The 279574-nt window shown below is 40.5% G+C and overlaps 17 protein-coding genes and 1 non-coding gene across 38 annotated transcripts in view; 10 read left to right on the top strand and 8 right to left on the bottom strand.

Annotated features, from left to right (window-relative positions):
• syne1b (spectrin repeat containing, nuclear envelope 1b) overlaps positions 1 to 45796 on the top strand; it is a 76697-nt gene extending 30901 nt beyond the window's left edge. For 6 of the 10 annotated variants that reach the window (XM_035911116.2, XM_006798709.2, XM_035911120.2 and 3 more), the window contains 107 exons: positions 1 to 166; positions 273 to 452; positions 599 to 749; positions 876 to 1034; positions 1295 to 1477; positions 1592 to 1693; positions 1812 to 2015; positions 2146 to 2353; positions 2519 to 2631; positions 3010 to 3215; positions 3298 to 3447; positions 3562 to 3853; positions 3971 to 4143; positions 4227 to 4536; positions 4695 to 4859; positions 5500 to 5856; positions 5939 to 6075; positions 6283 to 6460; positions 6557 to 6739; positions 6853 to 6996; positions 7503 to 7658; positions 7987 to 8151; positions 8249 to 8421; positions 8603 to 8756; positions 8887 to 9030; positions 9236 to 9400; positions 9507 to 9824; positions 10073 to 10228; positions 10407 to 10577; positions 10746 to 11072; positions 11191 to 11343; positions 11558 to 11725; positions 11851 to 12027; positions 12149 to 12295; positions 12375 to 12500; positions 12813 to 12989; positions 13267 to 13532; positions 13769 to 15929; positions 16044 to 16381; positions 16486 to 16630; positions 16716 to 16934; positions 17030 to 17298; positions 17412 to 17577; positions 17775 to 17930; positions 18030 to 18182; positions 18312 to 18494; positions 18591 to 18728; positions 18925 to 19110; positions 19270 to 19392; positions 19513 to 19695; positions 19944 to 20087; positions 20805 to 20993; positions 21227 to 21367; positions 21531 to 21644; positions 21853 to 22014; positions 22223 to 22417; positions 22544 to 22720; positions 23660 to 23851; positions 24071 to 24202; positions 24570 to 24670; positions 24816 to 24969; positions 25060 to 25188; positions 25301 to 25456; positions 25700 to 25909; positions 26123 to 26224; positions 26342 to 26461; positions 26595 to 26795; positions 26913 to 27086; positions 27532 to 27663; positions 27872 to 28068; positions 28167 to 28299; positions 28540 to 28722; positions 28889 to 29038; positions 29336 to 29512; positions 29627 to 29782; positions 29861 to 30016; positions 30107 to 30277; positions 30438 to 30571; positions 30678 to 30882; positions 31093 to 31275; positions 31360 to 31506; positions 31610 to 31764; positions 31974 to 32121; positions 32212 to 32306; positions 32401 to 32635; positions 32856 to 33050; positions 33276 to 33401; positions 33556 to 33711; positions 34357 to 34515; positions 34652 to 34818; positions 34907 to 35069; positions 35422 to 35609; positions 35709 to 35859; positions 36028 to 36210; positions 36421 to 36558; positions 36778 to 36969; positions 37057 to 37384; positions 37732 to 37800; positions 38486 to 38613; positions 38885 to 39011; positions 39158 to 39369; positions 39560 to 39760; positions 39876 to 40004; positions 40116 to 40328; positions 41007 to 41099; positions 41985 to 42043; positions 44688 to 45796. The exon at positions 1 to 166 is cut by the window's left edge and continues 460 nt beyond it. In XM_035911116.2, the coding sequence (XP_035767009.2) occupies positions 1 to 166; positions 273 to 452; positions 599 to 749; positions 876 to 1034; positions 1295 to 1477; positions 1592 to 1693; positions 1812 to 2015; positions 2146 to 2353; positions 2519 to 2631; positions 3010 to 3215; positions 3298 to 3447; positions 3562 to 3853; positions 3971 to 4143; positions 4227 to 4536; positions 4695 to 4859; positions 5500 to 5856; positions 5939 to 6075; positions 6283 to 6460; positions 6557 to 6739; positions 6853 to 6996; positions 7503 to 7658; positions 7987 to 8151; positions 8249 to 8421; positions 8603 to 8756; positions 8887 to 9030; positions 9236 to 9400; positions 9507 to 9824; positions 10073 to 10228; positions 10407 to 10577; positions 10746 to 11072; positions 11191 to 11343; positions 11558 to 11725; positions 11851 to 12027; positions 12149 to 12295; positions 12375 to 12500; positions 12813 to 12989; positions 13267 to 13532; positions 13769 to 15929; positions 16044 to 16381; positions 16486 to 16630; positions 16716 to 16934; positions 17030 to 17298; positions 17412 to 17577; positions 17775 to 17930; positions 18030 to 18182; positions 18312 to 18494; positions 18591 to 18728; positions 18925 to 19110; positions 19270 to 19392; positions 19513 to 19695; positions 19944 to 20087; positions 20805 to 20993; positions 21227 to 21367; positions 21531 to 21644; positions 21853 to 22014; positions 22223 to 22417; positions 22544 to 22720; positions 23660 to 23851; positions 24071 to 24202; positions 24570 to 24670; positions 24816 to 24969; positions 25060 to 25188; positions 25301 to 25456; positions 25700 to 25909; positions 26123 to 26224; positions 26342 to 26461; positions 26595 to 26795; positions 26913 to 27086; positions 27532 to 27663; positions 27872 to 28068; positions 28167 to 28299; positions 28540 to 28722; positions 28889 to 29038; positions 29336 to 29512; positions 29627 to 29782; positions 29861 to 30016; positions 30107 to 30277; positions 30438 to 30571; positions 30678 to 30882; positions 31093 to 31275; positions 31360 to 31506; positions 31610 to 31764; positions 31974 to 32121; positions 32212 to 32306; positions 32401 to 32635; positions 32856 to 33050; positions 33276 to 33401; positions 33556 to 33711; positions 34357 to 34515; positions 34652 to 34818; positions 34907 to 35069; positions 35422 to 35609; positions 35709 to 35859; positions 36028 to 36210; positions 36421 to 36558; positions 36778 to 36969; positions 37057 to 37384; positions 37732 to 37800; positions 38486 to 38613; positions 38885 to 39011; positions 39158 to 39369; positions 39560 to 39760; positions 39876 to 40004; positions 40116 to 40328; positions 41007 to 41099; positions 41985 to 42043; positions 44688 to 44931 (20495 nt within the window). In that variant the 3' untranslated portion in view covers positions 44932 to 45796. The remainder of the gene's footprint in view (positions 167 to 272; positions 453 to 598; positions 750 to 875; positions 1035 to 1294; positions 1478 to 1591; positions 1694 to 1811; positions 2016 to 2145; positions 2354 to 2518; positions 2632 to 3009; positions 3216 to 3297; positions 3448 to 3561; positions 3854 to 3970; positions 4144 to 4226; positions 4537 to 4694; positions 4860 to 5499; positions 5857 to 5938; positions 6076 to 6282; positions 6461 to 6556; positions 6740 to 6852; positions 6997 to 7502; positions 7659 to 7986; positions 8152 to 8248; positions 8422 to 8602; positions 8757 to 8886; positions 9031 to 9235; positions 9401 to 9506; positions 9825 to 10072; positions 10229 to 10406; positions 10578 to 10745; positions 11073 to 11190; positions 11344 to 11557; positions 11726 to 11850; positions 12028 to 12148; positions 12296 to 12374; positions 12501 to 12812; positions 12990 to 13266; positions 13533 to 13768; positions 15930 to 16043; positions 16382 to 16485; positions 16631 to 16715; positions 16935 to 17029; positions 17299 to 17411; positions 17578 to 17774; positions 17931 to 18029; positions 18183 to 18311; positions 18495 to 18590; positions 18729 to 18924; positions 19111 to 19269; positions 19393 to 19512; positions 19696 to 19943; positions 20088 to 20804; positions 20994 to 21226; positions 21368 to 21530; positions 21645 to 21852; positions 22015 to 22222; positions 22418 to 22543; positions 22721 to 23659; positions 23852 to 24070; positions 24203 to 24569; positions 24671 to 24815; positions 24970 to 25059; positions 25189 to 25300; positions 25457 to 25699; positions 25910 to 26122; positions 26225 to 26341; positions 26462 to 26594; positions 26796 to 26912; positions 27087 to 27531; positions 27664 to 27871; positions 28069 to 28166; positions 28300 to 28539; positions 28723 to 28888; positions 29039 to 29335; positions 29513 to 29626; positions 29783 to 29860; positions 30017 to 30106; positions 30278 to 30437; positions 30572 to 30677; positions 30883 to 31092; positions 31276 to 31359; positions 31507 to 31609; positions 31765 to 31973; positions 32122 to 32211; positions 32307 to 32400; positions 32636 to 32855; positions 33051 to 33275; positions 33402 to 33555; positions 33712 to 34356; positions 34516 to 34651; positions 34819 to 34906; positions 35070 to 35421; positions 35610 to 35708; positions 35860 to 36027; positions 36211 to 36420; positions 36559 to 36777; positions 36970 to 37056; positions 37385 to 37731; positions 37801 to 38485; positions 38614 to 38884; positions 39012 to 39157; positions 39370 to 39559; positions 39761 to 39875; positions 40005 to 40115; positions 40329 to 41006; positions 41100 to 41984; positions 42044 to 44687) is intronic. The other 4 variants (XM_035911122.2, XM_035911121.2, XM_035911123.2 and 1 more) reach the window with 4 other exon arrangements.
• A 194-nt stretch (positions 45797 to 45990) lies between these two features.
• Positions 45991 to 49068, bottom strand: ccdc170 (coiled-coil domain containing 170). The gene is made up of 8 exons (XM_087833107.1): positions 49051 to 49068; positions 48724 to 48897; positions 48240 to 48521; positions 47531 to 47731; positions 47264 to 47437; positions 46878 to 47120; positions 46425 to 46628; positions 45991 to 46242 (listed from the first exon to the last, which is right to left on the bottom strand). The coding sequence occupies exons 1-8, from the start codon at positions 49066 to 49068 to the stop codon at positions 45991 to 45993; spliced, it is 1548 nt and encodes a 515-aa protein (XP_087689233.1).
• A 559-nt stretch (positions 49069 to 49627) lies between these two features.
• On the top strand, positions 49628 to 54234 carry rmnd1 (required for meiotic nuclear division 1 homolog). 3 transcript variants are annotated; one of them, XM_006798704.3, is made up of 12 exons: positions 49628 to 49697; positions 50131 to 50554; positions 50642 to 50747; positions 50825 to 50900; positions 52226 to 52265; positions 52364 to 52464; positions 52546 to 52652; positions 52744 to 52808; positions 52946 to 53022; positions 53197 to 53317; positions 53406 to 53522; positions 53646 to 54234. In XM_006798704.3, exons 2-12 carry the CDS (start codon positions 50159 to 50161, stop codon positions 53676 to 53678), a joined length of 1239 nt encoding a protein of 412 aa, XP_006798767.2. In that variant the 5' UTR covers positions 49628 to 49697; positions 50131 to 50158; the 3' UTR covers positions 53679 to 54234. The 3 variants fall into 3 exon arrangements, with proteins under 3 accessions (XP_006798767.2, XP_006798768.2, XP_035767025.2); XM_006798705.3 differs by having other exon boundaries at positions 49649 to 49750; XM_035911132.2 differs by lacking the exon at positions 49628 to 49697 and adding an exon at positions 49752 to 49773.
• Positions 54235 to 56657: 2423 nt separating this feature from the next.
• akap12a (A-kinase anchoring protein 12a) lies at positions 56658 to 66471 on the bottom strand. The gene is made up of 4 exons (XM_087833098.1): positions 66270 to 66471; positions 64391 to 64490; positions 57338 to 64216; positions 56658 to 57258 (listed from the first exon to the last, which is right to left on the bottom strand). The coding sequence occupies exons 1-3, from the start codon at positions 66372 to 66374 to the stop codon at positions 57366 to 57368; spliced, it is 7056 nt and encodes a 2351-aa protein (XP_087689224.1). The 5' UTR covers positions 66375 to 66471; the 3' UTR covers positions 56658 to 57258; positions 57338 to 57365.
• A 9642-nt stretch (positions 66472 to 76113) lies between these two features.
• LOC102789235 (syntaxin-11-like) lies at positions 76114 to 78757 on the top strand. The gene is made up of 2 exons (XM_006798702.3): positions 76114 to 76238; positions 77789 to 78757. The coding sequence occupies exon 2, from the start codon at positions 77791 to 77793 to the stop codon at positions 78640 to 78642; it is 852 nt and encodes a 283-aa protein (XP_006798765.1). The 5' UTR covers positions 76114 to 76238; positions 77789 to 77790; the 3' UTR covers positions 78643 to 78757.
• A 1404-nt stretch (positions 78758 to 80161) lies between these two features.
• stx11a (syntaxin 11a) lies at positions 80162 to 84775 on the top strand. Its single transcript, XM_035911115.2, has 2 exons — positions 80162 to 80287; positions 81455 to 84775. The coding sequence occupies exon 2, from the start codon at positions 81460 to 81462 to the stop codon at positions 82339 to 82341; it is 882 nt and encodes a 293-aa protein (XP_035767008.1). The 5' UTR covers positions 80162 to 80287; positions 81455 to 81459; the 3' UTR covers positions 82342 to 84775.
• trnal-uaa (transfer RNA leucine (anticodon UAA)) lies at positions 83558 to 83640 on the top strand. The gene has a single exon. It is a non-coding gene; the product is annotated as a tRNA-Leu (tRNA).
• Positions 84686 to 90321, bottom strand: fbxo30a (F-box protein 30a). Its single transcript, XM_006798700.3, has 3 exons — positions 90153 to 90321; positions 87223 to 89272; positions 84686 to 87118 (listed from the first exon to the last, which is right to left on the bottom strand). Exons 2-3 carry the CDS (start codon positions 89233 to 89235, stop codon positions 86915 to 86917), a joined length of 2217 nt encoding a protein of 738 aa, XP_006798763.2. The 5' UTR covers positions 89236 to 89272; positions 90153 to 90321; the 3' UTR covers positions 84686 to 86914.
• Positions 90322 to 92043: 1722 nt separating this feature from the next.
• LOC102788456 (pancreatic secretory granule membrane major glycoprotein GP2) lies at positions 92044 to 97487 on the bottom strand. The gene is made up of 9 exons (XM_035911083.2): positions 97176 to 97487; positions 96563 to 96651; positions 96355 to 96459; positions 94315 to 94475; positions 94086 to 94221; positions 93501 to 93595; positions 92812 to 92980; positions 92480 to 92594; positions 92044 to 92371 (listed from the first exon to the last, which is right to left on the bottom strand). The coding sequence occupies exons 1-9, from the start codon at positions 97483 to 97485 to the stop codon at positions 92196 to 92198; spliced, it is 1356 nt and encodes a 451-aa protein (XP_035766976.2). The 5' UTR covers positions 97486 to 97487; the 3' UTR covers positions 92044 to 92195.
• A 313-nt stretch (positions 97488 to 97800) lies between these two features.
• shprh (SNF2 histone linker PHD RING helicase) lies at positions 97801 to 112636 on the bottom strand. Its single transcript, XM_087833297.1, has 30 exons — positions 112506 to 112636; positions 109528 to 110118; positions 109178 to 109307; positions 108867 to 109085; positions 108650 to 108728; positions 108076 to 108226; positions 107849 to 107951; positions 107506 to 107765; positions 106759 to 107412; positions 106038 to 106289; positions 105873 to 105951; positions 105424 to 105587; positions 105002 to 105258; positions 104663 to 104784; positions 104310 to 104398; positions 104074 to 104166; positions 103851 to 103958; positions 103308 to 103450; positions 103037 to 103210; positions 102806 to 102868; positions 102498 to 102723; positions 102173 to 102310; positions 101778 to 101879; positions 101607 to 101678; positions 101062 to 101250; positions 100855 to 100947; positions 100676 to 100762; positions 99953 to 100131; positions 98844 to 98924; positions 97801 to 98737 (listed from the first exon to the last, which is right to left on the bottom strand). Exons 2-30 carry the CDS (start codon positions 110107 to 110109, stop codon positions 98641 to 98643), a joined length of 4986 nt encoding a protein of 1661 aa, XP_087689423.1. The 5' UTR covers positions 110110 to 110118; positions 112506 to 112636; the 3' UTR covers positions 97801 to 98640.
• Positions 112637 to 114789: 2153 nt separating this feature from the next.
• Positions 114790 to 138850, top strand: grm1b (glutamate receptor, metabotropic 1b). The gene is made up of 9 exons (XM_006798697.3): positions 114790 to 114984; positions 116936 to 117759; positions 119800 to 120049; positions 126755 to 126990; positions 131651 to 131897; positions 132912 to 133080; positions 133687 to 133813; positions 135321 to 136248; positions 136719 to 138850. The coding sequence occupies exons 2-9, from the start codon at positions 117045 to 117047 to the stop codon at positions 137575 to 137577; spliced, it is 3531 nt and encodes a 1176-aa protein (XP_006798760.2). The 5' UTR covers positions 114790 to 114984; positions 116936 to 117044; the 3' UTR covers positions 137578 to 138850.
• A 140-nt stretch (positions 138851 to 138990) lies between these two features.
• On the top strand, positions 138991 to 141676 carry rab32b (RAB32b, member RAS oncogene family). The gene is made up of 3 exons (XM_035911050.2): positions 138991 to 139231; positions 140871 to 141148; positions 141512 to 141676. The coding sequence occupies exons 1-3, from the start codon at positions 139018 to 139020 to the stop codon at positions 141674 to 141676; spliced, it is 657 nt and encodes a 218-aa protein (XP_035766943.2). The 5' UTR covers positions 138991 to 139017.
• Positions 141677 to 146662: 4986 nt separating this feature from the next.
• Positions 146663 to 176963, top strand: stxbp5b (syntaxin binding protein 5b (tomosyn)). 5 transcript variants are annotated; one of them, XM_087833219.1, is made up of 30 exons: positions 146663 to 147157; positions 148463 to 148560; positions 153231 to 153312; positions 153683 to 153783; positions 155753 to 155887; positions 158647 to 158710; positions 159915 to 159998; positions 160402 to 160525; positions 160776 to 160854; positions 161394 to 161548; positions 161641 to 161713; positions 162018 to 162165; positions 162262 to 162329; positions 162465 to 162505; positions 163172 to 163392; positions 163534 to 163718; positions 163950 to 164075; positions 164323 to 164471; positions 165246 to 165329; positions 167369 to 167431; positions 167512 to 167568; positions 167661 to 167708; positions 169617 to 169667; positions 169926 to 170054; positions 170878 to 171117; positions 171600 to 171957; positions 172081 to 172246; positions 172820 to 172931; positions 173306 to 173526; positions 173631 to 176963. In XM_087833219.1, exons 1-30 carry the CDS (start codon positions 147014 to 147016, stop codon positions 173670 to 173672), a joined length of 3648 nt encoding a protein of 1215 aa, XP_087689345.1. In that variant the 5' UTR covers positions 146663 to 147013; the 3' UTR covers positions 173673 to 176963. The 5 variants fall into 5 exon arrangements, with proteins under 5 accessions (XP_087689345.1, XP_035766970.1, XP_087689344.1 ...); XM_035911077.2 differs by lacking the exon at positions 165246 to 165329; XM_087833218.1 differs by lacking the exons at positions 165246 to 165329; positions 169926 to 170054.
• A 1184-nt stretch (positions 176964 to 178147) lies between these two features.
• Positions 178148 to 238095, top strand: sash1b (SAM and SH3 domain containing 1b). Of its 4 annotated transcripts, XM_087832797.1 has the most exons (20): positions 178148 to 178220; positions 178945 to 179434; positions 221172 to 221300; positions 221798 to 221848; positions 222189 to 222238; positions 224461 to 224501; positions 224767 to 224853; positions 224974 to 225086; positions 225450 to 225548; positions 226563 to 226695; positions 227056 to 227447; positions 228040 to 228114; positions 228433 to 228576; positions 228678 to 228810; positions 229041 to 229210; positions 229298 to 229504; positions 230098 to 230248; positions 230724 to 230855; positions 232072 to 232764; positions 238031 to 238095. In XM_087832797.1, exons 2-19 carry the CDS (start codon positions 178952 to 178954, stop codon positions 232758 to 232760), a joined length of 3279 nt encoding a protein of 1092 aa, XP_087688923.1. In that variant the 5' UTR covers positions 178148 to 178220; positions 178945 to 178951; the 3' UTR covers positions 232761 to 232764; positions 238031 to 238095. The 4 variants fall into 4 exon arrangements, with proteins under 4 accessions (XP_087688923.1, XP_006798752.2, XP_006798751.2 ...); XM_006798689.3 differs by lacking the exon at positions 238031 to 238095 and having other exon boundaries at positions 232072 to 234387; XM_006798688.3 differs by lacking the exon at positions 238031 to 238095 and having other exon boundaries at positions 178150 to 178202; positions 232072 to 234387.
• ddo (D-aspartate oxidase) lies at positions 233270 to 237016 on the bottom strand. Of its 2 annotated transcripts, none has more exons than XM_035911098.2 (5): positions 236780 to 237016; positions 234959 to 235146; positions 234734 to 234842; positions 234464 to 234640; positions 233270 to 234339 (listed from the first exon to the last, which is right to left on the bottom strand). In XM_035911098.2, exons 2-5 carry the CDS (start codon positions 235131 to 235133, stop codon positions 233781 to 233783), a joined length of 1020 nt encoding a protein of 339 aa, XP_035766991.2. In that variant the 5' UTR covers positions 235134 to 235146; positions 236780 to 237016; the 3' UTR covers positions 233270 to 233780. The 2 variants fall into 2 exon arrangements, with proteins under 2 accessions (XP_035766991.2, XP_006798755.2); XM_006798692.3 differs by having other exon boundaries at positions 234959 to 235140.
• On the top strand, positions 238060 to 242556 carry zbtb24 (zinc finger and BTB domain containing 24). The gene is made up of 6 exons (XM_035911097.2): positions 238060 to 238873; positions 239150 to 239317; positions 240487 to 240570; positions 240659 to 240742; positions 240842 to 240923; positions 241040 to 242556. Exons 1-6 carry the CDS (start codon positions 238060 to 238062, stop codon positions 241929 to 241931), a joined length of 2124 nt encoding a protein of 707 aa, XP_035766990.2. The 3' UTR covers positions 241932 to 242556.
• Positions 242557 to 243339: 783 nt separating this feature from the next.
• On the bottom strand, positions 243340 to 267619 carry ccdc162 (coiled-coil domain containing 162). Its single transcript, XM_087832889.1, has 46 exons — positions 267411 to 267619; positions 266860 to 266944; positions 266607 to 266717; positions 266371 to 266484; positions 265173 to 265367; positions 264996 to 265086; positions 264785 to 264915; positions 264550 to 264702; positions 264246 to 264347; positions 263543 to 263701; positions 263373 to 263464; positions 263101 to 263236; positions 260266 to 260469; positions 259848 to 260180; positions 259492 to 259692; positions 259254 to 259375; positions 258913 to 259141; positions 258623 to 258825; positions 257498 to 257650; positions 257160 to 257253; positions 256946 to 257080; positions 256251 to 256366; positions 256044 to 256155; positions 255911 to 255960; positions 255659 to 255808; positions 255377 to 255482; positions 255000 to 255177; positions 254365 to 254503; positions 253747 to 253900; positions 253522 to 253617; positions 252766 to 252951; positions 252444 to 252658; positions 252124 to 252262; positions 251918 to 252038; positions 251706 to 251815; positions 249347 to 249496; positions 249199 to 249246; positions 248885 to 249052; positions 248151 to 248303; positions 247923 to 248057; positions 247481 to 247633; positions 246824 to 247033; positions 244867 to 244987; positions 244667 to 244729; positions 244321 to 244469; positions 243340 to 243865 (listed from the first exon to the last, which is right to left on the bottom strand). The coding sequence occupies exons 1-46, from the start codon at positions 267548 to 267550 to the stop codon at positions 243812 to 243814; spliced, it is 6459 nt and encodes a 2152-aa protein (XP_087689015.1). The 5' UTR covers positions 267551 to 267619; the 3' UTR covers positions 243340 to 243811.
• Positions 267620 to 268285: 666 nt separating this feature from the next.
• On the bottom strand, positions 268286 to 276988 carry foxo3a (forkhead box O3A). 2 transcript variants are annotated; one of them, XM_035911064.2, is made up of 3 exons: positions 276802 to 276988; positions 275663 to 276591; positions 268286 to 271217 (listed from the first exon to the last, which is right to left on the bottom strand). In XM_035911064.2, the coding sequence occupies exons 2-3, from the start codon at positions 276215 to 276217 to the stop codon at positions 269913 to 269915; spliced, it is 1860 nt and encodes a 619-aa protein (XP_035766957.1). In that variant the 5' UTR covers positions 276218 to 276591; positions 276802 to 276988; the 3' UTR covers positions 268286 to 269912. The 2 variants fall into 2 exon arrangements, with proteins under 2 accessions (XP_035766957.1, XP_006798749.1); XM_006798686.2 differs by having other exon boundaries at positions 275663 to 276988.
• Positions 276989 to 279574: the final 2586 nt, after the last annotated feature.

The following is a 279574-nucleotide window of genomic DNA, read 5'->3' as shown; positions in this document are numbered from 1 at the left end:
TGAGGAACTTGCTTGGTACTAAGCAGAGTGAAGCAGAAGCCCTGGGGGCTCTGTGGACTTCATTTAGACAGCGCAAAGAGCAGCTTCTGAAAGCCGTGGAAGATATTGAAGAAAAAGCAGACCGCCAGAGCCTTAAAGAGCCCAGCCTGCATGGCTTACAGCAACGGTAAAGTATTACAGCAATATCTGATGTAATTCAAATGTGAAGTTAGTGGTGAAATTGACAACTGAACATAGTCAATAACTATACATATTATCCCCCTGTGTGTCAGACTTCGGTTCTTTAATCAGCTAGAGGATGAGCTTCAGTCACACCAGCATGAGGAGCAGTGGCTGAGGGACAAAGGCAACCAGCTGGCTCAGAGGGATGCAGAGTTGGCTGGAGAGGTACTGAGGGAAATCAGCTTGCTAGAGACTACATGGGAAGACACCAAGAGGCTCATTGTAGAGAGGTACAGAAGTAAAAGCAATGGGGATTCCTTCATTCTAACATGTTTTTAAGTGTGTTTGAGTGTCTTTAAACACATTTTTCTTCAATTTACTGTATTTTCCAGTTAATTTACAGTTAAAATGAAACGAACTCATTTCCGTTTGACAGACAGGAGCAGTGCAGTGTCCTTACTGAGCTTATGAGAGAATACCAAATCCTGAAAGCCTCCCTCAGCAGCACTATTGAGAGTGCTGAACCTTTGCTTGAGATAAGCTCTGTTCTGAAGGACCATGAGGAAACTAGGAGGTCACTAACCAAGGTTGGAACAAAATATATATATATATAAATCGCTTTTAGGAATTATGCCTCTATTCTTTTTCTTATATTGAGGTTCGAGACTACATTGTGTTACTTAAGTACTTTGCTGTCTTTACTTCATTTGTAGCATGAAGCAGTGAAGGTGGATCTGGCTGCCAAGCAGCATGAACTAGATCAGTTTTCCAGCAAAGGAAAACAGCTGGTGACTGAACTAAAGAAGGTGCCCGAGTGTGACTCTCAAATGATGAAAAAGGATATGGAGACACTTGTTGACCAGTGGTTGGATGTAAGCCTGACTTTAAGAGTTCATTTCTGAAGCATCAATGTTATGCCTTGTTGTTAACAATAAAGTTCTCTGCTTGTTTTTTTTAAATCGGAGAAAAAGACTGGACTTCTATCTGTGTTGTGTCTATGTGTTAACAGAGAGCTTTGCAAGCTATACTCTGTGTAAGATGTACAACAGAGCATAAATTTAATCTACTGTGGATTAAGGTTTACTGTCCACCCAGTTTAATCAACAATGGTAAAGTGTATTCCATTTCCCAGGTGTCTGAGAGGGTAGATGACAACATTGATCGACTAAACCAGTGTTTGGGGCTGTGGGATGATGTGCGTAAAATCAATGATGATATTGAGAGCTGGACTGGCACAAGTGTGATTGAGCTAAATGAAAGCCTGAACAACCTAAACAACAGCCAGAAGATATCAGCAAGGCTTACAGAGTTGAAGGTACAGTAAGATATATGATGTCTTGGAAAACTGGCAAGGATTTGTTTTACCTGGGTTTGGTTGTTGTAGGTGAGCTTGTGCGTGACATGCTTTTCTGATTCGACAACGCCACAGGTGGAACATGGCGAGAAGGAGAAGAGACTTGAAGCCCTGCAAAGTAAAGTGGCAGAGTTGAAGAAGTGCAGTCAAAACCAAGAGACTCCAGCTAAACTACAGGTACTAAATACAACTCTGGTTTATGGTGGGACTGAACAATCAAATATTAGCTCAAGCGCTGCCGATGAACTGGTCTTTCTTCAGTAAATACCACAGGCCCTTACTGTGATTGTATTAGGTGTTGGAGAATGACCTGCGCAAAAAGATCTGCACTGTCCAGAAGCTACATGAGCAGGCTATGGGAAATTTAATGGACTTCAGTTCCCAACGGAAACAGCTTGAAGACTACATCTCACAGATGTCTGCATGGCTAAAAAGTATGGAAGATTCTCTAGTTTCTTCTCCAACTGGATCAGATCCTGAGGACATATGCAGAGTGAAGGTACGGTCTAAATAATAAGCAATTTAAAATGATAGCCCTTACAAAAAAATTGATGGTGAATGCAATGTGTTTCTATAAATTTGAGAAGTTACAGTGATAATCAAAACTACATTTTTAACATGTTTTTTAGGATCTCCAGAAGGAGCTGCAAAATCAGCAAGGGAGTATTGACTCCACCAGAGAAAGCCTCAACACATTGTGCAGAAAATATCCATCTGAGGAGCTGGCTGGTCTGGGTTCAGCTCTCACTGATCTTATCAAGACTTATGAGTCTGCAAACCAGCTTTCTGCAAGGACACTTGCCTCACTGCAGAACGGTCTTCAGCAGCAGTTCAATGGTAAGAAGGCTGGCTGGATAAAAATGTACAGCTATACTGCGTTTTAATGGGAATCCATGCTCGGTGTAAACTTTAATCCTGAGGAAGAAAATTATTAATTGTTTAGATTTGATTCTGTCTAAGTCTACACCTGATGTTAATTCTCTTTACCCCCCAATTCCTCAGACCTAGTTCAGGAGTTTCATCGCTGGCTTTCAGAGCAGAGGGAGATAGTGAAAGAATGCTCTGACCGATCAGGAGACACTCAAATTGTGGAACGCAAACTGCAGAAACTGAAGGTACAGTGACTACTACCACTACAGTAAATAATCTTTAATCTTTGAATATAAAGTAATAGTGAAGACTTTAAAGGTTTTGAATAGGTAAAAATCATAAGTAGGTGTCACTGATTCAAGATGTGATCAAATACAAAATTGCCACTTGTATTCATAAGTTTTGGCATTGACTAACAGCCAAAGAAGTGTTTTTAGAGGATGGTACAATGATGTTTTACTTGATCATTTAAATGATGTAGCATCCACAGGAAGGGGTTGTATGTGCAGTATCTGTGGTTAAAAGCATAATGTCTTTCCTCTGGCTCTGGATGCTGCTTGTGTGATGGTATGATTCACATGTGAAGGAGTTCGAAACTAAAAGTGATGTGGATTATCTATCAGGGCGCCATGGATCGTGTGGAGGAGGGTGAGGTACGTCTGACTCAGGTCTGTGAGGAAGGAGAGAAGCTCCTACTTCATCTTCCCAAAGCCAGCGCTGGGCAGGTCCAGCAGCATCTTTCATCCATCCAGCAGGACTGGGACAGCTTTGTGGAGCAGTGCAGACAGAACCAACAGATCCTGGAAGACAGTGCATCTCTTATGAAAGGGTGAGCGCCTCTGCTGAACTGCATCTGTAAAGCCCTTTGTAAGCCCACCATTTATAAGCGAGGCATTTTGATTCCCTTGTAGATTTGAGGGTCGCCTTAAGAAGCTCAGATGGTGGTTGGAACACATGGAAAAGAAAATGACCACCGATCTGCTTGAAGCCCAGCAACGTGGTCCTGAAAAGGCTGTCCTTGAACAAGTGGAGGAATACCAGCAGGAAGTGCTCAAAGAAAGGTGCCAACTATACACGTTTATTTGCCAAGGAAAGACTGCTTAGTGCATTATCATTGTTTCTGAATGTGCCCAAAAGATTCAAAGCAATTAAACATCCTACCTTTCTACATGCAGGGATTCATTTGAGCGTCTCTGTCAAGAGGGGCAGGCACTTAATGAAGGTGGGCGAGGTGATGGAAGTGAGACGAGAGTTTCTGCTCAGCTTCAATCACAACACCAGGCCTTGCTGAGGCGTGTGAGAGAGAGGCTGCGCAGTTGCCAGCTCACTTTGCAAGAGCAACAGGCCTTTGAAGAGACACTACAGGCTACCTGGACCTGGCTCAATGGTGTCCAGGAGCGCCTGGCTTCACTCAACAGCACAGTTGGCAATAAAGAGACTCTGGAAAAAAGACTAGGCCTTGTACAGGTCAGTAAATAATGTGTACCAGAAATGCAGTTATTTGGTTCACAGTGTTGTCTGGACACATTTTGAAGTGCATAAGCGATCTCATAGATCTTCCTTACTGTTTTCTCATATGTTCAGGATATCCTGCTAATGAAGGGTGAAGGTGAGGTGAAGCTCAACATGACAGTAGGAAAAGGTGAACAGGTTCTAAAGCACAACAGAATGGAAGGGCAAGAAACTATTTGTCTGCAGCTCCAGAGCCTGAAGGATGCCTGGGCTAATATGTTAATGACATCTATGAGTTGTCACAGGTAGGAAACATGTCCTCTACACGGCATCTGATAAAAGTTACATTATCTACATTACGTGATGAAATTTTGTCATTTTTCTATAGTCGTCTGGAGTGGACAGTGGCTCAGTGGACCAGCTATCAGGAAAATAAAAGCCAGCTGCAGCAGTGGATGGAGTCAGTGGAGCAAGAGGTGGGGATGACTCTGCCTCAGCAGCCAGGCCTCAAAGAGAAGTCGGCTTTACTTGAGCGCCTCAGAGCCATCCAGGCTGACGTGGACACTCATGCAGCAGTCCTGTCACGCCTAACAGACAAAGCGGTGGAGTTGCATGAAAAAACTGGTGATCAGATTTTTGGACCAGAGTCAAGGGCAGAGCTCAATGCACACTTTGCTGATATCTCGGCTGTTGTCAAGGTGATTTAACTTCAGGCATAGGCTAAATGGTGCTCACAAATAATTACTGAATTATTGCTCATCAATACAGGAAAAGAGGACAGCTAAACAGAGGCTGGATCCAGGAAGCTGACTCATTCATAACTGACAGTGTTTTCATTGTCTTTTTTCCCCCAAAGGGTAAAGTACAGTCCATGCAAAACATCGTGTCTGAGCATGAGCAATATCTTGATGCTGTGAGAGACTTCAACGACTGGCTAATTTCAGCAAAAGAGGAACTCCAGCGCTGGTGTGACCTGTCAGGAGACTCAGTTTGCATTAAAAGAAAGCTCTCCAAAGTGCAGGTGAGGAAGCTTAATAATCATAATTGCTTATATTTAAGGCAAAAAGTATTTGAGGTTATTTAGTTTTTCCACTGTGATGCACGTCTCATATTCCAGCCTGAAAACTTCCCCAAGTAAGCACTAGGGAGACAACCATAAGGAATCAAGATGTTCTTCCTCCATGCTTCTTAGCGTCAAATAAGGGCTGGACATGAATCCCAGTTTTTTGTGCCAGAGGTAGCAATAATTTTATGATTTTGGCCACAGTCAAGAGCTCAGTATAATTAAGTTACCCAGTCAGCTGTACCATTTAAAACCTAAGAAATTGTTATTTTATATTTATTTATAAAAGCCTTTAAAATATGGAGTGGGATTTTCAAACTGATAAAAAGGTCCTACAGGCAGAAAAAATATTTAAAATTAGAATCACATGGAAGGAATTAATACACTGTTTACTTTGTCAGACCATGAGTGTGACTGAGCAAACAACTGGTTCACTGAGCGCATGGATTTATCCTGAAAACAAATATTAAAAGCGGGCTACATTAACTACTGAGTTTACAGGATTCTCAGTTGACAGATATCTTCTTGCTATATCCAGCGGGGGCACAGTTTGCTGGCATTGCATTTAATTCTTTGCCATTCCTTTGGATCTTTCCAGGAGTTGCTTGACTCTAAGCAGCGAGGCAGAGAGAGGCTGAACCGGGTTCAAAGATGTGGCGCAGTGGCAAGAGACTACACTGGATCGGGGGGATATGAGACTATAGAGCGAGAGGAAGCAGCCCTGTTGTCATCATGGGAACAGTGGGAGCGGGCAGCACTACAGACACGCGCAAGTCTAGAGACCACACTCTCACAGATAGCAAGCTCTGACCAAGAGTTCAACAGCCTGTCAGCACAGCTGGAGCAGGACCTGCAGGACTTCAACCGACAGCTGCAGGACTGGCGACTAAGGCTGACCCAAGCAGAGAGAAAAAATGACGGAGAGGAAGCTGTTAAGGGCTGGCAGATAGCAAAGGCAAGTCTTGGCTTTAGTTTGGTTCCAGTGATAAGTTAATATTAATTGACGGTCCATAACTTCATATTTGTTTTCCATTTAGGACACTTTGGAGGAACTTGTCAAAGCTGAGCCCATGTCTGATAGTCTGAAGACTAAACTAAACGATCTGTGCCGATTCTCCAGAGAAATGGGAACACAGTCGGAGAGAGTGTCTGCTCTCATCAAGGAATACAATAGGTAAGTAAAAGTAATGATGTTTTTTTCCAATGTAGACCATTATTTTATACACTATACTGTGTGATACATTTTTCCATGTATTTAAAAATGATTGATCAAGAAAGTTATAACAGAAAATAAGAAAATACAATCAACAATTTCAGATTTGACTGGAAATAATGACATTAACAGAAAGAAATTCTTAAATTTGTCATGATTTGTTTCTAGTCTGAGTCTCCAAGCCTCCAGGGAGTGCCAGGGCAAGGAGAAGCTGCTGGAACAAGGTTTCCGCTCTGCTTTCAGAGAGTTCCAACAGTGGTTGGTTAATGCTAAGATCAACACGGCGAAGTGCTTTGATGCACCTCAAAATCTCAGTGAGGCCTCGTCTAGTTTGCAGAAAATTCAGGTATAGGACTTTAATGAAACTAACTAAAGACCTAGCATCTTTATCAAATATTTCAGCCTAATAATTGATCTTCTCATCTCCTTTTTTCCTTAACAGGAGTTTCTAAGTGATAGGGAGCAAGGTCAGTCAAAGCTGAATGCTGTGGTTGTGAACGGTGAACTTGTCTCTAGTGTCACAGCTAAAGATAAAGTTGATGCAGTTCGGGCTAAAATGAACACTGCCAGAGAGGACTGGAAGAACATGATGTCCAGTCTGCACAACAGAGAGACATGTCTGCAAGTGAGCATTCAAACACCCCTTGTCATTAACTGGGGGCATCTTATTCCCTAAAACCATCAGTGTAGAAATCAGATTTATGCCAAGTGATGCATTAGTCTACCTGTGTGTTTCAGAATCTTGTGTCACAGATGAAGGACTTTGAGGCAAGTGCAGAACCTGTTCAGGACTTCTTAAACGCCACAGAGCTGGCTGTACAGGAGAGCAGCACAAGACTTCATGATCTCACAGCCAAGAAGTTGGAGCTTCACAAGCTACAGGTACTAATGTTCAAAATCAACCAGACTTGGAACACCCATAAAGGCCAATTATGCCACTCAGTTTAAGTCTGAACCTAACTTCCATTGACAGAAGCTCTCCATTCCAGCTAAGTTACAGAGTTAAAGCATTGCTGCTCTTCACTTTAGATGCACTGCCAAGAGCTAACTTATGCTTAGCTTATGCTAACTGCAAATACTTTCTGCTCCTTTGCTACTCATGTCTTTTTAACAGTGTCCTTAATATGAGTTAATATATTTAACCTATGAAAAGACCTTTTATAATATTTTTCATTATTTAAACTTGTCCACTGACTATTTTCTGAGGGCTCGACTGCATGTCATGACCAAGAGCTTTACAGAGACTAGCGCTGGCACGATATCTCTTTCGCTTTCCTTTTTGTCATGTTCCCATCTCTAACTCCTTGTTGTTTGTCTGAATTTAACTGTCTTATATATCTATGCGCCAGCTTGCATGTGTCTTTGATAACCTGCTTGTGCTTTTCCAGTCTGTGCTTGAGGAGTTAGCCTCTCAAGAGGTTCAGCTGAGCAGGCTGAAAGAGAAGGCCAAGCTGTTGTGGGACGAACATGCTGCCGGCAAGGGTTTTGTGCACCGTGTGTCACAGCTCTCTGCTCAGTACCTAGCTTTAACCAACCTGACAAAGGTAAAGTAATGCTTACCAAACTGCTTGTGCACTGGGGCATTTCTGGGGTAGGCGTGGAGAGAAGACAGAGGAACTAGACTGGACAGAGCTCTGACTTAATAATGTTTTACAGATGATAACTGTGATGGTACTAACTTACCTAACTAAACACTGATTCCTTTGTTTTATTATTGCAGCTCTTTTAAATGAGGTTATACAAACTAATTTAAATGTATCTTTGCAAGATATCTAAATCTGCATGTGCACTTTGAAGTTTGAAAGTGTGAAGGGGCTGTGGATTCCATCTGTCTGGTAACTTGCTGGTTGTGTCTGCCTTATGGTTCTGCAGGAGAAGGCATCACGAATTGATCGGATAGTCACCGAGCACCAGCTTTTCTCCCAAGGTTTAAAAGAGCTGCAGAACTGGGTGGTTGACACCAGCCATATGTTGCAGACTTACTGTGCTCCCACAGCTGACAAAAATGTTCTTGACAGCAGGATGATCAAGCTGGAGGTATACCAAGTCACTATTGTTTTTCAAAAGTAAAACATACCATGTTTAATACCAGCATAGGATTTTAATAAATGCACATGGGTGGATTTTGCACCAGGCTTTGCTAACTGCACGTCAGGAGAAGGAAATTCAGCTGAAGATGCTGATCACAAGAGGAGAATCAGTTCAGAGGAACACCTCAGCTGAGGGAGTGCCTGCAGTTCAAAAACAAATACAGGAGCTAAAAGATTCTTGGGATGCTCTGCTCTCTGCTTCTATTCAATGCAAAAGGTTTGTGCATTACCAAAAGTAACAGCAAGTACTGTTTGGTTGCTTTATAGCAAATGTATTTCCATGGAGAGTGTAAATGATTTACTTTGAGGCTGCATCTGTATTTTCAGTTTTTTCATGTCGTATTACCGCTGTTGCATCAAACACTGTCTCACGGTATATTAATCTTTAAAACTGATAGTCAATTGGAAGGCTCCCTGTCTCAGTGGACCAGTTACCAGGAAGATGTACGCCAGTTTGTTGCTTGGATTGAGCGTGTTGAGGAGAGTCTCGATCCTGCTGATAAACAGTGCCCAGAGATGAGAGATAAAACTGCAAATCTGAGCAAAGCTAAGGCACTGAAATCTTCTACTATTACAACTACTACATACTGTGTGCTAAATATACAATTTATTGTGTTAACCTTATGCTCTAATAGTCTTACAAGCATATTTTTTCAGTGGATTGTTAATTTTGGGGTTTCAGTTACTGTATGAGGAAGTGCTCACCCATAACACCCTACTGGACACCATAACAGCAAAGAGTGCCAGCATCACTGAGAACTATGTCGCTCAGCTGGAACTCCAAGATCTGCAGGAGCGCTATAACACTGTCAAAGACAATGCAATGGTAATAACTCAACACATTTGACCAGTGCTAGAATCGTATGCAGAATTTCAGTTTCAGTGTTACAGCTTGATACAAAAAATTTACCTAAAGATGTAGGCAAAATAATGCTTTTTTAATAAAAAAACTACAAGTGAGACTCATCTGTGGGTTAATTTAAGAAAAATAATAGCTCACACTGAATTTTTATCGCTCTCCACTTCTTCAGAGGGCTGTTGGCAAAGCAGAGGAGCTGGTGAAAGCCCACCAAGAGTATCAACGGGGACTTCATGCATTTGAAGAGTGGCTAGAACAGGAACAAGAGAAGCTTGGCTGCTACACCCAGCTGGAGGGTGATGTTGATATGCTGGAAGAGACTCTCCAAAAGCTACAGGTCCAGCAATCATTACTGTGGAAATTATCACTCAATAAGGATTAAACGGTTAGAAAACACTAGCATGGAGTATATTATGTGAAAGCAAGCGTTTATATAATTACAGGAACTACAGCTTTACTGCACAGAGGGCCAGGCTTTACTAAACACTCTACTGGTGAGTCGAGAGCTGGTCATTCCCTGGGGCTTGCCTCAGCTAGAAGACAGAGCTCTAGAGACGCTTCAGCAGGAGTGGCGGCTTTACCAGGCCCGGCTATCAGACACCCGAGCCCAGCTCAACAGTGCTCTAGCCAAACTTCGGCAGATGGAGCAGAAGTTCCAGCGCCTTGACAGCTGGCTAAAGGGCATGGAGACCAAAGCACAACTGCGTAGTCATCGGCGATCTGACCGTGCCACTAAAGATGCTCAGCTTCAGCTCATAAAGGTTAGTGTAGTATACACAAAAGGTACACTTGTGACAATCTTTTCTGAGTCGTACAGATCTGCAGTGTTATTTGTAAATAATTAGTTGCTCATATTATTGTGTCACTCATTGTCTCCTCTATCAGGTCATTTAGGTTTTCATGGCTGAATGTTGAAGAAATTAATTTGCTCTGCAGTCAAGTAATGAATATAATACAATCGAATTATCCAAGTCTGGTCCTGACATTAATAGCATGCTTCTTTAATTAGAGCTGGCAGGAGGAAGTGCTGGTTTATCAAGAAGAAATGGAGGGCCTGAGTCTTTTGGCTCAGCAGGTTCTTGATGAGACACATATTAGCAGCAGGATCAGTACCAGAGCCACCCAGATCACAGCCCGCTACCACGCCCTGCTTCTGCATTTACTGGTAACGTGATTTTATACACAACGTCACTGGAACTGCAAATATTACTATGCCTTTATTGACATTGTGAATTTATATTTAGACTGATAATCATAAGATTTGATTAGTTTAAGTTACCCTAAGCTTTTGCCTCCTCTTTAACTTTTTCTTTGTTGTGTTTACTTCTTTTTTTACTTTGCAGGAGACTATCAAACAGCTCCAGGAAGAGGTGTCTTGCATCGAAGAGGCACAGTGTGTTTTCACGACCTTCTCAGACTGGCTCAGCACAGCTCAGAATAACTTCAGCACTGTGGCTATAAGTGTTGATATAGTGGACCGCTTTGCCATGGAGAGAAAGATGAAGAAACTAGAGGTATAGTTTATTAAATAGCATCTCTTCTGCTTATACTATCTATAAAGACGTTCACAGGATTAGACCTAATACAGAAATGAATTTGTTTTTTTCTAAAGCCTGTTTGGGCTGGAAGTATTATGTCACAATAGAGACATCGATCACTCATGCTAGCCCATGTCATTTCAGGCTCTTCAGGCTGACATGGAGCAGGGTCACATTTACTTAAAGGCAATGAGGGAGAAGACAGAGCGAGCAATGGCATTCTTGGAAGAGCCTGAAGCTGAGCAGCTCAAAGAGGAGGTGGGCACACGACTCTTCCAGCTTGAGGAACTTATGGCAGCTCTGCGCACAGAGCATAGCTCCCTTGAGAAGTGCATCTCCCTCTCCAAAGACTTTATGGATAAGTACAAGGCCCAGGCCCAGTGGGTGATGGAGACCAAGAACCTTTTAGCATCAAATGTAGAGCCTAAAGCTGAACTTTACCAGAAGAAGGCTCAGCTGGCAAAGTACAAGGTAACTTCATACCGCTAAATCCTTTTTAGCTTCGCACCAGTGAGAGAATGAACTTGAAAGAGAAAGAGACAACTGCTTGATTTACATGCAATATGTTTCCTCCTTGTTATGCACGCAGACCATCCAGCAGACAGTCCAGTCTCATGAGTCAGCAGTGAAATCTGTCACTGAGAAAGGAGAGGCACTGCTTGATACAGTAAACGATCCAACTATCAGCGAAAACATGAAAAGGTTGCAGGCTGATTATCAGGATCTGTGCTTAGCTGCTAAGGTATTTTTAACTGTTTCCTACTTAGATATAACTAATATAACTTGGAATGAAGGGTGTGAAATAGGTCCAATATCCTATATTTTAATCATTGATTGTGCTGTTTTTATTATAATATATGAGCAAACATTAAAAAAGTCAAACTTTGGTCCAAAGCCTATACTTTTTCAGGCGTAATTTAAAAAAATACACAGAAATGCTTTTTGTTGTGTTTCAGGCACAGGTCCAGAACCTTGTGGAGTGGGTGAAAGAACATGAGGCTTACAACAGTGAGCTGCAGGAAGCTGAGAAGTGGCTTCTGCAGATGTCCAGTAGGCTGGTGACCTCAGACTCCATGCAGACCAGCAGTATGGAGATGGCCACTCAACAGCTTGCCAGACACAAAGTAATCGACTTCATATTTCTTGTTCAAAGTTTCAAAGCATTAATGTTACAGTTTAAAGCAGTAGTCCAAAGTTAGCTCTGCTTTTCCTTAATTCAACAGCTTTGCTCTTGTGTCATCATTTTTAGGCTATAATGGAGGAAATAGCCAGTTTTGAGGAGCGTCTTGCCAGCTTGAAGCAGAAGGGAGAAGGTCTTGTTGCCAGTTGTACAGACCAAGTTCAAACCAAGATCAGTCAGCAGGTCCAGGCTCACATACAGGGAACCAGTGATAGCTACTCTGCAATCTGCAGTACTGCCCAACGTGTGAGTAATTGAAGATGAAGACAATACTCTTTTGTTTCTCGAGTGTTTTGTTTAAAAAAAAAAAAAGGAAAGCAAATCAAAACTGAAGGATAAAGTATGTAATCCAAAACATATTCCACAGGTCTACCAGAGTCTGGATCGGGAACTGCAGAAACATGTTAATCACCAGGACACATTGCAGCAGTGTCAAACGTGGCTCTCTACTGTACAAGAGGAGCTTCAGCTCAATGATCAGGGACCATCTGGTCTGCAGGAAGCACTGAAGCAGGTATTTAGCACTGCACAGTTTTTCAGTCTTTCAGTTATTTTTCTATAACTTATTTTGATTATTACTTTTGCAAACACAGGTGAAGCACTACAGAGCACTTCAGGAGCAGGCCAGCACTTACCTAGACCTGGTTTGCTCTGTGTGTGACCTGTCTGATGACGCCGTAAGAGTGACAGCTGCGGAGGTCCAGCAAGTCAAACTCACGGTCGGTATCTTTTTTTACTTCCTGTTGCAACATAAAAGTGGATATAAAGTGTGGATATATAATCATAATATAGGTAATAGTCACTCTATTTTGCAATAAGCTCGACCAATTTTTTTGGTATGTTGACAGAACTTCAGACCAAGTGCAAAATATTGTAGCATACTAAAGCAAGTTGGCTGTTAATTAAGCAATTACTCAGTATATGCTTTAATAGGCATGCAGTGTGCTAGTGCAGACAGATATACACTTTAAAATGAATCATCTTGCAAGTATTGTACTGACCATAGAAAGATTTACCATGTGTTTGTACAGATAGAGGAACGGATGTCCAGTGCTCAAGAGCTTTCAGAGGGCTGGAGAGAGATCAAGGAACAGAAGCAAGACCTAACCAGCCTGTTCCAGGACATGGAGCAGCAGCTTCTCAGCCTCTCCAGAAGGCCAGCAGAGCTGGAGACCAAGATAGCACAAAACATGCTGTCACAAGCCAAGGTAGGATACACTATCATAATCATCAGTCCTTCATTAATGCACAGATAGGTTTACTCTTTTTCAATAATAACTATCAAGTATCCCTTGCTTCTGTACTTATATTTCTAAATTAGGTTTTACTGTATGTTTTCACTTGCTTTTTAACCATACAGCACAGTGAATCTTGATCTGTTCCCTTGTGATTGCAACATTTTTGGCCTGGGTTTTGATGGGATTAAAGTGAGATCTGCTTGGTATTTGGAAGTATTTCCGGTGACCATCCCCTATACTCACTCAGGAATGCAGCCAGCAACTTCAGTCCAAACAGAGTATCCTGACCAAGATGACTGAGACCGTGAGCAGATTAACAGGCGCACAAGAGTCTCCAGAGCATGCAGAGCTTGACCGTCTGAGCCATTCCTGGCTCGAGCTCTGTCACCAGGCCAACAAGCTCCAGAGCCAGAGAGAGGAAGATCTGCAGAGGTCTAAAGAATACCATGAGTGTATCGCTGCAGTGGAGGTGCTGTTTGAACAGGTGTCCAAAGAGTGGGACAATTTGGCCAGGTGTGTTTTTATATGAACTATACTTCAATTCAGGAATAACATAGCTTTTGAAAATTAAATTTACATTTAACTTGGGAGGTAAATATTGTCTTCTGGGCAGAAACTGTCAAGAATAATTATTCATCAAAAATAGAGTTTTTTTTCCTAGAGTTGAATTTCAGCTCTGTAATCAAGAAAATGTAATCTTTATGTGTCCACAAATTTAAGGAAATGTTTTTTTGTGTGTGTGTTCACAGAACGGATGCCGAAAGTTCGTCTCAGCATTTGGAGGCCTTGAGGAAGCTTGCAATAACTCTTGAAGAGCAAAAAGGCACTCTTGAGGACCTCAAGGATCAGAAACAGAAAGTCATCCAGCATTTGAACTTGGATGACAAAGAGCTGGTTAAAGAGCAGATCAGCCACTTTGAGCAGCGGTGGTCTCAGATGCAAAACCTAATTGAAAGAAAAATCCAAGACTCAGTCATGACCCTAGAGGATATGCATCAAGTGGAGGCCCGTCTGAAAGAGGCTCGAGATTGGGCTGAAGAGCAGCAGCCTGCCCTGTCTGAGGCCATGAAAATGAGTCCTCCTCCTGAGCTAGCTCAGAGCTTTCTCTTTGATCACCTAAGCATCTGCAGTGAGTTGGAGGCGAAGCAGCTCCTCCTGGCTCAGGCCATGGCCGACGCTGACAGGGTGTTAGCGCGGCTGGGCCTCAGTGAACGACAGCATCTGCAGCAGCTGATTTCCAACACACAATCTGAGGTGGAATCTTTGAGTGTGAAGGTGACGCAGCGCAGAAAACACCTCAGCAAAGCTTTTACTGAGAGGACACATTTCCTGATGGCTGTAAGTCAGTCCATCTCCTGGGTCCAACAGAATGAGAAGAAGGCTCAGGCAGAAGAGTACATTGCTTTGTTACCTGATGACCTAGCCAAGCAGGTCAGAACCTGTCGCAACATCCAGAGCAGTCTGAAGGCCTATCAGAGCGAGCTGACATCCCTCTGGTCTCAGGGGAGAGACCTGATGAGGGATGCGAGTGAGGAAGAAAGGAATGAGATTCTCACAAAGCTGCAGGAGCTGCAAAGTATCTTTGACAAAACCCTTCATAGATGTGGCCAGAAACTTCAAGAACTTGAAAAAGTGCTTATCTCTAGGAAGTATTTCAAGGCTGATTTAGAGAAAATATGCCAGTGGTTGAAGCAAGCTGATATAGTCACCTTTCCTGAAATAAACTTGATGGTTGGAGATGCTGAACTGGAAGCACAGTTGCTGAAGTATCAACAAATAGTTGAGCAGGCAATTGAGTATGAGAACCTCCTCCTAATTGTACAAAGAGCTGGCCAGGAAATATTGCCGACTCTGAATGAAGTTGACCACTGCTATTTAGATGAAAAACTTAACACCCTTCCTCAGCAGTATAACAGCATATTAGCACTAGCCAAAGAGAAACAGGAGAAAATCCAGCAGGCCATTATTACAAGGAACGAGTACAAGTCTTTCATAGATATCACTCAAAAAGCACTGAAAGAACTTGAGGAACAGTATAATAATCTGGGGACTCAGCCGGTAGGCTTGCAAACAGAAGAAGTTGTCAGCCTGCAGAGTGATTACAGAGCAATTCAGAAAGATCTGAGCAACCTGGGTCTCGCAGTGAGTGAACTGAACCAAAAGAAAGAGGGATTTCGTAGCACTGGCCAGCCGTGGCGCCCGGAGGAAATGACCCAGCTCGTGAGCCTGTACAATGGACTGAAGAGGTTGGTGGAACAGAAAGTGGAGCATCTGGACGAAACCTTGGAGTCGTTTGAGGACCACAAGGCGATGGCTATGCAGGTTGACTCTGAGTTAAAGGCCACGAAAGAGCAGCTGGTTAAAGTGAATGCAGAAACGCAGTCTGCTGAGGAGAGGCTAAAGAACTACCATGCTCTGGCAGGGAGTCTCCAGAGCGCCAACTCTCATTTGTCAAGACTCATGGAGCAGATGGACACTCTTGCTCCTCGTGTGGACCAAGCAGCCCATGATGCCTCGAAAGAGCAAGTGGTGCTCTGGCAAGAGGAGCTGCAATCCTTACAATCTGCAGTAGGGGAGCTGATCGAAGAATGTGAGAACAGGTTTATCCAAAGCAAAGACTTTGAGACAGAGATGAAAAGGACCCTGGACTGGCTGCAGCTAGTCAGGGATGATCTTGACTGTGCTGTGATTGTGGATGTCAGGGTGGAGAAGGTCCAGGAGGAGATCAGAAAGCAGCAAATCATGCAAGAAGAAGTGCAGTCCAGGCTGAGAATTGTGGCTGCTCTCAGTAGCAGGGAAAAACAGGAGTTTATCAGTGCCAATGAGCTTGTCCCAGCCCACGTAGATACAAGTCTTGAAGAAATGGCAAAGCTACAGGCAGATGTTCAGAAGGCACTGACTGCCAAACAGGTGGGAACATCTTTAGTAAATGTAAATGTTTCATTTTTGAAGTTGTTAGCTGTTCAGTGAATTAGATCGACGTTTCCTTTTCATATTTTTCTCATTTGATTTTTTTTGATTAAGATTACTCTGGAGGAAGCCTTGGTGTTGTGTCAGAAATACCACTTCAGGATGCAAGCAGCGTGCGAGTGGCTCGAAGATGCCGTATCTTTCCTGCAGCAAGCTAGCTTGGGTGTGGATGTGGAGAACTATGAAGAGTGTCTGAGGCAGCAGGCAGATATCATGGCCACAGAGCAGGAGTTTCTCAGCCACCTAGAGGAACTGCAAACCCTCCTTCCTCAGCTGGAGAAACTGGTCAACCCTACTGCTAAAGAGCAGCTACGGGTGAGTGTGGAGTCGGCAAAGCAGAGAGGCGTGGAGGTTCGAGATCAGCTCCAGTGTCACCAGGAAGTCCTTCACAGGTAATAAGAAAAGAGTCCGATCATGCAATCTGCCCTTTATCTGCAGTTTATTGTTGGTGTTTTATAGTGGTACTTTATACTTGAATATATTCTGTTTTTCTCAGCTGTGTGGCCCAGTGGAAGTCATACCAGGAAGCAAGGCAGACTGTCATTGAGCTTATGAATGAGGCTGAGAAGAAACTGACTGAATTTTCTACTGCAAAGGCAGCCACAAACCAAGAGGCTGAAGACAAGCTAGGCAGTCACAGAGTATGATAGCCTATAATATTATTTTATTCAATGGTGGTGCTTCTGTGAATGCTTCATGCTACTGACATTCTTTCAATTTTTTCAGTCCCTTGTATCTCTGGTGAATGGCTTCCAAGAGAAGCTGAGTGGTTTAGAGGAACAGGCAGCACAGCTGGAGCTGGTGGGGAGTGACGCCAGCAAGGCCACCATCAGTCGCTCCATGACCACTGTGTGGCAGCGGTGGACGCGATTACGCAGTGTAGCACGGGGACAGGAGAGAGTACTTGAGGACACCGCACAGGAATGGAGGACTTTCAGAGAGAAGGTACACTGGACAGTGGGGAGAAATAATATTTTGCTAAGTATGGAAAAATAAAGATTTGCAGTAGAAACCATCTATAAATATGTTTCTTTATATAGATGGTGAAGGTTAAAGCGGTCTGCGATGAGCTCCAAAGTCGTTTCCCTGACAGTGCTGTGGAGAAGGCTTCCAAAGCCACTCTGCAGTCTCTGTTAGACCAGCATGACTTGTTGAGCCAAGACTTGGAGCGGGAACTCTCCTCCCTGATGCTGCTGCGCCAGTACGCACTCAGTCTGCTGCATGATGTGGAAGTGCCTTCACCAACAAATGGACAAGATGAGCTGCCCAGCCTGAAGGAGATCAGAGCTGTACAAGACCGAATGGAAAGGTAGGAGGATGAGAAACTTTAAACAAGTCCATCTGTAGCGATCAGAGATGAAAAAGTGCGATCTATGTTGCTGTTCAGAATATAAGATGAATTCATTATCTATTTGTCTTCAGCCTCTTGACACAGTCCAGGACCAAAAGAGCTCAGGCAGCTCAGGAGCTGAGGGACAGAGAGGAAGTGGAGAAGGAACTTAGTGTTGTAAAAGCCTGGATACAGGAGACCAGGGAACTTCTTCTCAATCCCACTCCAGACATTGATTCTCTGTTGCAGGAGCTTGAGGTATATCTGCCATCTAAAATCTGTCATCTAAACAGAGAAATGTCCAATTTGTGAATTAAATATGTCTGAAAAGAACACTGTTGCTCACACTATACCTCGACTAAGTCTCCAAAATATTCTGTTCTTTAATGGCCAATATCAGTGAAAGTGTTTGATGCCAAAAAAGGCTAAATAGGTCTTCTCTTTATTGCGCATAGGTTGTGCATGGAGATGTGATCACTTATCGTCAGAATGTGGATAAATTAGCAGAGCAACAACAGAGCAAGTACCTGGACCTCTACACTATACTCCCATCAGAAATCTCCATGCAACTAGCAGAGGTCTCACTTGCTCTGGGTGCTATTGAGGATCAGGTACTCTACAACACACACAGCCCTGAATATAAACTAGACATCAATGGGCATCGGTCATATTTGTAGCATTTGTCACTTCTTTTCTCATCTATTTTCCAGGTTCTTTCCAAGGAGAGAGAAAATCAGAAAACCAGAGAAATAAAGGAGGACTTCAGCTCCAGAATCCATGACATGTCAGAGAAACTCAAAGCCATCTCCACTAAATTTAAGGAAAAATCTCCTGATGTTGACCATGCCAAAGAAGAGGTCAAGGTAGAATGCTTACTTTGTGTTTGATCGTATTTTATGTGTTGTTGATAAAGGAAACTCTAAAATTACACTTTTTTTCATTGAGAACAACGATTGATATAAACTTTTATGCACCGATTTTTTTTTTCTCAGACTCTTTTTGAAGACTTGGATACCTGCGGTCGCACTCTTGCAGAGCTCGATGCAGCTGTACAAGAGTTTGGCCGCAGAAACCCCCTGCTGGCCAAACAGCTAAGTGATGCCATCAGCAAGCTGTCAGAAATGCATCATCACACATCAAGACTGGCAGACTGTAGAAACAACTGGCTCAAAAAGGTTTGTTTGTAAACCTTTATATACCAATAAGTTATATAAGTCCAACATAGTAATAAAGGTAAGGAGAGTTTACATTTTCTTATTGTGGCTTTTCAGGCTGTCTGTTATTTAGATGAGTATAATGAGATGCTGGACTTCATTGTGAGGTGGTCAGAAAAAGCCAAAAGCCTGGTGAGGGCAAACATCATCTGGAACTCCTCTGTTCATCTGCAGGAACAGATACGGATGTACCAGGTGAGTTGGCGTATTTTTTAAAGTGTTATTAGTCTCTCTAAAAAAGCAAAATCTAAATGGGTGGACATGGCTTGAGCTGGATTGATGCATATACACGTAAACGTGCTCACATTTAGTCATAAATGGGTTCTGTTTTTTTGTCTATGGCAAAGTTAGCTGTTGGACAGACCACTAACCTTTCTCTTTCTGTACTCAGGCTGTCCTGCGTGAGTCTCGAGAGCTGCACGGAGACCTAGAATCCATGGCAGAGAAAGTAGAGCTTCTATCTGAGGTGCTGCAGGTCGAGTCTATGAGCCAGCAGGTTTGTGAGCTCAGTCGACACACCGAGGAGCTTCAGCAAAGCATCAAGACACGACTGCAGAGTCTGCAGGATGCAGACAAGGTACAGAAAAATAAAAGATTTTGTTTTTGTTTCACTTGTTAAGATTTTTGATAATCTCTATTTTAGTTTAAAATCATGTTTTACTAGTAGAATTTACCCAAAGGAGCATTAATACTCGTAGCACTTTGTGAAAATTATCTTATGGACATCTGTCTTCAGAGTATGGAAGCCCTGGAGTATGAAGTGAAGGCCCTCCATGTTGCTCTGGAGCAGGTCCAAGCTACACTGACTTCACCAGAGTTGGCACGCCAGAGCCTCAAAGAACAGCTGGCTCAGAGACAGGTAACCAAAAAATATCAATGCCTTTTATTTATTTATTGTTAATAAAGAGCCTCAAATGTTCACTTTTCATCTTGTGTATTTTAAACATTTTCATGCGATATTAACTTTACATTTTTACAGCGTCTGCTGGCGGATATGGAGAGCTTCAAGCAGCAGGTTCAGGCCGTGCAGCTGTGTCAGAGTGCACTGCAGGTCCCAGAGGAGGTGATGCCTAACCTTGCTATCTGTCGCACAGCTCTGCGCCTGCAGCAAGAAGCCAGTCACTTGCAGCATGTAGCCATTCAGCAGTGCAACATCTTACAGGTACAGGGGGACACTACCGCTGCAGCACAATAACGTCAACACTGTATTCACAGAAAATATGCAACAATGCTGGGTACTGATAGAAAGTTACTTGACACCTTTAAGGTGTGTTTTGAGTCCTTTCAAAGTTGTAACCAAAGTTTTTTCAGTGTTTAATACGCGCTGGATTTGAAAAGTTTACTTTTTTTACATTCTGAGATTTAACGAATTATGTAATATTAAAACTTATTTCACTTCACTTTTTTCAGGAGGCAGTGGTGCAGTACGAGCAGTATGAACAGGAAGTCAGAGATCTACAGGGGCTGATAGAGGAAGCGCACCGGGTCATTCAGGACAGACCAATCCCCACCAACAACATCCAGGAACTTCAAGCCCAGATCCTACACCATGAAGTACAGTACTTTAGCTCTTTCACTTTGACCATCTTTCTTCTTAAGAAAAACAGGAGCCTGTCACAATCTGAAAGCAGGGACTCAAGCGCAGAACAGGTTGACGTCTCAGAGCACCGTTTATTTACACACCAGTGCGATAATATATACAGTGACGGGGAAAAATCCAGGGTTTAGGGGAAGGTTCTCTCTCTCACGCTCGCTCACGTCCTCACATCCAACTCACACACGTTCGTACAGCTGGGAGGTCACAGGTCCGGGAAGGTAAACTGGAACAAGAAAGGGAAGTGAGTGCACAAGTCACGAAGGTAGAGTGTAAAGGTACAAGACCACGAGAGCTGGGAAGAGAGACTAACGTTAGTAGCACAATCATCCAGCGATGAGAAGATCTGTGGCCCAGCCTCAAATAGTAGTCGGGAAATCAGCTGATTTCCAACAGGTGTGTGAGCCAAGGGCGGGAGCCAGCAGTGAGCTCCGCCCAGGCAGAGAGGTAGGGGAGAGAGAGAGAGAAAGCAAAACACAAGTGTAGCCTTGTGAGGCCGGCTGGGCAGGCACGGGGACCATGACAGAGCCTACTGTGTGAACATGTGCTGTATTCACTGCTGTATTTGTTATTTTGATTTAAAAAAATCCTGATATCTGCTTGTCTTTCATACTGAGCTTTATATGTAACCCATAACTGCTATATAACTGCTGTATGTATTTTGTATTTTTGACTAGGAACTTGCCCAAAAGATCAAAGGTTACCAGGAGCAAATCGCCTCGCTCAACTCAAAATGCAAAATGCTGGCAGTGAAGGCCAAGCACGCCACCATGCTCCTGACAGTGACTGATATAGAGGGTCTGCCTGAGGATCTCCAGGAGATGGATGGGGAGAAATCAAAGAAATCTGCAGCTCAAGCTGTCGTGGTAAGAGAACATCATGCACAACATAATGTGCTGATGGCTATAAAGTTTGTGCTGGATAATAAACAAATATGTTGACCTATTCTACTGTTTAAAGCTTTAGCATGGCCTGGGTATTTTTTTTTCGCTCCAGGTCTATTGTGGAGCTTTTACGTTTATCTACGCCTTGCCTATGCATCATCTTTTCCGATTTACCTTGCATGTCTGCTCTTCTGTTTTCCTGCATGGTGTGCCAGATGACAGCTGGACGCTGTCACACCCTGCTGTCACCTGTAACTGAGGAGTCTGGTGAGGAGGGCACTAACAGCGAGATCTCTTCTCCTCCTGTGTGCCGTTCTCCTTCTCCCATAACTCACACTGAAGCAACTGTAACCAAGGTTTCAGCCTTCTCTCTGCTTTTTGTTCAAAGTTGTTGAGTAAAAAGATTCTCTTGTGTAGTGTAGATGACATTAGATTTGCATCTTCGTGTAAGTATTTCTGTCTGGTTACTATCCATTTAATAACGTAACTTCTGATGACACCCTTTAAATTTCCCTTTAGATGGGACGAGGGACACTCACAAGAGCTCCCATTCAAGAACTGTATGACCCAACCTTTGAGTCTGTGGCCAACTTAGATGACCTGCAGCGCTCCTGGGAGAGTTTAAAGAATGTGGTATGTGAAAGTCTTCATCTTCATGCTTTTTTAATAAAAAATATCGATTACGAGCACGTGGATTTGAACATTTTTTAATAAAACACTGTTTTCAGCAACTAGAAACAATGTTATGAATTTGGTATTTGATTATTCCTTGTTAATGGTTATCATTATTAGTGTATCAATGGTATTTCAGACCTTTTTTATACTCTGTTTTGTCTTACAGATCAGTGAGAAGCAGAGATCTTTGTATGAAGCTCTCGAGAAGCAGCAGCATTACCAGGGTTCACTCCAATCAATCTCTTCTAAGATGGAGGCGTTAGAAGCCAAACTCAGTGAGCCTCTGGAGGGAGATAAAAGTCCGGATAGCCACATAAAGGCACATAAGGTTTGTCACATACAGAAAGGTCTTGCATATTGTGAAGATTAGAGAGCTGAGTTGAGGAAAGTCAGACTTATCGAAGATGTATTTATCACCTTGTTTTGAATCTTTAATATTATTTTTATAGGATTATGGTATTTTGTGTAAACATTACATCACTATCTCAGTTCTTCCTTGTAAACTGAGTAGGCTAACTTTTGGTTGTTTTGTAAAGGGTCTGATAGAAGAGATTCAGAGTGTACAGGAAGAAATAGACCGGCTGCAGACAAGCTTCACGGAAGATTTGGCCACTGATGCTGTGGACTCAGACATGGCTGACCAGCTGGCTATGCAGTCCTCCCTTTCCGTGTTAGCTGAGAGGATGGCCACCATCCACATGAAAGCCTCGGGGAAACAACAATTATTAGAGGTATTTTTTGCAAAAATCCTATCAAATAGTAGAAATAGTTGTTTTATTAATTAATCAAACTTTATTTCTCGAATACCAACTTAGAAAGTTGTTATAATAACTCAAATTGGATGTGGCATCCTTCAGGAGCGTGTCAGTGATCGCCTGGAGGGTCAGCTTCAGGAACAGGCCGTACAGCTCTATCACACCCAGGCAGATGAACTGGACCAGTGGTTGGGCAAAATGCGCAGTGCTGTAATGTCCCTCCTTGAACCTAAACTTGCAGAGGAGACAGATATGGAGAATCAACTGGCTGAATGTCAAGTAAGAGTTCCCCCTGCTGTTCACTCGCAGTAATGCAGCCTCAAACACTGCTGTACTTGAGAATATTAATGGATTTGTGAATATAAATGTGGGGTTAATTAATAATGCATGTCACAGGAAATTTTCAGAAATGACAGGTGGATGTCTGGGATTACTTTTTAGATGCTCAGGGATTTTTTTCTGAGCACACTAGTGCAAATCAGATTTGTCAGTGGATTATTTACCTACGTCTCATCTTTCAGTATTTTGTCCTTATTACACATGGATCATTTCAGGGGGTAAGGGGCCTTTCAGTGAGTAAACAAGCGCATTAGAAGAGTAATAGGGACCTTCACATGGCTGGACCTAAGTGACTGTAGCACTAGTCTTAAGCAGATTATGCAGATCTCTCTGTGTGACAGGGGCATGTTAGAAGCCTAGGGCTGTGTAGTCAGAGCTCGCTACCTGGATTGGTGCTCGGGACAAAGCTGCTAGAATATCCAAGTAGGGGAATCCTAGAGTACAGGGAGTGTAGGGTAGCAGGGTGGGAAGCGATTCTCTGCTGTAGAATAACATGCAAACTCTAACGATTGCAAAGGAATGTCAGTAATATCAAAAAACAAATGTTTCTTTAAACATCTGGACAATCTTTACTGATGGGCACTGACAGCTGGTCTGGAATTAGAATGGTGTTCTACACAGACAAACTGGTTTGTAAGTTGAGGGGGAGCATGTATGCTGAAGAGCACAGAGCCTGAAGGATTAGCGGTAATATGTTGCACAGGAGGCAAGGCCGAAGAGGTGGGCCAAGGATGAGAGCCGTCCCTGTCCTTTGGACAGGGAAAGCTGCTGGTGAAGGGGGTTCATCCATACCTGGAGAGTCTGTCGTGTAGATGGAGGAGCTCCTGTAGGCGGTGAAACACGATGTTTGATCTGGCGTCTCTCCTTCTACTGCTGCAGAACATGCTGCTGGAGATTGAAGAGAAGGTGCTGGCCCTCTCAGAGCTGTCAGTTCACAGTGAGAACTTGCTGCGGGGAGGCCGCGCAGACACTAGAGAGGAAGCTGAACATTTGGCGAGGAAGTTACGCACACTGAAGGGTGGTTTGTTGGAGCTGCAGAGGATGCTACAGGACAAACAGAGTAACATCCAGGTGAGGTTGCTGCATGGGCTAAATGTTGTTATCCGCTGATGTAAATATCTGACTCTGTGTTTGGTCCTCACTGTAACTACCATATTTGCAAAGTTTGCACTGGTGTATTTATCAGCAATGGGTCTACAACAAATGCACATGTAAATTTTGAATTATTGTATTTGATAATACTACTTTTTCTGAAGCATTTGTCTTATATCTAACTTTCTGATCCGACAGGGTTCTCTGCAGGAGCAGGAAGACAGTGAATCAGACTCCAGCCTCTCTCAGAGTCCCAGTGTACAAGATTGGCTGGCCCAGGCCCGAACCACACGAACCCAACAGCACCAAGACAGTCTTCAGAGACAGAAGGTGATTTTCTTTTTTTTAACCTTCATTAAGTTCAGTATAGACTTAAATACACGTTCTTACATAGTTTGTCATTGGATTTCTTTGACTATTACCCAGGAATGCACAATAAAGTTGCACAAAGTATTCTCTTAATGTTGATGACAAACTTTAATTTGTCTTTTGGGTCAGTCCTCATCTGTGAGTTGAATGTAAAAGGAGTGAGTGTGCAATAAATGACATGTCCCCACAGGAGCCAAAAATCTGTGTTTCTCACCAAAACATGTGTATCCCTAAGGGTCTAACAAGCATTTGTATAAATAACTTCATAAATGTTTCTTTGTGATGCCACATACAGTCTAACACTGTTGTTTTGTTGCTTTTTTTGTAGGAACTGGAAGAGCAGCTCGCAGAGCAGAAAAAGCTTCTTCAGTCAGTTGCCAGCAGAGGAGAGGAGATCCTCATCCAGCAGGCTTCACCCAGCAGTGCCAGGTCTCTTAATAACAGTTATATTATACATGAATAATAATTAACTGAATAATAAAATATGAAGTATATGTATGAGGTTCATTCTTATGGCAGAATATAAATGTAAGTAATGTAACAGAGCACTAATTTATTCTCTGTCATCCTGCAGTATGACAGAACCATTTTCACCAGCAGCCTTGGCTGAAAGGGAAACGCAGGCTGGGCGGGAGCAGATGAGGCAGAGATGGGAGAGTCTGAGACTGGAGCTCAAAACTAAACTCCAGCTCCTGCAGAAAACCCTGGAGCAGGACCACAAGCAGCCAGTACATATCCCTGTGTTTTTAATTACTGTTAGCATACACTCAGTAGAAAAAACAAATCAGAGTGTTTAATATGTATTTTTTGTCCTTTAGGTTTTTTCGAGAGCTTCCCGTGTGTCCACATCTGGGCCGGTGTTTAAAGGAGACACCCAGGCTGACAGGTCCTCTCTGAAGACTCTGTACGATAGCTTCAGGCAAACAGTAGAAGACGTCACCCCGCAGGTTTAGCATATCTGTTATTATATTGTAATGCAATGTTGGAAATGCAACTTTTTATTTCAAGCATGTGGTCTCAATGAAAACGTACATTCTTCCCATGTACATGTGTATGTAGCCTGGTGGTGGTGAGACACAGGTGGCGCAGATGGAACAACAGCTCTACACAGCTGTGTCATCCACCTCCTCCTGGCTGGATAATGTGGAGAACAACGTCTTCTCTGGCTCAGTGCTGCTGGCTGAAAATGCAGAGACCCAGCTACAAAAGCAGGAGGTACAATTGGCCTTATTTCTGGAGCTTTAGTAAATATTGCAGGAAATCTCAAATGAATAAATCACATGATCAGAAGGGTCAAATGGTAACGTCTACACCAGCATGGTGCTGGTGCATAAAAATAAAGCTATGTCATTTTAACTGCAGTGTTACACCGTCAATCGAAATGCTTTCCCATATTACAGATTTCACCTTGTAATTATTTAGTATAAATCAAGCTGATGATTCTGACCTCTTCTGCAGACCTTGGAGAACGATGTGAGGCATATGACGGAGGAGGTGAAGCTCAGCCAAACTCTGCTCGCTTCATCTTCAGCGTTAAGGCACGAAGAACGAGTACTTTTGGAAGACAACCTTAACTGCCTCAAAGAGAGATTAGGAGCTCTGGGTTGTGCTCTGGGACAACGCTGTGACCAAATGAGGAGCAGAGCACATGAACTCACATCCTATCAGGTTTGCCTCATATTGTGCTTTATGTTTTTCAAGCCCTTTAATGTTTAGACAGAGACAGCCGCTGGGGAAATGCTTCTTTTTATTAAGTTAAGCCACTGTTGCAGAAGACAAAGACAAGCCTATAGGAAACAACATTTATATCTTTATATTATGAAACCAGACATGCATGCATTTTGTCTTAATTTCCTATAAATGACCTCGTGTCTTACACAGACTGAATTGCAGCTTCTTCAAACTGCTTTAATTGAGACCAAATGCCAGATACTGCAAGCCCTAGCTGGAGCAATGGATAGACCAGCGTCAAAACAACTGGAGGTAATGCAAGAGTTGACTAATATTCCTCCTGAAGCTTTAACCATCTTCCATTAAAGCTTGCAGAAAACAAGAACATTACTGTGAATGTCTTTAATAAGTCTAATCGGTTTCTCTCAGGTCATTGCCAGTGCAGAGGAGAGCCTGAAAGACTTTGAACAAAGAATCACAGAACTTAAAACCAGAGGATCAGCACTGCACGCGGATCAGATCTCAACAAACAAACTGCTCAAACTACAGGTAACATACATGATTGATGGCTCATGGAGAAATCATCAATTTGGTTTTACTTCTGAATGTACAGAAGTAAAAGAAGAAATTCAAACGATTCAAAAGATGCACAACCGGAAACTGATTTTTTGTGTTTTTCCAGGATTCTTATGAGGAGCTGGTGATGACTGTGGGTTCCCGGCGCAGTGGGCTGAACCAGAACATGGCACTGAAGGAGCAGTATGAACGTGCTCTGCAGGACCTGAAAGACCTGGTGGACACAGCTAAAGACAAGATGGCTGCCGATCAGAGAATTATTGCCAGCTCTGTGGAGGAAGTCCAGAATCACCTGGACAAACATAAAGTATAGTCACCTGCTAAATCCTTTAGGCTTAAAGAATCAACAAGGTTACGTGAACCCAATTTGTTGTGATGCAGGAGACAAATAGAGCTGATCGTCTTTGTTTCTGGCCTCTTTTAGGAGTTCTTCCAGGGTCTAGAGTCCCATATGATTCTAACGGAAACATACTTCAGGAAGATCAGTGGCCTGATGCTTCCCAAAGAAAACGAAGCCTTGGAAGAGACACTAGCTGAGGCTCAGAGAGTCCTCAAAGAGGCACACAGTAAAGGAGTTGAACTGGAGTGCATCCTAGAGGTAGGTGAAGGTTAACATAGTCACAAGAATTCTGATAACAGATAATTTTGTGACCAGTTCCAAGTGTGGTTGGTTTAACTGTATCTTATTACATGTAGATATAATAGATGTGACATGTTTAATAAAAGACATTTACTTAGTTTTTAAATGTTATATATTAGAACATCACTAGCTATATAAACACATTTTTAAAAGCCTTTTACCTTGAAAAAAATGACATATTAAAGTTGGTAGCTATGAGATAATGCTGGAGTTTACTGTAGGAGGACCGATGTGTTTGCAAGCATTTAGTACAAAATCTCTCAACAAAAAATCAAATTAATGGTAAAATTAAAAACATATTATTATAGTTACATAGTAACAAGTGTGCTGATTAAAAGAGCAAAGATGTACTTGTCAGACGACTGAATTTTAAATATTTATTTATAATCATGTTTATTTTCAGACTTGGTGCCGTTTGGTGCAGGACTACCAGAGTCTGAACCAACATCTGGAGGCTGTTGAAGAAAGTATTCCTTCTGTTGGTCTGGTTGAAGAAACTGAAGAAAGGCTTATGGACAGAATATCATTATACCAGGTACAATGTCACATGAGCTCAGTTGTAAATTTACTACATCGGGCTAATTGTTTAGCTGTAACAAAGGAACAAGCTGCTTAAATTCTCTTACACGCTGATTAAGCTTTAAAGAAAGGTTCAAGTCAAAATGGGCTTCCTGTGTTTGCTGCAAAGTAGAAAAATATATTTATCTAGCTAGAAACACATTTTCTTCTTCTTCTTTGCAAAGGGTCTGAAGGGGAGACTAGCGGAGCACCAGCACAAGCTCTACCAGGTATTAGATGAAGGTAAACATCTGTTACTGTCAGTGTGCTGCCCCTCACTGGAGAATCAGCTCGCACTCTTGGGGGAACACTGGCTCAACAACACTGCCAAGGTCAACAAGGAGTTACAACGCCTCGAGGCTATTCTGAAACACTGGACCAGGTCAGAAAGACTTTAAAAATAAGGACTGTTTCTTAGGCTTTGGATATAAATATCCGGTAAATGAGTACATGGTCTAATTTCAATTGTTTTTTCTTTAGGTATCAAAGGGAGTGTGGAGAGATGAGCGAATGGCTGCAGTCTGCTCTGGAGCGTCTGGAGTTTTGGAACACGCAGGCGGTGTTAGTGCCACAGGAGCTGGAAACCGTCAGAGATCATCTCTCTGCTTTCCTTGTGAGGCCAAAGACAATCAATTTGGTTGATTGGTTTTGTTTTGTTTTTGCTGGCCAACCAGCTGCCTCACTTAATGGCAGTTGTAGGCATGAACATAACACCTCAGTTCAACTGTAGCATATACTACAAATTTACTTGTATTTGTTTAATATTGTTATTATCTTCTGCAGTAGCACTGTTTTGCTGCAGTGTGGTCCACATAGTTTTGATTGGATGATTTTCCACTTCTCTCTTTTTTAGGAATTTTCAAAAGAAGTTGAGGGAAAGTCTAGCCTTAAGAGCTCAGTGGTTAATGAGGGCAACCAGCTGCTGCGGCTGAAGAAAGTGGACACTGTGATATTGCGCTCTGACCTGGCACGGATTGACACTCAGTGGGCTGAGCTACTCACACGCATCCCAGTGGTCCAGGAGAAGCTGCATCAGGTATCGTCACATGCAGCCAGACTAAAAAGGCTTACCTGCTTCAGGACAAATAGGATTACCTCTTTCTGCTTCTCCAGTTTGCATGCAAAAGTTTTCATTGCAGTTTGTTTTTAAACTACCAACATATCAGTTTCTCTTTTTTTCTCTCTCTTTTTTTTTTTCCTAGATCCAAATGGAAAAACTGGCCTCCCGTCATGCCATTTGTGAGCTGTTTAACTGGATATCGCTGATGGAGAGTGTCATTGACGAGGATGAAGAAAACCTCAAGAGTGCTGTGGGATCAAGTGTGATTCAAGACTATTTGCAAAAATATAAGGTAGTGGAGCATTTTTTATTGATTCATGACAGTTTCTGTTTACATGTATGGTTTGAACTCTTATTAAATCAAAAATATAACTTTTTTTTTAGTGGAATGAATGGTTTTGGGTTTTTTGTGGTTTGCCATTGCAAGTAAGGTTTTTTCTAGATAAAATTCTTCTTCTTCTTGTGTTGAGAGCTAAAATTTGGATTTTTAAACATGGAGTTTTCCTAACCTGATCATAATGGTGATGCAACTACTGGTTCTAACTGTAGATCTTTTATTGTAAAATCTCCTGTTGTTTCCTCACTTTAGGGATTCAGAGTAGATTTAAGCTGTAAGCAGCTGACTGTGGACTTTGTCAACCAGTCAGTGTTGCAGCTCAGTGGTCAGGATGTGGAGAGCAAGCGCAGTGATAAAACAGATTTTGCTGAGCGTCTGGGAGCGATGAACAGGCGCTGGCAGATCCTACAAGGCCGCATCAATGAGAGGGTGAGGACGTAATCATTGATAATGTTACAATAAAACCAACAGCATATTCACCCAATGTCCTTTATCAATGCAACATCCAAAATTAACTTTTTTTTTTGCATGAAATTCTTAAAGATCCAGTTCCTTGAGAGCCTCTTGGAGATGTGGTTAGATTATGAGAGCAGCATTCAGGCCATGAAGTCTTGGATGGCAACTCAAGAAGAAAGGCTGAAGAGGAAACACCGGATAGAGGATCTGACGTCTGTGCAGAATGCTCTAAAAGACTGCCAGGTACTGTAGATCTGATTAAGATATTCTTGCCCTTCATCTTGTCTTTGTATTTGCTAAATGAAAACACATTTTTTAAAGGAAATGGAGGAGCTGGTAAAAGAAAAAGAGAAAGAGCTGGAGCGAGTCGAAGAGCAAGGCTGTGCCCTTGTTCAAAATAAGACTGATGAGGCTTGTGCTATCGTCATGGAGACACTCCAAGGTGTCAATCACACCTGGGCTAACCTGGACCACTTGGTAATCTCCTTGTTCTTTTTTGTTTTGACTTTGGCCTGATTTTGCAATTTACTGGATGTAGATGCATGTTTTTGATTTCACCTTCTACAGATTGGGCAGCTAAAGATCAGCTTGAAGTCAGTGCTGGACCAGTGGACTCTATACAAACACGCTTCAGAGGAGATCAATGGCTACCTGATGGAGGGAAGGTACTCTGTGTCTCGTTTCCGCCTCCTCACAGGCTCACTGGAGGCTGTTCATCTGCAAGTGCAAAGTCTGCAGGTATATTAAGATAAAGGGGCATTCAGTGTATTTTACATGTTTACTGACTAAAGCCTTTAACTGTATTGATATGAGTTTCTGAAATCCTGTGTTTCCCTATGTTTCTTAATGTGATCATTTAACTGCTGGTGAATTAACAACTGTATCTGTCACTGTGAAGGATTTGCAAGGGGAACTGGAAAAACAGGAGAGCAGTCTCAGAAAATTTGGTGCTGTTACCCACCAACTGCTGAGGGAGTGTCACCCTTCAGTGTCAGATTCTCTCAACAATGCCCTGAAAGATGTCAACGCAAGGTGAACCTAATTAGCATGGTGCTATGCTTATTACTATCATTACTACTGGTGTTTCTTTAACAAATTTAAGACATTTATAAGCGTATTACCATGTCATTGCACTTAGATGGACTGGCTTACTGGAGGAGATTGGAGAGCGTCTCAGAAGCAGCAAGGCACTGCTTCAGCTGTGGCAGCGCTACAACGAGCTTTATGAGCAGAGCTGCAACAGCATCCAGCTGCAGGAGGAAAAAGCAGATCAGCTCCTCAAGACCACCTGCAACAAGGACATTGCTGACGATGAGGTGTCTGACTGGATTCAAGAATGCAGCGTGAGTCAAGCCACAGCTTTGCAACTTGCAACAACAGAAAAACTCCTCAGTATTTCACTTCTAAAGCCTCATTGTGAAAGCCACATCGATATGAAGGAAAAGTTTAATGATATTAAGCATTCCCTCACGTGTTTGGTGCAGCTGGATGTTGTGATTTAGTTTTGATAATGAAGACATATTGCCCTGAATGTTATGGGTGTTTTATTTCAGGAGTTGCTCAGGTCCCAAGCTCCGGTCCAGGCCTCACTTCAAGTTCTCCAAGAACTGGGAGAGCAGCTGAAACAGCAGGTGGATACATCAGCAGCGTCTGCTATCCAGTCCGATCACCTTTCTCTCACCCAGCGGCTAGCTGCGGTGGAACAGGCTCTTACTAGACAGCTCACCGCTCTACAGGTAAAAAAAAAGATTTATGAAACATACTTTTTCTGTATAGGCAATCAGTTACCAAGCCAGTATTTTGGCATTCTTCTATACTAGACTGGAGTTCAAGACTATGAAACCTTTAACCATCAACTGGGATCACTGGGGTCCTGGGTAGTTGAAGCTGAAGAGGCTCTGAAGGCACAAGATCCTAATGGCTCTACTGACCTAACGATCATCCAGGACCGCATGGAGGACCTCAAGGTTTGTTTTACTGTTTTCTTTTTTGAGTTTGGTGAACAAAATTACAGAATATCACATACTGGTTGGACAGCTGAAATGTTTCTGTAATTTCTGGGCTTTACAGAGGCTCATGTTGAAATTCAGCAGTATGGCACCTGAGTTAGAGCGTCTTAATGAGCTTGGTTACCGGCTCCCTCTTAACGATTCTGAGATTAAGCGCGTGCAGAACCTCAACAGAAGCTGGTCCACCGCCTCAGCACAGACCACAGAGAGATTCAGGTAAGACAAGAAAATTACAAGCCAGTCTGAAAAGGTTTAAAGCCATCCTAATTCAAGATACTCTGTTAAATAACAAGGTTAGATAAATACAATAATGAATGAATGAAGGACTGGCACAAATACCATAAAAAACAGTACAAATGTTCGGTAAAGGCCACTCTCCCCATGTAGCTGAGATATAAGATCACCTTTTGTTTGTTTCCTTGCAGCAAGCTTCAGTCATGCCTGCTGCAGCAGCAGACCTTCCTTGAAAAGTGTGAAACATGGATGGAGTTCTTGGTCCAAACAGAAGAGAATCTGGCTGTAGAAATTTCAGGGAACTACCAGAGTTTGATGGAACAGCAGAAAGCCCATGAGGTTAGGGCCCATTTGAAGAAAATGATCCTGAAGCAGTATATTTTAATTTTGTTAACACATATAACAAATTTTATATTTTTTATCTTACAGTTATTCCAAGCTGAGATGTTCAGTCGGCAGCAGATCCTCCACTCCATCATCAGTGATGGACAGCGAATGTTAGAGCAGGGTCAGGTAGATGACAGGTAAACCTATTCAGCTACTCTGTAGATCTTTGTTTACCACCATACTCCACTGCAAGCCTTTCTTTGTCTCCTGTCTTTCTGAAATCACCTACAGAGATGAGTTCAATCTGAAGTTGGCTCTGCTGAGTAACCAGTGGCAGGGCGTAGTGCGACGTGCTCAGCAAAGGCGTGGGATCATTGATGGTCTCATCCGCCAGTGGCAGCGGTATAGAGAAATGGTGGACAAGCTGCGCAAATGGCTCTTGGAAGTGTCCCATCGTACAGAGACACTTCAGGCAGGGAATACAGTTCCTCTGCAACAAGCGCGTACTATGCTGGACGCGGTCCAGGTACATAGTGACAAACCTGACTGTAATACACATTAATACAGCAGTGACAGCAAAGGCTAGCTAACATTAAGAAGCTGTTGCAATGTCATGTTCTTCATGTAATAAACCACAAATATATTATCTGATAACCTTAAACATGCAACTGCAGTTGTGGGTTGGGGGTTATCTGTGTAAATTAACAGGCTTGTAGCTTGATAAGAATCCTTTCTTCCTTTTTCAGATGAAGGAAAAGGTGCTGCAGCGTCAGCAGGGCAGCTATATCTTGACGGTGGAGGCTGGCAGGCAATTGCTTTTATCAGCTGATAGCCGAGCAGAGGCGACCCTGCAGGCAGAGCTCACTGATGTCCAGGAGCGATGGAAACAAACCAGCATACGGCTGGAACAACAGAAGAAAGAGCTTTCCACTCTGTTAAAGGTAAAAACGACAATATGCTAGCATGTTCTGAATTCCAGGCCACTTCAGAATACCTTGATGGCTCCTATAATTCTTGCATTTGTATGGACAATCTCCATTGTATGTATAAAGTTTTACATCGATTTCCTTATAATACACCAATCTCTTCTAGTTGTAGTTTCAGTGAGGACAGTTTTTCTAGAGCAACTCGTAATTTTGCCTGCGTTTGTAATCTGTTGAACGCAGGACTGGGAGAGGAGTGAAAAGGGGATTTGTGGATCACTGGAAAAGCTTCGAGCCTTCAAAAAGCAGCTTTCTCAACCTATTCCCGATCACAATGAGGATCTGCAAGCTGAACAGATCCGCTGCAAGGTAGCAACTTGAATATTTTCAAAATTGACTTTTCTTTGTGCATGTAGGTGTAAGACATATATGTAGAGTTATTTAAGTGTATGTTGAGCTGATTTTTTTTACATTGTTCAGGTGCTTGTTTAGTGTTTTTATAGTGGCACTGTTGTTTTTCCAGGATTTGGAAAATACATTTGACGGCTGGACAGGCGATCTGGCCCATCTGACCTTACTGAGAGAGTCACTTTCTTGTTACATCAGTGCTGAGGACCTTTCTGTCCTACAAGAGCGTATTGAGCTGCTGCATAGACAGTGGGATGAAATCTGCCACCAGGTACAACTCTTTTCACAGTACTATTTTGGATTCTCTGAATATACTTTGTACTATAAGTCTGATTCTCAAAAATTAGTTTATAGCTACATTCTGCATATTACACAATATTTACTGTGTAATAGTTACAAGTCCCAGGAGACAGTGTTACTAATGTCAATCTTCACTATACGATACAAAGCATATATTTGTATATGTAGATGTTGCTCAACATCTTATATAAATCTATGTCTATATGCTAGAAAAAAATTGGCATATTATTATTAGCATTTTTTTCAAACGGTTGGAACAGTAGTTCGATTTTGCTGAATGTGCCATTGTGCAACAATTTTGAGAAAGGAATACACTGAGAGGAACAGTTAGCGTGACAAGTTAATGTAATCAGTCAGCCAGTTAAGAAAAGCTGAAACCTCAAGGTGATTTCGTTTTTTCACAGTGGCATCCTGTGTGCAGCGGATAAACTGCACACACAGGAAATACAGCACTCGCTCACTGCGTGATGCAAATGAAAGCGTCTGAGCGGCTTCCTTTAGAGCCTTCTTGATCTTTATTAGCTTTTGTTTTAAATTGCCATGCATTCGTTGGCACTTTTTATGTGCTTTGCACAGAGGTGCAGTTAACTTGTCGTGTATTGCTGTTCTTCCACAGCTGTCACTGCGGAGGCAGCAGGTAAGCGAGAAGCTAAATGAGTGGACTGTCTTCAACGAGAAGTATAAGGAGCTCTGCGAGTGGCTCACTAACATGGAGAGCAAGGTGTCCCAGAATGGAGACGTCAGCATTGAGGAAATGATCGAGAAGCTTCGCAAGGTTTGCGCACACCTCAGATATTTACAAAGTTTGACAGTGTTATTTAATTGTTGTATTTCAGTTACGTTGTGTTTTTCTGCTTCTTTTACAAGTGCAGTTTTTTCAAATTTCCTGTTTGCATTGCGTTGTGTGCCAGGACTACCAGGAGGAGATCACAGTAGCAGAGGAGAACAAGCTACATTTGCACCAGCTGGGAGAGCGCCTGGCCAGGGCCAGTCACCAGAGCAAAGCCACTGAAATTGAACAAAAACTCAACAAAGTCAGTGACCGCTGGCAGCATCTCCTCAATCTCATTGGAGCGCGGTGAGCAGACGTGCAGTCACAGCTGTGCAGCTGTGTTTTTATCCCATGCTGGGTTGTTTGTAACTAATCTGTTAAATTCTTTTAACAGAGTAAAGAAGCTGAGAGAAACTCTAGTGGCTGTGCAGCAGCTAGATAAAAACATGAGCAGCCTGCGCTCTTGGCTCGCCCACATCGAAACAGAGCTGTCCAAACCTATCGCCTATGACTCCTGTGATGCCCAAGAGATTCAGAGGAAGCTCGATCTGCAGCAGGTGACATAATATACTGAACAGGACCTAAAATACATATGTGCAGCTTACCAGGAATCAATCAGTCTGTGTCAAATGCAAGCTCTTTAATAGCAGACAGGCAACAGGGCTTTGTAATCATTTAGCTGAAATTTCTAAAAACTTTCACATTTTTGTAATCATGTAATGAAAATGTAACTATTAGTATCAATTCTATGCAAACAGGTTTTGTGATATAATACACTAGTAAAAGTTATTGTTGTACAGTTTGTAAGCACTTTCAAAAAGCCATTCTCTAACTTTCTATCAAGCTTCTTCCTTCTCCTTCTGTCTATCATCTTATTACTTACTGTGTCACTCTTTTCTTGCCCATTAGGAGCTTCAGCGTGACATAGAGAAGCACAGTACAGGAGTGGCGTCTGTGCTGAATCTATGTGAGGTGCTTCTGCATGACTGTGACGCCTGCGCCACCGATGCAGAGTGCGACTCCATCCAGCAGGCAACGCGGAGCCTTGATCGCCGCTGGAGGAGCATCTGTGCCTTGTCTATGGAGAGGAGATTAAAGTAAGACGTTACACACTAGACGAAAGCATCAAATGCATACGTTATTATGGATAACAGGTAACTGTTATAACTGTTTCCTGAAATTATTCCCTCTGTTAGGATTGAGGAGACATGGCGTTTATGGCAAAAGTTCCTGGACGACTTTGCACGTTTTGAGGAGTGGCTGGCCACTTCAGAAAATACAGCTGCTCTACCCAACTCCTCTGGTGTGCTGTATACTGTAGCCAAGGAGGAGCTAAAGAAATTTGAGGTATTGCAGAATTATTTTGTGTAAACTGCACAAGTGATCAAACTACCTACTGTTTTCACCTAGTAGGACAGCATTAAATAAGAAAATCCTATCTCTCAAATGCAAACATGTAAACTAAACACAAAGCTAAAAGACTTCTTGAGAAAATGTATGAATGTGTTTTTGTAGGCCTTCCAGAGACAGGTTCACGAGAGTCTGACTCAGTTGGAGTTAATCAATAAGCAATACCGCCGCCTGGCCAGAGAAAACCGCACTGACTCTTCCTGCCGGCTGAAAGAGATGGCACATGATGCCAACCAGCGATGGGACAACCTGCAGAAGAGGGTGGCATCCATCCTCCGCAGGCTTAAGGTACAATTGTTCTACTTGTACTTATATATTATTTCCATTTCATTTTTGTACATTTTAATTTAAATTTCTGTCATGCATTTCTGGATTCATTTCTTTTCATCTAACTTTTGTGTGACTGCTTATTATTCACTAATAAAGCCCGAACAATGTTCCATTTGCATGATGTGAAAGCATAGACTCTAACACCAGTGTCCCTCTTTACATGTGCAGCACTTTATTAGTCAGAGAGAGGAGTTTGAGACAGCCAGAGATGGCATTTTGGTTTGGCTGACAGAGATGGACCTTCAGCTGACCAACATCGAGCACTTCTCTGAATGTGACATTCAGGCCAAGATCAAACAACTCAGGGTAAGCCTGTCACGATACTTCAGACCAAGAAAATCCACTGTGCATTTTTCAAACACTGCTTTCTACTGACTCTTACATATGTTCATTTTATCTTAATTTCTAGAGTCAGTTTGCACTTGTGAAGAGCAGCTAAACGGATGTTTCATAATTAATATGAGATACACATCACACACAACTCTGTGTTTAGCTTTAACAGCATGTTTCTCTCCGGCTTCACAGTCATTCCAGCAGGAGATTTCTCTAACAACAGCCAAGATCGAGCACATCTTCCACCAGGGGGAGGCGCTGATAGAGAAGAGTGAGCCTCTGGATGCTGCTGTCATCGAGGAAGAGCTGGAGGAGCTGCAGCGCTACTGTCAAGAGGTGTTTGGTCGAGTGGAGCGCTACTACAAGAAACTCATTCGCCTTCCTGTAAGACCTCAAAATTGAGAGAATCTGACAGATCTGTGGCTTTGGTACAAATGTAATCTTTCCCGTACTAAAGTCCTTTATCTTTAGCTTGCAGATGACGACACTGAAGTGTCATTGTCCGATCGTGAGCTGGAGCTAGATGAGCATTGTGATTTGTCCAGTCTGCCGTGGAGTGAACGTTTGGGGGATGGCTTCCTGTCGCCTCTGCCGTCCTCCGGTCGTTCAGCTTCCTTGGCTGCCCAGCTCCGGACTGAGCGCTCAGGCAGAGACACCCCAGCAAGCGTGGACTCCATTCCCCTGGAATGGGACCACGACTACGACCTGAGCCGTGGCCTTGAGAGTGCAAGCAGGGCACTCAGAGAGCAGCAGAGTGAAGAGGGAGACTTCCTTCAGCGCCCTGCCTCAGGCTTGTCAGGTAGGTTCCCATACCAGTGCAAAACTATGCTTGAAATTTTAGAGATTTTTCAGAATAATAACTTTTCTTTATCACTGTTAGCTGTTAAAAAAAAAGTTAGAATCTTAAACGACTGTGCCTCTGTATCTTTTGAGAAGTCCAAAAAATGACATCAAAAGTTCCCATAGGGGACAGAAAAGGAATAATCACAGAAAAACACATACAAGAAAGTTAGTGAAGGGTTTATCTGTGACTGATTACATTATGGCGAGTATTTTCTTGGTGCCGTTGAATACCAGGATAATCAGTTCACTGAGTCAGTCTGAAGCCCACTGCTAAATGTGTGTACTGTATAATGTTTCTTCCAGATGTAGTGATCCCAGAGAGCCCTGAGGCCTTTGTTAAACTAACAGAACAAACACTGAGGTCTTCCACTGGTAGGCAACAGCAGACCCCAGCATGCCACATGTGTTTGGGGCCAGAAATAACAGACACACTCTGAGTGATGAAACACTAGTAGTCTGTTCACTAGCTTGGAATTTGATTTGTGTTCATTTCTTCTCTTAAACACACTTTGGGCACAAATGGCAACACTTTCTAACCCTGGGGAATAGGGTCAATTCCATTTTTATTCCTTCTATTCACTTGTTCTGCTTTGGGCTCTAATTCAGCAGAACAGAAATGGAATTCAGCCTAACCCTTCTTTCTAACTAGCTTTACTCATTTTTTTTAACTTGACTTGTTCTTTGTAGCTAACCTGTTTGGATTTGTTGATTTGCATGTTTTTTTTTCTTTCTTTGAAAGAAATGTATTGATTCTTATAGAAGGGACTGCAGATTTGTTTAGACGTCTCACGCAAAGGCAAATCACATAAAAAAAACACGGGGTTTAAACATATTATTTCAAATCAGGGATGCAGCTCCCGATGCAAAGGGCCACAAAGGGAGTGCTGTGATTTGTGACAAAAGGCCAGAACAAACAATCTGCATTCCTGTCTACTTCTCATTTTTCGCTCTCCACATTTTATTTTTCTTAAATCAGGGGCCTTACCTTCTTTTCTGATGTTAAACATGTTTCATAAATATATTATGGAAATATAATCAGCTAATATTGTGTTAACAGGGGAGGTTGCTGCTGCAGACTCTCATATTCACCCTCTGGATGTCAGCCGTTTCCACCTGCAACAAACGGACAGCAGCCGCAGCCGCACTTCTGCAAGCACAGAAACGGACTCCTCATACATGGGATATGTATGTTTTACTCATATTACGCTTAGAGCTCAGAACAATCGATTCTTTAAAGCTTTTCTGCTCTGGACTGTACATTTAACTGCAATTAATTCTGCTTTGTCTATTTGAATGCTGCTGCTGTTTATTTTTGCTCATATTTTTTTAATAATCTATTTTCTCCTCGCAGAACTCACTTGGTTCTTCAGTTTAACAATATTTTTTCCAATTTTGAAATAGTCAGTACAATCCTATTACACTGCCTGCAATAACCAGTCTTTTAACTGCTCTGTAGCTGCGACTGATGGGCGAGTGTCGTGGAAGTATTGACACAGTGAGGAGGATGGGCTCTGAGCTGAAGGAGGAAGAGGATGCGGTGTCTGGACTGGCAGATCCCAGCAGCTCAGAGTCCCAGACTTCAGGTAATACCTATAACTATCCCCCATCTTAAATAAGCATTTATGTTAATTTATGCTTGTTAAAGAAAAAAATGTGAATTATCCATTGGGCTACAGTGCTGGTAAATTCAGTTAACATAATCTTTTTGGTCTCACGTCCGTCAATCTAGGAGTGATTGAGCGCTGGGAGCTCCTGCAGGCTCAGGACCTCAGCAAGGAGATGAGAACAAAGCAGAACGAGCAGCAGTGGCAGCAGCTGAACTCTGACCTGAACAAAATCTTGACTTGGCTGGGAGAGACAGAGGAAGAGCTGGAGCAGCAGCGTAGACTGGAGCTCGGCACGGACATCCAGACGATTGAGCTGCGTATCAAAAAGCTCAAGGTACAGTTTTTTTTAGTAGTAAAGTCCCTATTTTTAACTTTTTTATTACTCTGCTTGTTATTTTCTTACTTGAATACTTATAAATATATACCTCACAGTCTTTATTCCTGCTGTTTACTTGTTTTGTCATCAAATTGGGAATTTTTTGCATTACTTGTACATCACCATGGACATGCGTGTTTGTCTACAGGAGCTGCAGAAGGCATATGACAAGCGCAAAGCTATAGTGCTTTCCATCAACTTGTGCAGTGCGGAGTTTCTGCATTCGGAGACAGACGAGTCCCGAGAGCTGCAAGGCAAACTGAAAGACATGAACAACCACTGGGATAAACTCGGCAGCGCGCTGGAGGAATGGAGGTCTTCGTTACAGGAAGCTCTGATGCAGTGTCAAGTGAGTGCTGATCAAGTCGGACTGTTTGAACAGATCGACTTGCTCATGAGTATGAATATCCTTCTATGATATGCTAGTTGGGTCTTCACCTTCCCAAATTTCATCTGATCAATAGGAATTTCATGAGATGAGTCACGGTCTGCTGCTCTGGTTGGAAAACATCGATCGCAGGAGGAATGAGGTGGTTCCCATTGATCCCATCCAGGACAGCGACACTCTCCATGAGCATCACAAAACACTCACGGTACCAAACTGTCACACTCTTAAACTTAAGTGTGTCTTTCTGTGTTACTTCCATAAATCCACTCTGTAAAAGGTTTCTTTTTTGAATGTATGGCTTACATTTTCTCTCCAGCAAATCCGCCAGGAGCTGCTAGACTCACAGCTTAAAGTTGCTTCACTACAAGACATGTCCCTCCAGTTGCTGGTCAACTCGCAGGGCAGTGATTGCTTGGAGGCTAAGGAGAAGGTTCACGTCATAGGAAACCGCCTAAAACTCCTGCTAAAGGAAGTAACCCGAGACCTCAGAGAGCTGGCCAAGATTCTGGACATCACAAGCAGTCAACAGGTAGAGCCTCAGTCACTTGTGTACCTGTCATGTGTTACCTGAACACCTCTTTACTTTTATATTCACCTGCATTTAAAAGGTCAAAAAGCATTTGACAGAAACATTTTCAATTTCTTCCATCATCAGATTTTTTTAAAAACAGAATTTTCAAGTTTAAAGTGGTTTTTGTAAAAATAAAATAAAATAAAATAAATACATTTGGCTATAATCTCAAAAAAAAAGCTCAAAAAAGAAAGAACTGTGAAACGCAGACAGGCTGAAAATTCACAGGTTCATCTCCAGTGATACTTCATTAGTCACAAATGTGTTACTCACACCATTAATGTACATTATAAGCAAAGGTGGAGAGTAAACTTGTGATGGTGCAATTTGCCAGAATCTTGTAAGTGTGTAATCATTTTACATTTTTAGTTATAGCTCTCATGTGGAGCATATTTTTGCACTGAATAAAAAATATCATATTTGCAAATAAACGATTGTTTCAGCACAGGATACACTTAATTTTACTTGAGTGTATTATATTGTTTGGCTGTGTCCTTCAGTTAGATTTTTTAAAGTACTAATCACCTGCCAACCACTCTGTGTAGTCTGTGGCCACATTTAGAAAAGGGGTCACTATTTGCTTAACTCTCACCTGCTTTGTCTCTCTTCTATATCTGTGATTGTTTCCAACATCAGGATCTTTCCTCTTGGTCGTCTGCTGATGAGCTGGACACGTCTGGCTCCCTCAGTCCTGTATCAGGAAGGAGTACTCCCAGTCACAGACGATCGGTAATGTTTATCCCTACCTGTACATGCTGCTATATGAGAACCAGGTGTTTGGAACCCCCTAAGACACATAGAGTAAATGCCCCAAATGCCCCAGTGAAGGCCAGATTCACCCCTGTCATTCCAAGATCTCTCCTCACGCTCTTCAAATCTTTCTCCACCTCCACAACCAGCGTTACGCTCCCTCCCTCTGGATTTTGAACTTTTTCCCAGCCTTTTACTCTTCTTGCATGTTGTCAATCTCCAGACAGTCTGCTGAGATTTCCTCCTTTCTAACTTTTCTACTTCTTCCTTCCTTTTCTTGGCAGGCTTTTTAGCTCTGCCCAGTTTGTTTCTTTTTCTCTTCCAGTATTTCTGAAACCCTTTTCTTTTTCTCAGACTTCCCTTAAATTTCTTCTCACTGTAGATACGTTTCGATCCTCGTTTTATTATAGCTAGGATGACTGGCTATTGTGCAACTGCTTCATTTCAAGTGTAGCATAGAACATGTTGTTGGTTTAATGAGCAAGCATGGCATCAACAACAGCAATGAGAAAGCATTATTTTCTCATTATTCAACTGTACATCAGTCCAAATAAGCATGTCCCTGCTTATACTATGTGTATGTTACTAAATGTCCTTGTTCCAAGATTCATGCATCACATTGCATAATTGTAGCAGTCCCTTTATTGCACTCCCAAGCTGAAGCAATTCAAAGTAGTTGTGCAATGTGAAGAGCCAGATTCCTTATTATAACAGGTTACAAAATCAGTCACTTTCACGTATGATTTTGTTGCTGCTCTTCTTTCATTTTGGGTTTTCTTTTCATCAATAGCTTTGTCTTGATTTGCCTGGACTTAAACATACTTTCTTTCTTTTACCTCCCCCCCCCCTGTTCATTGCAAACAGCAACGGGGCAAATGTAGTCTGTCACAGCCTGGACCCTCTGTGAGCAGTCCACACCACAGGTACCTTTCTGTTGGTTTCTAGCACACCCAGAAGATAATGGAACTCAGCAGCCCATGATGCACTTGGAGATCAGTTGATTTCAGCTTTGAAATGAAACACTTAAGGAACAAATATTCAGAATTTCAGCTTTTAATGCTCGTGCCAGAGTAGCAGCTCATGATAATGAATTCCATCATCTTCTGTAAGTCTAGATGCTCTGTGTAGGCTAGGCGATCAGGTGAGTGGTAGCCCACGCATCCGAGACAGGAGTTTCACAAGGAAAGGTGCAAGGCCTCCTCTCTGCCAATGTCCTTGGCTGCTTAATATTGCTAACCAGAGGGCGTTTCTTATGAATAACACAAATATTTCTCTATATCTAACTTCCTCGCTGATGCTGAGCGCGCACACACACACCCTTTTGCTCTCAAATTGCCGAGCCAGTAAATGTCTGCAATGAACAATGCAAAGGCCGCTCTCTTCCTCTCTTGCGCTGATTCTCTCTCTTGTGTGTTACATTTCTTCTCCCTCTGCTGCTGCTATCTCACTGAGTATCCACCATCTTCCCCCCTCAGTCTGTCATCTGTGAGTCTTGCCTCTCAGGTCTCCATTTGGTAAATGGTAAAGGGGCACTTTCGGTAAAAACACAGGGCAGCTTGAGTCACTTTGTTCATGCATTCTGGGATTGAGGGAAAAATACATTTAGAGAGCAAAGCAGCCTTGATTTTTCTCAATTTAAATACATTCTGAATACTTTATTTTTTACAATACATACATATGTAAACCCCTATATTACTGCTTTCAACTGACCGTGTCTTCTAACTTTTTGAGGCTATAAGAAGACAGTTTTACTGAGGGTGATGGTGACAGAAAAATGACACATTACTATTCATAGTATGACATTTTGTGAATTTGCTTATTTCCTTATGTTTCTTTTTTGGACGTGGAAGCAGTTGGAAACAGCCAGCATGTCTGGCTCTTTCCTCCTCCTCCCAGTGTCCATGCGAAACTAGGCTCTCTCCCAGCTTCATCTTAACATCTTAATTCACAAAGGGATTTCAGTCATCTCATCTAACGCTAAATCTAGAAAGTAAACTGGATTTCCCAAACTGTTGATTTAAGAAAACGCAGCTAACTACCAGGGTCAAAGATGCTGTTTCTAATTGCCGTGCTCTTCCCGCCTCCGTTTGCTTTGCATTTTTTAACAGGACACAAACTTTCAAAGACTCCATCGTTATATATGAATAAAAAGAGTATTCTCAAATTCAGCTGTTACTTGCAGCATGCCGTTTGCCTTTTACTCTAACGCCCTTTGCAAAGAAATGCAAGCTCTCGTATTAAATGTCTTTGTCTGGCACAGGATTGCAGAATGTATGCCGTGAAAACTGTTTTGTGACCGTATTCGTACTTGTGTTTATCCACCCCAGTCTCAGTCAGCATGTAGATCACAATGTTAAACATTGTCTAACATTGCTTTACCCTGTGTTGGCAATGTCTTTCAAACACAGCATGGTGCTTACATCCACTGTCGCTGGACTGAGATCTTATTTGGATTGAAACTATGCAGACAACATTAAAACAGTTAAGAGTGGGGAGAGAAGGATATTAAATTAGGATAATTTTTCAAGGGAAATTTGTTTATTGGATTAGACTAATTTAATTTGTTTGTAATTTTTACTATTTCTGTAGCAAAGAGAAGCAGTTTTGTACGTGTAAGATTGGTTTATTATATTGCTGTGGAAGTACAACCGTGTTTCCAACAAAGACGGGAGTATGTGCAAAATGTAAATAAAATAAAAATGCAATGATCATTTAAACTCAATTATATTTAATATAAAGAAATCAAATGATGAAATGCATGTAATTTGATTCTTAAAATTCGGTTCTATGTTTTTATATATGTTCAGTCAATTTTGAAAGCAGCCTCGTGTTTCAAATTGGTGGTGCAGGGCATGTTTATAATTGTGATCAAGAGTTTAAGTGGGTATCCAAACTCTCTCTACTACAGAGACTGTGGTTTTGCTCAAATAAACCAGGCTGGCTGATATCTAGATGGCAGCATGTGTTGCTTCAAAACCTGTATTTATCTAATTTCATTTATCCTGTATCTTTCTTCACAGATGGTCAAGTTATAAAAGCTACATCTACTGTTATTATCATATAATAGATGTTGGCTCATGTTCTCTTTATGCCAAAGGACCAACTATTCATCATTTCCATGAAGAAATTCAGACTTTGATTGGTTAGACTATAGTATAAGTTACAATTTAAAGAACTCTCTTCCAGCATGTTACATGTTTTGTATGGAAGCTTGTTTCTGTCACTGAAAAAATCCTTTTAAAGTCAAAATTTCGAGTTATTGTCTGAAAATTTCGACTGATTAACTCAAGCTTGAAATTAAGAAAAGTAACTGGAAATTTAGACATAGTTCTGCCAGTTATTTTAATTAATTAAAAAAAACCTTTAATTGATAATTAATTTAGGTTGGGTTTAAATGATTTAAAATCCATTGCATTCTGCTTTTATATACATTCAGGCCACAGTCTTTTTGGAAACACATTTGCAGTAGTGCAGATGAGAAGGAGATTTTAAAAGTCTATAATCCATAGTTGTGTTTGACTAATTCTATTTTTGCTGGGCTGTGAATGCTTGTGTGTGTGTGAGCAGGCCTCACAGCGACGCTGGATCCGCTTCCTTCCCTTCTGACTCGGAGACACGATCATCTCGTAGGTCCTCGTTTCTGTGGCGCGTCTTCTGGGTCGCACTGCCTCTCCAGCTCTTCCTGCTCCTGTTAGTGGTTTTTGCCTTTCTGCTGCCAATGTCTGAGGAGGACTACTGTGCTCAGTCCAACAACTTTGCTCATTCCTTCTACCCGATGCTGAGCTACACCAACGGACCGCCTCCAGTGTAGATGGACGTAAAAACCACTTATGTTTAGTATTCTTGAGCCAGAATGACCTTAGTGGGATTCACGTTGATATCCTTGAAACGGTTAATCACGTTGGGAGTAAAAACAAATCCTGCTCGTCCATTTTTACTGCAGAATAACAGCTGCCATCTACAGTTAATATCTTTGTGTGTAGCACATAGGCTCAAGCATCTCACTATGTTACTCTGTGTAATGCTGTGTCAGTTAATTTGCATTTTTGGTGTAACGGATCTGGAGGTTTCTGCCCACAGTGGACATCTGCTGGATAAACGACGTGTCGACTCAGTGGTGTAAACATGACGTAACTTCTCTCAAGCCGATAGCACCAAAGTTAAACGCTGAAATATAGCCTGTGAATTTGCTTGTAACTAAAAGTTTGTAAACAGCAAAAACATTTAATATATCTTACATTGCAATTATTTTTTTACCTGTATTTTGGCATGCAGTTTTAATCTTTGCTTTTACTTACTTACTTCCATCGTTGTGTCTGTGGTAATCAGTCCATTTTTAACTTAAACCACATGGATTCATGCAAGAGTCATTTAAGCCAAGTCAAGTGAATTTAATATCCAAGTCAGACGCAACGCAGGAGTTTAACCTTAAACAGTCATCCATGGTCTTTATACATTCTGCTGTTTTATTTTTTCAAGATATGAAATATGTCTTTAAGATTGAGAAATATGACCAATAGAATTATTGCATATTTTGTAAGACTGTGAGTTCAGTATCAAATGTATAACAGTCGAGAGTTATTTAACATATGTATATAATGCAAAAAGAAATAATATGAGAAATGTATGTATATGCGACTCTCAAAAACAATGAATGCCAAACCTTCATTCTAAAAGTTGTCATTTTATTTGTGAGTTAGCATTTTTAATATTTCACCCTTTGTGCATCATACTTATATTGATCTTCCCATGAAAACACAAATATAAAAGAAAACTTTTAAATTGTTATTTTGTGTTTCAAAAGTAATTAATATCTCCACTATTTCTCAACATTTCAACTTATTTTTGGTATGAATGGAGTGAATAGATTTTAAGTTTCGTGAGATCTGCAGGTGGTAACATCCAGGTTGGAGCCATCGGATAGTTCTTGGACTTGTTGCAGGTGAGGTCTCTGGTGAGTAGAGCAGTGCCGGGGTATGTTAACATGGTGATGTAGGTGGTGACGGTGACAATGGCCATGAAGAAGGGTTTCAAGTAATTTGATGATTTCATAATTTGGAAGAGCCAACGCTGTGGCATCCAGGCCCAACGTTTGAGAAACCAGCATGCGGAAATCCACCAACTGAAAAAAGAAACTTACCTGGTTCAAAAGTTTTCAGAAATCTTGTGACCTTTCTTTTATTTATATTAACAAACAACATTAAATGAGCTCTATGACCGCTAACAAACATCTGCTGTGCAAAGTCATGAGATGTGGATGAAAGTATGGTAAACAAGTTTTCCTATTTGTCGTTTGTCTCTTACCTCTCTCTGCCTCTCAGACAGCTGAGCCAGGCTCTGTCTGAGGGCGAGGAGTTCCTGTAGGTCGTCTTTTGTCTTCTTCTCTTGGCTTTGCAGGTCTGAGCTAACTGTGCTCAGCTTTTTCTCCACCTTTGCCTTCTCATTCCCCACCAGATCCAGCTTCTTTTTCTGCTCCTGCATGGTCTGAGTCTGTTGCGCGACTTTCAGCTTGGCATTTTAGGCACAGCAGAGACTCGAGTGAGCGTCGGGTTTTAGTAAAACAAGAGTGACTTTATTTAATTATGTCAAATTATTAATCTAAGATACTCTGATACTTTGAAAGCATGCATTGATTGCATATGCATATGATTCAATGACCCACCAACCCATGCCCCAAAATTAACACAAATACACAAAACATTATGAAGTGAAAATCCCTCTGGAGTGAATTTGGGCCCAAACCCGTCTCCCCTCTACCTTGAGCTCGCTGGTATGGGAGAGCTGGGCCTTGAGCTCAGTGTTGGAAAGCTTGGTTGCTTTCAGTTCACTTTGAAGACGCTCCAGTTTTTTCTGCAGCCTCGCAGCCTGTAGTTGGGCATCATTTTGTTCCGCAGCCAATGCTGATCGGGTCCTCTTCTCCTCCTCCAGCTCTGAAACCTTTTTCCTCAGTAGTTGGATGTGGAGTCCTTTGCTCTCTATTTGTTCCTTCTGTGATTTCAACTACAGGGAATGGGAATATTTTAAATCAACTGTATACATTTTTTAAGCTGCATTTGTGCATTTAGAGGTGCTTGTTCAGCACTACTCTCCACTTGTATAAACTTGGGAATAATAAAAACAAAAAACAAACAAAAAAAAACTACCTTCCGTTGTAAGCTGTAAGTCAGACTTTTACTCTCAACTAAAGCAGTTCCCTCTTGTCTAACAAGTTGTTCGGCACGTGACAGAATGAATTTTAGCTTCATTTCGAAGTCAAGATCAATGTCAAAGTCCTCAACCTTCATCGTCTTGGACAGCTGCTCCAAGAATTCCTCATACTGTTAAAAAAAAAAAGAGAGAAATCATAGGAATGTGTCGCTATGCCAACCTGTATCTGTAACTTATATGCTTAGTCACATGACTTTTCTCACATCCTGTTTGCTGTGTTGCGATCGGTCACGATGCATGTCTGCTGTCAGCAGTTCGGCCTCCAGACATTGCAGTCTTCCCCTCAGGTCTTGGACTTGCTGCTCTGCAAGCTGAGCCCTCTGTTGTGCACTGTGATGAAGCTCTGTCTGCTCACTCAGCTTTTCAGAAACACAACGCAGCCTCATTTCCACCTCTGGCAAGCTCTGAAAGACCAGCATAGTGAAAATGTGTGGTAACATAAACTATTGTGTGCATACTCCTTTTTATCTTACAGCTGGACTAAGTCCTTGACAGATGGAACAGGAAGAGTTAACATAAAGATAAGAAGATATAAGAAGTAACTGCATCAATTGCTGTGCTTTGGAACTTATTCTTCTACTTTACAGAGTTATCAAGTTGATGTAGTTATTAGTCTGCAAATTAAAATAAAAAAAAATATTTAGCTGTATTGCAAGTATTGAGATTAGAGTGCTACCTGCATGCTTATTGGTAAAAAAAAATCAAACAGTATGTTTCATTTTACACAAGTAACTGATCATTCATGACATATAGCAATTAAGAAAAAGTAATCCTAATAACTAAAATACAATGTGATTTAAAATTGTCAGCAAATGTGTTGTTTGGCTGGAGCCACATTTGTACCTTGGAGAACAAATTTAGCTTTAAAGCAGCTTTTAAGCATTTTTTGTTGGAAATCCCAACGTTCCTCACCTTATTGCAGAGGTTATCCAGTGTCTGTAGAACATCTCTCTCTGTGGGCAGGATGACGTCCTCACACTTCTTCTCCAGGAGGCCGACCAACTTTTCCAAGAATGCCTGCAGGTTGCCCTCAGCTTCTTGGGTCCTTCTTTCAAGCTCCTCCACCTGGTTCTCCAGACAGCGTGACTCTCGCCTGGCTGCCTCTATCACTCTCTTACTGGCCTCAAGTCTTTCAGTTAGGGTCTGCTTCTCCATCTCGACACTTCTTCTCCCAACAGCCAGACCATCAAGCTCCTAAATGACATACAAACACCACAGCAATAGGGCAATTTTAGCAGTTACTTCTAAAGTAATAAAATCTTTAAATTAACAATTTCATACAGAAATCAGTATTTTTTACGCAACGCTACTAAATCCTTTAGTTCGTGGGTTAAGCCGTCCAGACATCTGAAATCTTGTACTGTAAAGTAACTACTCTTTTAAGTTGTGTATATACCACTTTGAGTGAATCAAGTGCTGCTACACTGCTTGCAGCCTTCCTCTTCTCTTGGTCCAGCTCTGCCACCAGCCTCAGCACCATCTCTCTGCTGGCTTTGCACTCCACCTCACTGGACTTCACACTCTCTTCTAAAACAGCAACCCTCATCTTCAGCCTCTCCTTCTCATTGCACTGTTAATTACAGAGGTTGAAGAAAGGTACTAAATAGTTATTAAATGCTTTTTTTTAAATCCATTTTTAAAAGTTGACAACATAGGAATCAATTTAGTTTTTTCCTCCACTATGACTGAATTCAGTAGACATTTAAAATATTTTAAGGCCTACCTCGTTAGAGTTTTCCATAACTCCAAATAAGAGAGGTGAGAAGTGAACTTTAAGTAGATGTTGCCTCTGTTTTAAGAAGTCTCCTGGCAACAGCAAACACAGGCTCAGTCAGAAGGGGGCGCTGTAGCTGAGCCTGTCAGGCATCATCTCGTTTATCAAGTTGGTGGAATTTTATTTTATTTTATTTTATTTTATTTTAGTTTAGTTTAGTTTAGTTTAGTTTAGTTTAGTTTAGTTTAGTTTAGAAAAATTAATTTCTTAATTAATACAGTAGCGTAAAAAAAATCCAAAGTCACGCTGAATGGGCAACTATGTGAAGGTCATTACATTAGCACCACATGAGCCCTGAGCTTAGACTGTCAGGTAGCCCTTCTGCTCAATCTCAGTATGAGCTTCACTTACCGGACATTTTCCACTCATAAACTGATCGTCTACATATAAACGACTGAGTATTTGTAAGGTACTTTCTGCTGTGTTTCGAAGTTTTAGTAAGTAATACAGTTCAGCTTAAAATGGAAACGCTCTACCTTCAAGTCAGAGCTGAGAGCATAATGTGACTACTTGTATTGCGTCACTTCGAGCAGGAAACAAGCGACGAGGAATAAACACGCCGCCTTTGAATGTATGCAAGACTGTAAACACTGAAGGTAGCTGGAATTTGTGAATTAATTTAACACCGTATTTTGTTTTTTCTAACCTGGTAAGCGAATAAAAAAAAATAAAGTGAGTTGGAGAGCGGGGTGGGGTGGGCTGCTTTTAACCATGTAAAGCACTTTGTGCTACATTTTTTGTATGAAAAGTGCTTTATAAATAAAGATTGATTGATTGAATTGTCTGCGGCTGACATGTAAACAGAAGTTAGCTCCAGGCATGGAGCCGCAGTACTGCTGAATGTATTATCCTAATTAGTTTGTAGGATATACGAGTGTTTTGCTTGCTGATGCACTTTTGATTCCTGTTGTCTATACTTTAGATTTAACGTGTAACAATATAACTATACGTCCATTAGCTAAGTTGAGCTGGTTGATTAACATAGTTCTGTGCTTCCAGTCACCTAAAGGCACTTTCCTTTGGCTGCAGGTTATTTGTAGGTGAGTGTGAATGGAAGATGCTTCTCCGGACGTTGTGGTCCAGACTGGGAGCCCAGCTGCATGCAGGGAGCAGATCAGGCTGCGTTTTAACTTCGGCCAGGACTCACTGTGCTCCGTGGAGCTTTTCCAGGACCTGCCATTTAAACGCTATTAATCAGCAGCACGAGCAGAAAAGACATGTTTCTTTGCCTGCTTTGAGTGGGTGTAAAAGTCTTAGCAGTGGGTTTTTGACTGACCCTGGGAGACTTTCAAACTGTGCAAGAGGACAAAGAAGTTTGTATTCAACCAACCTCGTAAAGTCAGTGTTGAAACCAGGTTTGAAACCAGCCACAGTGCCTGGGAAAAGGGCACCCAAGGGACCACGGACGAAGCAGCCGTCCAGAGCCAACCAGCCTTCCCTCAGTGAAGACAAGGTGATTTACCCTTTAGTGTTGTGAAATGTTTTATTTAGCTGTGCCTGGTATTGTTTTATGTGTTGATTCAATTGTTTGTCTCCATAGGATATGATGCAGTGCATTGCTTTTGCAACAGCAGATCAGTATCATTTGCCAACACTTTCTCACGACTTGATAAACCACGGCTTCCATGAGATAGATTTGCCCAGAGGTATGAGTGAAAAGGTCATACAGCTGTGCATTAGATTATTAGTGATGGCTTTCGTGATCGTCGTGTTTTATTTTCAGATGCCTCGAATGTTCTGGTGATAAGCACAGACATGGCTGCAAAACCAGATGACAATTCACAAATCTTCTTCTTCAGGTAATGCTGATGCGCTTTGGTTTAGACTTTGTCTCCAATGGTATTATTTTGTTGTAGAAAGGTCAGTTCTGTTCAAACATTGTCAAAAATATGGCTTAATTTCAGGATTATTGATATTTGGTTTGGTCAGTACTCGGTGATACAGGCGATGATACCTTGGTTTGCCTGTATGCCTATATCAGTAATCTATTTCTCAGCATCAGATGCACACACAAATCTAAACATGCAATTGCTGAGATTGTCGATTGGATTCGGGTCTGGATTACACAAGGCTAATCAGTGGCGGTGGTGCCTTTTAAAATTGTTGATGCTCTTGCCTGCATTGTGTCTAAGCAGTCAGGGAGGGCTGTGAAGATCTATGTAATCCTCCAAGGATATGCCTCCTCAGACAATCACTGACCTCCTGCTAAACCATTCATGCTGGATGTTGCATGCAGCATAACGTTCACCACAGCATCTCCAGACTCTTACCTGCCACATATGCTCTCATCTGTAAAGAGAATGGAGCACCACTGATGGACCTTTTGGTTTTGTTGATCTCTAGTGAATGCTATTCGATCTGCATGTTGCTGGTATGTGAACACAGGTTCCACTGATGGATGTCAGCCCCTCATGCCGCCCTCATGGAGTCTGTTTCTGACAGTTTGATCTAAAACATGCACGTGAGGTTTTGTAGGCCACCTCCCGTTCTTCCTCTCACAAAGGAGCAGATACTGGTCCTGCTGCTGTGGTATCTCCCTGTGGTATCTCCACCACACTCTTGAGATTGTGCTGAGAGACGCAAACTTTGTTGCCATGGCACGTGTGGATTTGCCATCCTGGGGGAGTTGGACTATTTGTGCAACCTGGCTGAGATGGTGATAGTGTCTCGTGTTACTAGTGGTATCAAGGACAAGGAGATAGCAACGGTCTGTGGCAACCATTCCCTTTTTGGGGGGTTGTCTTGTTGTTGTCTCCCCCTGCACCTGTTGTCCCTTTGATTTGCACCAGAGCAGATGAAACTGAGTCTTAATAGTTTATGCTTTCTAACTTACAGGTTGCTATCCCTGACGTTTAGCTGACTTTTTTTTGTTATACGCTGACAATCAAGCTTTCCTTTAACATTTTTCAGCAGTGTAGTTACTAATACTTCTTTAGTACAGCTGCTTTTTTCTTTGGCCCCAGAATGCCTGATCTCAGTCTAAAGTTTCTAAGTTTAAAAGTTGTTTTGTTCAGCTAGAGTTCTTGTTTAACTGCTTGCCTCATGATTACCTTGAACCGATAGTTTGTTTGTAACATGAGAGGAAGGGCTAAACACTGACTTGTCCCACTTTCAAAATTTTTAGAGAAGGCTCAGTAGTTTTCTGGAATGTCGAGGAGAAAACGGTAAGCAAACATCACCATTAATGCAGTTAATCTAATTTCCAGTTCACTTTTCTACTATACTTTTGTTAAACTCTGTAATTTCCCCTCGCTCTTTACAGATGAAAAACATTTTGAGAATCCTGGAACACCATGAGATCCAGCCTTATGAAGTAGCGTTAGTCCACTGGGAAAATGAGGAGATTAACTACACTGTGGGAGAGTACGATGAGCCTCATGCTTTGTTTTGTTAGTACTTTCAGACTCTGTAACGTTTCTAAACGGACACTTTTTTCCACCTCAGGGGAAATACAAAGCTTGAGCGTGGCAACTTTATTCTGAGTGACGATATGGATCAAGAGGAAGCTGTTTTGGAGAAATTTGCATTTTCAAATGCACTTTGTTTGTCTGGTGAGAAGCTGTATTTTCAGTCTGAATCATAAAAAATGTATTTGTTTCCTGTGAACGCTGCTAACTTTTTCCTCTTTGCTTTCTTTTCCAGTGAAGTTGGCAATATGGGAGGTAGCATTAGACAACTTTGTAGAGTCCATTCAATCAATTCCAGAGGTACAGTGGAAGATTAACAGCAAGAATGAATAATTGATTATTTATAATGGTTGTTTGTGTGTTCGAAGATGCACGTGAGAGGTATTTTTCTAAAATGCTAATGCCAGCATGCTAATTTTTTTTCCTTTCCCACCCAGACACTCAAGTCTGGGAAAAGAGTCAAGTTGTCCTCTGCAGAGGTTATGCAGAAGATAGGAGAGCTTTTCACATTAAGGTAAATTCAGGAAAGTACAGCCTTTCTATTTTTGTATTCACTATTTATGAGCAAGTAATACACCGTGAGTTTGTTGTAATTATACATGTTATTTCTAAATGCATAAACTGCTGTTTGTTTGCTTTTCTAGTATTACCGTACTTTAGTATTTTTATTTACACTCTGCTTTGACAGACACTGTATAAACCTGAGGTCTGACCTCCTCCTCACGCCTGATTTCTACTGGGACAGAGAAAACCTAGAAAAACTCTACGATAAGACGTGCCAGTTCCTCAGCATCAACCGCAGAGTCAATGTAAAGGATAAACCATCACTTCTGGGTCTTTGTGTTAACACTCAATCATTTTTTTGCCCATGTAGCTTCATAATCCATCTCATTTTAGGTTGTGAATGAGAAGCTGGAACATTGCACACAGCTGACAGACTTGATGAGGAGCCACCTGAGTGAGAAGCACAGCTTGAGGTTGGAGTGGATGATAGTCATCCTGATTACGATTGAGGTAAAAGAGGTCAAGCAAGAAGCCTCAAAGAATGCAGCATTTTTAAAACAAACCTTTATTCATGCTTTTAAAAAAACAGGGAGATGTTTAATAATGAGTACATCTCATTTGTTTTTCTTGTAGGTTATGTTTGAACTTGCAAAAATGATCTTCTAAATTGCTGCTCTGAAGCTACAACAACTCTAAAAAGGGCACAAGCAGCTATGAAAGAAGAATGCTGCACTGTGCGAAGGCACTGAGTCGTGAAGGGGACCTAGATCACGCTGAATGTGTTTACTCTTCATGTGTTACATCAGCAACTTTCTGAAAACCATGAATTATTTTTAAATCAAGAATTTCACAAATTGTTACTGACGATCTTGGCTGCGGGCGGGAGCAGTATTTTACACACATTTGTTCTTTATTACTGTGAAAAAAACAAACAAAGAAAAATCAAAGTAGGCAAAAAAAGATTTTTAATCCTTTGTGATGATCTGACCTTTATGTTTTGGGACTTATTTTGTCTTTATGTTCTTAATTTTCTTTTTACGTCATGAGAAAGCATCTATGTTTTCTTGTCAGTGTCAAAGATGCATTTTAAAAAGGTCTTATTTGCATGGGAAGGCAGGGACTCCCACATCTTGACACTGATCTTGCAGCTGATTTAAAAAAGAAAAGGGGGGGGGAAAAGATGTAGAAATGCATCCAGATTTACTGAGTCCCAAACACCAACTGTAACTCTGTTATAAAAGTTGGGAATAAAGTATTTATGTTCAATATTTCCGTGTTTGGATGTTAACCATTATTAACAGATTTCTTTTCTTTTGCAGTAAACAAATAATTACTGAAGTACTTTTAATTTATATGTATTAATTTATTCAAATAAAATATTTTTTATTAATTAAACACTGGTAAATATATCAGAAAACATATAAATACACATAAATCAATATTAGTGACATCAGACAAGCAAGGATTGTCCATACCAGACAGTAATGGCAATGAGATTTCAAAGTAAAAGCATACAGCTAAGATAAATACCTTTTCACAAGCTTATTTCTCTCACTCTGTTGCAGTTTGATTACTGAGCCTCAGGCATCAAGCTTAGTGAGGAGGCTTGTTTCTGGCACTTAGATTTATTTTTTCCTGTCTCTAAGTCTAAATTTAGGGTTAGTATCTCAAATTTTGAGACAATCAAAATTTTCACTTTTTATTTTTTTCAGTGGTAGCAACAGCCTGTTAAAGAACAGGAGAACAGAAAAGTTTGAGTAAACATGGTTGCTTAAGGCACTGCTGATTAAAATTAGATTAACTGCGTATTTGATTAAGTTCAGCTTTAGATTAAACACTGTCACGCCTTGCTTCATGCCATGCTCTCACCATGTTCTAATTTTCGAACTGCTCACAGTAAAAATTCTAATCACTAAAATATTCATTATGTACAAGATCACGTATAATAATAATAATAATATATGTATATATGTATATATATCCTCAGTATGTTCAGGTCTGACTTTTTAAATCATGTGGCAACATGTACAGTGGGGCAAAAAAGTATTTAGTCAGCCACCGATTGTGCAAGTTCCCCCACTTAAAATGATGACAGAGGTCAGTAATTTGCACCAGAGGTACACTTCAACTGTGAGAGACAGAATGTGAAAAAAAAAAAAAAAAAATCCATGAATTCACATGGTAGGATTTGTAAAGAATTTATTCGTAAATCAGGGTGGAAAATAAGTATTTGGTCAATAACAAAAATACAACTCAATACTTTGTAACATAACCTTTGTTGGCAATAACAGAGGTCAAACGTTTACTATAGGTCTTTACCAGGTTTGCACACACAGTAGCTGGTATTTTGGCCCATTCCTCCATGCAGATCTTCTCAAGAGCAGTGATGTTTTGGGGCTGTCGCCGAGCAACACGGACTTTCAACTCCCGCCACAGATTTTCTATGGGGTTGAGGTCTGCAGACTGGCTAGGCCACTCCAGGACTTTCAAATGCTTCTTACGGAGCCACTCCTTTGTTGCCCGGGCGGTGTGTTTTGGATCATTGTCATGTTGGAAGACCCAGCCTCATTTCATCTTCAAAGTTCTCACTGATGGAAGGAGGTTTTGGCTCAAAATCTCACGATACTTGGCCCCATTCATTCTGTCCTTAACACGGATCAGTCGTCCTGTCCCCTTGGCAGAAAAACAGCCCCATAGCATGATGTTTCCACCCCCATGCTTCACAGTAGGTATGGTGTTCTTGGGATGCGACTCAGTATTCTTCTTCCTCCAAACACGACGAGTTGAGTTTATACCAAAAAGTTCTACTTTGGTTTCATCTGACCACATGACATTCTCCCAATCCTCTGCTGTATCATCCATGTGCTCTCTGGCAAACTTCAGACGGGCCTGGACATGCACTGGCTTCAGCAGCGGAACACGTCTGGCACTGCGGGATTTGATTCCCTGCCGTTGTAGTGTGTTACTGATGGTGACCTTTGTTACTTTGGTCCCAGCTCTCTGCAGGTCATTCACCAGGTCCCCCCGTGTGGTTCTGGGATCTTTGCTCACCGTTCTCATGATCATTTTGACCCCACGGGATGAGATCTTGCGTGGAGCCCCAGATCGAGGGAGATTATCAGTGGTCTTGTATGTCTTCCATTTTCTGATGATTGCTCCCACAGTTGATTTTTTCACACCAAGCTACTTGCCTATTGTAGATTCACTCTTCCCAGTCTGGTGCAGGTCTACAATTCTTTTCCTGGTGTCCTTCGAAAGCTCTTTGGTCTTGGCCATGGCGGAGTTTGGAGTCTGACTGGTTGAGGCTGTGGACAGGTGTCTTTTATACAGATGATGAGGTCAAACAGGTGCCATTCATACAGGTAACGAGTGGGGGACAGAAAAGCTTCTTACAGAAGACGTTACAGGTCTGTGAGAGCCAGGGATTTTCCTTGTTTGAGGTGACCAAATACTTATTTTCCACCCTGATTTACGAATAAATTCTTTACAAATCCTACCATGTGAATTCATGGATTTTTTTTTCACATTCTGTCTCTCACAGTTGAAGTGTACCTCTGGTGCAAATTACTGACCTCTGTCATCATTTTAAGTGGGGGAACTTGCACAATCGGTGGCTGACTAAATACTTTTTTGCCCCACTGTATTTAAGTGAAATACTGATTGCAAATAAATGTGTTGTGGAAATATCTACATTTTGCTAATTTTTATAAAAAGGTGTTTCTATGTGCTGTAACTGGTAACATACATCATGATTTAATGTGGTCTGTGAATAACACCTGAACATTTTTTAAGCTTTTTACCATAAAAGGTGAAAAGATTCAACAAATATATTATGATATTCTTATTGACTTACTGACATATACATTCTATTCAAAAACTTAGACATAATAATGTAGGAATTATAAATGGAGAGACCTGATATAATTAGCAATGAAGTTGCATTACATGACAAACAGGTAGTTAAATTTACTGAGGCCCCTGCGTGGTATAAGTAGCTCATTGTCACACTTCTAAAATCATTCAAAAATCACAATTCAAGCCCCCTGAGAAGATTAACCTTTTTTTTTCAATGCACACTTTCCAAAACACTCTCTTAAGTCATATACTGTATAATAATAAGATAATCTTAGCAATTAAGGCTAGTTTCGCTAATAAATATCAGAATATTTTGGTGCAACATAATGTGAAATAAAAGGCTTTGATGGCTTTATGAAGCTTTCTTCCTTTTACTTTTTGATTGTTCCACCTACAAAAAGAAATACAAAAAAGGGCATACGTTTAATTGAAATTGATTGTGAAAATATACAGAATAAGAGGTGGCTTACCACTCAGTAACACTTGAGCTGGGTTAGGTTAATCCCATTCTGCCTGAGTGACACGTGTTGTGATTACTGGGTACTCCAGGGCAACAGCAAAATCTTCACCTTCACTCTCAATTTCACCTATTCCTCCTGTTTTGTGCAATCTCTGATGATATTCCTCATCCTCACTCTTGGTATCAGGTGCCATTTCAAACTCAGATTCAGGATCTTCTTTTCCCTCATGTGCACTTCCCGCTTGAGGCTCCGTGGGTTCTTCCACTTTGATGTGGGATGCCCCCTTTTCCTCTTGGGTGTAAATGTCTTCCTCAGCATCCAGCCACACGTCATCATTTTCCTCCTCTATTTGTTTAATGGGCTCCTCTGCTGTTTTTTCTTTGCTACGAGCCTTGAAGACTGCAGGATGACTGATCAACAAGTCTCGTTTCTCTTTTTGCCTCACAGGTTCTGTCGTTTGTGTGGCCTGAATGTCTGGTATTATCGATTGCTTTGACTGAATTTGTTCCACTGGTTCTACTGTTTCTATTGTCTGGATGCTAACAGCCTGTAGTACTGGCTGTTTTGATATCATGGCTCTTTCAGTTAAATCTAATTTTTCTGCTGGCTCTGTGATTTGCTTCAGCGGTTTGGTGGTTTCTGCTGCCTGGATTTTGGAGATTATTGGTTCCTCTGATTCAGTTTGTTCTGCTGGTTGTGTTGTTTCCATTTCTTGGACAGCAACGTCCTGAAGTTTAGGCTGATGGGAGACCACAGCTTCTGATTCAGTAATTTCTGTTGTCTGAACAGCGACTTCCATTAGCTCCATTTGTTTCTCGCTCTCAGCTCTTTGCATTGCATTTATCAGGTTTGTAGGTTCCACTGCTTCTACTGCCTGAACAGCAACTTCGGACACATTAAGCTGTTTCACAGGTTCTGCAGGAGGAGGTGGGGATGCTGGTGCCTTTAGCTGCCCAAACTGTATGTTAAGTTTGAATTCTAAGGACAGGCTTGAAGGAGACTCTACATTACCTATTGACGAGATCATACCCGTGTTCTGGGGGGCTACTAATAATGTGTTATTTGGTGTAACAATCTGGCTTTGTGTACTTTGTAGGTTTTGTGCTTCTGTGGTGGTATCGCCATCTTTCTTCTTAGCTAATTCTTCAGATGTTGCATCCTCCGCTGTCACACATACCTCTGATTTTTGCAGCTCAGCTTGAGTTTCTTCCAGATCCTCTGTGTGATCATGGGTAGAGATATATAAACCTAAATCAGAAATTCGCAATTGATCCTCAGACTCTTTCTGCTCAGCTGGGATCCCATGTCCTTCATCCTCTTCTTCTATGAGCTCCCCAGAACTGTCCTTCATCATTTTTTCATCCTCTGGTTCACTTGGTGCACTTTGAACTGTCTCGCTAACATCTGGTTGTTTTATAACTTCTTGTTCCAACTTATGTGGCACAGATTCAGGAGTGGGCTCTGGTAAATTCCCCTTTACATATTGAATAACTTCTTGAACAGTTAGATTGTTTTCCTCGTTATTCACTTCCTCTTCGATTGCAGTAGAGGCAGATAGGTTTTCTACTTTTCCAAGAGTTTCATAACAAACATCAATAACTTCTTTGGCTTCTGTAACCCCTACCTCAAGCATTGTGTTGACGATATTCTCTGCTGAATTGATATCAACATCCACCACTTGCACTTGGAATCTGTGATTGTCGTCAAACTCTAGTGATGGAACATGCATCATAACAACCACACTGCCTCCTTCTGCTGTGTTAATGACATTGTTCTTCTCTAATGGTGTTGTGGTCTCAAAAGTGTCCTTTATCTCCATCTCACTTGCTTTTCTTTCTATCAAGTGTTCTCGAATCTCAGTTGTTTCCTCAATTGAAACATCAGGTATTACTGCTGAAACATCTTTTAGATTACATGTTATTACTTGCATCACTACAGCGTGCTCAGTGGCAGCAGTGATTACCTCAGTGCCTTGAAGTTCACCAGCTTTTTCTCCCTCAACACTTACTTGGGCTGTACTAACATCCTCGTCATATTTGGGTTCTTCTGAAGCTTCAGCACTGTCAACACAAGTCTCATAATGGACCTGATCATTACTTACTTGTTCTTCTTCTTGTTCTGCAGAAGGCACATAAGCAGCTGGTAGTGTTTCTTCCAAAGCTTCACCTTTTCTATCTTCGTGTTCAGCTTGATCATTTTGTGGAATGCTTTCGGTTTTCTGATCTTTGTTTATTTCTAAATCCTGGTCTGGTTGTTTTTTCTCAGTTTCATCTGTAATGCTGTCAGTGTCTGGTTTCGGAACATCTTCTAGCAATGCTTCAGTTTCAAGCTCCTGAGTGCTAAACACCTCAACACTTGATGCAATTGCATTTGCAGACTTGGATGCTTCACGGTCAGTTGCAGGAACATTGTCTTCTGCATCAGGCAGTAATGCTTCTGGTTCCATTAGGTCAACTGCTTTCTGCTTGGGTTCACCTGTAACTGTTTCCATTGCCCCCATATCCTTGGATATCACCTCATCTTCAGTTCCTTGAGGTTGACCTTCCTCTGAATCTAATGTGACGGCTTGTACCACTTGTAACACTGCTGGTTCTTGAACATCCTTGGTTATGGAATCATCCACTGCTTCACCTTTATCTTCAGTGATTGGTAACATTTTAGCCTCTTGGGGCTGATCTTTTTCTGCAGGTGGAACATCCTCTGATATTACTTCTTTCTCCCATGACTGACCACTCCCCTCTTCTAAATCTAATGTGGCTGCTTGTACAGCTTCTACTTTTTCTGGAACTTCAGGCTGCGATTCTTTGTTTTGAATCTCATCGGTCACTTCAGTGTGATGTTGTGTTGTCTGTTTGTTTTCATCTGTTACTGGTTGAGAAGACTGATTGTGCTCTGAAGGTTGTATTTCTGTTTGAACACTATCTTCTTTTGAATGCAATGATGTGGCTTGAAGAAGTTTTGGTACCTCTGGAACTTTGGAAACTTCAGGCTGTGGTTCTTTTTTTTTAATCTCATCAGTCACTTCAATGAGATTCTCTGCTAACTCTTTACATTCACCTGTTATTAGTTCAGCAGACTGAATATCCTCTGAAGGTTGTATTTCTGTTCGAACACTGTCCTCTTTTGATTCCAATGTTGTGGCTTGAACACCTTCTGACACCTCTGTAACTTCGGAAACCTCAGGCTGTGGCTCTTTAGTTTCTGGCTCATTAGAAACTTCACCTTCAGTGAGATGCTCTGATGTCTGTTTGGATTCATCTATTACTGGTTCAGCAGCCTGAATGTCCTGCGAGGGTTGTATTTCTTCTTGAATGTTGTCCTCTTTTGATTCTAATGTTATGGCTTCAACATCTTCTGGCACCTCTGTAACTTCAGAAACTTCAGACTGTGACTCTTTAGTTTCTGGCTCATCGTTCACTTCAATGAGATGTTCCCCTGTATGTTTGGATTCATCTGTTACTGGTTCAGCAGACTGAATGTCCTGTGAGCGCTGTATTTCTTCTTGAATACTATCCCCTTCTGATTGTAATGCTGTGGCTTGAATACCTTCTGGCACTTCTGTAACTTCAAAAATTTCAGACTGTGTCTCTTTAGTTTCTGGCTCAATGGAAACTTCATCTTCAGTGAGATGCTCTCCTATCGGTTTGGATTCATCTATACTTTCTGCTGGTGGAACATCTTCTGAGGCCAGTGCTTCTTCTGCAGGTGATTGAACTTTATCCTCTTCTGCAGTTGCTGTGGCTTTTTGCTCAACTTCCACTGCATCTTTCACTTCGTCATCCTCTGTTTTAGGAGCTTCAGCCTGTGTTTGTCTATCTTCTGGCTCAACAGTCACTTCAGCAAGATGCTCTGTCTGCTTGGAATCGTCTGTAACTATTTCTGTTGGTGGTATGTCATCTAAGTGTGGTGCTTCGTCTTCAAGTGACTGAACAGTATCCTCTTCTGAAGCTTTTACATCTTTTTCTACATTTGCCAGTGCTTCCAACTCATCCACCACCACAGAAGGTTCAGCTTCAATTTGACTTTGCTCAGTAATATTTTGATTGATTTGATCCCCCATGGAGCACGAACTTTGGGCTTCCTGCTCGATGCTTCCATCTTTAGTTTCATCAGCCACAAAAAGAGCTGACTCTGCTTCTTGAGTCTCAGTTTTTGAGGTATCTTCTTCTACTTGCTCTGCCACAACTAGAGAACCTTTATCTGGAACAACTTCATCACTTTCAGGTAATGTCTCCTGAGGTAACTCTTCCTTTTCTTCAGAAATGCATTCTGGCACATGTTGGCTGTCATCAGTAACTTCTAATTCTTTAATGCTTTCTTGCACCTGTGTAACACTGACCTCATGAACTTCATCTTCAGTGACTTCTGCATTGTCAATCTCCTCAGATACAATCTCTGTTGAAACAGCTTTGTTAACATCAGGTATGCTCTCTGCTTGGGCTGTTGCCTCAAGTTCATTAATTGCATCAATTGGTTCAGCATTTAGCTCTGCGTTTACCACTGTTTCATCTGATCCTTTGTGTATTTCCAGGATTTCCGGCTGTTCTTTTTCAAATGTTTCAAGTAATTGAGGCGTGACAGAACTAACTATTCTTTCTGAACTTGGCTCCTCTAAAGTCACTGGGACTACATGCGTACTTACAGAGATGGTTTCAGCAACTTGTTCTAGCAACAACTCTGTGTTGTTGACACTGTATTCAGCTGGGACAGGTGTTGCGTTACCAGATGTTTTTGAAGAGTCTGATAACTGGGAAACTGCAGAGATCATCTCAGTTTCATCATCTGTCACAGTAACATCAACAGGCTCTGGAGCTGTTATGGCTTCAGATGTAATCTCTACCAGGTCCTCTGCTATAGTGTCATCTCTTGCTGCTTCCTCAATGCCTGAAGCCGGAGTGGCCATGGTCTCTGTAAGTACTCCCTCCTCTGGAATATCACTGAGTTGTTGGTGTTTACTGATTGATTCTGTAAGGTCATCTGGTTCTTCAACTGGAGCAGGTGTAGCCAGTGTTTTAGGAACCTCATTTTCTAAAGCTTCCTCATTGTCTTGGGACGTTTGTGTTTCGAGTGGAAGACTATCACAAGGTGGAGTGGAGTCCTGCTGGACTTCATTGTCTGTTACTTCTGGTATGTAACTTTCTACATCTGCCTTGATTTCTCCCATTTCATCTGCAAACTCTGACAGTGGAATCACAGCTGGAGTCTCAGAGTCTTCATCACCTGAAGCTTCCTTGTCAGCTTCATCTAAAGATACTTGTTCTAGCGTTTCAGCAGGCTTTCTCTTTTTTCTTCCAGGTAGGAGATTCTTAATAGAAAACGTGGATTCAGCTTGAGTAACTTCATTGTCAGAAGGAATGATATCTTTGCTTTCATCCAGATCCTTGGCTTTTGTTTTGGGGGTGACAAGTTTTTTAAATGATTTCCATGTTGACTCCCCATCACTCTCTGGAGGACTTCCTTCTTTAATTTCTTGGGCCTCATTAGATCTTTCTAGTGGTGATTCTGCACCTTGTTTAAGTCCACTGTCTTGCTTGCTATTTGGGGGTGTTTCTTCTTCTGAGTCTGATGATTTTCGGCTTTTTCTCCTTCCAGATCCACACAAAACAGCTTCCCATGACACAGATGAGTCTTTCCTTTTTTTTCCTTCTTCTGTGCTGTGATCTGATATTTCCCCACCTTCACTTGGTTTAGCCTCATCTACTGAACCTGAGATTTGTGCCTGTTCATTGCTCAATGAAGGCGTCTTGTTACGTTTTTTTGGAGTCAGAAGTTTTTTGAAGGCTACCCATGCACTGTCCTCTTCTTCTGCTGCCGGTGCAGAGGGTTGTGCAGGACTTTCGTCTTTCTGATTTTCAGCTGACTCTGTTGAAGACAGCAGCTGATCAGAGACTTGTTCTTGCGAGTCAGTGATCTTTGTGTCACTTGATTTCTTTGCTTTCTGTTTTTTGGAAAGACTCCTGAAACTAGAGCCTGACATTAGCTTCTTCAGTGGACTCGCCTGAACTTTTTCTTTTTCTTGAGAGTTTAGTATTTCACCCTCACCATCTGATCTCTTCGTGGAAGGTAGTTTAACATCATCCTGAGTGGTTACTGCAGGCACGATCTTAGCTTCTCCAAGTCCTTTCTCAGTTGTAGCTGCCTCAGTATCAAGAGTAATCTCCTCCTTATCCTGCTCTTCCACTGCTTGCTCTGCTATTTCAGCAATCTTGTTTTCACCCATATCCACCAGTTCTTTCTCGGTCACCTCATCTTCTGCAAGTTTCTTTTTCTTCCGTAGACTAGAAAAGATTCCTGTGGTAAAAAACCTTTTTAATGGAGATTCAACCACTTTTTCTTCAGTAATCATTGGTGATGCTGGATGCAGTTCCTGTGTGGTATCCTGGTGTCCATCTTCATTTACAGCAGGTGAAGTTGTTCTTGCATCATCATTATCACGCTCAGCTTCCTCTTTGGTTTCTGTTTTCTTTATGTCTGCATTTTCTGGAATATTCTCTGATGTACCATCTGTCAGACTGGGACATACTGTTGAATCATATTCATTTGCTTCCTGTGCTGTGTTTAGATCCACACTCTGTTCCTCATTTTCACTTTTGACCTCTTGTGCATTATCTTTGACCTCCTCTGGTATGTTTGGTACTTCCTCAGGCACATCTGTTTCAGCCTCTTCACCAGAGCCTTTTTTAACTGTCAATTTCAAACCAATGTTGCTGAAAAAATTTCTAAAACTTTCATTGATGTCATTTTGCTTCTCTTCCATTTCGATAATTTCTACTTTTTCAACTTCATTTGCATCAGCTTCATCTGGTGATGTCTTTGCATTGATGTCAACACTTTCCACTGGAGTTTTTTCTTCTTTAGGGGACTTTTCTGTCTTTGCAACATCTTTGTCTGAGGAAAGGATAGTTAAATCAACAATTAAATTAATCATTAAAATACTTTTGATTGCAAGAAGTTGCAATAAAATTGGCCTAGTGTGCTAACAGATTCTTTCACCTAGAACCCAACAACTTGCGCTTCTGTTGAAACCATGCTGGCAGAAATACACAAATTATGAATACCCACCCTCTGCAGAAATCTCGTCTTTGCAGAGACCATTGAGTGCTGCTATAGAGCCGTCTGCTTTTCCATTTATCTCAGAGATCTGCCCATTGGTTTTGAGAGGCTGAAAAAAAGCACAAAACTGAATGTACAATAAATCTCTGCTCATGTGTGCGTGGCACGAAAAAAATTTAACAAGTCTAGTTTGAACCTCTGAAGAATTTTCATCTGTAATTAACAGGGATGCCAAAGACCTATAGAAACAGTATAGACCAGTTACTATTGGCTAGGTTTTGAGGCAGCCTTAGAGTAAACGCTCCTAATTTTTCCAATCCTAAATCCATGAGTCAGATTAGTTGGGAATGTCTGAGCAGGGTTTAGGGAATAAGAAACTTAACTGCACCCAATAGTGTGCAGAACAAAAACCTAAATAAACAACTGTAAATACATCAGACAGTGATATTATTTGCAAGTTAAGCTTTTTTTCCCCCAACTTTTTAAACCAATTTATTAGATGTACAGAGTTTTGCTTATCTTTTTACTTATGTTATTATGTTGCCCTAAGTGCTTTATCTAATTTAAACTGAATTTAAACTGACTATCCGAGCTCTCCAAGAGCCCGAAAATAATAACAACAGAAGGCAAAACAACCTAGTTTTAGATAGTTAAAGGCCATAATCATCATCATCTCCCATTATCACAATTTAAATACAACTTATTGGTATTAGTGTTTTTTCTTTCTTTTTAACACCCCACTTCAGAATCAGAATCAGAATACTTTATTAATCTCGAAGGAAATTAGGTTTATTCCATGCTTAAGCACATGATTTCTTCCAGCAGTGTCATATCTCCACCTTAATAACAATCAGCATGGTCGAATATATCATCAAATCAACACAACATCGCCAAGAAAAAGCATCAATTTCTCTACTGATTCTTACAGGACAGTGCTAATTGACATCCTCATCGGCATGAGCTGTTATAATGTTGTACACTAATAATCAATGTTTTTTCTGCTTAGTCCAGCAGGAGGGAAATTCCATCTCTCCCATGGGCTTTATTTGGTTCACTCCAAGAATGAAAGGTCATCATTCCTCCATGCTGTTTCCTCTCTCATCTACAGTAAATGAAAACCTCTGCACCATCAATGAAATAGTGAAAAACGACTATTCAGAAGAGTAATACTATGTAAGTTATCAGGTAGCGTCAAGAACCAAAAGCCAGCAGTCAAGGGCCATTATATTTGCTCACAATTTTAACATGAGGCACTGCACACAATACATTTAACAACTTAAAAACAACAACAACTTTTACAGTAAATGGTTTAAGTTTTGTGTTGTAAGACTCAGGCTATGATTTACTATTATTATTCTTTTTCACATTTTGCAAATCTTGCTGTATAAGGAAAATGGGGCCAAAAAGAGTTTCAGTCAATGTGGGACATATATACATATGAAATGCATCACATATAAGACTGTTTTTCCCTTTCATTTCATCTTTGTCTTTATGTCTAAGGAGAAATGACACTAGGCTGTTGTGCACCCAGCACAATATATAAATCAATCAATAATGCTTCCTGTTACAGAAAAGCTTAAAAATAATCACATTGCTCGCCAGTGTCCCAGTATTGCTGGATGCACTCATCCGCTTTGAAGGGACAAGGACTTTTCCTTTTATTCTGACGTTAATTGATGTGTTGGCATGCAGCGTGTGCACCGTCCCGACAACAACAACAAAATCCAGCCTCAGCATTTTTTAATCTTTCAAAGCGCCTACTGTTTGTTCTCTGTCACTATAATGAATCAAATGAAAACCACTGATTGGTAAAGAGGACAGGCTAAATCATTGTTGCAAAGTTAATACAGCTATAAAGGAATAATTTGGGTCTCTTGGGATATGTTACCTTGTCTTCAGTATCCTGCACAATTTGAACATCATTCACTTTTGCGCTCTCCTCCTCCTCTGCATCCTTCTTGCCCGCACGTTGCGCAGACTGAGTGTCTCCCATTATCTGAACTGCAGCGCGTCGCTATCCGGAATGAGCCACACAAGTGAAACGGATATCCCACAAGAAAAACAGGCCGGTAGCTCAGCTGAGCCACGGAAGGCGGTCAGCTCTCAAATGGTGTAGTCTGGATGCTGGAAAAACTCTTTCCTCTTAGATTAACGCCTCCCTGCAGAATCACATGAAGCCATATGAGCCAGCTGACCCGGCCCGGCTCGGCCCGCCTCTCTCTGCATTGAAAAAAAAAAAAAGAACTGCAGAGAAAACAGCCTGCTCTCAGATTACTGAAGACAATGTCCCAGCAACAAGCATAAACCTGCACTGGTGAGGATGCACTAGCCCGCGGATGCACTGAACAACGAGTGGCTATGTTAAAGATTTAAATGATATTTTCATCGGAAACAGATGCTGCAAATGCATGCCGCATTAAATAAGAAAGTCTGTTGCTGTTTAACACTTTGGTTATTCGGAAAGTGGATTTTATAACTAGTTTTATTATATAAAAAAACAACAAACAAAAAACAAACAAAACAAAACCTAAGAATTTTGAAACCAGGAATGTTCTTTAAAAAAACAAACAAAAAAACCCCAAGTATTTAAATCTTTATAGAAATGGTTAACAGTTAAAAATAGTTAAAATTAACTACTGGCTGGCTATTATATATATAATAGTTATAGTATTCCTCCAATTACCTAATTGCCTAAATTAGTAAAATTACCTGTACAATGAAAAGAATACATGTTGAACAAGTTTGCGATCATTTTATGTATCAAAAACGTAGGGCACATTCAGTCTGACAAATAAGCAGACAGGTTTCATTATAACAAATGTCATGTTATAATGAAATGCCATGAGAGTCAAAAGTGGTTTATGAAGTTGCGGCTGGACATTGTGGGTCAGTGTCTGGGGAAAATGTCTCAACCTCTTGAACTGCCTGTTGATAAAGTTGCCATCAGCTGCCCTGCAATCACCTTGAATCAAGGTGATTCAAAGCACTTTGAATCACCTTGTTGTTGAATTGTGAGTTTGGGATTGGGAGATGCTTTTTGGACAGCATGTTAAATCCTACATCCTTATCATTAGAACAATCCTCTTTATGTATAACATTTTTTAAATTAATTTATATTAAGTGGGAAGTGTTCTGGGGAAAACAAATGTATGTCTTAATAACTTATTTAATAACATTAAAATGGGCAGCTGTACTACTAAAACATCTTTTAGAGAATGGGAAGAAGTGGACATTTAAATAGCAAATTGCCAGCCTTATATAAACACAGTCTATATAAAATGCTGCATGCTAATGCTAAAAAACCCCCCCCAAATATATTAACATGATTGTTAGCATGACCAGATATTAAAACTTCAACCCATTATTACTGTTAATAAGTCAGAATCTTAAAAACAGTAAAATTGAGTAGAGTTCCCCACTTTGAAGACTGCATGGACAAATCGTTCAACAATTATACGACATTTCTCCAAAAAACAAACAAAAAAAAAGGCATAACAAAGCAAATCTACTTTAAAACTGCTTTCATATTGAGGTTAATTACTGTTCACTCCACAGGGCCTACGTTACACTCACCAGCCACTTTATTAGGAACACATGTCAATTGCTTGTAAAATGAAATATTTATCAGCCAATCAATGTAGGCCTGATCAAGATGACCTGCTGAAGCATCAAAATGGGGGAAGAAAGGTATTTTAAGCAAATCTGAATGTGGCGTGTTTCTTGGTACTAACTGGCTAGTCTGAATATTTCAGAAACTGCTGATCTGCTCAGATTTTCCTGTACAACTATCTTGAGGGTTTAAAGAGAATGGTCTAAAAATAGAAAATATCCAGTGAATGTCAGTTCTCTGAGTGAAAATGCCTTGTTGATGCTATAGGTCAGAGAAGTACTGATAGGGAGACAAATAACCACTCATTGCAACTATAGTATGCATAAGAGCATCTCTGAATGCACATGTCATTCTGAGGGTTTCTTTTTTGGTATTTAGTGTTGATCAACTAATCTGTTACCAGTCCAACACAAACAATATTTCATAACAGCATAGAGCGTATAGAAATGATCAAATATTTTAAAGCTGGCAAAAAAGTTTTCTTGAAAATGAAAATCAGCTGACTTGTCAAATGTACCTCTCGAGCAAAACAGACTTAATTTGATTTGGTGTTTAAACTGAGGCGTGTGGGCAGAATATCATGAGCAGGGCAGACAAACACACAACAGTCTGCCTAAAATACAAGATTCGTTTTAGAAAAGGCTGCTTCAAAAGCTTGACCCCTTGCAGTCTGACTTCCGACTGTGAAAAAAATAAAAGATAAACTAATAATGTGTTTATCTGTTAAGCTGCATTTCTTTCATTAAAGCGTTTCGCGGAAACTTATTTTATGAGCACTAGCACTGCAGTGTTTGGGCTTACATGATAATGCCAGTTCAGGCAAGATAATGTGGTAGATGATTTTTTTGTTTGTTTAGTTTAGTTTTTGTTTTTGTTCAGTATTGCACATATGCTTTATGATGGTCATGGCAATTTTTTACTTAGATGCCAAAGTAATGAGTAAGGCCAAACTCAGGATTTTAGGCAACTATAAATAAAACACATCCTAATCACTTCTCACTTTCTTAGGAACACCTGTAAATATCTAAGCAGCCAGTCACATAGCCAACACCAACTCCGTGTATTTAGGCATGTAGACATGGTCACAATGACCTGCTGTAGTTCAAACTGGGCATCAGAAAAAGGACAAATGTGATTTAAATGACTGTGGTTGATGGTGCCAGACAGACTGGTCTGAGTATTTCAGAAACTGAAATAATCTTCTGCTTTCCCACAAAAGCAGAATGGGTCCAAAAAAGAGAAACTATCCAATGAGCAGCAGTTCTCTTGGAGAAAATGTCATGTTGATTAGAGATGTCAGAGAAGACTGAACAGACTGCTTTAAGCTGATAGAAAGGCAGCTTAAAGCAAATAACCAGTCGTAACAACCAAGGTATCCAGAAGAGCATCTGGGAATCACAACAAACCCTGAAGCAGATGGTCTACAGCAGCAGAAGACCACACCAGGTGCCACTCTTGTCACCCTAGAACAGGATAGATTCATCCTATTTTGTGTCAACATTTCAGACTATAATGATGTGGGGTTCATTTTCTGGGCACACTTTGAGCCCCTTAGTACCAAACGAGGACTGTTTAAACACCACAGTCTACCTAAATATTGTTGCAGATTATGTCCATCCCTTTATGACCACAGTGTACCCTTCTTCAGAGAGCTGATTCCTGCTGGATAACACACCATGTCACAACACTCAGATCACCAAAAGCTGCTTTTTTGAACGTGACACTGAGTTCAGTGCACTTAAGTGGCCTCCACAGTCACCAGATCGCAATCCAATAGAGCAGCTTTGGGATGTTGTAAGATTGCATCAAGGATGTAAGACTGTGTGATGCTATCATCTTGTTGATTTTGTGCCACAAAGACTTAAGGCCTTTCTGAAGGCAAAAGCAAGTCTAACCTAATGTTAGCAAGCTGTGTCTAATAAAGTGTCTGGTCAACATATATAGGAAGGTCTTCAGAAAAGCTGTAGTAGCCTTTGTTATACACTGTTATACACTTCACTCATTCAGGATTTCAATTTATTTTCTCACCAACCTGTAGTGTATGTGTTGAGCTGCTGAGCAGCTCTTGTTGGAGATGCAGCATTGCTCACTTAAAACAAAACATGTTTGTAAGTGCAATATAGCATATAGCATAGGTATAATTGTTCCTGCCAGAAACTGCAGACATAAAACAAGATGAAAATTATTAGCTAATGCAAAAATAGATTTCAAGACACAGAGCATGCTAAAGGGGAATGAGGCCTTAGAGGAACCAGCTGAGTCACTTACACCTATAACAAGTGCATTAAATAATATATTCCAGCTCTAAACGGTTTGCTTATTTTGACTGAGGTGAGGTTTTATTGTTGTGGGACTTTAAACAGATTAGTCTCAGCCAATGCTGGAGATAGGAAGAAAAAAACCCTCCCTTGTTTACCCCACATTTTAACTTTCATAAAAAGATTAAACTTGTTAATGCTCTTCTGAAAAAGAATTAGGACCAGACTGATTGGTCTGATTGGCCTACTGGACACTGAATCTCTCTGCTATTATTTGTTGTGGACTGACCTTTGTTACTGCCCATGCTGGACAGAAGACCTGGTTTAACACTGCTGTTGGCAAACAGTCCCGGCTGCATAGTTGTCCATCAGTTTCAAGATAATTTCAGCAAAACAATCCATCTTCAGTATTTACAGTTTATAATTGGTTCTCTAATGTTTTTACATTTTATTTAGAACTTTCCTTTCATAATTTCTTATTATGACATGGTATCATAAATCATTGTTTTTGTCTCTAGCTGATTATTTTAGGAAAATCCCATCATTTGTATCTATGTTTTTTTTTGACCAGCTCCAATTTTATTGTTATTAAATTTGTATCAATTTGGAAAGAAAACATCTTCATTCACAACAATGAAGTGAGATTTTTCCTCTTGCAAAGCTTTTTGATTATTAAACATATGCTCTAAATCTTCCTTTAAACTTCTAAACCTAAAAGGCATTAAATATGTGCACTAATTGTGCTTCATATTGTAATAGAAGCAGTGACGTCCTCTCTTCACCTCAGTGAAAAAGCAGTATGATATGTCACCAAGGTGGATAAAATGAGACCTTGGGAAAGCTTAGAGCAGAGAAACTTCTGCAAACCCATGACGGGCATTCATGTTGATTTGATCAGACGCTTTGAGACACTGGTGCTCTTATGTGAACCTTAGTACAAAGTTAATAAGTTCACTTAATTAGAGTCACAACTTTGGCTAAGTGAAAACAGCTGATGTTTTCTCCACTGATTACAGCAGCCTAGCTGTTGAGGCCTAATGCTACATAATGTAATAAAAGTGCAGGGGGTCTCTGTGAGTCAGCTTGCATGTGTGTACATGTCCTCTTCATCTACCTGTGCATTTTGTGCTATCATAAAGGACTATGTATAAAATTCAGACCTAACAGATGACTAAATTTTTTATGTCTGAACGAAATTTATTGCACTGTATTAAAAAAAGTTTTAACACAGCTAATTTTTTTTTTTTTTAATCTTTGCACTGCACAGTTGCACCGTATATGTTACAGAACTGCAGAAAATGTGATTAACTGTAAATCAGTATACTATAAACATGGCTGCAGCTTGATTTTGGGGAAAACACACACAGACAGCAACCGTAATATATTGCATTAAGCATGTTGTTCAACAGAGGTAATCATCTTATCACAGTTAGTAAATATTTGATTAATTCGACACCAATTTTGTACTTTAAATAGGAATTTCAGATATATTTTAAGACTGTTATAGTTACTGGATCTTATCAGGAAAACCTAGAATTTAGAAGGCACTTTTTTATGCTCTGACCCAATACATTGCGATCCCGTTATGTAACAAAACGTTCTGTAGGTAAAACTCACTTTTCCATTTAAAAAAAGGGAAATTTGCAGAGGAACGTGGCAAAGTGTTACAGTGTTATGGTTTGTTCAACTGTCCAAGTGCACAAAGTAGACCTTTGTCATTGAGTTTAGCAGATTTGCAGCTTTTCATTAAGAATAAGAAGTCTTGGCTAGTTCACAATGAACAGTTTCCCAGTGTTTCTTTAACTGAGCCTGGTTGGTCTGGACCTTTGAGAAACAGTGCAGAGAGTGTCAAAGTTAGAGTCTGATGTTAAGAGTTAGTTTGCTGATCACATGCCCAGATCACAACTTGTGACCAGGGAAATGTACATGTGAATCTCATGCAACATGGTTTATTGATTAGTAGCTGCTTAAATTAGAACCAGCTGACTGAAAAAACAGATTACATGAATTTAACTGGAACTTTCAATTTGTATTTTCTTTTTTTTTTTTTTTTTCCTTTTTTCCCCCTTCTTTTTGTTTTCTAGCTGCATCTGGTGCTGGAAATAAGTTAAACACTGCAATCTATAAAAAGCCCGAACATCTTTGGGAAAATATCTAAAAATAAAAACTGTCCACAAAAATAAAGATCCATAAGTCTAATACGCATGCTTTTTAATCGTATGTGATGTTTCCTAATATCACCATCTGTCTCAAAAGGTAATAACAGAAATTTGTTAAAACAATAATGTAAGCTGCATATGTTTACATATGACTTGGAGAAGTATAAAGCTTAGTCTTTAGTTAATTGCTCGTCTTGTGCTGGTTGTGTGTATGTGTTTGTTTGTTTTTGTGTTTTTTGGAAACTTAATGAGCTTTGCTGGAGCAGATTAAACTACTGTTGTATCTGTGGCCCTGAGACCTGATTGTTTTATCACTGACATCTGCTGGATATAATAAATACTTCAACATATTGCATAGACTTTGAGGCATGTTGCACAGACAATGTGGCAAAAGTGAATCTCTGGCAGAAGTTCACCTCTAATTGACATGTTTTTCCTTTGGTGTACATCATTCTTTCTACATACTTGAACCAAAAGAAACGTGCAGCTCAGCCATCACTGTTTATACCACAGTGTCACCAATACTAGCCTGTCCTCAGGCGCAGGGGGAAGAGTTCAATAGAAATAAAAGTAGTTCCTACATGAAACTGCCCTCAAGGTTTCTAGAAAGAGATATTGCAGCTGGGTTTTCAGATCTTTTTTTTTGTTTTTTGTTTTTTGTTTTTTAGCTTTGAGCACCACCAAGTTAAGTGCCATTAGTATCACATTCAGTATTAGACATCTCTCAAGGTTAGAGATCCAAAACAGAAAAATGTGTAAGAAGAAATGTGTTTCATGGGTGAAGTCGCCTTTTAAGTACAAACACAAGATATAAAAAAAAGAACTTATTGATATGCAGAAAAAACAAATTAAAAAAAGTCAATACTTTATTTATTCCTTTTCCAGAGGGTTCCCAAGGTATTCCCAAGCTAGACAAGATTCTCTTCCCAGGTGGGCTTGCCTGGAGCACCTGCAAAGGAAGGCCTCCAGGAGGCATCCAAACCACCTCAAAGTGGCTCGTTTTAAGATGCAAGATCAGCGGCTCTACCTCGAGATCCCTCCGGATGTCTGAGCAGCCAGTGGGTCTCAGGATTTATTCCAGGGGTTCTGTGATGGTTAAAGGGGGAGTAAAGCGGGCCAGAAAAATGTCACAAAAAAGCATAGGTCTCCAAGTCTCCGTAACACTGCTGAAGAGACTGTTATTCTTATGATAAATAATACAATTTCAGAAAAATTTTCATAATAATAATACATTTTATTTAAAAGCACCTTTCAAGACACCCAAGGACACTTAACAACAGAATAAAACACACAATAGAACAATTACAATGAAGAACAATAAAAGCAAAAAGCACAAGATAAAATAAACAAACAATAAATTCACAGTGAATATGCAGATTTGAACAGATGGGTTTTGAGTTGATTTAAACTGGCGGGGGGGGGGACACCAATGTTTCTAATATCTGGGGGTGAGAGTTCCACAGCCTGGGAGCAGAGCAGCTGAAAGCTCTGCTTCCTGTGATGGTGTGGCAGAAAGAAGGCACAGTAAGCTGGATAGAAGAAGAAGATTGAAGTGAGTGAGCAGAAGAGGTGGTGCTTAACAGATCATCCCTTCCCTCTAACTGGACAAACTGAGCATAACCATGTCAGCAAAACCACTAGTAGAACCACTAAATCCCAAGCATTCTGGGGCTTTTTCATTAAAGTTGTGTATAATCTTTGTTTTACTTGTTTTTTTATGTGTTATTTTTTGTACTTTCTTGGCTTTTCATGAAATATCGGATCATTTTACACTTGTTGACTGTGAATTTTTCGTCAAGTAAAAAACATTTGATCTGGTATATTGAAAATAACTCTCTGCACCACCCAGATAGATGCTGCATGCCTCTCTAACTCTGTTTCCTGAGCCATCCCTCTGATGCACTCCTTTCTAATCCTGTCCATCCTGGTCTGTCTTCAGCTCTGCCGCCTCCACCTCCAGCTCCACCTTCTGTCTTTTTGTTGGTGCCACAGTCACAAACCATACATCACAGCAGGTCTCACTAGCATCTTGTAAAACTTCCCTTTCACTCTTGTATAGAGATAAATGAAATAACGTGGTCAATATTTCCGTTGCTCAAAGTTGTAGGTGACAGTTAAACTAGAAAAACAAAGTTCAGGTTCTAATTTGAGGTGTTCTGACTGAACTATTTATTTTTGTTGCCATCTAGGGGTCGAACAGACAATTGACCAACAAATGCATGTGTTTGAATTTGCTTCTTGTCATCGACCACAAAAAATGAACCAAGTTTCTTAGTCTTTAAGGATTTTCTAGGATTTTGTGTGAAGGTTTAATTCTGGAATCCTGTTTTGGCGTCTTTATCATTCTAATGATGTTGAGCTTTAGCTTTTTTTTTTTTTAAATTTAAGTTCTGTTTCCTGTGTGGTTTTTGGAAGTTCTTCTTTTGGGGTTTTTAGTTCCCACAGTGTTTCCCTTGTCTATGTTTCCCCTCCCTATTCTTCCACCTTCTCTGTTATCATGTTTAGTGTATAGTATCAGCTGTCTTCTGTTTAAATTTAACAGTTTGCTTTTTAATTTTCCTTCCCCCTTTGTGAAATAAGGATGTTGTGATTGTGTTTCACCTGTGTCTTTTTCCTCTTCTGTCTGTTATTCCCCATTTAGTCCACAATCTATATATAGTCCAGTCTTCCTCTTTCTCCTTGTCTTTCTTTAATTGTCCTTCCTGTGCTGTGTCATGGTAATCTTTTTTTTAGCTTTCTTTTATTCCTTTTTTTTAGTCAATACCCAGTTTCTCTTTATGTACTACATTTGTGTCCTCTCTCCATTAGCCCATGACACCAGGTCTTAAGAAGGCGAGTGAGAAATGTGCTAAAAACAGAAACGGTGAAAGAGAACACTACTGCTGGTTGTGGTTTAGTGGGGAATTTTTAACTTCACATGGTTTCATTTATGCTTTTGTCTTAAGAGTAAGGTGTCAGTTATGCTTATGCAGCTATAGGGCACACGTTGGCCTTCAAAACAAAAAACCCCCGTGAGAAACAATCCCAGTGACTCAGAAACTCAGTAGGCCGATGGAAATTACTGCTCATGTACATGCAGCCTATGCACCGAATGATCTATCTAGCTTGAGTTTCTTTTTCTGGCTGCATGACTGAAAATCACTTGATGGTTGGTGGCTTCACACTTAGATTGTGTTTCATGAAACAGGAAAGGATGTAGAAGTATTAACTAAAGAAGGCGGTCTTTCTTGTCTTCTTCTTTTTCTTTTTTTTTTAGACTTGAGTTTTTATCATATAAGAACATTTTGGTCCCACCCCTCTGGAAGATAAGCTATCTCAAATACTTCCTCTTTATTTTTTTTAACATGTTGTGTGTCCAAAGTCAGTGACCTCTATCCCTGATGTTATCTTATATGTGCTTTGTCAAGGCCTCAGCACAGCCATTTACCCCCTTCATTGCCATTTCTGTTGATAGAAAACAACACCCGAGAACACTATTTTTTTTTTTTTAAAAAAAGCAGTGCGGTAAAGGTAATGATAACAGAGGTGAAATGTAAGCACGAGTGTTTCATCTTTATGTTAAATCGTTAACAAGTATGGCTTTGTCCTACTGTACGTCACCTCACGTCTCCACGTGACACGAGAGGAATGCAGAAAGTTTTGTTTTTAAAAACCTTTCCTCATAAGCAGGTCTAGCAGAGATGATGGTTAACAGTTTTAAAAAATTACTTGCTCTTAAAGCAGCCGTCACTCTACTAACTGGACTGAACTCCCATTTTCATGATCGCCTTTAACTACAGAGGACAAGGAAGTATCTGAAACTTATCTACGGCTAACTAAGAACAATAAAAGTAAGATACAATAATTCTATAATCATAGCTTCATATGTTTTATATTCTTTAGGTTTGCTCAGGGGGCCTTTTTAATGCAAATGTTGTCAGCACAGCATCATGCTACAAGACATTAAACTGTTAGTGAGTTTATACTGCATCTGATAGAAAGGATATATTGATGAATATGATGTGTGATTTACTACTGATTTAAAGAAAAGGGCCAGTACTGGCAAAATCATACACCTATGTCCATGTACTTTACACTGTTAATGTTTACAGAAAGTATTTACATCCCAATAAGGCTTTTTCAGTGCTCAGAATAATAGATTATGTGTTTCAATAATGTAAAATTTGTATTATCTATTGTAAAAATCATTTAAATCCAACCAGACTTCCTTGTGACTGAGTTCATGTCTGCTTTGTATGACGGTGATCAGTAACATGATTTGCTTGTCTTCTGTTGTTTTTGTTGAGTTAAGCTTAAAATAATTTTTAATATTATTATTTTTTGTTTTTGGGGGGTGGGGCTTTTCAGGAAAGTAGGAAATGGGAGTGTTAAAGTTCCTCAAGTCCAAATCAAACCTCATGTTTACCTGATCTGCTTGGGAGCTAAACTGTCACCAAAGCTTAAAACACTTTAATTCAAAGTTTTACAACAAAGAAAAAATCCAACAGCTTCTCTGTTTGAGAACTTGTTTGGCAAGTCTTTGACAGACTACACGTCCTAGTGGATCAGGAGAATTCATCTAAGATTACTCGATACTGGAGACGTAGAAAATGTGCCACGGTGCTATGCACTGATTACAAAACCTTTGTGTTTTATTTTGTAAGATGAGCTTAACAGAATAAAAGCTTTACAGTTATTAGCTGGGAAACAGCTTTCTCTTGGTGTTTTTCTGTTTTTTTTAATTGCATTTTTCTTCTTAGCTTGTAAAACAGGAAGCATTTATGTCTTCACCAGGGATCTTACAGCCAATTCGGGATAAAAAGGTCAGGCGGTGGCGGTCGGTTCAGCAGTAAGATGTTTAGTTGTGATCAATTAAACCAAGTTTGAGGAGTAAATATTTCCTTTAATTTCAATTTGAAATGTTTTTATTCATTCACTTTGGAAAAATATAAAATAAAAACTAAAAGCAGCTGCAAAGCTTACTGTTTGTTTATTTTAATTTACACAACACACTGCACGTACTCACGAACCCACAGATGATAATAATCTCCTCAGCTTCATAATGCTGAGGGTTTTTTTTCACTTTAAGACACTCCCTTCATCATCATTTTGAACTGCTGCAGGCTGCTTTTTTCTGAAAAAGCAGCCTGCTCACACACACAGACACACACCTAGCTGTTCAACATAGTTTAATTTCAACTTTAGCAGCCAAAGAGCCAAATACCTCCCTTAGAAGCTGAAGACTGGCCTCAAACATGACTACAAATGAAGAATAAGGTTGCTCATTGCCTCTAAAAGTTGCTAAACACTAAATATATTGGGTGTGATGCTTTTTTTTCAAGTCACGGATAAACCTTTTCTCTCAGATGAGTAAATCTACCTTTTTTCTGTTTCCTTCCAGCCATGAGAGACAGACTGGGACACCTGCATCAGGTACAGACTGACACTGAGGGTTTCAGTACAGTGCAGCTAGATAACCTATCAGATTATGAAGCAACAGCTGAAGATAATGAGCTGGATGATGTCCTGAAGGAGGCCCAGCTGATACGTCTGGAAATCCAGCAGATCCAAAATGACATCAGAGATCTGAAGGACGTGAACTATCAGGCTTTGAATAAGACTTCAGACTCCATCGTGATAAAACGGGACTCCAACGCAATCGGGGCAGATATTAAACGCAGTGGTGAAGCTGTGTTGCAGAGGCTGCATATGCTAAATAACCTCAGAGGTGAACTGGAGGTCCAGCGCGGCAGTTTGGACCCCACAGTGCGCATTGCTCGAACACAGTACCACTGCCTGAGCAACGCTCTGCGGGAGGTGATGTTCAGCTACAATGACACAGAGATGAACCACAGGGAAGCCTGTAAAAAGCAGATCCAGAGACAGATGGAGATAGTGGGTAAGGAGGTTAGCATGGAGGAGCTGGAGGAGATGATGGAGGGTGAAGAATTGACTGTGTTCAGCACCCAGATACAAGGGAAATCTACCCGGTCTGCCCTAATGCAGATAGAGAGCCGGCACCATGAGCTGCAGGAGCTGGAGAAGAGAATCGCGGGAATCCAGGAACTGTTCCTAGATGTGGCTGTCCTCGTGGAGGAGCAGGGCACAGGAGTGGAAAACATCCAGAAAAATGTTCAAAATGTTGGTGTGATCATTCTGGAAAGCAGGGTCTATTTGGATAATGCCATTAAATCTGATAAAAACAACCCCTTCAAGAAGCTGTTTTGCGCCTGCTTTCCATGTTATCACAATTAGGTCTTATGAAGCTTTTATTGATTCTAAAATATGGTGAAACTTTTAATGAATCGCACTGGCTTCCAGAATACACCCACAGACGGGAGCACAGTAGATGCTACACAGTAGACACTAATAGAAAGGTTTGAACACTGATGGTGATGAAGTCAAGTTGCGCTGGTCATCATAAAACAAGACCCACCAATTGGCTGACTCTCCGTTTCTCTGGGAAGAGTCCCACTTCCTGCAAGCCTGAATTATATAGGTGCTTAAAAATAGATCTATAGTAAAATATTTATTTAAGGCATTTATCTGTAAAAGCAAAGTGCAATTGCTAATGTAAAGACTCATAGAACTGTTAATATTTAACCTTAAATACTTAAGTTAGGTGATTTTAGATTGTTATTTTAGGTATATTTAGACTTTATGTGATTTTATGTGAAGTTGTAATGTGGCCTTTATTGACGGAAGTATAAAAGTTTAGCCATTAACAGGCTGGTATGACTGTAACCATTAATGATTTCTGTTCAAATGTTGATAAAGCCTTTGCTCCTGTAACTGTATGATACCAGCCAAAGGAGAGTGTCAGCAGTCTGGATATCAGCCTGTCTGTGTGACTTGTGCTCCTTAGTAAAATAAATAATTTAAATAATTAAAAAAAAAAAAACCCTTGTGTAACTATCGCTTCTTCATTTCAGCTTGATCTTTATCATCTGTAATTTTACACTACGAGACCTTCAGCTTTTTAAATACTCTGATACATTTTCACTTTTTCAACACAGGACTGTTGCAACTGACTAAATGGAGCAAATGGCCATAGCACTTTTTCTGTTCCTACATATAAGGCAATTATGAAGGCTTTTCCTTGCCCAACTACCAAAGAAAATTGCTTATTACAGGTTACAAGACTCCCAGTGTTGTAACGCCCCCCTCCCCCCCCCCTTCCCCTTTCTCTCAGAAATGTAAATTTTAATACTCGTTGTATATTTTTAGCATTGTGTTTTTAGACCTGATCATTAAAACCACATGTAAAAATATTGGGGTTGCACTTTCCACTTGTGTCAAACACTTGTTCCTGAACACTAACTGTGTTTTATGTCGAGGCTTTCCCCCCGTTTTCAGGTATATGTCGAACTTCTATTCGCGTTTTTATGTTAGTATAATAAGATGAATTTCTTTTTTCGTGCTTCTTGTATTCTTTTCTATCTTCACAGCGAAGAATTTAAACTAAAATGAAAATGACTGAGATTCGTGGTCGACTCATGAACTCATGAAAGGTTTTTACAACACAAAACCTTTATTGCGCAAATTCCAAATGCGCACGCTTTGACATTAAAAAAAAACAACACCATATATAATGACTGTGACTGACCTACACCTCCTTCCTGGAATCAAACCCGAGAAGCAGTGAAATGTGTAAAGGGGAAAAGGCGTTATCTTCCGCATTAATACCCGCTGCAGGGTATATGAGCAGTGTAATGTCAGCGTGTCATTTGTAATGTATAGGACGTGATGCAAGACCTCCTTCAAAAATACCAAGTTGACCCTGGTACATGTTGAAATTTGCATTTATAACCGAGACAAAAAGAGGAAATGAGTCTTTCCGTACTCGCCCCTTCTGCTTTTGGGACTTTGATTCTCTAGTATCGGTGGAGGACTCAAAAAGGTAGGCTGTGTGCACCTTCTGTTGTACTCTCTATATAGATATAGGCTCAGTAATCGATACATTGGTGTATTGTATCATACAGGTCGATTTCTGTATCAAAAGATTGCTTTCGAGCTTTTCTGTTTCCTCCCGATCTCACCTTATCACGGGAGAGGATGCTTTGCGCTTCTCTGATGTGGTTTTTTCACTTTAGTGAGGATTTTTAACATTATCTACATCACAGTACACCTCAGGAATGGATTCGTTTAGCAGGAAATAACCGCTTTCTGAAGGACAGGAGCTTTTAAAATAACTTCTGTCTCATGATGATGATAGTACAGCTGAGGAAGTAACTCACCAGTTTGCTTTTGAGGACTTTTCACTGACCTACAGCCCCCTTGGATAGTACATCAAAAGCTGTTATCGTTATCTAAAAGTGAGACTTAACATTTGTGCCTTAATGTTAATAATAACATATCAAAAGAAGAACTCAGTGTGATACCAGCCCCTCCTTCTCTCTGTTAACAGGAGGTTTCAGTGCAATATTGAAAGGAAATGACCAAAGAACAGTAGACTATTGCTCATGCTGGTCACATTTATGTGACCCATCTTATTTGCTATCCAATATCAAGTTTCATTCCGCAAGGGACCGGAGGTTTTCACATTAAAAAAAAACTGTAACTTAACTTGTGTAGCTTTGCGTGATTCACATTTCAGAATAATCTCAAACATTTAAGTTAAAGTGTCAAATAAGTCATTTTAAGTCCTCTCTCTTTATGGCCACCGACCTTTACTCCAATTTTCTTCTGATTAGCTGAAAACAGAGGGCTTGAATACAGATGGGTGGGGCTTCTGTGCTCAAGGCCAGAGAGCTGTGTGCCTGAGATGACCATGTTAAGGATATATGTAAAAAGTGACATCATATAGAGCTGAAAGTAGAAACAACAGTCCAAAGCCTGGTTGTTTTCTTGCATGTGCTGACCTCACTATTTGAAACTTCTGCTATGTTTAATATGAACAGTATACATGTGACAGGAAATAAGATGAAGAGGAGCAAAGCCAGCAAAATAAAATTGTGCCCTTAGAATTTTTGATATTAGTTTTTTATCTAGTTCTTCACCACAGAGTAAAGAATGTGTTTCCCACAATTCCATTAGAGAGGTGAATAAATGTTTGTGACTCTTGCAGGTAAGATGAAGGACCGACTGACTGAGCTGCAGGCCTTCACGCCTGCAGAGCAGGAGTACAAGCCCACAGAGAACGAGAGACTCACCGTTGAGGATGAGGAGCCTCTGGAGCAACACGCCATTGTGTTTGCGGGTGAGGACATGATGGATGGCATCTACAAGGATGCCCAAGTGATGAGGAAGGAGATCCAGTTGCTCAGAATGGATGTGAAACGTCTGGGGAAGCAGAACACCAGGTTCCTCACATCAGTCAGGAGGATCAGCAGCATCAAGCGGGACTCCAACGCACTGGGACGAGACATCAAGGCCAGAGGGGAGTCCATTTATAAAAAGCTGGAAAAAATGGGGAAGCTGAGCAAGGAGCTGGAGGAAGACCACGGGGTTACATCAGCTTTGGCTCGCATGGTGCGCTCGCAGTATGTGTCTTTGACCAGCGCCTTCCACAGTGCCATGTCTGAATACAATGAGGCTGAAATGGCGCAAAGGGAGAATTGCAAAACCCGCATCCAGAGGCAAGCAGAGATCATGGGCAAGGAGGTAACCAGGGAGCAGATAGACGAGATGACTGAGACGGGCAAGTGGAACGTCTTCTCGGATAATCTCCTGCTGGAAGGGAGGACTGCCAGATCTGCTCTCAACGAGATTGAGAACAGGCACAAGGAGCTGCTGGAGCTGGAGGGCCGCATTAGGGACATTCATGACCTTTTTTTCCAGATGGCGATGCTGGTGGAGCAGCAGGGCTGCATGCTGGACAACATAGAAGCAAATGTAGGGGCAACAGAGGACTATGTAGCCAAAGCTTCAGCGCAGATCAAGCAGGCTGTGAAATACAAGAAAAGCAATCCATGCAAGAAGCTGTTTTGTTGTTGTTTCCCGTGCTGTAAATGAGGCGCCACCAGTTCCCGCCCCCTACCAGAACATTTGATTCAAATCCGCTTTCTCTGCAAATGTTTCTAAATGCTCACATGAAAGCTTTTTCCTGCTCTAGATGTGTCCAGATATCACATTCTGGTATCATTTTCTTTATTGAGTTGATACCAACTAGTCAGAGTGATTCAAACCACATGCACATATGCAAATATATACAGTGCGATGATGGTAGTTACATTTCCTGATTGCTACTGAGAACAGCTTATGCATACATGACTGCTGTAAAAACATCGAAATTATTATTTCACGCGACTTGCAGCTTTGTTTAGCTTTTAGCTTTGTACAGGCTGCAATATTTAAGCCCATAAAGTATGATTTTATTTATAAATAAATGCCTTGGAGTGGCTATATTTGGACAACTTGAATGTACATCTACAGCTAAGCTTAGAACCGGTACTTGCTATAGACGTGTTTCTTATTGCAACCATTGCTTCACAAGTGTGTAGAAACACTGATCACAGCTCAACCAGCAATTGTGGTTAGCTGGGGAGACAAGTTAGATTTGTGAGGATTGTGCAACTATATGTTAGCCACCCCCATGTATATCATCACCAGCTACAAGCCAAGGCTGTGCTTTTCCTCCACGTGTTGCTTCACATAAAAAAACACACTCACACAAATATCTGTGTGTCAGCTCCATTTTAGAAAGTCAATGATTTTGTTTATCACTGCCAGACAACCAACGTCACCAAAGCCAGTGAAATCTCTTTAACAGGGCAGTTTGCCTGACTTAATGCGGTGTTTGCACAGGTAATGTTACAGGAGAAACAGAAGAGAATGGCAAACTAAACAGGTCAGAGGACTTTCTGTTTGCACAGGAGGCCTATCTCACTGTCCTTTGTGATGGTAGTAAAATTTAAAAACCCTTATTTCCCTGTGCCTCTGGGCCAGCCCATCCCTCACTGGGGGAATCCCAGTCATCAGCTGGTAAACTGAGGGTGTTGTGACTCAGACTGCTGTGTACCTGTGGGAGTTTTCAGACATAACTGCCTCTGCTCTGTGTTGAAATGAGTTTCAGGGCTGCAATGATTGCACTTCCTCAGCAGTGCTGTGCGGTTTCTACTGGGGGCATTTACCGACAAGAGCGCGTTTATTTGAACTGTGGCGTCACGGCTCTGGTAGCTGTGCGTGCTTTATCTGATGTGTGCCATGCGCTGATTGTGCACGTGCACTCACCAGGATGGCCGAGTGGTTAAGGCGTTGGACTTAAGATCCAATGGACAATAGTCCTCGTGGGTTCGAACCCCACTCCTGGTAAAAACGGAAGTTTTAACCGATGTTTGGAGGAAATGCGTGCGGTCTTATGCACTTCAGGGCGACTTTACTCTTCATGGTCAGCCTTTGTGCGCTTAAGCTCCTACAGTAATAATTGTCACCTTCCTTTGAGATTCCTGTTGCGAAGCCATTGTTTGCCATTGCTTTGTCTGTTTTTTTCTTACCACGCATGCACTCTGGTTCAGCTAAGAAACTAAGAGAGACTTTGGATAATTACAAGGGGCACGCCTCACTATAGATTTGAGAGTTAACAGGTATTTGATTACACAGTGTGGTCCAAATGCAAACAAAACGGCAGTACAGTAGCAGATATTGATATTTAAATATTCAAAAGCCCCTAAAAAAGCAGCTGTTGATGTTTTCTAACAGATTTACAAATGCTGTAACAAAAGGAGACGTAATTGCAAAGTAACATGCCCGTGGAGAAGCTTTTATCATTGCCATTCTTCAGTGACGCTTTTATTCAAATATTTGAAACGAAGTCAATGATGAGGACTTTTATACTTTATTTTCTCTTCATTCTTATCTTGAATTAAAACCCACCAACCGGGGACCAACAGCTAAATCACATCCTGGCTCATCATCGCATGTTACGTACCAAGAGGCCTATTTATATTTCCTGTGTGGACGGTTTCGCATCCCTGATGGTGAAGGTCTGTTTATGTGGTGCCATCTAGCGGTGAGAGAAATATTATTTCACAAATGCTGTATTATTGTTTTCCCAGTTTCACAGACACTGTATTAAATCTCTCAAGACTTTGCTGGCACTAAAAGAAGACAATGTGTCCTATTTATATTCTTCTGCCTTTGCAATGGATCAAAACGGATGAATAAAACACAAAGATATTAGAGTACAGTTTGAAATGGCTTTTGATCCAATCATATGTAGACTAAGTGGGTCTGAAGAGTTTTTATGGAGAACAATATCTGTTAGTGTACACCTGATCTAAATATAGACTCTGATAGATATTGAAAAAGATTAAAAGTCGAAACATTTAAGAACTCAAGAGTCTCTTTATTAAAATGGACCAAAAGTCAAACAAATGAAGTTGGCATACTGTGGTGAAAAAAACAAAAAACAAAAAAAACAAAAACAAAAACAAAAAAAACACCAGCAGTGATAATTTAACCCAAAATACTGATCAAAATGCTGATACACTCCAGGTGCAAAGACTGCAAAACAAAAAGTGATCTGGAGACCTCTTACATGCATGAACATCCACAGAATAAAAGCCTGATTTGCATGCTCAGTTCCTCATTCAACTCACTCGGACAACTTGAACGCCAAAGAGTTAGTGCATCTCATCAGGTTTTGCTGATTTCATTCTTTCTGTCTCTCTTTCTATAATATAAGAAAGGACATAAAATGTACTAATATTAATGCGTGGTGCCTGAGAAACAAACTGTATAAATTAGCCTGTAAATGGACTGATTACATGCAAAACAGGAAGGAGTAGCATTCTTGCTGCTTCAACAAAGACAACCTGTCAGATTTAGGATTTAAATTTTACAGTACATGCCGTCATGTGCAAATCAGTAATTCAAATCCAGACCTAACAGAGGCAGACTTGCATTTCTTAAAACAAAAATAATAATAATAATAAATGTACCAGTACAAAAAACGAAGAAAAAAAGAAATCACACAAACTGAAAAAGACAGTTTAGTTTTGACACAGCTTGGGCTTTCCTACATCCAAAAGAAAAAGAAACACACACCATACCCATATTTCATCACTAACTAATGACATGTCTGTCATTTTAAACCAGTTTCAAAAAGTTTTTGAAGATTTCTTTCTATATATGGGAACTACAAGTTTTTTTTACATCAAATTTCTTAATTCAGACTAAAAAAAAATACGAGGCTGAAAAAACCAAACAAAACCTTACTGATAAACATGAAAACCATGTTATTTCAGCACTGCAACTCACACTACTATAATACTGAAACAGTTCCCCAAGGATCCTGTAATAATAAAGCAGCTGACCAGCTGTCGTGGCATTTTCAGCAATTTTCTCGAATACACTACGGTGAGACGAAGCTTCATGATACGACCCTGAGACACCAACAATATGTGAAAATAGCGGACATGTAGTGCCAAAAAGAAAAAACAACAACTTGAAAACCATGATAAATAGTGAATATGAACATAGTTAATGGTGCTTATTAAAGGAGGGAAGTGTGTGCCCGTTATTTTTCCTAGAACCTGGCCTGCAGGATTTGTTGAGGTCTGACACTGAGGGGAAGGAAACCACACTTCCTGCTAACCAGTCACTGATGATTCACCAGGTACATTCATTATTTGACTTCGCTACATTTAGATTTTTGAAGAAAAGAACCTCTAAATAATTGCTGGTTACTTGTCAAAATAGCTGGTAAAAAAAACCCACAAGCCAACCGTGGCTTAAAAAACAAACAGAAAAAAAAAATAGTACTGACACTCAACTGGTAAATAGTGTTGCTTCATGTCTCTGTACCCTGACTAACAAAGCCGCGTCTTAGTCAGAAGTGTGAAAAAAAGTTGAGGGTGGACCACTGTTGTGACTGCTAAAACCTGCCAAAAAAACCAAAAAGGTGTGAGCATGCTCATGCTGGTGCAGTTCAATCATCCTGTAAAGTGGAGCACAGAAGTTTGGTCAATGTGAAAATGTAGAATTAACGCTGTGAAATCTGAGTTCTAAGCAGTACACACATGGTCACTGTAGGTATCTAGGGAAGATGTCAAAGCATTCTAGGTAGCAGTAACTGTTCTAGCATGAAGCAGTGGAGAAATCTCACTGAGATGTTCTGAACGACCTCATGGCGAGAAAAATCAAGTGTATCTCAAGTTAAGGCTCTACTCTTACCACTGAAGCATGGTACTGACTTTTTGATATAAAAATTGTTTAAAAATTCTACACCAAAAATATTCGATATTTACACAGTGTCAGAGTAGTAGTAAAGATACAACTTCAGTACACCAGGATTAATATCAGAGAGGAAGATACAACGCTAGAACTTCAATTTGCTTTTTTATAGTCCTGATGTGTGACTGCAGCAGGTCAGCCTCAGCTGAAGTATATGTCAGCTCACTACTGGCTTTGTCTTATTTGAGGGATTGAAGTCTGTTTCCACTGTGTAGCAGAGAACCACAGGTAAAGTTCAACCAGGAGTTGTCTTTCTGGGGCCCGAAGAGTCGTAATGTCTGTAAACACTGGAGGAAAAATGTGCATTTGAGTTCTGTAGGACCCAGAGGAGTCTGAAGGATGACCTCACTGTTTATGCTACTGGTTTGAGAACTGAACGTAAACACCTCCCTTCCTTTGTGAGCTCTCTGGTGAAACACATGCATGGCAGAGGGATTGCCTCCTCCCGACGAGAAATTGTGTTGAATTTGCATTTCTTGAGGTGATCAGCCATGCTGGCGATGTTTGCAAATTTCCACTCGTTCACTGTACCAAAGGCTGTGCTGAATCGCCACACCTGAATAGAAATAGGAAAATTTGTTTATTTTCATGTGCTGAGCACAAGACAGACAAGTGAAATTTGCTCTCAGCTGTGTTTAAAGAGTGTGCAAGTGGACAAACCTTGTTTGTGATCTGCCATGAGGGAGACCCATCAGCACGCCGTTTCTTCTCCCACAGCAGAACAACCATGCCACGCATCTGCAGCAGGCTGGCACACACATCTCTCATGATGCGGGACACTCTGGAGAGCTGGCACAAGCTAAAGCTGTCCAGAAAACTTGCTATGTGCTGCAAAACTTCAAATGGAAGACTGCTGAACTGGTCACAATGAGAGCTAAACTGGCAGTTCTTTCTCAGGCGCGTGTCCCCAGTTTTCAACGGCAAACCAGGCTGCACCCCGAAAGAACCCAGGTGCCTGTCGTGGATGATCCGGAAGCCCTGAACAGATGGACAAAATCGTCTTTGGGAGTAGGTGCAGCCGTAGTAAGCCAAGGGGCAGCGCTGCTCCATCCAGCCATTGAGTCCAGCATGAATATCTCCATGAACATTTTTGAAATGAGATGAGAATTCATCTCGTCGGAACAGCTGCCCACACACAAATGTGAACATGGAGCGCTGTTTGGTTTGGTATCGGGCCACACATTCAAGCACTAGGTCCAGTCTGAGAGTGTGGAAGGGGCTGGGGTTGGAAAGCTGTGGACTGGCATGATCGCAGGCTGAAGCTGAAGCAATATCCCCCACCATGGTGTTGGTTGCAAGAATGGCAGAAGGGAAGGAGAATGTTTGCGTACCAAAATCAATGTGGTAGCCATCAACAAACCTGCTGTCTGAGATTCCTCTGCCTCCTGGAGAATCGCCAAGGCAAAAAAGCAAAGCTGCAGTGATAAGATCAATGCCATGGAGGCCCATGGGGTCATCTGCTACCTCCAGGTCAGATGTGTCAACTGCCTTGTCCTCCATCTTCGCTCGAAACAAATAAGGATCTGACAGCAGGGCCCGACGTCCATTAAATGTAAACATACTTATTCCTCTAAGCACTTCTACATTCTGTAGCTTACGCTCCAGGCACCTGTACCTGAGTTCAGTGGGTAAGTGTTGCAAGAAGTTATTTCTCACATGATCGGACAGTAGGAATGGCATTGGAGGTGCAAGTGGTTCTTGTTGAGGCACAGGAGGTTCCAGTGCTACAACAGGCATGTAATTCTGAGGCATCTCTGGCCAGACAAGGTTGGAATCATTTATCGGTTCATCAATGTCGTCTTCCTTCTCATCAAAAAGCAACTCAACAAAATCATTTTCTTCAACCCAGTTGATACCATCTTCTTCTCCATCGTCTATAGCAGCGCTCTCCACTCCGCCCACCGCTCCCAGCTCGCACTCTGAATCAGAGTCACTTTCTTGCATATCTACATTCTTCCCGCCTTCAGCAACATAAATACCATGGCTATCACCATTTTCTCCATTATGGAGTGCTCCATTCTTATCAGTCTTTTCGCCATTTAAGTTTCCAACAATTACATTAATGTCCTTGGAATTAGTGAGGATGTCCAAGGCAGCAGCTAAATTTCTCCTCGTCTCCACTGAAGCCCTGTACAGCTCATTAAAGGGCTCTTCCTCCATTTCCACTGTTGCATTACCTAACACTGTCTCTGGTAAACTTGATGCTGTGGCCATTTTATCACTTTCATCTAATTCTTTATCTCCATTCTTCGACACAGTGGTCGTGACCTTAAGGGACTCTAACAGCATCCTTTGATCCTGCAGAGCCAAAGCCATGTCTAACTGCTCCACCTCATCGAAGTCTTTGCTCAAGTTTTCATAGGACTTGCGATCAGCATAGCTGACGGGCCAGCGGTTCCACTCCATAGTACAACATACTATACTTGCAGGACACGTCTCAAGGTGTTGTGCCATCCTGACCCTTGCAATAGTGAAAGGGCAGCCAAACCCACTGTTGAGGCAAGGGAGGCGTTCATAGGGACACAGCAGACGATGTTCCCCTAGTTTGCACGAGTGAAAAACTGCCCCACAGACAAGAGGACAGCCAATGAGGTCACAGGAAACACCTGTCTCTGGTCTCACCATGCATCTTCTATTGATGCATTTAAGGCAGTGGGGGTGTAGAGTCTCCATTTTTTTCCCTAATGGTAGCTGGAGAAGGTGTCCAACCCTGAAACACAATGATAAACAGATTTGTTTTGTTGAGAAATCTCACACGTCATGGTAACACCCCTGTTTTTAGGTTTAGCTGGAACAAAACATGTTTAGGGTTACATTATACCATCTATGCAACCATTTAATAGCACACATGTGCCTTCAAAAAGCCCTGTCACCGATTCTCTCCACATGCACTGTAAACCTTTACGCTATTCAGTAACATTTCACAACACCCATCTTAGGTTTCATGGTCACACCAGTTTTTCCAGGACTTTCAAGGCAAACCTGAACCCTGACCTTTAGGCCCTGTAACTTGCCCTTAGTTTTTCAAGGAATTCTGGTAACAAGTAAAACAAGAACAGCGAACAATTCAACCTGCCAACCGGGTGCAACACAGCCACTAAAATACTTCTGAATTATAACGCCGGGCTTATTTGGTCATGCTACTTGCGTAGGGGATTTGTGGGATAATGAACGCAAGCTAAGAGGACAACAATCATATTAAAGACCCACAACAATGCTGCAAGCCCTAACAATGCAGTGCAACAAAGAAGAGCTATTATTCAAGTCTTTAATGCCTTGGCCGGCGACCGCTGTCTAAATTACGCAAGCACAACTGGCTAAAAACACAAACAAAAACACAGCAACAACTCCTAACACATCAAACCATCAACAGATTACATGTTAACAACATCCACTAGCAGCTTGGCAAGTATGCATTTACGTGTCAAGGTATAAAGTTAAAGAATGACAAGCTAAGTCACAAAACTTTAAAAATCTTAATAAGTAAACAAAAGAACATCATCAACAACATGACTAGCCGGTTAGCATTAGCGGCTACACTTTGTTAGCCTAATTAGTTAGCTAGCTCACAGCTTCTACAAACAACTTACCCGAGTCGCTGGGCTCTCCGAGTGTGCTTTATTTATATTGTCTAACTTTTAACAACTCCGTCGATGCCTGCAGTACTGAAACTGTGACTACACAAACACCCCGCGGTATTATATGTGTTTAAATCTTCTTATGAATTGAACAGGCTGCAGCTGCTTCCTCGCTGCTCGGGGTCAGTCGGAGTTATGTTGATCCTGATACTGCGGCGCAGTACTACGTCATCACGTAAACCGGTCGGTGTCCCGGTCATATTTAGGTTTATGGAGGCAGACCTGAGAGCACTGAAATAAACAGAGTGGGAAAACCCCCGAGGGCAGTTTTACATCCATAATCACTATTAGGGTGCCTATGATGCAGTCTGGGAAATTTAATGGGAATAGACTCCTGATATAATATTAATTAGTAAATTAATTAATTAATATTTTCCTTCCAAGGCGACAGTTTCCTGTCATTTTTTAAGTGGTCTCCAGCAATAGTTTTTCTGGCTTTCTAAAGGTCTTTCAAAGTATTTCTTTGGACATTTGTTGCCCTTTCACAAATTTTCAGAGGAATGTTTTTTATTTTTGTTAAGCTACTTAACACTGACCTATGAATCATACCAGCATGACAAGGCACTTAACTCAAGGAGTGAACCATTGTTCTGACACACTTCGTTACTAGAAGCCTGTGGCAAAAACACATAATTTGTTCCAATTTCTTTTTTGAATCTACAGAAAGTCAAAGACAACATGATATAATGGGTATAAAATACTACTGTTGAACCAACAACGTGATTCCCGAAGAGCCATTAACTGAAAACTTAGCTCATATCATAGCTCATATCTATCTAGACAGCATGGTGTGCGGTGTGTCCTTAAAAAAACTTAAGGAAACTGGACAAATGGAGGACAACAGAAGAAGTGTCAGGTATAAAATCTGTCTGCAGCTGGCACAGAATCGGCACAGAATCGGAAAGTTATGGCTTTAAGAAAGAGGAAAAAGCTCATTAAAGACCTGACACAGGACCTGAAAGATGCATCTAACTCTACTATTCACCAAAGCATCATTAGACATGGTCCTAGTGGAAGGGTGGCTGTGAAGAAACCCTTCTTATGGAGGTAAACTGGAATAAAAGGCTGAGGTATACAAACTTTCACAACAACTGGACTGAAAATCAGTGGCAACAAGTCTGATAGTGTGGTGAATCAAAATCAGTATGTGTGGGAGGAGGGCAGGAGAGGTACACTGCATACAGAATACTTATATGCTGCATTTCTATGTATGTTTTTGCATGATTCATAATTAGTTTAATCTATTTCCCATTTTCACAGCAAAAACATAAAGAAATGAGTGGCGGCTCTAGACTTTTGCATGGTACTGTATGTAGGCATACAAGTAAAAATCAGAGGATGCTTAAAAAACTCAGAAAGACTAATTACATTTTTATACATAAAGATAAAAAGACTGGGGTAAAATTATAACTTATCCTATCATAAATAAGTCTGATTACTGTTCCTGTCATATCCAGAAAGCATTAACAGCAAATTCACATCCATTTTCATTAAACATGAAACATGATTAAACATAATTAATTTAAGAACATTGTTTTATTTACAGCTGCTATTTGGGTCACGTGTTAAAACTAAAACCATGTGACCCAAAACTGAGCAGCATATTTGTGTGTCGTATAACATTAAAAAGTAAAACATTAAACGTTCGGGCAAGTTTTTTGTTTTGTTGCTCTGGATCATATTCAGTTGAAAAGGCACTATAGTTTCTTTTTGAGTAAAAGCCACACATGCAAGAAAAAATTTACTTCAGTGAAAATACAAATGGTATACAGTAGTTGAATTAAGTAGCACAAAATAAAAATAATGAAATAAAGCACAAGTATCTTAATATCAGGAATGTGTTTAAGAGAAATGTTTATTACCCACAGCTTTTTACAAATCAAACAATTTTTTTTTCTAACGAGCATAATACACAAAACATATAACATTATTATAAAAACACGTGTACGTATGTTTTCCTGTGTCCATTTTCTAATTCTATAAAGTCCATACAATTCATGAGGCCACTTCTGAGATGTGATGAATGTTGGACAGGGTAAGCTGTGCTTCCCGTGCTGGGTAGAAATGTCTGGAGCGAAGCCACAACCTCCCAAAGACTCCTGTTACCAGCAGCAAGACAAGCAGCAGTCCTCCGAGGACAAATGTCTCCACAGCTGGGACTCCTCCTGCATCTACACACAGGTGGGTCTGCATGCTTATGAACTGCTTACAGTGTCTGGAATCTTTAAACTATGAAGTTAAACTATATTAACTGCAAAGACTGAATTAAAAAAACATACCTAGACTGGGATTTTCACTGTGGTTGAATAGTCGTCTTATGGGTCCGTAAGAAACTGTATGAGACAGTGGTATTTCTCTCCGTGTTCTCAGTAATCCATCTTCACCGGAACAGTTCTGTTTGGCAAATACACGAGTGAAATGTGAAATTTAAAAACCAACATTGCTATAACCCTCAGTCATAAGCACTGTATGTTTAAAATGATGGCAGCTCATATGGCTGAAAACCACTCCTAGGCTGACGGGTCTATACTGGTGACATATAGCAGGCTACTTGTCTGAACTGGCTTCTGACTATCAGTTTGAGGAATGGGTGCAGCATGAGGTCACTCACAGGCTGACACAGACCGGGACCACTGTGGCAGATCTGGACGTTGCAGTGAAGGAAGACGTTGGTGTATGAGCTGCCGACAAACTTAAACATTTGTATCCTGAACGTGGCCTCTGGGCCCTGACCGTTCTTCAGCACGCTCAGAGTCTGGTCGTTGGTCAACACTGGGCAGCTAGAGTGAAGGAGACAAGTCTAAGAGGCCCGCTGATAGCAATGAAACACGATGCTGTACTTTAAATATAACAAAAGGAGAAACAGCTAATAAAAAAAAAAAATGCAAACATAACTTGAGGTGATACAACACAGAAGTGTTTGAGTGCTTTCATCTCTTTAGCTCTGAGAAATCTTGGTGCATTTCATAACTCTGCTGTTGCCAACAGTACCAAATACTGCCTGGTTGTCAAGGGCATGCACAGCTGTTGAAGTGAAATGCATGTGGCCTCTCAGCCAGGAGTCACATGACCAGCCTGTGAGATTTGTTGTCTGGACAGCTCTCTATGCAACAAACTCTCTTATTTCAGATTTCAACAGTGCACCCGTAGGAGGAGGTGGAACTGTTTGCTAATGTGGTGAAACAACACAGCCACGGAGAACGCCATAAACAAGCTTCGACACCTTCGACAAGTATGTGGTGTAAACATGGCAATCATGCATTTTCATCTGCATTCAGTTTAAACAGTCCAGAGGCGGACCTGTCTGTGATGAAGGTGTACTGAATATTGCTGTATGGATCACTGGTCGGCGTAGCCCAACATCTCTCCATACGCAGCTGCAGATGAGAAGGTATCTGTGACACAGACAGAGTTCAGCAACGGTCAATTAATTCCTTAAACAGGACAAACAGTTTTCCATAACGCACAACAAAATGATGACTCATAGTAAGTAAACAACAGGTGTACCAAGAGATTATAACATCACGAAAGAGGACTCAAATGACTGTCTAGTCATGGGTGGAGTGTTAGATTTCCAGCACTGGTTGGAAAGCTACCCACAAAACATATTGCTTAACCTTGTGTAAGAGCACACCCAAACTAACTCAAAAATAGCTGTGAATATTAGCAACACTTTGAATGCTTAACAGTCAGAGCCAAGTATTTAAAATCCCTGTTAGATATTAACAGATATACTTATCCTGCCAATCAAATGCCAATATAACATATTGCTTTTGTGCATCGTTCCAATTTGCAAATATATAATACAACTTGTTAAGGTGAGAACTACATCTTTACTATTTGGAGGTGAAAAATATAATAAAGTGACATTTCACTGCGATTTACCATGAAAACTTTTACAAAGATGTTATCCTCCAGAGTCAGCGATGGCACAGTGGTCCACCTGTCCTCAAAGGCTTCGTCTTTGTACAGCAGCATTGACACTGAGAAATTCCCATCCTCGGTGTTCAGAGTGATAGGTCTACAGAGGCAATGGGTTTATTAAAATAGGCCAAATGCCGAGAACAAATCATTCTCCAGTTGGAGAAAAGTCAGAAAAGCAGAAAACATTTACCTGATGTCCACTCTGATCATGTTTTCTCCGTTGGGCTGTTGGACCATGTAGTTGATGGGGTAGCGGCACGCAAATGTTATGTTGATGTAGTTTCTTGTGATAATATCTGAGTAGTTGTTGTGTATGGTGTTTATGAACACCATGTGTGTGTCATCTGAGGCCTATGGAGAGAACATAGCATGTGTGATAGTCAGTGAGGGGAAATGTAGTTTGTTTACTTTACCGTTACTTTTTAGATTTTTATAGAAATAGAAATCAATAATGCTGTTTTAGGTAAGAACAACTGCAGAAACCTGGAATAGAAATTAAGTGATGGGCTGATTAAATAGTGGAGATCTTAAGAGAATGTCTTTTGTGAAAGTTTAGAAGTTTAGTTAAGTTTGATGCCTTTGTCTAACTAATGTCTGGATCGCGACATCATAAAACACATATACACACACACGAGTCTAACATAATGCAGGTTGGGAGGCCTTTAGTCTGCATGTTAAAGCATCCTTGGGAAAGATACTGAACCCTGAGTTGCCACCATGTTCATCAGGGTGCAAGTGTGTGTGAATGTTAGAAAGCACTTAGGCATAGATAAAAGCACTATGTGGATGTTTGTGTAACTGAGTGAAAGAGACTTGTATTAGAAAGTGCCTTAAGTGTTCAACTGAGTAGAAAGGTGCTATATAAGTACCAGTCCAACTTAACATTTAACAATACATAAACGCTACTGTGGTACATATGAATACTGGCAAAGTGGATATGCTAGCATCACCACATTAATTTTTTAATTCATTGAGTTTCATTCATATGGTGCCAAATCACATAACAGTTAGATCAAGGTGCTTTATACTGTAATGTAAACAACCTATAATAATACAGAGATTAAGTTAAAGTTAGGTTGAGTAGTCACTGGGATTAAATACTCTTATTCAGCTGTCACCATCCTTTTAAAATAAACCATAAAATGGGAAAAGGTGAAAAGCTGGTGTGTGAAGTTTCTGCAGGTCCCTGTTGAGATGCAGGTGGGTGACCATGGTTACAAAGCAGGACAAACTGTCTTTACCTCTAACAGTTGAACATTTTTACTACTTCTTGGTAAACACTCAATCGCTCCCCCGGGGCAGCCTCAATGAGAGGACCACTGACAGATCTCGCAGCAAACATAACCCCCCACTGCTACGTGCACATATCACGAAGGCTCTGACTCTTATACATCCAGAACCATCACTGAAATGTCAGCGAGGAAACTGTAAACGTGGCGTCTCTGTGTAAAAGGTGCTACGGTCAAGGTGAAAGCATGACTGACAGCTGTGACATTCTTCTCCTTTAGCAACAGCCCTTTATCCTTCAGAGCATACTTACTTTCCTCAGCTTCTGTGCAGAAACCTTGTAAATCGCAGAAATTGAGTACTGAGAGAACTGCTGAAAGCCGTGTTAACCTTTTAGGTGGTTTACAAGAAAATTTTTAAAGCATTCCAAGGATTTAAAGGACACTTATGTGTTAAGCAGTGGCTGACTTTCAGTGTATAGCAGCTGGATTAAAATAACCGTGAGCCTCATTGCCCACGTGAATGCTGATAAATAAGAAATACAAGGCCATTCAGAGTCCCATTGATGCTTTAAATGAGGCCCTGTCCTGTTATAGGCAAAAAGAACAGCTCTGTCCCTCTTTCTTAAATAAATGCCACTCCTCCCCTTCTTTTCTCTTCATTCCCGTCTCTCTGGGTTCAGAGTGTGTGCCTTTCTCTGTCCATCTATTATACTTGCTATCAGCTAATTTCCATACAAAATCTGAACACAGAGCCTCATAGTCAACATTCACATCACAGTAGAAAGAAGGTGCGTGGATCATGGATCTGAAGATATTCCTGCAGCACCTGTAGACACTTTAATTCATTATGAAGAGGATTCTCTTAACATTAATGGAGGTAGTAAAGAGTAGCTTGTCTTCTTATCAGATTTACCTGAATTTAATATCTGAGTTCACTCTTAAAAGATCACCTGAAGGAGCAATCCTCTATTTTTTTAAGGCAAATCAAAGATGGATCATACCATTATAGTGCCGCAATCTGACAGATTTGTCTTAATGCTGAAAACATAGTCCTCTCCGACTACATCACCACGACACTCCGGATCATTTAAATGCAAATCCCAAGCCTTAAAAGAGAAGACACAAAGCAAATAGAGACAAATATGTAATAATTACTCAAAATGACACAGTGCTTTTGGCATTATTAATGACTGGTCAGTGATGACTTACGTAAACAGGAGGAACTTTGTTGAGGAAAAAAGCGCTTGGAATAACAAGCTCCATACGGTCGTTGGTGCAAATGACAGTTTCATTAAGTTCTAACAGTAAAAAACAAAGTTATTTTATCAGTCACATTTTACACTCAGCACTTATAAACAGGTATATTACTATTTAACCAGTCAGCACATGTAGTGGACCAACAGTCTAGCCACCAATAAGGAAATCAACCAAACCAACAATATCAAAATATTAGCTTTAGAATGATTATTTTCCTCTTTTGTTGAAAGTTATACTATGACTCAGTACTTTTGAGCATTATGTATGTATATACAGGTCATTTTCTATATATTTTTCTTAAAAATTAGCCTCAATCATTTTCAGAGTGTCAAGACCTGAATGTGGTTGAAACCCGTCACTGCATTTAATGTCAAGGCATACAGCTTTTGCCAAGGGAGGCACCAGTTGTACTCCAGCTTTCACTGGACTTGGACTAAATCCTCCTCTCGTGTTAGAACCTTTTTACAATTATTGCAGCCAGTAAAACAAAACAAAACATGCTAATCAATAATCAGTTTGTTTTTTGTTCATCCCCAGATTTGTGGGCTGTGAAACGTGTGCTCACCCTCCTCCTCAGGCTCCAGATAGACTGCCGAGGTGACCATCCTCATGGTGAGCAGTAGCCAGACAAAAACCAAACTGGCAGATGCCATCTTCCCTCTGCTTTCTGGTAGCTCAGCCACTCCACTACCTTTTGGCTCCTTCTCTGACACTCTGTGAATCTTCTGGGAGCTATTCACCACAGTCTGACACCAGAAAATGTAGTACCCGTCTCTTACTCCAGCCCCTTGAAAACTAATGAACTGCGGCCCTCCCTCAAGCCCTAAAAACACCAGCTTGAATGATGCCCCCAACAACAATGAGATTCCACGCATGAATAGGGGGAACCGGGGGAGTCCAAGGTAACATCCATGTCACCGCCTACTGTGGCGACGTTCTCTTAGTAAACATCTTATGACTGTTTCTTACTACACAGACTAACAAGAAGTCTGGTAACCATGTAAAAAGGAACACCAGCACGAGGCTGTCCCTCTTTGTTGTCTGGACATTTTAAAATCTTTACAAGTACGGGAATCGCAGTCAGTCAGGTGAAAAGAAACACATTACAAGTCAAGGGCAATTCGCTAACAATGCCAAGTACCAGTGAGTGCATGTGTGTGGTAGAAGAGACCATAAAATACAAGAGAGGAATGATTATTTTAATCAGTTTAAGACAAGTAACATTTAATTAAGCCACATGATTCCTAAGCTTGACCAGATGATTTAGAGGAATAGAAAAGAATGAGACTGTTGCTGTAAAGCACAAAACATCTTCACACAATTTTTACAAGTTTGATTTACAAGATTAGTTTCCAACAATCTGCACATTGTGCTTCTTTTTGTCTTGCAAATAGGATGGGCGCTATTGTTAGACCAAACTGTGTGGCTTTGTTTCAACAGTGAAATAACTTAAGGTCGATTGCCCGGCCGAAGAAATCCCGCGACAGTCTTTCACTTCAGTTGTAAAAGAGTAAAAGTGAGTTTATGTCAGAGGTGAGCACAAATCAATGCCGTCCTTCCTGCTTCATTTTTTTAAACCACACAGTAAAAGGACAGCACAAAGAAATCTGGCAATAACAGGCGGACGACCCGTCACTCACAGACTTTTATTTCCTGAATGTTGTGAGAATGCCTCAAAGTGGTTCAGTCCATCTGGAGATACAGTGAAGTTGCACATAAATGAACACACCTGACTAAATGCGATAAACAAACACAGCTGAACAAGTTGGACCAGTAAGATACAACTATGACAAGTGATGCAAATGCATCAGCTCTAAATTGAGTTAAAATTCAACAAGTAAGAAATTTGTAGTCATCATCCATCAGAAATTTCTTAAAATAGTTTTTGGAAATTCATTTCGTAACATCAGGATGCTCATATAAAAAAAGTGGAATGTGCAAAATTTGTCACCGCTGTGTAAATCGTGAACTCCCTTTTTCTCCTGTTTGCTTTACTTGGTATCCCTCTGTGAGGAGCCCAGTGCTGAGATTCACTCCAGAGGTTCAGTGTCTTCAGTGAACAGATCAGCCAAGTCAGCGACTGTCAGTACCGCAGCCTCTGAGTGCTTCATGGCTGTGGTGGTGTGACTGGAATCAAAAAGACTTTTATTGGTACTTTGACAACAGCGTATCCCCTGACCTCTTAAACTTGTATTTAAATACAAAAATAGCATCATTAAGAACTGACACGCACCTTTTTTCTGCCGTCTTCAGCATTGCTTGCATTCTCTCTTCAATTGTAGATTTGATGAGGAATCTGTGAACAAATGTTGGCCTGGTGGAGAGAGGAAACAAAAATGAGCATTTGTTTAGTTTTTTGTTCAGTAGAGGGTGGATATCCATCCATCCATTCGCTTCCGCTTATCCTTTTCAGGGTCGCGGGGGGGCGCTGGAGCCTATCCCAGCTGTCATAGGGCGAGAGGCGGGGTACACCCTGGACATGTCGCCAGTCTGTCGCAGGGCCAACACACAGGGACAGACAACCATTCACTCGCACATTCACACCTAGTGACAATTTGGATTATCCAATTAACCTATCCCCACAAGCTGCATGTCTTTGGACGGTGGGAGGAAGCCGGAGTGCCCGGAGGGAACCCACGCAAACACGGGGAGAACATGCAAACTCCACACAGAAAGACCCCAGCCTGATGGTGGAATTGAACTCAGGACCTTCTTGCTGTGCGGCAACAGTGCTAACCACCGTGCCACCGTGCTGCCCTAGAGGGTGGATAATTTAATATAAATATTATTCTGATAAAAGGATTAACAAATTCTCCACATTGTCATTCCTTTGTCAGACTTTAACTGCTCCTAAATGAAAAAAAAAAGTAATCTTAGTTGGATTTAATTTACATGCATTTGTGCATTCTGATGCAGATCTATAACTAGAAGTAGTGAATAATGATGTGTGTACAGCACTGACAGAGGTGTGCATGCTATATAAGTGCACTTTGGTGAAGAACTGCATATCCCTGAGCACAGTGGTGAGTAAAAACAAAAAACTAATGAAATCAATTTCAGTGTATCCTGCTGAACTCTAAGTGCTTTATTTTCTGACATAATATAAGCTGCATAGTTGTGGATTTATAGTTTTATTAAATAACTAGAGGTTGCACTCGTATTAAACATGAATCTAAGAAAAAATAAATAAACTGCAGCTTTGAAGTCAATTCTCACAAGATGAGAAAAATGCAGAAGCTTCGTGTAGATGCAGCAACACATCTACACGAAGCTCTAAAGGACCTACAAAGTTATGCTGAAACTTCAGAGGTTTACTGACACACTTTATTGCTTGCTCCTTACTTGGTTTGGCCAATCCGGTGCACTCTGCCTATTGCCTGGAGCTCATGAGCAGGGTTGAGGATTGGTTCAACCAGCAGCACGTGTGTTGCTTCGATGATATTCAGCCCATTGGAGCCCGTGTGGAGAGGTAGAAGAAGAATGTTGATCTTCTCTTCGTACTTGAAGGAACTTAGATTCTCCTGGAAAACCACAATGAAAAGTGCAATAATGAACAAATTACAGTCATATCTGTATCAAGAGATGCTTTGGTAATTGATTTATTTTAAGAAAAAAATGAGGATCATCTGAAAATTAATACTGCAATTTAAATACTGTGTATTTTCAAATTCAAACAATTATTTAACGTGCCGATTTTATCCAGTTTCTCCTTTGTATTACACAAAAACATAGACAATGAATTTATTCATTATAGTCTTTATATTGTATTTTACTACAGAAAAACCTTAATTGTTATTAAGTCTCTGCATATGAGAGGCAGGAATTCATCTCCAGTTGATCAACCTGTTGGTTTGTTGGCAGTATAGCTCACACACAAAAAAAACATGCGAGAATACACACCAAGGAAAACCTAGTAGGTAGGTATTTAGACAGGGGGGTTTACTGCAAATGTTTAACTCTATCATACAGTCTGTGGTATTTCAACAAAAAATAAAACAATACAAAAGTTAAAAAGCAGGGGTGTGTATTAAAAATTGTGGCATTCATTATGTGTCAAATTCAAACCTGAAATTTGTGAATTCCGTTGATTTGAGAAAACTCCATGTTATTGTCAAACAAGGCCTTGGCGATGATGTCCAGGACACTCTGCCACTGTGCACAAGAGAAAAGGCAACAAAACAGGTCAGATCCAAACTCGATATCGCCAAAGTAAGTCTTGAAGAGTGCGGATAGTTTACTGTTACCGTGGAGAAGACGAGACATTTGGCCCCGGGGTTGGTCACTTGAATCTTCTTCAGAGTTCTCACAACTGCCTCCACTTTGGTAGAGTGACTTCCCTGACAACACAGGAAGAGGAACGTTGTCATGGCTGTGTTATACATTTATTTTTTTGTTTACAGGTATCCGGCCATCTCTGCCTGCATTACATGAAAATGGGGTCGCTGGCTGACCTTGACTGGTATGTCTTGGTCCTGACTGGATGATTGGGTGGTGAACACGTAAGAGATTTCTGTGTGGGATGTAGTCTGCCTACAAATGGCACACTTGATGGCACGCCGCCTTGAGCCCACGCTGTACTGTTCCACAATGATAGCAATACACTCGTTACAGAAGCAGTGTCCACACGTCAGCACGGCCCACTAGAAAAGAGAGAAGAGCGAGATATTATTCTAAAGTATGAATAGCAGAGTATGGATAACTGTTTACATTAATTACAAACACTCGCTAACCACTTCATTAGGTATACCAGTTGAGCTGCTTATTAATACAAATATCTAATTAGGCAATCATGTGACAGCAACCTATTCCATTTAGGCAAGTAGACACGGTCAAGATGACCTGCTGAGGTTCAAACTGAGCATCAGAATGGAGAAGAAAGCAGATTGTAAGTGGTTTGTTCGAAAATGCTAGACGGGCTGGTATGAATATTTCCCAAACTGATGATCTACTGAGATGTTCCCACCAACCAAGATGTATAAGAAGTAGTGACTCTCACCTCCTGTCCCAGGGGCCGAGCACAAATGGGACACGGCTCTGGGTTCAGACCTCCAGTAGACTTGTCCTGCGACTGGATCAAGAAATGTATGTTGTTCAGAGTAAGCTCACATAATACATTTAGCTGGGGTAACATTAGGAATTGTGTAATTACTATCACCTATAAAATTACCTTTTCCAGATTTGTGAGATACAAAAACTGGCCGAGCTTCTTTTGGAGCTGAGATTTCGCCACAGCTTGGTCGTTCAGAAGTTTGACTCTGTTCTGCTCCACCTGGGAGCAAAACAATCGAGAGGAGGGGTCAGGTAATGAAAAATATCTATATTATATGTAGAAACCCACTGATCCAACAATAACTTATGAGAAAACTCGGGGACAGTGAAGAACCCCGCCTTAAATCTCTGCAGACAGTTAGTCTATGAAGCAAAGTAACTCTGCAAAGAGCCAATCGTTTAACAGTCCTAATAACAAGTCAGTCATGTTGTCACAACTTGTATAAATTATCTTTTACCAGACTGACATAAGCGTGCAGCTACGCTAAATGAGTGTCACTGTCTTTAACTCGCCTCGTGGGGCTCTATGATGTGCGGCAGTTTGGGCTTTGGTTCATCAGGCAGACGCACACGTAGCCTCTCGGTGGCCATACCCAGCTCATCGATGGCTGACACATGATTACGCAGCACCATCCAGTACTCGTGCAGCACCTGAGGACAAACACCAACACCAAAACAAAGACTTAAAGAAAGAATTTTTGTTAAAGTGACTCCTCATAATACATATAATAATACCAAATGCCTATTGGAGCCCTACTGGAAAAATGCAGCTTTTTAAAAAACAAAAGATGCTCTTGTTGTCGTTTGTCCTTGTAATGTTGTAAGTGTGCCTACAAACCTTGTACTCCTTCTTCCAATTCTCAAACAGTTCCATAAAAGTGTTTCCTTCCTCCACCAGGTCTGGGTCCATGCGTTTAAGTTTGGCAAAAGACAAGATGGCCTTCAAAGTGCGTTCTGTCTCACTGGCTGCCCACAGACCTCGGCTAGTGGTAGGGAGACGGTCGTCGACCAGCCCCTCTTCATCCTCGATCATTTCTTCAAAGATGGCTGTCTGACCTTTGACGCTGTGGAGGAATTTTACTGATTAATCACCGCTTGGTTATGTAATCTGATTGATGATGGATCTAAAAACACTGCTCTACTTACGTGTGAGAAAACAGCTTGGACTCGTAATCTATAAAAAGTTCATCCGCTTTGCAAAAAACACAGCTAGAAAATGACAAGACAGATATTAGGTAAAATAAGTTTCAGAGTATTTACAAAGTGTTATGTAGCACAAGGAAAAGCTGTTATATAACCTCCACATAACTTTATAAACTGAACATTTTAAGGTTTCTAACAGTGCTTGTACGAAGCTGCAAAATGCTGACGACATACTTGTTGAGTGGCAGTCGCATTGGCCTGAGATGACAAACTGTGGCCTCCTCTATAACTTCTTTCGAGGCCGGACCCTCAAGACTTTTCACTGCATCTTGCACAGTCTTTTGAGATTTCATCAGGTCCTGCATTTGCGTGGTGAGCAGAAACTGCAGACCATAGGAATCACGGAACCTGCAGGACACCAGACACTTGAAGCATCCTAGTTTTTTGATAAGTTCAAGGTAACTGCTTGCAACTACTCGGAACTACTTGATAAAAAAGTGCTTACTTGTCTGCCATGGAGAGCTTGTGGGCTTGTTGTTTGTAGCTGGACGTCAGCTCATTCTTGATGCGGGACACCAGGTCGTCATCAGTGGAGCAGCGAACTGCCCTCTGGATAACATCCAGCCACCAGGGAGAGTTCAGCTTGACCTTGAGAAAGATAGATAATCATAGTGATATTCAACTACTTTAACTGTTTGTGTAAGTAACGAGTAGAATGCCAATTATGGTGCCATTAGCTACATTTACTATTTTCTTTTTATTAAAATAATTTGATCAGTAAGCTCCAATTTCCTGCTGTGCAGTTTTCTTTTTGCTGTGCTAATTTGTTGGAGTTCATTAACAGATCAAAATAAATGTCATTTTAAATACATTTCAAGTAAGTTCATTTTAGCAGCTGCAGAGGATGTATATAAAAAGGCAATCAATGCAGAAATTTTATGATCTTAAGATATTGGTTTTGCACTCCTAAACATCACTTATGTCTCTCTTTATATATGTAATCTTTTCATAAAATATGTAATTTCACCGAGTGTAAAGAAGTTCTCACTTTTCGCTTCAGCTCTTTTATGTTCTGCAGCACCGGCTGCAAAGCCTGCCGAGCATCCGCGACCTCAGAGTCGTATTTGGTCATGTAGTGCTGTCGCAGCTGCTCGGCCTACAGAGACAGGGAGAATGAAAAAACTGCAGTAGTAATTCTTAAAACACAGATTTGATTTAAAAAGAAGAAAAATAGATACATTCTGACAGTATAATATATATTTGTGAATCACCTCTTCATCTAGTCTGTCATCTCTGAGGGTAGGAGGAATCCCACGATGCTTTGCGCTTAGCAGCTCCATCAAGTTATGGGTAGCATGAAGCCTCTGTTTTACCACAATGGCAAGAGTAATAGAAAATTAATTATGTCAATACATTCTAAGAGTCAGAAACAAAGATTTTAGCTTCTGGTTTTTAAGTCATGTGTTCCCTCAGTCTTTGTAGAGATGAAATGTATGAGACCACATACCTGTAACGAATCAGTCTTCAGTCTGCCTTTGTGCTCTTCTGATGAACGGAGCACTTCTCTGTACATCTCTGCTGCCTCTACAAACTCACCTGCAGGTGGCAAAGGAAATAGTCATCCTTAGTGCCACTTAAAATGTCCACTACATGTCAAGCAAACAAAGTTGGCTACACAAATCACCTCAGTGCAGTAACAATAAACATATCGCTTTACTGAGACCAGCCTTAACAAAACATCCCGGTGCAAAAAGTGTCGGGAGACACAAAGATGGGATCGTGGCCTCTGTTTTGTTTAAACTAATTCCCATGGGAAACTAAGAGCAAAGGGAGCAGATGTATAGAAGTGGGGATCTATACCTCTGATGATGTGGATTCCAGCCAAACCATTGAGTGCGCACACCAATTGTCTGTGAGCTTCTTCACACTCCACTCGACATTTCTTCTGCAGGGACTTCAGGAGCTCCTCCATTGTCATGGTGCTACAGAGAGGCAGGCAAACCTGCTTAACAAATCCTCCAGTGCAGATTACACAGAATGGGTCAGCTTTAAATAAACACCCCCAGTAACAAAAAGGTTGCTGGGGGTGCTTCAATCATCCTAATGTTGTAATCTAGTCCAGCTGGACTGTTAATTAACTGCTGCAGCTGCCTTTAATAAGACCTCATCTTATGCATAAGCATCTTGAGAACATAATACCTTTTCTGCAGAGGTAGGAACTCCCCCCTGACAGCCTGTGGATGGCAGCAGGCTTGGCGCAGCCTGAGCAGCGGGCACAGGATGGTATTGACGGTACGGCGGTCGAGGCTGCCGAGTTTCAGGCTCCAGTCTGAGATCTTCCTGAGGTTAACCAAAGCGTCTTGGGAGCAGACCTCGTGCTGACGGTGGTAGAAGTGACCCTCGACGGGCGAGAAGTGCAACCAGTGCACTTCCTCTGTCTGAGGCGGGATCTGAATCTGGAGAAAGATTAACAGGACCATCTAAGATGAGTACAAACATTTAAAAGAGAAAGCTTTAAGGATGTGTTTCATATGAAAAAAAATGGGTCAAACAAAATAGTTCTTTAGACAGTCTCAATGAAATCCAGGCCAATGATCAGAAAAATACTTTTAAAATCCTACCTGATCAATGACGTCTTTTTTAGCCGATCGCCATAATATCTGAGCGATCACATGGTACAGAGGTTCTGTATTTCCACGTCGGTAGGGACGATAAAGAAGCTGGTGCCACCAGTGTTTCACCCAGTATGGGTCAACTCCCAGGAAAAGCACAAGGCCATACAGATCTACAGCAAAAAAAAAAAGAAGTTTTAATTATTTTTTTTTTTTACTGCTGAAGAGACCAAAGACTGAAATCACAACCTTGACAGAATAATTCTATCTGTGCATAGATTTAAAAACACTTTGCTTTATTATATTTTGGCATTTTCTCTGGCAGTGGCAGGTGAAGGCAGTGAAAACCTACACTTATTTTTATCTTTATATTTTTATGTGCTACATAAAAAATTCCATTTGCATTCATACTCATAGTATTTCTTTTTTCTTCTGTGGTAACAGCTTCTTCACATTACCTTCTAAGCCTCTCTGAACTGGAGTGCCGCTGACACACCAGCGGTTAACAGACGCAAGACGTAGAGCCATCTCCGCAGCCTGATGGGATCAACGTCAGGCGGTCACATAAACCACGTTTAAATAACAAAACAAAGTGAGATGCAACAAGAATTGAATGATCTCACCTTCGCAGTGGGGCATTCAACCATCTGAGCCTCATCCAGACAGATTCGCCACCACTCCACGGCTACCAGAGGACTGGGTATAGCCATGTAACGCTTCTGGTTGCGGAAGCGGCGGCCGTCTTTGCTGTTACTGTGGGGAATGTCAACGTAGTTGAGCTCAGAGCGCAGCACGTCGTAGGTGGTAATGACCACGTCCTGCTCGGCGAGCATGTGAGGCTGAATGAATCCATGTTTCTTCACACCCTGATAAACCTACGAGGAATGTGAAAGGCAAAATAATTAGGTAGGCCAAGGATATGAAAAGAAACACAGATGAGAGAGAGAGGAGTGCGTGCTTTAACAAATTATAAAAGATGTGTAGTGCTTGCACAATGTTGTGTTGTTCCTGCTCCTGCATCATCATTGCAACTGACGACTCGCACTGTTGTGATGGTACAGTAGTGTAACATGCAATGATTTAAGTGAGTGCATCATTTTCAGAGTACCTGAAAGTTGGAAGGTAGAGGGTGTATTTTAAACCAAACCCTGGTCTTTCTTAATCTTAACAAAACAGTTTTGTTACTTAAATCTAACCAATCAGTGTTGTGCCTAAACTGAGCCAAACAACAACTGGTTTTACTCAGGAAGCACATTTAAGATTTATTTTATTTTTATTTTAGACTTTGAGCATATTATATATGAGATACTACCAAGAGACTGACGTATGAATCTACTCTCTCACCAGCACTCGTAAGGAGGAGGACCTGATATGCTTGTTGATCTCCTCGACCCACTGGTGGCAGATGGAGCTCGGGGAAATTATGAGGGTGGCTCCTGTGGACACGGGTTTCATGGCTACCAGGCAGTGAGGGCAGTAGAAAGGTGTAGTTTCAAGGCTCTCTTCTTTATAGTTCACACAGTCTGCGTGCTGCCACAGCTGACAGTTCATACACTGGACGCGGGCCTTGTAGTCAATGATGCCAAGTTCACCACAGATGCACTCGAATCTGTAGTCAGGGGTGTTAAACGGGACGACAGACGCTCTGGTGGGGGTTTCCGTCTCCTTGTCATCATCGAGCTGTGAAGCTTCTCCTCTTTCTTCGGGGAGATCAGCTATTCTGCACATGTCTTGTGTATCTGAGTCACTTTTATCCTGAGAAACCTGTAACGGTGCCGTGGAAGAATCCAGCATGTCACCTGGCTGATCTGCTTTCTCATTCAGACTTTCATCCCACTCTGTCTTTGTTTCTGCTTCCTCTGAGACAGGGCAGTCAGATGTAGGGGTGCTCGGATCTCTCTGATCGTCTGAGAGAGAGTTTTGTAGAGCTGCCTCTGCCTTTTCTTTTGCTCGTCTCTGAAACATTTTCCTGGGCGTGCTCTCCGTGCTTCTCGAAGTCTTAAGAAAGACAAATGCAGACCAAACTCAGGCAACACAATAAAGTCATATTTGTAGCATGAAACATTCATATTACAAGTTCTTTATTCTTACAGACTTTGATGATCCTGCAAATGTTTTCTTTGTTTCTTTGTACTTCTTTCCCAGCTTGAACGACCCCGCCAAGCCCCGACCTTTGACCCGGTCAACCATGCCGTCGTCTATGAGCTTTGTCAGCGTCTTCCTGATGTGGTTGCGGTTCTTGAGGAGGTCATAGCCATAAGTGGCTCGGATGTAGGTGAAGATGGCATTGACTGAGGCTCCCTTGCCAGATCTCATCTCCTTTATAGCAGTGAGTAGCATGACACGCACAGCTGGAGAAATATAAGTATCATTCAAAAAGGTGTGAAACTTCAGTGACTTATGCGGATTGTCTAAAAAGACTTGAGTGACATACTTGGGTAGGATATTTTAATTTTAGGCTGAGCTTCAGACTTGCAGCTGATAACTTTCTTTCTTTCTAGCGGAGGAGGAGGAACAAAGTAATTCACAGATTTTCCCTGCAAAGCCACGAGATTAAAAAAAAGAAATAAATCATAAACCATTGTATGATACATAAGATTTGATTATAAAGTTTAGGGAAGAAAAAAAATGTGGCATTCATCACAGTAGAGGTCTACTAACCACAGGCAGTGTGAGGGCCTCTTGTTCGAGGTCCTGCCGGGTATGAAACAAGATTAGAGCCAGAACTTCCACCGTCTTTCCAAGCCCCATCTCATCAGCCAGGATCCCACCAGGCCACTCAATGCCAGCCAGTGGAAACTCTCGAATTAAGCTAAAAATAAAAAAAAGAAACTAAATTCTAGTAGCTGTAGAGCTATATCATACCTGAGAGTCACCTTAATGTGATAACAGCAAGTTAAAAGGTCAACTCATTCAAATTACACACATTTTTTTCCCACTGATGGTGTCCCTTCAGGCTGTTTTACTGTTGTGGTTTTAAGATAACAATTCTCCCATCAGGTTTTATGCTAATGCTGCTTAACAAACAAAATAATAACACACACAACTTTTGTTGTTTCAACTTAAATAGTAGTCCCCATAAAAACTGCTGACAGTGAGGCCTGTGGATTATATTGAGTTTAAGTGTAAACTGTTTGCAGAAAGATAAGATTCCCATCATCTTTATAATATTGAAAAGGCAGAAAATGTTTCCAAATGATCGGAACCTTTAACATGAGAATAACTATGTTCTTACCAGCCGATAAAAGGGTTGTAAAAGAGCTTTTTGCCACACAAAGCAATCAACTCCCGCCAGAGGAAATGCAATGATTGTTCTGCAAAGAAACAGTAAATACTGAATATGATGCTTTTTGAGACAAACCACTGATATCAAAAATTCTTAAATTCAAATGGATCTAACTTAAAATTCCAGTTAAAGGTGGATGAGCTGTAGGGGCAATGAACAGAGGCACCTTTACTTGAGTTGATCCTGTATTTCTCTCTTCTCAGCATCCAGTTGACTGCTTGACTCTGATAGGGCCTGAGTACAGGAATAAGAGCCTTATGCTGAACGTCATAGGTCACCTTCTGGCTTTCCTCCTGGTGCATATGCCTGACATAATCGTAGAGCTCCTCAACATTTTGCCTCTCCAGGTCGGTATCACATTCTTCCTCCTCATTATCTACGACCTCTTTATGAAGAATAAGCAACAAAAACAAGTCAAGGTGAATTGGAAACCCTGTGCTGCTATAGTATGGTGTGAAGAACTTGGAGTCTGCTTACCGGGAATAATGAAATCGTAGAAATACTCCATTAACTTCTGCATCAGTTGGTTTGCTTTTTTGAGCCGAGCATTTCCCTCACTGAGGAATTCTGGCTTCCCGAGCCCAGTTTCCAGCAAGCAAATCCCCACCTGCCAGACAGAGCCAGGGAGAAGCTTAAATATGAAATAATGTTTAACAAAACTTGAACTGTTTGATGATTTGACTAAAGGAGCACAATTTTAATCCAGTCAAAGACAGTTGATTTAAAAAATATATGGTATTAAAAGCCGGGTAACTTCATGACCATTTATTAACAAAATCAAGCCTAAACATGGATCTCTGTGTCCCAGTAGAAACACCTACATATACCTTGACTGAGTCGTCTTTTGCCTGGTGACAGAGCTGCACCACCCTCCTCTTCTGTAGCCAGTCGAGGTCCTCCAATGGGATCCTACGAAGGCTGCATTCTGCCGTACAAGTGTCTTCATCAGGACTACACTGCACCCCTGAGCTCTCATCACAGCTGCTGTAACTGATGCAGAGTTGCTCACCCATCCTGTGAAACGTGAAAGCTCTCTGATCGCAGTCAGATGGGAGCCAGGCTGGCCTGACACTGAACTCCCCAATGAGTGCTTTCCAGATGTGGCTGAGCTTCAAAAGTGGAAACACAGTGAGCGCCAGGGAGGTAGAAGCAGCGGTGATGTCGGACGATGTGTTGGGAAGTTCTTCTGTAAACAGGACAGGGGTGCAGGCAGCCTCTGTGGTGCCCTCTGGAGGGGAGAGGAGGGTGCTACTAGGAGCTGGGTCCGCTGAAAGAATGGAACAAGTCGGTATCTCTTCATCTTCCTGGACTTCCTCATTCTTGCGGTCTTCCAACATGTTCCAGTTCAACCTCTTCTTAGCGTCTTCATCCACCCTCACAGGAGGGGCCCTCTTTCTTCGGCTACTCATGGTGAAGCTCTGCAAAGAGGGCAAATATTATGAAACGCTCACCAAAAAAAATAAACACCACGTCATTTATTCATTCATCAGTAGCATATGCCAAATACTTATATATATATTTGGTAGGCAGAGAGAAAATACCCTTCCTGAGTTTCCCTGAACAATGTTGATTATTGCCTAATAATAAACAATAACTTAATCATAAAAACTTTCCGTCATACAGACCATGGCTCCACAGTACAGTGGTTTACTCATTCAACTAATGAGTGAAAGATCTATGGTTCAGTCTCCAGGGGAAACACAAATCCCTTTGTGGCATCCGGTTCAAAAAATCTGTCAAATTAAATATGCAGAGCTACAAAGTGTGGCAACACCTGGTGAATAAGGGAGCAGCTGGAATATGCTTTTCTTTTACACAAACAAAATTAAGTAAAATCCAATTTTCCACTAACCAAACATTTTGTTTACCTATGTTGCCTTTTAGCCTATATCCCTCCTTAAATCATTACATTTTTACATGCACTTATGCAGGACTTAATATATTCTACTAGTACTCCTGCATAATTCACATTTCAACTAAATCCATATTTATTTATTACTGTGCCTTGGTACAACCTTTTTTAGCTGACTTTATCAGATAACTTTTTCGGAAACTGTCCAGCTCCTGAGTGTGCACAGCATTAATCAACTGCTGGTAGATCCAAAGCAAAAATAATGTTTCTACAAAGACTTTTATATTAATACTGTAGTATGTTTGTACATGCATGAATGCTTCTGTTCTCACAGCTAGAGCTTTGTGTCTAAGATGATCATTTTAGAAGTAATATGTTGACATCATACAGAGTCCATCCAGCCATCCTCTTCCACTTATCCTTGTCAGGGTCGCGAGGGGCTGGAGCCTCTCCCAGCTACCATAGGGGAAGAGCCATCATACAGAGTCAAAAGTAGGAAAAAACCCCACTAGAAACTGGAGTTTTAAAAAGTTTAACCTCTTGCATCCTTGGGATTACTTGTACATAAGCTTCCTTCATTTTTTTAAAACTTTTTTGTTTAAGACGAGCACCCATAATTGCAACAGTTAATTATAATAAGACCACTTCAACGACAGATTGTGGATATCCCTTGTGAGCAGTTATTATGAGGGTGGCAGCACCTGTGATGTTCAAGGCTGATCTCTTATTCACGCTATTTTGTTTGGGGAGAACTTGGGTCCTGTGCAACTTCAGCATACCCAAAATACTCTGACATTAAGACACAGGAGAATCTGATGGATTAGAATTAAGTAACAAAGCTACCTTTAGCTGCTTCCCTATTCATGACAGCATAATGCCACTTTTGGCAGCTTTTATGCTGATTGCCCTTCCTGACACACCCAAATGTATTTGTGTCTCTGACTGAGCCAGGAATCAATATTAATCATAAGTAAGTATTTCATTAAATTGATGTTTAGTCCTCTGATGTAGGGTGGCATGATGGTGTGGTGGTTAGTGACAGCGCTTTCTGGATGATGCAAACTGCTTTTCATTGCAAATGTCACAAGTACAAGGCAATGACAATAAAGTTGAATTCTATTCTAATTCTAATTCTATTCTATTCCATGACAGCTGGGATAATCTCCAGAACTTGATAAGTTGAAGAAAATGGATGGACAAATTGAATTCAAGGGCTGTTCCAATAATGGTGAGGCCGTTCTCCAGAGAACAATAGGTGGTGATATCATGAATGTTGATTTCTAATCCGGAAAATGACCTTAATGTGTCCACTTATTTAGGTTGGCACCATAAGCTACTATGTTGATGTTGATCCCAGTAAGAAGTGATCTGCCTTTGTAGTACAGAAAACTGAGGGTTGACCCTGAAGTTTCCTGGTTAAGATGAAACCCTGCTTCAAACCCTGCTCTCTTATCGCCTCTTATGGGATACAACAGACTTCTTATTTACCAGCAGGTCAACAACGGTCAACAAGGCTCATACTGGAAGATAGCATATCAATGGAAGCAGCATGTGAGGTACTTACTGTGCTATTAAACTATCAAAGCGAATGAGACATATCCCACAAGACAAACTGTCAGAGTTTAAGTTTGCATCCACAGCTGGAGCCTGTCACTTCACCTACATTGAATCTGTGTTTACCTCTTATGGCTCAGGCTACATGCACTGCTAGCTGGCTAACTTATACATCTTCTACACGACGGCTTACAAACAGCAGTTTTAAAATTAGCTCCTTCCCTGCGGGGAGAGTTTATCCTCTGAGAATTCAGTCAGCAGCGAAACCATCAGCACACAACAGTCTGTGGTGTAAACAGTGTTACACAATGAGAGCACTTTCGCACAGCGCGCCACATTTCATCTCCTGACTGCAAACAAGCAAATTAAACATGTCAATGAAAAAAAAAGCACATTTACTTGTCGGGTCTGCCTCAAACTGCTCCTGTTATTACAGCACGACGAGAAATCGATTCATGTTGAAGCAGCTCCAAACAATCCGGCTGAACCGCAGTACAGTTCATCTACGGACATCAATGTTGAAGTCCGCCATTTTTAAATGCAGGAAATGACGTCAAAGCAGGGGAAGCTGTCAGATTAAGTTTATCTAACATAAATTTGTATGACTCAAAACATACAACAGATTAAATGATTTGCTCCAAATGATTGTTTTTTTTGTCTTTCTTTTTGCATTTCTTTATATTTTTTCATATATATATATATACATATACATATACATACATACATACATACATATATATTGCCAATATCAGAGAAAAACAGACAAAAACTGAGTTTGTCTAATGAGTTTAAAAGTCAATATTGTATATGACCACCTTTATTTGTCAACTCAGCCTGAACTCTTTCTTCTTTTCAGTTTTCTTGTCATCTCTTCAAGTAGTTTTCGGGAATAGTTTAATAGTTTTTGAGGTTTCTTCAAGCACACTAAAAGATTTTCTTTGTTTGCCGTTTTCGTTCTACTCCCTGTCAACACTACTTCAATAATGTTGATGTTCAGGGTCTTGAGGAGGCCAGTCCATGACTGATAGGCTCTATTGCACTTTTTTTTTCCAGCTATGGTTATATTGCACTGGCAGTGTGTTTAAAAATAATTATCATGCTGAAAAATTAAGCAGTTGCCAATAAGATGCTTTCCAGAAGGCACTGCGTGTTTCATCAAAATCTGGCTGTATGTGTTTTTTTTATGTGTTTATAATTCCAGCAAATTTGAAAAGATCTCCAACACCACTGGCTAAAATGTGGTCCCAAACCAAATTTTGCAAAAGGCTGTAAACACTCATTGTTGTACCGCTCTCCTGACCTCTTCCAAACATACTGGTGCCGGTTAGAACCAAATTTCAAATCTTGACTTATCACCCAATTAGACTTGCTTCCATTGATTTTCAGGCCAGTTCTGGGATAATTTGCCATTTTCTTCCAGTTTCCCTTCGTTAAGAATGGCTTTGTGAAAATTTTATTTTTATTTTATCAGTAAGACTATTTAAAGGATGCATAAAAATCATTTTGCTTAAACTACGGCTTGTACTTTACTTTTTCTTTCTGGCTCAAAATGACTTAATATGAATGATAAGAAACATGTTTGATTATAGGTCAACAAGCATTTCGGAACAGGTTAAATACCGGTAATCCTTTTTTGGAAGATGATCATTTAAAGCACTGGCATCTGATGAAAAGACAGGGAACTGGTATGAGGGCTGAAGCTCTGCCAGCGAGAACAGCAGGTCCACAACTCCACCTGAGAGAGAGGGAGAGAGAGAGCAGCAGGCGAGAGAAAGGAAAAGAAAGAAGTGGGAAAAAAGACTACCTGGACCAGGACACAAATATACCTTTTTCTAACGGGCTGCTGCTAACAAACTGCTTAAAGATAGAATTAAATTTGATTCTTTGCTAAGTTTTCTCTTACATGTAGACACAACAGTGTTTCATCCTTTGAGTTGGGTGTTTTTTTTTTTGTTTTTTTTTGCTATGCTTGAATGATTAATATGTAATTTTATGTGGCTTAGCGTTACAAAAAACAGAGATTCCTCTGACAATTCTCAGGTAAAAACACTGATTTGTAAATGAGCCGAAAAGCAGTCACTGGCCAAAGCTACAAGAAAATTGGAAGCAAAATATTTAAAAAAAAAAAAAGAAAAAAGAAAAAAGAGTCACTCAGCATTTTTGCACAAAGCTGTAGGCTTATAGAGAGTTCATGAAATGCCAAATTCTTTGTTTTACTGGTTGCTTATTTTGTGACCTAGGCTTACAAAGGGTACCTCTTAAGGTTGAGTAAACTTTTATTCAATGAAGTTGCAGCAGTGGCATCACCCCTTCACCACAAGGTGGCAGCAGAGCCCGCTCTCTTTTGACAACTGCAGCAGTGAATAACAAGTACATCACATCTGTCCGTGTCAGACACAACGCAGGAGGGAAAAATTAAGTTGAAGTTTGACGAGTCTCTTTGAAGTTTACATAAAGTAAGCGACTGTCTATAAACAGTCTCTTACGTTGCGCTGATTTGGTACAGGGGGTTTTAATGGAAGCTTGTCAAATCGTCACCTATCCCCGACTTATTTATTTATTTTAAAATATGCTTCTCAGGAGCCTCAATCTTACCCCGATCTCTTCCAAAATGTTATCAATCGACGCATCACTGACCCTCGTGACGTGCATGAACTCTGGTTTTAAATCAGGGACACTGCAGTGAGTTTGACCCGATTTAAAAATGCAGTGAGCAAGAGGAGAAGAAGGGAGCATCTTATCACCAGTGCAGAGAGAGAGAGGGAGAAAGGGAGGGAGGAAGAGTCCCACCGTGTTTCGGAGGCAGAAGAGTCCAGACCGGCCGCTTCAGAGGAGACACGGACCCACTATGTCCCGGTTATGTCCTTACCTGGTTCAGGTAGGTGAAATCGTGTCTGTAAGACTGTTAAACATGCATGTGCATGCAGCTGATGATGTTGCATGCTATGACCTGTGAATGACACCGTTTTATAGCTGCAGCTGAGGACCTGGAGACAGCTGCTAAACGATAATAAAGAGTATTTAGGCAGAGTCATTATGTGTGCTGTTTGAGATGGCTCATTTCTGGATCAAGCCATAGTGATTTTTTATTTTGATTTTTTTCGTCAAAATAGTCCGATACTTATTTTTCCAAAGGCTTCTTTTACTCACTTAACTTCGCTCACCTGTAGAAAACAACCACATGTATCAAAGATTATTTATTTATTTTTAATAATTACCATGTCCACATTGATCTCCATTCAGTTACCTCAAAAAAATATTAAATCAGAATACTTTTTTCATTACCGTTGCATAGCTTTATTCATGATGGATATTAATAGATATTAATTAATTTTTAATACTTGAAGTTGATTCCCTGAATTGACTGAATACCCCCCTTCACTGGCCCTCTACTCACATGACTTAAAGAAAATAATATACCGTATTTTGTACGAGATCCAGACATGACTCTTTCATCAGCAGTTCCATGTTCCATGTTTTCAATTGGTTCACTGATATAGTGAAACACAACATGGTGTGAACTGATATTTTCTTGTAATTTAGATCATACAGTTGTTAAACATATTAAAACCCCTTTTGTAACTAGCTTGTTGTCCGTGGCATGAGTAATGACTGACTTAAACATAAAACTGCCCTTACTTGTTACTGTAAAAAGCAGTAATGGAGTGCACACACAATAACATGCAGGTTGTGATAGTTTTAAATGTTCATTCACTTCTATTTTTGCATCTAAACCCACTAAATGTCAGAAAATCCAACCAACTATTCAGAAGAAAACGTAGAACGAATGGGCTTTAAATGTTAATAAGTTCAAAATATAGCACTCATTATTTCATTTTTTGATAATCATGATGGATTTTAAAGCTGTTGAGAGCATTAAGCAAGTATTTTGTCCTGAAACTGACACTAACTTGACACTTTTAATATGAAGTAAGAGAGCAGTAAGTGTGAAAAGGATATTTCATCACCCAAATGATCCCACAGAGGTCTTTATCAATGATTGAATACACATAAAAATAGCTGAATTACAGGATTGTAACTTCTTAAACAGGCCAGTTAAGGATGATTTAGACATAAGGTTAAATAGGGCAGCATAATTATGCAGCCTTTATCTTCTCAGTTCTCAATTAATGATGGGAATATGCAATGTTGTACATATATTTATTGTCGATTGCAGGGTATTAAATGATAAAGTTACATCATTTAAAAATTGGATCAAATTTCATTAAAAAATGTTTACTATGAAAATGTATTTATGCATACTACTACAAATGTGGTCATGCAATTTTTAGATTATACATGTTTATTAACCCCGTAAAATACATTTGGAGAAAAGTCAAGTTAGATTTCAAACACTTTTAATTAATAGAGAAGAGACTAGTAATGGGGAGAATACAGACAATATTGTTATAGCGTAATATCCTGAGCTACGCTCTTATTTTTGGCACAATGTCTCCACTTTGAAATGGCATCGGAGATGAGGAATGAACCCGAGGTAGAAGCTCAACAAGCAGTCAAAGGTATAAATGTAGAATCAGTTGAGATCCTCAACTAGGACAGTGGCAGCTGTCCGTGGTGCTAGAATTTGAGCATTCTCAGTTTTCAAATAGCTCTGTGTCTTTAGATATGTACTCATTCCCTCCCAAAAAGTATTTGCCTGGTTGGATCTCCTGTATATTTTTAACATTTTTAGCTATGGTGTGATTGGATGAAAGATGATTGATCTGCAAGTATTTTTTCTCCTTCAGATTTCTGAAATACATGTGTTGAATTATTTAGATTTGTCAATGTAATAAAGCAAGAATTAATGCTCCATGTCTCATTTGCAGGGTGGAAGCACTGAAGAAGAAGCAGATGAGTTTAATTTGCTCGTAGAGGATTGATGGCCCTGTATTATGGCCAAGTGGACATGATTCTACATTCAGCACCTCTGGCACGATGTCGAATATGATTTACCTGACTGTCGTAAGCATTTTATATTTACCTTTTTTACTGTTCGAGGCATTCGGTTTGTCCAGAGGAAAGTATGAGAGGTCGGTGGTGCCAAGTTCTGCCTCTCGCCTGGTGGCGAGGATGGACGGGGATATTATAATTGGAGCCCTTTTCTCTGTTCACCACCAACCATCAGCTGAGAAGGTGGCGGAGAGGAAATGTGGAGAGGTCCGCGAGCAGTACGGCATCCAAAGGGTGGAGGCCATGTTCCACACTTTGGATCGGATTAACTCGGACCCAAATCTGTTACCCAACATTACCCTTGGATGTGAGATCAGAGACTCCTGCTGGCATTCCTCGGTGGCTCTGGAGCAGAGCATCGAATTCATACGTGACTCTCTCATCTCCATCCGGGATGAGAGCGACGGCTCCAGGTGGTGCATCGAAGGGGCGCCTTCCAGTCAGCCACCACCGACCAAGAAGCCCATCGTTGGAGTCATTGGGCCGGGCTCCAGTTCTGTTGCCATTCAGGTGCAAAACCTTCTGCAGCTATTCAACATCCCGCAGATCGCTTATTCTGCAACTAGTATTGACCTCAGTGACAAGACACTGTTCAAGTACTTCCTCAGGGTTGTACCCTCAGATACTCTTCAAGCCAGAGCCCTGGTGGACATTGTCAAACGATACAACTGGACCTATGTGTCAGCCGTTCACACAGAGGGTAAGACACTTTTCTTTATCAGCTGGGGGCTCACAACACAGCGCTCCAAACTCAAACAGTACAGTAGTCTAATAAGAACCTAGCTTATTAGACTCCTACATTACCTTTAATGCCACTCATTAGCTTTTTAAAAAAGCCCCTTCATGGCTCCCTGTGTTTGAAAACACACACTGTTGAAACCCAACATCTCCAGTGTGTGATACAGACCTTCTAATACACAGTTTCGAGTGCAGTTTCATGAAATCTAGATTCACCTAGACCTACAGAAGTTCTAGATTAAATCATTTGACATCATTTTGGCAGGTTTTGCAAGCTTGAAAACTCTCCAAAAATGTTTTTACTGACTAGCTGAGTACGATTCAATTTGACAGGTAAACTGACCTTCATTTGCAAAAATGCGGTTCTATATTAATAGTGTCTGTTGTTTCTGTTGACCTAACGTATTTTATAAGAAACTCATTTCATTAGGCACACCTATTCAACTACTCCTTAACACAAATGTCAATTCAGAGATGATCATGATGACATGCAAGAGCTCAAAATAACTATCAGAATGGGTAAGAAAGCTGATTTAAAGGTGAAATAACCACTCATTACAACCAAGGAATGCAGAAGAGCATCCCTAAACCTTAAAGCAGATGGGCTGCAGCGGAAGGTCACACTAGGTGCTATTTGTGTTGCCTTTGAACAGGGATGGCTGTAGTTCCCCTAGACTTTCCAAAATTGGGTTATAGAAGATTGGAAAAATGTTGCCTGTTCTGATAAGTATTGACATGTGCTACTACGTTCAGATGGTAGGCTCAGAATTTGGCTAAACACCACAAAATCATGGATCCATCCTGCCTTGTATTAACAGTCCAGGCTGGTAGTATGGTGTGGTATCTATGGTATGGAGACATTGCCCCCCTTAGCACCCACTGTGCATCATTTAAACACCATGACATGGTCCTCCAGCAGGGCAATGCCACAAAGCTCAGATCATCAGTGGTTTTTTGAACATCACAGTGATTTTACTGTACTCAGATGGCCTCCATAGTCACCAGATCTCAAACCAGTAGTGTGTCTTTGGGATGTGGTCCACAAATCTGCAGCTATTTCATGACACTGTCACGAAAACTAAAAGCAGTTCTGAAAGGAAAAAGGGGGTTCAGTGGAATACTACCAAGGTGTAACTAATGAAGTGGCTGTGCTCAGTTTAAGTATGGCTTATGTACTGCTGTTCCAACAGCAGGTGGCTGCAGACATGATTAAAGCCTGTTTTGTGTGACTAATCCATATTCGTTCAAGTGGTGGGCAATTTCAGAGGAGAAGTGAGGTCTCTTTATGGTAATTATACCATTTGTTTTCATGCCTTAAAGATCATTTGAGGCATAAACTATCATTTTTGTACAACACTTGCTCAAAACACAACAGTCATCCCAAACAAATTTTTTCCAGACATGTTTTTATAATCAGATCCTAATTACGTTTCCTCCCACAGTTTTTATACCCGAGACACGGTTACGGCAGCTGTTGCAAATCAGTTTTAACTGATGGAATATGAAAACAAGTTTAAAACCATCTGCTAAATCCAAACAAAAACCTGGCAAGCCTTCCTTGTTTACAGAAATGAATACCTGTTTGTCATTCTGTAATGAATTAAATATGAGCAGTAGGTGTTAGATGTTACAGAGGAAGCTAGATTACAGCCTGTTTATTGGATTTATGAGTGATGCTGCAGCTGAATGACTGCGAACATCTGGACGGACAACCTAAAAATGACAAGACTTATGTGAGTGCTCGTCCTCTGATGCTACTCTTGAGGTCACGTTTGGCCCATTTGCTCTAGTTGCACTGCTCTTGATTCCACAGCAAGAGGTCTGGGGACACAGTGAACTATTTAAATGTTAAAAGAAGAGTTTTTCGATAATTTTCCCTCTGGATTGTTTCCTTTAAAGAACATCTTATAGAATAAAACATGACAGAATGAACTTATGAATGAGAACCCTTTACATTTTCTTGTGAATGAGCCAAACTGACAGCTCCTTTTATCTTTCTCAGGTAACTATGGGGAGAGTGGGATGGAAGTATTCAAAGAGCTTGCCTCGCAGGAAGGCCTTTGCATCGCCCATTCTGACAAGATTTACAGCAATGCTGGGGAGAAGCACTTCGACAGGCTGCTGAGAAAGCTGCGTGAGCGTCTGCCTAAAGCCAGAGTTGTTGTCTGCTTCTGTGAAGGCATGACAGTCCGAGGGCTTCTCATGGCTATGAGACGGCTCGGAGTAGCCGGAGAGTTCCTCCTAATTGGCAGGTTTGTTGGAGAATGTTTTCCCACAGGGCTTTTAGGTTTGTCAGTCACGGTGCTCTTTGGAATAAAAGAACAACAATGACAAGAAGAAAATCTTTCTTGCTGATGCATTTCAAAAGTAGCTGTATTTTTATATATCCACAAAAATCAGTCAGTATATCAGTTTAAATAAATAAGAGGCATATTTGTATGTCAGATAGAGTAATGGCCTTTGTGTTAATAATGCTGATTCCAATCCCAAAAACTCATATTCATATTTAATCCAGAATTGAGTGTAGAAAATATTAACTGTTTAAAATGACAAAAATGTGGCATTTAAAGAAAAAAAAATTATGTCACTTTGAATTTGATGGCTGCAACATATCTCAGACAAGATGCACTCAGAGAAAGCAAACCTCCCCCAAGGCAGCTCATGCTCTGGGCAGTATTTACATTTAAGGGACTACTACTATATTTTGTATATATTTATTTTGTTTTCCTTGTTTGTTTGTTTTTAAATATACTTTAAGACATTTGTGCTGCAGTTTACTTATTCAGAAACATTGTGCATGTATTCAAATTGTTAAATATTTAATTGGTTATAACCTGCTACTGTAATATACAAAATAGCGTGATATATCGACTCCCTATACATCACTATTGATATGTTGCCAATATAAACAGTAAGCAGTAAGAAACAGTCATAAATAGCTCTATATAACTATTATAGTAATGCCTTGACCTTCAGATATATCTACTGACTGTAAAGAGGAGGTCAAAGGTCAAATTTGACATATTATTTGAAATCTTTATATATGTGACACTTTTGCCAATCATAGTTTCAAAAGTTATAAGGCTTTTGTCAAATCAGTAATTGCTCATGCACACACACAAATATATTGTGTTATTTAATTTAGTTTCGTAATCACATAATTTCCTCAAGGATTAATAAAGCATTCTGATTCTGAGAGACACAGGCCCCAAACTGAGCACTGATCATAATCCAGATGGTCTCATTCCTCTTTAGTCCAGAAGAAGAACACAGCAATTTCTCTAGATTCTCTGAATCATTTGATGATATTATGTACTGTAAATGTGGAAATATTCAAAGTCTTCATAATTCTATGTTGAGGAACATTACTCTTAAACTGTTCTCCAATTTGTAGACCCAGTTTTGTTGCACACAGGTGGTTCTCTGCTAATCTTTGATATTAGGAAATGCCACCTCTCTGAGATGCTCTTTTTTAATACCTTATTTTATTACTGATCTGATGCCAATTAACCCAATTAGTTGCCAAATGCACCTTCAGCTGTTTTTTTAATTACCTCTTACTTTTTCAGTGTTTTGTTGCCCCCATCCCAACATCTGACAATGCCTCAGTTTGTTTAATGATCCATGTTCGACGTGAGCAAAATATGGATTTATGAGCTCTGTAGATCATTGGATTCTGTTAATTACATTTTGCACAGCGTCCCAACATTTCTAGAAATGGGTTTTTAATTTATCCTCCCAACAGGCATATTGAAACTAGCTGTGTTTTATCTCAAAACTTGACATTTTTCAATAACCTGAGGTGCTTGTGCCACATTATTGAGCAAATATTATCAAACCAAGGTATATCTGCACACATGGACCTTTACAAAAGATGCCAGTATGTTTCAGCCATCAGTTTGTGGACTTGCTTTTGAAGCCGACGTGACCCATGACCATATTTGGAGGACAGGTCTAGGGAGCTATCAGCTACCATCAGTGCTGCCTAGTTACCTTGGTTATCAAGGAGTGCCCATAACTCACTATAAAATTTATATGAATGAAATATGGTACAACAAATGGCACCCATCTTTCACTCATAGTGGTTATGTCATAAATTATGCACAACTCCAAACCCTAATGCAATTTAAACGGGCGATTTCCATCTAAAAAATAACACCTGTGCAGTGTGTACAAATTGGGAAATTTGTACTGCTGTAAATGCCATCTTGCTCCAGCTCTGCTTTTTTTTGGCACTTGGGATCATTTAGTAGCTCTTCTGCAGCATTCACACGCTGTCAGTCAAGATAAGGATTAGCAGTTTCCAAATATTTAACAACTATTCTTCCACAACACGTTTAAAGATTAAATTTAGTGTTAATGTTTTACCTTTTAGAGAAAAGATGTTAGGCATCTTACTAGAAGATCCTTTCAGGAGCCCTTCGTCTTCTACTAAATGCTAAACATAGAAAAATGACACTCTGCTGACTGAAATATGAATGCTGAATTCCATGTTGTGACACTCAGTTGTACTCAGAATGGATTATATACAAAAAGTTCATATGAAGCAAAATATTCTTCCTTTCCTAACGGTAGCAGAGTTCCCCTGAAAGCAAGAAGATGCTTTGAGTGTGGCTCGGTAATGAATAATGCATTCACACTCCCTGTCAGATCACAGGAGGGATGGGCTAATATGGGACAGCACCTCCAGCATAAGCTGGGGAAAGTGGAGTAGTGAATATCAAAGCTTATATGAGCACATATACCAGGCATTCCCTTTTTGTGGAGCCTCAGTTCACCCTAAGTCCAGTTAGCAGATGTTGTAGAACCAACGCTAAAAGCCAGCTACGGCTGATTTGCCAAGAGTGGTTTATTAATGTTTAGATTCAAAGGAGTCAACCCGATTTACATGCGACCCAAATGATGGAATAGGTGCATAAAGTTAAAGAAAATAGGACACATTAAAGCCTAAACTCGCTCTCACCCCTTCTACTTAAATTTGCACTGCTGTGAAAGTCTACACTGAAGATAAGGAGGGCGTGAGTTTGGTAGAGCAGTGTGTGTGTCTGTGCGTGCACACGTGTGTGTTTTCTGGGTCAAGGAGACTACTGAAAAAGGAAAATGTTTTTTAGAGCAATGCAGTAAGTGAACACACGCAGGCCTGTGCAGTGGGCAAATCGAAAAGCCTGAGGTGCTGGTCATCAGCCATCCATCTTCTGCTGTGTGGAGGATGAAAGAGATGGCTGTTCTCACACTGCAGAAACCCACACATCACAAACAACAAACAACTCATTTGATCAACTCTCCAGTGAAGCCTCCATTGTGTTGGAATTCATAGAAAATATCAGTTTTATGATTTAGATTGCAATGTTTGACTAGTGATCAAATAAATAATTTCATTAAAAAAAAACAGTTTGGCTCTACATTCATAGTTTTTCTAATAACGCCACTGTGCCCCAAATTAAATGATTCACAGACGTGTGAGCTCAGACTTGTGTTAGAAGTCTGTACAGTATGTGCGTGTGTTGACGTCAGAGCTGTAGGTTTTTGGCACCCAGAGTGTTGGACTGGGGGTAGTGTGATGCTGAGAAGCAGATGGCCAGGTACTGTTGACACTGTCACGCCGGACAACCATTGTCAATTTATTTTTGAAGCACCAGCCAAGCCAAAGATGCTGCTGGCTTTTGCTTCTTAAACAAAATGTGGGTTGTAGAAGTCTGAAAAGTGCTATTTTTGTCCTGTGGATGGGTTTGTGTAATATATACAATATTTTTAAATATTCTGTTTTGAAGGGTATTTAATTGTTTTGGACCAGATTTAAATGTCTGTTTAAATGTTAAAGCCCTCTTCTTATTGTTTCATCTTTTAAGGCCATGTGTACAGGCACACAACACACGCAATTGTTGTGCTCACTAGTTTCACTTTTATTAACAGTTGCACCAACAAGAAAACAGTCTCAGTCCAGATCTCAGTCTCTCCCGCTCATCTCTTCCTTCACTATAAAAGAAACAGAGCCTGTCATCAGTCAAACGCCATTACCTGTCGCCTCACCTGCCTCCCAGCACCGCCCCCTTGAGCTCACTGCTCCACTCCTCCCCTGCAGCTGAGCCAGGGACCACACCTCCACATGGTGTTACTCTCCAAAGCTGATGAGCAGAAAATGCGATCCCAGCAACATCCCAAGCAAATTACCGCTAATATCAGTATGCTACACTCACCAGCCTCCTCTCCAACTGCTCATTAATGCAAATATCTAATTAGCCAATCACATAGCAGTAGCCAAATGGATTTAGCCATGTTGACATGGTTAAGACGACCTGCTGAAGTTCAAATTAAACATCAGAATGGGGGAAACGGGATTTAGTGATTGGTTTGTGGTGCCAGATGAAGTCTTCAGAAGAGCATCTCTGAATGCAGAATATGTATCTACTTGAAGGAGATGGATTACAGCAGCAGAAAACCACACTAGCTGGGCTAAGAGCAGGAAACTGAGGCTACGATTCTCATCAACAACAGAAAATTGAGACAACTTTGCCAGCATGGATCCATCCTGCCTTGTAGCTCAGGGTGGTGGCATGGTGTAACAGTGTTGCAGATATTTATCTTTTTATTTTGTTTTTATAACTTGCAAGAATATTGGAATTTTGCAAATTTGAGTTAGTACCAAACATATGTAAAGGCAGGTAATACTACTACTACTACTACTAATAATAATAATAATGATAAGACACCAAAATACATTTCTTAATAAGGTGTTGGACAAAACTAGAACAGCTTTGGAACACTTTAGCAGTGAATCTCAAAATCTGTAAGCCTGCTGGAGTTCTGTCTTTCCTCATTTACTGTTTTCATGATAGTCCAAAATCTCCCACAGGTGCTCAGCTGGATTTAAATGTGTTGATAGCACATTATTATTATCAAACTATCCAGTGACCCAAGCTTTGACCCAATAGCTAAATGAATGAGAACCATAAATATGTTATTTGTTCCATATTTCCAGTTATATTTGTTGTATTGTGAGAAAGAGCTCCTGTATCTGACCTTGTGCAGCAGAGCTGAATCAGAAGGTGCTTCTCTGCCTGTCCAGTAATGAATCCAGAGGCTGAAAATGATTCTCCATGATGAGTAACTGTTTGTTAGTGACTTTCTCCCCAGCACAGCTTCAAAAGTGTCCAGTTTGCAGCCAATCCCAGACCCAGCTCCGATGCTGCTCCCCCAGCAGACCGCAGCAAAGCAAACTGCCTTCGTCACAGATCTCCAGCATTTCGCTGCACATGTCTCAGCTTCCTCAGGAAATGCCTGTTCATCACCTCTTTGTTCACAGCCTGTATTGGTCTTCCTATTGAGCCCGCTGTAGATGTGGACACCCAGTTACTTGCTCTTCTCCACCACATCAAAATCCTATCACAAGTTAGACACGGGTCATCGTTTTTTGATCACCACCTCTCTGATCTTATTCACATGTAGAAGCAGATGATTCCTCCAAGACTAGTTCACAAATCATCCTCTCAGTAGAAGAAGAATTGGGTTAAATGCACTTGAGAAATCAGAGAAGGTGATCTTGACCTTGCAGCTGTTTCTCTGTGTATGGGAGTAAGCTGTCTGCAGCATGTAGATGAATATATCGCCCACTCCCCGGCTTGGTCTGTATTCAACCGCAGAGCGTCAAGAGATGTATTCACCTGTGGTCTTTTAGGTGGACCATCTTCAGTGCCATCATCACATGAGGTTGCTTTCATCATCAGGATAAACATGTTTCATCATAGGATAAAGGTAATCTCTTAAAATAGCTGGATTGATTTACAAGCAAGTGGACCCAAACCATGACAGTAAAATGCTCTGTGCAGCTAATGTGCCACCAGATTCCCTTTCTTTGTGGCTAGAAGGACTGAAGGGTTGAAGTTTTTCTTCAGGTCGTCACTGATCTGTAATGTTTTGTTTTCCATTCAGTGTGTCGCTGCATTTTAAGAAGCTGTTTTTCTGTCAAATCATCACTGGAATATTCAGTTTAAAGTCTCTCATATTCCCTTTTCTCAGCTTTCATTTCACCCGCTGAGACGTACAATGCCACATGAATATATCAAGGACTTGATCCTACACTGCATAATGCTGCTATAAAACATATTTGCAACTGAAATGAATGAGAAATGGGGTTTTGATTTAATCTAATTTAAATCTGGAGCATCCAAAAGTCTCTTTTGTCTGCATGACCTTTTGCAACAGGATCAGATGCTGAACTGACTTTCAAGTGTTGAGTATAAAGCTATAAATACGAGTTATGACCAGCTTTGACACTTAGGGCTCTAGAGTCTGCGTGTTGGGTGGGAGTTTGTTTCTCTCCGGGGCAGATTGCAGAGCCGCAGTACTAATATGCGAATTCTCACCAGACTTGTGATTGTGTCTGTGGACTGAGGCTTTTTTTCCCTTCTTCTTCTTTCAGCAAGTACAGCGAGCACTCCACGCCCCTCAGCGGGGAGGCTGAAAGGGAAACAAAGTCAGGAAAACAAAAGGGAGATGTTGTTTTTCTTCAGGATTTAGTGTGCGCTGACTTTTGGAGCTCGGCAGCATAAAACAGTTTGTTATTTTTGTCTTGCCAGATGCTGACTAATATTGTGTGACTTGTTATTAAATTATAAAAATGCAGGAGCTGGAGATAGCCTTTAGGGTTAGGTTTGAATGCTTGGCAGGTTTTAGGTTGTGTATTGATATTTTGTTGGTCGCAAAAGGTATTCCTTTGATAACAGAGCTTTGGAAACTACATCAATTTAACTGTCTCTAATTAAATCCTTCTCCTTCTCTTCTCTTTCCCACAAAAGAGATATAATTTATTACTTATTTATAATATTATGGGTTTTGAAAGGTCAGGAGGAAAGATTTTGCAATGCTTTAAGCTCTGACATATTGTTTAGACATACAATGCAGCAAGTGGGTGTCTAGTTTAAGTAGAAATGATTACAGTGTCCTCCTTCTCTCTGCAGTGATGGATGGGCAGACCGAGTCGAGGTGGTGGAGGGGTACGAACAGGAGGCTGTGGGAGGCATCACCGTGAAGCTGCACTCCGAAGAGGTCTCCTCATTCGACGACTACTTCCTGAGGCTCAAGCTCAGCACCAACACCCGCAACCCATGGTTTCCAGAGTTCTGGCAGTACCGGTTTCAGTGCCGCCTTCCCGGACACCCGCAAGAGAACTTGAATTATGCACGAAACTGCTCAGGTAGCTAAACAACTCGTCAAGCAATTATGATGTTTTCCTGCTGTTTCTTTGCTTTGTTTAGGGCTTTTTTTATTCCTGGTTTCCATTTTTACGCCAGCCTGCACATCTGCTTGTCTTTTTCAACTGTTCTGATGCGTTCAATGCCCAAAGGATGATGCCAAAAGGGCCCCACAAACTGGAACACGCTATTTAAATATGAATTAGACTGCCAGAGGGTAAAATTCTCTCTAAGTCAATCCAGTAACACATATTTTTTTTATATTGTTCATTTCTGTGACACTTGGCTTTACAGAGGATGATGATCTAGGTAAACGAAATCCTTTCACGTATAACAGAGCTAATGCATTATTTGTTAATTTCTCGAAACAATGCTCAACAAGCATGTTTCCAAGACATAACTGTTTTATACACCACTCATATGTTTTTCTTTTTAAAATAAAAGCCTCTATATATTTACGTTTTCAATCTTAAGCGTTACGTTTTATGGGGATGAAGATGTTTCTCAAGCTCCCCAAATTTAAAATCAGTTATATTAAAATGAGCCTATTTGAACATGTTGATAAACGTAAATATAAAATGTTGCATGCAGCAAAAATCAAAAAAACGTTTTTTGACTTTAAGCTATAAAGATACTTTTGGGAATTTGTTTTTGCCATTGCATCTTTTTTTCCTTTGCACATTATTTTCAAGGATTTCTTTGATATATGACACATATTTCTGCTTTTATTCATTTTTATGAAGCATCATTATTTAATAGCAGTTATTCACATAGGCATAGGTGGAGATATAGTGATTTGTCCTGTCCTGCAAACATCTGTTTTTTGTTGTTGTTGTTTGTTTTATTTTATTTTTATTTATATGTGTATCTATTTATTTATTTTGGTGTAGAACTCCAAGATGGTGAGTGAATACTTTTTAATGGAACCATAATGCTCCTCACTTTGGAAATATACATAGAGGTTGACTGATATTAAGGTTTTATCACATGCTGGGAAAATGTAAATGCATTGCTGATAATCTTTTTTCTTTCTATTACATTTCCAATTAATCTCAGTTGACCTCTAATATATGAAGCTATTGGGATGTTTTTCTTCCTGTGCACTGAAAGCTCAACAATTGGGTCTTGTTTGCTCACACTTTGTGCTTTCCCACCTTTTCTAGCCTTAAGACAGTCGCATAAAACAGCCCAATAACATTTGAGTGAGATGGGAACTCGCTTAATTGCATGTAGCCACAGAAATAGCAGTTAACATGCAGGTAATGCATACGCTGGGATCCATTTTCTTCTTTTCTCTGCACAGTTTAATCCATGAAATACACAGAGAAGGTTCACTTGTCATGCACCCGACTAATCCCGACGTGCAGCAGTAGGTCCTCTGCTTGCATGCTCACATCATGACATCATTGCATCATGACTGAAGCTCACACAGCTCAGAGGAGTGCGGCGAGCGTCAAAGCGAAGGAGCTGTTAAACTAGGTCATCACCAGCAGATCCCATCGGACGCTCACCCAGCTGCTACCCAACTAAATTTACTGTTGATGTGTTTGTTTGCAGAGGCAGTGAGTTTCCCAGCAGTCCTTTTTAGCGATCATTACGTGATTTAACACAAGTGGCAACAAACACGTCAGCAATGGATGACACTCGCAAAAGCCACCACGCTGTTATAAATGTCGCGGGACAAGACAGAATAAATTCTGTCTCACCGACTGCATAGACTGACAGTATGGCTGAGAAAACATGCAACAAATGAATGTATAAAATGCTAAAATCAGGGCAAACACCAATCATCTGCATTCCTGCTCCTTAAGAATAATAAGTTGTTTCCAAAAACTCTGACATACCTGATTTTTAGGTTAAATGTTCTGCAAGCCAGTAAGAGATGCTCACAGCCGGATGAGCCTGACTTATAACCTATAACTAGTAGAAGTACTAACATTAGCTGACTTGACCTGACCTATTACTTCTGAATCTGTAAAAGACCCATAGGGATTGAACAATGACATACTTTTAACCAACAGTGTAACAGTAATGCTACTACTGCTACTATTAATAGTAGTGGATGACATGAATCGCATTGTCAATCCAATCCAATCCATCCGAGGAGACATGCTGTAATTTTCCACCTTAAAGTGTCATAAAAAGGTATCTGGTGGCAGATATTCAGCATTGTGTGATTATAGTGGGATTCTTTTCCATTTACAATTTTAGTATATGTTTGCATTAGTATAAATTTAAACTCAAGGAAATGGGCGAAAAACTTTCAAGATTAGCCCAAAAGTGTCAAATTCCTACATAGTTGCAGATTACAGAGGCTTGCTTTTAGGTATCTGTTAATACATTATTCCTAATAGATAAAATAAATAAATACATCTTTTTTTCTCTACTGCACATTTCTATTGTCTAATGATCACAATCTCAGCTTCAATTATGAAATATAGATGTGAAGATTAAAGCTTTTCAAGCTTGAAATCCTAATGACAGATTAATGGCACTTCAAAACAAAGAATTCTGCAGTGCTTAAAATAAGGTTCGACTTTCATATATCCAAAAGCAAACCTTGATTTCAGACTTCTAAATTACTCATTGGTCATTTTTGAAAAAATGTTATATTATAGGAGTGGCAACTTTTCTTAGGTTCTGGATGTAGTTTTAAAGTTTTGCGTGCAGCAGGTTTTGATGGTAGTGCTTCAGCATCTCTTGCTGTCCTCAGTGTCACCCTGCATTCCTCCGTTGCTCATTACTGCCCTCGCTGCTGAGTTAGGAGATAAGACCTGTTAACACCACAACTTCCTGTGGATGTATATATATATATATATATATATATATATATATATGGCTTTGTCCTGGAAAAGATGGCGACCGAGGAATGTTTTGGGCAGCTGGACAGTATGACATTGATGGTCGGTGTAAATGCTTGAAGTAATCTTTAGACCTTTGCTTGGCTGTACAGACCAAAATGTTCTGGTGAACTGTTTGTACCATTGATGCTATCTGTGATTAGCACAGACTCTAAACATGTTGCTTTCTTTTGCTGTTTTCTGTGATGATTTAGGGCATTGTTTTCCTTAGTCCTCAGTTGCAGCACTAATTGTCTCTGCATATAAGAAATTCAGTCTGAATATTGAGCCTCAAAGAATGACATGTGAGAGATTTCTGCCTCTGCTTTTTTATTTGTTTGTTCCTTATTGGCATTTTTCTCAGGTAGAAATTATCCAGCAATGTGTCAGCCTATTGGTATCATCCGACCCTCGTGTCAGACTTACATGGATACAAAGTTCGGACTTTGTTTTCAACGGGCGCATTACCTGCATTTCCTAACAGCTGCATTTCCACGAATGCTCAGGAGCAATCACAGGATATAATATAGATGTTCTTTGCTGTCTGCATCGCAAATGATATTCCCATTGTGTGGTTATGCTGGTTTTGTGTACACCTATGAAGGAAATGTAGTTCAGTAAGAGAAAATGCCATCACAAAAATAACCCCCAATGAACAAACACTTGGCAACAGTGGGAAGGAAAAGCTCCCTTTTAACAGAAAGAAATATTCAACAGAACCAGTCTCAGGGAGGACCATGTTGCTTTAAAATATACAAACACACGGGAATAACAAGAGGACCAAAAAATAAACTCAAAACTTGAATTTATTAGTTAGGAATTCAAGACAGAAAACAAGGCTCAAACATGACAAAACTACAGCAGGTGTAAGCTTCAAATGAATGTGTGAATATTTCAGAAGGGATGTTGCCTGAATGGCAAAAACTTTTTTGTATTGCCCACAATTAGAAGGTGTAAAATTTCGAGTACAGTTACTTAAGCAGGTGTGGAGGAAGCAGCTCCTATGGCAGGGGGTGCTTTGTGTGCATCAGTGTTTAGGTTCGTGGTACATGACTAAGTAGCATAGTAGTGAGTGACAGGACCGTAGGTTTCACAGATGCAACAAGACAATCAGTGTTTCTTTTACCTCACCTGCCAGCGTTCTAGCTCTATGACGGGTCTGTGCCTGGCTCCCAGTTTTACCAAAACACAGTGAATGCATGGTGTAGCTTGTTATACTTTAATACAATGCAACTGATAAACTGCTACTCTGCTTCTAGCTTGCATTACACTGAACTGATAGGGTGTGTCTGAACATCACACAGTGTTTGCTTCCAAATATTTTTTTGTCTCATTCATTCATCTCGTTCGTCTGAGAAAAAACCCCCAATAAGAACAGAAAAGATTCAAATAAGTGTTGGTTTGTTTTTCTGCTTGAAGAGACTGATTCTCAGTGGTTTCTATAGTTTTAGGCCAACTCTAATTGAATCCTGACTCATGACTGCAGAAATGAACAGTCTTGCCATGGTAACAAGGATTATTTGAAACCATCTTCCAAGGCTTCCAGTACTTTTAAAGCAGTATCCCACAGAGGCAAAGATACATGTGGCTTGCTGGCTGAATTTAGAGAGCAGTTATAAGAATGAATCCGTGAGCACCCTATCACTCCTTTGTAATATGTTACATCATGCTAGACAAGATATTAGGTATACCTGAAATGTAGAAATGTAAACTTTAACCACATAAGATGCTTCTGCTTGCAGCAATAAAGCACCTCGTGTAAGTCTTTCCCTGTATGTTTGTCTTGAAGATGAATCCTTACTGTTCTCTCATGTGTGGGCAGGTTATGAAAGTCTGGAGGACAACTACGTGCAAGACAGCAAGATGGGCTTCGTCATCAATGCCATCAATGCGATGGCCCACGGGCTGCACGATATGCACTCTCACCTTTGTCCCGGCCACGTGGGGCTCTGTGATGCCATGAAGCCTGTTGATGGAAGCTACTTACTGGAATTCCTTCTGAAGACATCCTTCACAGGCGTGTCCGGGGAGGACATATGGTTCGATGAGAACGGCGATTCTCCTGGAAGGTAAACCCACTTTTCTTATTGTTTTAGGTGAAAGGAATTTTTTTAGACATTTTTAGAAAAAGTAGTTTAATTAAGACAGCATTAACTCACCTTCAATTTCACCCAGCGGAGGGCAGTGAACCACCAGTGCTTAAAGGGAAAAAATCTGATATATTCACTATTCAGTAACAGAGAACAAGTGAAAAGGTGATTAAAACCGGAATAAATGTAATGTTTTTAAAATTGCTGATAAATGTAAATTGAGGCACTACGCTCCCCGGATATTTTACCCACCAGCAAGACACACCATTAACCAAGGTACACCTTGCTAGTGGGTTGGACCAGATTTTGGTCCACGTTGACACAATATTATCACACAGTTGCTGCAGATTTTCTGTACTTCTACGATGTGAATCTCCCATTCCAACACATCCCAAAGCTGGTATAGTGGACTGTTGGACTTTTTACTCACTGGGTATTTCTCTTTTTGGACCAGTCTCTGTAAACCCTAGACATGGTTGTGTGGGAAAATCCCAGTAGATCAGCAGTTTCTGAAATACTCAGACCAGCTCATCCGGCACCACAAGCCACACTAGGTTCAAAGTCACTTAAATCACTTTGTAAAAAAAACCCCACCAGGTTCTCTACACGACTAAATGCACTGAGTTGCTTCCATGTGATGCGGCTGATTAGATATATGTTTTTGTGAGCAGTTGAATAGGCATCTCTAGAAAAGTGGTTGGTGATTATTGGCTGATCTAAAGCACAATCATGATCATAACAGCACACAACTTCCAGTAAGTAAGCCACATACAGTATTCTCATGTAAGTCCGTTCATGTCATTAAATCACAAAGTTTATGGTTAAGCCGTTGAGATAAAGTTAAATATTCTCCAAATTATATGTAGTAAAAGGGTCAGTGACTTCTTTTATGCTGAGTGTGTATGAGCCACCTAAGAAATACCAGTAAACATAACATCTATCAGCAATGGTGAAAGATCTTCCTCTGAGCAATTTCTTTCTTTCCACAATCAGGTATGAGATCATGAACTTTCAGCATGTGGAGACCAGTGTTTATGATTACATCAACATCGGCTCCTGGCACGAGGGCATGCTGAGTATCGATGATGACATGATCCAGATGAACCGCAGTGAGATGGTCCGCTCTGTCTGCAGTGAGCCCTGCTCCAAAGGAGAAATCAAGGTTAAGCTCGGATCTTGTACATCTTGTGATCAAACATCCCTGTTACATCTTTGTTGTTCAGTCTCTACGTCACACTTGTATGAGGTATTTGTGTAAAGTTTTTACAAAACACAGTAGGCCCCACATTGTTCATCTCGCACATGAATAGTTAGCTTGGCAACATTGTACCTGAATGAATTGAAGTAACATTGTAAAGAAAAGTGGGTCAAACTTCTGCCACAATGATGTGAGAGAATGATAAAGCCATGCAAAGAATGATAACTTCAAGTTATTGCTTCATAAACACGGCTCTCCACGCTATTAAACCATCGGGTTTACACAGTGCTTCTGCATTTTTGCTTAGTTTTCATCAAATAAATGATGACACTGTGTGACATATCATGTGGTGTTGTTAATCTGAGGTTGTGTTTATGTTTGGTGTTTTTTCTCATGTCTTTTTCCCTATGCTGAACCTTTCTATCTTTGTTTTTACTGTGTTGAAAACAAATATTTAAATATTTATGTAGATCCGGCCTTCCTTGGACATCAAAATACATCCATGATCAATATAGTTACTTTTAGAAGAGTATTTTTACTTTTGATTACCTTGCATGTTTTATGAACCAGGTGATAAGGAAGGGAGAGGTGAGCTGCTGCTGGATCTGCACTGCCTGCAAAGACAATGAGTACGTCCAGGATGAGTTCACGTGCAAGGCCTGTGACCTGGGCTGGTGGCCTGACAAAGAACTGGAAGGTTTGCTTGCACTCTTCACTTATCCGCTTGTGTAAATCTTTAGCTGCTTTAAATACTGTGCAGGGCCTGGCACAGGACCCTACTGGATTTTTCTAGAGATTAGTTAAATAGGAAAAAGGGAAAAGGAAATTTAATCAACCTACCAACACCTCTAAAGGTCAGTTTTTTACATGTTATACTTGGATGTTTAATTAGAATATAAACTGAAAGGGTTTCAAAGGGTCCTAATATACTATGACGTGTGTAGCAGTCCTCACAAAAATTATACACACTATATTAGTAAATCAGTGAACAAAGGGGTGATTTTATAGCCTATTTCACAAAGGAATCTTAGTAAACACAATTTGAAGCTTAAACAAAAAAAAAAAAACCCAAACAAAAAAACACTATCTTCTGGTCTCTCAATTAAAAAGTAAATAAATGCATTTTAGATAATGTCTACCAGCTTCTTGAAATCACCAATGCTCCAGTGAGTATATAAAAAAAGATCCTAGACAAAGTGATTCATCTGATCCACACAGCAAATTTTGCTGCTCTGCAGTTTTGTCATTTAAATTTAGATGAATTTAGGTTGCTTCAGTGGCCACAGGGTATGTTTCTGCTGCATGACTGATGCTTGCAGAGATAAGAAGAGTTTCTTCTGGCTTATCTGAGGCAGTTTTTTTTTTAAAGTTAAGTTCCTCCAAGCTTTTACTTCTCCTCCTCTTACCTGCACCCTGTACAGCCTGTCCCGCTAAGATTTTTGCAGCGCTATTTCACAAACCTGTTCTGTCCTATTTTCATTGCTTTCCCATGACACCTGAGAGCCATTCATCATCTTCACCATTTTATCCGACAGCAGCCCTAGTTCACTTACCACTCTTCTGGCCCACTTTCAAAGGTCTTCTGTGGCTTTCAAAGACACTTCCTTAATAGGATCATCCTTCCCTCCATGCTGTTTCATTTTTTATTTTTACAGCCACGGATGTTTGGATACACATGAAAACAGCATAATGCGTAGCACAAAGAAGGATATAAAAATATTCTTGTGCACTTTTCTAACCCTACCTCTTGGCATTGTACAATAAATAAATAACACAACATGAATTAGAGATTCAGAGTGTGTTCTCAGCATGAGGCAGAGAGGCGAGCTGATTTGGATCCATGAAAAAGCAGTTCGTTATTTTGTCCTGCTACACCAGCACCCCTCCTCTGCTGGCTGCAGCCCAGCCTTGCCATGGCTGAGTAGAAAGAGGCTTATTTATAGTTGAACTAAAAACCTACTTTGAGACTTACTGTATTTTCTCAGGCAAAGATGGATTTTATTAATTTCTAATGTGTCCATACAGTACAACGTTAATATATTAGACTTTTCATTGAAAATGACCCTTTATTTAACTACGTTTCTCTAAATAATCATGAATATATCCCCAGAGCTGGTGCTAAAGGGATAAAAAATGTATAGAGTTGGCCAGCTTTTAGTATACTGTGGCTGTGTTTTTATAACCTGTGTTTTTCCCCTTTACAGGCTGTGAGCCGATCACTCTACGCTATCTGGAGTGGAGAAATCCAGAGTCCATTATCCAGGTGGTCTTCTCCTGTCTGGGCATCCTGGTAACATCATTTGTTACCTTCATCTTTGTCTTATACCGCGACACACCAGTGGTCAAATCCTCCAGCCGGGAGCTCTGTTACATCATCCTTGCAGGGATCTTTCTGGGCTATCTGTGCCCTTTCACTCTCATCGCCCGACCCACCGTGGCCTCTTGCTACCTCCAGAGACTCCTCGTCGGACTCTCAGCTGCCATGTGCTACTCAGCCCTGGTAACCAAAACCAATCGCATCGCTCGCATCCTGGCGGGCAGCAAGAAGAAGATTTGCACGAGGAAGCCGAGGTTCATGAGCGCTTGGGCTCAGGTGGTCATCGCCTTCATCCTGATAAGTGTCCAGCTCACACTGGAAATTACCCTCATCATCATGGAGCCTCCTGAACCCGTCAAATCTTACCCCAGCATCAGAGAAGTCTTCCTGATCTGCAACACCAGTAACCTTGGTGTTGTAGCTCCACTGGGCTACAACGGCCTGCTGATCATGAGCTGTACCTATTACGCCTTTAAGACCCGCAACGTCCCTGCAAATTTCAATGAGGCCAAATATATTGCCTTCACCATGTACACCACATGTATAATCTGGCTGGCGTTTGTGCCAATCTACTTTGGCAGCAACTACAAAATCATCACTACGTCCTTCTCTGTGAGCCTCAGCGTGACTGTAGCTTTGGGGTGCATGTTCACTCCAAAGATGTACATCATTATCGCCAAACCTGAGAGGAACGTGCGCAGCGCATTCACCACGTCCGATGCGGTGCGCATGCATGTTGGCGACGGTAAAATTGCTTGCCGGAGCAACAGCCTGTTGAACATGTTCAAGAGGAAAAAGAACACTGGAAATGGCAGGTAGGTTCATTAATTGAGTCTGTGAGTCCTGCTCCTGAGGCACCTCAGGGATGCTGGTTTTATTGTAATTCCCTCTCAAAGGGAACGTGATGTCTTACTGTATTCACTTTCCTAGGGACACCTGTTGTAAACTGTGACGGATATAGGTCAGTACCCAATTCACACAGCCAGTTCAGCCCTTGATCTGTTATTAAAATTAAAACAAGCATCTCTGTGTGCTAAGGGATGGCAAATTAGATCCCTAATACAGAATGCAGGGTTTCTCCAGGGCTTCAATAGCATTTAAGGTGTTTCTTTTGAGATGTTATATTCAAAACCTGTAGATACCCTGTAATACTGACAATATTTAAAAAAAAATCAAATCAAATCAAAATAATGACATTAGTTTTTTACATGAAGCAGAAATGCTCTTTCTGTCTCCACTTTTCTGGGTTCCTATGAAGTAACAGCCATCTTTATTTTGTTCATAGTTCTAATGGAAAGTCTGTGTCATGGTCTGAACCAGGTGCAAGACATCCTCCAAAAGGGGATCACATGTGGCACAGACTGTCAGTGCATGTGAAGAGACAGGAAGCAGGTTCCAATCAGATGGCTGTCATCAAACCCTTAACTAATACCTACCATAACACGGGCCTGGAATTCTCAGACCTCAGCACTAAGACTTTGTACAATGTGGCTGAGGAGGACGAGAGTGACCCTGTCCATTATAACTCCCCTGACACTCCCCCTATGGTGGCCCACGGGCAAATGCCTGCCAGTGGGCTGAAAAAAGATGTGCACGAGAAAGTGGAGCTCTATTCCCCCGAGCCTTTGCAGCAAAATAGCATTATCCCCCCCAAACATGTCATGATGGACCACCTGCAAGAGGAGGGGGTGGTGAGCAAGTTCAACAGTGACATACCTGAGATCCGTGATATGATAAGCATGCCTGAGGCTGTCAGTGGTGGGATGCCAGTGTACCATCAGGCTCACCTCATCCAGCAGGAGCCTGTCCTTCCTGTGCAGCTCGACCCATTTGACGAGGAACCTGTCTTCCCTTTAGAGGAGGAAGAAGAGGAGGAAATGGAGAATGAGCAGTTTGGCCTTCTCCACGGCTACATGTACAACAACTCCCAGATTCATGACGAGGAGGACTTTGTTGAGGTCAAATTAGCAACAGAGGACTCTCTGGCTCTGATGCCCCCCTCACCTTTCCGTGATTGCACCGGTGCTGTAGTGAGCCCCTTTCCCAACTCGCCAGTGTCCGAGTCGATTTTGTGCACACCTCCCAATGTCACATACGCCTCCGTCATCTTCAGAGACTACAAGCAAAGCTCCTCAACTCTGTGAGGGCACGCCCTAAATGTTAACGCTTGTACTATACGTTTTTATGTGTTGTATATGATTTTACATAAGGAAAAAGTGATCCTGTGGTCTGTCAAGTCATTTTTCACTCCTAATAGCTTTTACATGATAAGGGTGAGACATACTGTATATTTCTAATATAAGCTTTTAGAGAGAAAAATAACTGTATATATATATTTATGAAATATTGTTTGATAAATGTAGATTAGGTATCAATCTGATTAGTTTTTGGACTTTAAAGGTAACTTAATGAGCATAGCTAATAGAAAATTATTCACTTTAATAATAAGGAAATTTGTTTTGTGTGACACATTGCGTATCATGTCCTTTTCGGGCAAATGTAGAGGTTTAAAGCAAGAATTGTTTTTTTTAAAAACTCCCTCATTGACTTTCTTGGCGAGAAATAGAAAAGTAGGTCAATGTCACTCTCGTGTATGTTTCTAGCTGCTCATAGTAACTTTGTGTCTAGTATACGGACATAAAAGTGGCATCCAGCTTCACAGCTAAGAAGAGTTACACCCCCAGAACTACAAAACTATCTACTTAAGCTTGAAGTGCAGGGTAAAATGTTAATAAATGCCAACTGTATTGTGAAAAAAGATATTATATTGTGAATCTCTGATGGATACAGTACTGCCAAACAATTGCACTGTTCCTTGAATGTAGCAGAGGACAAGTTCAAGTGCCACGTTTGTTTTTCTTTTGTACATTTATCTTATTTATATGGTCTTGAGAGGCAATTTGAACCAGTTTTAAACTTGTATGTTTTATAAATAGACATCCGCTTTCAGAACTCTATATTATTGTATTGTGAATGTATGAATTGTGTATCTTATTTTGGTATTCTATATGAATTGTTAGTATTAAAGAAGAGAGTAGCTGTGTATGCTTATATTGTGTGTGACTGGTTGTGTACAACAATCCATTTCCTAAATATTTAGACTTTAACTTCCTATCAAAATTGTATAGTGTAATAAAGTGATACTATATGGATTAGTTATACATCGATATAAGCTATATGAAGTTCAGTGTAAAATAAATCTACAGTTTTAAAGTGGTAGTTGCTGTAGACGACAATTTTGAAGGGCACTTGTTTGATTTGAGTACATTAAATATTTTTTAGGCTTTTGTCTTTCATGTTTTTCAAGTTGAAACATTAGGTGGCTCTGTGCTCTTGGCGTGGCTGCTAGTGATTTATAAATCAAAGGTCAGCTTTTTATTGCTCTGGTTTGAAGGAAGAATTTCAAAACAGGGACACCTTAGGAAGTAGTGACACATGGAGTAACGCAGAGTGTTGTAACACTGTTATTTCTACAAATTGTTATTTTACTTTAAAACTCTGTGTAAATGTGACCTAGTTTTACACAATTATTAGAAAAATAATATTTTATCTGTCTCGATGCCTGTCAGCTCGTGGACCGCAGCATGGGAAGGCTTTCGGTGACATTATCTACAGAGAAGCTTTTTAAAGTTTTAGTCATTGGGGATCTGGGGGTTGGGAAAAGCAGCATTGTCATGCGCTATGTTAATAAACGCTTTGATGAAACATACAAAGCATCCATTGGAGTTGACTTTGCCCTAAAGACAATTGAATGGGATCCCAAGACAGTGGTGAGACTACAGCTTTGGGATATTGGAGGTGAGTTTCAAAACTATAAAGCAAATTCCTGTACAAAAATACTGGATGAACAGGCTAAATCTAATTTTATGGCATCTGTTATAAACTCTGTAGAAACTGTACTGCGACACTTCTGTGAAAACACGATTTAAAAAGTTTCTCCAAAGCTTTTATCTGTAAACATTTTAAATGCAGTAAAGTAATATCTCGATAAATTTATTTATATATGTGTATTTGAATAGAGTATACCAGATATACACTCACTAGCCACTGCATTAGGTATACATGTTCTACATAATGTCTAATTGGCATGGCAGCAACTCAGTGCATTTAGGCATGTGAATGGTAAAGATGAACTGCTGAAGTTCAAACTGAGCATCAGAATTGGGAAGAAATGTGATTTAAGTGACTTTTGATGTAGTACTAGTGTTGGTGCCAGACAGGCTGGTCTGAGTATTTCAGTAACTGCTGATTTACTGGGATTTTCCCCCAAAAACCATCTATAGGGTTTAGGCAGAATGGTCCAAAAAAGAGAAAATATACAGTGAGTGGCAGTTCTCTGGGTGAAAATGCCTTGTTGAGGACAGCAGAGAGGCTAGACTCCTCTGAGCTAATAGGAAGACAACAGACAACTCAAATAACCACTTATTACAACCAAGATATTCAATGGCGCATCTGTGAATGAGCAATACATCAAACCTTGAAGCAGGTGGGCTTTAGCAGCAGAAGACCACACCCTGTGTAAAAACACTGAAGTTACAGTTTGCACTGGCGCACCAAAATTGGACATATTGGAAAAACATTTCCTGGTCTGATGACTTTTGATTTTTTTCAGCAACCTTTGGAAGGTAGGTACAGAATTGGCAAACCTGGCTCCATCCTGCCTTTTCATCAACAATTCAGACTGGTTGTGGTTACTGTGGGTTATTTTTTGGCACATTTTGGGCCTCTTAGTTCCATTTTTTAAACCCCACAGCCTACAGAAGATTGTTGTTGACCATGGCCACCCCTTTATGTCCACAGTGAACCCATCTTGTTACAACTGCTTCCAGTCACAAATGTCACAAATCCAGCAGCAAGGTGTACTTAATGAAGTGGATGCTGAGTGTACATTTAAATTTAAAATGATAGAAAGTACACTTATTTGCCTAAAATATATTTTAAATAAACAAGAACTCTGGAGGAAAGCATTTTATTTGCACATAATATTCCAAAATTGCACATTTTTTTAAAAATTGATCCAAATCCATTTTTTCCACTGTGGAAATTATATTTTAGTTATTTTTTGGTGACATAACTTTTATACACATTTTTAAAGTTAAATTTAAGTTTAAGTTTGCTGAATGTTTTAGTGCCTGGAAACTCAAGTCAAACTGCAGTGTTTTGTTTTTTCTTTTTGATCGATTCTTTACTCAGAGCTAATTTTAATCCTAGCCAGTGTCCATGGAAACATACGATTTTATTTCAGAAAATTATCAGTAGTCTCTCAGTTCTTACATAACATTTAGGTTGCAGTCTGATTTGACATAATAATTCAGACCAAAAAGAAATAATAGCTGCCTATCCATGAGAAAAAAAGACACATTCCTACTTGCAGCCAGGTTTTATTAGAGGTTGAGCAAAAGGATCCATTACACACATAATTTTATTATCCCTCAAGGCCAAGAGAGGTTTAAGAACATGTCCAGAGTGTACTACAAAGAGGCGATGGGAGCAGTAGTGGTCTTTGACATTACAAACAGCTGCACCCTGGAGGCTGCCTCTGAGTGGAAGCAAGACCTGGATACCAAAGTGCGTCTTGACAGTGGCCAACCGATCCCTGCTGTCCTGCTGGCCAACAAATGCGACCTGACGGGGAGAGATGGAGCCTTGGTGTCCTCTCTGGACAGCTTTTGTAAAGACAACAGCTTCCTGGGCTGGTTTGAGACTTCTGCTAAGGTTTGTGCAACCATAGAAGGGGAATATGTGCCTTCAGTAACAGTCAGTGTTGGCTGTTTAGAAGTAATAACATTAGGATATTCAGCAGATCATTAACTGATTATCTGAGGGATTGGATTCAGTTTGACTAATTTAATAGATTTTATATCTAAAAATATTCATATTGCAAGAATCCATTCTGCATGAGATCCTGCATTAGACTTGCATGAGGCTTTATTGCATGTGTGAACTTTATCACTGCAGCTACTGCATATAACCTGTTCATATAAATATGTTAAAATATTAACACATGCAGCCAAAAACTTAACCCGGCGGATGCACGCACAATGTTTTAAATCGTGTTCTTCCCTGCTTTTCTTTTAGGAAGATATAAATATTGAAGAGGCAGGTGCCTTCCTTGTCAAGCAAATAATGCTGTGTGACACCAGCCTGTCCGCTGAAGAGCACCACTGGGATGGGATCAAAGTGAACCAGACTCCCACGGAGAGTCAGAGTCAGTCACTGTGCTGCGGGAGATCACTGTTCTGAGACAAAGAGCCAAACTAAAGCTACTGCTGGTTAAACAGAACCTGACCTGTTTGTGGTGCTGGGACATGAATCCACAGCCGCCTCAGTGAAGCTATGACAGAAAGCCACCAAGCTTCAGTAGCTTTATATTCATATTTCTGCTTTGCCGATTTTTCTCAATAATCTATGGTTGTGTGGGCTGCCTCATAAACACCTCTGTGGAGACAATGAGCTCATTCCTCTGATAAACCACTGATCCAGTCAGGATAATAAACAGATCAGCATGATACACATCCTGCTGGGAAAAGCCTGTGACACTCACTGCACAACCAAGATGTGCTAGTGAATGACCTACTATGATGAGGAGCCACAAGCTATCTAACGTTTATTCCCATGCAGAAAAACAGCGAAAATGTATATTTCATGAAATAGTCCTCATCAAATGACACTTTATTTGATTGCAGCTTCCACTGTGCCTTCGCCTGTTATGCAACCCATGCATATAATTATCTCTTAATCACTTTTGCAGTAAGATGAGCTAAGACCCATGCATAAGCAAGACATCTCAGATTGATATGGCAAAAAGCAGAGAAAAGCTATCAGCATGACCTGATTTTGGTGGAGAAAAGAGATTTGTGAAAATGCCCAGAGAGTACACAGTGTGCTATACTGGGAGCAGAGCATTTAGCATGTATCTAACAAATATCAGAAGAGTGAGTGTATGTAACTGTATGTGTCAATGAAGTAAAATATCAGCCACTAAATTCTGGCTGAGATTGAAATAAAACCATTTGGAAGTATTTAGAAAATGACAAGCTCATCCATTCATCGCACACCCTCAACAGGTTACCAGGCTTATAAGTTCATTATTTCAATAGTTTAGTTATTGCTACACTGCCTAAAGTAACTGGTTAATTCTACGTTGATCAACTTAACAAATATATTTCTTGCCTGTTTGTTCATTTAAATCATGTCACCATGACCTTTTTAAAGGCTCGTAAATTTTATGCTTTAATCAGTTACAAGGTGTTTTAACAGAATACGTTTGAAATGATAACTTTTAAGTGAGTGGTTTGTTTTAATGCTATTATTGTGAAATTAAAGTGCCTTTAAAGTCTGACATTTAAACCAGTGCAATGTGCGATACCTTGTCTTGCTCATTGACGTGTTTTGTGTTGCTCAGGTTATTTTTGCACACCAATCTGTTCTTTGCTGTCCTGTAGTTTTACTTTTCGGTGTCCTTGCAGTGCAGCAAGGGAACTGTTCTACATCCTGCCGCTGGTTACCTTTTCAGAGTAGCATTTGTCCAAATTCAGCCACTCTCTCCAGATGTGTCATGAGAATGGATTTAACCTTGGAGTATAATCACATAATGTTTTGTTATATCAGCAGTTGTTGACATGGCATTAATTTGCATTACCATAAATTTCCCCCAAAATAGATTAAAAAGTTAAAAATGGGTACCATAATTTCCCATATTTATCCAAACCCCCCCCCCCCCCCACAAATTCATCTGATCTCTACATGCTGATCAAAGGAGTTGCAGCATAAAAGCCAGCAAGGTAGTTTACCTCATGTGGCAATTGTGCCTGAGGCAAAATGATGGAAGAAGTAACACACAACTGCTAATTTTGGAAGTATGTCCCAGTTTCTGGAGACCTACATTCAGAAGTCAAAGAGGGATGCTGGCCCCAATACTTTTTCACATCGGACACAAAAGCCCGCTCCTTAACTTGTTTATAAATATGACAGTTTGAATGGATGGGAGCCTCACTCCCAGCAACAGATCCCATCACTTGTGCATTATTGATATTGCCCTGTTTTATCAGCCCTCCAGCGTGCATTTTCTCTGGCAGCTTCGTTCATATATTCATGACTGCATGACAATTTCAATTTAGTCAAACTTGTGAATAGGTTTATAAAGCGTAAAGCTTTGTGCATAGCTTTGCTGTGCCTCTCACTGTCTCCTATTGTGCCTTGTGTGACCCATTTTATGATGTCCTGTGTGGAAAAAGTCTTTGAATAGCAGACATTTGCAGACATTCTCCTGCACCTACATTATGTATGTCGATGTGCCCGAGTCCATAAATGCAAGAAAAGAAATGCTAGAATATGAATGAACCTACAATACCCTTTAAATTGACCACGTCCTGTACCATCGAGGGGCTCCATGATGACGGTCTGGAATCCTTACGTTGCTGTCCATGGTTCTGAATTTTTGTCACAAGGCGAGTTCTCAAACACAACAAAATACAGATTTAGAGGTTAATAGTTTTGCTAGTAGATGACGCCATCTAGTGCACAAAATATACCTGTGCAAAGACACTTTGAGAAAAGTGTTTTTTTTCTTTTGTATTGCACTCCACATCAACGCTGAGACAAACTGATTCTATCTGAAAATCCTGTTTCTGATTCTAAAGGGTTATTGGCAATACTAAACCAGTCCTGTTTCCCCCATCAACCACCAACATGTTTTGCTTCATCGCATCATGTTTCTGAATCAGATTTTTAAATTTGTAGCTACATTTGCTGCATTTAAGTGTTATCTATAGCAGTTTAAAGGATAAGCTAATCAGATGCTTTGCATGTAATGATCTGCAAAATAACCAGTGCCAAATGAAGCTACTACGTTTTTAAAAGCAATATTTAAAGTAGCATAAAATGCAAATACTCAACTTTTTCCAGTTTTAGGTGAAGGCACGAAAAAATTCAATTCTCAGTTCGAGAGATCAAGTCTGAAATTTGAGTTTCTCCATAATTTCTATTTTTGATTGTGATCAGTGCTGTTTGTTAAATCCACAAACTGCACTGAAAATGTTTTTATTTATATTATTTGGTATGCATTCTTTTTTTTCCCCCAGCAGTATGAACAATTGACGTTCATACAGTTATGGTAAAAATAAAGTACTCACTCTTTCTATTCTAAGGTTTTACATATCAGGACATTATAAATAATAATAATAATGTGGTCCTTCAAGTTGGGCAAGTACAACCTCAGATAAACAACACATGACATATTACACCATGCCCTTATTTAACAAGAATTAAGCCAAAATGCAGAAGTAGACATACATGCGAAGTACATTCTCACAGGTTTCATAGGAATTACCTCTATAAACACAGACGATTTGACAGAGACTACCTGAAAAACATGTAACATTACAGAAAATGTTCTGGAAGGTCCTTGTAGAGGCTGTTCTGTAATTATAAATTTCCAATGTAAAGTTTTCATTACTTCACAGAAAATGTACTTTGGTGTAGTATGGATGGTAATAGGAGGTGGGGGTCTTTATCAATACCAAACGCTGATGCAATATATAAAAAAAGAAAATACTAAAACACTGAATATAATACAGCATATTAGTACAAATACCTCATACCAACTGTCAGACACAGTGGTAGTGGGCTGATGATGGTCACTGAGTTGACCATGAACTCCTCTTTATACTAAAGCATTTTGGAGACGAATGTGAGACCATCTATCTGAAAGTCAAAGCTTTCTGAAATTAGGTAACGAAACAGGACAATGATCTAAAGCACAGCAGCACAGATTCTGAGTTAATAAATTAAGCTTAAGAAATGAGAATACAATATGTTTTGTTTTGTTTTTGCTACAGCCAACAGGTAACAAAGTGTCTAGAAGTCTATTATGTGTAGACAAAACACTGTAATCTTGTGTTAGATGCTTTTTTTGTGCTTGAATGATTCATAAGTCTAAAATTACATCACTCTGAAAATGGTCGGGTACAAGAACTGGACTGAAAATGGACAAAAGAGCAGCAAAGCAACGCTTTGACATTCAGAAAGTCTGGGCCATTGTAAAAATGTACAAGAAAATCTGGCTCCTTGGAAGCAAAATATAGGAGCAGTTCAAGACTTTTTGCACAGTGTTGTATGTGATAAATTATTGAAAGTCAATACAAAACTTTTGACAGAATTATATTCAGAAAAGAACCAAAACTAAACAATGTCTTAAATCGAATTTACAAAAAGGCTCTGACGTTTTAAACGTGTATTGCTAAGGCCATGGCTTTAATGTCTCATAAGGTTAACTCGACAATTTTCTGTCTTTTGTGTCTTCCACGTGACTTTGTCAGGTGTACCATTTAAGGAGAGCTGCTTAATTCCTGAATCAGTTAAAATAAAACTATATGCCCACATGTGAAGTTTTTTAATGGGCTAATTAAAAGAATGACACATCACAAAGGTGAATATTTAACCAGGTTTTCCAGCTTTGTGTCCAATTCTCTGCAGAGCCAAAATAACCTCAATCTTCTTCCTTGGGGAACATAAGGAATGAGGAAATACGGCCTATTTTTCAGACATGCACAATAGATTGGAATAGAATACCAGAGGAGTACCCTTATATCGCGTTTCAGTGGGAAAGGGCGTTAGTAAAAGATGCTTGTGGCTACATTGTCTCCCACTGTTTCCCTGCGTTATTTGTTTGCACTTTTATACCACTCTTCAAAGGTCTGACAGGTGTCACTGGGGTAAGGTTTTGCTTCCCTCCCAGCCCTCGAGCATTGAGGCTGCTCGGGACTCTTCTTTAGCCAGCAGGGGGACGCAGGGCTATCTGAATTCCTTGTGTTGCTATGTAAAAAAAAATTTATACCTAAAAATTGTTTGAAGAGCTCACAGCGCCAAAAACGTTAAGATTGTGGCAAAATTAAGGACTTTGTTTTTGAGGATTTTTTAAATTATAATTTAATTTTGAGCCACACAAAATGACCATACATAGGTGTTTAGAAATAATAACACTCCCTCTATTAAACTTACAATAATTTAAGGATATTGATGTATTTTAAATTGGTTTAATTTGCTATGATAGCTATCAAAATGTATAACCTATTTATGCTCTTCTTTTTTCTCAGCAGGTGTCAACACAAGCAGTTTTAAAACGTTTTGTCAGCTCACATTCCGATCGAGGTCACCTAATCTGACGGGTCACGGAATACACCGTAACACCGGTCCTGCATCCGGGTGACGGCAGAGCGCAGACTCAATCCCCGCTGCAGTTCACTGCGTTTCCGTAGCCACTTTGCTACCCGCTGAGCCCTGGTTGGGGAAGGAGCTGGCGGAAACGACTGATCCCGGTCGACTAAACGCCAAAGCTGGCAATATAAATGGCGCATTAGGGCTGCTATCGGAAGGGACTCTCTAAACCAATGTTCGTGACTCGGGCGCTTTTGGAGAATGCGTTGGCAACACCCTCCGTAACATGTGAGATGTATACAGAAAGGTATTAACTGTGCGTTATTTCGGCTAACTAGCTAGCAGCTACCCCCTTCTCTGTATCCAATTTATGGTAGCTCGCTTGATCTGTTTTCTGAACCGTCGCTTGTGTACCGGAGGAAAATGAAGAAGTTTAATATTCGGAAGGTGCTGGACGGCTTGACAGCGGCTTCTTCCTCCTCCTCCGCAACTGCTCAGCCGGGTACTCCCAGGGAAAACGATGTTGTCCAGGAGACTTTACAGTCGGAGCATTTTCAGCTTTGCAAGGTGGGTTTCCGTTAATAACAGCTAACATTAACGAACTGACAGTCAGATGACAGCAGCGTGACACAAAAAAAGAAAGGAAAAAACGCTGACTGCTTTTATTTCTGGATATTAATTTCATTATTTAGGATGGAAACCACTTGAATGTACACACACCGGATTTAAAGTCACACACTTGAACACTACAATGTGATTTATTTATATGTAATTATTTTTGTCTATTTTAGCCAGCCCTGCCTTGATGTAGTCCATAGTGGGCTGTTTGCATTGCTCTGAATCTTTGAAACTGTATATTCGTCACTGTAAAATATCATAAAATTACAATACAACACTCACCCACCCCATTTGGACATTGCTCACTTCTATTCATGCTGGAGGTGCAGGTCTAACGTGGGTTTTAATGCGAGTTGTTGAGGGCAACAACTGCAGCCTGTATTTCGTTTATCATAATAATAGGGGATGCACTGCTAATTTCCCATGTTGTGTTTCAAAGGTGTTGAGAAGAACACTTTTTATTGCAAAAACTCCAACTCTAGTAAATATCCACCAGCTCTCTTACCTTCAGCTAAACTTCTACTTGGATTTTTATACTAAGCCACCACCATCCACGAGTGCAGCAATCGCTTCAGAGCCTAATCTTTGTGGGTACAGTGCATAAGAGCATGTGAGTGAACAGCTTTGGCAAAATAAATAAATAAAACTGATCATTTAAATCATAACCTCACAGGTCACTACACAAGAGCTCCCCAGCCTAGTTTTTAATCATGTACGGTTTAGTAATGCAGACTGTTAGGGCTGCCTGGAAAGGTTTCGCCCACCAGCTTCAACTCCAGCTGGGAGCAGAACAGGTCAGGTCCCCGGGTTACAGGGCCATGGCATTACCTGTTATGTAATCCTGCTGCAAGCTGCAGAGAGCTCATGGATGATTTAGCAACGTTTCCAACCTGAAACAATTGGGTTATAGATGCCTGATGATGATAATATTTTGGAGAATAAGCTACTGCAAGATTCTGACAATAAAAATCCAGCTCAAGGTTGTCATATCGAGCCTAACACTGGATAAAAATTAATGTATTACTGTTGTTTTCCAAAATTATTATTTCAGATATCAAGTAGCCATGATAAAGATATTTCAATAATGTTTATGCTTTATCTAATTTCTTTTGATAATAGAGCACATTTTCCACATTGATGGATTGCATTTCTTGGAGACTATAATCATTTAATGTCAGCTCGACTGTGGAGGAGATGATCAAATAGCTGGCTTAAGGTCTAATGTAAATTCTGCTTCTTCTTTTTTTCCTGCAGACTGTGCGTCATGGCTTTCCATATCAACCATCTTCAATGGCTTTTGACCCCGTACAGAAAATCTTGGCCATTGGGACTCAGACTGGAGCTTTGAGGCTGTATCCTTTTTCCCACGTGAAGAGTCATGCAAGGAAAGTAAAGGTTTACTTTTTTTAAAAAAAACAAACAAAAAACACTGTCACCCACACAGTTGTTGCACACATGTGTAAGGAAAGTAAATTCGTGTCCACGTTCCTGGAATCGTTTCCAGGAACATTTTTCCACTTAAGTTGCCATTCAGCATTCCACAAAGGCACGGGAGTTCACAGAGTAAATGATCCTTTCTGTGTATTGTCATCCAACGCTACAAAAAAACAAACAAACAAAAAAAAGAATCTCCAAAACAAGCTAAAGGAATCTGAGTTCTTAGGCTTAGGATGTGTTTCTGTGCAACCAGCAGCCTCCTTCTCCTGGAGCACCCAGGCTCATTAGTGGTATCTCTGCAGTAGCATGAACAGCTCCTCTGCCATATGCCGAGGAGCCAACCTCATCAACTGTGCTGCCCAGTCAGTGCCAGGATGCCACTTCATATGTGCTGTAAACATAACTGGACTTGCACGACATGCACACACAATCAAGCTGCCACAGTGCTGTGTGGCCCCTCAGGCAGTTGGAAGTCAGTTTCGTATTTCTTTGTTTTGAAGGATAAAAATTTGCTTTTACAGCTAACATCCGTGACTCACAGCAGCAGAACTGCCCCTGGATTCCAGGCTATTAAACACTGCATGTGATAGTCTACTCATATCCAGGTTATGCCTTCAGGGCTGACCTATTAGTGTATCAGCTCAGGGTTTCCCTTTGTGCTGGTATCCTGCTTAAGAAGCCCACCTGCCTTGTTTAGATTTTCATTAAGTGGCTTTGTCCTCATCATTATCCACTCTCTAGATTAAGAGGGCATGCTGTTTTTTCACAGGGCTACTCCCACAGAACATACACTGCTTCCATGTTGTCCTAATGTGCAAGGTGGAGCTGATGGGATTACTGTCATTCAGGCAATTGGTCCATTTATCAAAAGATGGTCTGTATCGATCCACCTCACTGCCCCTGGAGTTTGGAACTGCTGCCACAGCTCAGTAGACATAAGCTCAATGAGCAACAAGCAATAAATGTCTGCTTTTACAAGATCTGCCTCTACTACAGCGTTTTAATCAGTGTGTAACTCTAGACATTTCCGTGCTCTTTCCAGTGCAGTTTTGGCAATTATAAAACCATCATATCTCGTGTTTAAGCACATGCAGATAATCTTTGTGTGCGGTGACCGTACACATCTTGAACTTTTTTAAAAACTAGACATCACGGTTGATCCAATAGCTGAGTACTTGGGATATATTTTGTTTGGTTGCTGATGCTATAAGCATAAGAGGTCCCTGGTTTGATACCAGCTTTTTCATTTGATGTGTGTCATTAGTGTAAAAGCACACATGTATAGACAAGCCAGCTCTCCTCTGACTGGCTGCACTTGGCAAACAGAATGTTTGAACAGCAGGTGGGTGGTTCTTCTGTGCTGTGTAGACATGGATGACTTCCTTAGACCACATTAGGGATATACTCACTCACTAACATTATACAGGGTGATGAGCAGGAAAAACCTAACATTTGAAGCTGTATTTTCTCCCTGCATACTTTAATTAGTGAACCCAATATAAATATATTAATTTGAACCTTTTGCAAAATCAGTATTTTATTAGGTACAGGCTGGTCTGATCGTGGTAGAAGTAAGAATTTGTTTTTGAAAGTTTTCAGAGTAGAAATGCTGTACTTGCCTAACTACGCTGTAGTTCCTTCTTTTTTGGTACTAATATCTGCACTTGTAGAAAGACTACTAAAGACATTATCAGTCTTCTATTGGTAAACTAGCATGAAAGAGAACTTCCTGTCATGCGTATCATCTGTTCACTTTGTGAGAAAACCTGCTGATGTTGAAATGCTGCGGTGAACCACAGTGGTTTACCGAACAGGGAAGTGTTGACGTTCATAGGGTATGACTGAAGTGTGTGATGTTTTTAGGGACATGGGGGGATATCCTTAAGAAGGTTACGAGAGCAAATTATTTGGCGTCTGCTGTGATATGTCAAACTTTGTGACATTAGGACTAAAGTGTGCATTCCTTTCATACATGGGTAAAAAAAATAAATGCATCTGCAGGGTTTTCGTCAGAAAAGTTAACCCCAGTGGCTTTGAGTGAGACACCCATAGTTTTGTTTAAATTATTTTAATGTTTGGTGCAGTAGCAGCAACAGTAGTCTAAAAAGACACATTAGCTACCTTAATGGGTGTAGCTTATGTATTTAAAACTATTTCTGTTTTGTAGGCCCAGTGAGGGGTCAGTTTAGGTCAAGAGTGGGCCTTTAACTTTCCCAAGGGGCCACAATTTGGGCCTCATTGGAACATCTACTCTTACTAGCAGCAGTTTATAAAGAGATAAAATTAATATTGAGCAGAATTGAGTTCAGCTCCACACCATTCCCAGTTTCTCATGTGGTCCCTTGGGAAGATGAATTTCCCACCCATGGCTTGTGCTATCCTGTGATGTGCTTACGGTGCTGCTGTTGATTTCATGATTGATTACCAGATAATGGTTTTCTAAATTCTCAAAATGTATTTGATTCAATAGTATGACTGGAAATCTTAAAGTGCAGGTCAATACAGTTGCTCAGAGAGTTGATCTATTCAGTAGGACACACAAATAGAGACTTCCAATATTACCAATATTTTCTGTATATTTGTGTTGTTTGTGTGATTGATTTCCCCACTTTTGTGCCAAGGAAGTCGAAATCTTAATTACAAAATATAATGCTATTTAATAACAGATAAAGCATTTTATTTAATCAGACAAAGCTAATATCCAGTTAGTTCATTGCTGTGTTGTCTTGCAGTCCAAAACGTTAATTAATTCAGGACAAGAAGCAGCAGGAACTCTTCACATCTCAAAAACTGGAACATTGCAATCAACTAACTGATTACTCAACTTAAGAAGTTACTTAATTTAAGAGAAAAGCAAATCATATGAAAGTTACCATATGACCAACAGTGTGAGACAGGAACTAGCATTTTGATCTTTTTTGTTTTGTGGTGTGACCCATCTTCCTGTGTCCACACTGCCAATGAAATTAAGAAATAAAGAGAAACATGTATTGTTGTATAGATGGTCTATTACTATGTAGATTATACCTATGGCCCCTAAGCTTTTGATCATATAGTGTGGCAGGAAGTTAGAAAAGAATGCACTCGCTCCCCGCAGTGATAACATCTTGTTGTGAGGTTTGTGTTAGTAATTTCCTGCTAGCCTAGAAAGTAGCTTTGCTCAGCAGTACTATTAACCTATATTGCAGCTGAATCAGTTTTACAATACTTACAGCGAAAAGTTGGTAATCACTGGAAAACAGCACATACTTCGTGTTCACTGTTGCCGGGTTGCTTAAATGACCCCCACTGGATTACAGAAATATGATGAAAACACTGTTAAATATTACCATTCTTGGTTTTTCAGCTACCTCTCTGCTCTTATGCTCTTATTTATGCATCACCAGAGGGTATGCAATGGACTTAATGACTCTTCCTCCTCCTCCTCGTTCATTGTGGACCTATGGAAACATGATAACCATTAATAATTTTGACAAATGTTGTACACAACCTGCAATGCCAGGAGCTAAAACTGGACATAAAGGTCGTGGGTGAATGTGAGTTCAGTTGCCCACAGCCTTCGACTGGCGCCAGCTAAAAAAGTCCTGACTCTAATAGTCTGAGTTTACCACTGTCATATAACGACCTGATGTCCACTGTTGAACCCATCCTGAAACAGTGTCCTGAACCCCACCTTAGTTTGTTTAAGGAACTGAGGGATTGTTTGATCACTGCTTGCTTGTTTAATCCTGTACAGAATCATACTATTTGAGCCTTAAAATGGTTTTAGTCAACATAGCTGCCAGTCTTTGGAGCATTTCTTTTGCATGCTAACATTAATAGTATGAGAAACACTGCACCTTTTTTTTGTCTCTGTGGTCTGTCTGTCTGTTCATAGATTGGCTGTATGATTAGTGCTCTTGTGGTTTCCTCCTCCTTTTGTGCTTGCATGCACAACTCAGTGCACATATGACTCTGAGAGTGATTAGAGGCTAGTTGAAAGGATTTCCCCCAATTTCTCTTGTGATTATTCAGCTGCTTGTGAAAGTATTTTGGAGGTTTTTATCTGAGGCGTTACAGGCCCGATGCTTACGTGGCAATGCGTCTGACTTTTGCACTGTTCATAATTTGTGATGCCCCGTGTCTTTTATTAGCTGAACGAGCAGCCTGATTGCTTCTGAATGGACAAATTAAGCAGGCAGAGAATCTCTAAGTTAAACTTAACAGTCCAATAGAGAGAGGTGAGTGTGAAGTTAATCATGCTGCCGTCACACTGGCTGACGCATGTGAATATATGAGGGAGACAGGGCCCACTGATTTTATTTATAACTCATCAGTTTAGTGTGTTACATGCTTTTGCCTGTGCCTTTTTAGGAATGCAAGCGGAAAATGTCAACTTCCATCTAGTTCAGAAAAAACATACAAAGAACTTAAGTACCTTTGATTAGAAAAATCACAGAAGGCTGGAAATAGCAATTATCACTTTCATCTTTTTGTATGAAATTATATTAGAAAAGCTGCAGCATTTTTAAAATAGGTTTTCCTCGATTTCTGCATGAACCTTCCTGGCACCTTTCCAGTTTTCTTTGACTGAGCAAACTTTTAGCTTTGGCCGTGCAGGGGTGGAGTGCTACTGTCAGCACGAGGGCAACGCTGCTGTCATCCAGCTCCAGTTCCTGATCAACGAGGTTTGTTGTCATTACCTGTTCCTTGTGTCCTTGTTTGATTTTCTCTCTCCTCCTCCTCACCACCTCTTCGCTCCCAGCCTGTTCACTCCTCTCCTCACACACCCAGCCATGAATCTATTGATGAATGTGCTTTTATACATCGATTAAAAGTAATGCTAGTGGTGTAACCTGTATTCATTTCAGTTCAATTCAGTTGACTTTACTTGAATATTGTCTGTCTTGAGCTAATTTTACTTCAGCACACTTTATACTGTAGAGTCTACGAGCTTTATATCACATGCTTGTGATACAGCCATATAAAGTGTCAATGCCAAGCCACATGATGTTTTCTCAACGCAAATAACTGCTCTGTTTATTACCGTCACCGCAGGGGGCGCTGGTGAGTGCCTTAGCTGATGACAGCATCCACCTGTGGAACCTGAGGCAAAAAATCCCTGCTATCCTGCATTCGCTCAAGTTTAACAGGGAGAGGTACAGTAATGTGTTTGTTTGTCTGCTGCTGCATTTGCTGCAACACTGCATCTGATGTGAACAAAATTTGCCTTCACAGCTGGCTACATGCTGTGGGGCTGCACCAGCTGTTTTTAGCCAATAAGGAAAATCTGTGACTAATGGTTCAGTGTTGGAGCAATTTTTTTTTTGTTCTAAAATCAGTGTGGGGGGGTGTATTAACAATGCATCAAATTACTACATTTTAGAAGGAATGTGGCACCCACAGATTTTTGTCACCCAGCTTTGCAATTTTTCTCAGCTCATTATTTGGATTTTTGGCCTGCAGATTTTTTTTCCCTCTCTCTGTTCAGACCCTCTTTCAAATGTAGCAGAAATTTTATGTTGGCCAGAAGGACATTATAATAATGCTACAGGAACACCGTAAACATAAGATGATCCCACCCAGGGGTGCGGCTATCTGCTGCTGACCCGGTGTTCACCGCAGTGTATAAGGGATCATTTGTGCCAAGAGCCAGTCGGTATACTGTAGGGCTGTGCAATATGACCAAAATCTCATATCCCGATATAAGAATTCTGTCGTCCTGATAACGATATAAATCACAAAAATGTAACATTTTCTGTAAATTCTGTGAATCTTGGGCAGCTTGTCTTGCGGGAAGTGTTTCCAGCTGCGTGTCATGTAGCTGGAGTCGAGTGTTTTAACCGATGCATGAAACTATACATTTTTAGACATAAGTTGTAAAGGCCGCTGGTTTTTTTGTGAGTATTTATTACACAGCGTGCTGCGGGGAAAAGCCTGTTCTAACGTTTGAGTCTAAGGTTTATTTTTTAGCAGCTGGCAGCTCTTTTTTTAATTCTCATCCGTAAATAATCTGCTCTTTCACGTGATTCAGTTTATTTTGAAAAGTCTCAACAGGATCTTGAGCTTTATTGTGAAAGGTTTATGTGGAACATAAACAAGCGGACACACGATGCTGTTACTATCATTGTTGCTAACCACAACGCATAAAAACAGGCGCTTGTCCGTCCATAGTGTGGTTATATAAAATATAAGAGAAAGAGAGAACTTTAAGAAATTAATATAGCCACTACAGTGACCATCAAAACGATGAAAAAATATTGCTGTAAACAGTTTATTTTGCGACACCACGAAACAAACGATAGCGTAAAATGAAACGTTTTTATATCGTCATCCGATTTATATCGTTATATCGAACAGCCCTAGTATACTGAATAATGAGATGCTATGATGTGTTTTTATTGTTGTTATGTTGAAGTTTTATATGTGTGTATGTATGAATGTGGGTTGATGTGAAGGGATTTGATTCATTTTGTTTATTGCTTTGTGAACCGAAGACAATTTTCCATTGATGTTGATAATAAAGTTATTGTATTCTATAATTTAGTGAGACATATTTGCACTGAAATGGCAAGACAAAAATGAGCAGTAAACTGACTTAAATGGCAGTATATTTTGACTGTGTGCTACTTTTCCTTTCATTTAACAGTTGCTACAGATATTTTGCAGCATCTTGGTGGTTTGTTCAGGTCTGTTAAAAGAAATCAGGTCTGTTAAAAGAAACCCCACACTTTTTGTTAAGTCAGTATTTCCAAGTTCATTTAAAAATGACTCCAGATTTCCTCTGGAAAAAAAAAATCACAATTAAGGTTCAGACTAATAGCAAAAGACAAAACATTTTCGCAGGTTCATTCTATTTCAGATAGTAAATGTTGTGTATGACTGGATTCTTCTTTTACCCAGTTGAGAATAGGCAACAGTATTTACTCTGCTGTTCCCCCCAACTGATCTATATATAGTCTGGCTTCATTAGTGTGACACAGTGCAAGGCCTTTGTAATTAAATCTTACTCACTTGCTTCTTCTTCCAGTTGGATCAGCGTGATTAGGGACAAGGGTAACCGTCTGATGCCAACTGAGTCATGAGATAATAAAAAGCCTGGTTGTGATGGATCTTGATCTCTTCCAGAATCACATACTGCCACCTGCCCTTCCAGAGCAAATGGCTGTACATCGGCACAGAAAGAGGAAACATCCACATTGTCAACGTGGAGTCCTTCACTCTCTCAGGCTACGTTATTATGTGGAACAAAGCCATCGAACTGTGAGTCTGTATTTCACAACTACACCCCTCCTCCCTTTACTCACTCGCTATTTGCATATCTTCTTTGTGCAGTTGACACTCGACCAGGAAACTCAAAATTGCAAAGAAATGCGGTTGCCGGCACTTGCAGAAACAGTTAGTCCTGTAAGCTGAGAATACTGTAGCTCTGATCGGTATGAGGGCGGTATGGAGGTGGTGATTGTGCCATGCCAGGACTTGCAGTTGAGACTTCTGGAGGTGTTTGCTGCCAGATTTAACAGAACATCTCTGATAGGAAGTGCCCACTTCATAACCCCAGTGACCCATCCTGTGTCACCCACTCCCTCGTGTAAACACCCACTGTAAAGTTTGCAAGGAATTTTACATCACATCCTGCATCTTCTGAGGGGTTCCCATTTAATGTCACATGCAGGTGTATGATCGTGGTGGATAAAATCACTATCAGTATCTTTTCTAGTTATGATAGCATTTTCGTGTATCGAATACAGGTTTTCCCAGCACACGGGAATTTAAAGTGATCATTTTTAAACAGCTTTGCTAAATGGTGGATTATTTACTTTAACAAGTGATAATAAAAATAATTTCTGGTCAAACAGGGCAGCACTGGCAGGTCGAAGCGCTCTTCAATATCTAGCAAAGTTATTTTGCTAGATAAAGTTTAGGAATTCTGTCGTTTGGGTCATCCCTCCAGCATTCCCATTAGTACAGACTGAGCCATTATAACTGTGCAACATTTGACAGTTCTGTAAAAGACATTAAGTCTGTGTCTTTCAATGCCACCTACACTGTGTAGATGAAAGTACCAGACATTATACCTACTGGAGCTGCTCCGCCACGAAAAACCATGCCATGAAGATCCCAGCACACGTTTAGTGCTGATGATAATGCAAGATGATGTTTGGAGCTTTGTGAATATTGACTCGGCAATCCATTGGACAATTTTACACTCTATGCGCCTCAACGCAACGCTGTTCTGTAACTTTGTGTGGTTTGCCTCTGTGTGGCTGAGTTACTGCGGTTCCTAAACACTTCCAATTTGCAATACCACTTACAGTTGATTGTGGAATATCCAGGAGGTAAGTAATTTCACAAAGTTGTTGCAACAGTGGCATCTTATTATAGTACCAGAGAGAGCTCTTTGGAATTAGCCATTGTTTGACAAATATTTGTAAAGGCAGACTGTATGGCTAGGTGCTTGATTTTATACACCTGTGGCAGTAGGAATACACCTGAAATTAAAGATTAGGCAGTGAATTATTACTTTTATTTTATTTATTTATTTTTAAATATAATGTTAATATACCGTTGATACTCTTAAAGTAACTGAATGTATTCCGAATTGGGTGGTTTGAAAAGTGATACCAAAATGTTACTGGTACAATCTAGTAAGATTGCCGTCATGACTCGCTGTGAAGTGATCAAAGTACACATTCATGCATGAACTCAGGTCATTCAGATTAACAGAAAGAAGTACATGTCTTAAAAGGACTGGTTACATGTCTACCACCCAACATTCCCACAAAAATTGCCCATTCTGAGCCCTTGATTGGGGCTTAAAAGGGGTAGTGAAATTACTATTTTTTTCTAAATGAAAACTTTAGTCAGTAGAAGTTTTTCCAAGCAATTTTTTCCCCTTGTGCCCACCAGCGAGCTAAAAAAAAATATTTTAGAAAGTGAGTGGCAGCTAAAATTGGTTGCATAAAGGTGTGTGTGTATGAGGCTGCTGGTGAAATCGGATAAATTGCTCTTTTAGATCCTGGAGTTGAAAGTGTCAGAGCAAAGTATGCCGTCCTCTTAGATAAATGTGTCAGATGCAGGAAGTGGAGATGGGGAAATGATTTAGCTTGTCTTGATTTTGAAGATGAAAAGAAACGATGTGGTGTGAAATCTAAAGCGAAATATTCAGTTATGTCTTTGTAGAACCTCTGGTAGAATCGTCTTTTCCACGCTCTGCTTCATAGCTTGTTGCCTTTGGAAACTCGTGGGCTCTCCTACAGTGGATAGAAACGCTGTGTATGGTGCTAATGATCATATCTGGTGTTATGCTGGAAATGAAACTCAGTTTTAACTAGTTAATTTAAAGTAATGTTTACCAACTATTCCGTCAGTTAACAATCTAGGTTAAAAGAATCTTTATTACAATAAAATCCAGTTCACAAACATGATAACTGGTTATTAAGCCTGGTGTTTGTGGTGCGGCTGTATCACAATGTGGTGATTACCGGCTGGAGTTCATATTCCGCTCCATCCCTTCCTTTTATTCACTGCGACATCACTGACTGTATCAACTCATCAGCAGCAGCAATGAGATCATTAGCCGCTGGAGCCAGACCACACTCAGAGGCAGCAACACTTTCTTTAGGCCAGACCTTCACTTCCTCCATGCCCCTTGCTCTGTTGCCACGGTGATCCTGTCTTGAAACACTGTAATCTCTCATAGACCCTCATGTGACCCTACTCTCCCTCTCCCTCGCTGTTTGTCTCTCTCATATGTCATGGCTATTTTTTTATTTATTTTTTCCTTTCCTCCCCTCTGGTGCGCTGATGCACATTTTCATCTTATTATCTTGTCCTTTTTTTCTCTGTGCAAGACCAAAGATTGGGGCTTACATTTTGGATGTCTTTCCTAATTGCCTCTATCTTACCGCCCTCTAAAAGCTCCACTGTATCACTATATTTATCAGATACATTTTACTCATCAGTGGCAAATATACCTAAATTGACTTGGACTGTCTCCCATTTCTTTCTTTCTCTGACAGATCCACCAAGACACACCCAGGGCCTGTTGTGCACATCAGTGATAACCCCATGGATGAGGGCAAGGTAACTGATAGCTGAACATTACATTGCCTATAGAGAAGATAAACAATTGTACATCATCTGATGATGTTATGTGGAGAAGCGGAGCTGGAAATGATTTTTCGTTGGATCTCAGAGACTGTTCAGTTATATAATGTAAAAGTTCATGTCTTTTAAAAGAAATATAGGCTTTCTTTTAATTCAAGAAAGTTAAAGTTCCACTTAAGTGATTAAGTGATTAAGTGAACTGGAGATAATCAGTTAGATAAAGATGGATTGCAGGGGACATTCCTGCTTTGGATCATAGGTAATGATGTTTTACCTCAACTAGCAGTTACTGTTTTCCTAGAGCTAAAGATAAGACAGTCTGCAGTGATGGCGCAGAGTAGGCTACCACTGTGGCTGTAAAAAAGGCAGCGACAACAACAACTAGGAGCATCTGGGTTGACTATATTAATTTGCTACTAGTTGCTAGTAGACAATTTGGCACAGGAATTCATGTTACTGCTATCACCAGTTGGGCATTTGCTAAAATTTCAGTTTGTAGTTAGAGTAGTGCTTTTCTGGGACACTTTTGTTAAAAGAAATAAATACACAGAGTATTATAGCTCATACCTATGAAGCATATGAACTGGATTTTTATTTCTGGAATCTCACTGTTAAGTTCTTTTGGAGTAGCTCTGCATTATTTAGAGGTGAAAATGATCATCTTGGTGCGCCCCCTCATTTCAGTCACTGTCTTGGACAAGCCTCAATTTAAGCCAGCTGTCTTTCTATTGGCCTGCCCCCTGCAAACACGGTTTGAACAGCAGACAATATTCGTCTGAGATGACCATATTAAGGATATCCTTTCTCACATCATATAGAGCCAAAAATGGAAAAACACCTCTATTTGGCTCTTATAGGCCATTTCAAAGGGGTTATATGTATCTTTTAGCCTGTTCTCACAAGGAAATTCCTAACTATTGAAACAATAGTTATAAGCTACTCTAGTGTTTACATGATTGTATAGTAAGTGAAAACTTAGTTGCTTCTTACAATGTGTAAATGTCAGAATATTGCATCTTATGCCAGCTTAAGCAATGATCATAAAAGTCTACTAGGGAATGTAAAATAAATAACTGTCATACATTCATAAAGTGAATTCATTATGAACCAATTTTGTGCAGAATGTAGTTTAACAACAGTCAGCTGAGCCTTACTTGCTTTGCTTCTCTTGTTATTTCAGCTTCTGATTGGATTTGAGTCTGGGATAGTAGTGCTGTGGGATTTGAAGTGCAAAAAAGCTGACTACCGCTACAATTATGATGAGGTAAGGCATTGTTTTCCTTTGTTCCAGTTCTTGTGAGGAAACTAGTTTGTCTGGTGTTCCTCACTGTTGTCTGAGAAACGTGTTTGGTCTTGTTGGGTTTCTTTGTAAATTAACACATGAAAGAACTCTCTGAAGTTTTATAATGACACATGAAATGGACGTTTAGGTTTCTTTCATTTTAAGAGAATGGAAAACAGCTCAAAATAACATTATCATGTATTTTGCTAGTTACTCATGAATTTTTGAAGGGACCCAAACTATCCGTGGACAAGTATCACCTTTGTTGAGACAAACCCTGATTTCCCCAATGATGTAGAGTTACTTTGCTATTCTGAACTGGCAAACATATGTTACTTGTACATTATGTATTACACTCTGTTAAATGGCTACCGTGGTTTCTCAGGCAATCCACTCAGTCGCCTGGCACCATGAGGGCAAACAGTTTGTTTGCAGCCACTCCGATGGCACTTTGACCACGTGGAATGTACGAACCCCAGCCAAGCCCGCACAGATCATCACACCACATGGTAGGAGCTGTTGTATACACACACTTGTATTGTTTATATTCACAGAGGCATGATTAATGGAAAAACTATATATAGGCCTTTAAATATAGTGTAGTCCCGCCAGTCTTTGAGACCTGACATGTATAACAGATGGATGCCGACATGTCCATATGTTCACATATGCACCATATGTACTATGTACTAAAATATAATGAGTTTTTGTTTCGGGGATTTGTTTTGTTTTGTTTTTTGGCATCTTGAAATCCAATAGGAAAGCAGCCTAAGGATGGAAAAAAGCCAGAACCATGCAAGCCTATCCTGAAAGTGGAATACAAAACAACAAGGGCTGGGTGAGTGTGATGGTAGTTCCCACCCATCCTGTGTCTTAACGGACGCTAGTTTGAAACCATATCCTGTACTCAAAATGTCCTTTCCTGTTATTCTGAATATGTAACAGGTTAGTCTTCTTGACAGCGTCCTTATGCTGATGAAAAGCCCTGTCTAATAAGTAATTAGACAAGGCAACAGTCTCACGATACTTGTTAAATATAATGATTTTTGACACAGCTGGCAGTATCTGATGAGATGCTCTTATGTCAAAGCCATTAACTAAATGGCCAACATTTCATTGAAAGTGATCTAATAATTTTTTCTCAGGCGTTTGAGGACGGGGATTAATATAGTTTTAATAATGATTAAAAAGTAGGCCCCTCCCAGCACGGGTTCTATCAAAATCGGGCCAAAAAGTCCCCAGAGAAAGCACCACAGTAAAATTTGGTGTCCCTCTTTACCCATTTACCGCTGAGTACACCTGGTAATTTTTCATCTGCCACAACTAATTCAGTTTTATTGAAGAAGCTATTAAAATATGTGTGTTTGTTAAACCCAGGGACCCATTCATGGTGTTGTCTGGAGGTCTGTCTTACGATACAGTGGGGAGGAGAGCCTGTCTTACTGTGATGCACGGAAAGAGCACTGCTGTTCTGGAGATGGACTACCCGATTGTGGATTTCCTAACGCTGTGTGAAACTCCATATCCAAATGGTGAGCTGTGACACTAGTCAGAACAGTATATGCAGTTACCAACTAAAACGATGCCATTATCCATGTAAATTTTCTGCCGATTTGTTTTCTAGACTTTCAGGAGCCTTATGCTGTGGTGGTCCTTCTTGAGAAAGATTTAGTTGTAATAGACCTCGGACAGATTGGGTAAATATTCAACTTTCTAGCTGTGGTTGTATTAATAATTATATTGCAACAAACATAGATATTTTACATTGTGCATCTAAATTCTACACCAAATGGCCACATTGCCCACCCTAAAGTACACTATATTAATATACAGAGTAATAAACTTTATTAAATTTTCAAACTTTGGTGAATACGTTACACAAAATCTAGCATTTTTTGTTAACATTTATTATCACAGCTATAAGTTTGACATACAGGTCAGAACATGTAGCATAATGCTGTATAATATTTAGTGTAAACATGTGACTGATTATCGTGACAGGTATCCCATATTTGAAAACCCTTATCCTCTGACTATCCACGAGTCACCGGTGACCTGCTGTGAGTATTTTGCCGACTGTCCTGCTGAACTTATTCCTGCACTTTACTCTGTCGGCTGTCGGCAAAAGAGGCAAGGTTACAGTAAGAAGGTAAATGACTCAGTTGTGTTGTCTGTGTGAATTTTACATGAGCATTTGACTTCACCGCAGACAGACGCTTCATTTTTGTTTATGTGTTTTTAACAGGAATGGCCCATTAGTGGGGGAAACTGGGGCCAAGGCACACAGAGTTACCCTGAGATTATAATCACAGGGTCTGTATTGATTGAATAAAGTAATAATATAATGAGTCGTGCTTACTTATTTTAAGATGTGCACAGGTCTTGTTCAGTAATAAATGTTTAATTGTTTTGTTTTGTTTTTATTCCATCTATCCCCTGCTATAATAGACATGCTGATGGGTCAATCAAATTCTGGGATGCTTCTGCACGTGAGTATTTTGTTGTTAAGAGCAGTATATTACTTACTACAAAAAGTTCATCCTTGCATGTCTTTATCTTTAATTTACATTTTTCATAAAGAAAACAGTTACTACACTGGTTCTTTCCAAGGAGATGTATTCATGCACTAAATTAAAAACTTTAAAAACCAAGTGGTCCTATTGGTTGATGGTTCCCATTGGTTATATGGTTACTGTTACTACGACATACTGAAGTGTGCACATATTTTAATACTTTTTATGGCCATAGTTACAACTGACCCTGTAGTTATAATGCTACTGAACCCAGACACTTCTATTTGGTGTTGAACTACATTATTTTGTACTAGAAATTACTGTTTGCAATTCTCATTAGTTTGTGCAATATAACACACCAATGACAAGAAAACTTATCACTTTCTTTCTGTACTTCACACATTACAATAACCTGTGAATTCTGATGGATTTCGAGCCGGATGAGCTGCTACGTCACTGATGTCCTGGGTTTCTTTTTTCACAAACTAATTCCCATCTCTAATTCTAGTTGCTTGGATTTTGAACGTAGTGCTCCTTGAAAGAACAATATTAATCACCACCACCTCGATTCCTGTTGTAACCTGTGCTATCGAGAGTGCACTGATCGCAGTGAATCATCGTGTCCTTATTTTCCTTCCACAGTAATGCTTCAAGTGCTGTACAAGCTGAAGACTGCCAAGGTGTTTGAGAGGGCTCGTGGAAAGGAGGAGAAGCCAAACACAGATATAGTAGATGAGGACCCATTTGCCATCCAGACCTTGTCCTGGTGTCCCGAGAGCCGGATGCTGTGCGTGGCTGGAGTATCTGCTCATGTTATTGTCTATAGGTTCAGCAAACAAGAAATTACCACTGAAGTTGTTCAGGTAAATTGCTTGGGGTATTGTAAACGGACAGAGTGAATGGGTAAATTATTCCTAAGGTCAGGATGGATAGATAATAGGATAATAATCGATAAACATTTACAAGAACAAGCCTTTTTTTTTGTCTTTTTATTTCTTGTTTAGCTCTTGGAGGTGCGAATGCAGTGTGAGTTTAGCGACGTGGACTCGCCTGACCCAGGAGGAGAGCAGACCCCCACCCTGCCAACCCCGGGAGCTTCCTCCAGCCCTCAGGAGAGTGAGCTTCCCACTCAGCCATCAACAGGGAGCAACTCCTCTGATGGCCCCCGAGACAATATACCATGTCTACAGTATGGAATTTCTTTAATTTTGCCTTGGCTTCTGTTTTTGTGAAGCAGGCTGTCACAGAAGAGATGAAGAACACAAGAAAAAAAGAATCCTCTTAATAAAATGCTTTTAAAGTAATAATAATAATAATAGCAATAAAAATGATGATCCAGAGTGTAGCTTGCCCAGAGATGATAATTTATTCCAGTGTAAACTGCAGCCTGCTGTCGTATCCTGCTGTGTGTTTGATGCAGGGTGCGGAGCTCCCCACTGAAGCAGTCTCCGGGCAACCAGGTGGAACTGGTGATCCAGCTGGTGTGGGTGAGTGGGGAGCCACCTCAGCAGATCACCAGCCTGGCAATCAATTCTTCCTATGGCCTGTAAGTCTCTTATGTTCAATACAGCTGATGCTTTTGACATGAGGTCACATCACTTTGGGTCCTCACTAGTCTTCATAGCTCAGTATCCTTTTTTGTGCTCAATTTGTGTGGGTAAAGAAATCGTAATTATATCCTGTCTCAAAGAACACTGTAACCAAGCATTTGCAACCAAGTGCAAAAGTAAATAAAGCCTGCCTAAATCATAATTTGGAGTTCCACTGCATTCTTCGACCTTTCTGTCTTTCAGTGTGGTGTTTGGAAACAGTAACGGTCTGGCTGTGGTGGACTACCTCCAGAAAACCCTGCTCTTCAATATGGGCACATCAGAGCTGTACAGCCCATCTGACCCCTATCAGAGGCAGCCTCGCTCACCACGTAAAGCAAAGCCTTCCGGAGGTGAGCTGCTCTCAACCAATTAAACACTCTTTCTTTTTCTGTTGATTTCTCTCTCTGTTCTGCTGAACTTGTTCACCCTGGATAACATTTATCTCACTGAAATACAGTAAATAATTTGCTACGTTCCTTGTATTCCTTTATTTTTTGCTGAACACTTTTGGAGGCTGTTGGAGGTGGGTTAGGGAGGCAGAGCTGACACTTGGCAGCTGCCCTGACTTCGCACTGTGAGCACCGCCCCCTGCAGTAGCTCCTCTCCCTCAACAGGGGGCATCGCTGGCGGATTCTCCATCTGTTCAGTTGGAAGGAGCAAAGACAGTGGAGCATGCATGTTAGAATGGATGCTGTAGCTGAGCAGAGCCGCTCTGCTGTAATAGCACTGCCTTTTGATTCTGTTTACTGACAAAACAATACATAAACCTTGTTTACTTGTTTCAGCCTTGCTGTTTCTGTCATGTCTTCTATTGTGTTTTTCTCTCTTTGCCTAATCATCCTGTCAGTCACTGTTTGTCTTCATTCTTTTTAGTCTCAGTAGCTTGATGCTAGATGCAGGACTCTTATCTGCATTTTGTTTGGTTGCCTTTTAAAAGCAGTCTTTAATTTATGCAAATTGCAAGAACACTATTGGAAACATATACTGTTTTAACAGTGAATCAAATAGAAATTCAGCAGCAAGCCACTGAGACTTCACATTTTCTTCTGTTTTGCAGTTAGATTTTTAGGCATTTTTCTGTCTCACTGTTTTTACTGTTGATCTCTCTCTGTGATTTGGTAAAGACATTCCAACTGTGACGTCTTGCATGTCCAGACTTTCTAGCTTGTATTCTGAGTCTATGAAAAAACTACGCTCATCTCACTTCAGTAAGTCCTGTTGTGTCAGATTTTTTTTCTCCCCTTCCCACAGTGTCATTGTTCTCCTCTAAGCCTTTCCTTTTATCTCATAGAGATACATTCTCTGGTTTTATTATAGCACCCCAAATCTCCAAAGCTCAGTACAGACTTTTCTTTGACATTTCCAGTGAGGATGGAGTCAAATTTCAGACTTGAGAGAGAGTATCTTTAAAGTATACACCTATGATTTGACTACTAGACAGCCAATACTGATGCATTTACAGTGGGGCAAAAAAGTATTTAGTCAGCCACCGATTGTGCAAGTTCCCCCACTTAAAATGATGACAGAGGTCAGTAATTTGCACCAGAGGTACACTTCAACTGTGAGAGACAGAATGTGAAAAAAAAATCCATGAATTCACATGGTAGGATTTGTAAAGAATTTATTCGTAAATCAGGGTGGAAAATAAGTATTTGGTCATTAACAAAAATACAACTCAATCCTTTGTAACATAACCTTTGTTGGCAATAACAGAGGTCAAACGTTTACTATAGGTCTTTACCAGGTTTGCACACACAGTAGCTGGTATTTTGGCCCATTCCTCCATGCAGATCTTCTCAAGAGCAGTGATGTTTTGGGGCTGTCGCCGAGCAACACGGACTTTCAACTCCCGCCACAGATTTTCTATGGGGTTGAGGTCTGGAGACTGGCTAGGCCACTCCAGGACTTTCAAATGCTTCTTACGGAGCCACTCCTTTGTTGCCCGGGCGGTGTGTTTTGGATCATTGTCATGTTGGAAGACCCAGCCTCGTTTTATCTTCAAAGTTCTCACTGATGGAAGGAGGTTTTGGCTCAAAATCTCACGATACTTGGCCCCATTCATTCTGTCCTTAACACGGATCAGTCGTCCTGTCCCCTTGGCAGAAAAACAGCCCCATAGCATGATGTTTCCACCCCCATGCTTCACAGTAGGTATGGTGTTCTTGGGATGCAACTCAGTATTCTTCTTCCTCCAAACACGACGAGTTGAGTTTATACCAAAAAGTTCTACTTTGGTTTCATCTGACCACATGACATTCTCCCAGTCCTCTGCTGTATCATCCATGTGCTCTCTGGCAAACTTCAGACGGGCCTGGACATGCACTGGCTTCAGCAGCGGAACATGTCTGGCACTGCGGGATTTGATTCCCTGCCGTTGTAGTGTGTTACTGATGGTGACCTTTGTTACTTTGGTCCCAGCTCTCTGCAGGTCATTCACCAGGTCCCCCCGTGTGGTTCTGGGATCTTTGCTCACCGTTCTCATGATCATTTTGACCCCACGGGATGAGATCTTGCGTGGAGCCCCAGATCGAGGGAGATTATCAGTGGTCTTGTATGTCTTCCATTTTCTGATGATCGCTCCCACAGTTGATTTTTTCACACCAAGCTGCTTGCCTATTGTAGATTCACTCTTCCCAGTCTGGTGCAGGTCTACAATTCTTTTCCTGGTGTCCTTCGAAAGCTCTTTGGTCTTGGCCATGGCGGAGTTTGGAGTCTGACTGGTTGAGGCTGTGGACAGGTGTCTTTTATACAGATGATGAGGTCAAACAGGTGCCATTCATACAGGTAACGAGTGGGGGACAGAAAAGCTTCTTACAGAAGACGTTACAGGTCTGTGAGAGCCAGGGATTTTCCTTGTTTGAGGTGACCAAATACTTATTTTCCACCCTGATTTACGAATAAATTCTTTACAAATCCTACCATGTGAATTCATGGATTTTTTTTTCACATTCTGTCTCTCACAGTTGAAGTGTACCTCTGGTGCAAATTACTGACCTCTGTCATCATTTTAAGTGGGGGAACTTGCACAATCGGTGGCTGACTAAATACTTTTTTGCCCCACTGTAGTGAGCTCACTTGTGGTAGATTTGTAAACTGAAGCAGAGCTTACTTGCTAAATTGAATGATTACCTCATTGTATGATTGCCTTTGTAATACTTGAGCTGTTATTGTTACTACATGTGCAATAGGAATTAACTGCAGCATAATCCTGTCTGACTCTTAATTACAATTTCTGTGGCTCCTGCAGCGACTTGTGATTCCAACGATGGGTCCAATGCCTCAGAGGACCGCTGCAGATCACCTACTTCAGGTATGTCTTGGCGTGAACTACCGAATGTATCATTTTCTTTTGAAATTCGTCGTTCATATCGGCTGCCATTTGTCATGTAGGCTCTACTTCACCCTGCAATTCAGATGATGACAAAAAGCAGAAATTCATAGAGAAGGGTATTGTATTTTCAAGTGTATGACCCTTTAAAAGTTAGTATTTAGACGGTGACTAAAGTTCTCTGACTTGTATTTTTGAACCTCATTTCCAGTGAAGTTGAAAAGCAGACGCTTTTCCAAGACGGTTGCCAATGACTTTGGTACTGTATCTTTCAGATGTATTCTTTGTGATTACTCACTCTTTCTCTCTGAATGACGGCGTTCTAACCACACTGTGCCTTAATCCTACGCAAGCCTGTGCATACTGTGCCAGTTAAAGGAATAATTGCATTAAAGAAATTGGTTTTCACTAATCACATAATGTAGGGGTTTTGTAGAAAATTAATCAGGGATATTGATCAAGTGCATGACAGGATGACTCTTCAATTTCAGGTGCAGATTTTCTATGCAGATTTTTACCAAAATACTGTAGACTGCAGTTACACAACTTAGAATATAGTATGGAAAAATGAAATTTTACTTGAGGATTATTTTTTGTGGGTGTTTTGTTTTTCTTGTTTTATTTTTTGAAACTAAAACAAAAGCATAGAAAATCTGCTTCTCGCCTCAGTCTTTACAGCACTAACATCAAAATGATTTCTCTTGGACTGTAGATACTTGCTCTGTGTGTTTGATTCCAGGGCTTCAGTTCAGTGTTAACTGTTTGGCTGTCCACTGATTCTTTTTATTTTTTTCCCTCCTCCTCTCTCTCCACCTACTCTCTTTGCATAACTATGTTCACTGAATTGTAATTACCTTATTTCTCAACTGCCTCTTGCTTTGTTTGACATTACAGGCTCTATCGGTTGTCTGTGATGCTTCTCTGCCTCATTTGTATTCTCATGGTTTCTCTCAGGGTGGTCACTGACTGCAACAGACAACTTTTAGGAATTTGTACAGAAAAGAAACTGGCAACAACCAAAAGCACCACCTTAAAATCAGCTTTTATCATGATGAATTGTAATGTTATTTCCAAAAGAGTTTAGCGTCTTATTACAAGTAGTCATTTACAAGATATACACCAGTGAGCTATAACATTAAAAGTAGGCAATTTGGCATTGTTCTTCTTAAAAGAGCCAACTACTATTACAGTGAAGTGCTGTATGTGGTCTGTAACCATGCTTAGGTTGGTTATGTGTCAAAGTAGCATCTTCATGAATGCCATAGCAACCTCAAAGCAGAACGTTACCCAGACCATCACACTGCTTCCACTGGCTTGTCGTCATGCATCCTGCTGTAATTTCTGACACATGTAAACAATACAGACGCCCCGTTTCCATGATGTAAAAACGTGGTCCTTTAGACACCTTTCTCTATTGGTCTGTGTTCCAGTTATGATACACATGCGCTCACTGTAGGTTTTTTTCAGCTTCTAACAGGGATCAGCATACATCTCTGCAGCTGTCCAACCTCAAACTATGCAAACAATCCATTTATATCGAACAGTACTGTTTGATAGCACTATTTGATACTGTATTATCAAACAGTGCTAAAGTTTTCAGAAATTTGTTACATTAGCTCTTCTAGTGCAATTGGAGCTAGACCCTTCCCCAGTTTACCAGTTGTCCCTTCTCGGGCCACTTTTGGCAGGAAGTAACCTCTACCTTCCAGGAACATTTATCACATAATGATCCATGTGAGAGGACTTGGGTCCATGCACTGCTCTTTTTTTCTTTTTTACATTTTTCTCCTTTTAGCCCATCAGGTTCGTTTGAACCTAGCGCTATATATAGTCCCACCTGTTTATAGGCGCCATTCTAACAAAATAATCAGTATTACTCAATTCACTTGCCAAAGTTCTTAATGTTGTAGCTGATTGGTGTATGCACTGTGACCTTAACAGTTGTCTTACAGTTGGTATCACCATGTTTAAAAATCGTACTCGAAATTGTGTTCTATTCAGTGATCGCACACTGATGTGCACATTGAAAACAATGCCACAAAGTGGTAAAAATCATTCTTATTGAATCGTTTGTTGTAATTCACAATCAAAGAAGTTAAAAAAAAATCTCAATCCTTTTAGGCATTATTGTTTCATCGTAAAACAGAGGTATTTGTTTCTGTTACAGCTAAGATGTCACGGAAAATTAGCTCGTCTAGTGAGCAAAAGACTGACCTGGGTAAGCCAAAACTAATAACTTACATTTTTCTAAGAACCTTTGTATTTTCTTACAGGTGTTCATCTTGTTATTTGAATCTTCTGCTTTGTATTAGGTTCTAGCTTTTAAGTAGGTCTGCAAAACTACTTCTTACTGTCCAGCAACATGTTGTTCTGAATGTCATGTTCCTGATGTCTTGGGGATTTGTTTGTTTTTTGTTTTGTTTTTTTGTTTTTTACTGCAAGTTCAGACAAACGCTGTCTCTTTTTAAACTCAAAGAAAAGGGTGGGTTCCAACGAAGGCGCATTCAGACATGTAAGAAGCAGTTGTGTTGTGTGAAAAGAACGACAACAGCCAGGATGAACCTGAAGGAGGACCTCTGTAGAACTAAGTCAGACCCCATTTTCTGTGAGTGGACCAGCCTTGGTCTGACTTGGGCTGCAGTGGGATAACCGGTACTAACTCACTCCACTACTATGGCTCTTACTCTGCAGTCATTTGGCAGATAACACTAATCTTCTCACAGTGTGCATTTCCTTCTTTTTGAGGAAGTTCCAGTGGCATGACTGCACTCGGTGTTAAAAATCTTGCTTTTCCTGTTTACAGTTTTTTCTTGTGAAGATCACACGTGATGGCCGTCGTTTTAAGCCTTTCCCCCATGTTAAAAGGCCTTTTGTGTTTATGTTGGTATCCCTCATTAGCTTTTTAAAGGGGGTTAAAACTTGTTCTTAAGTTGCCATCAGCACAAAAATAATGTATGAATAATTCTTACTTCTAAAACATCTGTTTTTGTTTTTTTTGGTTTGTGGTCCTATAATAGGACATTCATTTTTATTTCTTTAAATAAACAACATTACGTTTTCAGAATCAATTCCAGAAATCCACATTTGGAAAAAAGTAAACTGCCTCCTTGAATGTAAACTGAAAGAGCATCACAATGTCAAAAGCTTTTTTTTTTTCTTCTTCTTTCTTTTGTTGGACTTTGGGTTTATTTATCATGTTCCTGTGGGTGTTTTTTCTTTTCCGCTGCATTTCCATTTCTATAAAGTACATAAATACAATGGAAGGCATTCTTTGCTAAACCTCTGACATCAGAATATATGTTTTCTAACCAGGGTTTTGTTTTTCTCTGAGAACTAAAATGCTAAAGTGGAGAGTTTAACTACTAACCCCTTTCACTTTTACATGCATTGTTTCCTCATTTCCTTTTGTTTGTCCTCCTGCTGTCCAGATGCCAGGGATAACTCATTCACCCGCTCACGCAGTTCAAGTGTAGCCAGCATAGACCGAGAATCTCGAGAGGCCATCTCCTCCTTTTACTTCTGTGAGAGTTTTCCAAGGAAGACAGACTGCCTGGTCAGCCCCTGTCTGCTGGTGGGGACCACCCACGGCTCGGTGATGATGGTGGCCCTCAACCTGCCACCCAGTGGAGACCAGAGGTTACAGCAGCCAGTTGGCATTGCGTCTTGCGGTAAAAAAAATACAAAAAACAAACTTAAAATAAAATTTGCATGAGGATACATAGTGACCTTTGTTGACGAGCATTAGAATATCAAGCATTAGAACTAGGATAAAGCAGCCTTCATAGCTGAAAAGGAGCGAGGGGGAAGTAAATGTTGACCAAGGTGTGGAAATGTGTGTGCAAGGAGTTGACAAGAATATAGACTAAAGCTACACAGATGGTTTCCAATATCATTTGGTGCTACAATAGTCACATGCTATCCACATGATGGGTATATCTTGTGGTGTATTTACTGAAGCCAAAGGGTAAACAGACCTGACCTTAACATTTTGGTTTTAGGGTTAGTTTAGGTTAAGAAAACAAAGCCTAAAGCCAAAATTGCACAAGTTTCAGAAGACAATTAATAATTTAACATGCCACTTTTAGCTGACCTCGAATTATGCTGTGGCCAATTTTTTTTTATTTTAAGCTGAAAATATCTAATTTCTTAGGCACCCTGGTCCAGCTCAAAGGAGGCATTTTAACTATGGCCCTGCTGGACGCAACTGGAACTCTGCTGCCCCCTTTCTTTGAGCAGTGGTATGACCCAAATGCTTCAGATGAAGAAAAAGAGAAGAGTCGGAAGCGCAGGCCAGCCTCTCCTCCCTCGTCACAGGAGAGCCAGGATAGTCACTTTGCCATACTGTGTTCGGAGAAACAGGCCAAGGTAGTGGCCCTGCCCTCCCAAACCCGCATCTACAAACACAGCATCACAGAGACCTCCTTCGTGCTGAGGGCTGATGTTGTGCAGATGGCTGGGGCTAACTGCATCACCTGTTTCTGTGCTAATGGGCATATAATGACTCTGAGGTATCATCATTACTAGCGTCTGCTGTTATTTATATTTTGAAATCTCTGATCAAGCAGAGATACCAAGTGAGGAAAACGTAAATAGATGTTAGCAACTTGGTGTGGTGTTTTGCATGATTACAGTTTACCCAGTCTACGGCCTCTTCTGGATGTCAACTACCTGCCGCTCACAGACATGCGGATAGCAAGAACATTCTGCTTCTCCAACCTGGGTCAGGCTTTGTACCTCACCTCACCTACTGAGATCCAGAGGATCACCTACAGCCAGGAGACATGTGACAACTTGCAGGTCAGATAAATGATCAGATCACCATCAGCTCCATGCCAGTAGCTTTGCAGAGAGAAAAATGCATAAATGCCCAGCAGTAAAACTGTTTCTTTAAATTTGGAGTTTAATTTTGTCCAACATAGCAGACATTTCTTATTTGTAAGCATTTCAGAAATAACAAGGAATTTGGCAGCGATTTCTGCCAAACATAGCAACACAAACTTGCTATGTTTACTTTACATAAATCTTCTCACATAGGCTCAGTCTAAACCAGGAAAAGTAACTGGTGTGATGTTGGCACACATGCTTATGTAGGCCAGCTGTTTGAATCAGGTCTGCAGTCATTTTAACGTTAGACAACAGTATAATTCCTCATAGTTACCTTTATAGAAAATTAGAGGTCAGTAGAAAGGTGAAGTGCTTGTCTGCTTACAGATAATTCAGTAGATGATCTGAAGGTGCGGGTTAATTTCCTTTTTCTCTTTCAGGGAGATACAGGCCTTAATCGGGTTGATTTAAAAAGTCTGGCTGAGTCTGCATATCTTCAGAGACAATATATTGAAATACATGTACTGATGTTTCTGTCTTTCGCAGGAGATGCTCAGTGAGTTATTTACCCCAGTGGAGACACCAGAGGCTCCAAACAGAGGTTTCTTCAAAGGCCTTTTTGGGGGAGGAGCTCAGTCTCTGGACAGGGAGGACCTCTGTGAGTACAGAGTGCCTTCTAGTATTGCATAAAGAGTTCTCAAAACCTCGGAGTGCAATTAAATATATGTTTGCATTTGAATACTTAATGCAGTCGTGTTTTAAATGTGTAGTTTTCATCAGTCATCAGGCTTCTGAATTACCGTAGATGTTTCATATATTATTGTATTGTTGTTATTACATATATATCTATATGTAAGTATTTCACAGTTGAAACTTTATTTAGCTATCCCGTGTTATATGTAAAACACTTTGACCTTTTTAGGGCTTTTATTCCACTGTCTTTGGTAAAATGATTGGTGACCTTTCATTTAGGGAAAAATGAAAAAAGACTTGTCAACAAACCATCTGCATATCTATTTTTGTCTCTGCTAGTTGGAGAAACAGCTGCAGGTAAGGCATCTCGTAGCCTGGCGCAGCACATCCCTGGCCCAGGCAACATGGAAGGCATGAAGGGGGCCGCATCGGGAGTTGTGGGAGAACTTGCCCGTGCCAGAATAGCTCTGGATGAGAGAGGGCAGAAGCTGGGCGAGCTGGAGGAGAGAACAGCAGCCATGATGGCCAGCGCAGAGTCCTTTTCCAAACATGCGCATGATGTATGTGAACGGCATCTGTTTGAATGCTTGTATATATATTTTTTTCTTTTTCAGGTTATCACATTAATCCTGATTCACATTTTTCCCCACTTTACTTCCTTCAGATGATGCTGAAATACAAAGATAAAAAGTGGTACCAGCTCTGATGGCAGCGTGTGGAGCATCGGACTCTGTAATTTCACACACCAGTATCTCTGAGGAGCTGCAGGTCCCTCTACTTCTCTTCTCTATTTCTCTCCACGGGGGAGTTATGCGCAAAAGAATTGGGCTTTTTTTTCCGTTTTCTTTTTCCCTCAGCGTAATATTATCCCTCTGCATTACCTCAGTCACCCGAGGACCTCTGCAGCACAGACACTGTCCAGTGCAATGCAATGAGGATGGAAAGAGGAAAGAAATGGAAGAAGAGAAGCTCTTAGGAGACTCTCATTCCATTTTCACCTGAGAGTGATGACGTTCATTTAACATCAGTCCACACAGTAGGAGAAGAGGGGACCTTTCATATATCCATCAGGCATATATAAAAAGATATAAAGTGCTGTTCTTTTAGCCTGACTGCATTTGGTCATACTCTGCCCTTTATGGTGTCTGCTAAACACAGTGGACTTAAATGAGGAGGAAAGTCTGATGACCCCTTGTCCTTCAATTCTAATCAACTCGATGAACGTGCAAGTTTCTGTAGTAATGATTAAATCACTGAAGGACTTGTTTGTTTATCTGTCTAAATTATTTTTGGAGTTTGTCTTTTTGCATCTGTAAGTATGGCTTATCCTTCCTTTTTTTTAATATATTGTTTTTGTCTAGAAAGGGCCTTTGAAGTGGTTAGAAGAGTAAATAAATGGGCAGGGAGATTCTGAATCTATTGCCTCTCACCAAATAAGGGCTGGTAGTACACTAGTTCATCGCCGACCATACCTTTTTACAGCTTTTGCCAAGCAAATGGGTTTTGGGTGAGAAAGACAAATGGTGAATTTATGGAATCACTCTGTTTTATTTTTAAATGTAATTATTTATGGGAAGCGAATAATAGTTGGGGATTAAATAAAGCTGGGCATTAAGTTTTATTTTGTTTCTTCTGTCTATTAAATGCGAAAAAGAAAGTGCTGAAAATGTTTACCCCAATGACGAGTTTACATTGACCTATAATAAAAATGAATTGATAAGAGTGGATACACTGGAAAATCCATGAAGAGTTTATTTTCTTGAGGCTTTCAAGGGGCTATGGCAAAGTCATGTATGAGAAGGATGATGTGTTGATGGGCAAGGCTAAGATTGCCCTTAATATAATTAAATATATATATATATATATATTTTGGTTACAAATTTAAGTTTTACCTGTCTTAAAGATGTATCTATATATGATCATTCAAATTTTTATTGGCATACATTTGTAGCTGAATTTTTTTTTCTTTCGTTTTTTTTTTTCCAGTCTTGTTTCTCAATGTGTAGGAAAAAAAGCATGTGTCTCTTACAGCACAATGGAAGTGATAACGCTGTGTTTGTATCTGTAGCTGCCAGTAGAAATGACCAAGCACACATACGTGTTCCACGCAGTGCCGTTGGTCATCTCTCTCTGAACCATTAACTTAAAAAAACAGTTTCTGCCTTTGCCTCATGACGCATATATGCTAACCTCTACCTACGTGTATATCTGTGTCTTTGTAAACATACATATATTCAGGAATATGTGTATGGGCGCCAATGTCTATATAACAATATATTGACCTATGTATTACAATAGGTCTTTTGAGGTTTTTGTTTTTGCTTGACAGTGTTTTTCAATGTGATTAACCGGAATCCTATTGTAATTAGATTAGATTTCTTTTTCATGAGGTGTGAGGATATGCTGCTAGTTGTGTCAATATAGGAGCATTATCTGTCGGGCTTTTATTTTGAAAGGAGGGGACAAGACTTTGTCAGTTCAGTTTGCTGCCAAATGTTGTATATAGCGCAACAGCTGGACACAAATCTGACAGTGTGGGTTCAGGTAATGTGACATACCGTATGCTTGCGGCCATGTTTTTTTCTGACACCAAAGAGTTTCTTAATTTCACAAAGTTGTCTTGATTCATTTTTCCCCAGGCGTTAAGAGGCAGTCAGGATAGTTTGATGACACTCTTAAGAAATCTTCTGTGTGTAAGGGGGCGGGGTTTAGGGAGGAGATTGGCTTCGCTTCGTCTTATGGGCATGAAACCTTCATTACTGCCCCAAACTGCTGGACACGTATAAAGTAAACCCAAGGAGTTTCATTCCAAAATGGGATATCCAGCAATGGAAATGGAAATTGACTGAATACTTGATCCTAGAAACTGCGAGGAGGTTTGAAACCTCTTTTTATTTCTGTGTATTATATCACTGAAATAAAGAAAACGTACCTAGAAAACATTGGGTGAGCAGTTGCAATATGGAGATACGATATTTTCGAATAAAACCCTTCACTTTTAGATGGCTGATTTTAAATCTACTGTATACTATTGAGATAAACCCATTTGGAAGAGCAGTTATGTGGGTTTTGCACTATTTTTTTGTACTTCAAATGATTTTGTTAGTATGATTTTTAAAGTGTTGAGTCCTCTGTCCCATTTTCTTATGTTTCAAAGGACCAAAACATGACAGAACCTATGCTTATTTATGTCATTTGCCAATTATGCTGATTTCTTCACTCTCAGATTTGTTTTCCATGTCAACATTAATGTCCAAGCTATGGCTGTGCATAAATATCCATCATCCAGACATGACAATGAACGTTTTCTGGTATATATTTAACATGCTCATCTCAGATTTAAGCTTTCCTCCTGCAGATCGAACCATCCTCCTTTGAGTGGGCCGCTGAGTCTTTTTACAAAGTGTGGCCTCAACTTTAAAGTGCTTCAGTTTGCAACATATATGTCCTAAATGGTCTTTTATTGCACATTGAAGGATGCATGATATTAAGTGTTTACAAACTTGAAACAACCATGTATTATCCCCTCTTAGAGATTGTCTGTTCTAGCATTTGTATTAACCACCATGCTGAACAAAGCTGAAGTTCTCTTCACACATCTGGAGTGCGTCCCATTTTCATTTGATCATGCCAATTGTACACATGCGAGAGATTATATTTATTTTTTATTGGTACATCTGTTAATGTTGCTGTTTGCTTCATGAAAACTCTTGCTCTCCCTGCGCTGTAAAAATGCATTGAAGTTGGAAGCTAGGCTCACAGCACCGTGCAGGAGAGCTCGAGGGTTTCTCACTCGCCATACTTCCATCCGTCTGTCTTCTGGGATGAATATCTGTGGAGTTGCAGTATTTTCTCATAGTAGGCGATTTTTGTACAGTTTTATTAAAATAAATTTCACATGGATGTCTGACTTTATCTGCTGCCACAATTTAGACTGTAGATACAGTATATATAGATATTATTGTGCAATGGAAAATAAATGTAAAACCAACCGTAATGAGTTATGTGTTTTCCATTTTATTTTATTTTTTATATATATATATTTTTTATACCTGAATCTTTTGGCCTCCGCAGGTCAGAGTTCAGTGGCTGTTCTGGATCATTATGTCTTGCTCAAAGACTTTTGGGGCAGCTCTGACACTGACCTGATCGTTTTAATGGATAGCTTTAGAATACGCGTGTTTAAGCGTGTGAGTTAAATCTGCCAGATTTAGACATTCAGGCAAATTTCCATCTGCACTTTCAACTTTCAGAGTCTAATTTTTCACATTTTTGCAGTTGCTCTTCCTCTATGAAAGACCTCTGGAAAGTCTTTGTTTACTTACTCTCATGTAGTATTAATCAACATTTTTGTGTTTTGGGAAGTTTATACATAGCAGGGTAGAGAATTCATATAAATAAGTTATGTAATAGATATTTATAGGTGGTATTTTAATCATATTGGTATACTAAATGCCTATAAAAGTATACTATTATGAGTGCCAGTGATCCACTTAGTTTGAAGACTTCCTGCTAATGCTAAACAACAACAAAAAAACAAAGAAAATAATTTTTCCCTATCAAAAACTTTTTCATTGTTTGTTTGTTTGTTTTTGTTTTTTGAATGACACAAACAAGCATCCATACAGATACAGCAGCTGCTTTGTGTAATGTTTTGGTCAAGGGTCAGACCAACATAGCATCTGGGCACTGTCCACGATATAGATTAAGCCGATTTTGTTTTTGTTTGTTTGTTTGTTTGGGTTTTTTTTGGAGGGGGGGTGTTATCTAGTGTTATCTAAGGTTTCTCCACTGAATTTTTTTTCTCCACGCAGTCCATGTTTCAAAAACTTTTAATATGTGTAAGTTTTAGTGATTTTTTTAAAATTATTTTGGGGGGTTTGGGTGAAATTATTAAAGTTTAAATTCAAAATTCAAAATTAAAATGATTAAATTAAAGTAAAGGATGGAAATAAACACTTTTGGTAGTATTTTTTAAATTACTTTTACATTATTATTTTTGTTTGTTTTTATTGTAATGTTTTTGTGTGCGCTTTAGATTTGATTTGATTTGATTTTATTTTCAGCGACCGTTCCTACATTTCCCAGCAGCCCCTGCAGGTGGCGCCGCCGCTCTAAGAACTCCCGTCGTCCAGCGGGATAGAAACTACAGCGGTGAGTAAAGATCAGGAGCAGCAGCATCCTCACTGTCTGACGAACCGGCGGATGGAGCGGAGGGACGGCAAACTTGAAAACGGTAAAAGCCGGGGACAAAGTAAGCCGCAACACGTGTTCTCTGAATAGCCATAGACGATTTCTGTGATTTATTTTGTACCATTTATATTTCAGGTTTTATATATTGCTGTGTTTGAAACGAGATCCTTTTAAGTCTGTGCTTCGGATGAATGTTTTTGATGGACCTCCGCGTGTTGCTCAGTTGCCGCCGCGATGAATGAAACAAAGACGATGGACGCACACTGACCAACACCAACTCTTTAACGTTGATCGTTGTACTTTAATTTTAAAATCTAATAGAAACACAGCGGACTCACTTAAAGAGTTTTTCCCCCGCTAACGTTAACTTTACGCTTCCCGTGACTGCTCAGACTAGCTAAACAGCCTTGCATTTAGAAGTCTCGCTGACTGCGTCCAAGGGGGAAATTGTTATGTGAAACCCTTGGCCCTTTCCCAAACTTTTAGCGATGTGACAGCAACAGAGTCTGAACCGGAAAACTTGGGAAGTGCAGGTGTCTCAGCGTGGCTGGGTGAGGTCAAAGGGCAGCTGACAGTACCGTGCTGTCTCCTGATATGCGTCTACTTTGCTGTCTAATGTTCTATCCACAAGCAATACATGTGTTTGCTTTGGAGAAGTGAACTGGAGACTGTGTAAAGTTTTACGGACCACAGTGCTGGATTGCCACCGCACAGGCCCAGCGCAACAGCACCAGTGTGAATGGAGATGATGATGATGTGCACTTAAATTTTTTCTCTATTTCCAGTCTTAAGATGAGCCAGGGGCCAAATCTCGTCCTCCAGTGGCTGTCTAAGCTCCACCTGACCCAGTATGTGGAGTCATTCTTTGACAATGGGTATGATGACTTGGAAGTTTGTAAGCAGATTGGAGAACCAGACCTGGATGCTATCGGGGTCCGCATTAGGTATCACAGACACAGGCTGCTCACAGCAGTGCAAGCGTTAAAAGAGGAGGACAAAAGGAAAGCACCTGGGTACTATTTCACCTTAGAGCCTCTGGATGCTTCTGCCTGCCACCACATCTCATACTCAGACAGACTGGGTGACTTGGAGACGCCGAGGTGTCACACACAGACTGCAGGAGTGCACCAGGCCTCCTGTCCTGGGAACCATAATCCGAGGTTCACAGACTGTAATGACTTTGTGACTTATCCCAAACTGAAGCTCAAAGTACTCATACGGGATAAACTTGCAAAAGATGGCATTAACCTGGGACAAGCACCTTACACCCACAAGGTAGGATATTTTGACTTCATCTCTTGCAGTTAAGTTGATAATAAATGCTGGGTCTTTAAGAGCTGTCTCATTGGATTTAATATGCTTACTTTACTGCGAATGTGATGAAGAGTGTGACAAATTTCTTTGATAGTGCTGACGTCAAGTGATTCTTCTTTGAGGATGTGTTGGAGTCTCTGGCAAAGGTTCACTGAGGTTCATTGTAGTGTTAGTTTACTCAAAACATTTCCATATTAGTGTTAAACTTAACTGGATTAAATCTAATTGAATTGACTGATTGGGTACTTGGTGAAACAGTAGTAAGACTTACAAAGCCTTCTGACCCTCAGTGTACATCTTTTAAATTAAGTTAAGGTGATTTTATGTGGAAAAAAATGTTGAGTTCAAGCGTTTAGAAGACATTATCCCACTCTGCCATAATCCTTTGCTGTAGCACCCTTCACACATCCAAACTGGGGCATTAAATCCACACTGGAATTGAATTTGAGCACATAAAATGAAAAATGTGGTGTTTTATAATAAAAGATTTTCTGCAGCTCCAGCTGTTTGGCTCTGTAGCCATGGATTCCTGCTTAGAATACACCATGTTTTACCATCATGTACATGTAAATCAGAAATTTCCACATGGAAATGGAAAAAGGATCATCGCTGACCCATTTGACCATTAGTCTTTTCTTTGATAACATTAAAACAGACTGAATAACGACCGCCTTTTCTTTAAGGGAGGCAGAAACCTTTCCAAGCATTTGAATTTTCACCCATTCCTGCAAATAATGCAATTTGGTGACTACACGATTTTGACATGTAGGACAGTGTGGTGGGGTTTCTGTTCTGTACTTATTATAGCTATATGGAGAAATGTGTATACATTGTGCAAAATATTATAGTGTAATTCTTTTTTTTAAATGTTACAAATAAAATTTCTCAATGGTTAAGCCTCATCCCATCATCAATGACTATTACTATTAGCCAGTTTCAACATCTCAAAATACAATTTGGATACAAAGTGTTTTTGTTGCTGATACTTTACACTAGGGCTGGGTGATATATCGAGTTTTTTAAAAATATCAATATATTTTTATACGAGATATAAGATGTGACAATATCTTTTATATCGATGTAGTCTATGTTACGTTATAATTATAGTTGTGGAGCCACAAGTTTGCCTCTCTTTCGTCCACTTTTGTCTTTACGCAACGTTACTCGGCCTCGCCTCTCCTTCACTGAACACAACTCCCCCTCCCTCCCCGATTGCTTCACCTGCAGGCAGCGACAAGATGGACACGGCAAATCTCCGTTAACGAGTTACAGCGTATCGCCCCGTGCGTGGGGCTGGACGGCGTCAACGTGTTAACGAGCTAACCACGCTAACGAGCTAACCACGCTAACGCCATGTACGGCCTAAAATCCTTTCATTCTCTCAAAAGTTGACAGCGCGCCTTATGTATGAATTCTGGTTGTGCTTGATGACCGCGAACCGATTTTATGTGGTACACGGCGCTCAGTAATCTGTCAAAAAATGTTTTAGTAGGACTTTGGTAAGCTACGGAGCTGCACCGGCTTGATGGATTGTCGGAGCAGTACGGCTACCGAGGAGCCTCGCGTACTGTGCTTCAACGTAATATTACCGTATTGTGTGTGTATAAGGACCATAAATGGCACCTGTTAAGAGACATGGTTACAAAGAGGATTTCAAACTCCAGGCTGTCAGTCACACAGTAGAAGTTGGGAATAGAGCAGCTGTGAAATCTGTCTTTGTTATTATGCTCAGCGTCTTTTAGTTTACATTTTGACTGCACAATTGTGAGCTCTTTGTTATGCACAAAAACAACATAGTTTTCTTTTATTTATGGAGCATTATTATTTAATAAATGCTCATAATTTATTTTTGAGTAGTTTTTTTCATGTACATCTACGCTGTATGTTAATAAGTGCCCGTGTGACATCTGGGACACAGCTTTGACTAAGAACTCTCTTTTTGTTCTTACCTTGTGGCTTTAAAAAAAATATCGAGATATATATCTTATATTGCCATCCAGCTAAAAAATATCGAGATGAATTTTGGGTCATATCGCCCAGCTCTACTTTACACAAAACAAATCTAAGAGATGTGAGTAATTTGGGATTTCTAGCAAATTCTTATACACAAGTCTTCTGATCTATAAATATATATATAATATAATATATAAGTTATATATTGCAATTTTAAAATATAATAATATTTTAAATTTCCCCTTCTCCAAGCGGTTGATGACTCTTTGCCAGAAAATAACATTTGCTCAGTTTCACTTGTTAAGCAACAATCGCAAGAAAAACAATGAAAAAGAGTTAAAAAGCTTCCGACCTCTGTGGACAGTGGATCAGTCTGCCGTGATGACTGACTGACAGCATGTCATTTTATTTCGAGGAATTTTTTTTTTCCCCATCCTGACAACTGCTCTTTGTGTTGACTGCAGGGGCTGTTAGTTAATGTAATTGCAGAGGATAGCTGTTCTGCTCTGGCATTAACCAAATCCATTCAGTCCATAATACACTCAGCGAGCGGTCCAAGGCCGGCCAGATGAAAAGCTCAGCGACACGTTTGGCTTATTTTCAACAGCCTGTCTCCGAGAGGAAGGTGTGACTGATGGATTTGGGATTTGATTATAGTGAAGAAAACGGATGTTTACCGTTGATTAAATGGTAAACAGTCTGTATTGTAACAGAGTGTCAGAGTGAATCCTTGCTAGAAGCACTGATGCACACTGTCCCGGCATATTTTTACACTTTCAGACCTAAGGCACAGTTGTTTTTCACAGCAGTGGTGCTTAGGCAAGAGAGTACTCGTGTTGATTATTTGTCTTTCCAAAGCTGATACATGTTTAAAATGCTGCTCATCATCAATGAATGAATGTGTTCTGAGGGGGTAGTGAGCCAGATGCAGCTTTCTAGTTAGATTAAGCTCATATTTGGTCAGGATCGCAGTCCTTGTATTTGTGCTTCTTTGTATCAAGTGAGCCTCATTATGCAGTGTTTGGCGCTTTGTTATTTGCTTTATTATTGAAACTCTAATTAGGAAAGTTTTCTTTACCCATCTGCATTGCAATTACTCATTAAAAGTTGTACTCTGCTTTTGGAACCAGCACACGGCTCTCTCGCCAATGTCGCAATGCCAGGCACTGCAGGACACCCCCTGAGGTCCCGTTTCCATGCCATGATGGGTCAGAGATTTACACATCATAGGGCAGGTGGTTTTACTGTTGTGGCCAATTCCTGAACGTTAAGCTGTGGTTCTGTTGCCATCCACTGTGTGTTTAACATTTTAAGTATTATGTCATCCTGGTGCATTTCAGTAGGAAGTCGGTCAAACTTTTTTGGCTCATTAAATTTGGCCCATTGGATCCGTCTCGGTACTTGCACCGCAAAGACATGCACGATTATTTCATTCACTTATAATGTGAACGATGGCTCTGCTTCATTCGAAGCTCATTAGTAAAGAAAACTTGAAAGTAAAACAATCAGGTGAAATTGATTGTTATAGAAACAGATTTTGGAGCAGTTTGGCCTTTCAGCTTCATCAGATGGAGTCCATTAAACGGTTGCAGGATACAGGTATGTAGGCCAGTACGGCCCATTTTCTCACCAGGAATAGCATACAGCAGCTTAAGGGTAAACCCATCTCTTCCACCAGTTCTCCTCTGCTTAAATTTTGGACCATTTAGAACTATTATATTGTATACTCTCATTTAGAGATCAGTTCAATGTTTGCATTATATTTTCCAGGCCTTATTAACCACAAGACGGGGATGTTTTAAAACCTAGGTTTGGGCTGTGTAGTGTACCATATATTACTTTATGCTTACATGATGATTTAGTAAAGCCTCTTCACACCATACCATTTTTTTGTTCTTCTATTTTTTTAAAAACTTGTTGGTCTCCCATTTGCTTTGTTTGATTTTAACACTACAGTATGTCCTCAGGCCCTATTCTGTCTGGTATTCATGAACCACAGCAGTTTGCATCTGTAACCACATAATTCCTTCTGCCCTCAGTCTCTAGCTCAGTGTGCTTTTCTGCCGATTCTATACGCACGACTTGTTCGCACAGACCCAAAGGGCCTGTTGCTGACTTTGAGAGGGGAAAAAACAGTAAAGCTGATTAAGCTGTAAATGATCTAAGTGCTGGTGACACAACAAGCCATTTTCTGAAAATGTAACATGGAAAAAAAGCTTGATATATTTGCTCATGAAATTGCAGCTGCTGGAAATGGGAATCTGTGCTGCATAGATATAGTCTGAAACAAGTTTTGTTTCAGACAAGATGATAGAGGGTTTTTTTTTTGGGGGGGGGGGGGGGGGGTTGTTTTTAAAGATATGCATCAGATTATTCATCATTTGTCAGTAAAGCATACATCACATTTCATCAAGCCCAATCCCTCTTTGGAAAAGCTCCCTTTATAGCTGTCTTAACAATGGGCTTCAACTCCCCAGAAGGCCTCGCTGCAGTGCCTCACTTGAAAACCGTCCTGGAGAAGAAATCTTTATAAGATTTTTTTTTTTGTTCTGTGTTGCTTCTCCAGAGGATCAGAGGACAAACAAAACCAGCAGGCCCCTTTTGACAGAAGAAAAGACAGTTTGAATAGAGCCTGGCAAAATACAAGATCTACAGCAGCTGACAGCTGTCTCTGCCTTTGTCACAATAAAGTGGAGATTGAATAGAATGGCTTTTGTTGAACAAAGTTGGTTTTAAAACACCAGCACGGAGTTTAAAGCGAGCACAAGTGTAACAGTATGCTGGCCACCTGCACATGGACTGGTGACTTTAGTTTTTGTTCAGTTTCCTTCAGTGCTTCCCTTGAGTCGCCTTAAAAATAGTTCAATCTCTTCTGATGGCACGGTGATGCAGTGGTTAGCACTTATTAGCACCTTACTGGGCAAAAGTCCCAGATTTCAGTTCTGGAGTCTGCTGGGACCTTTCTGTGTTCGATGTTAAGTGTTTTCCTCTGAAGGTCCAAAGACATGTTGAATTAAATAGTATTTCTTCCAGTGTGAATTGCTGTGTTTGAAGTGTTTGAGTTAGATAATGTGGGATGGGGTCTACCTATCCCAAGACTAACACAAACTACAAATCACACATAATTTCCTTAGGGATTAATAAAGTATTCTGATTCTGATTTATAGCTGTAGTGTATTAATTGTTAGACTTTAAGTCTAAATTTAAAGAAGTGACCTAAAGACTCTTGCAGTTCATCCTGTGCTTTTATTGTCATTTTTGTGCCAGTAGATGGGCGCTACAAGGGATAAGCAAAGAGACTTACTTCATTTTAATCAATCAAGAATATTATTGTTACTGTGAGCGGATATTTCAGCTTTGTTGAATTCAACCGATTAAGCTTTTGCTGAATATGGGGTATAGGCAAAGTTGGTCTCGCTCTTCCATCACCCAGATTTTGGGATTATGTGCTGAGTGACTTTTAATCTCTGCAGGTGTTATGGTGCAGGAAAGGAAATTTTGTTTTCCCTCCAAAGGAAAACCGCCATGGTTGTAATTTTTATTTTTTTATTTTGAGTTTATAAAACTTATTTTAAATAAGGTAATATGGACCTGAAGTCCAGACCCATCATGGTTGTGTAAAAGCCCTGACTCAAAGACCTATGTTGAGCAAGGAAAAACCCTGACAGGCATAAATGGTTTGGTCATGCTGCAGTGTGATGCAGTTTTATCATGTACTCTATCCATTATCGTTCTCTTCCTGGTCGCCCTGTAGTGTACTGTAGGGAAGACCTACTATTGACTTTACTCATGTTATGTCAGTATAGATTAGCTCAAACCACTGGGCATTTGCAGCAATGTGCCTGGAGTATTACCCTTATGGTGCCGAGGGCTAGTTGGGGGCAGGGTGATTGAATAGCATTGTACAGATCATCCAAAACCTAAACATGTCATGCTTATAGTTTGGGATTAAGTCAATTCTTGTCCGGCTGGCTGATCATCTCACTACTCCGTTGTATAACGACAGCCGTCAGTACACCAGCACATATTCAATATTATGTGACTACTGAGAAATATAACTGATCCATGCTGCTAGCACAGATACTGTTCTATGTACAATGTAAAGCAGAGCACTGACCTGTATAAGTTTAATGTTGTCCAGGGTCACTTGTTCTGTATATATACATCCATCTATCCCATTAAATGTTCTCTTTAATGGCCCTCTGCCTTCATGTTGCATTCAAGTAGGAATTATTCAGTAGAGCATCTGGAGGAGCTTTGCTCAGTGGAAGCAACAAAAATGCACAACACATTTAGTTTATGCAATAGCATGCTTATTTTGGATTTGACTCAAGAAGAGGCTGCTGTATTTTGTTTTCTACGAGTGAGTATTTTTTGAGCAGTTGTTCTGTGTACAAATTTATCTTAAGCAACCTCACTTATTTAAATGCTCCACATAGCTCCTCCTTTTTTATTCTTTTTTTCTTTTCTTTTCTTTTTTTTTTTTTTTTTTTTTTTTATTCTTTAGTGCTTTGGCTTGTGTTTCACAAGGCTAAATAGGTCTTTTAAACTATGAGGTGCTCTCAGAATTTAAATTGCTGTGTTAGCAAGAACCTTTCTTTTCTTTGTGCCAGGCACATGTAAGAGGAAGCTGAAGTAAAGGGGGAAGTTTTATTTAAGTTTGTATCAAAGCAAGCACCGAGTCCAACACTGAACTGCTTTGATCAGGAGTTGCTTCATTTGTTTTGGATGAATTCAAAAACTGAGTTCTAATTACTTTTTTTGTGCATGGCTTCTCTTAACAGAATAAGCACTGGCATAGTGTGAAACCTATAACCTACACAACATAAAGTATGTAGTTGGAGTAGTAGAGCAGTTGCACTCTTTATTTCTATATTAAAAATTTAGCTTTCATTTTGCTGAGTGTTTTGCAGACTTTTGAGAATAAAGATTAGCCACCATATCCCATTAAGACCCATCAAACATACAGGCATCAATTGACTTGACAAATTAACAGCTTTACTTCGGATCCAGTATAGATTTGGTGGCGTTCTATCAACGTAGTACAAGCCAATCAGTCTACTGGGCAGAAATTCGAGTCAATCTTTTTAGACAAAAAGTAGAACTGTTAAGTTAGCGAAGGCTCCAGCTACACAGGCTAGTTGGCAAGTGGTTGCGGGAGGTTGCTTGCTGTTGCTAGGTTAAATTGGCCCTAGGAGGTGTGCGATGCTGCGCTAAAAACCTCCTTGCTAGTAGTCGAAGCCACAGCCGCGTGTAGTTTATATGGGACACCAACTCGTCTGCAAACACTTGAAAACCGCTCACCAAGTGATAGTGACACTGAAGAGAGTGACACAAACTGGAAGCATCCACCCTTAAAGTAGAAGTTGAACCATTTGAAGCTAAATTATCAATAAAAAACACATTTCATGTAGCTGATCACGCTATGTACAATTTTCTTCTGACACATTGTGTCCAAAGAAAAGCCACAGCTTTCTAAAGTTGTTCATCATAGTGATGATGTTGAGTTATAATATCATTTCCTCTGAGACACTCATTGCTGATTAGTAAACAGCCCCACCCCCACCTGACTTGCAGTGCACTACTGGTGGAAACATGATTAGTGCTATATTTCTTCTAAAATTTAGGTCATATATGGAAGCAGCTTATTATTTGTTACGTGCTGAAACTCTCTGTATATTAGTGCTAATTCCACACGGCACATATGAATAATGTGAGTTACTTCACTGCATTAAGGGCAAGCATTACAAAGAGCATTGGTACATTTTGCATGGCTTTTCATAGGAAGGTAGTGAATGAATGGCACGATTTCTTCACTTAAGCCTCTGAACTTGTATTAAAGGTTTTGGTGCAGAGCTGCCTTTTAATGTAGTGCACATCTGTTGGGGACTTGAATTTTCATTATCTCTTCCACTATCCTGTCCCACATTATCCTCACAGAAAGCATGGCAATGGAAGGTGAACACATTTAAGAGGGATCTGATCGGTAGTTTGAAATCTGAGAAATCTCAGTTTTATCTTGTGTTTCAAACAGAAGTTCCCCACATCTAATTTAAAATCAAAAGCATAAAAATGAAAAAGGATTAAACACAATAACACCGACAAATCTTCCCATGTTTGGCAGCTAATTTTAGAACTGAATTCATGCTTCTTTTGCAGATCAGGGATTCAGTTCCATTCAGTTTTATTTGGATGGCACCAAATCGCATATTGTTAGGTAAAGACCTTAAGCAGGGGTCTCAAACTCGCGGCCCAGGGGCCACTTGTGGCCCACGTCACCCCTAGTTGAAGTGAAGAAATAAAATGCTAGTTGGACCTTGAAGTTACTTTTCTTGTCAGGGAGGATTTGTTTGTTTTTGAGTGCAATGTTAAAATAAGTTCTTTAAAAAGCAAAAAAAGCAAAAATAATTAATATAAAGGCAATATGAGCAGAGACTACAAACATGTTGAGAGATTGGCTTGACAGTTAGTTAAGAGTGAGGGGGGGAAAAATTAGCATTTAAATTTGCAGTTTTATCTTGTTATACAATAATTGAAATGTTTAAAAAACAAACAAAAACACTACATTTTCTAAAATATTTGTGGGTGTTTTCTTGTTTGTTTGGGTTTTTTTTGTACTACTTGAACACTAAAGTGGCCCGCCAATGAGATGACAGTGCCAGCAGTGGCCCACAGCTCATTTAAGTTTGAGACCCCTGCCCTATAGTAATACTGAAAAACACCTCACTAATCAAACAACCCCATTTGAAAAAACACTTGGCTACAGTGGGAAGGAAAACCCCCCTTTTAACAGGAAGAAACCTCCTCCAGAACCTAGAAAATAACTGTTGCGCTCCTTGATTTGTCAAAACAAAAAAGATGTGTTACATACTTGAATGTGGTGGAGAAAACGAGGGAAAATGTATATTTTAAAACAAGTAATAGTTGCATTAACTTTCCACTTGTTGACTTTAATATTTTAAACATGAAGGTCCCTTTTTATTAGTGGTGTCAGTGGGACTACAGTGGCAAATTAAACACTGCAAGCAACAAAACTGAATTAAACGTGAATGATTTGTAATCTTTAGTGAGACTGTTGAGTTCCTTTCTAATCACGCTGCTGTGTATGTACTGTAGATATTCCAAATATGGTTAGAAGGGGATCTGTGTGCTATGTAGGCTTCTGTGGCCCACAGTAAATCTCAAGCTTCCACTTCATCCAGTGCTTTGACCTATTAGTAACCTAACCTCAAGGTATGATGTATGTTCTCCCAGTGAGAACAAAAGCTGCACAAAAGATGTTCCTGCAAAATTGTTAGACCAAAACTGCATTTTGGTCTTTTTATAGTGTAAATCTTGTAGGGATGACAGTGGGAATACATCAAGATGCCACATCAGTTCCTGCTTGCTTGTTTACTCAGTGACTGGCAGTGTACTGTGGCAGCTTCCCCACGGAGTCTACTGCTGCTTCCATGCACTGGTAGTCTGCAGAACAAGAGTACACAGCTTGGTTTCAATCCAGCTGTGTAGCGTTGGTTGTCAGCATAAGGTCTGCTCGTACAAGTGAGTTTTACACCACTAAAAATAACACTGTACGTGACATTTCATGAAGGCTGTGGTTACCGATCAACCACAACATTAACCCACTGACTAAAATTGTTTCCTGGCGTTAATGTGGTTAATTAAAAAGCACATTATTGCCAGGAAGTGCCATCGTGGCAATGGCACTCCCCGAGGGCAGTGGCCTCTCTCAGCAGAGTTGTAACTATTCAAATCTACAGTGAAACCACACTAAGCTCCTAATCAACCACTGTCACTGCAAACACTGCAACACACATCCAGAGGTCTCTGTTCCAGTGAATTAGAGATGTCGCGAGCTTAAGGTAGACCTTCACAGTATTTGGCTGGTGGATTTAGTTGTTTCTGTTCATCGTATATAGAAGAGAAGCCCCGGGTCGCGCTCTTGTAATGCAGTGAACATTGTATGTTCAGAGTATGACCCACTTTCTGCTCCTCTTCCTCCCCATAGCAGCTAAGACCCCTCCTCCCTTATTAATTTCATATGACAAGTCTGCTGACACTATGGCATAGATCCAACAGCAACATACTATATAAGCTGAGCTACTTTTCTGGTGAGCCATTTGGGCTGAGGACATCTTGAAATAGCTGTCATGTGAAATTAAGAGGATGAAATTCTTAAATGAAATTAATTTCTATTATCCTGAGAATAGTTGATGTGTGGAATGCAACATTGGCAGCATACATAATGTATTCACTCCAAGAAATCCAAGTAAAATGGAGCAGCTGTAGTGCGTTTGTGTTTGCTTTGCCTCAGGTACCCCCGCATTAACTTAGGTCATCTTTTCTGTTATGTGGAAGAGAAATTGTGTAACCACCAGATATTTTTGTATTTTTCTGAAAAGCTATTTTAAATTTATTTTATTGTTTTATCAAACTGAAGTTTAAAAAAAAGGTCCTAGTTGCTTTAAGTTGCAAAAGTCTTTCAGCATTATTCTTCAGATACATATAAATACAATGTGCTACATGTTATTGGTTTATGACTTCTGTTTTATTGATTGTATTTGTTGTAATTGGACTGATTTACATCAGTGTTTCACATCAGTAACGCATACATCATTTCAACACTTTTTCACGGAGAAGGAGAAGAAACACAAATCAAAGTGAAAGGTTAAAAAATGATGGACTGAAACAGAAAAGAGAGCTCTGAAAGCACAGTCTCTACTAAGGCCCATGCCTAAGATTCCAATTTTAAAACATGTTTTCCTGGCTCTGCATCCAAATTGATTGCATTCTTCCTCTTCCCAGACTTTAACTCTCGAGTGAGTTTAATAAAACTAACTTTGCCGACGCTTGAGGAATAAAAGGCACTAAAAACAGATCAGTCATACTGCTTTTCTGTACAGTTTCAGTATCATCGCTCAGTTTCAGTTGAATACAGAAAAATTAACCTGGAACCTTCAAACCCAATGTGCTCTTTCATTTTTGGATGATATCACCAACCTCTGTGGGGAAGTGGTCTATCAGAGGCTGCGAATATTGTCTATCTTTAAGGCTGTTGTCATTTTCTTTTTTTAAAAACTTGCCACTGAACCTCACACTGCTATTTTTTTTCTTTTGTTTGTTTGTTTGGGGTTTTTTTTTTGTATATTTCAAAGGATTTTCTTATCAGAAAAGAAGTTCATATTACGGATTCTGTTTTTAAGTGGCAGCCTTAATAGTAGAAACTTCCCCAGATCTTTACAGTTCTCTGTTGTAATATTTTATGGCTCTCTTCATTTATACATGAGCACAACTCGGATATTCTCGGACAATTTCAAAAGCAGCCTATGTAGGAGCTGAATTTCTTTTCATTTATTACTGACAAGCAGCGGGTGGCCCGAATGCATCTCTTCCAAGTATCTTCTTCCAAAAGTCTCAGAATCATTTCACTGTTATGCCTTTTATTTTAAATAAGTTATACGCATGCTAACTGGGCAGATAGATTTGTTTTGTGAGATTTGTGCTAATGACAAAAAGGCAAACTTAAAAATGTGCGCAAAAAGGTTTTGTTGTAGATGTGGGTTTTTGAATTTGTGTAAAAGCCATAAAAACGTTCCTTTCTCTTTACCATTCTGTTGGGGACAGAAAAGAATATTATTGTGCCAGGTGTTAAAGGTGTAAACCTTTCTACTTTGTAAATTCATTCATATCTGGACAGTTTTGAAGGTTTTGGTGGTCCCATCTTTCAATGGGATGTCATTTTGTCAGTATGTTCTCCCTAGGGCTGTTCGATAAACGATATATATCGGATGACGATATAAAAACGTTTCATTTTACACTATCGTTTGTTTCGTGGTGTCGCAAAATAAACAGTTTACGGCAATATTTTTTCATTGTTTTGATGGTCACTGTAGTGGCTATATAAATTTCTTAAAGTTCTCTCTTTCTCTTATATTTTATATAACCACACTACTGACGGACAAACGCCTGTTTTTATGCGTTGTGGTTAGCAACAACGACGGTAACACCATCGCGTGTCCGCTTGTTTATGTTCCACATAAACCTTTCACAATAAAACTCAAGATCCTGTTGAGACTTTTCAAAATAAACTGAATCACGTGAAAGAGCAGATTATTTACAGATGAGAATTAAAAAAGAGCCGCCAGGTGCTAAAAATACACCTTAGACTCAAATGTTATTGAGATTTTGGTCATATCGCACAGCCCTAGTTCTTCCAGTAATCCAACAGCAGCATATCCTCATGATAGTAATTTATACGTGTATCTATTATCCATCTCTCTTCTCAGTGTAGAACATGGAGATGAAAGAAGGAGATGCAAGTGGTAACTGTCAGACTGACTGCATTATTGTTGATGTGAGTGTCAGAGACATCTGCAGAAGGCAAGTGTCAGGCCATTGAGATGGTTTCAGATCAATTCCCTTCAGGAGTCATTCAACACAGCCTGCTTCAGTGTTTTACACTTTTTAATGCCTTTTATATGAAACTGGAACACTTTTACGTGGCTCACTTTGCATCGATTGTGTAAGTCTAAAAGTTATGTTGCTGTTATGAATTTGAGTTTACTACTTAGATCACTTTGGAGTTTTTCACTTCTGCTGTGTGTTTTACAAACATTAAGGAGTGAAAAGGTCAAGTGAAATTGAATAATTTCATGCAATTTGAAGAAAAAAAACAACAACCCACAAACAAACCATACAAACGCCACACTCTCTGGATGACATTGATCAAACTGGATGGCCTTGATATTTTGTGTCAGCTTATGATTGCTGTCTTAAGCTGACAGCTTTACAAATGCATCAGCAGTTTTCCCCGTGATAGTGGTTGCTTGTACTGAACTAATGCCCAAGGCGTCAACTCTGAAATCAGAGAGAGACAAGATTGGAAACAGGGAAAACCTTCAGGTTCCTTGGTTCAATCATGTCAGATGAAGGCTCAAGGATAGCACAGACAACAAATGGAATAACAAAACTTAAGATCATCTGGGGAGACAAGAACATCTCTCTTTGCTCAAAAATCCATCTGATGCTCAAACGTCCTGTATGGCAGAACTCCAAAGAAGAATTCTGGCAGCAGAGAAGAGATAGTACAGGAGCATCTTAGGCATTTCATACACCAAACATGAAGAGGTTCATAGAAAGATCCAGTAGGTTATTGGACCTCATGGGATAGCATAGCCTTGCTTCTCGTTCATCAGGCCTTGTGAAAATCATCTTGCAAGTAACCATTCCAAGAATCCTTAGACATGAAAGACACAGATGGAAGGACAACATCTAGGCTGGCATGAACCAGAGCGCTGTTGACGACAGAGAGATATGGAGAAGAGTCTTTACTGTTACTGTCTTTATTGTTCTCCCATTTACTTCATCAGGAGACAAGGAATAAGTGAAGTAAGTGAAAAATGTTGAACTGTAATTTACTCCAGCTTAAAATAAATATTCTAACCTTTTGAAAAACTGTATTTCTTATATTCACGAACTACCTGAAATATTTTACTTTAAAATGTATATAATAGTTTACCTATTTTGAATCAATTTCTTTTTAAAAAAAGAGGACATTTTTCACAATATTCGCACTATTACATTATAGAAATCCATGAAAGCGTAGTCTGTTGTCATTATTTGGAGTCCATTCAACTTACTCTGCGCTTGCAGCATCCTATCAGATAAAAACTGCACCATGCACTTGTATAAGATTTTTGCAGGAAACTGTATGTGAAGGTTAGGACATGCAAATGTTGCCAGATTACAGGACCAATTTGGAGACACAGTATGTATGAGATGAACATAAAAAGCCTTGGTAGTATCCCCTTTTAGGTCATGTTCCATTTTATGCTCAATTAGATTTAAGTGCTATTAGTATTATCAATAAACTGGAGCACTGCATTGCAGTCCCACAAAGACTCATAAAAAGCCTCCAGATTGTTTTTTTTTTTTTTTTTTTTTTATGGTTAATGAATCTAGCTGGGAAGAACTGGGGCTTAAGGCATTAGACACTTGTTTTGTAACTTCTAAGCACTGTCAGCTGGCCTTTGGGCTTGTGTGCCTGATGTTTTATGAGTTTTGTCTGGAAGTCTGATGCTGTAATCTTATAAACACCAGCTTTGTCATCAGAAAGCTGAATATTCTTGAATACATTCAAGAATATTCAACTTTCTGATGACAAAGTTAGGCAAAGTTTAGACAGCTGTTTGGGGAAAAGGCTGTCTAAACTTTGTCTCTGATCCTTGTGCTGGCTCGGCAGTGATCCTTTACCTCTCATCTGTCTTCCCGTTCATCAGTTTCACCAAAATGATTCCAAGCTGCAAATCTTTTATATCTAACATGTAAACACGTCACAGATCTCGGGATAATATTTAGCAATGTTTTCCCTGCCTCACCGACAGTGTTTCTTTAAAAAAAACAGGAGCAGGCTGTTCCTCCTGGGAAAGTTGATGGCAGTGAGCAAATGCCTTGAATAAACTACTTTGTGCGTACTGTAAGATTTTGAAGTTTCCGCTAGGTTTTCCCTGGGAAACTGAAAGAAAGTGATAGTGCTGGAAGAGTATGATTTGGAAACCATTAGGGTGAGTGTTGTGTTATCAACTGAAAGAATCAGGGCAAACCAAATTGCTGCACTCTGTGCAGCTATGCGTATCCGGAAAAGAAAAGTAGTGCCTGTTGTGAAATATTGATTGTCACTTTTCTGTTCAACACACAGCTGCAGTTTGGATCTGCAGCCTTTGGTCAGTTTACTCTAGACATTTTGTGAGAACTAGAAACGTGGAGGATGGTTTCGTTTCTCCATTTCTCCTGTGTAACAGTGTAGTCACGGCGTGGGTGGAGGACTTTATAGGTCTCTTGTGTGCTTACATTCTAATGTCTCACTGTTTATTGTAGAGTCTTTGTTGGGAGGGCTTAGTGAAAGAGTTAGGGTTGATGTTCATATGCTTAGTCTTTAATCTTAGTGTCTGTGTGTGTGTGTTTGTGTGTCTGTGTGTGTTTCCTAACTGTCAGTCTATATAACAGATCCAAATGTTAAGGGCTGAGAAGAAAATCTACCTTATATGTGATGATATACAGAAAGGATTCTTTGGCCCTGCAGATATAAGAGGACATGAGCTGCGAATAGCATATCAGGTGACACATTTAATCATTCGGGACTTTTGGAAAAAAGTTCTTACCAATAATTAATTCAGTTAAATTCCTGGAATTAACATGAAAGGACTGGAGCTTAAAATCTTGGAAAATGTTCCATGCTGATGGTATGAGTAACCAGTGAATCATTTTCCAGTATGACTGGCTGATATGCTGCAGTCATTACAATTAAGAACAATATTTATTTAAAGCCCACTTAAACATTTGAATATAAGCATTATATTCACCCCCTTCAGTAGAGAGTTGTTTCATATCTGTCACGTAGCACCTTAACCACACTACTATTTTTGGTGTGTGACTAGTCAGTTGTATTTTATACTGTATTTTCTTCTAGTTGTATTTATGGTTTTGCAGGCTTGTTTTACATTTTGTAAGATCTAATCATAATCTTCTGCGTGTCTTTGTTGAATGTGTGAAGGTAAATATAAATGCACTATTCTGTAAATGCTTCAGATGCAGTTAGTGTTCTTGTACATGCATAACAAAGAAGTCTTATATATTCCAGACTAAATCAGCTGACTGCCAGTCTAGAATATGCTCTCAGAGTAGGTGTAAGATTGGGCTAAGACTAAACATTGTATTCAAACAAAAAATTATATACGTGCTAAAATCTGGACTTTGGTAAATGTTGGTGAGTCCAACTCAAAATGCACACAAACTGGAAACAAGAAAACCAAAAAATGGTTAAATATGAACAGAAATCCTCCAAACCTGATTGTGTTGGGCTACCGACCGAATAAAATGCATCAAGCGATACATTTTTTTTGTTCCACCTCAGTGTGGCTGAGTTGTGTAAATTGTCTAGATCTGAAGAGGCTCCCAAGTGCACGGAAGTGTGCATGCTCTGTTGGCACACTGTCAGCCTGACAGCCAAAAACAGAAAGTGACCACATCATCATAAAAACATAAAATAAATAAAACTATATTTAAAGTGACAGTTAACTCCATTATAAAATGAAGTTTTTTGTTTGTTTGTTTGCTTTTACTCCGGGCTGTGAAGTCATTTACCCGTCTAGCTGCCTTTTTTTGTGAGCTGCCCAGTTTTGTAAATAACAGCTGTGAAAATGTTCGCCTTTGGTTGAATATAATAGAACTAGACGGCACTTGCCTTCTGGTTCTTAAAGCACAAAACTTAGCAGTAATGTCTCCTTCCAGAAAGCACTATAGGCCAGAGGAAAGACATGGAAATTTTGGCTATAAGATTTTTATTCTGTTTAACTCCAGGTTTCAGATTTTTACCTTTGATGCATTATATCCATAATAATGTGTTATGACTATTGTGATAAATGGCTGAGCCATGAACTGTAGTGGCTCAGCTTTGTGGTTGTGTTTTCTTCAGCTTATTGCATCCACGGAGGTCGTATGCTGGAGTTGTGTTTAATTGAAGATCAAAGCTGCCAGGCTGCCCAGCAACTCACCCAAAAATAACAGGTTGAATTATAGTTGAATCAGCGCATACTGCTTAGCGGGAAGTAGGCTAAATAATGTAGGTTTGTTAAATCCCTGTTCCTCGCTACCAACATGGTGATATGATACAGCTCATGTCTGCAGAGCTTGTGGTTTACCTTACCCCAGAACAGATATCGACAACTGCTGGAAATCTATTACTAGTTAATTTGATTTCAGGAGAAATCAATTAGTTTTCTTATTTGATACAAGGGTTTCCCCCTCGACACAGTTCTATCAGTCATTTTCAGTTTGTTTATGATTTTAGCTAAAACAACTGTATATGTTTTACTGAAATCAGAAAATGGAGAACAGAAATAGAAACAATATGTTTAGTATTGTGTTAGTGAGGTGCGCAGTACAACTCGTCCTCTTCCTTCTGAAGTCAGTCACCATCTATCTGGTCTTCTCTCAGAAGCAGGTGATTCCTCCCAGACCACTCAGCAAAATCACTCACTAGTGCTCTGCATTCCTCTTCCCCCCCATCACGAGTACATCCCATCACTGGAGAGTTGTCAAAGAAGCTGTAGGTGGCATGACCCAGAGTTGCACTAAAGTCTGAGGTGACATGAAATGGAGACAGATACATTTTACATCTAACCATTACAGGGTAATCACAGCCAAACTGGGATGTTTAAGCAAACCAACTAAGAGCCAGCAGATTACTTACTGCTAACAGTCTGACAATATGCTGACTGTACAGTTACAATGCGTTTCAGTCATGTCACTTATGGACCTAGAGGTAATACTTGTCATACAAATTATTGTTTGCCATTGAAGTAAAGGACGACATGACCTTTTAATATGTTATGTAGTATGTAGGCATGTCCCACCAGGAGGAGGCCCCGGGGCAGACCCAGGACACGCCGGAGAGATTATATCTCTCGGCTGGCCTGGGAACGCCTTGGTGTTCCCCCGGATAGGCTAGGGGAGGTGGCTGGGGAGAGGGAGGTCTGGGCTTCTGGGCTTAGGCTGCTGCCCCCGCGACCCGGCCCCGGATAAAGCGAAAGAAGATGGATGCATGTTAGTATGTTTTGGTGTATAAGCCCCACAGATAGTGCTTCTTGAGACCACCAACATTTCTTGTATAGAGTTGTTGCAGAAGTTTCTAAAGCAGTGGTTCTTAACCTTGTTGGAGGTACCGAACCCCACCAGTTTCATATGCGCATTCACTGAACCCCTCGTTAGTGAAAAATAAAATATGATTTTTTTCAAATTCAAGACATAGATATGTTTTTTATTGGTGCACAAAATGAGCCGTGCATGTCACGGTGGAGGCTCTGCCGAACCCCTGAGACCGACTCACTGAACCCCTAGGGTTCGATTCAACCCAGGTTAAGAACCACTGTTCTAAAGTGTTTCATGTTTGTTCTTAGTCTATATATAATATAATAATTTACACATTTTCAAAATAAAACTCTAGATCTTATAAATAACTAGTAACTAAAGCTTTTAAAGTCCGTGCAGTTAAATAAAGTGCAAAATTTTACACAGAGATTAAATGTGAACTGTTTCATTAGAGTCTTTGGGCCATAAGCCGCGTGTCTCTGAGCCGTGTATGTTTTTATGAATAGATAAAAGTCTCTGTTATGGCAATCAGTTGCTACAGTGCTTTTCTAATAAATCAGTAAATCTAGGGTGCTTGAAAATAGTAGGACACTACTGGATTGATAAAATATAATCAATATGTATTCATAATGCTGCAGTGATACACATTTACAGCAAAGGACTCTTTCATGTTTTCATGCTTTGGTCATCTTCTGTCCCCTTTAGTCCGTAGTGAAAAATGTTTTTACCAGCCTCACAGGAAATCCGCCAGCGACAAAAAGATAAGAACTGAGACTAACAATAGCAACATAAATCTGAATGTGTTTTAAACGTAACATGTCAAACAGCTGTTGAATAAGAAGAACATAAACCAGTTTTCCAGTCTCCCTCTTATCCACAACACACACCTATCTTTCTCAAACTCACCCCCTCACTGGCAATGTAATGAAGTATTTTTTAAATCAGCATTTAATTGATTAAGTGTTTAACAAATGTAAAACCTAATTTCTGGTTAAACAAACGATCAGAAATAACAGAAAGTTGATGTAATCTTAATTCGTTTAGTTTATTCGTTAATCTTAATTCAAAGTATAGCACAGGTTCATTGCCTTTACTGTAAGTGAGCAAATCATGATTAATGTTGTGCATACTCATTACCTTAAAAGCTTATCGCGAACCAGGAAAAGAAACTGATTTATTTCTGTGGCATTTTCTATCCTCGCAGTGGAGCTGTCCTAAAACAGAGCCTGCAACAAAAATGTCCCTGTGGTGGAGGGCTGGTATGTCCCCTGGTTTCAGTGGAAACTAACACCAGTGGGAAAGGCACAAGGACAGATAAACTCTGATCATATGTTGAAAAGCAAACAACCTCAGGACTTAACCTTTGGAAGCAATGTGAGATTATTATCCTGATAGTAAATATATATCTGGGAATAATACTCCAAACTGAACTCTGGAACATTAAATACTCACTCCAGTTAAGATGTAATTTTATTCACATTGAATGTTCTGTCCGTCTTGTTTAGAAAAGCTTTAATCAGAAAACTGTGGCTGATTTTCCTAAGTTCAGTTGCTCATATTGTAGCAACCGTATGTTGCCAGGGATGTTTGGTGCACTACTGCACTACAATACGACTGACCTTGATGTGTGATCTAAAAATGTCAAAGAACCAGGGGATGAGCAGTGTTCCTTTCTTTATGGTCTGATGGGTAGGGCATAAGGTGCCTCAGCAGCGCAGCATCATGAAGTACTGAAGAACATCGAAGTGACATTTGTTGCTTACCTAGTATTGTCTAGACATGCGGACTGGTGAGGCTAAACGCAGTACAACATAGGTGATCAATGTCACAGTTATACAGAATTATCCACAGACCTCACTGAACAGTTGAGATTGTGAAAACGCCTTCCTCTGAGATTAGGGGGGAAAAAATGGAAACCTTTTAAACATGATAGCAAAACATGCATTGTCAAAGCTGGTTAAATCCATCCTAACCTCTGCCTAACCCCTTTATGGAAGGTAGGGACGGAAGGGATTTGAATAAGCCTTGTGAAAAGTGATCGAGATCATACACCTATTTGGGTCAATAACAAATATGCGCTAAATGAATATGCAAAAAGAAGACCTGAGAAGGATAAGCAGGGATGGATGGATGGATGGGTTCAACATAACTAATGGCCTGATGGCCCAGGGTCAGTAACAAGTCTGTTGGGCAAGTTGACTGGCCAGCCACTGGTTCATTTCGACCAGTAATGGCATTTCCATTAATCGATTCCCTGGCAAAGCAAACTGCCTGAAACGGATCCTCACGAATAAGTCACTTTTTCAGTATTTTCACTTGAATTTAAATGTGAAGAAAAGTGATCTTTTTATCCGCTTCTATCCACATTTGATTTATTTCACAAAGCTATAACTAAAATAAAACCTGTCTGTATCGTGACAAACTGTTTAGCTTTACATTTGCCAGATTGTTAAAGTTTGTCGCAGGGTGACAGCAGCCATCCTCTCTCTTTCGACTAGAGATAACTGCTGCTGGGTTGGAGCACAGGGTTTCCTCCATTATATTTATTCTAAATCTTTAGTTACTAATGATTTTTCTCAATAGGTTTGCAGTATAAAATATGAGAAATGCAATATTTGATATATCTGTCCTTTTGATTCACTGAACTTTTGCTCAGGCAGAGTTACAGGGCAGCAGTCTGAGCAGAGAACCTCCCCGAGGTCTGGGTCCCATGGGCCCATTGGGTTAATGCACCTCCACCAAGCATTCTCCCTTGAGCCCCGTCCCCATGCCCGACTATAGGGTGGCTCCCCAGTAGCCCTGTCTCAGTCGGGTTGAGCTGGCCCCATGTTAACTTTTTTTCTTTCATAAGGATTTCCTGAATTTGGCTCTGATTGACCCCTCACCCAACATTAATTTGCCTTGGGAGAGGCATAGCTCCTGGGATACACAAACCCCTCCAGTGCAATAAGATGACCATTCACGTGGGTGGTTATTTATCCCATATTTGTGAAATTCCTGTCACAACAGTGAAAATCTTATTATATGATCATAGCACAAAAATATATGTCTGAACTTACCCCATCTCCTCCTTAATGGGTGAGCCAGCCTGACCAAAACTGTGAAGGTTCACATTTTTATACTACATATATATTGTGAATGCAATGTTGCGGTCTCCTGTTAGGTTTTGAAAAGGGTCACAGGCCTGGAAAAATTGCCCATAGGGTGGATTGATGATTATGATTATGTCTATGAATGTGATAGACACGTATTTTTATATTGTAAAATTATAATGTACATGCTGGGTGCCATTGTACACCAGAGCTTCCTTCTCAGTTGATTTATCACTGATCAAACAAAGGTGCCTGTCTTTGTAAAATACACTGTATTGTCTGATTGCTATTACTACTACTACTACTGCTACTATCCCACTACTGTTTGAGATTTGTATTCTGGTCAGTAATTTTCTCAATTACACCCTCAGGGTGGAGTGGGTGAGTGTTGGTTTGGTATCTTCTAAGTCTGATCTGGCAGACTGACAGGAAGCCTATTAACTATTGCATTCATGACTAACCCTGGCCTGTCTTCCCACGCTGCTGCAGACTCCCGCAGTTATCCTCCCAAACATGACAGCTGTAGCAGATAGTGAAGCCTGGGTTTCACCTTTGCAACAGCAGGTTTCAGAAGTTGGCTCGGCTTTCACTGGAATTGGTGCAGACAAGCTAAAAAAATATTCCATATGGCACAATGAGGCCAGTGTGCTACACCAGGCCCTCTAGCCCCATGTCTGGCAGAACCTGGTCAGGGTGATTCATTACTGAGTGGTAGTCCCCCCAGCCATGCATCCAATGAATATTAAAATCATGTATTTGTAGATGGAGAAACCTGACTCATTAATGCCTGTTTTTTTTTTTTTTTTTTATCTGCTCCATACTTCTTTTGACTATTATCCAAGAAGACAGTTTACATCTAGCAGAAAGTTCTTAAATGCCACATAGTTATTATGTCACTGTTATGAACCATGCCAAGCTTTTGTTGGCATTTAAATGTTAAGTTCAGTGAAAAGGTTGTGGTGTGGATGGTGGCATGGTTTGGAGGTCCTGTACATGACAGTGAAATGTCACTTTGATTTGTGTTGAATGGTGTTACTGTATGTTCCAAAGGCAAATGATACATATAAATCATATAAGATTTGCTTCATATGAATATATAAATTGGGTAGCATAGTTCTCATTGAAAGCAAATAATAGAAAAGCAAGATAATTACATCAAAAATGGTACATATAGATGGTAGTGCAGTAGAGTGACCTTTTTATGTTGCATCTGCTGACTGAATAAAAATATGTGAATGCATTCTGCTGTTTGTGTGAAAAATTGTACACTGATAACAGTAAAAATGGGTCATTGTTCTAAAGAGTCAGATCTGATATAATTATGATGATTAGGGCTCCAAAAGTCTCTACAAGCCCATTTTTTCATCAGTTCCTTTGGCCAGTGGATCAAAATTGTATACACTGTATTGTATTAACCATAAAAAACAAAACATCAAACTTGTTTGTTAAAGGAATATTTAGACCATTGCAATATCACTGTGATAACAGCATCATACACTGCATATAAACTGAACACCCAATGTGTTTTTAGATACAATAACTGCATCACACCAGTTTACTTTTTACACAGGCACAGGCACTATACTCTCATCTCATTATAAATGGAGAACAGGTGGAATCTGTATCCACCTTCACATTTCTAGGCACCAATATCTCCGCCAAACTCATCTGGACCCACAACACTGACGCCCTTGAAAAGAAGGCCCAGCAGCAGCTGCTGCTGGACTTTTACATCTTCTCAGTGGACAGCGTGCTCTCCTACTGCCTGGGTGTTTGGTACGCAGGGGCCACTATTGAGAACAGGAAGGCTGTGCAGAGGGTTAAGTAACACTGCCCCAAAAAATCATTGGCTGCCCTCTGCCAGCCCTGGAGGCCATCGCCGGATCATCCGGTCTCAGGAAAACCGGGGCACTCACAGGTGACCCCTGCATCCCGCCCACCACCTGTTAGACCCTCTGCCTTCCACACGGCACCTCATGGTCAGCCCTCCATGCACAGTTAGTGTGGATCACCCACAACTTCGTTGTACATGTACACTGACAAAACAAAAGGCTATTCTTTTCTATTCTGCATTACTGGATTTTGCACGAACATCTAATCTCATGCCTCAGTTTTTCTAGTTATATTGTTTGATTCTTCAAATGCACGGCACGGCTTTGCAGTGGTTCCTCGAGGAAGTCTTGTTTGTGCCAGTGTTTATGCGCCTGCAGACAGGCTTCATCTCTTTGTGGGTCAGATCCACTGAGTGAATATTTATCATGCCTTGATGTTTCTCTTTAACGTGCGTCTGAACGTATCTCTCAGCTGATGTTTATCAGTCGTCTCTCACTTGACGTTTTGAACTTTCAAATATGAGACTTCAAAGTGTTTGTTAATGAAACGTGCCCAAGATAGACCCGGCGAATTAGCATGTAGAAAGCATTTGAAGTGGAGTAAACTCGATAGAGCTCAGAGCCGCTGACATTTAGCTTTTGGCTTTTTAAAGTTCCTCTCTGGAGTCAGCCTGGCAGAAAAATTGATTCAAAGTGCAAGACATTTTACATGGTTGACAAGAGACGCAGACAGACCCGAGCAGGTTCAATCATGGATGTAAATCCATGAAGTAAAGGATAGCTTCTTGGCTTTTGGCTTAGTTTTTATTATTACAGCTTCCCACACTGGATTTTAGATATAAAGACTGACTTACTCTGCGTCTCAACATGTTAATTTTTCTTTATTGTGCACGTGTGACCGTGGTTGAGAACAAATGGTTATTTAAGGCCTCAGAAGTCCAAGTGTGGTATATAATTTTCCTTTACCCAGAGGTTGATTCCTGTTGGTGGAGTTAAGATTAAATTGTGTCTTCAGGGTATGGAGATGGATTAGTGTCTTAAGCACATACTGTGTACAAAATGTGCCACATATAGAATCTCTTTCCTTCCTTGTCCCTAATATCTTTGTCAAGGTTGGAGCCATATCTGATGCACTGCGCCCTTTATTTAAGCACTTAATCACGTAATGGCTTCCGTAGAGGCCAATAACGTCGACATGAGAAACGTGACTGTGTTCATCTATTATCTTATTAACTTTGTGAAATGACATTTATGGTTTAAACTCACTGTATGTTGGGGTTTTTTCAACTGCTAACTTTAATGATCTGCGTTCCTTTCTTATTTAATAAGATTAACTGCTCCTCACGTATGAATGACAGTACAGCACACAGAGTCTCTCTTGCAGCTCAGTGCCCACAAAGCTTCCTTGCACCTACAGTGTGAGATGCATTAGCTGGCATAAACCTGGTTAATGTTAGTGGTTTTAGGTCTAAAACATCACATCTATGCAGAGCAGAAACCATAATGTCATAACAATCAAATCAATATTTATTATCAGCAGTAGTCTTACAAGAGTAGTTTCCCGGTGGGGATGATTTTAAACACATTCAGTTTGGATTATTTCTCTTTTTGTCACATTTTGTTTCCATCTGATTGCACTTGAAATACTTCATGGATGTTCTGTTTGTCTAAATGTTAAAATCTTTGACTGAGGTTGACGAGATCTGTGGCGGGTGCAAAGAAACAAAACTACAAAGAAGCTCAAGTCATGCTGAAAGGAAGAAAGGTATCTCTATAACCACAGGAGCACCACAAACTTACACTGTAAACTTGCTGAAAGTTCGATTTATCACTGGACTGCTAGTTTTTGAGTCATTTGGTACAAACGTTATCAATTTTTATCTCTCAGCATTAAACACAACATGAAACTGAGGCTGGAGGAAATGAATGAAAGAATCAAATCACAAACAAAATATTAGATATTTAAAGTTTAAAGTGGATAATGGTCGTAGTTGTGAAGTAGCTTAAACCCCCAGATCACTGTCTTCTAATTCATCATGTATTCATCAAAATTTCTAGACAATTCGTCCCAGAGCAGTCAAGCTGTTTTATCCTCTAGTGAAGCTCAGACCGACTGTGCAAACATATGTCATAACTGAAAGACATATTTGAATTCAGTTCAAACAAATAAAAGGTTTTTGTTTTTTTAAGATTATATAGAGCTGAGTGTTTGTACACTGCATACTTTGATAGAAACAAAGGCTTTTACCCACATTTTGACTTGAAGGCAAACCGCTTGTTCCATAGTTTTATGTGGATTCCTACTTGGTTACATGTGCATTGCTTCTACTATACAGCCATTGCCCCATTTACCCTGAATTGTCCCACCACAGCGTTTGGACCTTTGCCATGAATGAAATTTGATCCAGTGGATGTCCTCTTACTTCCATGCAGTGCTGCGATTGTAATTACATTTGACTTTTATTAGTACTCCCATCCATACACAATCGCGTTCAAACTGTCAGTCTAACAACAGCAGTTTGGTCTCCATCCTATGCCATCTTATGTTTAGTATTGTATCAAGATTAGCTGTCTCATTAGATGTCCATTTAAATGATTTATTCATATAACCTTCGTGTAACCTTGATGTTAACATTTGAACAACATCTGTGGTCCTCAGTCATTACTCAGTATGAGCTAATGATGCCCAGTGGACAAAGTCCACTGCGAAATGGAGTTATTTTCCGCTTCGCTGGTTAATCTGGCGGCTGTGTCAGTGTCGCACACGCTGGCCAGATTTTAAAGAGTGAGGGAAAGCTGTTCAGAGGAGGAGCCACAGAAACGAGTCTGACCATTTGCCAAATTCTTTGATGTCATCTTTTAATAAAAATGAGAGCTGTATTTGAAGCATAGTTTCTTTGTCTGCCTGAGAGTTTATTCCAAAAAATGTGACCATGTTTGCTTTAGTTGAATGTATTCATTTTCAGAATGAGTAAAGTAATAAACAAAGCAAATATTGACCAAGATCTGTCATTCTGACAATTGTATTTGCAAACCAGAGCCTGCCTAGAGTGATGCTGTTCAGTTTATACATTAATTAGAGCTTGTTATGCTGCAACACTGACAGTGTGCCATATAAACAGCTGCTCCCTTGTACCTCTACAAGCTCCAGTCAGTCGCTGCAGAGATGTTTTGGCTCATTTTTTTTGGCCGCTCTCTCTGTTTGGTTTGAGCTAAACCAATAGTAAGCCAACCTTTCCTCACAGCTGATAGATAACCATGGCGTTATTATTTTAACGTGTTCCCAGCTGTCTGCATGGAAACCGTGTGGTCTAAACAACGTCTGCATGTTTCTAACTTATACCTATTTTTAAAAAGCAAACATAGAGAAAGGATGTGGGTGTTCCAGTGATAGTGGTGATAGCAAATCTACAAAGAAACGCAAACTGTGCATATCTGTGAGAAATGACAGGAAACTGTACGACGGGTATTGTATCTGCTGGGCCTGCAGGATGGACAGAGCAAATAAAAGAATTACCCTTCTAACCTTTGGTGAAGCAGAAGTTGACAGGTGACCTTCCTGTTTGATTTCATCTGTTAAATGTTTGCATAAAAGGAAAAATATGCACATGATAATAACAGACTGTGGTTGTTTTTCTTTGCAATAGACCAAGTCATATTGGTTTGAAACATTTGATGTTATTCATGCAACAGTCTCCTTTTCAATCAACCTGAAAACTACAAGGGAAAATAAAATGCGAGCTAGTTGTGTTTCTGCGGGGTGTTTGCTAATCTATGCTTGTATCAGCAGGATCCAAAGGCTTGCAGCCAGTGCATGGCCAATTGCAGCAGTAAACAAGCTAACTCAAAAACCAGGGTCATTTAGATCTCGCCACACATAATTACGCTGCCAAATGTGGCAGAGAGGATCAGAGGTCTGCAGCTGAGTCTGCGTTTTAAAAATGCTTTTGTCTGCAAGCTGATTTGTGGTTCAAAATATGTCACACGAAAATGGTCTCAATATTTATTAAAGAATTAATCAGCAGCTATTATTTATTTTAAAATGGTTAAACAGTAGGGGTAATACTAATGGCTGACAATCCTTACACCTAACACACTAAACTGGAGCTTTTGTTGGCCATTTTTCTCATTGTGTAATTTATGCATTTATATTCACGGACTAAAAACGAATCCATCTGAAAGCATTTCTGTGTGGACTTGTTGAACATTATTCGCATGTGAGAATAGAGTTTTGCATAAATTGATTCATGCCCTGGCTTGGGAAATTGACAAATAGGTGAGTTTATGTTTTCTTGGCTCTGCCAGAATGTGCCGTGCCTCTCTTCATGGAGATTTCTGCCTTGGCCTGTTTGTGTTGGATCAATCACACCCAGTTATCTAATATGGATCAGGTTTTGCATGATAAACGAACAGCTTTTTGCACTAAAATGTGTTTACATTTCTTGTCACGTATTGTAGTGCTGCATCTTTTGCCGTTCTTGTTGTTGTGGTTCAATTAAATTGAGGTCGGGAACATTCAGCATCTGACAATGACGCAGATTCTTTGTGCATACACTCACCTTCTTCATGGCACAAATTCAACAAGATTGCTGTAATACACTCAGAGATTTTGAGTCGACATTAATGTGGTAGTATGACACAGTTGCTGCAGATTTGTCAGCCTCACATCTGTAAAGCAAATCTCCTTTTCTACCACATCTCAAAGGTGCTTTATTGGAGTACACTGAACTCATTCTCATGTTCAAGAAACCAGTTTGAGATTAATTGAACTTTGTAACATTCTGAGTTGGTACTCGGTGTTGATACAAGGCAGAATCAATGCCTGTGTGTTGTTTGTGCCAATTTCCTACCATGTCAGAATTCAGCATAATTCAAGACTCCTTGCAATAACCCACATTTTCCAATCATCTGTTGTCAAATTTTGGTGAGGCTGTGAGAACGGTAATCTCAGTTTCCTGTTCCTGATGACCATCCTGTCTGTCACCAGCACCCATGCTACATTCAAAGTCACTTAAATTACCTTTCTTACCCATTTAGACTTCAGCAGATGTTCTTGACCATGTCCAAATGCCATTTGGTTGCTGCAATATGATTGGCTGATTAGATATTTGAGTTAGCAAGCAGCTAAACCTTTAAAGTGGTTGGCGAGTGCATGTCTGATGGTACTAGGCTTATAAATATGCAGGTATTGTCCTGAATTAGTAGTCAGGACTTTGGTTTTCACTGCACTATATTATTTATTTATATTTAAATCATTCTACTACCAAAGTTCCCATCTGTGTATGGCTGTAGGACATTTCTGCATTCTAAAGAAATTTCTTCCCATCTTACTCACCTTCATTTCACCTCTAGGATTAAAGGTAAGTCCAAATGTACCTCTAGAGTCCACTGCATGTAATAATCTTCTGTAATAACATTGTTTAAAACCACGGTCTTATATTGGAACCTCTGAGAATAGATGACATAATAGACCAATTCCTCTTTTAATGTATCCTCTGACTAGTCTGAAGTGGCATGCAGGCTGGGTGACATTTCTAAAGAAATAATGGAGAAAATTATTCCTTTTAGAAATGTTGAGCCCAAAGGAAGAAAGATAAAGACGAACAGTGGTGAGAAAAATGGGCCAAAAGCGATGAGAATAAGCAAAGCAGGAAGGAGAAAGTCATTTAAGAAAGGGGTTGCATGTGATAGTCATTTTGTATGTATGATTAGTAGTTATCAGTTGATGTAAAATGCATTTAGGAGCCACTTAAACTATTATGTGGATTGTAGAGTCAGCTGTGCAGGTAGAGAGCTTATAGTGCATTAATTTGATTATTGAATTTCTTTTCCTGAGTGCTTTTGTTTGTTTTTGATATAGTTAAAGCATTTTGCATTGTTAAAGTTAATATAACACTTATAAAACATGGCTCCTCAGATGCTTATTTTTATGTGACATTTTAGTTAGTTGAGAGGGGACTGATAATATTTAAAGAAAAACCGAAAGAAGTAGAAATAGTTGTAGAATGATTAACATAGTGGCAGTTGTGTTTTTATCTAATGAAAGTTGTTGTGAAATCATTTAAGTTAGAAAATACAATTTGTAAAAGGACAGTTTATCTGAATCTTATACATTAGTTATAAAAGGTAAAGTTACAACATGCCTAGAGCTGCCTCTGAGAGTCTACAGTTAACATGTTAAATGCAAAAATTCATGACGGAACAATTAGAAAAAGACTTGAAGTATGGCTTGTTTGAAAGGTCGTCTCGTGCATTTTCATGTAACATTTTAGAGGAGCAGACAGGGAGAAAGCTTGTTCTCTCTTAACCTCCTAAGACCCGAACTCTTCCACAGCATGCATTTTTAATTTCTCTTTGATATCTGAGCATATTGGGACCTGATGAATGTGAAAACAAAGAATTACCAAATTTTTTTTTTTTTTTTTTTTTTACCTGATTTTTGTTTCTAAGAAAAATCAAAGCCACATATGAAGATATTCGTTTAAAATTTCGATAGAACAGTAGCAGTACAATGTCCTCGTAAGTGGATATCAGGCCATTGTTGAGCAAAATTTATTATTTTGGTCTAAATGTGATGTCCACATATGTGGACGGCAGGTCCTAGGAGGTTAAAGGACATGACAGCATGCATTTAGGAGGGGGGGACAATCACAGCAACAAACGCTTCATACCAACTGTCAAACACAGAGGTGAAGGGGTGATAATTTGGGTTTGTTTTGCAGCTGCAGGACCTGGACACTAAACAGTCATTGAGATGGCCATGAACTCCTCTGTAGACCAAAGTATTCTAGAGTCAAATGTGAAGCCATCTGTCTGACAGCTAAAGCTTGGCTGAAACTGGATCATCTTACAGGATCTTGATCTGAAGATCACCAAACAGGGGCTGAGAAGGAAAAGATTGAATTGACTGGTTCCAATGGCTCAGTCAGTCCAAGCCCAGACCGCAATTGAGATGCCTTTGCAGGACTTTGAGCTGTGCATAAACAAATGCCTGCAAACCTCAATGAATTGGAGCGACATTATAAAGACGAGTGGGCCAAAATTCCTGCACAATGATACTGCATAATGAGACTGATAAGGTAATACAGAAAAGGATTTCTTAAAGTTATTTCTAGTGAAAGTAGTTCTGCAAGCTGTTGATTCATGGGGTCTACTTTTTTCAAAACACTGCAGAGAATTCAGTGAAATTCTCTTTTTCACGACTGTTTAATGAAGCCATTTAAAGTTTTATCCTCACAGTATAGCTAGTTTCATATTTACCAAGGTGGTAATTATAAGTACAAGCTTACATTAGTGTTTATGTGCGTGTCATTCGGTTTACAAACAAGATCACCTGAAGAGTTTTAAATGAAATTTGATAAGATTTGTAAGGGTATAGAGTGAGGAGATGTTAACAGTTTATTAAGATTTGGCTTCCATCGAAGGTCAACTCGATGATTTATTAGCCAAAAATGGACAAAAAACAATATAACTTAACAATCATGGTTCTTACAAGTGTGGTGTGGTGTATATTTTCAACATATGAAGTTAAAGCATAGAGTTAAAATACCATGTGAGATTTGACATCTGATGTCTATTTCAAGGTCAAGCTATTTAAAACTGTTTCTTGTTTGTTTTGACAACATAGGAATATAGGGAATAAAATGTCTTTTAAATGTCTTCATAAATGTATGCTATGTAAATGGTAAATGGCCTGTATTTGTATAGCGCTTTACTAGTCCCTAAGGACTCCAAAGCGCTTTACACATCCAGTCATCCACCCATTCACACACACATTCACACATTTGTGATGGCAGCTACATTGTAGCCACAGCCACCCTGGGGCGCACTGACAGAGGCGAGGCTGCCGGACACTGGCGCCACCGGGCCCTCTGACTACCACCAGTAGGCAACGGGTGATGTGTCTTGTCCAAGGACACAACAACCGAGACTGTCCAAGCCGGGGCTCGAACCGGCAACCTTCCGATTACAAGGCGATGTCTGAGTAAATGTAACGCAAGCTGTTAAAACTGGCTTTAAAAGGTTCCTTTGGTTCTAACTAAACCCTCATTGGGAAACAGCAGGAGGAAAAAACCCATCATTTTCACACTGTGCAACAGCCACTGTGGCATTTTACTATTAAATGAATATTTTTAAATTACATGAAACTTTAATAGGGTATATTGATTGAAGAGTGAGGCTGAGAAAATCTCAACACTTTACCTGATGTCATCTTGGAGAAAAGGCCAGATACTGAGCAAGCAATCAATTCTGGTGAGTGACTATGTATATTTACTCACGAAGCCAGAAATATGAAGCATTTTGTCATGCATTTTTTTCCTTTACCATAACCCCCTTTGTTTTAGACATAAAAATAAGTGTAAAGAAAGTGCACTACGTTAGAGTTAATTATGCTTTCACTGTAATATTTTTACAGTGTTGATGCGAATGTTTGAACGTAAGAAATAAAGTTTAAAAAGCAAAATTACAAGAAGAGCATCACAAGAACAACCATTGATGGAAATACCTTTCTTGAGTGTTTGTTTTGGAGCTTTTCATGACATCAGAGCATGTTTGACTAGCTGCGGTTTGCATCCATTAATGGCTGAAAGGTGGATGTCCTTGGAATGACTGTGGAGGAGACCAATCAGAGTTTGGAGGAGGCAAATCGAGTTGGACAGGAATCGTTGTCAGCAGCTCTGTATGCCGTTGTCATAAGAGGCATGTGCAATCAGTGAGAACAGTTTTCTGAACATGGGAATCTCATCATTGAGGTTTAAAGATGCAGGTCCCTGACAAAAAGATCTCTCAGAGGAGAAAGCCATCTGGCGTGTGTAGAGGAAACACTGGATCTGGCTAGAGAAAGAATGTCAGGGATATCTTACTCAGGAATTCCCACAGTGAGCTTTAGTTGCTTCCCAAGAAAATGTAGTTCAAATGCACGTCACTCTCCGTGAAGCATGGCTCATTGCAAGGTAAATAGTCTTCTGTTTGTGTCTAGAGTCAGGTCAGCCAAGTATGTCAACTGCCATCTGATGTTATTAGCCTATTACAGAGTGTGAAATTACATGCATCTTGTTGCGTACTGCGTTTGACCTCCTTCCTTCAGAACTGCCTTCATTCCACAAGGTATTAGAAACATTCCTCAGATTTTGGTCCATATTGACATGATGGCATCACCCAGCTGCTGCAGATTTCTCGGCTGCACATTCATGATAAGAAACTCACTTCCCACATCCCAAAGGTGCTCTGCGGGATAGAGATCTGCTGACAGTGGAGGCCATTTGAGTACATTGCTCATTCTCATTTTCCACTCATTTTAAGTGATGCTCTTTTGGTACTAAGGACCCCAAAGTGTGTCACAAATGTATTCCCCACATCATTACCCTACCATCGTCATCAGCTGGAGCTGTTGATACAAGGCAGGGTGGCTCCATGCTTTCATGTTGTTTGCAGTAAATTCTGAGCTTATCTGAATATTGCAGCAGAATCTCGACTCGCCATACCAACAGCATCTTTGCACTCTTTTCCAAGCTTTTGATGAGCCAATTGAGTGGTCAACATATTAAATATTTGCATTAACAAACAGTTGAACACGTGTACCTAATAAAGTGGTTGGTGATTATATGTATATTTTTAGCGGATCCTTGGGCTAATGTGGAAATCGTACCATCATAGCGGTCCCCAACCCCTGGGCCACGGACCAGTCATTTGGTATCAGGCCACAAGAGTTGAGGCTCGGGTGTGAAATTTATGGTTTTCTGGGTCTTTTACCGTGTTGTAGTCGTGTGTCTTATTTTGAAAGAAATATTTACGTGTTACCATACCAACCAGAGAGCATAAAGGGGGCAGAAAGGAGGATGTTACTCTCAATGTTGTTGGCGCATTTCAGGAAGATGCTGTTAATAAAGTTAAACAATTACACAGTGAATTTGTTTTTAATTTTATATTTACAAAATACCACAGTTTTTGTCTTGGTCGTATCATTTTATTTTGTTGAATTTATCCATGATACCGTGAAAAAATTGTCTGACATTAAACCGGTCCGTGGCGCAAAAAAGGTTTGGGATCGCTGTTATAGCATACTGCTTCAGCTCTATTGTTTACCGATCGTCTGTTGCAGCTGAGCATGGAGGTGGTATTATTATGTTGCTAACTAGTTTTTTAAATTCACTGCTAAAAAAGTATTTTGGTTTTTCTGTATAACCCAAGAATATCAACCTGTATCAATACTGGAGTTGTGTATTGCGCTGGTGGCCTTTCTGGGGTGTTCCCCATCTCTTAAACTGTGTGAGCTTGGGCAGGCTGATGGCCACTCCCAACCTCTATGGTCCCTTATCTTGGGAAGCGGATTCTTGTTTGGACATGTACAGAGTGATTGGTGTAGACAGGCAGCAACCAGTTTGCATATTCAGAAAAAGGATCTATTAGGAAACATCACCATGAAAAAAAAGGATCCATAACTTGAAATTTTGAGTTATTTTCTCATAATTTTGAGTTATTTTCTCGTAATTTTGACTTATTAACTCGAAATTTCAAGTTACTTTTCTCAAAACTTTGAGTTAATAAGTCGAAATTTCGAGTTAGCGCCTCTAATCGGTAATCTACATGAATGACGTCATTTCCTTGTTACCCGGAAGCTGAAGCCCTCAGCTACAAATGCTACAGCTAAGCTACCGGTATTACATCCAGTCATGAATCCACAGATTGCTGAGTATTTTCAGCGTGGCTTCAAAAATGATAAAATCCTTGTGTTATTAGCTGAATCACATGGCGTTACTATCCACAAACGTACTCGCGAAAGCGCCAATTTGTTGCGATCCAGTTTTGAGTGAGCATTAGTCTGCGCATATGCTTCCGGGTAACAAGAAAGTGACCTCATTCACGTAGATTACTGATTGGCAGAGCTAACTCTAAATTTTGAGTTACATTTCTCCAAATTTTGAGTTAATAAGTCGAAATTTTGAGTTAATAAATTGAAATTTTGAGTTATGGATACTTGGGGTTTTTTTTGTTTGTTTTTGTGGCAGAAATTGGCTTCCATAGATGTTTTAAATTGGTGATTTTTAAAAAAAATTAAGTACATTTTTAAAAAGTTGTTAGGTTTCTCTCTTGTTCCAAAGCATATATTGATTTCAAAACTGAGCCTTCTCATATTCTTGGTATTTCTTATGCACTTTTATTTGACTGGCAGATTAAATGTTAAAATAACAGAATGTTACCAGTCTGTGCTTACTCACTCATCCTAGGTTGCTCTAATCTGTTCTCTGGCCAAAGGTCTAGTCTGCTGCTACTCTTCATATCACTTACTGCTGTGCACTGTGCTGTAAGGTTTTTCAAGTCAAGCGAAATCCTCCTCTCTGTGTTTTTCCCATGAAATGTTTAAAAGAGAAAAGCCCACCAGAGGGTTTTTTCTCTCCTGCTTTTAGGCCACTTTGCTTGCTTTCACACCATGAAGAATGACCTCATTCTGAGGCTTCGTGATCTTACGTTTCGTGATTGACAGCTACCCTTGACTCCTGCGTTGCGTCTCAGGAGGATCAGCGGGTGTCGGGCTCTCGTGAGGGGTGAGCGGAGCCCCTTACCCGATGCAGCCAAAGACGTTGCGAGCTGATCTCGGGGGATCGCAGCGCAGCCGCACAAGGGTAATTACCCGAGCACTGGGGTGAGGGGCAGATGAAGTGATTTCAGCACTTTTGAATTAAATATGGTCCAAGGAACATGAGTAATCCACGGGCTACTTCATGACAAACCCAGAACCATTCACAGAGCCTTTTACGACGTATGAATACACATGGCGGTTCTTGGTATGAACTTTGTTGAATTTTAAAGGAGCGGTATGCACAGTTTTTGTTTTGTTTTTTCTTCTTTCTTTCTTGTTCTCAGCAGCCTTGAATTAAACATGCTCGAAGGAATGGGAACAATCTACATGCCGCTCAGACCACAAACGCACTGCCATCCAGCAGGGATTAAATACACAGAGTATTTCCATCCATGTAATTTAACTGAAATTTAAAGGAGATAATTCGCCATTTGATCTTTGAATTAAACATGCTCCAAGGAGCAGCGACAATCCACAAGATACTTCAAAACAAGATCCAGAACAATCTACAAGATGCTTTTATACATGATACATATTTCCAGATGTGCATTGTGTTGCAGTTCATAGCCGGGTGGTTGTTGGAGTCTGTAGTTTCCTGCACTTAAATCTATCCTGTGTGATTTCAGCTAATGTTTAAAATCCCATCGGGATTTGCAAGAGTTCGTCTTGTAGACAAAAGGTTGGTTCTGTGCCTCCTGTCTGCCCTTTTAATCTTCTTAGGCGTTTCACATGCACCCTTTTTTTTTAATCAGGGTCCTTGGCTGCTTTCCCTTTGTGGCATGATCTTTATATTTGTCTCCATTGCCTGAAGACAACAGGGGTGGTTTTAATCGGCTTTTTTTTTCTTTTCTTTTTTTCTCTCGAAAAATCTGTCCATGCACCTTCTTGCAATGTGAGAAAACCTGCTTGCAGTCAATTCTGTTTTATTGCAGAAGGACCAAAAAGTCCTATGCGGTGAAGCTAGCCTTTTGTATCTGTAAGCAGTTGCTCAGTGACTGACAGCACGAGAAGTGGGAACGGAGCTGTGTGCCTGAGACCTCGCTAATGCAGTTCAAACAAGGCCAGGTATCCTCCTTTCCTTCTGTCTGTGTGTGACTGACAGCGTGCATGTCATAGTGTGACCCTTCTCATCAAACCCCCCTTTGGGACTTGTCAAAATCCACTTAACCACTCAGACCTGAATAGTTAAGCTCTTCCACTGATCCTCTTTTTTTTTTTTCCCCCCTCTCTCTCTTCAGGGGACCCTTGGGCTGTCGATCTAGACGAGGCCTTTAGGTATTCTGGAATAATTGTCACACTCCTTCTAGTGTTTTAAGTTATAATAAATATCGCTGCTGTCATCTTGAAGCTTTAAAAATATCTTTTATTTAAGTATAGATAATGTAAATTTAGGCATCTATAAATTTTACAATTTTAGCTTGTCAACAACACAAAATGTACAGACTATATAGATAAAAGCAGCCGTAGCAGTTGAACCATTGGAGCAGAATAAAGTAACATCCTCAGGATATATTTTATGTATGTAGCATTATGTGAATACAATACAGACTGATAGGAAAGATGTATGTGCTGTCAATATAATGTTAAACGTGTTTACTAACACGATAACTGTACAGAAGTATACGTTTAAGTGCAATCAGTGATTCACCTACAATTCAAGGAGCAAATCCTTATGATTCCAGTTTAATATTTAATCTCCTGTATGGTCTGATTAAAAGACCTTTCCTGTACAAACAGGACTGGATAAACTCATCATTTCTACTGCTATGGTCACATTTTAGCTGCACCGTCTCAGCTAACTAATATTATATTCTGTATTAAATTTTTATATGCAGCTGATGAACAATGATAGGTGCGATGATATGATTTGCCTTTGAAAGATGCGCAGATGAATGTGTCTCTCGCTGTCTCTCGCACGGAGCGATCTCCTCGGGGATCAAAGCTCAGAGGACCACTCGGGCACACAGAGCTGGCGCCCACACAGTCAGGAGACTTGACGGTGATAGAAAAGGAGATGGCGTCAATCTCTGGCTTCTCCTGTGCTCCGAGGTGACAAGCAGCCCGCCGCTGTGTAGCCAGGCGGAAAACTGCCCTTTCTGGCATGAGTTGCCTCGGCCCTTTGGCACCGCACTCTCAACGTAGCCCTCGAACATCTCCACCATCCATCTGCAGCTCGGCATAATCTGCAGCCTCCTGCCGCAGATCTGACTCTGGTATTGGTACCGCCTGCTGCTGCTGGTACTTGCTGCTCTGGAGTCACTGGTCAGTCACGCAGGATGAATAATACACCAAGTAGGGTCACGATTAGACAAAGAGAGTCTGGGTTAATCTGACTGACTAATACTGCAAGCAAATGAGGTCACCGCCTTGATACTTATACTTAATGCTCAATGTCTTTTTTATGGGGATAAACTACAGTAGTGAGCAGAGGAAACATTACTGCTTCTTCTATTTTATTTTTTATTTTTATCTTTTGTCACTTCAAACTAGTATGTCCAGTTTACTTAGCTCTTCATCCCACTGTCATTACCTTCACCGCCTTTTTATTTGAATACCAGTAACTAATAGTTGGGGAGACAGAGCTGCTATTTGCTGCCACCTGCTGGTGAATTAGGGCAAAAACTGTATGCTGGCTGACATCTGAGGACCATCCGGATTATTGATTTGTCATATGGATTGTTTCTTTGTACCTTTTCATTATGGTTCATGTTATTCCCTTTTCTGTAAGGTCATCATTAAAGAGGAAGACTGCTGGGCTCTTCTTCAACACTTGTAATTTTTCAAAAAAACTTTTCATCCAGTCCGGCTGTGAATGTTTAGATTAATTTTTCTATTCAATCGTAGCAAATACATTCAGCTAAATGAATGTCAGTAATAGCTGTTTTTGTACTACTGTTAAATCTATTAGTAGTATAGATAAACTTATACTGTCCTTTTAACCAGCTATACCAATTACTACTAATCTCTTTTGACACTTACCGATTTATTTTAATCATTTATAGATGCACTCACTTAGTTGGTTTACTAATCTTTCCATTCACCCCATGCCTACAGCAGAAGTACCCCCTGGGGTGCACATCTGCTAAGGTGTGATCTGAAGAGCCTCCATATCAGCAGAGGGAGACATTCATGACCTGCAACCACACTGGGAAAAAAATCCCCCGATGTATCACTCTCCCAACTCCACTGCAGACATAAACATGCAGCCACACTTTCATACACTGAGAGGTGGTGGTTTATTTGAACATGTGAGTCAGCCAGTCCCTGTGGGCTGCAGCTGGAGAGAGTACAGTGCCCCACCCAGCAGCAGCAGGAGCAGCGTCAAATGTGGTTGTAACTCCCCCAACCTGCCCTCCCCCTCTCCCCCTCTAATTTATGCACGCTGGACTGCCCTCCCCTTTACTTCAGGATGTATTGTCCTCCACTCTTTAAACTGAGTTAAGTATTCAAAGGGAGCCATTCACTTACAGAACTGTGGTGGAACTAAAGGGCAACTACTGGATGGCTGCTGTTGGCACACAGATGTCTGTTTGCGGTGAGTGTATTTTTATGTGTGTCCTGGAATGCGGCGCTATGGTCGGAGGTGGTAGTTTTCTGTAGATTAACAAGAGGATCTCTGAATTCGTGTTGCCTTTTTTCTGCTCTTGGTTTTTGCTTTTGAATCTTTCTCTGTGCTTTCAAATGCTTTTGTTAATAAGTTATTAACCAAGTCGGTGCTTGTCCTCACATGATCCTTTGAAACATCACTCAGTGTAATGTGTGGAAGGCATGTAGTGATCTTTATTAGGTCCCCTGCTGAACTGTAACCATACAGTGTCGTTTGGTTTGAATTAAGCTGTTCAAATCAAACACAAGGATTTAGTAAATAAAAGGTTGTTAAAATAGATGCAGGCATGGACTTTTTCACATTGTAGATCTGGTGCTCAGAGCACAGAACCTAACTCAGATTTCACTAATTGACTTAAAAGAAGATCTTATGATCTTTATAACTATGTTGACCTTCTCATACTCGACATATTGACCTCTGACATAACGTGACCTACATTTCTGTCTCAGAGGAGGATAAAAAATAATAATTTGCTGATACTTTGTGACCCAGGTGTGGTTAAGGCAAGCCAGAGGAACTGTAAAAACACTCATTAGACACTCTTGGCCCTGGGGGCATGTGGATCTTTTGTCTGCCCATGAGATGCTTATTGCTCGAGAAACGTGACACCACGCTCTCCTTTTCCAGCCTCTGTGGTCGATGTCTCATGCTACAGTTTTGGCGCAGACTCTGCTAATTTGGAAACAGTCGAATTTCAAGCACGCTGCAGTATTTTCGTCAGTCATCTCCGAGGAAGAATGTGCGAGATTGTTTATTCGATTTAACGTTCAGCTCACTTTTCTGACTGTATACTTAAGTTGTGTTTAGATTTGTCTATAACAGGGAAGTATACACACTAGACATCCACCATGTGTAATAAGCACTTAGGGCGCCGCAGTGTCATGTGGCTGCTTTACAATGGGCTGTTTATGTGAATCAGTGGCAGTCGGAGGCAGAAGAGCGACTGCAGCCAGGCACAGTGCAGAGCTTCTCAGTCGGCCTAAGCCTTGTTCCTCCTCTATATGAAAAGCAGCCAGATTTTCAAGCCTTCTTGGACTCGGGGGCATGTCATTTACTAAATGAATGGGCCTCTCTTCTGGACAGTTGAGGCAGTCAGAGTCCATCATGACACAAGACAAGTGGGCCCACAGTATTACTTTTCACTGCAGAGGGCTGTTTTCTGCAGGCCCGTTTGCATGCCTTCAGGATATGGCATGAGTGAAGCAAGATAATAAACATGCGTGAAACAGCTTATGAACATTCTGGACGGCTATTACGAACACAGTTTGACTTAAATCATGACTGGACGTGATGACCAGCTGTCTTTCTACATCTTCTGTTTTTGCAGGTTTACCATCGCTGTTGATTTCTGACATTTTCATGCGCTTAGTTTCAGAAAATCCTGCTAAACAGGCCACACAGTTGTTAATTACATGGGGGAAAATTTGTAGGCTCACTTACTTTACTCACTAAATTTAATTAGATTTTGTCTACCTCGCTTTCCTTGTATTTGTTCACACGTATATTTTTTTCTCCATCCCTTAGTCACTTAGTCATATTGGAAATAAAACCTCTTCAAGCACCATCTTCACAAGACCAAACCTAATGGACAGAGGCGGCTAATATAGTTAAGCGAGGCTTTCTCAAACTCAGGCTTTAGTTTGGACAGGTTGCTAACTGGCCTTTTTTAAATGTATTCTTTTTTTTTCAGTGTAAAACTATGAGCAGACCCCCCCCCCCCCCACATATAGACCACAAACTGTGTCTCGGAATGAGCCTTTCAGGTTTGCAGCTGGTTGCAACGTCAAAACCTGATAAGCACAAACCACCACAACCCCAACCCCCAGCGTCCCCCCCTGCTGTAAACAGTTCCCTGGGTATCACAGACCCACCCTCTTTAATTCCAAATGTGGAGCCAAAGTCTCCCATTGTTATTTATTTGCCAGTGTTGTTTTCGCCTAACTATAAAATGTCCAAGTCATGAGAAAAGAAATGCAAAGAGCAGACACAACAGACTTGCTCTATTACTAGTATTTCAGGAACTGAAGCTGCAATCGATTGTTTTTATTTTTGTCAGCGAGCTGTAAATGCATCTACATTTACAGCTCGTTGACTGAAAGTAAAACCTTTTGTCCCTTACAACTCTTTTTCCTTAGGCACTTGAAAAAAGGTGATCCGATTTCTTTAAGTTTTCTCGTTCCTCTTCTTCTTACCTACACAGACATACTGCTTTAATCCTGGTTTCTATAACCATGCCATTGTTTTAGAGAATCACCATTTAAATAATATAAAAACAATTTTAGCTATAATTACAAATAAATAATCAGTGAGAGAGAATTTTGGGAGTGATATAAGCCATTTTCATGCATGAGCTCAATAAGAATCTGGAGAATCATGCTGCAACATCAACTCCTGCAATAATTTCACATGGGTCAAATCAGACCTTTCACATGCTTTGTACTAAATGTTACTGGCAAGTTCAGACATTTAATGTCAAAACTGGCTGATGGGGTGATGCCTAGACAAGTTCAGGGTTGCAATGCATGTGTAATGTGTCTAATATATATTGTGTCGTCCAGGTCGTCTGATAGATTCCCCTAATTGAATGTGCTCCCTCAACAACCTGTGAAGTATCCTGAGTTGAAAATAGTCTGTGGACCTGTGAGACATGAATTAACTTGTTAGAAAGAACTGTAGGCACGGTTACAGGCAAGTCCACAAAGAAATATCACTTCACTCTGCAGTTTTCCCATGAGACTACAGAGTATCTTATTGTTTACTTTCACCACTCTCACACCATCACTTCCTAGACATCACAGGCAGGCAGCTGTCTTCATTGAGAAACTTCTATAAAGTTACTGGACGCTTCCTGCTTAGCACCTCGCAGACAGAGTTGGCAACAAGCTGGGAACATGGTGGAGACTAGTAACGAGTCTCCACCCAAATAAAAGTCAGGAACAGAGCTTAAAGCAGAATGCATGAGGATTGACACTCCCCAGGTGGGCAGAAACACCATTTCAAATGAATGCTAATGTTGCCCCGTGTCTGCTAGACCTATGTGACTGTATGCTAACATTGACCCTAACAAGCTTAAAGGGTGATATGATAATGTTGTAGTGTTTTTAGAGTCGCCAAATGTTAAAGGCAAATAAAAACCATCACAATTTGGTTTTTTTGTTAAGTTTTTTTTTTTGGTTTAGTAATCCTCTATCACACGTGTTATACGAGTTTTTTTTTGTAAAAGAGGAAAGGTTGTTTTGTGAGCAGAAAGCTTATATGGGTTGGTCATGATAACAAACATTAACAGTATTTTTTGAGAGTTACTTTAAATTCTTCTGATTTAAAACTTCCTGTTTAGATCTAGAATCATTTCCATGAAAATAAAATTCCCACAATGTGTTAATTCCTGATCCCAAGGGTCACTGAACCATAAAGCTCAGCACAGATGCTGTGATTTATTATCTTCCCACACAACAAGAGGCACACAGCATTCAGCTTTTACAATTGAAGGAAACCAAAAAGGGGGTTACATGCAGGAGAACGAGCTGTGTGTCAGGGCAAAGACTCACGATCCCACTGAGTGATTCTGCTTCTCCTGATTTACGGAAGACTGAACCGTGGCCTCTTAAGTCAAGTCCCGATGACTGTGAGAGCAGAGTGAGTGTTGCAGCTGCGTCACACGCTGCCTCTTCTGGCCTTGAGGTCAGGTCTGAGGAGGGCTGAGGAGGTGGGATGGGGTCACCGGGCAGGAAGATGATAAGCTGGTGCAAACAGAGTTGGTATTGCAGCCGAGTGTCTTTGATGCGTTATCTTATGCCCTGGTGCTTTATCTCAGTGGTTCCTGGCTGTTTATGTTACTGGTGTCAGTGCTAAACTTTCAAACAATGGCTTCATGTTTACAGTGGTTGCCTGCTGTTCAGTATCTTGGTCAACCCTCACGGGCTGTCGCTTTCCTCTCCTGATCCGTGCTCGTATCTGAGTGCCAGTCTGAATCCCTCTCTTGCAGGATGGCTCGGTGGGGAACCTAGATGACCTGGCTCAGGAGTACTCTCAGTATTACGGCACCTCCCTCAGTGACGTATGCGAAAGGATGGAGGAGCTACGGAAACGCAAAGTAGTGCAAGATGCAGAGATGGTAAATTGTCTTTTTCTTGTCCGTTAAGATCAGGGTTTAAGGTTTAGTGTGGAACTATTGAGAAATTTATATTAGTGCATTTAGTATCCATTAGTCAGCTGTTTATTCACTCTGAACTTAGCCCAGCTGTTTTCAGGCCTCATGCAAGCAGAAGGGGACAAAATCCGCCTACCTGCACTTTTTAAAAGTCACGTTACCACATTGTATTTTTGTTTATGTAAGTTAGCGGCTCTACAATAAATAGATCCCTTATTGATTTTCTCATCTTGCATGAAAGTGAGTAAGCATATTTTCTCACATGCAGAGCTGTCCCTGAGGTTGGGTCTTCACTGCAACTTGTTTTTAGTTTCTGATTCTGACTTTTGGTTTTTTACCTTAGGTTAACCTTTTGACTGAGTCACCTTTTGGGTGATTCAGTCAAATGAAAATTTTGTCTGTTCTTATGTTACGATGACACTATGATTTACTCCTCCACTTCCCGTGTATGTGTGTTTCAGGGAAAGATTGACTCAGTGGCCACATCAGTGCAGCTGCGCTCACAGATCCAGGTGAGCGTCCAGCTCTGAGCGTGTCAGACCCCGGGAGAAGGCAACTTCCTTTTCCGTGTGTCAGCAGACAGGCTGATAAGAGGCAGAGGAATTGGCTAGTCATGATCTATCCCGAGTCAGTGTACTAGGCCACAAAGTAACATCCGAGTGACTGCGGGGAAAAGAACTGGCCTTGACACTGTTCTTGGAAGTAGATCCTAAAATATGATGACATATGACAAGTTATATATGGAAATTTTCTAGGTTTGGTGAATGTCTGGACTTTGATCCAGCTGAGTAGAAAAAGATTTGCCAGTCCCTGTATATATGTATATTTAACATGTGTTTTTCATCTCCTTAGGAATCTCTAGGACTCAGCTGCACCATGTCGACTCCAGAGACCGAAAGGAGGTAAAAAGAATATATACATATAAAAATAACCCTTTAAAAATACATGAGTGTAGCACAGCTTCCCTGACTTTGGGAAGTATTTTGAGGAAGTATTGAGGAAAAGATGATTTAATGCGATATATAAGAAAATAAATATAGCTACTCATCCACGTAATGTTTATTGTGGATGCTTTACACTCTATATGCTTATTATTTACTTAAAGTCCATGACTTCTGGAAGCTGCACTGCTATGACTCTTCCTGTATGATCTCCACCGCCCCGTGGACACGTGCATTTCCTCTGTTTCCTGGTGTCACATTTATGAAGTATTTCTGTGTAACCTCCAAACTTCCTTCCTTCCTTTCATTGTTTCTTTGGACACATTTTGAAGATTAGTCACGTTTTGTCATTGGAAAGCTGAATAAGATCGAATAATTTATATGATGAGTAATGAGAAAGCGACATATTGATTTTATTAGATTTGTTTGTGCAGATATAAAAGTTTCCTGACAGTTGAGTAATAGCTGTTCTCGTTTTTCAGGATTTAATTATCATTGCAAAGAGGCCTGTTTTATTCAGAACCTGGACGGGGATGGAACTGTGTAATTCCTGTTAGAACAGGATTAGCAGGAATCCTACTATGCCCCCTAGTGGGATCACTCCATAGGAATTTCATGAATGCGACTATCAGCAAAATTAGGGCTCCTTTTTGGAAACAAGCATGTTGCTTTTACACTTTTTAAAAACGCACAAAATAGTTGGAGCTTATCTTCAATATGTAATGTGCAAAAGTATTGAGCCACTCCTTATTTCTTTGTTTTGCTTTCAACAAGTCAGACTTTCTTGTGATTTTTGAAGGTGTTTTTACAGAACTTACTGAAGTCTCATTAGAAATGGTCTCAGTTGAAGGGTGGCTGTCAAGACGCAGTTATTAAGGAATGGAATATGAGCTTTGAGCTGTGCCAAATTACACAAGGACTGAACACATAATCAGTGACAAGTGGTATTATGAAGTGAGACACAGTAGAGAGACTGTCACCTTTTTAATCTGCATTTCAGCCAGTGATGTTGAAGACCTTTGTTCATGATTCCTTCAACTTTGAGAAGAAGTTTCATGTTTTTAGACTAATAATGATCACAAGTGCGCTCAACCAGGACCTCAACCACTCAACAAGCAGTGTGGGATCATCTTGAAAGGCCAGCCAACATCCAGAGAAGAGCTGTCAATGTCCTTTAAGAACCACTGAGAACTATTTCTGAAGACTAGATTACAAGAAAGCTCACCTGAGAGAGTTCAGACTTGGTGGTCATACCAAATATCAGCTTTAAAGCTGAGTGGAATTGTACATACATCCATTTTCTTCTGCTAATCCAATTCAGGGTTGCAGAGGGCTGGAGACTACCCCAGCTACAATAGGGCGAGAAGCGGGGTTCATACTGCACAGGTTGCCAGCCTGACACAGGCCTAAATAAACTCTGTTTGCACATCGTTCAGTTGCTGCACCCATTTTCCAATTTTCCTAGCAAAATATAAAGAAAAGTTGAGAAGCATAAGACTTTTGCACAGTACCTGCGTACTCTGGATACAGTAACCTTAAACCAGGCTGACACACAACAAATACAAATCAATAACAAAACAAACAAAGTAGTTAGCATTTAAAATATTACTAAGCAACTCTATAATCAGAAACAAACCCATGACGTCCGATTTAAAAGCATAAACTTGATCTGGCTTCAACGTGAATGACCACAAACAAGCGTGAACAGAGAGAGGCTGTGAGAAAGACGGACACAAACAAACAGTCGAGAGAGATGAAGAGAGAGGCAGAAAGAGAGAGTGAAAGTGTGCAGGGAATGCAGAGGCCACGTTGGTGCCGCCACTGCTGCAAAACCCCAAACGGACAAGAACAGGGCTCCATTGTTCCAGAGATGGACGCAGAGCACTGATCAGTGTTCATCGGCCAAGAGCGAGCCAGTCTGTTTGATTTGCCTCTAATGTGATGCTAGTGTCTTGAGGCACAGTGTGTTTTTTGTTTGTTTTGTTTTTTTATTTCAGTTTATTTTTGATTTAATTTTTTTTTAATCTGAAGTTGAGTTGTTAGGGGAAATGGTAGGATAGCAGTAAAAAAGATGAAGAAAATAACTTTGGACAGCAGGTAGTGTCGTGTTTTTTAGTTTGATGTTTGTTTGTTTTTTATTTGAGCTTTTCTGATTAACTGAATATTTTTTGTTAATTTTTTAGGTTTCCTGTTCACAAATCCAGCTCGGACGATGGATCAGGAGGTAAGTCCAAACTTGACTGGTATATTTTGTTTTCATTTTTTATTCTATATTAAATAAATATGAGTTTTCACGTGTTCATTTACACACTTAATCCTTCATAATCACCACTAAGATTTCTTCTGGAGAAATGGAGGGAATTCTTTCCCTCACCATACTACTTTATTGTTTATCTGTTTATCAATTTGAGGTGATTATACTTTGAATCTGTTTTGTTGTTGTTGTTTTTTTAATTTCTCCTGTGCTAAAATTTGTTTATATGTTATAGGAAAATGGGATGGAAAACGAAAGAGCAAGTCTTTTTGGCAAAGTTTCAAGAAGTCCCAGAAGGGTGTCGTTCGTCAGATTTCAAAAGGTACTTCAAATAAACACGAAAAAAATTGCTTTTGATTTTTTTGACATTAAGAATGTTTCTTAAATTTCGTTGTGTTTCGTCGTGTTCCTTAATGTCAGGTGTCATTGCTAATTTTTGCAGGTGATGATGTTGGGTTTGTGGCCAGTGAAGTTACGATGAGCGATGAGGAGCGAATTCAGCTGATGATGATGGTGAAGGAAAACATGATCTCCATAGAGGAAGCCCTGGCACGGGTAGGATGTTCTGCATCCCAGAGAAACTCAACTTTAGATTATCCAGCTGCTGTGTTACTTTGACCTTGTGGGGGGGAAACACACATTTTTATGGATAAACTACAAGAAAGTGTTATCATATTGTAGGAAACTTTGTATCCATGCATCACAAAAAAAAAGTCCTGGCACAATTGAATCTTTTTATGCAGATATATGGTCAAACTAGGGTTTAATCTGCACAGTGAATATCATGCAATTTTTATAATTCATCATAAAATACTACATACTACATTTTCCAGGATTACTTCCTCTTTGACTGATTGGCTCCTCATAATAGACTCTAAATCTACATCATTAACCAACAGGCTCATTCTTTTTTTGCAGCTGAAGGAGTTTGAAATACAAAACAGACAGACATACAAGGCTGATCTCACGGAGTCCACTGATCCCTTCAGTACCCCAAATGAGTCGTTCAGCTGTAACGTAAGTCTCTAAGGGCATCTTATTTGCTTTTTAATGCTGAATCACTACTTCAGACAGTGTGTTGTGCATGAGGACCTCCGATTTACCCGTGCCAACGCTGCTGAGGCGTTGACAGTGCCCTTTTCTTTTTCGCTCTGTCCCGATGATGAACCAGGGCCCCTCTAAAGCCCTGCAGCTCAGGGTCCTTTCCCAACTGCAGGGCATTGGACGAGCTTCTATTCATTGCTGTCAAAGCCCTAACCCCCTATTGTGCTGTGGTGAGCGGGTGGATTCAGCACAGGGCTCTGTTATGCAGGCTGCAGCTCTATTATGCGTGGGTGGGGTGATTAGGGGGCTCAGGTTCAGGGCACATTTTTCACATTAGTCTGTATGGCCTGACTGTTTCTCTTTACTATATGTATCAATCTCACTTTTCTCTTTTTTTGTATTTATGTGACCTTTGTAAAATAAAAATCCTTCTAACTCTGAACTTCTATTGTATATTTCAAGCTGCTAATCAGCTTTCATTTGGTCTCATGATGTCTGTTCTGAGAGATGCATGCCGCTGATGTTATGGTCAGCAGATAATGCTCAGCATGCATGACCCAAGACTGCAAATGCACCACTGACATTTTCAGATAATGGTTAAGGTGATTTCCAAGCAGATAGCTATTTAATTTTCCGTACATAGAAGGCTTTTTTTAGTCTGCTGTGACCCACTGTGTATGTGTTAGCTCTCTGCACGGGGCCCCAGTGTCATCACTGTGGTTTCCTACCACATATATTTATATTAAGCTACAAGCTTCTACAACAAATAGTTGCAAAGCATCCACAGCAAGTACGCTGATGAGTTACTAGAAATGAGAGTAATTAAGATGGCTCACATTTTTAGGTTTGCACACTGTAGTATACAAAAAGCAAAAGTGTTGCATAATATCTTCTGACCTACTGAGAATATTAGGCCTCAGAGCCAAAGTATTGTTCACCTTACAGATGTTGTCTATTAATACAGTTCTTACTATTCTTTTCCATCAGCCCTGCGACCTGTCAGACAACGAACAAGAGGAATCTGTCACATTCAGGAGGCTCCACAAGCTGGTCAACTCAACTCGGAAAACGAAGAAGAAGCTGATCAGGATTGATGAGTCTAAGAGGCCTGGAGCAGAGGGTACTAAAACTACTCTCAGATAGTATCTAATGTGGTAGAGGAAGCAGTGTGGCACACCTCGGTGCTGAATGTGGCATTTATGTGGCATATTTATAGCATGTTTTTACTTTTCCCCTGCTTTAAATAATGCTCAAAAAACCACAATCTGGCAAGTTTCCAAAGATAAAAGTATCAAATACAGTTTTATTGGCAGATTGGAAAAGCTCTCTGAAGCAGTAGATGCTGTAACAATCTTATCTCTTTAGTATTGACCATGAATGGCTCACAAATTGCAGCTATTGTCAAATAATTAATAAATGCAGTTGCTGATTTTATTAGATTTGTTAATAAACTGTCTTCTGTTCTCTTTTTACCCACCAGAGAGCCTGAATGCGGATGGCCTTCCCTGTGGAGATGCCAGCATCTCTCTATATTCAGGTTTGCAGAGGAAACCTTTAGTCTGTCCAGTGGACTTCCTGGCTTCAACCCTGCAGGAGCAACTCTCCTATAACCGAGACCCAGACAGCCTGACCACCTCGCCGTCAACCAGCAGTGTGGACACCTGCAGTAGCCAAAAGACCTTCCAGACCTTGAGCAAGTCTAGTGGTAGCCCTATTCACCAGGAGACCAACATAGCAGGGGAGGTGAGGGAGCCAGGTGAAGGCTCTTCCTTTTCTGAAACAGAGGGCTGCAGTGAGGAACCCAAAATTGCACGCTCGGTGACCGATGGCGCGCTGCGTCACCCGGTCCTCAACCCACTCAGTCACCACGGGGTGAGTACACAGGCGCATTTAAATAAAGACTGCAGTCTAGATTGTTAGTAACGAATCTTTTCACCTCCATTGTTAGTGAGTTTGCACCATTGGTACCATTATTTAAGCGTCTCAATGAGGCAACAACAAACTGCCCATTTAAACTGGCCTTTTAGTTTGAAAGAGAGTCTGACTGGCTTAAAGGCACACTCACATAAAGTTTTAAATTCCTAAACATGTCACAGTTTGTACATAATAGACTCTTATTCTTATCTTCCTGTTGTCTTGTATTTGTACAGAAACTCGGGATTAATGCTTAACTAAACAAGACTGGTGCCTATCAGTGGTACCATACACCATCACTGATCCTGGTTAAACGTAAACATAGTTGAAGTCTATTTAAGAATGAATAAAAAGCAACTCCAGGAACTAACAAACCAATAGACGTGTACATTTTCCATAACACCGTCTTTTTTTATTTATTCATATGTCAGTTATGTTGTTATTCTTGTGGCTTGAAAGCATAAATGGTGGGAAAAAATTGCACCTGCAGCAGAACACTTTCCACCGTGCTCTAAAATCTCATTTCTTGCTTTCTCTTGTTTTTTCACAGAGAGCTTCTAGCTTTGGAGGATTCGACCTGACCAACCGCTCAGTGACTGCAGTCAGCCCTGAGAACGATAACACTGTATGTGGCACTAAATGTGACCTGAATCAAAGTCAACTTTATTGTCTGTAATATGTAGAGAATATACGCAGTATTGTGTAGCCCACTGTGTGCAACAAGAATGGATCAAAAACGATGAAATTAAATAGAGAGCCATAAAAATTTGTGACACAGATATGAAAGTAAATATGAGATTATGAAGTATAAATATCAAGTACATTTATTAAAACATATAAGCTGTGCAAGGAATCCTAAAGCTATCTAAATAAATATGAATTATAAGTTTAACTTCATTTACTTATTTCCATCCTCTTTACTTCTCTGTGCTTTGTAAATTAGATCAAAACTGGAGACGGGGATTTGAGAGATGGCGTTAAATTCCCACCAACACCTCGTATCTCTCTGGGTAAAAAAGTCAAGTCTGTGAGAGAGACGATGCGCAAACACATTTCCAAGCGATACCATAGTTCTCTCTCTGAGCAGGTATGTTTTTAGAAGCATTTATGTGTGTTATCATTGTAAAGTATGGGTGTGAGGATTGTTAAGCAGTCGTAATGAATATTTTTTGTCCTTATATCTTCCAGTCAAGTCCAGATCGCTCTTCCAGCTGCCCTCACTCGCCTCAGACAGACTCGGACTCTTTGGAGAAGCCCAAACTGAAGTCAGGAGGGTCTGTGGAAAGCCTGAGGAGTTCGCTCAGCGGACAGAGTTCCATGAGTATGTCTGTGTGTTGTGTATATTCTAATAACTCTCAGTATTTGTTTAAACTTGATGTTTATCGCCTTTGAAGTAGTCGAAACGTTCTGATCTCGCTGTATTTATCTGTGGTTAAAAAAAAAAAACTAACTCCTCAAGTAAAGAAGAACATTTATAATATTTGTCAGATACTAACAGACCCATGATAACTTGTGGTCTTGATGTGACGTCTTCTTTTCTGATTCGTGCAGGTGGTCAGACGGTGGGCACCACCGACTCCTCCAACAGCAACAGAGAGAGTGTGAAGTCTGAGGACGGAGAGGAAGACGAGCTGCCTTACCGTGGACCCTTCTGTGGACGTGCTCTGGTTCACACAGATTTCACTCCAAGTCCCTATGACACAGACTCCCTAAAGCTGAAGGTAGGCTATGTTATATTGCTCACTACTTAGATATGAGCTCGTACTGAAAAACCAAAAAACTCAAGCTCAGCTTATCTCAATTCGCAGAGCGGAGACATCATCGATGTCATTAGTAAGCCTCCGATGGGTACGTGGATGGGGATGCTCAACGGTAAAGTCGGAACCTTCAAGTTCATTTATGTGGATGTTCTGAACGAAGAGGAGGTGAAGCCCAAGAAAACACGCAGGAGGAGAAAGGCCCGGCAACCCAAACCCACCTCTGTGGAGGAACTGCTTGATCGCATCAACCTCAAAGTAAAAACAGGCGTGCATTTGTGATTAAAAGCAGTGACTAAAATACTTGCATGTGATTGGTTTTAGCTCTATTTAAAGGAACAGTTTGACATTTAGGGGAAGTACACTTACTTGCTTTCTTTTTGAGAGTTGATAACAGCAACCACCTTCAGATCTGTACAGACTAATATTATTCCCCCACCTCCTCACTAGTAAGGTGTTACATATTGTTTGTTAAATCCACGGGGAAATAAAGTGCAAAAGCAACTAGATATGATAGTTAAGTTATATGTAAGTATAAAAGTGATAGTTATATTAAGAGTTTTAACATGTTAGCGAGATTTGCCTTTATTTTGTATGATGCTTCCCTCTCCTTTCAGTCTTAAGCTTCACCTTACTCACAGCAGGCCAATAGGAGTATTTTCTAAAATGTCAAACTTACAAATTTTACCTGTAGCTTAAATTGATTACTTTTCATTTTCATCTGTGTTGGGAAATTTTTAAGTTAAGCTAACTTCATATTTGTTTTGCAAGATGTGCATGCTCAAATGGCATCCCTCTTACATATTTTAATGGATCTGTTTGTGCACCTTTTTATTAACGCCTTTCTACAGGAGCACCTCCCCACGTTTCTTTTTAACGGTTACGAGGATCTAGACACATTTAAGTTGCTAGAGGAGGAGGACCTGGACGAACTCAACATCACAGACTCGCAACACAGAGCCGTGCTGCTCACCGCTGTGGAGCTGCTGCAAGAATATGATGGTGGGTCAGACAAACAACAGAAAGTCTCGCTCTATTATAGAAACGTCCTCAATCCAAGGGCCACATTTCAAATTAGAATATTTGAGGGTTTAGATGTACAGATCAGTATCTAAATACTGTGTCTGCAGTAGACATACAGTCTGAGTTTGGTTTCAGCTTCTGTAGACAATTTTTCGGTTGTTGATGCATCTCATGGTTTAATAGTTAAATTTTCAAGAATAAATGAACAAATCCTGCATAATCCTCTTTAACTCAAATAGCCACTGTAATTTGCAAAATTTTACCATTTAATTCATGTATGGCTTGAAACTAGCAACTGGGACCATAATATCAGGAAATTGTTTGAGGTCACAAAGGGGTATTTTTTCTTCTAACCAAGTCTGAGTAGTTGCCCCCTGCTGGCCATCGGAAAGAATGACCTGGAAGTCACAGCTTTTGACTGTCATGCCCCTGGTGGCGGCGTTGTGCATTGCAGGAAGCAGCGACCCAGAGCGAAGCGGTCAGTCTGAAAGCTCACAGGAGAAGCTGCTGCTGGACAGGCGTGGCCTCTTGGGAGACTCCCCACGAGACTCTGGCTGCTACGAGAGTAACGAGAACCTGGAGAACGGTAATGACAACCTGACCCGCCTGTGAACACTGTACGCTTCTTCAGCCCTCCTCTGCCTCATCCCTGTCTAGAAAGACTCTCCAGCTCAAGCATTCCAATCCACCAGACTCCGTTTCCATGCTCTTCTGGAAAGACTCTGCTGTCGTCGCATTTACTTCTAGCGCTTCATGTTTTCGTTTTTTTTCCCTCCTCAAGCATCGTCATGCTTTTTTTCCGTTTCTGCATCACTGAATCAAACTGTTTTGCGGTCACTTGTCTGTTCAGTGCTTCTGAAAGTTGGCATCACTTGCCTTCTCAACATAATACAGAGGACAGGTAACAAGGGGCTAGCAAGTTGACTTACTTGATGTTGAGCTGAGCAGTGATATTTTTCAGGCCTTGGAAGAAGCTGCGTGCAGAGCAGCTTGCAGATCTACAAATAGATCGGCAGTGTTGACTTGTGTGGTGGTTTTTGCATTTGCTGAAAGTGGTGGCTGTTGTGTGATGAGAGTGTTTAAACAAGCTTTAGGTCTACTTACATTAAAAACAGTACAGTTTGCTGTAAGTGCTCGCTTTATTCACAGCTGTATCATGCTTACAGTGGTTTTTCTCTTTAGACTTAAGTCTACAAACTGTCGAAATGCAAAGAGCTGTGCTTTCTGAATGTCACGTGATTGGAGTACGATGTATGATCAGGCTCACCTTAAAGTGTATTTCCTTTAAGATTCTGATGTTTGTGTGTATTTTTTTTTTTTTTAGTCCAGTAAAACCTAATGTTGCACAATATTTTATCACGTGCCTGAAGACTGCATATTGCAGCAGAATTAAAATATTTACTTAACAGTGTAAGTGTTTAAAATAAGGCATTTTGTATCATTGTAAATGCACAAAAATGCAGAGGGCTACTTTAAAATGTTTAACCAACTTCTCATTGAAGTGTGGCACGTTTAGGCCCTGAAGTCTCAGCATTTTCTGAAGTGTGCTTCTGTCGTGGTTGAGTGTGAGGAATAAATCGCTCCATGCTTTACCACAACTGACTGCTTGCTGCTTTTCTTTTACCCATCGTTCATTTTAGTGCACATTTAGCTGCTTGTTTTGACTTTTTTCTCTTTGGTGTCATTTCAAAGTAGACACTTTCCAAGACTCCCTGCTCTGCTGCTGTTGTGTTTAACCCAGATACATGTCACAACTGCCTGGCAGCTGTATGATCTGCGCACACTCCACTTGTTTATTTCAGGAAGGGGCAAAAAGACACGCTCGACCATCAGCAGATCTTCATCTGGCTTTGAGTCCAGCCACCTCCCATCCCCAGAGTACCCTGTCCTCCCCCTGCCCCTCACCTCCATCCAGTCCAGCAAGTCTTCATCCCACAGTAAACCCAGATGCTTCCCCCATGTCCATCCTAACCTCCCAAAGCGCGGTTTGAGCTCAATAAAAGGTTGTATTCAGAGCAGATCCTTTGCTAGGAGCCACAGCTGCATGGAGCTAAGAAGAAACGCAGCACAGACTCCGCTACGCCGCTGCTTCTCCCTGACGATTCTCCACAAAGATCAGAAGAGAAGACTCCTCCTCCGCCCTAAAGACTTAAATCTGTACAAAAAGAGCACAAAAAACCCACTGACAGTCGTGCGTCCATCCTCCCACGCTTCATGTAGGACATCATGCACTGCTGCATGTACCAGCATAGCAACACAGCAGGCACACCCAGAGCCGCCACCCACAGCTTCACCCAAAAGGTCCAGCGACCATGTAGCTACACCTTCCTTATTAAACCCAGCGCGAGAGCCCTTACCGACAGTAATGCCCGACAGAGAGCACATCTTTCTAGGAGAAAGGAAGGGTGCTTCAGTTTCAGCCACTTCTGAAGCTTGTCGGCTGAAACGAAAAGAACTAAGAAGTAAATCTGGCGGTGGAGCTGGTTTCTAACAAGGTCTGTACAGTAAGTGCAGTACAGAAAGGTTTGACTTTACAGCGGTTGATTTCTGGTTTTCAGCTAAATGGAAATTCTGAAAATCTAACCACAGGTTTTAAAGAAAATATAAAGTGTAAACGTGAAGGTCTGTGCTTACGCTGTTAAACCACATTCATGTAGCTACTGACCCCCTCGGTCACAGTTTCAGTGATCCCCATTCAGCTGAATCTGGTTTGTCTCTGCAGTGGACCTTTGCAGAGTCCAACAGTTACACAAGCACCAGCGCTCGCTCAGAGTCGTCATTTTTCAACACAAAGCATTCATGAATAATTTACTCATTCTGGGTTCACTGTAATGGAACATTTTCAAACTGTTAATATGAACTGAGTGTTTTGTTGTTGTTGTTGTTGTGTTTATATATAAATATATAATACAATAATGACAGCTGGCCTATACAGACAATTTTGCCCCAGATGGCAAAGTACGGGCGCAAACTAGAAAAAGCAATAAGCCGTTTCTTTTTCAGGGTTTATTGACACAATGTCACACTGTGGGGTTGCTGAACCAGAGGACTTTTTCATTATATTAGGAACACCCCAATCAAAACATCTGCTGTGAAAGGAACCTAAAATTATTAACAGGCAATCAGCTTTTATGATAACAAAATGAATGTTTCCAGACAATGCAAAACATTATCTCCACTAAATAGTGATACAGAAAATGTTCTTATGTATTATAAGCATAAAAATAACAGCAGTAAATGCTTTTTTTTCTTAAATAAATCTGATGTTTTTACAGTACTGTTACAGAAAGATGTAATGAGGGGTATATATCCTGAAAACTTATTAACGATTAGTTAAATTAAAACTCCACCACTATTAAATTAAATTATTAAATAATTATATTTCCATAAATGTTTCTTATATATAGTCTTTTTTTAATGTAAAATCTACTCTAAATCTACTAAGTGTTCTGTCTGTGCTTAGCTTAGGTTGTGTTAGTAGCCCTGAGTAGAAGTGGGATTTAGAATGTGTTCACAGTTTAGGCTGTGGGGCCATTTCATGAAGGGACTGTTTGACCAGCCCCAGTGTGTCCAGAGCAGTACCCCAGGCGAGGGTAACTCCCCAACCCCCGTGGCCATAGTTGTGGACCACAGGCACCGGCCGGCCCTGCATCTCCACCACTTCCCTCTCCACCCTTGGGTTCTTCCTGCTGGGCCTCAGGCCGACCCACTCGCTAAGAATTTTGGCTTTGTTGAGTGACGGCTCCAACCTACTGCAGCGCTCCAGGATGCCCTTAGTGTCTCTGTCGTCCACCTGCAGCCGCCAGTCTCCTTCTTGCCTCGTCCCGCCTATAGTGACACTGCGTATGCCGGGGTAGATGTACGTCGTCCCATCTCCATCTCTAATGAAGTGCTGCACCCAGGGGGCCTCCACTTTGAGGACCTGGCCTCTGACTGGGTATACTTGTGTGTCTCCCACCAATACTTTGGAGCCGAGACCGGAGCAGTTGACAATGATATCAAAGCTGTTACTCAATTCTTGAAGATTGTTAACTTTCCTCTGTTCCACTTGACCTCCAGCTTTTCTGAACCTTTAGAGAAGAATTTATGATGTTAACATGACGAACTTTAAATTAAGTAGAGTTCATTTGTAATTAAAAGCTTGTGGATATAATAGTATGACGTGATAAAAGAAGTTTAATGTAAGGGATGAACCTCTTCTCGAGCCATGGCAGGTAGGTGGAGCATTCGCATTTTAAGGTGGTGAAAGCCTGACCAAACTTGTGATCTGGGAAGCGTTTCAGTTCAACATCAGTCATGAGTCGAAAGCCGATCACAAACTCTGACCAGAATGGTTTTTTAACTGCTGGAACCTCTTTAAAAATTTGCCAGCTGCAAGAAATTAGTAGAGAAATCAGTTGTTCGACAATGGATCGGGCTAAGTACTCAACTTTTACAGCATCGTATACAAGTATCAATTGCTACCCAGAGCTCAGCATTACTCCAGCTTCTGGTGCACATTGAGACTGAGCAATGGCCAACAGGTGATCAAAGCTGTCCTTGAACCAGCGTCTTTGTCTTTGCAAGGGAATATCTGATGGAGAAATGCATCATGTAAAGCAAATGTGCACTGCGTTTTTATTTTTATATGCATTGCATAATGTGGTGCAGCTGTAGTGTAAATCTCTGAGACAGATCCCGTTTACTTACCTGGAAATTGTGCCGCAAACAAAATCCCAGCAGCTCCGTCACTAGTTGTGTCCGGGCTGAATTTGTCAGCCATCAAAGTAACAGAGCAGAAAGGTAGAGCTTCAACAATGCACACAGCAGTGGAGAATCCAATCACGCCAGCTCCAACAACCACAACCCTGACGCTTTTCATCATGGCAGCTCTGCGCCTCAAACGACAAGAGAATTTTACTAAATGCCAAATAACCTTTGTTATGACTCTTTTAAAAGTTACTCAACGACTTGCTGGGTATAAACATGTTACATCATTATCACAACATCTTAACTGACACCCTAGTCCAAGGTTCAATCACATAAAACCCTTATCTTATTCCACGCGTTTCAAATTGTCCATTACGAAACAGTCATTGTAAGAGCAACAAACAACAAAGGCTACTGGTGTACCAAATGTCCAAGTCTTGCATTTGCTGTAGCTGTTTAAAATATAACAGTTCTGATTGTCCTTTTAGGGTTATATACAAGGACAAAGCACCCTGTATGTGCAGCAATGTCCTCTGCTGAACCTGAGACTTTCACCTGAACAACTTCACAAGAAGTTGCAAAATCATTTTCTCAATTTCATTATTTAGTGTTCGTTTCAAAGACTTTGTTGTTAATGTTGCCTTAAGAGACCTCAAAAACTCACGGTGCCTCAATCCTGCCTTTTACAAATAAATAAAAAGCAGCTCTTACAAAACAGAGCTCTCTTTCTCACAGGCTCTCAAACACCCTGACATTTCTTAGTGTATTAAGGATTACTGATACTAATTATGATACATTTCTATGACTAAAGCTCTTGAAGATGAACAGCCAAATAGTGAACAATATATATAATTACACAACGTTTTAATTACTGCATTGTCACATAAGATATACATGTGTATGTGTGTGCTTTTCTGGGGTCTGAAAAGTTCCAAATTCACCATTTAAAGAACTACTTGCAGACTTGCCCTCTGCACAGACCCAGCGGGTCGGGGTGGAACAGGAAGCTGAGGATAAAGGCACAGAAATGGCTAAAGGGGGGGTTGTTCTAACCAGAAAGGTTTGGAGGGAATTGATGAATTGATGGTGGAATGAAAAGAAGGGGGTCCACCAGCCAAACTTCAGTTAAAAGGCTCTCCTCATTAATTTCTTTTTCACAATGCGTAAATGTGTATTCTAGTTATTGCTGCAGCTGAAACTGTCTTACAGATTGTGGAAGTATATTTATTAAATGAATCATCTGTATTTTTCTTAGAATTATCACAAAATAATCAAATTATATATCTAGCTGTAAGTTCTAGCAATTGTAACAGCAACCACACAAAAATCCACTCCCAACTGCTTTGTTGGAAAGGTACGAATACCTTAGACATTAGTGAAATGTAGCTGATATGATGTTGGAAAATATATTCTATTTCCGTTATGCATTTCAAAATAAAAACTATTTCTTTTGAAATTTATTTTTTATTAGAAGAAAGTTTGCTTAATATGGAAGTATAATCTAAACTAAATACATGTTGTATGGCTCACTTTAAAAACAAAGTCCCATTGACATTAAAAAAAAATCCCTAGACCTAGCCGAGAAGAGCAGAAATCGCAACAAATATAGCAGCAAAGTTCTATAAAGATATGCCTAAGATGTGTGGATATTAAATATAGCCATTGCTTGAATGCGCCACTTTGTATGGCTCTCCAGAGTGCAAACTAACAACTAATGAAATAAAGCACGTGGCAGTGCGTTGTAAGGAATCGAAAATGCCTATACAGATAAATAAGCCTTATACACACCGAAAGCTCGACAATGCAAATGTATCCACCCACCTAAAATAAAACTGTCTCCTTCTTCCTTCTCCTTCTCTTTCTCTGTTTTTCTCTCGGGAACGCACTTCAAATCAGCGCTTTGGAGTCAATTTTTGAATCAAATTTCATTAGTTATGATAGTTTATTAGTTATTTTAAAAGGCAAAAACCCACTGAATTATTAAAATAAAATAATTCCCATAATGCCACCTATTTAACAATTTGAACAAACTTTTATTAACCGAGAAGAAAGGGTTGATTGACGGGGAAAGGTGCGACCCTCAGTGGTAGCTCGGCGTGGATCTCGTCAGAACCTCACATCTCGCGATAGGTGGCTCATATCACGCTCTCGTCCGTCCAGCGAGCGAAGGTAAGGTCCTAAAAGCTGACTACTTCAAATTAAACCGCAGTTTATACGTCCAAGTCCTGTCACCAGACCAAAAATTATTAGTTAACTTCTTTTGAAAGCATTATTTCGGTCGCATTCTTCGCCATTTCTGCTTCTCGTGCCCCCCCTTTCAAGACAGCGGCGGTGCATTGTTTGCTTTGAGACAATTAGCTTGCTTGCTAACATCCATTCGTCTGTAAACATTTAAGCTGAATGTCAGTGAACTCTGCATGAACGTGATAAACAGTGCAAAATATTATCTGTAAGTTAATGTATGAGGTGAATGTAAATACCAGTATGGGTTCAACTTTGATTTTGAAAACATGAGGATAAACTAAACAACGACCAACATTATAGACAGTTTTTATTATACTTCTATTATTTATTTTATTGCAATATGAAGAATATTCTTGTTAGTTTAGCAGGACTGATCACTACAGATTAATCAGCTCTGTAATACCAACTGTATGCTTACACGACAGACTCGTATTTGGACAGTCCAACCATGTCTGGTGTCTTAAATGTGACAAATTCCTGAGAAACTGTTGTTATTAATATTTGTCCTTCATTTTTAAAGACTGAACATTTACTAATGGATAAACGGATAATGTAGATTCCTCTGGTCATGTATCAGTAAGTAGTAATAGCAGTGGTAATACGAAAAAGATCATATATTTAAAAACACACTGTACCTCTGATATAAGCCAAACATATATATAAACTGCTGAGGTCAGAAGTTTACATATATTCATATCATAATGGGCATAAATGTCTTCTTTAAAAGCCCAAAATCACATGACCTTCATGCCCATGATGAGTTCATATAAAATTTTAAACTAACTGTACACTCATCTTGTTTTCATATGTTCTCATTATTCATTTAAGGGACAGATGTGGTTGTTTTTGCAGCAAAGATGTCTCAAAAATCAACAACTCCACCTTCATCGCTTATGGCTCACCTTCATTCAGAGTCACATAAACAGAGCATCCTGAGCAAATTCAACAAGCTCAGGAAAAGTGACCTGCTGTGTGACATTACTCTTGTCGTGGAGGATGTGCAGTTCAAGGCTCACAAAGCCCTGCTGGCAGCAAGCAGTGAGTACTTCTCCGTCATGTTCACAGCAGAAGATCAGACCCATCGGTCCACCCACCGGCTGGACGGTATGGCACCAAACATGTTTGCAGCAGTGCTGGAGTTCATCTACAGCGCCCAGGTGTCTGTGGAGGAGAGCGCCACAGAGCAGCTCCTGGCCACAGCTCATCGAATGGAAGTCGGTGACCTTGTCAAAGTGCTCACTGACCTAACTCGCTCTGCAGCAGGGGTCAAATGCAATGATGCTCAAGCAAACAAAGCTGAAGACGCAGAGCTGGTGAAGCGCAAAAGAGGGCGGCCAAGGAAAGATGTAGGAGCATCTGTGACAGAGCTGGTGGGGAGAAGAGAACCATGTGAGAGCTCAGAGGACCGACAGGCAGGAGATAATCCAAAAACTGAGTCTCAGCCTAGAAATGAGGACCCCGAACAACACCAAAGCCGGCAGAGCAAACGCAAAATCAACCCACCGGTAAAATATAAGGGCTACAAAGTGGGCAATAACACAGCAGGACACAAGGAGCCTGGGAAGAGGGGCAGGAAAAGGAAATACCCTGACACTGAGGCACGATGTGAGGACTGTGGAAAAGTCTTTAAAAGCCACCTGTTTTTAAAGATTCACCAGCGCACTCATACAGGTAATTACACTCTGATTTAAAGAGAGGTCAGAATGGAGGTTTAATACAAATTTGGCCTTTTTTCTAGAGTTTTTGGACATCGTTTAAAAAAAGACTTCATTCCCTCAACTGTAATAAAAATAAGTGTTTTAACTTTTCAAATGTTGTGCTGAAAAAATAAAATAAAATAAAAAATAGAAACACATAGCAAGTACAGATGACTACGACTGACGAGAGTTTAGCAGTCACTAATCACATCCGCACCTGTAAAAGTACAACTACTTTCTTTAACTCCAGGTGAGAAGCCTTTCCACTGCATGGTGTGCGGGAAGAGTTTTACCCAGAAGCACACTCTGCTGGCTCACCAGCGCATGCACACTGGAGAAAAGCCATTTGTTTGTACCGTCTGCTCCAAAGCGCTTTGCACCAAACACTCCCTGCAAGAGCACATGAACCTCCATGAAGGTAGGACCCAATAAACTGACTTCTCAGTTTCTCATATTTGATAAGTAGTAACTTTGTTTACAAGTAATTTCCAGGAATCCTCATAATTTCTTGAAAGTGATCTTTCCAACAAAGTTGATCTACAGTCTGATTTGAGAAATGTAGAAAGTGTTAGTTGTTGCAGTGATTACGTCAGACCTACTATTCTTAGTTTCAACTGTATTTTTTTTAAATTCGAACAGAGTAGCTTTCAGGATGGCATACAACCCTCCTCACCAGCTTTTTCTTCTGATTGGCTACTTCATTTAAACTTTATCTATATAACGCCTCAAGGCGCTTTATATTGTAAGGTAAAAAGAAATGAACACAATCAGCCGGTATTGAAAGGCTATGTTTCACCAATAGAATGCAAAGTCAAAGCAAATCAGGCACTCCTTAAAGCACCGTCTGACGAGCTGTTCACTGCACTGTGCAGATTGAAGTCTTGGATGTAGCCCAAAAGATTAACACTACACGAACAAGCAGATATAGAACAGATAACAGACCATCAAACCACATTCCAGTGTCTGGATTCCTAGAAATGGATCGTTATCCACCGTTTCAAAATACTTTGGATTCAGTGCAAGGGATGTAAACCAGGAACAAATCTTATGCAAACGGTGCTGTACAGTTGTCTTCATTGCAAAGCAACACAGCTAACATATTTAGCCCCTAAAAATGCACAGTGGCAATAACTGTGCTGTAGATTGGGATCTCACGTGTTATTATAATATAATGAAACACTACATTTTACTTCTATTAGATACACTTGGGCCCAGTAAATACATGCCTTCTTTAACATAAATGAAGAAATGTAGGGGAAAAGCTTTTTTCAACTAAGGGGTAAAAAGATGTTCTAAGAAGAATTAAAGTGTTTTGTTTCTCTGGCTAAGAAAACCGGAAAGATTTTCAGTTTACTACCTATTACTTCTTAATACAACCCTTTTAAATGTGCCCAAAAATCAAATGCCCACATTTCGTGTCTTGCCTGTGCTTTTGATTTACCTAGTTTAATTTGGTGTGAGTTGCCTAGTTTTGGATGGATATTGGCTGTAGAGATGACTTCCTTCTCTTAATGGCACTAAAGCCAAAGTGCTCTAGCATATTGTGATGCTGATCTCTCATGAGCTCTGTTTTATTTGCTTCTTTAGAAGAGAAATCCTTTGACTGTGATAAATGTGGAAAGACCTTCACTCAGAAAAGGCAACTTAAAAGCCATTACAGAGTTCACACAGGTAAGACATGGGGAAACTGCAAGAGATCTGGTCAGTGTATTCAATCAATCTGAAGGTAAAATCATTGAATCTTTATTTTTAAATAAAGGGAAATCATTGCCAGAATGTGCTCAGTGTCATCACAAGTTTATGGATGCAGCTCAACTGAAAAAGCACGTGAGAACTCATACAGGTAAGATCAGCAAGATCCAAGTCCTTCTTTTGCTATTGATATCTGCTTTATATCTGGAAGCGTGTACTGCAGCAGCTGATGGTGTTAACGTTTACACAGGTGAGAAGCCTTTCACTTGTGAAATCTGTGGAAAATGTTTCACAGCCAAGAGCACACTGCAGACTCACATCAGAATCCACAGGTCAGCTGTTATATTTGATTTTCACGCCACTTTTAACAGATTTTACTCCCTGCTGTATAATATACGACCCAGGAGGAGACATGTGGTCATAACTGCCTCAATATCTGGTTTTGCAGAGGTGAGAAGCCTTATAACTGCAGCATCTGCAAGAAGTCCTTTTCAGACCCCAGTGCAAGACGACGACATGTTGCCTCCCACTCGGGGAAGAAACCCTTCACCTGCTCCTTCTGCAGCCTTTCTTTTACACGCCTGGACAATCTGAAAACACACACCAAATCCCACAACAAGGAGAGAGCTGTGGGTGGAGAGGCCTCATCGGATACTGCAGCAAAAGATGGCTCTGGAGCCCCGCAGGAAGAGGTGCAAAATATCCTTCACCTGCAGCAGTACCAGCTGCCTGCCACCTCTGAACAGGAGCTCCAGGTGGTGGTGACGGAGGATGTGGACCACATTAACTTTATCCCGGGGCAGGACCACGAGATCAGCCTCATCAGCACAGAGGGAGAGATGGCTCAGTCAGCCCCCTCTAAACTCACCCTCCTCGCCCGGCCATCGGGGCACGTGCACAATGTGGCGTTGGTCACTCAGGGTGATGTGGTGGATCAGACCTCTCAGATCCACACTATCAGTATGCTGCAGGGTCAGATGATGCACCAGGCTGAGCAGATGCATGTTATCACTTTGAGTAAAGAGGCTATGGAGCAGCTGCAGGCCCATCACGGTCCTCCGCAGCCCTTTCAGATAACACAGCGTCCCATTCAACAGCTGCAGGTGATGCATCAGCCAATCCAGCAGCTGCCTGTTGCACAGGAGCCCTCGGAGGGGCAGGTGAGCAGGGAACAACAACAAGGCCGGGCTATTCACGTCAGCAGCCAGAGCAGCCAACCGATCTCCATCAGTCAGACTAGCGAGCAGATCTCCAACCATCACATCCAAGGACAGACATTTCAGATCCAATCAGGAACTGTGTCCTACCTGTACACCACCGGACTGCCACAGGAGAGCTGAGAGTGATCTGGACCACCGGGAACTTAAATCTGATGGTGCTACTGTGGAGATCAACTATATACAGACAAAACTGACCATAGTCAAAGTTAGCAGTATTAAAAGATGAAGTTTGTATTTTCTTTAATTAATTTTTTATATAAAAAATATATAAGCATACCTTTTTATACTGTTGTGTTTCCTTCCACACATTACACCACTGTAATCTGATGAATTTGTCTGGCAGATACCTTCCTCATTATGCCTTTATCTGTGCCACAAATTTCTGCGCAGCACAATGATCACACTTTGTGTGTGAAATATCTAATATCTTTCACACCTTGCCCAAGGTATTGCACTATTTGACACTTTTCTGCAGCAGATCCTTGTTCTTTGCCATATTGCTTAAAAACTGTGGCATGATTAATGTGGAACATCTGTCTTAAGTAGTTTTCCTTTAATTGGGCTCACCTGGTTAACTAATTACGACAGGTGTCAGATTGATATGAGTGATCCAAAGAGCCCCCAGACACAAAGGTGTTGAACCAAAACCCTTCTGGTTATTGCTTTGGTTGCAAGCAGATTGCCATGGTTACCTGGAGTTTTTCCATGTCTGTCGGCAAATACTTGCCAGCTACTGGCCAACTGATAGTACATCATGATAAAGTCGGACACAAACCAGAAAAGGAGAAGGTTCGACTTCAAAGTAGAAGTTTGCTTCAGTGCTGCAGCAATCATGTGTCAAAGGGCGCCACTTTTACTGGCATGTGTCTGTAGACAAATCTGTCACTTCCATTCGAATGCAGCACTATGTTACTCGCCAAAAGCAGTCACAAAGAGCCTTTTATCATCCAGGTGGGGAATACAGCGACAGTTGATCCTACATCATCAGCATGATTGTCAAACACCCAAAATGATGCTGAAGTTAATGACATGTTGTTAGTGGCCATGTGTGAAAACCCTTGAGGCCTTGGAGGACATCAGCTGGGTGCAGCACTCAGATCTCAGTCCATGACACGAAAGGCAGGAATATCAGGAGCCATAATGGAGGAACTCCCAAACAAACAAATGTGATATTTTTCAGTTTCCAGGTTTGAAAAGTGTCTTAAACCTGAATTTGTATTTATTGGTATTTAATCATTTTATTAATTACTGTAAAATTGGTGATAATAAAGTGGGTAGCTTTTGCAGGTATGACTGGTTCCAAGATCCTCACTTCCAAAACGCTCAATTCGAGTCTTTAAAAGGTTTGTTCACAATCAAATGGTTGATATAAACATGGCTATGTCCACCTTTTATGTACAGTCTGAACAGAAGACATTTACTATGCAACAGATGCTAAACAGTTATTATTTTTAATGATTTTTTTAGAGCTTACGACAAAACAGGTTTTTGTTTTTGCCCACTTAAAAATGTCATCATTTGGTTTCATTTCATAAGATGTGACCAAACTGATTCTACAACTGAAAAATGAACTTTGACATGATTCCTCTGATAAATTTGCAATAAGCTCAAAACGGTCTATATCCAATATGAGTATTAGAAACCTTAAGTAGACATGATGTAATGCTATTAATTGACAAAAGTTAAGTACGGATTGCCAAAACATGATTGATAAAAATAAAGGCAAATTATAGAAATATCCAGAAAGTAAAATATCAGTGATAAGGGTTTTGTTAAGAGCTTTGAAAATATTTATTTTAAATATATTTAAAAAGTTACTGAAATATGAAGAGGAGCAACATCAAGATGCTGTGCTGTAGGTTAAAGGGAAGACATGCATGTCACAGCTTTGGGAATGGAATAGATAACATTCAGTTCACACAGAGCTATAAAACACTACAGGCAAGCCTACAGCAAGCTAATCTGCTAATCAAGATGGGTGTGTGACTGATTGCTGCACCTCACAGATCTGGGAACAAAGCCTCGGCTGTTGGGAGGCGCAGGCGACACAGATCCTGAAAGAGAAACAAAGGCGGATTCAAGATGAACATCTAAGAGATAAAACTGGGCACCCTGCTATACCGGTCTGACGTCTTTTATTACTTGTTATTCTGTTTGTTAAAAAAAAAAAAAAAAAACTTCATTATTATTATTTTTTTCGCTCCGGGACCGTGTGTGCATAATTTCATTCCACCTCATGTTAACTTGTGATGCGAATGACAATAAAGCTCCTTGAATCCTTGAAGATGGGTGACCGCAAAAGCATTTTCACACATTCTCGCTTTACGTTCACCATTTAGTAGTTGTCCTATTATTATGTAGACGTAATCTTCATTAGTTGGGACACCAGTGAATTCAATATGCTTTAAAACTCCAAAATGTACCGTGCTGTAAAAAAGTATCCGCCCACCCACCTTCTTGTTTTTTACATTAGGGATGAAACAAGTTTTTAAGTGATTATTTCACTCACTGCTTTAGGTCTGTCTGTGCTCGTGTTTGAAAGACCTCTGGCTGTTTCTGCTCTCTGCTGTCTTGGCTCTGTTGCAAAGTCCTGAGGTGTGGTGTAGTTTGTGAGGCTGCCAGGCTGCAGGGCTGAATGCTGCCTGTTCCGGTGCAGACCTGTGCACACAGAAATAGAACAGAGTGAGAGCTATGCTGCAGTGTGAAAATAACATCTATAAAGAAATTTAAAATGTCATCACAAAAAGATATGAGTGTCTGGATAATCTGATGGCTTTCGATTTCACTCATGAACCGCATGAGCAGCTTTACATTATTGCTTCACTGCTCTGAGATGAAGGTGGTGGGCTCAGTACCTGTCGAGGGTCTTCTAGTACTCAGTCTGCTGACTGACAGCGTGCAATAAGTCCTGCTTTGACCTGTGATATAACGATACCGAGAAAGTAGGAGTGAAATGTCAAGTCAAGAATGTCTGAAGCAGACAAAATCTTACAGGCAAAGCGAGCTGTTGGTCTGTCATCCTGTTGAGTATCAGGAGAGCCTGGAAGGCTTTTACCTGCTGTCGAAGCTCCTCTGGAGAGAGCTGCCTCCACATCGTTCATCTGGTTCTGCAGTTTATCCAGCTGCTGAAAGGCCTCTTGTTTAAGGCTGCACTGCTGCTGTAGCTGGCCCCTCACCTGGACCCCAACAATGTGGTTAAAAGTTGTTTTTTGTTTTATTCCTGCTTAAATTTAAAATAAAAACACCATGTGCATTGATATTTACTTGACAGATCTATGACCAGAATGAGGCCAAGACTAACTCTGTATCTGTAAGTATCTCTACAGGATTTTTGCACCAAGGCACTGCAAAAATCCTTTAACCTCTCATCCAAGAGGCTTCTTCAGTTCTGCAAACTGATGAAGAGTCTCAGGTATTCAACCCCTCGTGGATTTGTCCCATTGGAGGTGGTCCTGAGAGTCATGTCATCATGCAATCCATTAAGGTCACATGGTCAAAGTGTGACTGTTGAATCACATGGGATCTCAAGACTGCATTATACAGTTCTGTTAAAAATTAATTGTCCCTTTCCTGTTTTTTTCCCATTTTTTTGTCACACATGTTTCAATATTAGACACAGATAACCCGAGTAAATACAAAATGCAGTTTTAAATGATTATTTAATTAATCAAGGGGGGATCTAAAGCTACCTGGCCCTGTGTGAAAAATATAATTACCCCCTTTTTAAATCATGAAATAACTGAGCAACCTTTTTTTTTATCTTGCCCAATGATACTTGGCATGCAGACTGGAGGAGCCAGGGATCAAACCACCAACCTGCCAATCAGTAGGTGACCTGCTCTACCTCCTGAGCTACAGCCACCCCTTTAATTTGCATTATATTAATATTAGACAAAAGTAACCCCAAGTATATAAAAAAAAATATCACTTTTTAAATGATGAATTTTATCCTACATCACTCTGTCAGATTTTTGACAGATTTTTGGCTGTGGCTAGTGAAAAACTCTAAAAGCAAATAGCTAACCCCAAGTTGCTCTCTGATGCATCTATCGGAGTGTGAATGTGTGTGAATGTTGTTAGAAAAGCACTCAGTTTAGAGTCAGTGCTTGTGAGAATGGGTGTGATTGGGTGAATGTGGCATGTTGTATACAGCGCTTTGAGTACGCCGGGAGAGTAGAAAAGCGCTATATAAGAATCAGTCCACTTACCATTTAAAGATAGGAAATCAGGAGGGAGGTATTGAGGTTTCTGATAGCTGGTATTGGAGGGCACTGTGCCTTTTCAATGAGAGTCGTTCAGAGTGGACATTGATGGCTTCTCAGGCCAAAGTATGAACATTATCATCCTGAAAACAGTCTGTTCTGATGAGTTCTTCTATGTTGAGCCATGCATCTGTGGAGTGGTTGTCTGGTTTTCCTGTGTAACGTTATGAGCACTCCTTGCTGCACTGAGCAGCACACACTACTGTCATGCCTTTGGGATGAACCAGTGCTTTTCTAAGGGTGTTGCTGGATTTAACATACACTTGCATGTTATACTGAGTTGTTCCATCATAATTTCTTAGAAATTGAATTTCTGACAAGCCTGCAGTGATCAAGAACCACACCTTGATTCACAGTTTGGATTATGTGACCATTAATAACTCAAGTGGTTGCGAGGTGGATCAGTGACTTTCTGCATAACCTCCATGGTGGGTAAATACCTGGGACTGAAGAAGCTTCTTGGATGAAGCAAAAAGTCTTCATGAATTGAAAAGAAGTCCAACTAAAGTGCTTAAGACTACCATGACCTGAACAACTGAGAACCTACAGATATAGTCTGTTAATTGGTTTTATTTGACTCTCAGTTAAGATGTTCAGAGGTTGATTTACTTAAAATACCATGATCTTTTTTCAAATTGTATTTCTTCGGATGATCTATTGAAAATCCACTGACCACAGTTTTTTTTAGCTCATGAAAAGTGGATGCAGCCTGCAATCAGTGGTGCATAACACATTAATTAACATACAGACCTGCCGGATCTCTTTGGCACTGCGCTCTCTTTGTAGCCTGTTTATCCTGCTGCCTCTGTCCAGCTGCTCACCGAGGGCCCTGAGCTGTCTGTCTCTATCCTCCATGTCGGCTCTCATTTGTTCCAAGGTTTGCACTCGATGAGCGTCCAGCTCCTGTCTGCTGCGGGCTTCCCGTGCAGACCGATGCCTGAACACCTGGAGCTCCTCTGTCTGTGAGCGAGAACCAGCAAACATTCAGTGAATACATCCAGGCTTCTTCTCTTGACAGCTCTTGCCACTGTCAAAACTGAAAATGCACAGCTTTACATGAATTAGGAAGTCTATGGGAGCGAAATGTGATTTAAACACTTCAACATGTGCAGTGAGCCTCCAAAAACCCACTTCCTGTCCTTAGAGATCCAAAAAAGCCAACAAGAGAAAGCTGGAGAAGCTGCAATATAATGTAAGTGTCTGTAGGATCAGAAACGAGGCAAAAAAAAAGTAGTTAACTTTTAAAATCCTGACATTTTAAAATAAACCTGCACTGCTTCTGAAAGCATTTGATAGCACCTTCACCAAGCTTAAGAAATACACACCAAACATTTCATAGTTTTAATGAATTTCAGAGTATTTGCAGTTTCAACTGATGCTAGCAGGTGTGGATAGGAGTGCATGTACCTTCCTGCTGAGCTGCTTCTTGATGCTGCTGCACTCGGCCTGAGAGCAGATCAGCGCCTGCTGTGCAAAGTCCAGCTCCCCCTGCAGGAGAGCCACCTTCTCCTCTGATAACATTTTCACTCTCAGAGCCTCGGTGCGAGTGGTAACCTCCCTCTGCAAAATGACCAGTGTGGCACTGAGTTCATAAATGTATAAATATGGGCTTAGAAAAATAATGCAAAGCTGACAAAATTAGTGAGGATTAAGCAGGTCAAGCAAAAGAAAACATTAAACTTTTAAATTGCAGTACATGAGTACATGTAACATTGTTACATTATTTGTTTAAATCCTACAACTAAGCATATTCATGCTTTTCCCTTGTACTTGATGGCCTCATGTTCCCTCCCTGCAAGAGGTAAAGCTAATTTCTGATTGCTGAATATTTCTTCATCCTGCTGCTAACCTGCTTGGTTTGGAGCAGTTGCCTGTGAAGTTTCTCCTGGTCGACCACCTTCCTCCAGCATCTCAGAGCCTTCAGTTTACAGAGCAGAGCAGTCAGCCGGCTGTTCTCCAGCTTTAACTCGTGGACTTCTTCCTTCTTAAGATAACAGGTATGAAAGTGGTACAATTCACAGATCATCTTCAACACGTCTGCTCTTTTTAACTACCTACACATAAAAACTTTCTGTACCTTTAACTGTGTGAGGGCGAGTCCATCATTGTCTTTGGTGCAGCCGTACCTCTTCTTGAGCTTGATGATCTTGTCCACTCCTTCCCCCCGTGCTCTGTTCACTATCACACTTATGTCCCGCCTCATTTGTCGGGGATATTCATCAAGTCTGGCCTGAAAGCCAAACAAAATTACCAAACAAGTCTTTAATAAATCAAAATGTGAGATATGACAAAATAACTAAAGAATAAGCAACGTTTTACCACATAATTTAAAGTTATTGTCCAATCAATTATATTTCTATAGCATCAACAACAGTCACAACAAGGTGCATTATATTGCATGGTAAAGATCTTACAATATTATAAAGAGAACACCAACAATCAGATGTTAGCAAATTATTATGGTACAGAGAAACTTCTGAGAAAGTGTCATTGAACCGCTTTCTGCTCAAATATGATATATGAAAAGGGCAAGTATATATTCTAGTTATAAAGAAACACTACACTTACCAGCCACTTTGTAGTTTTCACCACTTCAGCTACTTGCTAACACAAAACTGGTGAAAACTACAGAGTCACACTGTGTCACTTCTGCCAGCTAAGAACTCAAAACGGAGGCTAAAATTTGCATAATCTCACAGAAGAGTGAAAAAAACCTCCTCGTCTGATGGGTCTTAGTTTCTACTACAACATTTGGATGTCGAGGGTGAAAGTTTTGTTGTAGCCCTTTAACAGGGGGCCTTGTTCTTTCACCTTTAACTGGATGCAGGTAGAGAAAAGGTGTCGGACCAGAGGGTGGTAGCGTTCTTTGAATGTGAGGCCGAGCTGTTCCTCTAAATTAATTTTCTCTTCTTCCAGGTGAGCAACTTGGGCCCGCAGGGCTGAGACCTCCAACATCATCCCACGGCATAAATCTGCCACCTGTGGATTAATAGAGCTCAAAAGTAGTCTTGTTTGAAAGCTCTCAATCTCAAACATGACTTACATTCCTAAAGCAGCTCAAATCTGCTTTTCTGCTACTAACTCACAAAATCATAGAGGCTACAGATGGGAATCACTGTGTGTACCTCTTTGTGAGAATTACTTGTCTGAGCGTCCTTCAAACTCTTCAAATCCTGCAGTTAAAATAGTGAAAGATAATAGATTTCCTTTTTAAAAAAATATAAACTGACAACAATATATTTACTCAGATAAAAAGATATTCCACACATGTACCTGTTCTCTCTGGTACAGAAGCCGAGTGTGCTGCTGCAGGATTTGTTCATAAAACTGTGAGTAAAGCAGAAAGCATTGGCGCTCTCGCTCCATCACTGAGGAGCCGAGGTGAGTGAGACACTGCTGCAGATGATCCCGAGAGACCTTCAGCTAACAAAGAAAACCAAGAATATTATTAATGAATATCTAAAGTTTAGCAACTTGCATTAAAACTTATATTCCAAAGAATGGGGGGAATAAAGTTTTAATAGTCAACAAGCTGCACTGTTATATTCTCTCTATGTGTTGACATTTCTTCACACAATACATGTGAAAGAGATACTTACAAGTGTAGTCAGAAGGAAATTAATGTCATCGTAATTTTAGGCTTTTAATGATGTCTTTCAACTGCTCTTTTTCCAGGGTAGAATTATTGTAGAGCATAAAAACAAGAAGGGGTTTCTTTATCCATACAGAGTCAAATATATACAGAGACCCCCACTGATATTTGGATAAATGTCATTTAGCAAAGTTACACTTCAACCAGACACTTTTAGAAGCCATCGATGAGTTTCTGGTGTAATTGTTGTATTTGTGTATTTGACCACCTCTCTTGGTAGAGTTCATTTAAATTTGTTGGTTTCCTGGCACGGACCTGGCTTTTAAGCGCAGCCCATGAGTAAAAGCGCTACACAAATACAAGCCATTTACTATTTTACCATTAGTTTTCAATAGTTGAAGAATTTGGAGTTAGCCCTCTTCCTTCATTATTGCATCCACTTTGTGTGATGTAGCAGTACCACTGGAAGCAAAACAGCCCCAAGACCATGATGCTACCACCACCGTGCTGGACAGCTGGCACTGTGTTCTTAGGTTAGAAAGCATCACAATCATTCCTACAAACACATCTCTTGTCATTTAGGCCAAATATATGGTGGCCCTGAGAGGCCAAATGGACTATAACTTAAGAAAACACCAGCAATAAGAAAAAGTTGCAAAAGCACGCAAAACACAACAGAAATAGGAAAAACGAAAACAGAAATAGGAAAAAACTGATTTCCAAAAGCACAAGGGAAGTGTTGCTCTGGGAGACACCTAAAAGAAGTGGAGGATCTATCGCTTTTGTGAGGAAAGAAAAGATGAGGTAAGTGTGTTAGCCTAACTATTAGCTTAAAAATCCGTCATCAGTATTATATGAATCATGATAAAACACACCTAGCATGTTTTGGGTTCCTGCAACTGGTTCGTTGGGTTATTGTCTCCCCAGAAACACTTCTCTTGTGCTTTTGGAAATCTGTTTTCTTTTTTCCTATTTCCGTTTTTCCCTATTTCCGTTGTGTTTTGTGTGCTTTTGCAGCGTTTTTCTTATTGCTGGTGTTTTCTTAAGTTGCAGTCTGTTTGGCCTCTCAGGGCCACCGTACAAATAGCTCAATCATTGTCACGTCTGTCATCACTGATGAGAAGTTTACATGTTGTGAAGTTAAAAGCTATTGAAGAACCTTCGGCACCACTTATAACTGCTATAGGAACAGTTCAAAGAAATCAATAAAAGGCCTGAATAACCATAGCATTCATTACCTCAAGTGTGAAGACATTACTGGTCACAACAGCAGCTTGTAAATATTTAGTTGCATGTAAAAATGTTGCTTTTGGAGAAAACTTCCCCTTAATCTTTAACTTTTTAAAAAGAGTTTGTACATTACTCCACATACCCTCTGTGGGAAACGTGATTGCCACCTTTATTTTGCAGACTCTCGATGAAGAAGAATCCTGGTGGAAATGGACTGATTACCTTCTCTTTCTAAAATAAGACATCATTTCTCAAACACCTGTCAAATAAAACGTCTACCTAAAGCTGATACCAAGCAACACCTCATGTTCCCTGTCCCACATGTTTGCATAATTAACCGAGCATGTTCCCACTCCTTTCTCCTCTTTTTATGGACAGGAAAGCAGTTAACTAAACAACTTCACTTTCTTCCTGTGCACTGGAAATGATAGGAATAAGCAGCACATTTTGAATGTTTTTCCAAATACTTTGAGTACTTGGGGCTGTTAGAAATGATAATGATAGCGCTGGAGTGCAACCAGCTTGTATAATCAGCTCAGGAGAAATGGCAGCCTTTGTAGAGCAAGCATTTAAGGTATTTAGTGTGTTTTTGAAGGCATGCCTTAGCAGAGCAGGGTTTTAAGAGCATTATAAAGCCCACATTTGAAATAACAATGAATGTAAGTAGATAAAATACACAGGTTTGAGTTTCTTTTTCAGCAGAGATCCTACTCCCTTTCTCCACACAGTAATCAGAAGCCCGTCAACAGTAGCAGCACATTATTAAAAGATTTTAGGGGAGAACAAAGCATCAGTGGGTATTTTCCCTACCTCTCCCTCCGACTGCTCAGCTCCCTGCATCAGCTGCTGGATGAATGTTTCCACCATCTGTGGCTGCTCACGGGACAAACTGTACTTCATTTGACTTCTTTTCCACAGCTCTGCTTACATGTGGAAACATTATGTAACTGCAATCATATAGTTAATAGTAAAAATATTTCGAATGGGTATTTAAAGGTAGATCCAGTGGTGTTTGTGCGCACCTGTGGGGAGCCGATTATCTTGTTGAGTTTTCTCTGAAAGCACTAGTGTGAGCTCTCTGCTCATCTTTCTCTGCACTGCTCTAATCATGTCGCACTCTGTGCTCTCCATCAGCAGGTGGAGCTGGAAAAAGTAGATTTTGCAGCACTAGAAGTTCTTGTTATTATGACATGATGATTTAATTGTGCAGTTTTCATTGTGCTTGTACCTGCCAGGCTTTCACATCAACCTCTGAAGCTCCAGGAGGGGGCAGAAGAGACTGCGTGCCAGAGATTAAAACCTCATAGTGATGCTCTTTATCCATTTGTTTAGCCAGAGCTCTCATACTGGGGTAAAAGATTTCATCTCTAAAAACAAAGTGAATAATTGCTGTAAAACAATGATTGAATTAGAAAGACCTAAGCATACCTTACTTTATCCTAAAACAACATTAACTTTTAACATTTTTGTCACAAAAACTAACAATTATTTTCTGATATGAGTAAATAGCATTATTTGAGTGTCTGATTTTTGATATTCTTTAATTACCGGTAAAGTTTAACAAACTGTTGATACAAAGCAGGTGTACTGAAGACATCGGCGCCTAAACGTCTTAGAGCCCATCTCTCCTTGAAGACCTCCAGCTGCTTTGTCAGCAGGAGAAAACCTTTCAGCACAGACTGGACTCTGATTGGATCTTGAAGGTTTGAGGAATCGATCTTTATCTCCTCCTCTTCATCATCTTCTCTGCAGCTTTTATTTCCCTGCAATAAAAAAAGGAATAGTTATCGAATCAGCAATCTTAGTGATTTATTTACAATTTTTATTCACTAATGTGTGAACCCTAACGTGGAAGCGTCACTGGTATGACCTTGTTAGAAACTGTCGTTACTTCATTAGGTGTGCCACTATGCTGAAGGTCATCTTTGTTGCCATGGAGACGAACAGGCTCTGCCTCTCTTCCACCGTTCAGGACGTCCTCCATGAGCAGGGACACCCCGAGGATTGCAGCATTGGCCTGCAGTCTGCTGCGACTGCTCAGGCTGCTCAAACAGAGCTGCAAATAACCATGAAATCATTTTAACAATCACTGGGAGAGTTTAACGATGCATTAAAAAAACAAACAAACAAAGCTGTGTAGTTGGTTAAGGTTGTTTGTGCTGTTTGAATCTAGACTTGTTAAGCCTATTTGAGAATTATGGGTATTAAGGACAATACAAGAAAGAAGTCTGCACCCATATTTGTATAAATAGAGATAGGAAATACAACGACTTTCTTTTTAGCAGATGATCATAAATTTACTTGAGAGCATCTTTCTCTTAATGATAACAATACTGAGGTCCCATCTGTTTAGCGTCACACCACAACACCAGTCACCTCAGTGTGCTTCATATTTTAATGTAAAGTCCCCACAACAATCCAGAGAAGATCCAAACAATCACAAAACCCAAATGAGCAAGCACTTGGTGAAAGTGGGAAGGAAAAACTCCTTTTAACAGGAAGAAACTTTCTGACCCAGAATTATGACGTATTGATGGCAAAATATATTTTTGGTTGGAAACATGATTCATACACAAGACCAAATCTACCAAGTCCCATCACCACCATTAAATATGAGGTAGTGAACCTGCATGCAGTGTTCAGTAGGTGGGACATCCCAAAGATGAAGAGGGAGCAGTCCATGACAGGCTATGAAACTCCTCCATGGATACATCCTCTGCGCCTGCAGCAGACAAAGCCACAGAAAGATGACGTGACAGAGCACATTTCCTCTCATCCTGTCAAGTGTTTTCATGTTTTTTGAAAACATTTGTTACGATGGTTTTCTAAAATGATTATATGAGGTCACCACCTGACAGCCTTGATACTCCAAAGGTTGAGGAACGGGCAGCGTGAGACTGAAGACGTCAGTCTGGATGCAGCCAATCATCGGAGGGAGAGCGTTCGCCATGTTGTCATTTACACTCTGGTAGGAAGTAACATCACCAGAGGAGAGGAAAGCCTCCCTAGACATGATAAACATACTTTCATTATTAAGGTTTATTAAGCTGTGATAGAAGAGTGATAGAGGGAAACTTCGGGCGAGTAACTGGAAAAAACAACCAATACCACAAAAGCTTTGAGTTGTTGAAATATTTGAATTGGCCAAACACCTCACATCACCCAGCAGTGGAAAATGCATCAACATGAACTTATCACTAAATTTAAGCTATAATTTTCTTTAGGTTTTTAAAATATTATACACTATTTTTTTTGAAAGCATGTTTCTTTTGCAAAATTTGAAAATGTTTTCTATTAAATGCTGGTATTTTTTTTTTTTAAATCAATGAAAACTGCATCATAACAAACGAAAACAATAAAACCAAACACAGAAAAGAAAAAAGTGAAACAGCCTTTAAATATCTTTGTCATGGAGAAAGTTTCAGTATGGTAGCAGACAGCTGAGGGAAGTGACGATTTCACCGCTGACCTGACAGAGATTCTGACAGCAGTATCAAACTGCAGCAGGAGGACCTGCCTGCGCAGCTGCAGCAGGCGGCCGACAGACTCCAGGTTGCTGGGATCAGAGAGATGATCGACCTGCTGCTGGAGCTCCTGCAACTCTGTTCCTGTACAGCACCCAGAGAGGAAAAAACAAATGTGTGAAAGGCTGTCCAAATGCAGGTTTTCCTTTCCTGCTATATCACCTCGTCCCTGGTTATACCTGAAATTCAAAGATGGTTAAATGAATATGAAAGTTGTATGGCCAGTTCAGTCTGAACCAATAGGAAGGCAACAGTAACTCTCTCTCCTCTTATCTAAGAATGGAAAAATAATATTTCATTCATCCGCAGTCACCAGATCTCAGTTCTATGGAGCACCTTCGGGATGTGGTGCATTGGGAGATTCACATCATGGATGTGCAGCCAATAAATCTCCAGCAACTGTGATGCTGTCATGTCAGAACAAACCAAAATTCTACATTAAAAAAAGATGTATTTATTCTGTCATGTGTCAATTTTGAGTCATCCCATTCCTATTCACTCTCAGCATTGCATGAGAGATCCCTAAACATTACCATTACTACAATTCTTTTGGAACGCTTCATTTATAAAATAAACATACCGATGCTTTCAGCGCCTCCCCAGTCAGCTGCCAGATGTGACCCTGCAGCATCATGTCCTCTCCCCCATCTTAAAGAGTCTTGTCTGTTTCCAAGTTTGGAGAAGCTGATCAGGTAATGAATGATGCCATGAAGAGCTGACGCGATCTGCAGAGTGTGACGGAGAGCCTCATCACATGCCTAATAAAGTCAGACCAGAAGAGAGTTAAAGTCCAGCGAAAGAAAGTGTTAACATGCGTCTCTCCTCCACCAACACGGAAACAAGAACAAAAACAGAGCTGCTCTAAAATTAGTTCATGGCATGAGAAACCGAAAGCTAAAGTTATCACCCTGTGACCTGCTGTAATATTAGTCTCAGTGACAAGTTTAAGTGTCTCACCGAAACATTAAGTGTTTTGAACATGCGAAGCACTTCAGTGAAGTGGGGGATGTACCAGAGGTTGAGGAGAGTTCTTCCATCTGCACACAACAACTGCTGAAAAATCCTGTTTGGGAGAAAGCTTGGTTTGAAAAGCTTCCTCGGATACAACTGAAGAAACATCTGTACCAAAATGCACAAACTTGGCATTTTGGCTCAAATTCTTTAAACAAGTTTCACCGTACTATAACCAGGACACAAATAAAACGTGGATAATCACTCTTTAATGCTTAGAGGTTGTACCTGGGGTCAGAACAACGATCAGCAACCGGCTGTCCAATCATGAAGTAGGACTGACGAACGTAGGGAACGTCTTCCAAGAGAAAGGTCAGATTGTGGTAATATCCAACAATCTGAGCTCTCACACAGTGCATGGACATTTGTGTGCTGAATCTGAGAAAAAACATTTAGAAGAACCTTACTATCATAGAAAAAACTCAGTAAAACTCAGGCATGTTGTCTGTTTTAACAAAAAAAGGATGCCCGAGAACATACTTTCTGAGAAAGTCGATTATGAGCTCCCTTTTGATCTTTGCAGCCTCCTCCTGCACAGTGAGACAATTTAATTTTACTTCATGAGCAGCCAATCACATTTATCATCCTGCTCAGCCACCTGCGTGCATCTCACCGGGGTTTTTAGAAACCCCCCCACGGCCTGTTTCTTCTTCACAAATGAATTCAGCATCTCGTCACGCAGACCCACTTTTTCCAGCTGGATGGACACAAATGCGCCCATCGCCCTGGAGGAACAAATGAGATTTTATATCATAAAGAGCAAAAAAAAAAGTGTTAAGTGTTAATCACTACTGGTGTAGTTTGTCCTGTAAGTCAATACCGCTTTTCTGTGGAAGTTCTCCTGGAGGGTTTGGAGGGAAAAGATTTATATTGTTCCTGCAGGCCGCCTGTGTGGCTGCCAGAGCCGGAGTTACATGTTACATCTTTGTCTTCCCTCTGAGATTAGATAAGAAAAATATTTCAACAGCTGTGTGTTTATATAAAAGCATTAAAAAAAATAACACCACAGTATTCAGACTCTTTTGTTCAGTACAAAGAGTCATAAATACATGCTATTACCAATAAATCAGCATGCAAACACTATTATTCTCAGATGTTGGACCTAACTAACCCTTAGGCAGTATTCATATTATTGTTACTCAGCCTGTGTTTTCCAGTCCAATGGATTGTGCCGTTTTCAAATCAACAACCATAAAAATGTATGCAAAAAACAAAACAAAATAGATGTTTATTTTATCCCAATTCCATCCACATATAAAGCACACATACAGTTAATATTTCACACACATTGAGGCTTTTCTTTTTATTGCCTCTGGATCTAGAACATAATTTCGACCAGGGAACGTCTGATCAGGATGATTTTATTTGATGTCCTGCACAACAATGCCCACTCAGTCCCATCATGTATTTGAAGTCCAGTGTGAAGTCATTAAGACTGTTATTTTGACAGGTTCTTCACAGTAAAAGGCAAATATTCTAAGTTGTAATTACTTTTCACCAGAGAGCAACACAAACCTCAGCTGAAGATGAATCACTTTCTGCCCAAAGACAAAGTCGAGCCAGTTTGACCGCACTCATCAAGGCGTTCTTCTGTGTAACCTGACAGGCCAACGCCACCTGGAGGTTCTCGATACTCTGTCTGTTCATAAGCTAGGAAAAGCAACACATGAAAGTATTTGTGTGTATTTATTTATTTTCTGATAAGCCTTAATGTTTACTTTAATCTTACATGGATAACTGCTTCCTCTGAGCTGAAGCTAAACCTCCCGATCTGGTTCTCGTCCAGTTCCTGGATGCTCAGAGGCAGATGGGATGGGATGAGCCTGCAGCAGAAAGTCCTCTTTAATTTTCTTTCAAACACAGTTTACTGCTTTTGTAAAGAAGCTGAAATAATAGACATTGCTAGATTGCTTAAGAAAAGTCCTAACATCTTTTTGACAGCTTCTCTCAAACATGTCTGGTTTTTAATATACAGCAGACTTTTTAGTTAAAGAGAACAAAATTCCAGGTTTCAGTTATTATGAAAATGAAGATTTATTTGGAAAATCAGATGTAGTTATGTTTTACCTGTCCACACAGCTGTCATCCTCCAGGATTTCTGTGATACAAAAAGGCCTGTGCTGGACTCCGACTTTCTGATCAGTACACTCAAACTGCAGCGGCCTCAGATACAGGTGGAACTCCTCAAAGCCGAGCTCTAAGGCCACATTTCTGTACAGCCTGAGAAAAAATGTTACATTACATTACTCATTTAATTCAAACTGGTTAATCCTGGCTGCACAGAAATGTTAACATGTCAGCAAAGAGACAGTATAACCTAACAACAGCTGTAGTTTAATAGAAACTGGATTCTTCTTATCCTGGGAGGGTTTAAAGTTTTAAACAACTTTAAAGTTGTTCCAGAAACTTTTTTTTGCTAAAAATAATAATAATAATAAAAGTGCAGTGGTTGAAGACAAATGCCAGTGACAGGATAGCATCAAGAGTGAAAGGGAAAATTTACAAAAATAAACGAGTGATGTATAGTTTGAGGATGTTGGCACTGACAAAAAAGACAGCAGGCAGAGCTGAAAATGTCAAGATTTCCATTGGGAGAGACCAGCATGGACAAGAATAAACATGACTACATCAGAGGGACAGGACAGGTTTGGAGAAAGAGTTAAAAAACAAAAGGACGAGATGGTTTGGACATGTGCAGAATTGGTATAGTGGATATATTGGATAAAAGGTGTTGAACTTGGAGCTGCCAGACAAAAAGAGGAAGACCAGAGAAAAGTCGTGGATGTAGTGAAGGAGGTGCGACAGAGAAGAGAAGTGGAAAGTTGTTTGTGTTATCATGCTGTATAAAACTTAAATGTGTTAGGTTGCACCTGGATATGTTTGGGTGTAAATATAATAACTCTTTGAAGTAACCTTTGAAGCTCATTTCTGAACTGAGCGGTTTGTTATATGTCAGGTATGTTTATAGAACAAAACGACTGGGTTTTCATCAGAACTTGATGAAAAACCTGAAAACTGTTTAATATTTACCAAACCACCTCTTTATTGATGCATAGTGAGGTGTCAAAACTTGTTACTAAGGGTACAAAGGACTTTGTCAAATGCCATCTTCATGGGGAAAAAGGAGTTAAATAAAAGGTCCAGAACCTATTGTAAATACCCCTGCCCCTCTGCTGTGAGTGTTTCCTTAACTGTGCCAGATGTGCCGTCTCTGAGGCAGATTCCAGCAGGCGATGGCGGATGCTCATAAGCTCCAGCAGCATGGACAATGTTTCTACAGCACAGGGGTGCTTGTCTGGTCCTTGCTTCATGTCCCTCTCCTCTGCAGCTTTTACTAGTGACAGGCCCAACTTCTGGACCAAAATTGGATCCTCGATAAACACGTCTGAGAACAACTGAGAGCAACAGACAAACTGGGATTTAGTGAAATGGCTTATTTTTTTGTACACAGTAATCTGAACATACTCTGAACAAAAATGTACATCTCTTTGTATTTGTGAGCTGTAGGAGGCTCCTGGTGAAGTCTGGTTGTTCCAGATTTTCAGTGCCTGCTCTAAGAGGTTGTGTTCGAGGTGGAGTTTGTCAGTGATGCTCGTGGCTCGGTGCAACTGACATAGTTCAGTGTGAGCCTGAACCAATCCGTGATAGACTGCAGAGGCCAGACAGAGTGATGGGTGAACTTCTAGCAGGAATACGTTCATCAGAGCAGGCCTGCAAAACAAAACAAAACAAAAGGACGCAAGGAGGGAAAAACATGAGCATTAAAAGAAGAAAATAATCATGTTTTATAGTAAAAAGTTCCTCCACAGCTGTTTTAACTTGCCTCGCGCCTCCAAGTGAGACCAAATATTGGGGAACATAGTTGGGTGGATGACCATAGCTGGTTATAAAGCCTTTGTGATCATTTCTCCAGATGCGCTGAAGGTACAGTCGCTGTCTCTCTATCTGTCAAGAGGAACAACATAACCACAACATATAACTGTGGTGTGTCTCATGTACAGACCACAGTTATTGCACAGTTTCACATGTAAATACAATCCAATGCATCATTTAGTGTTTACCTGATTGTCCAGAATGTCTCGGATCAGCCGCTGGTGGCTCTGCATGCAGCTGATCTCAGTCCTGTAGGCCTGAAAATAGTTATCCTGGTTCAGGTCCAGCTGTGGCTTCCTGTGCATGATGTCAGTGATAACTTGGGCCAATGCAAACCTCTCCTCTGTGCCCACTGCATGCTGGTAGGCTTCATAGTAACAGTTTAAAAGCTGCAGAAACACAGAAGTGCACAGCGCACGCAGCAGTTCAGTTTAACATTCAATAAAATCCATTTACAGTATCTCAGTCGTAGTTCTATAAAGTTCAATGCTAACAGGAAATGACTGAGCCAAAAGAAATCAAATCCTCTTTTCCATCAATCTACCTGGACTTTGCTTTCCATGAACTCAGTCTCACATGTCCACAAATTGAGAAGCACAGCAACGCGGTCAACATCTGTCCCAGCCCAGGAGTTGAAATCTACTGTCGAGGCTGACACTCCCTCAGTTTTTCCAATTTGTTTGATCGTGTTTCTGTGGATGAAGTGCGAGCCGATGAGGAGAAGCTCATTCATCAGCTCCACAAGGTCCTGCAGAGCAGCGTCGTACATGATGTAAAACCCTCTGGGGTCCTGAGTGTGGATGTAACGGCCCTCAGAGGTGTAAAAATCGTGAAGATTCTCCACCTCTGCAAACTCCATGAACTCTGAGCAGTGGACCTAGACAGTTGTAAGAAGCAATGTCTGGATTCTCAGTTAAACCATTTTTAAAATTCACTTGAAGTAAGAGGAGATATGTTTTTACCTTGTAGTCGACAGGAGTGCTGTGAATATACTGGTTAGAGCCGAGACCTTCTGCCTCTCCTTTTCCTCCTCTGGCTACATTCATCCAACCCGTCTCCTCCGCTGTGCTGCACAGCACCTGTCCTTCTAGCTGCAAACCTGCCAGGTCAAAGGTCAAAGTCCTTTCCACAGAGCGCAGGTAGTTCAGCATCCCAAGTGACACACGCTGCAGATGGTAAAAATTAAAACAACATTCGAAAGCTCGCATACTATAGCAACAGACAGATATACTTAATATCTTTTCTTTCTTTCTTTTTTAATCAACAAGAAAACGATCATCAGCAAAAAAACAGTTTAAAGATGAGAGAAAGAACAATTCAGTCTCCACAACTGCACCAAAGAATAAAACAGTGAAGTGTGGATTATTAAACTTCAGGTCTCTCTCTCCCATTTTATTAAAAGAATAAAAAATTGATCAACAAATTATTTACTCTGCTTTACAGAAACCTGTTTACAGCAGGATGATTATGTTAGTTTAAATAAATGGCAGCAATCTTCCACTCCAGTCGTTAATTAACCAAAGACCCTGTTTTTAATCTGATTTAGTGCTCAGCTCAGATAAAATAATTATCGTGGGTGATTTTAACATCAGTGTAGATACTGACAGCCTCAACAAGGCATGTAATTAATCATTAGACTCGATTGACTTCTTTCAAAATGTAAAAGAACCCACCCACCACCTTATTCACACTCTAGATCTTGTTCTCACATATGGCACAGAAACTGAACATTTCCACACAACTTTACATTTACAATGGTGGATTACACAGTGGTGGGGAATAGATTTCATCTCAGTAGATGTCTTTCTAAAAGTGCTGTAACTAAGTTTAAGGATGTAATTCATCTACTGTTCTCTTCTTCTATGCCTGGTGCCAACAGAGCAGAGCAGCTACCTGAACGCTACTCCCATAGAGGTTGATTATCTTGTTAATAATTTCACTTCTTCACTGCGAACACCTCTGGATACTGTAGCTCTTCTGAAAAAGAAAGACTCAAACCAGAAGTACTTGACTCCCTGATATAACTCTCAGACGCAGACCTAAAGCAGACAACCCAGTAAGGACCAGGGGAAATGGTAAATGGACTGGTTCTTATATAGCACTTTTCTACTCTGAGCACTAAAACCACTTTTTAAAAAAACCTCATTCACCCTCATTCGGTCAAGCGCTTTTTTCTACTCCTTAAGTGCTTTCTATTTAACATTCATGCGCATTCATACTCCGATGGATGCATTGGAAAGCAACTTGAGGTCAGTATCTTGCCCAAGGATATTTGGCATGCAGATTGGAGCAGATAGGGATTGAAGCACCAGTCTTCTGATTAGTAGGTGATCTGCTCTACCACCTGTAGCATTCCTTTAAGCAAAAGTTAACTAGTAAGAACTTCATGAATTTCTTCACAAATAAAATTTTAAACATTAGAGAAAAAGTTACTCGTAACCATCTCACAGACGTAACATTATGTACTTCATACATCACTGACTTCATTTATTACTGCCTCCAAAGCATCAACATGGCTTTTAGACCCCATTCAAGACTGCTCAGAGAAGTCCCACCATTAATTAATGTTTCAGTCTTAAATATGGTCAACCTATCTCTAATAATCGGCTATGTACCACTGGCCTTCAAGCTGGCAGGAGGTAATTTTAAAAAACGCTTTAGTGAAGGTTACAAATGATCTTCTAATTGCCTTAGAAGTGGACTCGTCTCTGTGCTTTTCCTGCTAGACCTCAGTGCAGCGTTTGATCCTGTCGACCCTAAAACTTTATTACAGCAATTAGAGCATGCAGTAGCAATTATACCGTGCTGCAGTGGTTTGAATCGTACCTAATAGACTCCAGTTTGTTCATCTAAATGGAGAGTCCTCTTCACACACTAAGGTTAATTATGGAGTTCCACAGGGTTCAGTGCTAGGACCAATTCTGTTTAGATAAAACTGAGGTTATTGCACTTGGCCCCAAAAATCTTGGACTCATTCTTGACCAGGATATGCCATTCAATGTGCATATTAAAGAAATATGTAGGACTGAGTTCTTCCAATTGTGCAATATCTCTAAAATTAGAAACACCCTGTGTTAGAGTGATGCCAAAGAACCAGGTCATAGGCATTACTTAGTATTACTTCTAGGCTGGACTACTGTAATTCATTATTATCAACCTTCAGTTGATCCGAAGTACTGACAGGGACTAGAAAGAAAGCGTATTTCTCCCACATTGGCTTCCCTTCGTTGGCTCCCTGTTACATCCAGAATTGAATTTAAAATCCTGCTCTTCACATATAAAGTATTGAATAATCAGCCCCCATCTTATTTCAATGACTTTAAAGTACCATATCACCCCATTAGAGCTTTTCACCCTCAGAATGCAGGCTTACTTGTGGTTCCTAGAGTATTTAAAAGTAGAAAGGGAGGCAGAGCCTTCAGCTTTCAGGCCCCTCTTCTGTGAAAGAAGCTTCCAGTTTGAATTTGGGAGAAAGACACCCTTCTCTACTTTTAAGATTAGGCTTAAAACTTTCCTTTTTGATAAGGTATATAGTTGGGGCTGGATCAGGTGACCCTGAATCCTCCCTTAGTTACACTGCAATAGTTGTAGGCTGCTGGGGAATTCCCATGATGCATTTGTCGTGTCTTTTTCAGTCACCTTTTTCACTCACTATGTGTTAAAAGACCTCCCTGCATTTAATTGCATTTCTCTTGCTCCTCTCACCCCAATGCCAATGAAATGTATCTATTATACTGCATACATCAACATGCACTTACATACCTGCCACATAAATACTAGTAGAACTACTACTGTACCTGGAGCTCTCTGAGTTTCAAGTGGTGCAGAAAGATGAGGGACAGGTAAGCTCCTCTGGTTACTACTGGACCTGAGAGGCCTTCAGGTAAACTGTCATCCAGGCCCAGGACCTGCAGGTTGTCCTCCAAAGACTGACTGTGCCACGATAATATGAGTGAGTGGGAAAAGAGCTGATGTTTTCCTTAGTCTTAAAAGGCTTTCAGCCTCACAAGTGACCAAAGTAATGTGATGAATAAATTCTGCAAAGCAATTTTTCTTTGAATAAACATACCTTTCATGGTAAAAGCTTGAAGTCTGACTCTTTGAAATCTCTTTGTTGCTGCCTCTGCTCCCTCTGGATGCGGATGAGTGACTGTGGGTTTCCTATTAACATAAATGTCAGTGTTATTGCACTGACTGAATTTTTACATCTCCCCAAGTCAAAAACTAGACGACACACACCTGAATGAGATTGGCAGCGTTGTAAACACTTTTCCAAATCTCAGAGATCATTTGTTTTTTTGTCTTGCGGCTGCTTGAGATGAACGATGTGGATTGTGAGTCGCCAACTTGAGCAGCATGTTCTTTGAGAGCTGCAGCCACGTGGAGCAAATTGCGGACCTGCTCAGATACACAGTGAGGACAGCATAACAAAACGTGACAAAAATCATTAAAATAAAAACACATTATATACGGTCAGGACACTTCATTAGGTACACGTTGTTAGTACTGGCTTTTCTTCAGAACTGTGTTCATTCTTTGTGGCACAGATTCAAGAAAGTTCTGGATACATTTCTCAGAGATTTTAAGTGATCCGCTGTTACTAACGAACCTAAAGTGTGCCAAAAAATATCCCAGAAATCATTCCGGTACCAGCACCAGTCTGAGCTGCTGGTTCAAGGCAGGATGGATCCATGCTTTTCTGCTTGTCTCGACTATGTCCACATTCCTAAATACTCCGAGGTCATTGGCTCATATGACATTGCAGCTGAAAAGGTGTACCTAATAAAGTGGCATTAGTGTAATGCACTGTTAGCAAATTCTCACTTATGTTCTTTTCACCAGTTATCAGTCAGTTGTAACTATATATTTATTAATCATTTGCAATAATTTCACCCATTTTGAAGGATGCGTGACACTGATTCAGACCAGACTCGCTTTTTACCTGAAGAAACTTGCACTGCATCTGGAGCAGCTCATCAACTGAATTCTTTTCCTTGAGCTTTGTGTAGAGCTTCTGCTGCCACGGATCTCGCCTGGGTTTCACCTACAGAGTGGAAACCAAACAATCAGTTTCTAGTATCCTGCAAATGTCTGAAAGTCTACAGAATCCATAACACAACAAGTGCTTACAGGAAAAAAAAATGCAAATGTTTTGCCAGATACTGATTAACTCTAAAGCACCGAGCATCACACAGGAAGCAGTATTTGAAGAGATTATTTTACTATTTTATTTGTTTCCCTCAAACCTGGATGAAAGGAACCCAGTTAGCCTCCTTGCACACAGCCATGTTTGCACTCTTCCTCCCCCACTGACTCTCTCTGACGTCCATACAGTCGTAAGGAGGAAACGTTTTCATCTGCTCTTGTTGTCGGAAGATTGTTTTAAACTCCCTCCACACCTGGACAGACAGCAGCTGAGATTCAGACCAATAATTTAAATGCATTTTAAATTTCACCACCTATTTTTGAGGACAAATATACCATGCTGAATAGCTCCATCTCATCTGCAGTGGTTTTCAGATTTCCTGTGTCATACGGCAGGCGGAAGTAGGCGAGCAGGGACTCCAGCTCGGGCATGAACTGCTCCAGGTGAACTGTGTGGAGTGGTAGTCCTGAAATACAGTTAAATGTAAACTTTATTTATTTTTTTTCAAAAGATTACAAAAAAACATGTATGAAGGGAAAAGCTCACCATCAGCCTGTTGTCTTTCATGCAAAATTTCTCCACAATCCTTTCCTGGTGCTTCATCTTTTCTTTCACACATAGGTACATAGTGTAGCACCTGTTAAAGCAAATTTTAATGTGAAATAAAGCACCACAGGCATCAGATAGGATGAACAGTGATAAAATCTGTCTGTGGCTTTTTACCCTGAGAAAGTGGTGGATGGGCTGAACAGAGTGCAGGTGGCAGACAAGCCACTGCAGATAAATGACGACATCGTCCTGAGTGAGCAGGCTGACAAGGTTTCCTCGGCCGGTCAGCATCTTCTCTCTGCTTGCTGACAGTCTGCGAGCTCTCTGAACAGCATCCTGATACTCACGGGTCATGTAGGACACCTGATCCTGAGACAAAACAAGTCTGATACAATGATGCATTTTTCAGTGTGACATCTGTACGATTCTTCTCGTTCTTTAGAAATAAAAGATTCAGCATTCTCCAGCTGTTTACACGAGGAGAACATTTTCCAGTGACATTCAAAATAGTGTACAAGGAACCGTATGCTTCCTGAACTGACTGCATTCTGAATAATTATTAAATCACAGAGATGCTGTATAAAATCTAAATAACTGGATCCCAAGTATTTGTTATCATTTAAAGCTCGTATATAAGAGAAAGTAGCACAAAGATGGAAAACATGACTGCAGACAGGATAATTTAGCCCTCTGTCTCTTTTACTATGCTGCTGTGAAACTCTGCGTGATTTGTGATCTAAGATGACGTAAACGAGAGCTGCCCTGAAAAAGAAATCCAAAAACCTGTAGTTACTCACACCTGTTCAACTGCTCATTAATGCATATCCAACCAGCCATTGTCAAGAAGACCTGCTGAAGTTCAAACGGCACTTCCGAATGAAGAAGAAAGGTCATTTGGAATTTGAATTTGGCATGAATGTTGCCATTTCAGAAACTTCTGATCTACTGGGGTTTCCCTACACATGACCACCTCTAGGATTTACAGAGAATGGTCCAAAAAAGAAACAAAATATCCACAGATATCCAAGTCGTACTGATAGGAAGGCAACAGTAACAGAACTTGTACTAGCAAGCTAATGCTAATTGTGTCCAGTGAGTATTTACACCTTTCAGAATTAATGGTACCTTAATTGTGTACTAGTTAAACATGTTTTTAAGTCACATTCACACTTGTGTAGAGCATCCTGTGTTTTTTGGAAAATGTATTCTGTGATATTTGCCATATTTTTAAACTCAGATTAAAGGTAGATACAGCATAAAATGCAGAAAATAACCACAAACCAGTACAAAAGTACAGTGAAAAGATGTACTTTTTTATTTTTAGTATTGCTAAAACATTGCTAGGTCATGCTGTTCGTTTACACATGGCAACCTTATAATGGGGATAAAGCTTCTCAATAACGCTGGCATGGCGGCAAAATCTCCTCCATCTCAGCATAAGCAGATATCTGATCTGAGCCAAGTGATAAGATCTGTCTGTGAAGAACTGCGGGAAAAAATACAAAAAGGAAACTGGTGTAAGTTTAAAAACTTTTCAAAAAAAAAAATTCAAAAATAATCTGTTTCTGCTTCTTGTTTCAGGCATAAATTTTCTGTTTATGTCCTGACCTGGTGCAGCAGAAGAGGCAGACTGTCAGGAGTGTACTCCAAACTCAAGCAGCTCTCCAGCTCTCGCTGCATGATATCAGCCTGAGACCGAGTCGGCAAAATGTCACCCACCTGAAACCAGCAGAAAACAGAAACTACACCTAAAAAAAATTAACCCTAAAAATAATGCCTTCACTTAAAATTGGATTTAAATCAAAGATTTAAAAGTCTAACAATGCAAGACTAATAATGAACTTTCTGTAGAAAGCATCACCTGAAGCCCTCTCCTCAGTGCATGCTCCCTCTCCACACGAAAGAAGGAAATATCTTTAGGAGGTAGTACAGAACTGGAACAAAAACTTTTACAAACATCATGGGTTTAAAATGTAAATGCCCTCAAATCAGTCACAGCTCAGATCTGTCACATTTTACCTAAAGTGACTATTCTGCTACACTACTTAGGCTAAAAAACAAACAAACCAAGAAATGGATAAATATACAGAGAACATAACACTAGAAAAAAAGTTCAGCTACCTGTTAATGTGAATTTCTTATCACTACTGATAATACTTTGTGTGTTGCATACTTTACAAGCCTTATATGCATCTTAAACTTGGATTTAAGGTGGAAAACCGAAAGGTGTCCTGCTTCAGAACAGAAATCTGAAATGATGTGCAGGGTTATTTGAGCACATAAGTACATCGGTCTGCATTGTGAAGGGCAAACATTCATGTTAAATAACAACCGGCCATATTTTGAGTTGAGGATAGCTTTCAGGTCTACCCTTTTGGCAATCTGAGCTTAAATAATACATGACAGACAAACCTGTAGGCATTAGAAGATCCTGCTCCTCTATTCTCTTCAATCTCTGCTTTGAGTGCAGAGAGGTGACTCCACAGCTCTGCCTCCATCTGCTTCACCTTCACAGAGGAGGAAACTTTGTACACTGCACACATGTCTGACATCTTCAATGATCAACACATTCAAATGACAAAAATAACTCCTTTAGTCCTGCTAAATCTCTGCCTCAACGCTGACTTGTTGTGGTGTGTCCATGGAGACCAACATCCATGGGCATGGGCAGCTGGACTCAGTGACTCCATTCAGGCTCTAGAGGGCTCCATCGTTTCACTGCAGTCAACCAGTCTTTGGGCTGTCATGTCAGTAATGTCAGACTCTCCAGTCACAATTTAATTTGTTTTGTGCGCTAGTTTGTAAAAAAACTAACAAACAAAACAAACAAACAAAAAAAAAACTCTCAAATACAAGTCATGGCCTCACTGTACTATTACATCTTTGAGGAGCACCTGAATTCACCAATTACAGCTCTTTGCCTTCAAAAACCCTGATTTAGGCCCAAATGGTCTATTCCTCTTGGATACAGTGTGTGATTGGTTCTTCAATATATGATTATCCAATAGCAAATCACCTCCACAGCTGTGGAATTCCTCTAGGGACAGATTTAAAAACAAGACAACAACTCCAGCTTTTCAGTAGTTCTTTATGCTTTATTTACATGCACCAGCTCTGATAAAACCAAGTGTTTGCTTTACAAGTGGAAATGTCAATTTGTTTTTGTAGGAGCAATAGGAAGGTATGAAATGTGGAGACTGGCAGTGAAATTTAAACCTTAACACAGACTGTAAAAATCAGTCAACTTTTAAAAAAAAAAAAAAAAAAAAAAAAAAAAAAAAAGTGGAAGCACAGCTGTGCAGAAATGTGTTAAAAGGTTAAACCAATGAGAATTATTTAATCTGGTTAACTCACTGTTAAACATTTCTCAAAAGGACCCTTTCATTTGTTGTGCAAGTGATCACCCAGTGAATAGAGCAATGAAAACATGATTTTACACAACCCTAACCAAATGTGCATCGAGGAACAATGGCAACAAGTATCGCAATAAATAAACCAAATGTGTTTTTACAATGATGCAACATGAGACAAATTTACTAAAACACTCCTGATAATTAAAAAAAAATTAAAAATGTAAACAATTTTAAAACGCATCCTGCTGTTCCTACAAAATTGTGCTGATGTAGATTTTGTTTTGCCCTTTGCCCACACACTTCTGATTAGCTATGCACTGTGTAGCCTCTTTCCACTTATTTAAATGCAGATAAACTTTGGCAATATTTAAGATACTGTGGTCATTTCTTTCATTACAAAGGAAAAAAAAAAAAAACTCCAAGATACTACACACCCTCCCAGTGTTGAAAACATGTCACCCAGCACCTGCTATAGTGCTGATAACAAAGGAGAGGCTACTGACGGCTCCTTCATCGGCAGCCACTCCCTGCTATCTTTAGATTTAGAGCACCAAGAACTCCATCAAATCAACGCCAAAACTGATGTAGTTGTCGAGCGCTGCGAGTCACTGAATGTGGTTATTTCAACCCAAGTAGTCCCAAGTGTTTGACAACTAAAAAGTGGTAACTAGAACTAAATCGTGTCCTTAACTCAGTCCTAAGGTCTGTATACAGAGCAGTACTTCCAATATTGCAGTGAGTGGAAGAGGAGGGACCTAAAAAGGGATCTGCAGCAGAAACATCATCAATACTTCAGTAATGGACCTCTTCAGAGGGAACAGAATTCACAGTAATGTCACTTAAAAATCACAGGGTAAAATTTGCTACAAAAAATAAAAATTGAAAAAACACTGCATACAAAAAACACATCATGTAGAGCAGTTCACATCTTGATAACATTACATACTGATATTTGGTGTGAATTGGTGCATCAATGGGAGGGAAAGCTTTTAAAAAACTGTTTGTCCATTTAGGCTACGTCTCAAAGAAATCTTTAAAAAAAAAAAACAAAGAAAAAAAAAAAAGCAGCTTGTCAAGTATCCTCCACTGGAACGTAGTAATGTAACATTCTCTGCAGTTTTTTGTAAACAGGCCATCAGTCAAGCTGACAGCTGGTTTGGCAAAAAATGTTTTGGGTATGAAAGGGTGTGAAAGAGGAGAGAAAGCAGGATGAAAACACTTCATTTTCAGTTTTATGTATTACTTTGTGATATGAGTGAATCCCTGAGACTAATACGAGTTGATCCATGTAGTTTTAACTGAAGGTACTGTAGTTTCATTCCACTCAGTACCGTTTGTTCATACTGGCCAGGCATTGATCTTTTAAAACAATTATTTTTCTCTTCACTGTGAAGACACCGTTGTTTTGTCTCAGACACCTACAATACAGTACTGAAGTTAATGCCGCAAATGAAAAATAGGAAGAAAGTCTACTGAAACGCTTACATACCTTCCTTCCCTCTAGTTGCACAACGCAGGACAATTAACCCAAATTTACACCTTCCTTACTTCGGACAGCTCCTCAGCTCGGCACCCAGCTCTGAGGGCTCTGTTTCGAGCTGGAGAAGCTTCCTGAATTCTTGTTGCCGTTCTGTGTGGAGGTGAGGCGAGAGTCAAAGCTGAGGTCCAGGCAATCTGCGTCCATCAGTTCATTGCGGATGATTGAGTCCATGTCGCAGTCCAGATTGCTGCTGAACACCTCAAGGTCCAGATCAGCGGAGAAACGGTCCTGACTGGTTAAACTGGAACTGAGCTGCATAGAGACGTTCTTACTAGGAGACTTCAGGTGTAGCTGCTTGGTTTCAGGGTGGCCGTCGTCACTGTCAGAGGTTGACAAGCCCGCTTGCCAACCAGGCACTGAAGAGCTTTGGGCCTGGCCTGCACTGGTGTGGTTAACCAGAATGTGGTCTTTGCGGAGCAGCATGGCATTTCGGCGGGAGTTCTGCAGAACGATGGCGGTGCTGGCCTGCGACATCAGAGGGTCGGACTGGGTCATCATGACATTGCTGGGGCTGTGGGAGTCCATCCCAAGCAGATCTAGGGCCTGGTGCTCACTGTAGTGAGACATGCAGGAGAAAGTGGTCTGCTTGTTCTCTTGGATGGTCTGCATGGGTGACTGTCGCAAGCTCGTGATGGACGGAGGGCTGAAGAGTGGGTTCGTCCCATAGCTGCTGGAGGGACTACCTAAACTGCTTCCTGAGCAGCTGAAGGTAAATACTGAACTCCCCTGACTGTTGGCCCCATCTTCCTCTCCAGGAGGAGGCTGCTGGGATGCTGTGAGGCTGATATTGTCTAAAAGATCATCCATCAGGTTGTCAGAGAGCCCGTCATTGAGGTTCATAGTGCCTGCCAGATCAGACAGTCCTGTTGGTCCAGTGGACGGAGACATGCTGCTGGGGCTGGAGTACAGCATTGGCGACAGGGGTGAGTCGTCATCAGGTACCTCATCCAGCTCCAGGTTAGCCAGGATTGGGGACAGACGACCGCTGAGCGTGCTGGCGTTGGAATTGGTCCGAGAGCGGAAGTCTGTCCAGGCATCGAGCTCGTCGCTGCTGCGGGAGGTGGGACTTCCTGTCCATTTGGATAGGCTCGAGGAGCTCTCAGAGCTCCCATCTTGAGCAGCCTGCAATGAGGCTTTTTTCTTTGTGGCACGTCCTCGGGCTCCTTTGATGTACTTGCTGTTGTCCATCGACACAGCCCTACGTCTGGGAGCTTTACCTCCTTTCCCACCTTCCGGGTTGACCATCCACCAGGAGCTTTTCCCAGTTCCTTCATTCTGGACTTTCACAAAACGGCTATGGAGGGAAAGATTGTGTCGGATGGAATTCTGCAACAAAGACAAAGGATTAAGAAAACGTAAGTATTAATATAACTTTCCCAGTATGAACAATAATTCATAAAACAAATGTTGTGTACATGATACGATTAAGTATTAAATACTTTTAGGAGCTTCAAAAGCTTTAATGAGATGTGACCTACAAAGTGGACCAAGTCAGAATGTGTGTTCCTGCTGCATCTGTTAGTGTTGTTCTCAAACTTAACTCAAGCTTAAAACTACAAAAGATTACAACATGTATTACAGTAATTGCCAAGCTCTATAACGGCCCAACAAAGGAGCAATGAGCCAGATAATATAAATCACTACAACAGAATATAAAACTCTGTTGTAAGCAGACAGTGCTGTATTCTGTGTCCCCTACAAAACTTCTTAAGGTTTTGTTGTTCATCTACAGTACTACGTTTTCAGCATGGTGTGCAGTGTTCCTAAAATTTGAGAAAACTGGACAAATTGATGACAAAATAAAAAAACAATAATAAAACCACAGGACTGAAATTATCTGAATTTTGTGTTCTAAATAGAGACAAATAGAGATGCTGCTGACTTTTCAGACAATTACAAAAGACTAAAAGTCAGTGGCAAAAGGTATTATGGAGCTTGAAAGTTATGGTTCAAGTTGCTGTCAATATGTACAGTCGAGTGGTACAAGAGTGACTGTCTATAGCCATCTAGAAAACATGGTGGGGGCTCTGTCATTTTCTGGGCTGCGTTTTAGCTAGAGTTTTTGAAATCTTGCCAAATTGATGGAATCATGAATGCAAACAAGTACAGTTTGACATCACCGTGCAATACAATCTGGAAGGTGTGATTAGCAGTAGTGTTTTTGGGACAATCCCAGTGCCCAGACCTCGACATTACTGAGGCTGTGTGGGATCATCTTGACAGATAACTGAACAAAAAGGCAGCAAACATCCAAAGAACTTCAGTCTCCTTCAAGAAGCCTGGAGACCCATTCCCAAAGACTACTGAAATTCCCAGCAAGCTTGCCTAAGCTCAGGTTGTGTTAAAGAACAAAAAGGTGGTCATCCCAAATATTGACTTTCAAGCTCAGTGGAAATTTATGAACTTCATATGCTTTTTTGCCATATGTTCTGCATTTTCCATTTTCCTAGCAAATTAAAGAAATTAGTGACTCAAGGATATTGCACAGGGTTAACTGTAATTTACCCCTTTAAGGCCAAGTGTATCAAAGATGATACTTCTATATCAGTTTAAATATTCTGCAAAAAATATAGAAAGGAAAACAAAAGCCTGATGTAGCTAATATGATACAAATTTAAATTTGTATGCAAATTAATATTTATCGTTATTTCAAGATTCACTAAACAATCATTTAAAAAACAAAACAAAACAAAAAAAAGAGTTCAGGCTTTTATTTCATGGTTCAGGCTTTAAAGGGTTAATACAAAAGGACTAATTACCAATGCTGCAGTGTCTTCATAGACATTTCTTTGCACTGTGACCCATTTCTAGCTGCTCGGAAAGGTCTACAGGATTTCCCTGGAGATGTTCCTTACCACATACAAAATTAAACAGCTGGAGCGTGCACGCCCAGCCTGTCACACTTCAGTAACAGAGGGAGAAACTCCGTAGTGATCTCCGTAACCCAGAGGCCAGCTTCACAGGGAGAGGCTTCAGCTCAATTCTCTAAAGCTTAAATTAACCCGATTTAAATCAAGGTCCCATTTAAACCCATCTCTAAGATGATTAAACTTAACCGCTAAACAAGCTCAACACAAAACAAACTACAGCAAGAGGAGACCAGAAATTGGTCTCATTAAGGCACTTGATCTGGGCTTTAATGACTGAGGGTTCTCAAACAAGCAGGTTTTTCCTCTTAATGCTTTGAGACAGTGAAGACCCACCAACAAGAAGCCATTCCTAAGAGAAGCAGTAAGAAAAGGCTGAGGCATGCTAACTTACACGAGAACTGGGCTGATGATCAGTGGAAACAGTTTTTATGGAGTGATGAATACAAATTCTTTTATTTTTTGTTGTACAGAAGAGGCTCTGTCATACCATTTGATTCAACATCTGGAAAACATCCTTTTGGCAACAGCTTCATTTTTCAGCATAACAGTGATTCCAAACATACTGCAGTAAACTCATACCTGATAAGTGTTTCACTGTTTTTTGCTGAAATCTTATGCAATTGCATCTGGTCTTTGTGTTTACACAACAGATGAGCAGCCATTAGACCTTTTATTTCTGGTTAGAAATGCACTAATCCACTCATTTCCTGTCTATATCTATCTAGACAAAGTCGGAATCTCTGCTACTACTGAATCAGTTTGCATAAAAGCTATCTCACTGACAAGAACTCATTGGGTGAAGAGACCACAGCGGGGTACAAAAAAAGAGTTTCCGTCCATTAAAGCTAAATTTGAACAATTTAGAATTGCTTTCTGATATCGATCTAGCCAGTGGGATTTGTGTATCTCTTTTCAGCTACATATTCTAACTAATCAAAATGTTTACATGTAAATTTATCACTACCATGATATCCAATACCACACTTGTCGATGGGGCAAGTCAAATATTCCAACATGTTGCTTATCCCATGAGCTACAAGCAGAGAACACAATAACACCACCTGTCCCGTTCAATCTAATGCAATCCAATACAGTGGAGTTGCAACAAATAAGCATCGGATACAGTCCGGTGTTGACACAGGAGGTTTTTCATTCAAGTCTGTGATAATTTATTAGGCTTTAAGATATACTGTTGTTGCATTCAATTATTGGAGCAGGCATATTTACAACTTCAAAATGCCCAAGGCACTGATACAACAAAATCTGAAGGCTCAAAGGTGGTTAACTGCAGAAGTACTGAATTTTAAACATGCTTCTTTTATTGAATTCACTTCCTGTACACAACTAGTAAAAGACTGAAGCACCTTGTTAAAGATTTAAGGTAACCACATCCATATGAATAAAACCAATAGCAAACATACAGCAGCGTAACCTACCCGTCTGCCTCCTTAAGATGAAATGTTATTGGATATATGAAGGTATCCAATAAGCTTCACGGGCACGTACAGTACAAGCTGTACTGCATTTACAAGAGAAATCACAAAGAGCAAACTCCTGCCTTCCCCTCCCCCACACGCAGTCACAGTAGTGCTGCAGCACCCTTTGAGCAAAGCCTCGTTCTGAGCAGGGACTGGAGCAATGCCAGTTTAGCCAGAGCCAGATCCAAAGACAAACACTGAGCTTCTCTCATACTGCTACACATTGACCTACATAATTTATAGTCAGCTGATTGATTCTTGTGCCCAGGCATCATGAAAAGACAACAGTGGGGCTGAACCGCAGAGGGTTTGATGGGCGTCCATACAGGGGCTGAATATTTAGTTCGACTTGCAGCACTGGAGACAAAGCTCAAAACAGAAGGTGGTGTACCTTCAGTGTGCTGAAGGAGATGTGTGATGGGTCTAATTTAAAACCCATCTGTTCAACCCTGAACCTGCTGGGGACACTTTTGCCAGGCTCAACCTGAATGCTGAATGTCACACAGCTCCAAAGCATCTCCTAGGAAATGTTGATGTCAGCACATGTAAAACCCTGTTATTAACCCTTTCTTTTTCCAGTCAACATCTGCCAAGCTCAAATACGCATCAGGCAGCTTAAACATGAATGAAAACTGACATCTAGCAGTTTTGAGCATAAAGTAACTATCCGATTCTGTGCAGATTAATCAGTTTCACATGTTCAGGGTGATGTTTTTATTTCCCCTTCTGTAAATGCAGCAGTTTTAACCAGCACAATTTAACCAGTGTGATTCATTCAAAGAAGCTGCTCACTGGAATCAGCTTGCATTGCATATCCAGTTGTGCAGGATTACACACACACACACAAAATCCTGCAAAGCTCAAAGCTTTCATCAGACTACATTCCATGACAGATGAATTGGTTTGGTCCAGGCCAAACTAATCCTGAAAATCAAACACAAGCAAGGCCTGGCTGAAGCTTTGGTGAAGTCTGTGCTGCAGTCTGAGCAGCATGTCTGAAAGTGAAATCAACTTTGCATTGCATGTCTTTTGGGTTTCAACTTTCAAGCAAGCCGCTTTGTTCTCAGAGGTTCGTCTGCATCCTTAATTTTAGAGGCATAATGAAGCGTGTAATGTGATACGCATTACTACAACTACACTGGTTTACATATAGTTACACCATGTGCCGTTAGACTGCCACACATTTTCAGATCCCCTGCTGATAGGAGGGGATGTTTGATAAATAAAGGCATACAAGCCAGTAACTGATTAGACTACAGGTTTGTGATTGCACCCACTGCCTCCATCTCGGAATTAAAATGAGCTTTGTTCATTGCATGTCTTTACAGGCCAAGTTAAAAAAAAAAAAAAAAAAAAAAAAAAGAAATTAAAAAAAAAAGACTGGTCTTTGTTATGATGACAGCCCCAACACATCACCGCTCACCTTCCAGCCAGCAGAGCTGTTGCTATCGCCTTTGTCCTTGAAATATGGCACGGATCTCACCATCCACTCATAGATTTGGGACAAGGTCAACCTTTTCTCAGGGGAGCTCTCGATGGCTTGGGTAATGAGGTCTGCATAGGAGTAGTTGCCCCAGGCATTCCTGCGGGCGGAGGACTTCCTCAGCTGCTGGGTGGCAGAACCGCCCAGAGCTGCTGCGGGGGTTTGCGCCGAGGACGGCGAGCCGTCGGCGGTCTCCTCTTTGGAGGGGCCCCGCTGGACCGCCACCGGTTGGGAGATGGAGCTGTTGCTGCTCGGCTCTCGGGTTTTAATAGCGCCGCTGCTGGCTTTCTGAGCAGCGCCGCTCCCCGTGCTCCCACCCTCATCATCCTCCTCTTCGGGGATTACGTCAGTGTCATTTGCCCCGGGCTTGCCCGCACCAGATTCAGGACGGGGCAGGGGCCAAGTGCAGGACCGTGGCCGCTTCTGGGGCTCGAAATCTGGATCTATCTCAACGTTTAGAGGCGGCTCGTTGCCGTTGCGCGACGCCTCAGCCATGTTGATCGTAATTTGTCGGGGGTTGCACAAAGGGTTATAAAATCACTCGGGTCGCATTCCATCAATGTTGCGTGCAGGCTTCGTGGACAGTCTATTTACTATGCAAGATATGCAAGTGTCCCTTCCTGCAGCTCGGTCCCAGCACGTGTCAGTCTATCAGTCCTCCTGCACGGCGTCCGTCCGCAGCACACGGAGCAGCTGGAGCTCACCACAATCACCAGAACATCGCCTTTTGTCGTGCTAAGCCCACACCCTGGCCAACATGCATTGCAATTTCGCGAACTGTGGAGTGAAAAGACGGGAAGAGTCCGCGGAGTCTCGGAGGAATCCAAAACGGCGTTCCTTCACAAGCGTCCGCGTCCCGCACGGCGATCCTGCATGACAAAGGGAAAAATCTTAAATGTACACGCACGCTGCATCTAATGCCACCACATCAGTTTCATCACTCCACGCACAGCTGCCATCTTGACCATTTCACTTCCCCAAGTTCTTAATCAGCCTTGCTGTGGAGCTGCCAGTCGCTTGAGCGCTGCAGTCCAGATACCATCAAGGCGATTAGGGGACGGTTTCTTAAGGGCCTGCACCTTCTTAAAAATGTGGCTGCTGGGAAAATGCACAGAGCCTAAAAATCCGCCCCGTTAAGAGCTGAAAAATAATGATGCTGGCTGTAGTCTAGCATCCCGGACGAAGTAGCACGGTGTCCTCCGTGTGCCCAGCTGCCTGCAAACACTTCATTCAATCTGCTGCTGCTGCGGTTGGCGCAAACGCTCAGAGCCCAGGAGAAGAGGGTTAAAAAGAAAAAGAAAAAAGCGATCCTGCCCCCTGGACTGCACTGAAATTAAAGCGACAGTGTAGAGATGTCCGCTCGCCAATGACATCACCTCTAATGTGACCATCGGAGTCTCCAGTGCGCAAAAATGAACGCTAAAACTGGATTTATTCACTTGAATATTACACGAAAAAAAGGGAGTAACAATGTTTACATAAAAATCAGGAATGCAGGGGAAATAACTGGATGTCAGAATATATAGGTCATCTTTAAAAAATAAATTAAAAAATACAACCAACCCAAACTATAACCTGAAAAACTGACTGTACCGTTAAAGTTGATAAATATGTGAAAATGTGCATTTTACCCAAATATGCCTTTAAGTTCCTCCCACACTGCCAGGAATACAGTCCTAATATACTCGACTGGCATTAAAAACCATTTAAGCCATAGCAAAAACCTATACATTTCTACCAAAAAGGTAGAAGTATAGAATACATAAACATGCTCTTCACAATAGGCTGTTGTTTTTGTCCCTTATTCAGATATGCAGTTTCTAAACATGTCATTTTCCTATCTGAAACCAGAGCTAGATATAGTCAGGTCCTGACAGCAACCGTTTACGGAAATTTGGTGGTTATACTGACCTGAAGAATGTCAGCTGCACACCTACCCACACAGCCTCTGATGTTTTTCCAGGTCAAAGATTGTTATCTGATACCCGATTAGTCTTTGATAGCCAATACAGATTTAAATCAGAGTTAAAAAAAAACAAACAAACAAAAAAACAACAACAAAAAACAGATTTTGAATGGACCCACTATTTAAAAACAAAAACACCCCAGCAGTGTAGGATGGAAACAATGAATTTAAGAGGTAAAAATATTTATAAATTCCTTTTCACTGGAGTACATTTCTAGATATCGACCTTGTATTTGTTGCAGACACTTCACAATAGCAAAACCACCAAAATTATTTTTAAAACCTGCCTAAAGGGAGAGTTTCTCCAACATCAGAAACTATTCAACTCTTATAAGCCATATTGCCAAAATGAATCTAAAAGCCAATAAAGTAATCAAACACTTGTGTTTGCATAAATATCTAGTCAGCCAATCACATGGCAGCAACTCAGTACATTTACACGTGTCGATATGATTAAGACAACCTTAGGTAGTTCAAACCAAATATCTGGATGGAGTAGAAAGGTCATTTAGGTGACTTTGAACATGATATAGCTGATGGTACCAGATGTGGTGGTACCATTTCAGAAACTGCTGATCTAGATTTTCCCACACCACCATCTCAGGAGATTACAGAATGATGGTCTAAAAAGAGAATATCTGTAATCCACAGCAGCTCTCTGGGTGATGAGATCTTGCTGGTGCTTAGAGTTGATAAGAGCAACAGTAACTTAAATAACCACTCAAAGGTATGCAAAAGAGCATCTATGAATGCTCTTCTGCATGTTGTCCTTCACCAAACTTTGAAGAAGACGGGGTATAGCAGCAGAAGAGCATACTGTTTGACACTCCTGTCAGAACAGAGAACTGAGGCTACACTTCCCATGGGCTCAGTAAAAGTGGACGACAGAGGACTGGAAAAAAAGTGGGCGAGTACTTGAAGCACTTTCAGATTCTCCGCTTATCTCTTACATTATACTGTGACATAGAGCAGTATAATACAAATACAGATAATTATGATATTTATTTTTAAAACATGTGTTTAGCAATTGCAAATCAACAAGTGAGATAGCAAGTGAACCACTGTTCACTTGCGATCTAAGCTATCCATCTGTGTTAGCATTCTGTGACAGTTTAAGTAATTAATGCAGTTAAAGCAAATTCACAATGATAAATTGCTAAATTCTTTTATTATGTTGCAGGTTTAGGGTTTTTCTTTTCCTTACCACAGTTTTCCTCTCCTTGCCCTCCATACCGGTAAAATGTTTAAAATTCGCCCCTTATTTCCTGACTTTTATAGTGCAGGTGATGTCATTTTGAACCTTGCTGGGCAAAACCAAGTGGAGGGCTTTTCTTGTGTGGGAATGTTTTCTGTTGTTTGTTTAATGGATTATGGAACAAATTGTTGAAAGAATTTGTCCATATAGGAAAGAGTTTATCAATGTTAATGCACTAATGCTGGGTTAGTGAGCAGTGTGTGAGCTTCATATGTTCATGTTGGTTGCCATGTTTACCCGCCTGAGGTATTGGTACTGGCCAGACCAATTAGACGCGAAAACAGCCCCATATATAGCCGCTCACCATCGCTTTAGAAGAAGATAGGTGCTATTTCCTGCTTAGATTATGTAGCTTGTGTTAGGAGTTAATTTGGGGCACCAAAAATGTAATTTAGGCCCAAGTTTCACATGTGACAGAGAACTGTAAATCACTTGCTTCTGGGAACTCAAAATGTTTGCTGGTGGTGTAATGGTTCCATTTTGGCACACTTTGGTCCCTTGTAACAAATGAGCACAATGTACCCATCTTATGATGCTCAAATTATCTCAAACTGGTTTCTTGATCATGACAGTGATGTTCATTGCACTCCCCAGTCACCAGATCTCAATCCAATAGAGCACTTTGGGATGT

Source organism: Neolamprologus brichardi, chromosome 19, assembly GCF_056152115.1.
Source record: "Neolamprologus brichardi isolate AB-2024 chromosome 19, ASM5615211v1, whole genome shotgun sequence".
NCBI lineage: Eukaryota > Metazoa > Chordata > Actinopteri > Cichliformes > Cichlidae > Neolamprologus > Neolamprologus brichardi.
Note: the sequence above shows the minus strand (reverse complement) of the source record. Positions and strands in the feature narration are given on the sequence as shown.

Coding starts and splice junctions, on each gene's coding strand:
- ccdc170 (XM_087833107.1), bottom strand. Junction 46,629..46,877: donor CCCATACCAGCGAGCTCAAG/GTAGAGGGGAGA, acceptor TAAAATGCCAAG/CTGAAAGTCGCGCAACAGAC. Junction 46,243..46,424: donor TGTCTGAGAGGCAGAGAGAG/GTAAGAGACAAA, acceptor TTCTTTTTTCAG/TTGGTGGATTTCCGCATGCT.
- rmnd1 (XM_006798704.3), top strand. CDS start 50,159: ATGCTTCTCCGGACGTTGTGGTCCAGACTGGGAGCCCAGCTGCATGCA. Junction 52,266..52,363: donor GGAATGTCGAGGAGAAAACG/GTAAGCAAACAT, acceptor CGCTCTTTACAG/ATGAAAAACATTTTGAGAAT. Junction 53,523..53,645: donor TCATCCTGATTACGATTGAG/GTAAAAGAGGTC, acceptor TTTTTCTTGTAG/GTTATGTTTGAACTTGCAAA.
- akap12a (XM_087833098.1), bottom strand. CDS start 66,374: ATGGGAGACACTCAGTCTGCGCAACGTGCGGGCAAGAAGGATGCAGAG. Junction 64,491..66,269: donor TGCAGGATACTGAAGACAAG/GTAACATATCCC, acceptor GCTTTTTTTCAG/CCTCTCAAAACCAATGGGCA. Junction 64,217..64,390: donor AGACGAGATTTCTGCAGAGG/GTGGGTATTCAT, acceptor TCCTTTCCTCAG/ACAAAGATGTTGCAAAGACA.
- LOC102789235 (XM_006798702.3), top strand. CDS start 77,791: ATGAGAGACAGACTGGGACACCTGCATCAGGTACAGACTGACACTGAG.
- stx11a (XM_035911115.2), top strand. CDS start 81,460: ATGAAGGACCGACTGACTGAGCTGCAGGCCTTCACGCCTGCAGAGCAG.
- fbxo30a (XM_006798700.3), bottom strand. CDS start 89,235: ATGGAGACTCTACACCCCCACTGCCTTAAATGCATCAATAGAAGATGC. Junction 87,119..87,222: donor CATGGCAGATCACAAACAAG/GTTTGTCCACTT, acceptor ATTTCTATTCAG/GTGTGGCGATTCAGCACAGC.
- LOC102788456 (XM_035911083.2), bottom strand. CDS start 97,485: ATGCGTGGAATCTCATTGTTGTTGGGGGCATCATTCAAGCTGGTGTTT. Junction 96,652..97,175: donor TCTGGAGCCTGAGGAGGAGG/GTGAGCACACGT, acceptor TTTTACTGTTAG/AACTTAATGAAACTGTCATT. Junction 92,981..93,500: donor TACACCTTCATCACAGACAG/GTCCGCCTCTGG, acceptor CCTTCACTCTAG/CTGCCCAGTGTTGACCAACG.
- shprh (XM_087833297.1), bottom strand. CDS start 110,109: ATGAGTAGCCGAAGAAAGAGGGCCCCTCCTGTGAGGGTGGATGAAGAC. Junction 107,413..107,505: donor TTGCAGGATCATCAAAGTCT/GTAAGAATAAAG, acceptor GTCTTTCTTAAG/ACTTCGAGAAGCACGGAGAG. Junction 100,763..100,854: donor AATGTCTCGTCTTCTCCACG/GTAACAGTAAAC, acceptor TCTTGTGCACAG/TGGCAGAGTGTCCTGGACAT.
- grm1b (XM_006798697.3), top strand. CDS start 117,045: ATGTCGAATATGATTTACCTGACTGTCGTAAGCATTTTATATTTACCT. Junction 117,760..119,799: donor GTCAGCCGTTCACACAGAGG/GTAAGACACTTT, acceptor TATCTTTCTCAG/GTAACTATGGGGAGAGTGGG. Junction 120,050..126,754: donor GAGTTCCTCCTAATTGGCAG/GTTTGTTGGAGA, acceptor TTCTCTCTGCAG/TGATGGATGGGCAGACCGAG.
- rab32b (XM_035911050.2), top strand. CDS start 139,018: ATGGGAAGGCTTTCGGTGACATTATCTACAGAGAAGCTTTTTAAAGTT. Junction 139,232..140,870: donor ACAGCTTTGGGATATTGGAG/GTGAGTTTCAAA, acceptor TTATCCCTCAAG/GCCAAGAGAGGTTTAAGAAC. Junction 141,149..141,511: donor GGTTTGAGACTTCTGCTAAG/GTTTGTGCAACC, acceptor CTTTTCTTTTAG/GAAGATATAAATATTGAAGA.
- stxbp5b (XM_087833219.1), top strand. CDS start 147,014: ATGAAGAAGTTTAATATTCGGAAGGTGCTGGACGGCTTGACAGCGGCT. Junction 167,432..167,511: donor CTGCAGATCACCTACTTCAG/GTATGTCTTGGC, acceptor TTTGTCATGTAG/GCTCTACTTCACCCTGCAAT. Junction 167,569..167,660: donor GCAGAAATTCATAGAGAAGG/GTATTGTATTTT, acceptor CCTCATTTCCAG/TGAAGTTGAAAAGCAGACGC.
- sash1b (XM_087832797.1), top strand. CDS start 178,952: ATGAGCCAGGGGCCAAATCTCGTCCTCCAGTGGCTGTCTAAGCTCCAC. Junction 221,301..221,797: donor TAGTGCAAGATGCAGAGATG/GTAAATTGTCTT, acceptor TGTGTGTTTCAG/GGAAAGATTGACTCAGTGGC. Junction 222,239..224,460: donor ACTCCAGAGACCGAAAGGAG/GTAAAAAGAATA, acceptor TTAATTTTTTAG/GTTTCCTGTTCACAAATCCA.
- ddo (XM_035911098.2), bottom strand. CDS start 235,133: ATGATGAAAAGCGTCAGGGTTGTGGTTGTTGGAGCTGGCGTGATTGGA. Junction 234,843..234,958: donor GTTTGCGGCACAATTTCCAG/GTAAGTAAACGG, acceptor TTTCTCCATCAG/ATATTCCCTTGCAAAGACAA. Junction 234,340..234,463: donor CTGCCATGGCTCGAGAAGAG/GTTCATCCCTTA, acceptor TCTTCTCTAAAG/GTTCAGAAAAGCTGGAGGTC.
- zbtb24 (XM_035911097.2), top strand. CDS start 238,060: ATGTCTCAAAAATCAACAACTCCACCTTCATCGCTTATGGCTCACCTT. Junction 239,318..240,486: donor GCACATGAACCTCCATGAAG/GTAGGACCCAAT, acceptor TTGCTTCTTTAG/AAGAGAAATCCTTTGACTGT. Junction 240,743..240,841: donor GCACGTGAGAACTCATACAG/GTAAGATCAGCA, acceptor ACGTTTACACAG/GTGAGAAGCCTTTCACTTGT.
- ccdc162 (XM_087832889.1), bottom strand. CDS start 267,550: ATGTCAGACATGTGTGCAGTGTACAAAGTTTCCTCCTCTGTGAAGGTG. Junction 264,348..264,549: donor ACTGGGTTCCTTTCATCCAG/GTTTGAGGGAAA, acceptor TCCACTCTGTAG/GTGAAACCCAGGCGAGATCC. Junction 248,304..248,884: donor CTACCTGCATCCAGTTAAAG/GTGAAAGAACAA, acceptor TTTGGCTTTCAG/GCCAGACTTGATGAATATCC.
- foxo3a (XM_006798686.2), bottom strand. CDS start 276,217: ATGGCTGAGGCGTCGCGCAACGGCAACGAGCCGCCTCTAAACGTTGAG. Junction 271,218..275,662: donor ACAGCTCTGCTGGCTGGAAG/GTGAGCGGTGAT, acceptor TCTTTGTTGCAG/AATTCCATCCGACACAATCT.